General features: G+C 38.1%; 15 protein-coding genes and 2 long non-coding RNA genes across 29 annotated transcripts; 14 read left to right on the top strand and 3 right to left on the bottom strand.

Annotated features, from left to right (window-relative positions):
* Positions 1-6,101: 6,101 nt before the first annotated feature.
* On the top strand, positions 6,102-18,063 carry efna1b (ephrin-A1b). Its single transcript, XM_028013014.1, has 4 exons — positions 6,102-6,358; positions 15,998-16,293; positions 16,390-16,572; positions 16,690-18,063. Exons 1-4 carry the CDS (start codon positions 6,261-6,263, stop codon positions 16,809-16,811), a joined length of 699 nt encoding a protein of 232 aa, XP_027868815.1. The 5' UTR covers positions 6,102-6,260; the 3' UTR covers positions 16,812-18,063.
* Positions 18,064-21,669: 3,606 nt separating this feature from the next.
* slc50a1 (solute carrier family 50 member 1) lies at positions 21,670-26,564 on the top strand. The gene is made up of 6 exons (XM_028013648.1): positions 21,670-21,883; positions 22,096-22,173; positions 22,261-22,384; positions 22,718-22,879; positions 25,555-25,674; positions 25,763-26,564. Exons 1-6 carry the CDS (start codon positions 21,816-21,818, stop codon positions 25,868-25,870), a joined length of 660 nt encoding a protein of 219 aa, XP_027869449.1. The 5' UTR covers positions 21,670-21,815; the 3' UTR covers positions 25,871-26,564.
* A 12,029-nt stretch (positions 26,565-38,593) lies between these two features.
* On the bottom strand, positions 38,594-50,543 carry trim46a (tripartite motif containing 46a). Its single transcript, XM_028013596.1, has 12 exons — positions 50,305-50,543; positions 47,894-48,152; positions 47,352-47,502; positions 45,748-45,946; positions 45,514-45,660; positions 45,327-45,422; positions 44,300-44,553; positions 44,078-44,199; positions 43,641-43,961; positions 42,682-42,911; positions 42,512-42,579; positions 38,594-41,219 (listed from the first exon to the last, which is right to left on the bottom strand). Exons 1-12 carry the CDS (start codon positions 50,362-50,364, stop codon positions 40,775-40,777), a joined length of 2,352 nt encoding a protein of 783 aa, XP_027869397.1. The 5' UTR covers positions 50,365-50,543; the 3' UTR covers positions 38,594-40,774.
* Positions 50,544-51,565: 1,022 nt separating this feature from the next.
* On the top strand, positions 51,566-54,385 carry tmem107l (transmembrane protein 107 like). 2 transcript variants are annotated; one of them, XM_028012298.1, is made up of 5 exons: positions 51,566-52,002; positions 53,102-53,169; positions 53,243-53,343; positions 53,855-53,951; positions 54,076-54,385. In XM_028012298.1, the coding sequence occupies exons 1-5, from the start codon at positions 51,916-51,918 to the stop codon at positions 54,143-54,145; spliced, it is 423 nt and encodes a 140-aa protein (XP_027868099.1). In that variant the 5' UTR covers positions 51,566-51,915; the 3' UTR covers positions 54,146-54,385. The 2 variants fall into 2 exon arrangements, with proteins under 2 accessions (XP_027868099.1, XP_027868098.1); XM_028012297.1 differs by lacking the exon at positions 53,855-53,951 and adding an exon at positions 53,698-53,794.
* A 625-nt stretch (positions 54,386-55,010) lies between these two features.
* krtcap2 (keratinocyte associated protein 2) lies at positions 55,011-58,167 on the top strand. The gene is made up of 5 exons (XM_028012299.1): positions 55,011-55,165; positions 56,986-57,140; positions 57,286-57,349; positions 57,561-57,627; positions 57,717-58,167. Exons 1-5 carry the CDS (start codon positions 55,162-55,164, stop codon positions 57,835-57,837), a joined length of 411 nt encoding a protein of 136 aa, XP_027868100.1. The 5' UTR covers positions 55,011-55,161; the 3' UTR covers positions 57,838-58,167.
* Positions 58,168-59,035: 868 nt separating this feature from the next.
* s100a10b (S100 calcium binding protein A10b) lies at positions 59,036-60,175 on the top strand. The gene is made up of 3 exons (XM_028012295.1): positions 59,036-59,167; positions 59,679-59,833; positions 59,932-60,175. Exons 2-3 carry the CDS (start codon positions 59,696-59,698, stop codon positions 60,091-60,093), a joined length of 300 nt encoding a protein of 99 aa, XP_027868096.1. The 5' UTR covers positions 59,036-59,167; positions 59,679-59,695; the 3' UTR covers positions 60,094-60,175.
* A 7,663-nt stretch (positions 60,176-67,838) lies between these two features.
* Positions 67,839-68,801, top strand: s100w (S100 calcium binding protein W). Of its 2 annotated transcripts, none has more exons than XM_028012294.1 (3): positions 67,839-67,956; positions 68,189-68,337; positions 68,440-68,801. In XM_028012294.1, the coding sequence occupies exons 2-3, from the start codon at positions 68,197-68,199 to the stop codon at positions 68,629-68,631; spliced, it is 333 nt and encodes a 110-aa protein (XP_027868095.1). In that variant the 5' UTR covers positions 67,839-67,956; positions 68,189-68,196; the 3' UTR covers positions 68,632-68,801. The 2 variants fall into 2 exon arrangements, with proteins under 2 accessions (XP_027868095.1, XP_027868093.1); XM_028012292.1 differs by having other exon boundaries at positions 67,840-67,956; positions 68,178-68,337.
* A 1,568-nt stretch (positions 68,802-70,369) lies between these two features.
* On the top strand, positions 70,370-74,800 carry LOC114141638 (uncharacterized). Of its 2 annotated transcripts, none has more exons than XR_003594882.1 (3): positions 70,370-70,621; positions 71,590-71,631; positions 73,846-74,800. It is a non-coding gene; the product is annotated as an uncharacterized LOC114141638 (long non-coding RNA). The 2 variants fall into 2 exon arrangements; XR_003594883.1 differs by lacking the exon at positions 70,370-70,621 and adding an exon at positions 70,628-70,883.
* A 3,428-nt stretch (positions 74,801-78,228) lies between these two features.
* On the top strand, positions 78,229-83,484 carry LOC114141639 (uncharacterized). The gene is made up of 2 exons (XR_003594884.1): positions 78,229-81,851; positions 82,185-83,484. It is a non-coding gene; the product is annotated as an uncharacterized LOC114141639 (long non-coding RNA).
* Positions 83,485-84,410: 926 nt separating this feature from the next.
* LOC114141637 (ictacalcin-like) lies at positions 84,411-84,883 on the top strand. Its single transcript, XM_028012296.1, has 2 exons — positions 84,411-84,553; positions 84,633-84,883. The coding sequence occupies exons 1-2, from the start codon at positions 84,416-84,418 to the stop codon at positions 84,753-84,755; spliced, it is 261 nt and encodes an 86-aa protein (XP_027868097.1). The 5' UTR covers positions 84,411-84,415; the 3' UTR covers positions 84,756-84,883.
* A 3,822-nt stretch (positions 84,884-88,705) lies between these two features.
* On the top strand, positions 88,706-104,702 carry snx27b (sorting nexin 27b). Of its 2 annotated transcripts, none has more exons than XM_028012611.1 (13): positions 88,706-89,052; positions 92,594-92,825; positions 94,018-94,210; positions 94,560-94,624; positions 94,716-94,820; positions 94,898-94,976; positions 96,495-96,658; positions 96,739-96,828; positions 98,462-98,611; positions 98,710-98,838; positions 99,460-99,519; positions 99,603-99,651; positions 99,744-104,702. In XM_028012611.1, exons 1-13 carry the CDS (start codon positions 88,721-88,723, stop codon positions 99,815-99,817), a joined length of 1,722 nt encoding a protein of 573 aa, XP_027868412.1. In that variant the 5' UTR covers positions 88,706-88,720; the 3' UTR covers positions 99,818-104,702. The 2 variants fall into 2 exon arrangements, with proteins under 2 accessions (XP_027868412.1, XP_027868413.1); XM_028012612.1 differs by having other exon boundaries at positions 99,603-99,665.
* A 6,699-nt stretch (positions 104,703-111,401) lies between these two features.
* On the bottom strand, positions 111,402-121,468 carry LOC114141789 (neuronal acetylcholine receptor subunit alpha-7-like). Of its 3 annotated transcripts, none has more exons than XM_028012607.1 (10): positions 121,160-121,468; positions 119,067-119,206; positions 117,029-117,073; positions 116,528-116,637; positions 115,957-116,036; positions 115,554-115,721; positions 115,031-115,225; positions 114,069-114,155; positions 113,875-113,984; positions 111,402-112,876 (listed from the first exon to the last, which is right to left on the bottom strand). In XM_028012607.1, the coding sequence occupies exons 1-10, from the start codon at positions 121,209-121,211 to the stop codon at positions 112,001-112,003; spliced, it is 1,863 nt and encodes a 620-aa protein (XP_027868408.1). In that variant the 5' UTR covers positions 121,212-121,468; the 3' UTR covers positions 111,402-112,000. The 3 variants fall into 3 exon arrangements, with proteins under 3 accessions (XP_027868408.1, XP_027868409.1, XP_027868411.1); XM_028012608.1 differs by having other exon boundaries at positions 121,111-121,467; XM_028012610.1 differs by lacking the exon at positions 121,160-121,468 and adding an exon at positions 118,787-118,876 and having other exon boundaries at positions 119,067-121,093.
* Positions 121,469-123,114: 1,646 nt separating this feature from the next.
* Positions 123,115-142,670, top strand: adar (adenosine deaminase RNA specific). 2 transcript variants are annotated; one of them, XM_028012541.1, is made up of 16 exons: positions 123,115-123,236; positions 127,284-129,000; positions 129,304-129,608; positions 130,353-130,548; positions 130,679-130,875; positions 131,270-131,405; positions 132,402-132,640; positions 132,797-132,953; positions 134,166-134,334; positions 134,531-134,624; positions 134,752-134,868; positions 134,968-135,095; positions 136,322-136,504; positions 136,618-136,730; positions 137,999-138,126; positions 139,038-142,670. In XM_028012541.1, exons 2-16 carry the CDS (start codon positions 127,408-127,410, stop codon positions 139,360-139,362), a joined length of 4,080 nt encoding a protein of 1,359 aa, XP_027868342.1. In that variant the 5' UTR covers positions 123,115-123,236; positions 127,284-127,407; the 3' UTR covers positions 139,363-142,670. The 2 variants fall into 2 exon arrangements, with proteins under 2 accessions (XP_027868342.1, XP_027868343.1); XM_028012542.1 differs by lacking the exon at positions 123,115-123,236 and adding an exon at positions 125,942-126,312.
* An 18,263-nt stretch (positions 142,671-160,933) lies between these two features.
* Positions 160,934-246,027, top strand: kcnn3 (potassium intermediate/small conductance calcium-activated channel, subfamily N, member 3). 2 transcript variants are annotated; one of them, XM_028013068.1, is made up of 10 exons: positions 160,934-161,493; positions 162,111-163,231; positions 182,710-182,805; positions 209,801-210,097; positions 212,679-212,800; positions 216,093-216,234; positions 223,640-223,750; positions 236,483-236,610; positions 239,033-239,102; positions 242,722-246,027. In XM_028013068.1, the coding sequence occupies exons 2-10, from the start codon at positions 162,137-162,139 to the stop codon at positions 243,148-243,150; spliced, it is 2,490 nt and encodes an 829-aa protein (XP_027868869.1). In that variant the 5' UTR covers positions 160,934-161,493; positions 162,111-162,136; the 3' UTR covers positions 243,151-246,027. The 2 variants fall into 2 exon arrangements, with proteins under 2 accessions (XP_027868869.1, XP_027868868.1); XM_028013067.1 differs by having other exon boundaries at positions 160,934-161,497; positions 242,722-243,150.
* A 16,481-nt stretch (positions 246,028-262,508) lies between these two features.
* On the bottom strand, positions 262,509-265,742 carry rps27.2 (ribosomal protein S27, isoform 2). The gene is made up of 4 exons (XM_028013501.1): positions 265,660-265,742; positions 264,899-265,007; positions 264,478-264,588; positions 262,509-263,362 (listed from the first exon to the last, which is right to left on the bottom strand). The coding sequence occupies exons 1-4, from the start codon at positions 265,663-265,665 to the stop codon at positions 263,334-263,336; spliced, it is 255 nt and encodes an 84-aa protein (XP_027869302.1). The 5' UTR covers positions 265,666-265,742; the 3' UTR covers positions 262,509-263,333.
* A 1,041-nt stretch (positions 265,743-266,783) lies between these two features.
* Positions 266,784-273,456, top strand: rab13 (RAB13, member RAS oncogene family). Its single transcript, XM_028013272.1, has 8 exons — positions 266,784-267,283; positions 268,766-268,826; positions 269,007-269,067; positions 269,181-269,258; positions 270,795-270,884; positions 271,203-271,268; positions 271,406-271,456; positions 271,559-273,456. Exons 1-8 carry the CDS (start codon positions 267,160-267,162, stop codon positions 271,628-271,630), a joined length of 603 nt encoding a protein of 200 aa, XP_027869073.1. The 5' UTR covers positions 266,784-267,159; the 3' UTR covers positions 271,631-273,456.
* Positions 273,457-274,902: 1,446 nt separating this feature from the next.
* fam189b (family with sequence similarity 189 member B) lies at positions 274,903-286,628 on the top strand. 5 transcript variants are annotated; one of them, XM_028013365.1, is made up of 15 exons: positions 274,904-275,100; positions 276,242-276,459; positions 276,545-276,601; positions 277,514-277,621; positions 277,779-277,895; positions 278,725-278,832; positions 278,974-279,134; positions 279,248-279,347; positions 280,416-280,488; positions 281,925-282,195; positions 282,274-282,623; positions 282,702-282,743; positions 283,788-283,963; positions 284,059-284,205; positions 284,295-286,628. In XM_028013365.1, the coding sequence occupies exons 2-15, from the start codon at positions 276,301-276,303 to the stop codon at positions 284,544-284,546; spliced, it is 2,121 nt and encodes a 706-aa protein (XP_027869166.1). In that variant the 5' UTR covers positions 274,904-275,100; positions 276,242-276,300; the 3' UTR covers positions 284,547-286,628. The 5 variants fall into 5 exon arrangements, with proteins under 5 accessions (XP_027869165.1, XP_027869166.1, XP_027869163.1 ...); XM_028013362.1 differs by having other exon boundaries at positions 275,442-276,459; XM_028013363.1 differs by having other exon boundaries at positions 274,904-275,889; positions 276,090-276,459.
* Positions 286,629-288,358: the final 1,730 nt, after the last annotated feature.

The following is a 288,358-nucleotide window of genomic DNA, read 5'->3' as shown; positions in this document are numbered from 1 at the left end:
GGGGACAAAAATCTCATATACCTAATAAAACGTGTCTTGTCCGGATTTTGGTCAACACTTCAATCAAAAGAAAAACGGTAAACTTCAGTAAATAATTTACAATTAGATTATATTCAAGGATTCAATTAATTATACAAGATGTTGTAGCAGTTTGATATTTAATAACTGCTACTCTGCTACTTTGATGAGGATATTTCTTTTTCTGTTAGCATAATTCTTCAAATCAAATTAATATAGAATAGAAATTCAAGTTAAGTAGAAAATGGAAATATGCCGCCATAAAACAAAACAGGCAGCAGCATTAGAAATCAGAATACTCCTGTAAAAGCCATAATGTTTACACAGATTGTTTCACAAACTTGTTTAAACGGCTTACAAGCCCTTTCTTTCCCATCCCTGTTTAGTAATTATTATGGTTTGGTGTGGCTTAACACCTTCTTTTTACCACCTCTTTTCTTTTACTGATTTCTCAGTAACTTCTTTTCAAAAGTTTCACTCTACCTCGTTTTGATTGATTTTTCCCCTCTTTTAATAAGCCCTTCTACGTCATATTTCACAGTCTGTGTGTGTTTGAAGAAAACCCTCTAAGTCTTTTGACAGAGGTCCCTGGCCAGCTCTGATCCCTGCCTGAGGCCAACAAGATGCCAGCAAAGAAGGAGTATAACAGAGAGGCAGGACTGAAAATTTAATAGGCTAACAGGCTGAGGGGGATCTGTCTTTATGTATGTTGTAGTGTCCCATGCATTCAAGGGACTTTTTTTTAAATTTATGCAATTTTCTTGTCTTCTTTGTCTAGTACGTGTGTAACCCAGAAAAGAAAACGACCCTTTTCCTCTCATATTATTCACTTTAATACACTTGTGTTCTTTTTAACTGAACAAGTATTATAAAAAAGTAACTGCACTTTCCAGAAGCTACAGTAATTCTAAATATTTATTATGTTATTATGAACTCTTAACTGGACTGCACTTAAAAACTGGTCTCCACTTTATACCTTACACATGTACAGAGCTAAGTAACTTCCTTTTTACTGTCAGTCCTGCACTTTATATTTTATATTTATATTTATATTCATATTTTATACTGTATTTTATTTTATTCTGGAGTAACCTCACAACATTGGAAGCTCAAAACACTGTCCTGAGCCGTATGCAACGAAATTTCGTTCTGTATACACCCTGTGCATGCAAAATGACAATAAAGTCAGTCTAAGTCTCTAAGTCTAAGTCTGTTAATTCAATGAGAGCACAACCCAGAGAAGAATGAATGATTTTCTCTTCAGCGTGAACATCATAGTGGTAACAAACCAAACTAAAAGAGGAGGTGAACCCAAAAACACAATTTGACTTGATGAACAACTAAAGGAACATTGAGCTCAATAGGACTTGGGTTTAATTTTTGATATACTGGCTTGTTATTATAATAATAATAATAATAATTACTATTATTATTATTATTATTATAATAATAATTATTATTATTATTATTATTGTTGTTGTTGTTATCATTATTATTATTATTATTGTGCTTGCTAAATGTGATTGTTGAACTATTTTATTTGATCTTTTTCTAACTAATTATAACAATTTTTTGCTCATTTCCTGCCCCCAGCTAATTCATTTCACACTCACCTTAATTCCTTTTGTAATATTGCAAAACCTAGCTACTGGTCCATAACATCTAAATTATTTCAAATTATTTCCTACGACCAGGAATACATGAGTCTCATGAACAGTCAAAACTCTATGGTTTGCTTCCTTCTACTAAAACAATTATCATACACCTTGGTTGAAACAAAACTAAGTATCATCAGGAACCAGTAGCACCACAAGTTCTTTTTAATTATACAGGTTATGCAACTGTGGTATTTCAACATTAATCTAAATAACTCGTGGTAGATACCGTGAAGCCTGGAGACAAGTTCTTTGGAAACAAACAAGCCTGATTTCCGCCCGTTGAATGGTTTGTTTGGCTGTCAGTTCTTCCCCCGACTTCCTTTAAGTCCACTTTCAGATCTGTCAAGTTTTCCATCTCCTCAAACGCTTCCCTGTCATAATTTTCTTTTTTACTTTTTTTTTTTTTTCCCCGATCTTGGCAGCCTGAGTGTGCCTGTATGGGCTGTGGGAAGACCGAGTGTCATCTGCGGTTTCTACTCACAACACTGTCAAAGATGAAGACTTTTCCTGTTTGTGTACATCCACAGAATTCATGTGTAGAGAAATGGGTAGAGCTGGCAGAGGAGACCCCAATTAGCTCACTGTTGGCTGCTGCAGCAATAAAATGGAGGTGTATTTGTAGACTGTGAATTTCTGAATCATTCTGGTACATGTGATGCACTAGATAAATGGATATTGAGGAGAACCCATGCATGAGCAGCGGACGTCTGCTGGCAATGAGGGGACACTCAGCCGTCTCTCTGAGTGTTGTGTTCAAAGTGAGAACTGGGATCCTGTTGCTGGTACTCCGAGGTCAGTGAATCACAGCCTAGTTTTGGAGCTGCTGAGACAGTATTTTCATTTCTGACGTTCCACTTTGGAAATCAATCCATAGGTCGGACGTGTAATGTCTCCAGAGGGCAAGATGTTGAATATCTTACTTTGCACGACTACCAGTAAGCAAGAAATTGATAGTACTGTATACACTCCAATAACTCAGAAAATGACAGAATATTTGGCTGCCAAACTATTAATTGTTGAGTCTCTTATGCAAAGAGCTAATAAGTTGTTGTCAACACGGCTTTGTCTTGTGAAGGAGGTGTAGATCAAGTATAAGTGCTTTTTAGAAACCCAAATCTGTTTGAGATTTCTTATTTTAATGTGAGAAAATTCTGTGTTTCTTTAGTTGTCCCTTTGTGCTTGAACTAATCCAGACTACACCTTCAATTGCAGCGTTTCAAAGTTGGTGATTGACCCTATATTCAGCAAGTATTCACTTCTAGTGGCAATTTTAAAAAAAATTTTAAAAAATCTAGAAACTTTTTTGCTGCTATTGGATAGTTAGCACCAGCCCCGAAACATTGTGACTTACAGTCAAAATGGGATGTAAATGTAAAATCTCACGTCTCTGGATAAATCACAGTATTTGATTCATTTATTTATGGTGTATTTTACCAATTTCTTGTCCCCCAAACAATTTTCTTTTTATCTCAATCAAGGCATCCATTCAAATTACATCCACATACAGTTTGCATCATGTTACATGAAATTCAATAATATCATTATTTGGTCATTGCTTTGATATCTGAGTAGTTGTTGTGTAAATTGTGTAGGATTAGCACTTTGCTCCATTTGTGGAAACAAACAAAAAAAGTTAGTTTCACTCAAATATTGAAACTCCTGTTCACTATTCTGAACCCCGTGTTGTGTATTGTGTTGAATTGCCTCCTGTAGGTAATCTTACAGCCCAACTACTGATTAGTAGTATTTCTTGGTCTTTTTTATGTCTTGCCACTCCTATTTGGGAGCTATTACAGAGTGGAAAAGCACCCCCTCCCCACTGCCTTCAACATCTATCCTGAGCATGTGTCTTGGTGATCAGAGAGCCAAGACATGTGTGTTCTTGCCCAACCAAATTTTGGGACAGCTAGACTCTATACTCATAACACTCAGACGCACAAAGCTCCTCACCAGATCACCTCAGCATGAGTTCATCCCTGCCCGAGGGTAGCCCCTCTCCTGCTGAGGCCACAGTCTCGCAGACATTCAACACTCTGGACTTTATCTCCTCCGTCTGCCAACTTTTTTTTATTGTAGTTACCTGTCTGGTGACACAGCCAATTGGAGACTCTGAGATAAAACTCACTGATAAGATGATAATAATGCTTTACTATCTGACAAAACATAATCCGTGCATCTGCATGTCTGAGCAACAACTTGCAGGAAAATTGGGCCCACACATGGTTACTTGTAAAGATTTATAGGACTTAAATGCAGATAGTGCAAAACATTGAAGAAAAAACATGCAACAATCTATTGAGCTGCAAAAAGATAAAGAGAGTAACTACAAACAATACAGTTTAGTCCATATTTACAGGCTGCATCACATAAATACCAAGTAAGCACAACATGCAATTAATTGCAACACAAACTTCGTCATAGAGGCATCTAGCTTAACTTTAAAGCAACTGAGAATAGCGTTACGACACATAAAAACAAATATGCCATCACCAAATCAGACTGGCACAAAACATTGTCTGTAGGATTTTACTTTATCTTTGTATTCTAGATAAAAAAAGAATTAGTGTTTACAACAGTAAACACTAATACTGCAGAGGAAATATTTTTAGCTTATGCAGTGATATAAAGGGTTAAAATCACTTAAAACAACAACATTATGAAACTAATGCTTACATGTTCCCACAGAGATAATTATAATCCTTCTTTGTCAGACTGGAGACATTTGTGATAAAAAAAACTGTCACATGTTATGCAGCTTGTTCCAGGGGGTTTATAACTTTAATGTAAGATTTTAATGATATAGTTTTAAATTTTTGTAGTGAGGTTCTGTAAAAAGGTCATAGAAAGCCATTATCAGTATAGCTTTCTCCCTACTGGTTACTTTCTGCAGAAGAGAACTTACTTTTTCTTGTTTGATGATGATATCTGTTGCAATTTATCACCATCTTTTCTTAACCTTGTCTTTGTTTTCCACCATTCTTATTTACCATCTATTTCAGTGATCTTAAATATTTTGTCCATCCAAATTTTTGACAATACTGGCCATCAAGGGTAACGACAGTTTGTCCAGAGATATTATCTATATGCAGTGCATACACTATTGTTGCTTTAACTATTGCATCTAATCATGCAATATGATGACTACAATATGATGACATTAATATTGCAATTACATCAATTTGATGGGTTGAGCAGCTCCAGTATAAATCCAGTGCATCCCAGAGGTTGATGCTAACCGCTTTTCTGAGTGGCTAGACCAAAGCAAACAACTGTGTGGCACCAATCCTAAAAATATCTTTGGGCTTTATACAGATACAGTTTTTATTACATCCACACCACTGTCATGTTTGCACTGGGTGTTTTAATATTAGTAATAGGAGCAAAATCTGTCATTTCAACCAGCCTCTGTTGGAGAGGATAAACAGCTCCAGCCAAAGAACTGAGGTTTTATATGGATATAAACCCTCGTCATTGTTCCTGGCACGATGCTAGAGAGTTGTTTACTCCAGGTCAGATATTAACTGCTTATAACCTTCACACAGAACCTCTCTTTGGGGATCCTGAACCAGCCCTTTAAGATACACCAAAGAAAATCTTAAGTTTATTATCTGAATACGCATGACTGGCATGCAGTAGCCTATAGGATCGGCTTTTAACTGCTTAGGGCACCCTGCTGGAGTGGGGCTCAAAAAGAGCTTGAATTCACAAAGGACAAGTAGGAAAATACAGCAATGAACATGTACTAAAGAAAGCATTCAGAATTAAGTTAACTATTTAAAGCTAACTTAATAGGCTTTTGTTTGACCTGGGAAAACATTTATGGCTAAACATTTTGCAGTTACCTTTTTATTTTTTGTAGTTGCTTGTGTTGCGCCCTGAACAGAAAAGAAAAGAAAAAAAACATCTTTGTTAACATATTGTAATGTAACACAGTGCAATTCCTCTGTGTTTAGAAAACCTTGGTTAAGCTCCCTATTCTGGAAACATTTTACACAAACTATTTAATGTTATTACTGGTCATATTTATGTATTTTTCCTCTTCAGCTTAACTGAGAAGGAGATCTCCAGTTAGATCATTTAATCACGTATTAAGCACCATTATATTATGAGTTAAAAAAGTAAGTTTTATATCTTAATTATTAAAACTGATATGGACCAACTTCGAAAAAGAAATAATTCAGTATCTTTTTCGAACTTCATGCTGATATGTACATACAGTATTTTTTTTTTTCTTTGAAAAGAAAAAAAAATCATCACTTGTTTTGCCTTGGAGTAGTTCTGTATCTGACTACGTTCCTTGAAAAGACTGTCAGCCGCAGGCGAAGTGGAGGGATTGGATAAGGTGGGGAAAAAATTAACCTGTATCCTATTGGCTACTGAATAAGTGGGCGGAGTCACGATGAGACAAAACAGACAAGTTGCGCTCGTAAGAGACAGACAACAGCTTTAGAGTACAAGCGTCGCCTTCCACGAGTGCTCACTTTTTTACGCGCATTGAAATCTTTCACTGAGGACGTTTAATTTAAAAATAAAAATCTAAATATTTTTTCCAATTAACCGGCTGAGGAGAAGAGAACAGAAGCCATGGATGTGGTGTGTCTGATGTGTTTGGCGTTGACCATCGGTGCGTGGTTTGCCTCCGCGGAGCGGCACAGCGTCTATTGGAACAGCTCAAACCCAAAGTAAGTGCTCAGATCGGGGCTACACTTTCTCTTCCTGCAGCGCGGAGAATAGCAACTTCTAAATAAATTTAATCAGTCACTGTGCACGTCTCATTTAATTGAAACTGTTCTTACCGTTTTTGCTATTTCTGTGTGACCACATCCAAAACTGGTTTTAATTGTTACTTTCATAATACCGCTAAGCGTGTAGGTTATTGTTTGGATACCCTTTATATTAACTTTACGGATGCTATTCAGTGGTATATTTTACTCCAGGAAAAATAATTGACAAAAACACATCTGGATGCTGAAGTATGCTTGATTTTACAAAACGCAAAGTTTTTTGTTTATTTTAATTTAAATAAACCCTCTTTTTATGCGTATTGGGACTAATAGCTTCACAAGAAGCACAGGAATTCTGGACGGATTAGATTTTATGGGAGCTGAGAAAGTTTTGACAGAACTTGAGAGTCTGAAGCAGTAACATTTCATTCCGCCCTTTAACTGTCAAACATTTAGTCGCAGTCATGCACAGTATAAGTGAACACTGAACAATAAATTTGATGAAATGTTAATGAAAATAGGGACAAAACAGGAAAAATGCAAATATAAGTACTCAAAAAAACCTGATTAGTAACCTTTTGCCCCATTTGACATCATCAGAGGAAAGTGTGCATTAAAGCTTGGTATCATGAGAGTAGTTTACAACAAACTGGAAAAACAACGGGAAAATCTGAATGATATGATGCTTTTCAGGTGGCTAGGTGAGTTTGAGTGGTTAGCAGTTTTAAATATGTATATTAGATCAGAGAGTGGATGCCTTGACAGATGGACACATTCACCACTATATTTAACTGTAACACATAGACTCAGACATACTCTAATAGTAAAAAATAGACTGGCGAGTATGAACTTGGCCCATGCTGTCTGCGTGCTCTGCACCTGTGTGCGTGCGTGTGTCATGAAAAAGGCGTGTCTATTAGTAAGAGGGAGTTAACTGCCTAATGCAAGACAAGAAAGAAAGAAAAAACAGTGTGTTTTTCCATCGGTGAGGATTTGTATCCTGCAGAGACCGTGAGTCACATATAGTGCTGATGATTTTGTTTTGAGGTCAGAAATGTAATGCTATCCGGCCACTCAGTGGGATCGATCAGGCTTGACGTATCTCAACACGATTTATTGAGCTTTTAGCGTGGGGGGGCGAGTCATCTCAGTGAGTATTATTTTGAAATCGAGCTGAAGGACGGTCCCCGAGTCGTTGTTTTATTTATTTTTATCTGCTGCCCAGAGGGGTCGATTAAAACCCATCATCGAGAAGCAAAAAGGGCAAAACCATTACGGACAGTCAGTCTTGTCTTGAATACATTAGTTACTCTGTAATTGCCCTTCATCAATGAAAACAAGGGTGGTTAAAAAGGGAAAAACAATGGGTGTGATAATTTAATTGGAGACCTGAAGGTAAATGCAGTGTGCAGTCCTTGCATCATTTGTAGTGATTCAACAATATGCCTAACACCTAACTCACCTCAGACAGACTGAACAGGTGGGGAAAAATCTGGTTCACATAAGACCTGAGGAAAAATGTGTAACCAGGGTCTGATAAAACAGAGATCAGGGCCAGCCTTATTGACAAACCTTGTGATCACTTAAATGCCCCCTGCTGGCCTTGGAAACCTAATAAGGGTCTTAAATTCAGAATAGACAGGCTGAATAATTCACTGATTGTACAGATAGTAAAGACTGGCATCATAAATGGTACGTTAACTGTCGTAATTCAAAGATACTTTAACAGCTCTAAACTAATGAATGAAGGTTGTTCAGTGGATTCTTTGTTAAACTTTCACTTCCACTAGAACTTGAGAAAGTTGGAAAATGTACTCAAAACTGTTAGTACTCGAAAAATATTTGTCAAACATTACTTAAAATGACCATTGGACACCCTGCTGTTTTCTATATAAACAACTTCAAGTTGTGGAAACCAACTTAAAACTTAGGAAACCAATTGACAAAAGCAAGGTCGGCAACGCTGAGGTGGCTATGACTCTTACTAGAGGTGTGTCCCAATGTGAAATTCTGTTTGTGGGTTCCTACAATCTAAAGTCGGACCTCGAAGGGATATTGGAGCTCATTGGGATTGAGTTTAAATAAGACGGGGCAGGCAGATGGAGGGGTAGGAGGACGAGAGAATGGCCCGATCAAATGGAAAGTCAGATCTTGTGCGCTGTCTCTAATCCGACCCTGGACTATTTCTGCTGTCAAATGGGGGTTGCGTAACCAAACGAGGGGGTAAAAAATGATAGAAAAAGACTAATCCCTTCTTCTGCGTGTCTAAACATAGACTGACACAGATAAACTAAACAGAGAATCAACTTTTAGTGTCATACACTCTATTAATGTGCCCCAAATGTTAGGAAATCAAGATAATTCTTGGTCTTATTTTATTTCCTTCCAAATGTATTCTTTTCACTATTTCTTTTTCTATTGCATCCCACCTGCCCTGAACCATTCCCATGTGATCCATCAGTCTGCTGTTAATCAGACTGCATTGATCCATCTGTACGCTCCACAGATAATTGATGCTAATTGATCCTTGGCCTAATTGTGAGGCTGCACAGATTTATCTTACAGGAGGAGGACAGTGACCAGATGGCAGCAGTCTGCTCATTCATGTTGGGTACTATAGAGGCATGAATAATTTGCCATCTTGTCAGCAAGCCTAAGGAATTGTGGCCTAATCCCTCACACTGATTTGATACACAACTGTGTTTGCATGCTACTTTTTCTTACGTGACAGGTGAAGTCCTGTTTTTCCGCTACGTGTCTTGGCTCGTACAAGCGCTTACTAGTGCTTCTAGGGGAGAGGTTGAACTTACGCTGGCCCTTAACTGGGTTTAACTGGCAGCAGGCGTATTTTTGTTTTGGACTGACAGCACATGACTCCACCTGCACGTCAGAGAGCGAGAAAGGAGTGGCCTTTTTACCGTAGGCAGCCTCACCGAGACTTGACGAGTGTGTGACTCACACACACACACACACACGCAGTCCGCTTGGGGGCTGTGGGGCAAAAAAGGGGAGGACTTGGATGTTAATATTAGCCACAGACAGCATTCCAGCCTACTGTTACTATACTCAACTCTGTCAGCTGTGCGTGCAAGTGTTTTTTTCTCCCTCTGTACCTGTCTGTTCCTCTCCCCAGCTCTCCAACAGCTGGGTTTCCTCCCATTTTGACCCCAGGCCTTGCAGTTCTTTGTCTCTTTTTCTTATTAATAGTATACGTCATCTTATCTCTGTTACAACACCATCATCATCCATCTTCAGTGGACTGGGTGTTCCAGATATAATTTATCAGGTGTTTGGTGTAATGTAATATTCTGCTTATCTCAGCCTTGATGCTGATGCAGCAAACAGGTCTGCCGCTGGACTATATGTTCCAAGTGGTAAAGGTGGTTGATGTCACCCCAACCTGAAGATGCACCGATTAGAAGAACCAATTTCCAATCTTTGATTTTTGTAACCCCAAAACCAATTATCTGATTGGTTTTAGAAATCTGATTTCTGTTTAGAAGTTCTAGATTATCTGGCCCTGTTGCTGTTAAACAGACAAAATTACAGAAAACACACTTAAAACCCGTTTAGAATCTGAAATCATTGCTTAGCATGGCTAGTGCAACGAGCATTACTACATATTTAGTATATGCTCTTTCCATTTCTTCTCTTCACTTTTTTAATCTTTATTACATATCCACCACCATCTCCAGAGCCATGTACTGTCTTCTTCTATCCTCACCAGAATAAGAATGCAAACCCATACTAGCACATCCTCAGTCAGATTATAGTTTCTAATCTGACCACCTGACCTAGAAACACCAAATTTTATCATCCAGCCGCTATATGTGGTGATGTGGTGATGTAAGCTCTGTTCTGTCAGTCTCACAATAATCCCCCTGATGAGATTCATCGTGTAGAAGCACAATCAGATACACACTGCTCTTCCATTCATAATCAGGGCCCTTTATCAGCATCATGGCCCAGCTGGTATAACTATCCTGTTGCTTTATATACAGAGTCAGCCTGGGATGCTAGTAAATAGAAACGTATATACTTGTGTCTTTATTTTGTCCATGGAGATAGTGTTCTGTCATTAAGGTATCCATGCACCTCTGTTATTTGTCTTCACTTCATTCTCTTGCTTCCTTATCTATAGTCCAGACTTCCCCCACACACCCAGACCCCCCTCCTACTTCTCCCATCAGTTTCCCCTCTTTCTCACAGACCTTCCTCTGTTTTGGCCCCAGTAGTTTTCCACTATAGTCCTTCTCTGCCGACACAGGAGAGGCCACTTTACACATAATGTTGTCACATTACGAGTGAACAAGATTATATATGTGTGTGTGCCCGGGTCATTCATAGCATTTCATGCATACTTGTATAGTAAAGCAGACTGGTGTCTACAGGAAGCTCACTGTCGCCCCCTGAAGTCAGAGCTGGGAACATTGGGACACTTGCTCTTACAATTACAATAAGCCCTTATTAAATCTTTTTGAATAAAAAAATATATGTTGGTTATGTTCCCCACTCTCACAGCATATTACAGGAATAGGTCAGGACTTTTGAAATTATGTTGTCTTAAGTTATGAGCACTTAGTAACTCTAAAAACATCACAGCTTCATATCCACACTCTATTTTCATCAGATTTGCATTTGCTGATTATTTGCAAAGAAGCCAGTAATTATTTACATGAGTGTTACACTGCAAACGCTTTTTCTGTATGAAACATGTACTAAAACCATGAAAAAAAATGTAAATACATTTTGGGTGTCGCAGTGAAGGGGAATGAAATAGGGGGAGAGGTAGCAGCCTGGGTATAGGTTGAGGTGAAGAAAGGGGTTTGTGTTGAGAAATTAGCCTGGATGAAGAGCTCCAGTTTATTATGTCAGCCTTAAGAGACAGGACAAAGCGGGAGAAAGCGTGGGGGTGGGCTGGATGTGGAATAATAAAAGAGAAAGGGAGACTGAGGGAGGAGAGAGTGGACAGTGATGGATGAAGGGAGGGAAGAGAAGCACTGTTGTTGACATGGGTTAAGGTTCTCAACTTGCATAAGTATCTTTATGCATAAATGAGACCCCAACTCAATTATAAAATGCAACGTTGAACTCTAAAGATGTAATAAAAACTAGTTGCAAATAGCTGCAATGGTGGATAGTGGAGGAAGAATTCCCTCCTGTTAGATTACGATGGAAGCTAATATAGAAAGACTTTTTAGATTGGCTATTATGTGACAGCCCGCTATGAGAGACTAAAAACCCATTAGGCCTCCTGACAGCTCGTGTGAAAGGAGGTGTGAATCTGTCATACCGCAGCAAATTAATAGCGTATTAAGTTCAGACTTCACAGTGAAAGTGTGATAAAGCAGTATAAGAAATTTGATGAGTATGCCTTGTGAGAAACCATCTGAACCGTAACCCCCCTGCCTGGTTGTGACATTCCAGAGTGTGCACACTTTCTACTGATTACCTGCACAGCAGATGCAAGAAGGATAGGAGGAGGGGGGTTTCTGGCTTTCTCCTTGAATGTTTTGTGTGTGTGAGGCATATATCACCGATGCTGACTTGGATGGTAGCGTCTGTGAGCAGTTGCGACTCTGAACTCTAACCCCTCGACCCTGACCAGCAGTTTGAAACTCTCTCTGGAGAGGCGGCAAAAGACAGACGTTCCTCTGTAAGTAGTTTGCCCAAAACCAGTGGGGGCTCTTCGGGGGTGCAAATGGAGGTAGGGGTGGGAAAAGAGAAGAGGAAAGCAGGAATGACAGGAAGAAGACAAAAACAGAAGAGTATTGCAATGACAATGGCAAGACTTCAAAGCATCAAAGAGACAAGTGTTGAAAAAGCCACCTTCTGCAACAACCATTGCAGCTGTTTACTATTTTATAACCCCCCTGTAACCTAACAAAGGGTGCTGGTCATGTTATCCCCTTTGCCAATTTTTGAGTACCTAATATGTAATTCATACATTTCATACCTAATTTAGACATATGAAATCTATGAACGGGAGGGTTTATACCCACCTTGGCAACTGACAATTCAGAGTAATTATTTGTATTTTACTCTGTGTATTGCATGGAAATTGTGGTTATTTAACTTGAATAAAGGATATCTACAAGCAGGTTATTATTTTGGTTTGGTGGAATGCCATTTGGTTGGTCAGCGGTCATAATCTGTCATATTTCAGAAGAGTGAATTGGCCTAGACACTAATCAGAACCAAAAGAAATGGAAACAAAGCAAACACTCAACTTTCAGGAAATTATTTGCTTTTTGATTAAAGTATTTAAGATGTATCTCCATTAAAAAATTAATAATTTAACAAAATGACACAGAAGGAAGAAATGGTGACACATGAAAAGGGTTTACCAACTGGTAATAGGCTAAAGTGACCAGGACACTCTTATAATACACACCTCTTAGTTGATGACGCAAAAACTGGAGTAGCTCTGCTGTGAGAAATGACCTGCAGAGGGGAACAAAGACAACAACCTTCAACCTCCTCTGTTTACCCACACCTCCATCTCATGTAAGACATGAACACACAAGGGACTATGCAAGGCCTCAATGAGCAGATGTGTTCAGGAGCCCGGGGCACCACACGCCCTGGATAAGGGTCTTCAGAGAATCTCAAAGGAGAGCACACACTCAAAACCCCAGCGCGTAGGAAGAGGAAGCGGTGTGTAAAGTAGGTTTTGAACAACTCACACACACCTGGCTCTGAATCGCTCAAAGGACTGAGCTATCAGGTTTATTGCATCTCTCACTCTCCTGAGAAATCCCAGTCGGAGGTGAGCGTAGATGCGGGAAGATGAGCGAACAAGTAAAAGGAGGTTGGTGGAATTGGAAAGGTTTTCATCTTGTGGTGACATTCGTGTTGGCCAACCGAGATGATACAGCCAAAGGCCCCTCAGCCATACGGATGCACACATTAGACAACTCCACATTAGTCAGGGCAGTGAAAGCTCCTCGGAGGTTTAAGCAGAGAGGTTGAAGGGGCCCTGTAGCCTTCAGGCAGTCTGTCTTCGGGGAGGCAGAGGGTATAATTACACCCCATTCATTCCTCCTCCCCTGCTTTTGCTCATAACACATTGGTCCCAGACCCCTAACAGCTTTTAATTAGCTAGACCATTGGAGGAAGGGAAAAGGAGGAGGTGAAGAGAAGGATAAAGAAGAGTTTTCTTAAAAGCCCAAGCCGTGAATTAAATTAGCAACAGAATCTTTTTGTTCAGTTGGCTTTTGACAAGACCGTGTTTTAATGCAGAGCCAGGCCAGACCGCTAACAAGTAGGCGGTGTGGGGAGGAAAAATAAGGTGTATTCCATACAATTTTAAGCTATTCTTCACTTCAGAAGGAACCACTTGAGACCTCCAAACGCCTTGTTTGCTCCAGTCCTGTTATTATGGCTTGGGCATGAGAGAACAGCGGAGGGAAGCGAGAGGAGATCTGAGTTTATCTGGCCAATTTCGCTGCTACAGATGTGTCTATTGTTTCTGCAGAAGCATTTGCTATGGCATCCAGGCACAAATGCATATTTACACACCTTTGCAAAAGAATTTACACAACAAAGACCTTTACTTAGGGGGAAAAAACCCTGATTATAAGCAGAAGGTAGTAATCAGTCTTATTAGCCCTGGATAACAAGTGCAGTGCTGTGCTCTGCTAACAAAGCGTGTTTTGACAGGTATGTTAGAGCTAACCAATGTATTACAGGCTTATGGAGGAGAAGGAAGGAAGGAGGGGTTAGGGGGCCCTCACATGGAGCCTGGGTGTCTGACTTGGCTGGGGTGGGGGGTCCTGACAGGAGTCACAACAACAGGTCGCTAAAAGGAGGTGGGGTGGGATCAGAGCCAGCAGGTCTCCGGCTTTGATGACAGCGTTACTGCAGACATAAACAAAGGCAGACACACAGGAGCTGTTTTCTTGTCACTTTTACGTGCTACAACATGCTACAAGCATTCAGATGCACCTTTTTAAAGGGTTAGTTTAGGATGTAAGGTTGTATTCTAAACTTAAAATGTTACATTACATGGTTAAAGTGGACTCCTTGCGTCTTAAAAGCAATCGAATCTCAAAGAGATTGTAGTAGTTTATTCAGACACTATTTCAGAAACATTAATTAGTCTTTGTTTTGGAATCAGGCATTTATTAATGCAAAAAGCTTACAATTATTTACACAAAAAAAATTGCACCAGCAGCAATAGTGAAGTGAAAAAGTAAAGTATTTCCTGTCAGTGTAATAACTGTTTGATATAAAATAGTAGTATAAATGGTAAATGGCCTGCACTTTTATAGCTTTTTATAAAGTCCAGAAAACCCCAAAGCACTTCTACCTTCAGTTATTCACTGAGACATTCACATGCAGAATGTGTGCGGAAAGAAAAGAATAAACTACGGTTTCCTTAAATCACTGTAATATTTCTGTTTTTACAACGCTTTACTTGTAATCCAAAGAGTTAGTATTACAGGAAACACTTAACATGTTCCATTCTCAGTGCGCAGAGTCTTTAGGCCCTCTGAGGATGTAATGGGAGTTGTGTGCAAATAAAAACCTTTCATCGCCTCCTTTTTCTGGCAGATCTTACAGAAGGAATAACATGTCAACTAGATGGCCTCATCTGCTTTGTGTTTGTAGAGGCAAGACTAGTTAATTTATTTTTTACATATAAATTGCCCCTTCTCCTCTAAACCCATTAATTCTGCTCCAAAACCGGAGGCCCCTACTGATTAGCAGAAAGTAAATGCATAACAGCAGCTTTTCGGTTCTCGCTAAACAATCTCAGATGCGCTTGTGGGGATTAAAGGGGTTTATGATGATGTGTCCATACTTTATCAGGACATGGGAAGCATAGGATGCCAGCAAAGAGGCTTGAAAGAAACAATAAAATGAAGTAGAGGGTGAAGACAAAAAACAGGGACAGTAGAATATGACAGCAAATTACAAACATTCAGGTAAAGAAAGTGTTTAAACAGAGACTCGGGATGGCTGCATCAAGGACCAATATCTTTCATGACTGGTGTGGCTTTTATGCTGTATTTTTATGTGTGACAACCAGTGGTGGAAATCTAGAGAAATCTAGAGAAATCAACTAGATAAATCTCTAAAACATTGTCTTTAATCTCATTAAAAAGACAGGAAGAGTAAATTAGAACATTTTAGAAGTTTTTAACCTTGCTATACCTTAATGCCTGGAACTGACACACACTTGTGGTTGAATAGAGAAATATTATTTGGGGAATGACGTAAACTTATTATTTTCCACTTACTTAATGGCAGTTAAAAAGGGAAACTCCATTTGTGAGGAAAACACAATGGAGAGGTGTGCAGTGGGTATAGTGTGTGACGTTTGTAATCTTCTGGGTGTGTTTTCTTGTCTAAAAACAACATAAACAGGTCAAGCCTGATTGGGCTCCTTCTAATTCTGTTGCTGAAATCAGTTTGCACACGCTCACCGAAACAAAAACCTCCTCACATTGTGTTCTGCATATTTAACCTATCCGTTGACACGTGTTATTTGTGTGAGACTGTTGTCAATTTGCCGCACATGTTAGAGAACAGATGATATGAGAAAAGCTGGGGCATTTGTCACTAACCTCTTCTCCCTCTTTCTCTCTAAAGCTTCCTGTGGGATGACTACACGGTGAAGGTGCGCATCAATGACTACCTGGACATCATCTGCCCCCACTACACTCACGAGGAAGTACCATCGCATTCAGCAGAACGCTATGTGCTGTACATGGTGGAGAAGGAGGACTATGACGTGTGCAAGCCTCACTCGTTTGATCAGCTCCGCTGGGAGTGCTCCAGACCCTTCGCTCCCCATGCGCCGGAAAAATTTTCAGAGAAGTTCCAGCGCTTCACGCCCTTCACACTGGGAAAAGAGTTCAGGGCGGGGGAGAGCTACTACTACATCTGTAAGTCTCACAAGAAAAATGAGAATTTTACATTTGCTGTGATCTTAGACTTTTATTTGACTAAAAACGTCCCTTATTCTTTCTTGAAATCTACAGCCAAGCCAATGCATCACCATGGCAGCGACTGTCTGAGGCTGAGAGTCGATGTCGTCGGACATAAAGGCTCTGCAAAGGCTAATGGAGACAAATCCAAGGCAGAGGAGAGCCAAAAGGAGGAGGAAAAAATTACATTTATTGTTGCTGGAGGAGTTCACAACCCCTCCAACCGACTCCCAGCAGGTGAGGACTGATTTTAAACAAAACAGCTCAAACTGGACTTGGGCCTCAGATCAGCTCAAACTGGGTGTGTTTACCATTCCTGACTGATGAAATCCTGTGCTCTCTCCCTTCTCTCAGATGACCCCGCTGTCATGGAGCCAAACGTCCAGAGGAGCATCGGCAGCTCTGCAGCACAGCTGGTGTCTTTGTCGTTCTTTTTCACCATGACCCCCGTCTTATTAGCCATGGCGCTGCACTGAGGCCCACCATTAATCCAAAAACAGACATTTTCAACCCGATGCAGGATGTCGGGACATGAACACTGAAATTTTTTTATACATATCTATTTGTGAGTTTTTTTTATACGAGCATGGACAGTATATGTTGTTCAGTGTGTGTTTGATGTGTTTGTGTGTGTGAGTGTGGAGCGTAGATCGCTCCAAAGAAGAAAAAGACCTGCAAGATATTTTTTTTCATCTTTAACTTTCTTTCTTTAGTCTTGAGGATGAAAATCCTCGATTTTGACAATTTAAGATGCACACACTTTTCAGTCATCATGAACAAAAGCTACAAGCAGAATGATCAAAATATGAGTTTAAAACCACATCAACCTTTGTGATCATGTGTTTTCCGATGTTCATGCCATTGGTACAGCTGTGCATTTTCTTACCCTACTCTTGTTTTTTCCTCCTCTACATGTAGAGAAATTATTGTTTTTTTTACTTGTTTGTAATATTGTTGTCAGCAGCTACCAAAGTGGTAACTATAATGTAGGATATGTGTAATGTTGTGTAGCACTCAGCTCCTTATTCAGCTTCAGTCATCTAAATATTCCACGTTTCCATGTTTATCAAAGAAAATGTTTGTCAGAAGGTCAAACTGGAAGATATTCACATTATTTTAATTTGAAAATAATATTTTTACATGGAAAATATTTTTATTAATATTTCCCATATAAAGATATTGCAACCTTTACAGTCCAAAGAGCAATTAGTTCACTAAAATCTACCTTCAAAGACCAGGTTGCTAAATTACTACTGCATACAAAAGTTTAATAATTAACAAACACAAAATTATTTCTAAATTTGTTTTGTTTATCTAAATCTGTCAAAAACTATCCGAATTTTTCAAATGGCTGTTTCTTAACTCTCACCTCCTTATGTATCAACATAATTTCTCACAAGGATGAGAATTACTAATAAAGGGAACAAAAATTATTTGAAAAGTTGTTTGACTCTGGTTTTAGGAGCTGAGCTTCATCAGTACTTCATCTCATTTGTTCATTTATCCAATCTTGACCTTACCTGGTACACTGGTTTGTGTTTTAATCCTGCTCATCAAACCTCAACGTGAAGGGTCTTCCCAGAATAAGGTTATTTTCCTGTTAAAAACACGCTTAACTCATTTTTGTTGATGTTTATATGTAAAATTGTACATAAAGAAAGTTATGAGAAACTGTTTTAAGATGTGAAAAATCTTTTGTGAAATAAAAAAATGAACATGCAACAATGACTAAAATCTGTCTGGTTTTTATCATTGTTGTGAAATGTCTGATTGCAGCAACCCACCTCGGATCTTTAAACCCCTAGGAGACTATAAAGATTTTGATGGATGACACAATATTTTGGCAAAGCTGTCCGTCTCTCGCCTGATGAAGCCTCTCCAAGTTTCCACCCTCTACGCTTTCCAAACCCCAGTTTTCGCATCCCCTCTCCTTTCATCTCCAGTGTACAGCAAGACCTGGCTTAGATTTCACAGTCTCAAAACTAAACACTAGAGCCCAGAGGTCGCTTGACAAGGAACCAAGGAGTCCAGGAGAAATGGGGCCCGTAAGCTAACTGACAACCAAGTGTAAAGGTGTCACGTTTGTGTCCTTGCCCTCGGTCTTTTTCTCTCTTTTCCTCATTTTAGCTTCTTCACACACCTTCGTTTGAGGTAAAGCCGAACATCCTCCTACACAGCTGGATGTTAGAAAGAGGCGCACAAAAGCTCAGGCCTGCTAACCTCAAGGATCGCTGAAAACTGTCAAAAGTCACTACTCCTTGTAAAACCACGCAGCATACATAGTCAAAGTCAGGCCGTGAAACAGAACTGTTAGTTTTTCCATGATCACGTCATGCCTACATCCACTGCCTGATGATCACACAACCTTAAAAATTATTGTGTAATTGCAAGAATAGTGTGTTCAGAGGGTTAACACAGGACAGAGGTCAACTTCATGCTCAGTACAGAAACCAGATCTCGTCACTGCATCAAATTGTGGATCTCTGCAGCTCCTCCAGGGTTACTGTGGTTCCATGGTTGCTTGTCATATCAATGGAGTCTTTGCCCCATTTTGGTCTTATGACGCTGTTTGTTTTCTACAATTCTCAAACCTCTGAAGCCCTCACAGTAGCTTGTCAACATCAGCGTCTGAATGTGTGCATGAATGGATGAATGATTGAATGTAGTGTGAAGCGCTTTGGGGTTCTCTGGACTGATAAAGTGCTACACATTTACAGGCCATTTACAATTCACAGAACAGCTGGATTTATGCTAAGATTAAATGTTATCACAAAAAATCCAGTAAAATATATAGAAATTTGTAATTGTAAAGTTTCAACATGGGTATCATTCACAGAGTAATCATGCTTTTTGCAAAGTACCACAAAAACATTAATATTACAAATATGTTGGTTATCTTTGCTAACTAAAAAGAAGCACAATTGTTTGATTGATTTAGCATATGTAAGAATTTGCATTTGATTATTGATTATTGACCTTATGTCATATTTAGTCACAGCTCCTTTTGCAGCAGTCACTGCCTTTATTGATTGAGTGACTTGTACACTGGCATTTTGACATTTTCCAACTCTTCCAGAGCAATCTGCTAAAGTTGTAGCAGGTTTAAAGGATGGCGTCTCAACACAGCAACTTTTAGTTCTTGCCATATATGTTCAAGGTTAACTTCTGGGGTCATAGAGAGATGTTTGAGGATAGTCCAGTATGTTCCTTTCCCAGTCAGTCAGTCTAGAGTTATTTAGGCTAGATGTTTTGACTAATTATGCGTTTGGAGGATCAATAACCTGAAACTAATGCTGAGATTCTGTCAGCATATTTCTCTCCAGATAGACTTGATGGCCTCAAGATTTCATTGTTTTGTACAGATCCAAGGTTCCGTGTGTTGGATGCAGCGAACCAGCATCAAACCAAGATTTGTATCCCGTTCTTATTCCACAGTAGGTTTGTTTAGAAGCTTAAGTTAGCTGACCAAGAAGCTCAAGTTTTTTTTGTTTTTTAAATCAGATGAGCACAAATATTTCTGAGAATCTCTGGAGCTTGTTAAAACATATTTTAGAGATTTCTTTTCAATATGTTTGTTTCTCTTTTTGTCATGAATGAAATGGAGCCCCATTTTGGTTCAAAATACAGTGAATGGTGTAGAAGCTGGTTTTGGTTTCTTCTCTTCTGCATTATTCGTCTGATCAACCTCAGCTTGCGTTTCCTCCTCCGTCCACATCCCTGAAGTTTGGCTGCAGTTCCATGAACCTTTCAGTTTGAAATAATTCTAGTCACAAGAACAAACCAGACTAATGTTGCTTGGAGAAGATCTTGTTGTCTTTACATCTACAATATTTCCTCTGAGCTCCCCAGAGAGCTCTCTTGCCCTCGCTTTCTCTGATCCTTGATGGACCTAATAATACCAAACTACAAAGTAACACGTTTAATTAAGCCTAATTACAAGTGATAAGCTTGAGGCACTTGTGATACTAATTAAGGTCAAATGGGCTGCAACATGATGATGACATCTGCAAGGATTTTCTAGGGAACCAACTAGTCTGTTCCTATTAGGTTAGAATATCTTTATAAAATAAACAGCAAATCATTTCTATTTGCAATTTTACAATATCACATTAAAAAATGCAGGTAGACAATTGTTTTTAAATAAATTAATTCTTAGGGATAATTAACCATTATTTCATTGAATTGTAAGGACATTAAGTCTTTGTTAGATACATGATTGTTTGTCTTGTTAAATAAAGCAGTAGCAACAAATTAGCTATAAATGTTGTGCAACTAAAGTAAAACACTTAATTGTTTAAGTTCTTTGTAAAAAGACTGTGAAAGACTTGAAGAAGACTTTAAATTAATTGATGAAGATTCTTAAAGACCCAAATAATTTAAAAATCCTTGACACTTTTGTAGCAGGGTTACAGTATTTCAATTTGAGTTTAATCTCTTGTATGGCTCAGAAAAATGACAAGGTTGTCCTTACAAATGCAGTCCAGTAATACTGACATATTTGAGAAGTCTTGTACTGTACTGGGAAAAGGAAAAACTGACTCTTAGAGATTTGTTTTAAAGTTGCACACAAGTCAAATTTGATTATTTTAAAATATGCTTTAAAATTTACAGTCTTCTGAAAGTTAGGGCACAACATTGCATATTCAGTTCAATGTTCACATATAGATGTCTAATCGAATTCTTTATAGGAATGAGTTATTTAATATCAATTAGACATGTGAATAAAAATGCATTTTCTAACAGAGGAAAAATTTTAAATATCCAAAACGAAAAACTTTGGTGAGACACTTCTAATGCCACCCACAGTCTCTGGTTCTAGGTCTGAGGAAGGTTTTTCCTATTCACTTCCCTTCACTTTCAACTGTGAGATATTTGTAAGTTCAGCCTGTTTTAAGACACAGCAAAGCATCTGAGTTTAACATCTACGCCAGCAGTAGGTCATATGATATTTATTTCATTTAAATGAATTAACTAATACACTGTTTAAGTACAGAATAAATAGTTTTTTCGACCTGTTTTCATTTTGATATGAAACTGTATCTGATTACTTTGAAAATAAAAAAAATCCTATTATTGATCAGTTGATTAATTCCGGATTTTGTACTCCAAAGTGTAGCAATTATCTTGTATTTACTGTTGAATTAAAAGTTTAACTTTACTTCCTTGAATTATTGATCGCCTTTGACGGTCCTCTACTGCTCGAGCAGGACCTTTACTTATCAGCGGCGTGACGTTTCCTGTGACGTTTTCTATCGTTTCAACATCCAATTGGTCAGTTCCACCCCTCCTCTAGTCGCACAGCCAATCAGAAGGCAGAAACACCGAGCACAATGATTACAAATACGGAAATCCTATTTGAGAATCCTGGTATCTCTGCAGCCGATATTGTTTTTCTGTACTTTGATAAGTTTTGGTTGAAATCACCGAAAGAGCGTGTAAAACAAAGGTGACAGGTGCAATAGATATCTGATCTCCACTCTATGGATTTGACTCAGCTTCTATCATGGGCCTGCATCGTGTTCACAGTCGGGATGTTCTCGACAGGACTGTAAGTTTTCTACAGTAATTCCACCCGGGTGGATGTTGTCAAATTGGTTAAAAAACGACGTTAGTTTTATCACTAGTTGCAGCTGCAACTTGTGCTGGTCTGAATTTAGATAAACGAACTCTAAACTTTGTATTGTTTGACAAAGAAATGCGCTGCAGCAGAGTGCGTTTACGTGTATTTCTTATGCATTTGCTTTATATTTGTGCTTCTAGGACCGACCTGAAGAAAATGCGAGAATCCAAAAGTGCAGACAACATCCAGTTTCTCCCCTTTCTCACCACGTGTCTGAAGTAACTTTGGTGTTTTTTGAGCCTTTCTCCATCATCTGCACCGATCAGTTCAGTTCGGCTCACCTAACGCTGCTCCTGTTTCCACAGTAACCTGGGCTGGCTGTTTTACGGCACTCTGAAGAGGGATCACACCATTGTCGTAGTGAATGTCATCGGAGCTCTTCTCCAAATCCTCTACATTGTCATGTATTTCCTCTATACTAAACAGAAGGTAATACAAGACATGGTGTAAAATCAATCACATATGAAAATTTGCCAAGTTTAGCTTGAGTGGCCCTTCAAATAATGAGAAATAAAATGTTACATTCTATTTTAAAATGGAATAAAAACTAAGATTTCCCATACTATTTGGTCTACACAAACACAGCAGCCAACAGGATGTACTTCATCTAATTATTCCATTCAGGTGTGGTGCAGCAGAGGCAAATCTTAAAGTTGCAGGACACCAGCCCTTGAGGACTGGAGTTTGACACCCCTGCTGCATATAGAGTATTTTAGTAATCCTTTTATATGACTAATTATTCTGACTTTGTGTTTGTTCCAGCGACTTGTGGTGCTTCAGACTCTGGCAGCAGCAGCAGTGTTGGTCTGTGGATGGTTATACTTCACTACCGTTCTAACAGAGGGAGAGGCTCGACTCAATCAGCTCGGTCTCACCTGCAGCGTGGTCACCGTCAGCATGTACCTGTCTCCGCTCACAGACCTGGTAAGGCACATTATGGGCACACATATGAAACAGGCTTTTTATCTTTTTTTTCTAAAAATCTCTTAGAAATTTTAAGGACACATTTAAATATGATGGGATCCTGTGTGGCTGAGGCATTTTAAAATGCTTATCAGAGGAAATTTAGAGAGACCATTTAACCTAACCATCATGTTTTTGGCTAGTGGGAAGTAGTTGGGTACAGAGATGAGATCAGCTTTCGTGATTCCAGAATTATAAGGAGATTGAGCAAAATGATGTCCATGGAAGACTTTCAAAAGCTTCTGGCACAATTTCACACACTTCTTACAATGATGTAGACCAAACTGAAATGTGTTGGACTGATAATAAAGTTGGTTTCCTAATACTTCAAGTACTGCCGGAGACTACACCAGCAGTACACCATGAGTGTTCACAGACCAAACAAGGTAAAAATATAAAGGCCAGTTTCTCTAAAAAACATATCGTTAATTATTGAAGATGTTTGTGAAAATATTCTGTGAACTGATGAAACAAAAGTGCAACTTTTGTCCTGGTACATCTGATATAAAACTTCTGTTGTATTTTAGGTCAATATATCACACCTACCATTAAACATAGTGGTGGTAATGATATGGTCTGGAGCTGCTGGAGGACCTAGACCTTGTACCATAAAACATAGAACCATGAATTCTGCTTTCTAGCAGAAAATCCAGAAGGAGAGAGCCCAGCCATCAGTTTGTGATCTTTTGGGAGCAATTGCATTTTTAACATAACATGTTAGAAAGTCTCCTCCCCCCCCCCCCCCCTTTTTTTTGATAAATAAATAATTGAAAACTCCCATTTTTTTTCTCACCTTAGGTTTGTCTGCATCTATGTATTTCATATCTAAAAAGCATAAAGAGAAGAAAATTGTAAGGGTGGAAATGTTGGTATCTTTTGTAACATTACCATCTACTTAATGCTTAAACAATGTTAACTTACTGCTTATTTGGTTGATGATGTAATTCTAAATTTCAAGGTAAGGATGCCTTGAAATCCTTACCTTGGATTATCCTAAGATTAGGCTGTATATTTTTTATAAAGAAAATTGACTATAAACCTCTAAAAACATTTGTCACAGTCAATTGTTCTATTCCTCAATGAGCACCAGCCAGTCGCAGCTAAGTTCATATTCTTGAACTCAAATCAGACCCTATGTGCATCTGCAGATTTGAAGGAATACACATCTTGCTCTTTTTCTTTTTCCTTTCGTCACTTCTCATAATGTTGTAGTTCTGTCCTCCATCCTGTTTGTTTCCTTCCATCCATCTGCTTCGAGCTCTGAAATGACCCCCAGTCAGTTTCCTGCCTTTCATTCCTCTCTGTTTTCCTGTTGTGCTGATTCTCCTCTGCTTTGGTGCTTCGTCCACTTGGTAACGTTCTGTTTTTTCCTGACACTCTGCACTGAAAATACTAACACCAAACCTTTCTTTCAACCTAACCCTCACTAATCCTAAGATTACACAACAACACAAAAACATCAAACAGACAGGAAATTTCACAAGCAAACTTTTGTTTAGCCTTTGGAATTGTAAGTTATGATGTAACCCACCCTGTAAATTGGTTACTGAGACTTTAAATGTAGATAAAATCACACAAATAGACAAGGATTAGGGTTTATTGTAAGCAGGCAATTCAACTAGTTTCAGTCATTTCTTTGATTCATTCAAAAGACTTTAGAAGGGATAATTAGAAGTAAAAGTAAAGGAGACTGTTTGTTACAGCCCTGCAGGTTACCTGAAGACGCACATAAGAGAGAAAAATAAAACTAATTTACCAAAACATTCTTACATTTTAAAATGTTTTTAGAAAGAAAGCACTAGAAACTGTTGACAGTTGTCTTTATTTTTTCTTTTTTATGTTGACTTGAACCACAATTGTAGGAATATTTCACATGCTGTTGAATCCTTGCCAACAGGAATTCGTGCAGACATGAAGACAAAGGATGAAACATTGTACCAGCTGTTGTGATCTTATAGCGGACTATGACTAAAAAGCCTGAAAAGTACTTTGTCATTAGTTGTTAAGACAGGTTAATAACCTTCCCCCTGGTGTGTTTGAATTGGCACAGGAGAGTATAAAACCCCCAAAACTACAACCACAGGTGGTAGAATAGCCAAATATTGTCCTCAAAAGTAGCACTACCTCACTATATTTTTACTCAAGAAGAAGTCAAATGTTGTCATGCCAAAAAAAATCTCAAGTAAGTAGTTGAGTTTAATCTGACTTAATTTATGAAAACTGTGTAATCATACAGATAAGATATAAAATTCTGTTCAGGTTCTGGTAGTCTAAATAATAAAATGAGTAAAAATAATTTGCATCATTACAAAATAATATGAACATGTATGTTATCATACATGCAAGTGAAACATATTACATTTTGAAGTTGGTGTTCCTTCGACTTTCACACTTGCAATTCAAACTCGGACACACCTTTCTATAAATTTGTCTTTCATCTATATTTTTGGAAATTTAATCTTTCAAACAACCAGACTGCATGATTAAATTGCATCCTTCTACCAATCAGCAGTAGCTCCAAGTCTTGTGACAAAGCAGTTTTAGAATAAAGATCTTAAAATGGTGGTAATAGAAAAGACCATATGACCAATTTTCACTGGCATAGATATAAAATTTGCCTTTGTTTCCATTTCCAGGTAGCAATAATCCGCAGTGGTAACGTGCAGGTCCTGTCCTTCCCTCTGACTGTAGCCACCTTCTTCACTTCAACTGCCTGGGTTCTTTATGGCCTGCAGCTAAATGACTACTATATTATGGTAAACTAAAGATATTCACACAGTCCATCCTACTTTCAAGCCAAAAATAAGTGATGTTGCTTCATGTTTTTCCTTTTGTTGTTTCCAGGTTCCAAACACACCTGGAATCTTCACCAGCTTGATCAGATTTTACCTGTTCAGGAAATTTGCCACAACTAGTCAAGGTTCACCTTCCTATAAGCCTTTGCATACATGAGGAGAAAAGTTTGTGAATAAAAGCGAAAAGACAATTCAAGCCTTTCAATTTATGGAAGAGGAGCTCTTCCATTTTTTTTTCACGCATATTAAGTGACACCATGTGTGAAGTGGTGACAACATAAATAATATAGATGTTTTACAAGGAGCTAATCTTATTTTTCTGCCGCTATATTTTAAAATGTGACCCTTGTTTTTTCTCTGTCGTCCCGTACGGTTGAGCTTGTTACTATGCGTTACTAGCATTTGCTGATATTTTTTTTTCTTCTTTGTGATGTTGAGAAACGATTTGATGAACTGAACTCAGCATTATAGCCAAAGATTTATAGGAGTTCGACTTTCTCGACTGCTAGTCTATTTATATATATTTACATAAATATAAATATTTTTGTCCCTTTGTACTCGCATAAGGAATATTTTGATTATATCGTTACATATTTTTCTGCACAACTTGAAGAAAGTTCTTATCTCTTCAGAGTGGATACTTGTGCCTTTTTATGTAGCCTTGTATATAGACTATGTCCTGCCTGTGGTATTGATATTTGTCCAGGAACCTTTTCTAAATATTTGGACCTATGCCTTTTTATATATGGGAAGGGTTTATTGAACTGACTTTCAAGGTCAAGCAGTTTACTTCTTTTTTTGTTTATTTTTATCATTTGTATGTGGAATTTAATAAATGACACTGTTACAGACTTTGTGTTCTTGTTTTTGTTTTAGAGACTAAATGTTTTTGGGGGGGTTTCTGATAGCTGTAATGTCAAGCCTGATAATCTAATTCAACATTTTACAAAAGTATTGATATAGTTTTTTTGTTGTTGTTTTTTTAACTATGAAAATCAGAAAAGTGCACCCAGAGTTATATAATTTAATTGCAAATTAAATTCTAGTGAACTGTGGTTCTACAAGTACTCCCGATAGCTGACTAAAAATGTATGCCGCAGTTTTCTGATTTGTATTTGTAAGAAAAAAAAAACAAAGAACAAACTATCATTTTCCATCAGTGTCTCGGATATGTACTCTTGGTTTATCACAAAACCCCAAATTAAATAACTTAAGTTTGTAATACTCATGTGATGGTGGAGAAATACTTTTGCAATGCACTGTCTACATGTAGCTGATCCCTACATGTAGCTGTTATATAAAAAAAAAAGTCACCCGAATGAGAAAGTTACACTTGACCTTTTAATTAAGAAGATTTGTGCTTTGTTTTGTTTGCAGTAATGAGCGTCCACGCACATGTGTAGAGAGAAGCATGTGTGTTATTGGAGCGGTTGTACAATGGAGACAAAGGCCCTTTGATTGTGCAGAAGTGCAGGGAGGCTTGTTTGCGTGAGTGTGTCGATACAGAGAGGGCAGTGGTGGGAAAGGCCACGCCAGAGGTTCTCATCCCGTGTGTGTGTGTGTGTGTGTGTGTGAGCGTTACGCTGGCCTCTCTTCCTGAGCTCAAAGATCCAGCCTCAGACAGAAAACACACAGAGATTACATAGCCTTGTGCTGGAGTGTTGTGTGTAATCTGAGAGAAAAGTGGAGGTAGAGGAGAAATGAACTACAGTTAGAACAAAAACAGGTGCAAAACAGTAAAGGCTGGGACAACACTGAGAACCCAGCTGAGATGTTTAGCCTTATCTCATTTTATTTGGGGTCACTACCTCCTGACTTTCATTTGTAAATGCTCCAAGACGTACATTGAATGTATCATTATTATACCAAGTTTTAACACTAAACTTAATACTAAACTGTTTATTGTTACACTGTTGAGAGCCACATAAAGACAGTTACAAAGTCGGCCTTCTATCACCTGAAGAACATCTCCAGGATTAAAGGACTGATGTCTCAGCCAGATCTAGAGAAACTCATCCATGCGTTCATCTTCAGTCGTATTGATTATTGCAACAGCGTCTTCACAGGTCTGTCCAACAAATCAATCAAACAGCTGCAGCTGATCCAGAATGCTGCTGCTCGCGTTCTCACTAAAACCAGGAAGATAGAGCACATAACACCAGTTTTAAAGTCCCTCCACTGGCTCCCTGTAGCTCAAAGAATAGACTTTAAAATACTGTTAGTTTATAAATCACTGAACGGCTTAGCACCACAATACATTAAAGATCTGCTGTTGTTGTATGAACCTTCCAGATCTCTCAGGTCTTCCGGTCCTGGTCTGCTCTGCATCCCCAGAACCAGAACCAAACGAGGAGAAGCAGCTTTCAGCATCTATGCACCACAAATTTGGAACAAACTTCCAGAAAACTGTAAAACAGCTGAAACACTGACTTCTTTTAAATCTCAACTAAAAACCCACCTGTTTAGAATTGTATTTGAAATGTAATCAATTACAAATTTATGGATGGAACTTGACTTAATGCTTTGTTTTGATTATTGATTCTATATTGCATTGTGTTTCTGTGTTTGTAATGATGTAAAGCACTTTGAAATGTCTTGCTGCTGAAATGTGCTATACAAATAAAATTTGATTGATTGATTGATTGATTGTTGACTTAATGGTAAGTAGGGCAACTCTGTGGCTCAATGGTAGAGTAGCTGTCTTGCAATTTTAAGGTTGTAGGTTTGATTCCAACTTCCTCCTGGCACTTAGCAGCAAGCTGCCTACCAATCTGTGGAATGGTGTATTAGATAAAAACTGTCTGTGGTGTACAGCGCTTGTAGTACCATAGTAAAGTGCGATATAAATTTACTCCACTTAATTACCGAGTCTCAACATTGTGTGTCTGCCTTGCATCTTGATGGTGTACAATGAAATTCAGCTTTTAGTAAATAACAATTTCTCATCATCTGTCTTCACATCAGAAACTGAACATGTCAAGGACAGCATTATGCAGATTCGTCCCCACAAGTTCAGATAATTCACTTACAATATGTGCCAACAGAGAAGAATAAACGCATTTAAAAAGGAAATAAGTAAATAAAAAAGTTGCACAAGTTTCAGAAAATATATGAAATTGTGATTATGTGATTTAACCAACTAGTTGTTATGGACAATCCAGGGACAACAAACTCATCAGCGGTTTCACTGATACTCTTTTAAATTAGAAACTCCCACATAATCTCAGATATTTAGACATTAAGGTCCTTCCTCTGGACACTGCACAGAGCGAACACTTAATCTTACCTTGTTCTGATTGTTACAGTTTGTAAAACTTACAACCAACAAATATCTCATGATCTGGTTGGAGCCTGAATGTATTTTTTTTTTACTGCTTCAAAAGGAGTTTTGCTGGTGAATAGCACCCTTGTGCTGATGAAATACACTCCTAGGCAAGCATGAACACGTCCATGAAAGCAAAAGTTTTGGCACTTTGCTTGTCTGAAACATCAGGTGTGTCCAACAACAACGAAGAAAAACATCAGACATAATCTACTGGAAACACCTGTTGCTGTCAGTCAATCTGGACAAAGTAAAAGTAAATTCAAAGTCCAACAAACTGGAGTTAAAAAAGGATCATAGAGATGCAGAAACTCAATCAAAACAGGAGTTAATCTCAGAGATCTCATTGTGAATTGTGAAACTACAAAATTTGCTGTCACTGAGAGGTTATGAAGTAACTACCAACGATACGGGACGAGTTAGGCTTGTCTGATTGGTTCTAAAACTTCTTTTCCATAGTAAGAACGTGACAGGACATGACTGTTTAGAGCAGTTGCATCTGACAGAAAAACAACACGTCTGGACCAACATGTCGGTAATATTAATCAACACTGGAGACACGTTGTCCATAATGCTCAGACAAGCATCTCGTATTAATAATCAAGCACTGCAGTGGAGGGATGATGGTTTGTGCTTGTGCTGCTGGCATGAGGCAAAGCACCCTCCAGTTACTGAGCCAAACATGAACTCCTTTAACTGAAATAATATTCAGGACCTTGAGAAAATTGCATTAATAAATGTCTGCTAACCTGAATTAACTGATCCAACATTGTAAGGACATAGTTGGACAGAACTCCACATCAAAGATGTTTGACAATGACTCTGTGACTATAAACAGAAAACATTAAGTTTTCACTACTTGAAAATCTTTCAATCTGCTTTGCGTTTTAGATCATTTTTACATTTTGGTTAACTATGCCTTATACATCTACAGTTGGGTAAGTTGAAGGATGTGTAAAGCTGTGGACCAGTTTCTGAAACCCTTTAAGAGTGTATGGTGTCATCGTCTGAATTATTACTTTATCAGAATTCATAAAATCTTTTCAAGTCATTTACAAAGCAAATGTTGTACCCGTAACAGGCAAACAGTTTCAAATCTTACAACTAGGAGATCCTTATCAACATCAATTATGAAGTTTGGATTTCAGGTTTCTGATTCAGCATTTTCTTTTCCAAATCCAAGCGAACGTGACTTGGAGTCAAAATGATTAAGACTGGAGACAACAAACACTTAGCCAGCGGGACAACAAGGTGGGACATGATGGTGCAGACGGGTGAGTCAGAGCTTAGATTTAACTAGGGATGTTTGTGAGCAGGAATTAGTCATTTAGGAGGAAAAGGAAAGGGGGTGTAGCTGCATAAAATCAGTAAATGATGAGCCCTGGAGAAGATAAAGGAGTGTTGATTGTTCTTTTTTCTCTGGTGTGGAGAGATAAAGATCATTGATGTCGGAGAGACAATGCCACGGAGTCAGATAGACTGAGCAGACACGCCCCTCATCAGACGCCATGGCTTTGTTGTGAAGACACAGCATGCAAAGTGTCAGGCAGGAAATCAAAGTTCAGTCTTTACGCTGGTCAGTGCACGTCTTTGCTCCACAGCCAGTTTACAACACCAGATGTGTGTGTGTGGGTAGGAGTGCGTGGGGGGGGCGGGGGTTGCGCGGGCGTGTGTGTGTGTGTGGTGGGACTTGAGGGGGGGACAAGTAGCTGAACAATGAAAAATCCCAAACAGGATCCCTCTGTTTCCTGATGCTCCTTAAACAACACACACACACACAGTCCATCTAGCTGCACAGATCCCTTTAAATGTATCACACAGCCTTTATCTGTACTGTACGTATGTTGTGTCTCAGAGAAACTCCCGCAGGCTCCCTTCACTAACACCAAGTGTGCATTCACATGCCTATTTATATCCTTATGGGCAAACTCTGATCTATGGGTTTTGTTTCCACCATAATTACACACAGCAGAGCCTCAGCTAACGTGCAGTCTACTTTCAGACAGTGTGCAAACTCAGCATATAAAACACGCACGCTCACAGAAAGCTCGCAGAGAAGCAGTCAGCAGTGTGTGCATATCAGTAAACGCACACCTGTCCCAGCTGCTGTTTTCAAGTGGACAAGGGATAAAAAGAAATGAGCTCCCCCAGTTTTCCTCCAGGCCCTCCCCTGCAGCCCCTGTCATCCGCGACCCTCAAGTTGTTTGTCTTTATCGTTCCCATGGTCAGTTATTGTTCCTGCTTCTCCCTTATCGCACCTCACTGTGTTTTGTCTTTTTGGAAGTCTTGTAATCTCTTATCTGATGTAGTGCAGAGGTTCAAAACACAGCTAAAAAAAAGTAAATATATGGAACTTGCTCAAAAGAATTGCTTGAGACTGGAAAAGAAAGCTTTAATTAATTAATTAATTTGAGATTTTTTTGTAGTAGTAGTGTAACTTTCAAATGCAACTTGTGTTCTGTTGTTTTCAAAAATACTTTGCAACATCCTTGTGTTTCACCTTGTGCTGATGGGCTTCATCAAATGCGTTGTTGTTTTTAGATTATGTTTTGTTTGCTTTTATACTGTAATTTCTGAATCATTAAAGCTTGGTAATGTTTCTTTGCTTTGTAGTTGTCGTTTTGTGAAACGTTTTGGACATTTTATCTTTTCCCGAAATGTTTTTGTTTTATTTTCATGTTTTGTGTTATTGTTTCTTATTTTGTCTAATATGGATTTCTGAAGAATAACGTATTGCTAAATTTAATTGGTTCTCATTTGTTTTTTTTTTCTCAATTCACAGTTTATGTTTGAAATCTTAAAGAAGAAACATAGAAGGTAGATATTTATCAAAGTACACATATAAAGAAAAGTCAGACATTCAAAAGCTGAAAGGTTTGTTGAAAGCTAATCACATAAAACACATACAACATGCATTTGGAAACATTGCATGGTTTTCTCAATTTATTTTGACATACTTGATAGATTCAGATTTTTTCAATCATGTTATTGTCAAGAAAAAAATCATGTTGTACTCTTTACACTTTTTAAATCTACGTTTCTTACATGCAATTTGTGTATTATAGAAAACAGAACATTTACAGCAGGATTTTGAGTAAAGTTCTGATTTGGTCAGGGAGGCAGAGGACTCAGAAATTCGCATATGAGAAATGATACATTTGAACAATCATTGACTCAAAGCAAAGCTTTCCCCTCCATCACCCGTTGCTGCACTGTGCTGGTCAGTCTGCAACAAACATCCCTTTGCTATGTCCTGCAAGACAGACAAATTAAGTCTAGTTGCAAAAACAAACTCTTTAGCTGTCAAGCTATAAGCTGGATGTCCACGAAGGAGAAAGCTGCAGGCTGTCTGCTCGAGCAGAAAACCTGACAAATTATCCAACTAACATAACCTTGTTATACTTTTGTTATTCTAAAAAGTGCAGAATGGCATGAAGGACTATTATAAAGCATAATAACAAGTTTATCTGTAATCTAACTGCATTTAGAGGATGCCTATTGCTATTTTTTTTATTAGAGCAAAAATAATTATTTTTACTAATTATGTTACTATTAATTTAGCAGTGGGAATAGTTGTTTTTTGTAAGTAAAGGTAATGAAGCCATGCTCTGGATCTTTGCTTCAATGATGCAACAAAACAGGTAACAAGTTGATCCATCTCACCCTGGAACCTGCCTAGTGTGATGTCAAGTTGAAGCACAGAGACAGAATAAATGATGTGTCAAGCACATTGTGGTCTTGGCTGCAAAAGGTTGAAAGAAAACCACTGCGGAGATGGAACCAGAACACCATGAAGAGGGAACAATAGTGGCTTTTTTGCGCAATCTCAGTAAAGTCTCTGCAGGACTGGCAAACAACAAAAATGCAAAACAGTAAGAAACTTTTCCAAAGGTTCGGCTGAAATGTTGGAGCAGCAGAGGAGCAGATACCAAAGAGTTTTCTTGTAAGAAAAAAGTAAAAAAAATTCTACTGTTATTTTTAATGTCTCTTATTACATTTGAGAACTTATTATTTCCTAGAATGGTGCGGAATATAAAAAGTTTGAGAGCCACTGTTTTTATCTTATGTAGCAGATGCATATTGTTCCTACCTACACTGATCAGTCGTTTATAGTAGCTACGGTGTCTTACAAAACTTAGTTTCAACTCTTTTTTTTTTTTTTCCAGAAATAATTTTTTTTTTATAACAAGTTTGTGGACTTGTTACAACCACAAGCAAGTCTGATCAGTAACTTTTTCAGAATTTTGATAACTGACAAAATGTGAGGAGCTGTAACCTTCATGTTTTGTACCCTCAGATCTACAGTGAAAATAAGAACTGCCAGACTCAACAACTCAAAGTTTTAGATGTAGGAGCAAAAATGTTTCTTCTTACCTATAAAAGCAGAAAATCACTCCAGGCTCTTTTGATATAATCAGACTGCTCTCTCAAACAGAACACAGATTAAAAAAAAGTTCCATCAATGTTCAACTTCTCTCTCACTTTCTTTTTTTATTAGTGCCCATGTATCTACACACCCTTCTTGTTTTATATGCAGTTGCTGCTTTATGTATATTTATGGCAAAGCATTTCAGGAACCTTTTGATTTTATGATAATCATTTTCTCCTCGGAGTTTGCAGGTTGTGCAATGCCGTGTCTGCCCCGAGAACTTAGTGCATGCATCAGAGGTTGGAAACAAAGCCACCTTTCTTTTTCTGCCCTGCACACATGCAGTCACATAGAAAAATTTGACTCTTCAGGTCCTTCACTTTTGCCAGCTGCCGTTAGAAGACCTTTGCTCTACAACCAACTACTGCCAACGTGGGAAAAAGAAAAAAAAAAAAAAAGATTAACAGGGAGAAGCCCCTGTCTATCTGCAGGGCTTGACTGTGGTTCGCTGAGAGCTGTCAGTCTTCCAGATTGTTTTGCCTCCATCTCCTTTTTCTTCCTCCTGCCCCGTCTTGCTTCTGCAGCTGAAGCAGCGAGTGGAGTGATACGTGGACAGCTAGTCATTAGGCTGTCAGAAGAGTCTATGGAGCAAAACTCTGCTGGCAGGGATGAATGTACACATTTCACTTTGGGTATTCATCAACTGTCAGGTATCCTTCTGTTTTACCAGCCATACATGTGTGAGAATCACACACATGGGTTTGACAGCAGGGAATCCAATAAAAGCAGAGTCACACGTTTGTAAAGTGTCATTATATGACTAAAGCTTAATAATACGGAAATCAAGCTACAGAAATTTTAGTGTTTATGGAAATCTTAGTTTTTTGCTTTCTTTTTAACAGAAAAAAAAGTACAAGCGTGTATTGAGGTTGCAAGCCAACATTTAATGACTTTATCAAGTTAATGTATTCTTCAGTCTAAAAATGACACACAAACAATAAGTAAATACCCACGCTACCCCAGGGACCTTCGTCTTGTCTGAGCTCGCCTTCCTGTTTGGCATCCATCCACAACAAACACTTGTCTTTGACCTGTGTGCGTGTGTGTAGGCGTGTGTATGTGGCTTTGAACATGCTTTTCATGAGAGCAGGTGGAATTAAAGTCCATGTATAAGGTTCATAGCAATGATTAAAAAGGTAAGTCTGGAGGTTTTTTATGCAGAGGAAGCAATAAGTTCTGCCTAGCAGTTCCACCAACTTTCCATGTTTTGTAAAGAGTTCACAACACCTGTTGGAGCTTGTAGAGGCACTGGTGTGTTAGTAAAGGGTGTGTGTGTGTGTAATCATTGTGTGTGTGTGGGCGTGCACATGTGTGTGTATAGAAAAATAAAAACTTATTGCTGTAGAGATGCTGAGGGCAGGCAGGAGTAACAGCTGTTTGGAGGGCTTTTAGTTTTTTATACATTTTATAGTACATCAGAGATCAAACTGCCCATGAAACATATTTACAGGCTGTCTTGGATAAACAAATATTATCGATGAAACTTTGAGTCATCTAATTTCTTCAGAAATTGTAAGACTTGCATTTTATTTCTATATCCTGGAAATTTCTGTTTTTGTTTCCCTCATATTCTAATCAGTAGAGTCGTCACAAGTGTGAGTCACTGATGACTTACCTCAGCTGGAAATTCCTGTTAAACAGTCACGTGTGAGGACCTACGCAAACGGTCATTAATTAATCTGATTGTACTGCTGTTGTTGTTGGAGGATTCAGGTCTAAAAAAATAAATATAAAGAAAATGTAAAAATAACCCTGTGATTTCATTAGGTTTATTAAAATAAGAAAAATAAGATAAATAAAATAAATAAAATCAGTGTCTCTACATTTAACTGAACAATTTATGAACCAGAGTTTTCGTTTAATTGTCTAGGGGCTTTTAATAACTTTTACATTTAGTAATCTATTACTTTTTTATTTCCTGTGGGGCCTATGCAATGTGACACAGAGGTCCAATTCCTTCACCCACTATAACATATGAAAGGGAAAAGAATATATATCAATCCACAATGAATATGAGCACTAATCTTCACAAATCAGCAAATGACTACCAGGAAATAATTATTGAATAAAAAATAATATCTATATCTACAAATAAAGCAGTAATTAAGCGAGAGTTCAAGAACGATTCTGTGACAAGGAAAACTGGTAGAGGGCAAACATTTAACTGTTAAACACAGTGGATGATTTATGATGCTGTGGGCCTTTTCCAAAGACCCTGCAAATCTTGTTAGACCAGTAATATAGAGTTTTTGAAATCTAGGACAGAAAAAGAGAAAATAGATCATCATGGATCTTTCACAATTATACAGACACAGAAATAGTTCAGCAAACACAGAATCAGCCTTCCTTAGGTCATCCCAGTTTCCAAACAGTAATCTAACGTTTGAACCTTGTGAAATGCTATAGGGGGAAACTAAGTGTTGCTGGATTAGAAAAAGAGGGTTGTACAAAAACCGAGGTACCAATAGGTGTGTCTTATGTTATTTTGTTAAAAACATTTATTTTCTATTGAGGATTTTTCTTCCATTTCATAAATGTGCTCAAGTAAAAAGTTCAGTTTTTCTAGAGTTACACTAATAAGTGTAGCTCACACTGTCAACACAGCAAAGATGTTGAGTTTTCATCTTTTGCGATAATATTTATTTGGGGAGGCTACTCAAAAATCAACATAAAGTAGAAGTTTTTATATTGTCCTAACCTGAAGTAATTAAAAACACATACTATATCAACATAAGTTCAAAAGTTGTTTTAAGCCGTACTTTAGACTTGTCAACACAGATTTGTAACCAGACCAGGTGAGCCTGGATGGACCTGTTGCGTTTTTCTCCTAAAGGGTGAATTCAATGTTGTCCACAAATCAGAAACAATGCTTCCCCCTACTGGCCTTACTTATTTCCACGCTGCATGCTCTTGAATTTCATTCTTTGGTCTGTGTTTGTAAAACCTTTCGTGACTGTGAATAATTTTGGTGTTGTCTAATGTGATCATGCCTTTGTAGAACATGCCTTTCTGTTACTTTGTCTGGGTAAAGACAGTCTGTTTGAACAATTGTCCTCACTACAAGTTCTACTGGCTCTCCTCACCTCATTCAATGCTGCAATGCAGAACCACAGAGCCGTCTTACCAAATCTCTCTCTTCTGCTGGAGGTTTCAGGTGTCTTGATGAGTTTCCTGCTACTGTGCAAAACAAGCAGATTAAATTTGAACCCAGTGGCCCTTTTATCTGTTCCAACAGCTTCTGGTTTACTCGTGTGATCAAGGGGAGGCTTGTCCTTACACGCAGCCTGGAAAGGCTTTCTCTTGGATACAACTTTTATTTTCTATGACATATAAACAAAAGTTTGTTTTACTAAACCCGTTTTGTTTACAGTCAATCGCCATGGGATGATTTTATACAGAAGGGAACAGTTCACCCTTCAGCTAGATTGAGCAAAACATGTTGTGACTTCTGGGTTTTTGGGTAGGTATAATGCAGGTGTTGAAAACCGCAAGTTAATTAATTAGGAAAATTAATTAAAGGAAGGGCAAGCTGGGCTCTGTTTTATATTGTTCACCTGAATACCAAAAAAGGTCAAAGCTGCAGTATGACCCTTTTTAAGTATGAGGGGTTTTTATGGATGTCTGGTCAATGAGAGTTTAAAGTAAACCGAAGTCATTACCTTTTGTAGAGGTCAAGTAAAGACTTGAACCATGTGGAGAAAGGAAGACCTGAGAGGATATGAGGACTTGTTGGTGCAGGAATATTCCAACAGATATGGGAGAGAAACGTTGTTAATAGGATTAAAAGCGAGTAGCATGTTTTTTGGGTGGATGCAGTGTGTAATGGGAAACCAGTTAAGTTCTTGAAAGATAGAAGTAATGTGGTAAACAGATATGGCCAGCAGGAGAGTTATGTTATGTAGGTGACATTAAGCAGACTGGGTTACTTGATTTATCTGAACTGTGTGCTAGTCAGTAGGATTCCCAGACTTCTGAAATGACAGGAGGAGGAAACACTGGAAATGTCAATATTAATAAAGAATCTTTTGGCTTTGGAAAGAGTTTACTTTGAACCTAGAAGGAGAACCTCACTTTTATCCTGGTTTTAAATGGGGAAGCTTAGAAGGACTCAACACTTAATCCTAATCAAACATTGAGGAGGAGTGCGTGGGAGAGAAGGAGGATGGTAAGGTAGAGTTGAATGTCATTTGTGTAGCAGTGAAAAATTATATTTAATTCGCAGAACATGTGGAAGGAGACTCAGATAAAACCAAATATTTACATTAATTTGGATTGAAATTTTCCTTTTTTGAGTAAATTGGGATAAGCTAAAAATATTTTTATTCTTTATTCATATCCAGAATAAGGGATATTGGGAATGTACACTGAGACCACTATACGTTCAAACACTTTGATTTCTCAACTTTTTATAGGTTATTTCAAAACTTGTAATCAAACTGGAGGCACACCTGTGGATGACTTTTAAGGCAGAAGCTCAAACATTGTGATTTTCCCACTAGTAGGTACATCAATTGCATCAAAAGGAATAGATACAAGTTTTCAGCAAACAAAGGAATTTAGTTGAAGTAAGTTTCGACTCAAATCACAAACTTTAAACAGTAATTCTACCAAATGGTATGAAAAGATGTAAACCTCATGTAAGTCGAAAAAAAATCTCTAGTTATTAAAATTATTACAGCATTGTGTACAAAAAAGGGTAATCATAACTGACTGAAACCAGGTAGAGTTTAATCTGTTTAAATGTGAAACAATGAGAAAAGGCAATGTGTCTTTATAGAAAACATAAACACATTCTTGCAGATCACATATTAGTTTTCTTTTTAAACTATGATTATGAATATTTGTGATGCTACTCAAGGGAGGCATGTGACTGAATATGTAAACCAAATTTCTATTTCTATGAACAATAAAGTTTTTATCTTATCTATATAAAATGTTTGATAAGCAAGAGGGCACTGAGGACAGAAACTAAATGAACACAGAGATTTTTTGATGAAATATATTATGGATATTTCTCAGAAAAGGATTTATGACTTACATCTGTGCACACATCTTAGCACAGGGGCAAGGAAGATAAGTAATTTATTGATGGCTATGGCTTCACTCATCTTGAAAATATTGACATTGTGTTGCAGTTTTCAGTCTTTTATTGTTTTTCTCATAACAACATGGAAGCAATCTGCCAGCAAGGCAATTTTAAAATTCTGAATGCTACAATCTAAAGCCATTCGAGTGCTGTGCTGGCATACAACAATAGGTAATCCATTCAAAACAGAAGAACACGTGTGGACAGATTCATGAGGATCCAAGAGAAACATGGGAGACAGAAATATACACCAAAGAAAGAGACAAAATACAACAAATTGAAACTCCAGTCTCAAACTCCAGTTCTCGACTGACGGAGACCTGCAAATTTTAGATGTCTCTCTATTTCAGCACACATGCCTAATATTAGCAGTGAGTAGCACATAAGAAAAGGGACAAATCTAAAAGTTGCAGGGCTCTGGCCTTTAAGGATAGCAGTTTGAGAGCCCTGATGTAGACTGACAAGATGTTAAAGGACCACACTGACACAGAGCCATAGAGTTATTACAAGACTTACAAAATATTGTAATGAGACAAAATTTCCAAAATAAAATAGTTAATTGAGACAAAAATATCAGCAATGTAAATCTAAAAGAAAAAGTATGTGTAAAGAAAGACACCTAAAATTAATTTTAAAAATGCCTAAAACAAAGAGAGCTAAAATTGCACCACAAAGCAACCACACCAGATATAAAACCTTCAAAACCAAACAACACACTATTCAAAGTGAGAGATGTGCAATACATCTGTACGATAAACACATAATCCGCTCCAATCTGTATACATAATTTTATTGGAATAGTATCTCTTTCAGCGGAAGGAGACGGGGTTCATGAAGACTATCAAAGTTAAAGCCAGAGCTCACATGCATCCATCTTACACCCATATTGATCATTAAAATACAGTCTGAGCCAGTCAGTTTGAAAAGAGAATTAAAATATTGCAGGAAAAAAAAAAACTTGCTCATTGACCAAACATACCATTAGATTATTTTTGTAATCAAATAAGTAATTTAATACAGAGAAAACAAATACATTTTAATTAATGGAAGTAAAAAAAAACTGAAGTCTTTAGCTGGTTAAGCCCCTTGATATTATACTTTAAATATGTAATCATTATTATGTATGTGCAAATGACTCATAGTTCCAAGCTGAACAATCAGCAAGTTTGTGAAAAATCAAAAATCCAAAGTATTTTCATATGTTTAAAAGTCAAGCAGTATAAAGAGAACATCACTCATTTAGAGCATCCTTCACTTTGATTTCTGTGGAAATCTGGAAACACAAAGGCAGCCGTGAGCATTATTATGCGGCTTCACAAGTTCTTTTGAAATGCAAAAACAAAGAGAAAAAAGGTGCTTTTTCAGATACTGACACATGTGCTTCTGGCAGAGGCAACTCCTAATATTCACATTTATCTAATCCTGGTGAATTCACATTAACCGTTTCTTAAGCTGGGTAAAAAACGAAGGTAGAAAATTAGACATACAGCATATCAGGTATCTTCACAAGGTGACAGTCAAATATCTGCATAAGGAAGCTAAGTTACACTTATATGCAACTTTTGCTGTCCCTTGAGTCTGGGACGAAATAACAGAGAGCAAGCTGTATTTTTCTGTGTGAGAGTTTTAAAGTATGATAAAGGGGTCTGACTCACCCTGTTAACAGATTTCTGCATAGTCTAACACCACTTCAACCACAATGTCCATTAGATATTTTTGTCCGTTTAAGAAACAAGAAGCAAAAGAGATAAATTGTGTTTTTTAAGTGTAAAGGTAAGAGAACATCAGATATTTATTGTCTACTTCACAAATTGCACTGAAATACCATTTTCCATATATTTGCAGGAATGGAAGTTACAAGGTAAGTTAACACATATCATGAAGGGCATGAATGTCATCAAGTTTGCTGTTTTATTGATTTAGTTAGATAATTTTTTTTGCAGGCTAGAATGAGAAGACAATGATGAAGCTCTATGTATAGAACACTATTATCCATTCTAACACCAGCCCTGCTAAAAAAAAAACAGGGTTGAACAGTTCTTGGAAAATTTCAGTTGCGACTGAAGGTGTCAGTTTTAGAGAAGGGGCTTCTGGCATTCATGCTCATGATGACTGTATGTTAACTCACAGGACATAACCATATTTGACCAGATAGATTAGATTGTTTTTAGCTCTACAAGTTGGACAAACTGAGTTTTAATGACTTGCACCAAGCACTGTTTATTTACTTGAATTTTTTTACTCGTGTTTCAATGGTTACCCTGCGTGGCGGAGGCTCCTCGATGCTCCGGTTGGCTACGAGGTCTTGCAGCTGTAGCGCTCCTCCGCCTATGAAACAAAAAGCTGGACAAACTGGAGAAGAGCAATCCACGTGCCCCTCCCACAGCATACGCAGGGAGTGGGCATCGTAGAAGGCAACCTGGCCTTTGTCACAGTCCAGACAGACTCCAAGTCGTGGAGGTAGGGGAGCAGTGTGGGAGTGAGGCTTGTTGCTATAGTTGCTGCTTTGAGAGTGCAATGCTGCCTGGCTGTGGCTCTCGCTCTGGCTGTGAGAGGGAACGTGTCCTTTGGGGAGTAGGATCTTACCCATGCCCACGGTGAGGAAGCAGAAGGGAGGGGAGTCCTGGCCGTCTTCTGCATCGCTGTCATGGCCACTGTCTGGATCACAACTGGTAGAGGAGAGGACGCCATCAGGATGAGCGAGGGAGAAGTACGAAGAATTGGGAGATTGATCAAACTTAGCTACAATATCACTTTTTTAGTCCTTTTAAAATACAGATCAATGTAGTTATTCTCTTTTTAGAATGCGCATATACACATCCTCCACATAAAAAAGAAAACATGAAAAAACCATCACACATGTGTTACTGTAACTGAGACCTTTGTTTGGTTCTGAGAACTGCTAAAAGTAGATGAGGAAGCAGAGTTATTGGCTGTCTACTCCTCTACAGTTCCTATACATTTTAATGTCAAAGTTTGATACTTTTCCACACTCAGTTACTCACTTTTCCATGGAAGGATGGGTAGACAAAGAACTTCTGTCTATGTCAATGTGCTGCCATCTAGTGGCCAGGAGAACTTAAATAAATAAATGCTTCATTTTAGTATGGAAATGGTCTGTCGGGTTTGGCATCTACAATGCAACAAATCTGACTGAGATTTTATGTGATAGACTAATAGAAAGTAGAGCATATTTGTGAAGCAGAAGAAAATCAATTGTTTTGATTTGTAAAACAATTGTTTTTTTTTTTTCAATATCTGTGAATGAAGTTTAATTTATTCTTAACCAATTACAATCAGAGATGATCAGCTTACAAAAAAAGAGTCCAAATGTGTCTAGATACAATTCACATGTTCTATGAAGACCTCAGAGAGTTGTAAGAGAACAATAATGAACAAACATCATTATGAAGACTAAGGAACACAGCAGACAGGATCTTGGTCAGGATGGAAAAAATGGATGGAGCTAAAGCACAATGATGACATTATTGTAAAATATTAAGCCAGATGTTGTTATCAGTTACTCAGTACTTGAGTAGCAATTTTACCAAATACGTTTTTACTCTTCCTTAAGAAATTTCGTGCTACTAAGTCTTTGTGCAGCTACTTTTTAGTTTTACTTGCATAAAAATATACTAAAGTCGTGTTTTTCTTATTTGAGTACAACTTCTGGGTAACCTCTTGATCTGACTGACCTTAAGCACAGGAGAATGGGCAAAGCTGGTAATTGCGTAGCCCAAAAAATGGCTCCATAATCTTTTTGACTCTCTGAGGCTAAGTACAAATACACACCATATTTTTCAGATTTCAATATGAAAGAAGTGTATTAAAACTGTAAGATTTCCTTCAACTTTAAAATTATGCATTTAATTTGACAGATTTCAATCTGATTATCATGCATGAGTTAAGTGATTGCATTTTACAGACAGCGATGTGGATATGGTAAAAATGAAACATTTACCGTGGGCTCGCCATGTCCTGAGGGAGATGGAACCACTCTTGTAGTTTAGTCTCCTGTCCAACGCCTACCTGAAAATGAGAGAAGAAAGATATCACAAAGAGGTCTGACAAAATATGATAAATTTACACATTTAACCTGACATGAAATCACACTCGAGACATCTTTTTCACCTTCACCAAGTAGGACCCAGGCTCTACAGAGCACGCCCAGTAGTGTCTGCCATGAGTGACGGCCAAGTCGGCCACAAGGAGGTCAGAGGTTAAGTGACAAGAGGTGAGAGTGCGGTCGGCGGCTTGGAGAAGGGAGAGGCCAGGCACACTCCGGGCATAGGTCTGGCCTTTACCTAGCGCCAAACGGTCAGCATGTAAACCCCAACGAGAGTCCAAGGAAAAACTCAAAACTGGACGGACAGGAAAAAAGGGAAGCTAAACAAGTCAGACTTCAGACAAACTATGAGAAGTATTAATTACAAGTAACTGGAAAAAAAAAAGATCAGCAGAAAAGCACATATTTGATTTGGAAAATGAGAAAAACTGCTAGAAAACAACAGGAATAAAGCCAACACTGACTCTGTGTATAATGTTTCAAAATATAAAATGAAGGAGTAAATGTTTAACGAAGTGATGAATATATCAAAAGAAAAAATCTCTTCAGCACAAACAGATATTTGAAAGTGGATCAAGACAGACCTGCAGCATGAGAGACAGAAGCAGAGATGTTATGGCGGGGATGACACTGGAATGCAGAGCAAATAAAGGAGTCTGTGCAGAAACTAAAAAAGTAGGAATGGAAGAAATCAAGGGATGAGAGAAAAGAAAATATCAAGGGTTAGTCAGGTAAGTGAAGCATGGCAACAGTCTAAAACATTTTTGTGGGAATCAAAATACATCAGCCTCTAATCCACACGGTTGTTGCACAAAGTTTAATATAATGTCAACATTTTTCTAAACTAAGATTTCAGTTTTTACTCATTTTTAAGTAAAAATAAATGAATGAATGACAGATGCAACTGCACTTATCAGGATTTAAGTTTGGAACCTGCAAAAATCAGAAACAAAGAAAACCAACAAGCATCTTAGCAGACGTTCTTATTGGTAAACATATACCAGATCCTGTGTACACATCTAACCTGGTGCAGGCGGCGTGTGAAGGTAAACCTCTTCACTGTAGTCTCCAAACCCAGCCTTGTTGCAGCCCCTCACTCTGAGAACGTACACGCTGTCCATCTGGACCCGGTCTACCACGGCGCTGGTCCCCTTCACTTCATTCAGACGCAGCCATGGTGTCGAAGAGTTTGGGGAGCTGATGCCGCCCCACGTGGCACCTGCTCGTCGCTGGTATTCAACAGAAAAGTGCCACGCCGGAGCCGAGTCCTGAGGCAAGCGCCAGCATAAAAACAGCTGGTCATAAGCTAACGTTTTCTGAGTGTCGATGACTGGAGCCTGAGGGGCTGTTGAGGAGAGAAAAGAGACTGAGATCATGTTGCTCTTTTTCACCTTTTTAATATAATTTTAGGGGCAGATGATTCTTTTTTTTTTTTTTTTAACAAAATAGATGAGAGCCCACCTTGGATGAATTGCAAGCTGTTGATGAGCTTGACCTCTTTGGATGCATCAAGGTGAAAGTGTCTAAAGGAGGTGTCAGCAGCAAGAGAGAAACACTGCAGGTTTTCTATGGCTTTAATCAGCCTTAAGAGACAAAACAGAAAAGAAACAAAAAGAGAGTGCCACATTAACAAACAAAAAACTTCCACTGAGCTCCTGGTTCACCCAAAAAAATGTGTGCTACCTGCTGTGTGTTACTCTTGCGGCTTGCACAAAGCAGGGAGCGTCTGTCTCTTTGAGCAGCTCGTGGGTGAATGCCATCAGACCTGCCTGCTCCATCAGCCCCTGCTTCTCAAAGACCTGAACGGACAGAGCCTCCTCTCTTCTGCTCCGGGATCCCTCCAACGCGATGGCTAGAGTCCCCTGACGCTCGGCGACAGCTGTTCCAAGCTCTCGGATGCAGTGAGTCAGCTGATGCAGAGCCACAGTGCTGTTAGCCTGCAGAGAAACACAGGAACAGTACCATGAGTGGACAGGATTAACCGAGATCAGAGAAACCTTTCCTCCTCATAGACGGCTTTGTACATAAGCACTCCATCTAAAGGAAAACTGGTTGGCATTGTGCTCACTATTTCTAAACATACAGCAACTTTCATACTTATTGACGTTGTTAATAATTTGTATAACTTCCATTTGCATTTTAGCGGCTTTCTCTTCTGCTATAACATTATTCAATATGGAAGCAGATAGAGAGAGTTCTCGTCGACCAGTCTCTCTGGACTGTTCAGGCTCCTCTGTACTATCTTATGTTCTCTTTAGTTTGGATTCCGATTTTCTGTATGAATTTTGTCTTGAGGAGCCACGGAGGACTGATTTTATTTCTGATTTATGATTTGATTATATATTTTAGATCATTATCATATGAAAAGATCTAATCAGGGCCCATTGTTCAGTTATTTTCTGGCAGAGAGCAACAGATCTCTTTTGTGCATTAAAGTACATGATGGCATGCATTCTAGCATCACTTATTGTCCTGCTTAGTTTGCAAGGTGACAACAATAAACCTTGATCCTTATTAAGTCTTGTTTGTCACAGTTCCAGTTAGAATAAAGATCTATACTGAAAGGGCAGAAAATTAAGATAACCTAAAGCAAATTTAAAGTAGAGACAGTTTTGGGAGGTATAAACAATGGCTTAATGTTGAGTAGTTGTTGGTTTTAACAAATTAAGAACATTTCTGAAGGAATTTAGCTGGTGAGCTAAAGTGAGACCTCCATCTGCTTGATGGCAGCCTCCAGCTGAGTGATCTGACTCTGAATCGTCTCCTGATTGGCCAGGATGAAGTTGACTTCCTTGCTAATCTTGTCCTGTAAAACCAAAATAAAACTTATGATAGTGGCAAGGTCTTAACACACACACAAAAAAACTTAAACAAGGGCAAAGACTAAATACACTCACCTTGAGGGCCTGATAAGCTTGTGCTATGGGTAAAACTTTGTGTCCATGATGGACCCGACGGAGTTTACACAGCTGGCACAGCAACCGCTGACAGTTACGGCAGTACCACTGCAGCCTCTCCTGCTCGTGCTCTGTGCATGTTAAAACCTAGAATCCAAAAATGGGTTCAAAAGCACATCAGACATGAGAAATGCAGCCACTGCAAACTGGACTGAAAAAAAACAAGAGACGAACCTTTGGTCTGAAGTTGTTGGTGGGTAGAATGTGTTCGTGCTGAGCTCTAGGAGTTCCCCAGGGATGGTAGAGTTTGAAACATTCATTGCAGAAGTTTGACTTGCAGTCAGCACAGCCTTTAGTGGCCTCCAGAGACTGGGGAGGCTTACAGAAGCCACACATAATCGCTATGCTGCCCAGACTTATTGTGTGTCTGTACCTAAACACAAACGATGAGGTCATGACAAAATCCAGGAAAAAAATCAGCAGAACTGGAGAAAGACTGGGCTCATGTGAGAGTGTCCTGCTTTCTTTTTCGTTTGGCAAACCACTATTTTAACTAGCTGACCTGGATACATCGACAGCACTCGCCATGTTAATGCAGTAAAACATGCAGCATCAGTTTGTGGCTTGATGAAGGGTGAGCAGCTGCAGTCTCCAACGGCTGCCCGCAAATCAGCTGACCTCCATAACCTTCTCTGGGTGTTTAAAAAACATTTTACTTCACAGTTATGCCTAAAAGTTTACAAACAATAGCAGAACTGACAGTTTTATGGTCTGTTGTCCCACAGAGCACTGCAGTTTTTAAGCTTTCACTGCAAAGTGCTCTTTGGCTTAGCCTTTGATCAGGACTAAAGGAGTAATTCATTATTTAAACTCCTTCCAGCAAATGATTTCCCGTCTCATTTCTACAGCAGTGTTGCTTTAGTTGGTTGCTCATTGACCTACCTTGTTGCTAATGAATGTTGTTTAAGGTTAAAACAACAACCTTTAGTGCTTTTCAAAAATACACATATTTTTTTTCACATTGCAACCACAAACTTCTGCATACTTTTTCATAGAAATCCTGGAGAATATTAGTGATCAAACACAATTATGAAGACCAAGGAACAGAGCACAAAGTCAAAGACAAAGTCTTAAAGCAAAGTTAGATTAGAAAACAACATTCCAGGCTTTGGACATCTGATGGTTCACTGTTCTTTACCTGAAAATAGACTCACTGCATCTACCAGGACATGTAAAACATGGAGGTGACACTGCAAAAGTGAGATTTTAACTCATGCATGTTTTAAAAAAAAACATTGCAAATATGCATCACCAACTGTGTCACGTGGTAGTGCCAGCATGATTCTCAACAGACAGGTAAGCTTGTCAGAGGGATAGAAAAAAAATGTAATCACGGGGAAAGGGTGATTCCAAAAGGTAAGCCATCAAAGAATGTCCAGAATTACAATTGATTATTTCATGCAATAATATTTGTGTGTTAGAATCACACAAATATCAGTCAAAATCTAAAACTAATTGAGAGCAAGTTCCAAAGCTTAAAGCCTGATGTTCACAGAGGTTCTCCATCCAATCTGACTTAGTAATTTTGATAGGAAGAAAATACACACATTTTCAGACTCTAGCTCTACTGTAATCACAGAAAATGATGCTCCCACTGATATCTATTTAAAAACTGCAAATGATTTCCCTTTCACATTTATCCATTGTCTTACTATCACCAAATCGAACCCCAAAGATACATTGAAATGTGCAGCTCCTATGTGATAAGATGTGATGAGGTAAAAGAGGGATAAATTATTTTGCAAGGTTCTGTTTTTGAAGCAGTTGTGTATGCAAACCTCTCAACGATGCGCTCCAGAGTGAGATTACGGAAGCAGTCAGTGAGTCCTCTGTCCCCGAGCTCCACGTCCTGCTGACAGGAAGGACAGGGGAACAGCATGGGGGGAGGGGCTGCTTCCCTCCGCCTTCTCCCTGGGTATGTCCCACATACTGGGAGAGGGAAAACAGGTGTACAGGAGATGAAAGAAAAAGACAGACATCCAGAGAGGAAACGTGAAAGGGAGACGGTTTATGAGGAGGACAAGCTTGCAGAATTATAGGACTAGATCATTTTCACAGTGGAAATCCTTTATTGCAGTCTCTGTGTTTTTTTCTCTAAAATGAATGAATAAACCATGAGTTGAATAAATAAAGCTGTATAATGTTCAGTGGAACAACAACCAAAACATCATAATGCATCATCATCTCTGCATTTTTACATAACATTTCACTCTCTCCTCACTCACATGCTGATAAAGCTTGGTTACATGAGTCAAGCTTCCTTCTAAACTCTTTAAGATCCTCTACACAAACACAGACATTAAGAAATGGTCTCCTGTACCTGTTCTGAAGACCCGCTCCAGGTGGTCAGGGGTCCTGGGTACGGGTCGGCGTGCTTGCCGTGGAGAGCGAGCGTTGGGCGTGGAGGCTGGTGAGATGGGCTCCGCAGGGAGATCCGGGGGAGGATAACCTCTCTGCACCAGCATCTCCGCCGCACACAGCAGACACACGCTGTGCTGGCACGGGAGCAGAATGGGCTGCTTCACCATTTCATCGCACACTGGGCAATGCAACTCCTGCTCCATACTCTTCATGTTGGACTGGAAAGGGAAGGGAAGGAAAGAAAATAGCATGGGAAAGGTTCACTGAGAAAAGGTTGTGGTTTAAAAACGGCTGAGTCAAGCCACAAATAAACTGTGAACACCATGTAGAGGATGCAAACACATGCAATAGGAAAGGAGATTGTAGGTGATCTAGAACCCCAGACGCCCCACAATTCCAGACCTCTCTAGGTATATACGCATGTATTCCTTAACTAGGAATTTATGGCAGATATTTCAAGAGAGGGAGGGACACACAGATGGAAGGACAGAAACAAAAAACATGTGTAAAAAAACAGAACTAGGAAAAAAGGCAGGGCATAAAGAAAGAAAAAAATGGAGAGAAAGAAGAACAAAAAGGAAGCAGAGTAAGATGTGAGAAAGGACGAATAGAATAAAGGAAAATGAAGACACAAAGAAATAAAGAATGACGGACACAGCAGAAGAGAAGGAAAGGAAGGGAAGAATGAATGACGAAGAAGAAAGGAGCAAAGAATGAATGACACAAGGGAGGAATGCATGATAGAAAGACACAATGAAGAAAGAAAGGAATCAAAAAAGAAAAGAGGACAGATAATAACAAAGGAAGGATGACATTTAGACAATGCAATGTGGAATAATTCACTATTTTCTTTCTCCATCCTTATGAAGATCTTAATAACTGTAGCAGTAAATGGTAGACAGATTGAATATAACTGCCCCAATATTCTTGCTCCTTTATGGGGAAAGTAGACGGTGCTTTATTTTATGCATTGTTTGGAGTAAACAAAGCATAAAAAAAGCAAATAAATGTATTTTGTGAGTCTAAGGTTCTTGGATATCCTTGAAAAAAAAATAAAGCCATCTAGCAATTCGTCAGGTCACCAATTTTAAAATTTAAAGGGACCAAAGTCTGTCTCGTCAACCTATCTCCATTGCAGCAGATAAACCAAGTGCACTATCATGTGCTAAAGAAGCACGTATGTAAAAACCTTACTACACTTCCAGGCAAATTCTTGCTTTTAGGAGTCGTTACTTATGCCCACAAATGAGCTTTGTTGCTTCGGTTCTATCCACGTCAGAGGATTTTGGTCTGAAATGACAGACGTTGGTCCCAGTTCAGAGTTTTGCTGTGTTAAATTGCTGTGATCAGCAGGAATGTGATATAATTGTCTGCCTTTTCTGGGACAACATTAAGCACCTAATATCTATAAAACACAATTGTTTGTTTATTCAAATCATGCTATCTGAAAGGTGGCCGTTTGATGGAGAAGCAAGTGTCAAGACGTTGAATATTTCCGTAGACAGTAAGCAGGAGAAATAAATGTATAGACACTAAATTATGACTATTAGTTTTCAAATTATGAGGATTTTTTTCTACGTGACTACATATAGTCAGCTCCTGAATTCTAAAATTTCAAATTGGCTTCAAATTTTCAACTTTCTCAGTCAAATTAAACTCATTCTATGCAAATTGGCAGTCTTGAAATGTTTGTCAGAAGTCCAGCTTGCTATGGATGTTCCCTTCTGGCCTGAGTTCATGAATTTTACTTCACGTTTTCCTAGGGCTGGCTCTGGAGCAAAATATATATTTTTTGAGAATTTATGGGAATGATACCATGTAAACTAATCTTCCAGCCGCAAATTGGGTTAAATTTTCTGTTAATTGTTTGGTCAACGAATGTACAGATTGCTTACCAATAGTAGGCATGGTTAATTTCGGTTCTCTGGCACTGTTGTATCCTTTTTTCCCCTGCTACTGCAGCTACAAAGCGCAGCTTCCCGTTTCTATGACAACGTGCATCATCTCTTCCTTCTCGCTGTGTGCGGCCCAGAGCCTTTTATGCTACTTGCCAACATATTCAGCAAATTCTAGCCATCAAACACCAACCCAACCGGCAGCTGGGTTTGGATTTTTCTAAACGTTCTGCCAGTGTTACCATGTTCCTGACAAAATACCAGCGATTTTACGTTTGGTTTGATACAAAAGCAATGAAACATGTCAAAAAGAGAAATGCCCCACATTCCGTCAATGCAGTAGCCTTTCGGTCCTTTCAATTGTTCGAGAGGTAAACTAAAAGTACAGGCTTGAAAGGGTATTAAAGCCCTATGTAATATGTAATTAAACTGCACATGTAGCTACTATTGCTAATTAAATTAGCGTCACACTCACACTGATGCGAACTAGCGCGTCCATGATTGAGGTAAAGGTTTCTAACTCCGCTTCTGCCATCCTGCTTCGAAATAAAGCGTCTCTGCGGTAAAATCAACCCGTTTTCCAGGAGAAAACACCGACAGGTTGTCCTGGCTACTCCGCCGGTAATGCACAGTCCAGGCCTTTAACGGAGCGTCAATGTTGTGCTGTACACGCCGAGTCCCTCGGTATGTCTGTGAGGAGGGACTGGCCTGACTAATGGGGGGAAAAAAGAAAAAGGATGGGGGGCTGGAAGCATAAAAGGGCTCTGGCTTCAACTATCATATAACATAACAGAGGTGGAGGCACAAATTCAACAAAAGAAATAAGTCGGTATAGGTAATACAGAGAAATCTGAATAATAAAATTAGAAATATATTTTTTATTTAAAAATATGCACGACGATACTAATGATTGTTCTTTTTCAATAATCAATATCGTTAAAGTTTAAATTGCAGTTTCAAATAATCTGTGTCAAACTGCAACAGAATCATACAATTCAATAAAGAACATTAAAATATTCCTTTTATTTTGTTGTTCAAAATATCAAATGACTTTTTTCTCCAACACTGAAAATAAAGAGTAAATGTTTCCAAAGATACAGAATTTGTTGTTCGTGACGACAGGAAGAAAAACAACTAAAGACTTGCTGGTAAATTAATTTTTCAAACAGCTGAAATATTTGGTTCCTTTCAGGTAGCTTTGGCAATTAAAGAGCAAATGTTTTCAAATTCTCAAGGATAGTTGTCTGTGATGTTATGATTGAGCGACCTAAATCTCAAAATGATTGGTTAATCCCTGTCCAATTGTATCCAAAAAGCTTTTTTTTTTCCAATTTGAAAAGAGAGGAACTATGCTATCTTAAATATCACTGAGAAATATTTTAAGGTATTTAACATAATTGCTCGAACATATTATTTTCGGCCCAAACTGACATTCACTATCAAAAATTAGTCATTAAAATATATATTTTTTCCAGTTATGTGACATATCTTACATTGGAACTGGATTTGCCAGAAGCCATGTGTAAAAAGAACCCCACACAAGACCAAGTTTATTTATTTTAGAGTTTTGTTGTTGTTGATGTTTTGAACAGCAGGTGTCGATTAAACTGAAAGTTACAGCTTTGACATGATTATGTGAGTCATCTGACCGAGAAATCGATCAGAGTCTAGGGAGGTTAGGGGACAGAATTTCGCAGAACACCGGAACGTTTAAATATGTGTTTTAAGTCCGGTCAGTAATGCCGAGCGTACACATGAAGTGGTTGTTGTAGCAACAGTTGTTAGCGTCAGCGTAGCAAACACGCGAAAAAATTAAGTTAGCTTCTTTCGTAAACGAAGGATATTGTAACCAGAAATTCATATCTCCGAGATGTAAACCAAATATAGCTATTGTTTGTGGAACCACAAGAGTTTAAACTAATAATTTACGTACTTATTAATTGTTAGCTACAAATTTTAGCACTGTGCTAATGTAGCTTTACGGTATTCCAGTGTTTAGTAACTTGAGCTTTGGCTTTCGGGCGCTAGTACGTATTTATTGCTTCGCTGTTGTTCGTCTTTAGAAATTGAAGCCAACAGTGCTAGTATGTCGGCTGCCAGCAGTCTTGTCCCTGCCCGGTTTCTCACCCTCATAGCTCACCTTGTCATCGTTATCACCATCTTTTGGTCAAGGGTTAGTAAGAAACCTTTTTGTTATTGTTGTTTTTATTTACGATCTATTATGTGTATTTTACCAGTAAAACAAAACATAACTGCTAAGTATGTTATTAAAATATAAAATACTACTATCTAGTATTAATTAATTTCCCTTTGGCATTGACAAGGTATTTTTGTAACTAAAAATCTGTGTATTCTGTTATGTTGTTGGCTTGATTGGTTTACATATAGCGCATGTTCGATTTCATTACAAAACAAGTTCATAGACCCACATTCTCCTTTAAAGGTTTTCAGCGAATGAGCAAAACACTTTTTTGCTTAATAAATATAATGAGAAGTGGAAGACGTTTGTCCCGCCATCGATTAATGGCCATCCATAATATCACACCCACTCTTCTAATAATGTGTTTCCCCCTCTTTTGCCAGCAAAAGGGCCCTGACCTTTTGCTAACAGTAGACATATCATATGTCTACTGTGATATGTGGCAGCAGATTCTTAAAATTCTTTAACATGTGAGCTGATGCCTCTGTGGATTAAGTTATCCAGTACTTCCCAGTGATGCTCAATTGATTTGAGATATTGGAAATGTACAGTCCAAGTCAACACTCTAACCTTGTCTCAAGCTCCTAAGACCATCCTGAAACAATTTTTTCTATTTTCTTGCGTACAGTAGCTGAATTAACCACATCAAATTGTGTGTATTTCTATTGACCAACATCCTTAATAAAAAAAATTAAATAAATAGTTTTTAAAATTTTATTAAAACAATAAGAAACTTTACGTTACAGTAAAACATCTATCCAATAAAAAAAGAAATGAAAATAATGTAAATTGAAGCAAAAAAAAAAAAACAACAACAAACAAACAAAGCAGAATTAAGCTGTAGAGAATAAAAAAACAATGCAGCTTGTCACAAAATGTCTTTTATGTTGGAATTTAAAACGGTATGAGAGAAATGTTTGAAATACAGAGGCACATTAACTTAATCCCCCCATTGTATTAACTACTTTTTAGAGATGTTTATTTAGCTTTTAGATAAAGCAAGTTTATTACTAAAGCACATTTCAGCAATTTGTCAATTCAGCTTACTTTTATTTTAATGTTTTCCTTGCAGGAAAATAATGTGAAAGCTTGTTTACCTTTGAATTTTACCCAAGAACAGTATGACACTGAGGACAAAAAGTAAGTAAAAGTTAAACAAACAAATTTTACACAATTAAATACACATCTTTCAATATATTCCTCTTTTTTTTAGGTTGTTGGTGGGGCTGGGAGTCACCCTCGGTCTGTTTGCAATAGAGCTGACTGGTTTCTTTTCAGGAGTGTCCATGTTTAACTCCAGCCAAAGTCTTCTATGTATCCTTTACTTTGATAGTTGGCTCCACTTTTATCTTTATTGTAGTCGTAAAACTCATACTCATAAGTAAATATATTTTTTATTAAAGTGTCTTCTGTTAGTTGCTCTATTTTCTCAACAACCCTCAACCTGCCACAGCTTGAGATTATCAGTGACTTTTTAAAATTTTATGTCCAGTAAAACTCATTGGCTTGATGGGTTAATCTAGAACCAGCAGGGATACAATAAAGTAAAGCATCTCATTAGAAATAAAGCACAACAATTACAGCTTTAAAGATTTTTCAGTCATTTTGTGAGCAGGTTAAAATCCATGACTATCATCTTGTTTCCGTTTGACGTTTTGTCTACAATAGCAACAGGAGTCCATGCCAGTGCCTCAGTGGCTCTACTTTTCTTTCTATTTGAGCAGTGGAATTGTGACATCTACTGGTGGATCCTTGCCATTTGCAGGTTAGTGTGTCAGATGTATGTTTGAAGGAGAGTTTTTCCCTGACAAATGTTTCCCCTAAGCACTGGCTGCCCATTGCTGTGCATCTGTGTCCTTGTCCTTCTTTGTGTTTGAGAAGTGGGAATGCTGGACTTATTGGGTGATCTTTGCCTGCTGCAGGTTGGTGTGGCTCTGAGTTGTAGTGAACCAGTGGTTCAGTTTTGAGTCTAATTTTGAATGAATGCAAGCCCTGTGGCTCTGCAATGCTCTTGCCTTACATTGATGTCCCTGTCTTTGTTTGCAGTGTCGTACCGGCCTTCGTGGAGATCCTTCTGTTTGTAGCAGTTGTTGGACTGAAGAAAAAACCCTTATAAAAAGTTGCTTGTGACATTGAAAAAGTAACATTAGCGTGGGAATAGACAAGTTTCAGTGTAAGAACAGTTGCAGTTGGCAGATGATATATAATTGATGTAAAGAATAATGGTCTGATAAAAATGAATTCTACTCATGTTAGAAATCACTGCTTTTAGCAAATTGTAGTAGATTACATTACAGGAGCTGTTTTTGTACATATTTTGTATATTTTGAATAAAATTGGAAACAACTGCTTTCAATATACTGTTTATTTATTATTGTTATTATTATTATTATTATTATTTTACCAACACTTGAGTATTGAGAGGATTTCTCGGAGATGGGGTGCCTAAGTGCAGTCATTGAGATCGACCATCTTGCAGCTTTTAGATGCATCTTGTCTCCAGCGCTACTAAATCAAATGGCTGGATTCCCACATCAGCTCTGCAGAGGTCTAGTAACGGCCCATTGATTTGATAAAGATGTGTTGGAGAAGGAAAGCATCCATGGCCTAAGACTTTAATAAATTAGGCTGCTGTCTGATGCATTGAAATTATGTTTCTTGGAGGGAATACGTAATCTCATAACTTTCAACCTTTTAAAAAAAAATCTGTAACTGGATAATTTAATGTTTAAATATTTTTGTTCTCAAACCCATAGAAAGATGTATTCATGCACCTTTATTTTTTTTATTTAGGACTTTAAATTGTCTTGTATAGAAATAAAGCTAACAAAAAATGACCATGTTTTATAATGCATCAAAAGCAGTGAAAAATCAAGCGTAAGTTTTTCACCGTTGATATACTGCATTATGCTAAAACCCTTTAACGGCCATGGACCCATTGATTAATGTAAGCTTTGTTTAGAGTGATACTTAAAAAGCAGTATGACCAAAATCAGTCCTCCGCCCACAAGTCCGTCCTGTTTTATATTCCGGATTATTTCAGTTTCTATTGCCGGTTAAATTATTTGGCTTTGCGAGAGTAAATCTTCCCACTCCTCTTTCACCTCAAGAATTTATAATTAACTTGTAGCCATGGGTATGTATTTTGATTTGATATTAATTGACACAATAGTTTCTTAGATGTGCAGTGTTTCAGAGGTTTGTAAATAGTGGGTGCTGCAACAGTAAAGTAGCTAGTGCTAATATTTTATGCTAACTAAAATGGCTCATAGAACAACCCGCAGTGTTTATTTTAATTAATCAACGTCTCTGCATAAGAAATAAGGTGTGTGTTTGTGCTGCTTTGTGTATACAGAGTTGTGGTAAAAGGATACAGCTTTGTTCAAATGCTAGTTTGAACAAAGCTGTATCCTTGCTTGAAGCTAGCTGCTACGTCGGAGACGTTTGTGTGCGAACACTGACGTGGCGTAAGAACAAGCAGTGAAATTAAAATTAAACTGCTACCCAGACGATGTAATGAAATGATGTATTTGATTTTTATTGTGACGACTGTTTTTTAAAATGTACTTGGCTATAACGTCTGGACGAAAATATACCAATATTCATTTAACTTTCTAATTAGCAGCTATTTTTCTATTCATAAAATTTACATTTGGTGTTCAGTCATAGTATGATCTAAACACACCATGTTTAGTTCCAGACTGCAGAAGTCGGGAAAAGTTTGGGATTTAATTAGATATGTTGTGTGTCTAAATAAGGATTAAAATTGAAAGCTGAGTATTAATGTTTGTAATTACAGACTTTTACATATCATGTAGTCTAAATCAATCCATCTAGGCACCTTATACCAATTTATGTCTGCTTTTGGAGGATCCTTATTTAAAGTGTGGTCACTATAGACACATACTGTACATTACTAATGAACTTTTGTATTTACACTTAAAAAATAGCTAAAATGAGACATGGAGCTCCGAAAATTTGAGTCTTAAAAATATATATTTTGGTATCAAAATATGTGGGATTCCTATATATTATAAATCAAAGTAGATACAAATACAAGATTTTGCTGGCTTGCCCTGAATTTTCTGTCTTTTTACACTGAATGTAACTCTTTTGTGATCCCTTATATTTCCTTTATAACAAGGTAACAAAAGTAGCAAATGTGTCTTTTTTATTGACTGTTATCAGTTAATGTACCCCTTACTGTTTCTTGTCTTAATATTATAATTGTAGGTTCATTGGATTTTTCTTTCGCTTATTACATTTCCTAGTTTGTGGAAGTCGTTTTAATAAAGTTATAATAATGTAAATCTCATTTTAACCAGTGCTACATTGCTGTTTGTTTTATCTTTTATGTGTTTTGTCAACAACTGAGGGAGGATGAAAACATACATTAAAATAAAGTATCATATACTGTGCTTTAATTGAGACTAATCTATCCTCTATATTTCACGAGAACAGCTCTCCATTTGTAGCTGAATGAAGCATTAATAAATTACCATTGTTTCTTTTCATTGCATAATTTAATTATACGTTACTCCATTTAAGTTTAATAGTGTTTTCACTCTGTAATCATGTTCCCCAATAATGATTATTGGGGGAAATAATAAAATTTTTTTTTTTTGGTCAGTTGCATAGCAAAGGTGTATGTATATTTTTACAACTGACGTAGCCAAATATTTAGTCTTTTTTTTTTTTAAAGAAAAAATATATATCTATGTAACTTTTTTGTTGTTACTTCTCTATACAACCAAAGATCACTGAGAAATTAAATGAAACACAATGAAAGGTGTTGCAGTCAACAGATGTTCTTCATCCTCAGAGATACGACACACAATAATATCAAAACCTAAGTTACCACATTTTGAGTCATCCCCTCCTAAACTTAACACATTTTATGCATGAGGTTTGAATTGGAGTTCTGTTATTTCCTAATCTGTTGTGTTTCTTTTATAGCGGTGAACACAGGCACTTCTCTGGTGCTCTCCAGTCTGCTCTCTGTGCTGGTCTTTGCTGGGATGCAGATGTTCAGTAAACAGCTGGGATCCACAGAGTGGCTCACCATCCTGGGAGGGTTTCTGGGCTCTGTCCTTTTCATCTGCTCTCTCACTGTATCCTTAGGATGAAAGCAAGTTTTAAATGCATCTTTTTGTGAATTTCAGATTTTTACAGTGGTTCTGTAACTTACTTCCTGTTTTTTGGAGCATATGAATGCACAAATTCCTTGGGGCTGTCTCAACTTAACGTCATTTCCAGGCATTCAACAATCTAGAAAACCTGATGTTTGGGAAGGGATTCCAAGCCAAGATTTTCCCAGAGAGTAAGTGATGAAAGAATTAAAGCTTGACTCATAATCAGGACTGGGTTTATGTTTTTTCTTCCTAATGTGACTTGTGGCTTTGCTATGTTTCAACTTCATTTGAATAAGAGTTAAGTTTAAAATGTATTTCTCTGTATTCACAACAAACTATAACAAATGATGTATTTTGATATTTATATCAAAATTCACTTCTCTTTTATTCTGCTTTCAGTTCTGCTGTGCCTGTTTCTTGCACTGTTCGCCTCTGGTTTAGTGCATCGGGTCTGTGTCACCACCTGGTGAGTGGCTTTCTGCTCAATTGTTTTACTTCTTTATATCATGTTTTTACCAGTTACCACCTAATCTTGTGCCCTTTTTCTATTTTTAGCTTGATATTCTCCCTGTTTGCCTTGTATTACATCAACAAGATATCTGCCGCCCTCTACCAAGCAGCCGTTCCTGTTGTAACACCTGCCAAGTCTGCCAGCAAGAGCAAAAGGAAGAACTAATGAATCTGAAAAAAGAAGCCAATTAAAATAGATCTGATGCTGGTGTTTACTTTTGCAGATTTGAATCAGAAAAAATAATTTAAGAAATAATTCTCTGTAGATTCTTTTGGAATTCCCCAGTTTTTCTCACACATATTGAAAGTGCACCTAGGTCAAACGAAAGGCCTGATAGTAAATCTGAAAGCGGCTCTCTACATTCCATTCATCTGCTTTTTCCAGGTGCTGGTGGCTATGAAGAGATTAAGACAACCCGTCAGGTTTTCTGTTCACTTCTCAGCACCTCAAGCTGCTGTTTTGTCATATTTTGTAATTAAACATTGTGAAAAACGATGAGAGTGTTCTTCCATCACTGGGTTTGTGGTATATGGGTGGAGCTGGGTGGGACGTACAGAGGATAGGTAGCAGGAGTCTGGTCTTAATCTGCAGACTTTTCTGCATGAATGACCACTCTGCACATGTTTCCTGCCCTTCCCACTGTCGGAGATCTTCTGTCTTTGAATACTTTCTTGTTCAAACATTTTTTTCAGTTTGGAATGTGTTGGTCTAGTCAGCAGGGTTGATACAGGAATGTGAGGTTTCTCCATAAAAAAAATGAAAAACGCCATCTTTTCACTTGATTAGTTTGAAATATTAACATGAAAACCAGTGAGCGAACCTTAAAATAACAAGTGTTGCATGTGCTTGTATCTCAATTACAGCTACAAAGATTTACTCTTAAAACTAGGTGTATTTCGTTACCTTAGGCGTAACAAATAAGAACCAAGGACTTATTTGTTTAACTGGATTTTATTTTATTGAATCAGAATGAAGGTGAAAAACAAATGCATGTCACACTTCTCAAATTTTAATTTCTAAGAAAATTGCAAAAGCATGACTTCAAATGTCCAGCTGTGTGTTGGTCTATCACATAAAAACCAAATAAGGCACACAGAGGATTATGGTCCAAGAAGTTCAAAGGGGAAAGAATAATTCAATGCAGGTAACAGAGTAAAAGTTGTTTCCCTTCAGGCATGATTAACACATTTCTGTGGCCTGTTCGATTGTTGAAAATGTTCCAGAGGTTTTATAAAGAGAGAAAACCTTCTTTTCTGTATAACATATTAAATTAAAAATATCAGTTACTTTAAAGTTTTCATTCCTGCTGTTGCATTTGGGTGGAAAAACATGAACAGGGATGGTGCTTCCTACAATTTTTCCATTCTCTGCCTCCGGTATCCCCTCCCTCTCCCTCATCATGTTAGGCGTTTCCTGGATGACTGTTACTCCCTGTATAAACTATCACAAACCTCAAGCACTCTGCACTGCAACGTTTCTGCTCCATCCCGATCTGGTAAGGTTTTTACTATTACTTAAACAAAAATGTCAGTACCTTTATCTTCCAGTAGTTTCAGACTTTTATGTAGAGACTTACAGTAGTAATAGTCTCAGTTTATAGTGCTTTTGTTGTTTGTCTAGTTTTCACCTTTAATTTTCTGTTAAATAATCTTGAATAAATAAAACAAAGAAGGGGAACGAATGGAAGAAAGTTTAACTTTATGTGCCAGAGATGATATCTGTCCAGAGGAATTTGGTTTGAGTGCCAGTTGAACCAACACCCACATCCTCACTGAAGTATGTTGGTTTTAGGGAAAGCACTAAAAGCTGATTGCAACCTCGCTTTTGTAGCCAAATTAAATATAGATGCTCACTCTGCTTTAAAGACATGCTAAATAAAGTTTAAAGTTACTAGAATGGGTTTGATTAATGTGTTTTCAAGCTTGAAATGAACTCTTTGACACAGGACTGAAGATAAGTTCAGAAAGCTGAAATTTGACTCCACTCCTTTTCCCACCTCCTTTCAGATCTCTGTGCTGCAGCCATGACTGAGTTGGAGAAATCCATGGAGTCCCTGATCACGGTGTTTCACCGTTACGCCAAGGAAGGTGGGAATAAAACGACCCTGAGCAAGAAGGAGCTGAAAAAGCTGATTGAGAATGAGTTGCCCAACTTCTTAACAGTAAGGCTCTTTTGTCTCTAATGAGGGCTAAGATCCGTCAATATGATGAATCAGTGGATGCATGTAACTTCTTGCTTTTCTGCTTGACTCTGTTTCAGACCCAGAAAAACCCCGACACAGTGTCATGCATCATCAAGGATTTGGACCAGAACAAGGACGATGAGCTGGACTTTGAGGAATTTGTTCCCTTCGTCGCTGGACTGACAATCGCCTGTGAAAAGCATTTCGCTTTGCACCACGAAAAGAAGGGCAAGAAGTGAAGGGCTGACAAGACCTATGAATTGAGATTAAGAGTATTTTTCTGAGTTGTATGACACATTAAAAAGTAACCTTTGAAAAATATTTACTGTTTGCTTAATTGCTCTATTTACTTTGGGTTTTTTGCCTGCATCTTGCTGTAGATTTATGCAATGGCACCTGCTATCATTTTAGGATGGAGAAGTTCTCCCAATGCTGAAAAATACTTTTGAAAGAACTTGGAGCTTTGACAAGTTCACATCTGATACTCATCTTACACATAAATCCTTCTTCAGTCTTTAGCTGAGGCAGCTCTTTATTAAGCTGCAGGAATTTACTTATTGAGGGCTCAAAAGACTTAAGTTCTAGTAGGCCAATAAAAACCTTACATGTTTGAGTTTTAACAAGGAGCATATAAACCATGGAGCTTTTTCTGGGTGTTGTGTCAGAACACAGCAAGATGGAAGACGGGTATGTAAATCCAGAATATGTTATCACAACACTGAGAAAGAAAGATTTTTTTTTTTCTTTAAAATAGAAAATACTGGGTCAGTGTCTGCTCTGTTTTCTCAATTCTCCAGTTGATTTCAGCAGATTCCGGTTCACCATGAGGCAGGTTCTGGTGGAGAGTTTTTTTTCTCTGTCCGATTAAAGGGGATTTGTTTTCTCCACTGTCGCTACATGCATTCTCAGTGATGGATTATTGCAAAACACATGACTCAATGCAGTTGGATGTCCATGTTGCAACATGCTTGTCCAGTGGGAGGAATTGGTGCAAAGTCAGTGACGTGATGCAACCTGCTGGGTTTCCTTAGACAGAAAACCTTTTTACTGACTACAATAAGAAATGGAACTTAACTCCATTATTTAATAACAAAACAACATTTTTTGTGAATTGGCGCTGTATATAAAAAAACTGAATTGGATTAACCCAGATGGCTAAAAAGAAGAAATTTTCATTCATTTTAAACTGAAAGAACATTGTTCAGCACATGTCAGCAGTGGTTCTCAAAGAAACCTCTCTGTAAATATTACGTTTCCAAGTATTACAATGCTAATAGACATGTCAAACCATTCTACAAACAATTGCAAACATTTTCATTCATGTGTTGTGTGTTAAAAGTAAAAGACAAAAATGGGCAAAAAGTTTGTATTTATTTAAGCTGTGCATTTGGTTAAAGGATCCTGTGCGATCACATATTTCAAACAGGTCGTCACAGTTGGTTAACTTTATAGAAAGTTCCCCTTAAGTCAGAATTCAGAAAAGAGGCCAGTTTCTCACCTACTCCAAGACTCTATAGATCTCTGCATTCATAGATTTGATGGTCACATTAAAACAAAATGGCTTAACTAGCATTTGCATTCCTGAAAGTGTTATACTGTACATTCTCTTTTAGTAAATCTGCTACAGTGTTAGCATAAAATGCAAAAAATACATTGCTATTAGTTTGTTTTGCATTATTTTTCAATCATTTTCATTAATCATATTGCCATTTTTATTTTTGTTGTTGAAAAGGGAAGCCAATGCTTCTGTTGCTATAGAATTAACAGTTCATCCTCACTGACCAAGTTGCACCATGCGAAGGTGGATGATGTAATTCCCAGAAGGTGGGAATGTAAACTAAACATCCTATGTAGCCAGCAGCTTTAACATATTGGTAAAATATTCTTGAAGTTTCCCACATTGTCTATCTGTTCTAACAAACTCAACATTACAAGTTATCTATTTCCATTTACCTTGTAGATAACTTACATAATATCAAAACGTGGCCCAAATACCACCAGGGAAACCTTTACCCCAGTTTGAGAACCATGAAAGCAAAACATTGTTCAGGTTTTCTGTGCAGATGATTCTTTGCTCAGCACAGACTGAAAGAGACAACTCAGGAAGCTTTAAACCAAAACCTGGATTACAGTTTCTACATTTTCCAGCTATTATGGAATGGAAACACTTATAAATATCTTGTGGTTTAAATATTTTTATTTTGGCCATAAGATGGCGCCACAAGACTTGGAGAAGGAAACAGACACCTGATGAAACGGTATAAATTTCTGTTATGTTTGTTGCTGCGTCTTGGTCAGGACTAACTTGAAAAATAGGTTTTTGATGTCAACGGGTGTTTTTATCCTGGTAGAATAAAGGTTAAATAAAAAAGTGAAGTAATCAGTCTTTCAGGGGCAATGGCTTTTGAGTTGTTTGATTATGCAAGTAAAAATACCTATTAGTTAAAGAAATTATTAGATTTGCTTAAATAATTAACTCTTAACAGGAAACCCTGTTCATTCTTTGCAGAAAATCGGGCTGATTGGGGTATCAGCTTTACTACCCAGCATTTGAATTTGACTGATTTCATTGGCATGAATCAGTCAAATACATGCCAATGAAAATGAAAGCCCTCCCCCCCAAAAAAAGAACAGAAAGAAATATAAAGAGGTGTAGAACTGTGTGCTAATGTTCTCACTTTAAGAAGTAACATAAATAAAGATTATATTAACACAAAGGAAAAACGTCTTTCTTTGGCATGTTTGTGCATGTCTCAAATACTTCTCATGTTCAAAGAAAATGTTTGGTCAAAGGTTTAAACAGCCTAGCGTTTAGCTACGGGTGTGTCCAAACATGCAAAAGAAAACGTAGACAACTACGCTGTAAAAATAAAGACATTTTTTTCTGTCAATAGAACCATACAGTGGTAGGGGTGGAATTTTCAAAATAAAGGTATAAAGTGCAGTGGAAATGCTTCATTTTGAGTACAGCTCAAAAAATGCAATATCAAAAAGTTAAATGTTTCTTGTTACTCATTTCAGAAAGTGAAACTCTTATTTTGATAAACTCATTACAAATAGAGTGAAATATTTCAAACCCTTGTTTGTTTTTGTGTTCATGATTAGGCTTTTGGAGTCACAAAACCCCAAAATTCAGTGTTTCAAAAATAATGTGACTATTACATGGTATCATTAAACAATTATATTTTCAATCGACATGTCAGTCTTCTGAAAATAAGGTTCATTCCTATGCAATCAATTATTATTCATTATGCAGTGCGACAGAGAGGATAAGGCTGTGGTTTTGCAAAGGTGTGATGGAAGCCCAGGCTGCTTTGACAGCTGTCTCCTGGTCATCTGCAATGTTGGGTCTGGTGTCTCAGATTCCTCTTGACAATACTCTGTAGGTTCTCTGTGGCTTTCAGGTCAGGGAAGTTCAGGTCAACCGAAAACAGGAACACCAAGATCATTAAGTCAGCCTTTGCAGGATGGACAGGTGCCAAATCCTGCAGGAAAATAAAATCAGCAACTCCTGAAAGTTTATCAGCAGAAGGAAGCATAAAGTACTCCTGATACATTCCTGGCTCTGTTTCTGGTTCCAGGTGGGATTCATCTCAGGGTGACGACTCTTGATGCACTGACTGCAGCTTCAGTCCACTTCTTTAGAAGCCCTCCTAATTTCTTGAATGGATTTTGCATGACAATCCTCTTAAGGGTGTGGTTATCCCTGTGGAAGGTTCCACTATAATTCTATTGCTTCTATTTATATGCTATAATTAAAAATATATATATATTAAAATTATTATAACTTTCTGTAGCAGAAATTGTAGTTTTCATTACATATAGGCTATGTTCATCAAAACTACAAGATGTTTGAAATATTCCGCTCTTTATGTAATGGATCTATGTAATATATTCGTTTTTATTTTTAAAATAATAGTAATCAGTTTTTCTAGCCACTTGTGCTGAATTTATCTTTTGCTATGTGGTTCAATAAAATTAGCTTCTGTTTGCAAAACCTAATATTAATTTATTTTCTAAGAAGTTGGAAAATGTCTGACTCTACTATGTGAGCCATCAAGCAGGCTTTGTGGAAACTAAGCAATTCAGATGTTAGTTAATAAAAGCATTAATCCTTGGTAGCAAGATGTTTTGTACCTAAGTTTCTCCACTAGATGGCAGGTAATTCCTAAAAGTTCAGGCAATTTTTTTGTGCACCAACTTAAGCAACTTCCATTTCACTTCAAGGAAAAACTGTGCTCACTTTATTGTCTTTGTTTCTTTTTAAATTGTGACATATCTAACAGGTCCCTGGTGAAGGCAACAAGCTGAAACGTGTTCAACTAATAAACTTGTTTTCTAGCACTTCAAGTGTTGCTGAAGTCTTTACCTTCGGTAACAAAGCATGCCAAATAATGAGTCTGTCAGATTTGCATCATCTCAAATCTTGATTTCCAATCAGCTTCTTCAACCTCTAAGCTTCAAGTAAGAAGTTAAATTAAAATGCATTTCACTTCATTATATAAGTTGCTCTACAGTCTTTATATGGAGGGACTTCAGAAAGATTTGTGCTCTAGTAGCTCCTTCTAATTTATGTTTTGGTGCAATGGTTTAGGTCTGAATGTGACTGGAGATCACTGGAGAACCCTTTTTCACTTACCATTTCCTTCTGGTAACAACCTCCACACCTTTGATGTTTGTTTTTACTCTTGAAGCTTCACTTTGCAGACCAATGTTCTCCAGAAAATACCAAAGAAGCAACAATTTGAAACATGTAAGTGTTAGGTATGTTAATCCTAGGGTAGACAAAGTTGTAACAGGAAGTTATTATTAGATTTCATTTCCCTTTGGGATCAAAAAAGAATACTTGAATTTTAATCAAATTAGTGGTGTGATTTGCTGTCATGTAATGTTTCCATATTGTTCAGTTTCAGACATGGAATGTAATTCATGTTCAGGCAGGATGACAATATTCCCTAAGGTGTTTCCTGATGACTCACCCTCTGTGGGAGTGGGTTTATACCTGATTGTGTAGTCTTAAAACAAAATTGTCCCTCCAGCAAGTTCTATGGGGGCAGGAAGAACTGTAAAGGGAACATGCGTAGGCCTACACTTTATGTATTGCCAGAGCAATACATATGAGCCTGCATATTTATTGCTATTGTTATTGTTGAGTAGTGTTTTATTCATGGGAAGTCTTCATGGCATTGGTGTAAACCAGGGGTGTCAAACTCCAGTCCTCAAGGGACGCTGTCCTGCAGTTTTTAGATGTGCCACAGGTACAAAACACTGGAATGAAATGGCTTAATTACCTCCTTCTTGTGTAGATCAGTTCTGCAGAGCCTTGCTAATGACCTAATTATTCTACTCAGGTGTGGTGCAGCAGAGGCACAGCTAAAAGTTGCAGGACAGTGGCCCTCCAGGACTGGAGTTTAACACCTGTGCTGTAAACTGTGTCCAACAACACAAAAGTTGATTGCGTTTTATCAGGCCTCTCTCCCAACACCTGTCCAGCCTGGGAGTCCCATCTGAAGCTGACGCTCCTGCTGTATTGTTCTTAGGGTCACTGAGGCACCAAGCCCCCTGACCACAATACGATTGCAATCCCTGCCTGTGGGTAGGTGGCCCCTCTCACAGGCAGGGGGTTAAAACAGAGCCTGGAGGCTGAAGGGCTTTAAACTCATACCCAAGTAAAACTAGCTTTATTAAACAAAAAGATTTTAGATAAAAGCAAACACATTATGCTTTAATAATATGTTGTTAAATATTCACATATACAGTTTTAATGTGTTTCAAGATCAACTAGAAAAATCTTATTTAGTTACCAGACAACAGTATTGTCATTTTTAAAACTACAGCTCTGGATATAAACATACTGCCTTTCCTGGTAATAACTGAGTAATCCACATATAAAAGTAGGTTTATGTTCCAGCTCTCCTGCATCGCTTGTATTTGGTTCAGGGGCTTTTAAAACACCAGAGAAGTCTGATAAGTTGCCAGTGCTGTTAAATGAAGCAAGCACTGAACAAAAAAGCTATGCTCTCTACTGCACGGCTTCAACCCAAACTAAAGTCCAAACCAATGAAATCAGGCTTTAACTCATTTAAAATAGACCTGCTCTTTTGGCTGCAGCCAGAACTCGTCAACAGAGAAATGAGATTTAACCTGTGGATCACTGAGGAGAAATGAGTATGTAGTCAAACATGATGCATTTGTGCTAGCATAACAACAGCATCACTTTTTGAAAATAAATAAATAAACTACTGCCCTGATAAGTGTACTCCTAAATTCTGAGTCGCATAAAGATAAAAGCTCTTACATGTTCAGGTTGTGAATTTAACCCTGAGGAGGTGCAGGAGTCCCTCTCCAGCAGTGAACCTGTAAAGCATCTCCTGGACAGTATGGTGCTAAAAAGTTTAATGTTTTTGTCTTCAGCAACATACGATATGAAGGCTTAGTTTCCTTACCCTCTCCTGCATGGGAAATGTGATCAGTCCACAATAGGTGGAGGTAATGTGGCCTGATTAAAGAGTGAACTGATCCACAGAGGGAACTTGGTGGGGGTTAAATTGAAGTGAAAAGTGCTTCCAGCCCACTGCCTTGGAACAGAGGAGTGGAAAAACAAGAATGAGTCACACCAAGCAGAATAAAGTAAAAAGACTCAGATCAGAATCCTACATGCACAAGGGCATAGTCAGGACGCTCATGTATGGTAGATTTTGTAACATGAAAGCTGTATTTTAAAGAAGCATTTTTTTTAATATTTCTGAGTTACAGTTTTGTGAAAAAGGCATTAAGCCATTCTCCTTTTCTTTACTTTATGCTTCCAATCAGCCGGACTTTCTTAAAATAGTCACAATGGGTACAATGCGTCCATTCAGAAGATGTTTTTAAAAGTCATAAATGTGCAGAAGCCTACCAAAAGAAGGAGTGTTAGGTCTTAAGACTGTACATGGAATAAGGAGCATAAAACTGTTTTTAAAAGTCTGCTTTTTAGAAACAGGAATAAAATCCAGCAAACCAATGACACAGGAGCTGAGCGATGCATTGTCCTTCAGATGATTATTCATTTGTCAGTTTACCTGTTTACAGTTGTTTGAGAATCATCACGACAGTGCTACATGTGTTGACCTGTCTCATTTTTTAAATTTATGCTACAAAATTGTATTTTTGCAGGCTACTTGCAGCAAAACACATACACCTTTCTGCAAAGTCTCCTGATCCCTACTTTCACATAGGAGTATGTTAAAGCCACAAGCTTCAACTTATTTAATGTTTTTGCCTGGCCAAGATAATGCAGTCCATAAAAAATTGCACGTTGTTTTCAGAATTTTTGCAATAATAAACAGTAGAAAAATGACAAGGATATGCATACTCTTCTAAATCACTGTAAAAAATAACCTTGCACAATGAGCCTACCTTAAGTTTCAGATCCGTTTTTGAGGCCTGGATGTGTCACTTGTTACAACAATCCAATTCTTGTGAAAATGATCACAAGGAAATGAATAAAAACCACCAGAGACCAATGCACAAAGAATCACAGTCAGAACTACAATTTCTTGGAAGCAAATCTGAAATAAAACACAACCCTGATTTATTAGTAAATCCCCGGTCTAAATCAGAAAGAAATGTACTCATCACATGCATGCACACACAGAGGTTCTGCATTGACATAAACCCCTAACAACAAGTTTCCATTCCTTTCTTCAAGATTACACTGAGCTGGTTTTCATTAAAAGTGGAGTTTTCCAGCCTTAAGTGATCAACTCAGTTTGTAGCAGAACTCATGCAGCAGTTTATGAGCAATATACTCAAAATGATCTGCCTATAAGAAAGAAAAAAAGCGTGTAAGTTATTTCTGTACACAGACATAAACATTTGCCTACTTCTGCTGGGGTGTTCTATACACATAAAAGACAGAGCTGGTGATGTTGGCAGGGGTGGAGTGAGGCACATTTTATATGCATGAATCACTCATGGTGTGTGTATGGCTATTTCCATTCATGTGTTTGTGTGAGCCACACACAGCGGACCCACTGTTCCTTTCAAGCCTGCGGCAGTCTCAGTTGGGACCAAGCTGCTGACACAAACACACTCTTCACCTGGTGGACACAAGCTGTCAGGTGAGTACCCAGAGAAAGCTTTATGAAGAAGAAAAAAAAACAACAAAACAAAAGCATGAAAATTATTTAATGCTGATTATAAAAAGTTACTAAATCTTGTAGTCTTACCTTTAATTATCTATTATTATTCCCATGCTTGCATGTATGATCTAACATTGCTAGAATACAATTAAAAGGTATTTCACTCTTTTCCTTACATTTCTTGCAACCTTAAATGTTAGTTTTTGTCCAGTCTCAACCATGGCCCGCCTGGACCAGGTCATCACAAACATTGTGGACATTTTTATGGAGTATGCTGATGATGGTGGCAAGAAACGTCAGCTGAACAAGGAGGAGCTCAAAAAGCTCTTCGAACAGGAAATCCAGAGTCCTGACTTAAAGGTGAAGCAGCTTAATTAAGGAAATATGTGCAACCATTTGTGCACATCGTTGTTTTCATTGTTCCTGCTGCTGTTAACACCGTTACATTTGCATGTTCTCCAGGATAAAATCAGTGCAGGTGACATTGAGGAAGCAATGGAGATGTTGGACAAAAACCACGATGGAGAGGTGAACTTCCGCGAGTTCTGCCGGTGTGTGAGCGACCTCGCTAAATGCTACTACCAAAAGAAGACAGGAAGGGGAGGGAAGAGAGGCAAGGGGAAAAGCCAGGAGGGGGAGGAGGGAGAAGGCTGAAGAAACTAAAAAGTCCAACCAAATAACAGAAAAATGGTGTGTAGATTTAATGCTTTCTTCAAAGGCGGTACTGCTGCCTCTTCAAGCTGCTGAAAAAACCCAAAACTTTCCTTGTATACTGGTTTCTAAAGTAACGTGCATAATGTGTGAAAATAAATTATAGCTATGAAGTCTGACTCTGTCGTGTTTAAAGAGAAGCTCGTCCAGCATTCAGCAGGACACCTTGACAGGGCTTTGTTGTGCACACATCACTGTCTGCCCCTCCTCACAGGGCTAAGTTGGATCTACTCTTACTTTCTTCAAATCTCTGGAAGGAAGTTGTCCTGAAAAATGCCTTGTTTTGGAACCTGTTAAATGTGTTTTTCAAAGGATGAAAAACACCCTTTTTTGAATGTTTGATCAAGGAATCTTGACTTCCATCTTTTCAAAGACTAAAAGCTTTTATTGTCTGTTTGAACAGAGGAAAACAAATAAAGGGAAATGTCTGAACGGGTTGAGCAGGTATGTGTGCTGCAGACTGTTAGGAGTGAAGATGATCAAAGACTGTTTTCATATGTTTATACATGTTTTATTGTTGGTAATTAGCAACCATAGGTAGATAGTTAGATGGACGGATGGAGGAACAGACAGACAGACAGACAGACAGACAGACAGACAGACAGACAGACAGATAGATAGATAGATAGATAGATAGATAGATAGATAGATAGATAGATAGATAGATAGATGCTGACTAATTAAATGGCATATGAGATGAATATAATTGCTGAATACACCAAATGGATTCTATGAATAAAAATAATCTTTAAACCTTGTATGCTTTTTTTCACTTTCAATCAAATGCTATGTTGTGTTTGTCTTTCATAAAAGAAACCAACAAAACAGTTTGTAGCTTTGAATTGGTATGAATACTTTGCGGAGCAACGGTGTTGTCCAGGCATCACTGTCTTTTGGTGTCCATTCCAATTGGTTCCAAATCTAGTCCAGCTTCATAATATGTCTCCTTCTTTATGGTTAGCTAAGCTCACGAGGAAGGCTAGTTCAGTTCTAGGAGGTTCAGGTGGTGGGAGACAGAAGAACTCTGGCTAGAATTGTACAGTCCATGCATGAAGCTGTTGCTCAGCTAGAGAGTTCCTTCGCTGACAGACTGCTGCATCCTAAGTAGAGAGATACACTGTACAAGTTCCTAAATGTGCAAAGGAACATTAAAGGAGATCCTTCCTAACTGCGACTGTAAGACTTTGTAACCATCACTGCTCGCAAAAAAATCTAGGTCTTTACACCCCTGATGGTATTCGCACATTCATCCAAACTAGTCTTACTCACTTTTAAGTAACATTTCTGATGCTATTGCTTATCTGTTTTCCACACTACACAGACTAAAGAGTCTGTTGTCATTTTAATGTTAAATATTAATGCACATTATTTACATTCAAATAAGTCATCCTTCTCAGTTGCATCTTTGGATCTTTAATATATTTCTATTTCTGATAACTGTGCAGAATGTTCTATGTTATAATCCTGTACAGTCTATTATTAATATTATTGTAATTGTTAATCTTGTTATTTTTGTTTTTTGTTTTTACATATTTTTAACACTTTTGAAACTTTTGTGTAAACCTATGTATCTAGATTTCAGGTCAAGACTTGTCTGGTATTTTATGTAGACTTGCACAAAACAAGAGAAGTCCATTACCACCATCTATAGAAACCGTCATCTGGTTTGTAACTGCATTTTCCATCCTGCCTGCCAGGTGGAGGCAGTGTTCTATGCATAGCTGGTTTTGCCATTACACGCAGTAGTTTAAGCAGTGGAATTAATTAAAAACTAATCTAACAAAAATACTCGTTTGATAGCTTTATCAGTTGGTAGTGGTGTGATAAAACATGTCCAGGTATTACTGATTTTATATGTTGCTTATCTAAGATTGTTTATTAGTTGTAACATTTCTCAGAAATCAACATTTATTGCAGGAAAACCTGAAGTCAGGTAAGAAGCTGCTCAGTATGAAGAACACAGATTCAAAATGGTTGCTCCAGTGCACAGCCCTAAGTTGCATTAAATGCATTGTGTTCTTTAAAAGTAAGAGACTTACGCAATAGGGCTCCAAGAGTAGTTTCAGAATAAAGTGTAAGAGTTTTATTCTAAATTTAGTCTAATAATATGGGTCGGTTTGTGAGTCCCACAAAGCCTGTATGCTTCCGGGCTCTGAAAGACCACATTTTTACACCAAGCTGGTAAACAGCAGAGGGTGAGTGGGGATTTTACAACCACAGTGTTGTTGTGGGTGTGATGGTGTGAGAGCTGCATTTAAGTGTGTAAGATCTGAAAGCAAATATAGCAACCCATTTACTCTTTCTCCCTCTTTCTTTGTTGACCCATATGCAAAAGATTCATAGGCTATAGTGCTTATAAAGTTTGTATCTATTTTGTTTGAAATTTGTATTTAATATATAACATAGTGAAACCATGCTCAAGATCCTTAGTAAATTAGTAGGAAATGAAACCTATACAATCTGGGTACTTATCAGAACAATATAGGACAGTAATTAGTAGAATAATGTCTTCAATCATCTGCTAAACTAAACTGCTGCAAGTACTATAGAAGATCCACTTGTGGTGTCACAAATGTGAGACATGTCTACAACTAAATCTCATGATAAAATTATAAGGAAAAACAAAAGCTGATTAAAAAAAGGCTGATTTTAATCATATACCTATTGTTTCTTAAATTATTGCCAGCTTTTGTATATTTGCAACCTATTTCATTTTATTTAAGTATTTAATCCAAAGAACACATAAAACGGCAACTCATTCCATTAATTAATGAAAATACTATGGCGCTTTTGCTGTAAAGTCATCAAAAGGCCTATTTGCATTTATTTGCTTTAGCGTAATGAAAATATGGAAGCTGTACAGATATGCTACACCTGGATTAATGATTGGACTCCCATCAGGTGTGCAATTTCAACCACCATCCCCTGAAGCAAGAGCAAATTGTGAGTAAAGGATTAATATATTCTATACTTCAACAAAAAGAAACTAGGAAATCCAGAAACAGGTTTTGTGTTCCACAAAATGGGAGGCAATTCTCCGTATTCTTTTCATGTTATAAAATACAAGCAAAAGACATTTGACATTTGAAGAGCCGTTTGTGGTTTCACGGAAACCCATTGTATGAGTACAGGTCTGGCAAGTTTGGCAGGTTAACCCCAAGTCAACAACCTTTTAAAAGAAGAGTCACTTGCTTACTACAGTGTGTTTGGGAAACCAAAAGATCATTTACATAATAAGAAATAAATGTAAGAAGTATTCATCACGATTAACATATAGTATTCAAATTTAAATAGAAAAAAAACCTACAACACAGACATCTTATTCAAAACGAAATGGCACCAGAGCCATTAATCTCACCTGAGTTCTGTTTTAATGCCAAGTGAAAATAAATTCATTTATATGAATAATTGTCATGTAGTTAAAACTAAACACCTAAATCAGGTTTCTATTTCATTCAGGTCAGCTTTTATACTCGCTGTAATATGACTTCACTTACATAGAAGCAAGTGAAGTCATGTAATAAAATAAGTCACCGTCTTTTGTTAAACTAATTTGTTCCATGAAAAAGCTCCACTGAAAACATTTATAAAAGCTTGATCACATATAATGACAAAGGAATCAGAAGAGGAAACAATGACTTGCTTATTCATTTTCACCTTTGCAAACTGAATTCAACAGACAAAACCATCTAATTTCAAAAACTTACACTTCTATTCTATTACCAATTAGGTGTAGCATTATGAATTATGAAATGAATAATTATCTCATTGTCATGGCACCTGTTAGTGAGTGGCATATGGTGAGCAGAAAGTGAACATTTTAAAACATACAGTAGACCCTATTATCTAAACTACTTATCTTTTTGCCACATGGCAAAACCCAATAATCATTACACTTTATCATAAGTCTCAGTCTGATGCAGTTGTCTTATCCTTCTAACTTCCTGCAGCAGATAGCTTTGCTGCAGTTCCAACTCTAGCTTAATAGTAAGCAGCAACATTAAGCAGAGATTCATTGTGGATGTGCTAGATGTACTCTCAATTTGTCACTCAGACAAAAAAATTAGAGTAGAAAATTTCAGCAATAACAAAAAAATTCAAAATACCTTCAAATTACTTTTAAAAACCGAGTTTCTGTTAAGGGTGAGTGTCTGTTCCTTTAGCAACCACCAGAGGTACAGCAGGCCTCGGGCAGCCTCCCTTCTGCCACTATCGTGTGAGTCCTCTTCTTTTTTCAGTTATGCTTGAATGAAGGCAGTTTCTTTTTTGGGTCGTTTGTTAATGGGAATAACTGTATCAACTGAAAAACTGTAAACTTCTTTTGTAGTTTAGCTGGAAGGAAAAAAATAATAAAAGCAGAGGTCAAAGGCGTTGATTTACTGTTAAGAATAGGCCATCTCTGCCAAAAAGATGAAGAGATTTTGGTTATCAAGCTCCTCCGCAGCACACCCAACTCCTACGGTTTGTTTGTGAAACAGACTTCCTGTCTACTTTTAAGATCAGGCTTAACATATTTGTTTTGTTAAAAAACTATATTTAAGGACAGCACAAAAAGCGACCAAACATTACAGTATTTGGTGGATCCACGCTCTCATGTTGTTTTTGCCAAATTCTGACAATATTATTGAATGAGATTTGTTTGACCAAGCTACATTTTCACAAAATGTCTGCCTATTCTCCTCTGACGTCTGGGATTAACAACTCACCGAATAGTTTTATCTTAGAAAATAATTTCTGTAAACCTGAGAGACTATTGTGCATTAAAATCCCACCAGACCTGACTTTTATGAGAAGCAAGTGGAATATTGACCGGCATATTTGTGTATTTACTTGACACTTGTTTAAACGTAATGTTTGTTGCTTGTTTCATAATTGGTAATTGTATATTGTTATGAAAGCACTTTGAACTGCCTTGTTGCTGAAATGTGCTATCCAAATAAACTTTACTTGACAGTAGAATGCAACAACCATACCACATTCAAATTGACAGACATCTCCTCTCATCCCATTTACAGCACATCTACATGAAACCTAAATGCACAAAGTTGTAGCCACACGAGTGGCTGTTTTGCGTAAATAATACATTTTTCTTGGGAAATATTCCGTGCCAACGGCGTCAATGTTTTGTTGTTTTCTTTCTGTCCTCCTGATTTTCAGCCAGTTTTGGCGTGTGGCCATCATCGGTTGCAGGTTCTGCAGGTTGAGTCACTCCTCTTCACTGTCTCTACATGCTTGCGTGGCATTCTAAACTGTTTTGAGCTGAAGATATGATTATGGTAAATGTGTTTGCTGCCTTCGGTAAGTAACTCTGATAAACATGGAGGCATCACTAAGCACAAGATTTTTCATACACAACAAAATAGGCAATATCCAGTAGAAGTTTTTATGTCTTGGGATAAACATAAATTCATTTCTTATGATTCTTCTATTTCTGGCAATTGCAGAAACAGACTGCTTAACATAAAGTTGCTGACAGTTATAAGCAGTTAATCAAATGACAAAACTATGTTTCCCACTGGCATTTGTAAATGAATGCATTTCTGTCTTGTTGTTATGGAGCTGTTTGTGTCTTGTTTTGAATTTGTTGTTTCTAGTCAGGGCAAGAGGAATTTTCATGTGTGAGCAAAGCAGATAATAGGAAGCAGAAAGCATAAAGCAAAAATAACCAATCAACTGGGAACACAAGCATTTTTAAAAACAAAAACCTGAAAGAAGAAAAGGGAAAAAAGAATATAATATAAAATATCTCTGAAAAGACATTTTGAGGACAAACAAGTAGTTTGATGGGCTGAAGACAGCCTCAACTGGGAGAACTGCTGCCTTTTCTTTGTGTATGGAGTTTACCTGTAGTTTGAATGCAGGTTTGCACCAGGCTTCCTGTCATGGTCCAGAAAAAAATGCTGTTGGGTTTATGGGTTATTCTAAATGGCTCTTCAATCTGAGTATGTGTGGACATGGTTGTTTGTCCAGTTTATCTTTGTGATGGACCATGTGACCCAGTACTCACTTTCTCTCCCAGTAACTGCTGGGAATAAGTACCAGACTTCCTGTGTCCCTGCAATGATAAGAAGCTGCAAACAATAGTTAGATGGAATATATTTGTAATAATGTTTGTGGGTTTTTTTCTGTTATTCAAAACCCTAATCCTAATACTTTTGTATTTTAGAATATTCCATAAATTCAAACAAATGTGGATTTTTATTACAGAAATCTGATCAGACCAAAGTCTGCTGAGTTAACATTTGACCAGTACATAGCCACTGAAAGGTAAGACTCAAAATGGCATTGCTAAAGATTTGACTTTTCAGAGAAAGCTAGGTCCCAGCATATTATTGGAAAATTAAGTGGAAGGAAAAAGTGTGATAGTAAAAGATGCACAAATAACAGTGATAATCATAGCAATATGGTTATAATACCCATTGTTGTTATTGTTGTTGTGTTTGAATTATTACTCCTGCACATTTTCATTTTCTGAGACAGAATTTTGGGCTTTTATGTGCTAAATCTTCCAGTGTCCTTTTTTTGATGGTGCACAAATTCATCAGGATCTCCCTTTGTCATTGCTCCTACTCTTCACTGGGCTCACAATATGTGGTTTAGTCCGATTATGTTTGAATAGTTTTTGCTGGCAGACAATCAAACCACCTTTGTGACTCCACCTTAGCAAAGCAATTAAATATGATTCTAAGGCTTTCACAGTTCCCTGGATGAGTCGAGTACCTCGATTATTAAACTTCCCTGAGGCAAATTTTCTGCCTTGAAGCTTCTTTATATTAAGTTTTACCGCTTAATTCACCGTATTCCAGTCATGTGGGTATTTATGTTGCACAACGCATTCACTTCTGCCTATGTGTTGTTCACAAATGCTAAGTGCTATCAACACAGCATGTGCAATTTTCAAGTTCGGTTGGGGCATCTAGGGGAATTTCATTAACGGATGATAATGTCCGGTTTTGCATCGTTTTTCGGCGGATCCACAAACATTCTTAAAATAACTGCCGCGATGCATGGAATGCTCCTCAAGCAGCTGCTGAATAGTGGCTGAATCATGCAAATAGGGCGAGATGCGTGGCAGATGTATGCATGCAGGTGGAGCAGAGACTCATGCAGATAGTTGGAACACAGTGAGCTGCTGTAGCTCATGTTTAGCATAGCTTTACGGACAAACCAGAAAATAAATTTCCCACCATCTCGGTCGCAACAAGTGGCTGGTGGATCACACCGTTTTTCTACGTGTGAAGAAGGTGCCATATCTCATTGATAACATGGACACTAAAGCTCCAAATGGCTGTAGACTAAAAATTAGACATTTTTTTATAAGTGTCTTTGTGAGCCTGCTCACAAAGACACTTATACGTATGTCTGTGTTGTAGGTGTGGAACTATTATTGTTATAGGTTAATTTTCTAAACGACTGAAAAGTAATTGTTAGGGATGTACACATTTTTTTTCATCCCTAATGGGTAATATTAATGCTGCTGTTATTGCAGTATTTACCAACATTTTACTTTATCAGATATTTTATTCTATTACTTGATTAACCATCAGAATACTCAATAAATTACTCAATTAATAAAATAATCATTTACAAAAGCCCAGTACGATTCATAATTCAATATTTTGACTGCCACAAACTGAAATCTGCATAACAGGAGTATTACTCAAATCTTATGCAATTCATGTTAACATAAGCTTTAAAACATCTTATTAAATCCATGAGTAATCGAATCAGTTTACTCTGCTTAGTGCAAACCGACTCAGCTTCCTGTGTTTTGTTTCTCTGTGTGTTTGTTCAGGTCTGTTTCATTGACATCATGCCAGCAGTTTGGGAGTTTAGCTTTTGATTTTCTTGCTTAGCAACACTCTTGGTTTTATTAAAAAAAAGAAAAATAATTTTAAACAACCTGCTTGCAGAGAATTACCCGCATTTTGCTTTTATGCTACAGATGTCATTTATAGAGTTAAGCTGCACATAAGCACAGCAATGCAGCAGTGGCTTTTATTCGTCATGTTTGTTGGGTTCCCAGTGACTCACACAGGGTTTTCTTTACAACTGGCTCCACCTTAAAGCTTCTCCCCGGCAAAAGGAATTTCCCTCTTCTGTTTGTCTCTGTGCTGTCTCACAGAAATGCACACAGAGTAAACAAAAACCTTGTTTGATGAGATAAGAACACACATACAGTGTTTAAATAGTGGTACACAGAAAGGACAAGTGGAACTTGTCCACTGGGCTACACTTCAGTGCACAAATCATTGATTATTGCTTTACATGCACATTTCAGACCCTCTTGATCTTGCATTGACATCAGTGACATTTGGGATCCAGTGAAAGACAAACATGTATTTACATTTTTGTTATTCTGAACATGAATAGGTGAGAGCACATGTTGAACAAGAATGAAAGTAGAGTACATCGAGGTGCAGAGCACCTTTACTGACAGACAAAAGAGAACCATCCCGTGGCAGGTGGCACCATTTTGTATCTGTAAGAGTTTGGCATGAAATGGTTAAATCTGTACAAAATAGTAAAATGGCAAAATGACTCACTCCTGTTCACAACAGTATTGTCAAACCACACCCCCCTCCTCATGACGCCTTCCATTTATATTTGTTTTCCCAAAATAAAAATGAAAATATAAGTTCATGCTTAGCTACTCAGTACATTCCTCATACATATTATGAGCATACCTTTTCATGGTTTAATGCAGCTATTCATTTCAGGTTGATAATAATTAAGGTCCTACAAGTTCAAAATAATGAGATGAAAGTTCTCAAAGTGAGGCTGACCCCACCGAGAACCGCCTACCCTGGTTGTGTATCAGCTACCAGTTCAACCGAAAAAAAAAAGCTATATTATTCAGAAGTCATTCTCACTCAAAGCTGTGGACTATCTCAGGCTCAGATATTCAAATTAAATCCCTCCCTGTTTCCGATGCCCTTTAGCAACAATTTGAATACATGGCTTACACTACGTTTTTTTGGCGACATCAAATAGTTACCATGTTTGGTTCTGTGTGGCTCCAGGAGAAACCATGAAACTCCACACCAAACTATAAATTATATATATATAAAAAAAGGCATTGGTGTAGATGAAGTTGAAGCTTTTACCCCTATTGACTGAGATATGAATACCTAAAACACATAGATGAAAAAGAACATTTTGGGCTACTTCACTAGACATTATCATCACGTAACTTTTTGCTGCTTGACTCCAAAAATTAAACCTCACTTTTAAATTATTGAGCATCAGAGGAAGTGTGATGCAGCAATTACTTGCCTACAAACTATAATTACATTGTAGGCAACAACAAAATTATGCCTCTTCAGTTAAGTAGTAGCTATTCCTTAGTCTTGCCGCACACAGTTCTTTTACTTTGCAAATGTTATGGCCAGTATTTGTTTTGTAAATTTAAATCTATTTAAATGGATAAAACCAGCTGAAGCATTTGCCACCAGAGGTAAACAGACACCAAGTGGAGTCTGTTCTTAAAGCTGTAGAACAATATCTTTCTTTTTTTTTTTTTTACATATTTGTTAAAGTTGTCATTATGTCATGACAGTATAAGACAAATAATCTATAAAAAATGTAGCTCTTATGACTTCTTCCCAGTGCTCCCTGGACTAACTTCAGAAATACACCACTTAGTCAGAAACAACTAATCAGAGCCAGGAGGAGGGTTCGCACTGTTAGTCACTCATGGTTACTTTTGACCGGCAGTGGTGCAAAAGTACCATGCCAGCAGTTTGGCATGGTTACAGATGGCAACTGTACCTCCGGGAGGAAGATAAGGAGCTTGATTTTTTTTCTCAGATTATCTATCTCATACCATACTGTCATGACAACAAATATGTAAAACAAACATGTTTCTTTTAAATTGGTTTGGTCATTTAAAAAATGTCATCTTACTCGTCTGTCACCTAACACACCCATGTTCGTTTGTGAGCACCTATTCTTCCACAAGTCTTTTGTTCAATGTCTGTCAAAATATAGCATACTTATCCGACGTTTTAATGTTCTGTCAAATTAAAACTTCAAAGTTTAGTGTTTTACCTGGGATATTGTTCACTGGCTCAACACAAACTGATACATGATTGTAAAACTAAAAGAGAAGTCCTCAAATTATTTTTACAAATAAAAATTTGAAAAGGATATGGCACTTTTGAATTCAGAACCCTTTCTAAAAAGAAGTCACCTAATTACTAAATGAAGTCCACCTGTGTGTACTTTAATATCAGTATAAACGCAGCTGTTCAGTGAAGACCTCAGAGGTCTGTCTTCAGCGGTCACGAGAACGGAAGTTTTTGTCAGAGCGGCGCGGGAAAAACAAAACACAGAAAAACATATCGGATTTGGAAAAGGCGGATTTGGGCATAAACCGGTAGGTGGATGGTTCGGTTGGAAATGGAGATAGGAAATGAGGAAGACATGGATTTTGAAGGGTGGACACCAGTGGGGAGAGGGAGAGGATGTGGAAAAAATAAAATAGATGAAGGAAAGGGAATTGGTGATATTGGTGTTGTTTGACTAATTTCAACGCAGTAAACGAGAACTGGAAGGAAGTAGTTCAGAAGAAGAAGGGATAGTTAGGAGGAAAGTTGTGAGGGAGGAATTTAAAATAATATTAAAACTTAAGAACGAGGAAGAACAGGATAACATCAGCCCGATTGTGGTGTCAAGAGAAATAAAAAAGAAAATTGGAGATGTTGAAATGGTAAAGATTTTGAGAGATGAAAACCTATTGGTAGTTTGTAAAAATGAAGAACAAAAGAATAAGGCTTTAAATGTGGATAATATCTGTAAAAAAAAAAAACTGTGTTGGAGAAAAAAATCATGGGAGAAAATAAAAAATTAGAGGAGTGATTTATGGGATCCATGAAGATCTTGATAAAGTTAAGAGAAGTATTGTAGATGCAAAAGTGAATAACTTGAAGAGATTGTCAAAAACAATAAATGGAGAAAAAGTAGGAAGTCTGTCAACTCTCATTAAATTTGAAGAAAAAGAGTTGCCACAAAACATCAAAATAGGTTATCTCAGTTTTCAGGTCAGACCTTATATCCCTCCACCACTTCGTTGTTTCAGATGCCAAAGGTATGGACACATAGCAGCAGTTTGTAAAGGGAAGCACAGATGTCCAAACGTGGTGAAGATCACAAGTTAGAAGAAGTACAAGAAAAAGTTAACTGTGGAGGGCAACATAGAGTTGCATATGGGGGATTTTAAGTAAGGAAGAAGGCAAAAGAAATCATAAAGATTAAAATGACTAAAAACATAAGCTATGCAGAAGCAGTTAAATAGACCATCACGAACCACACTCCATACCAGTAAGTGGCAGTAATGCTATTAAAAGTTTGTTGCCAACTGCCAATAAAACCAAGACGAAGAAGAAGAAGACCTCAGAGGTTTGCTAGAGAACACTGTCGAGCAAACAGCATCATGAAGACCAAAGTACACAGAGAGAAAGGTGTGGAGGAGTTTAGATCAGGCTTAGGTTATAAAATAACAACTCGAGATTATAAGATTTTATGGAGATTAGTTTAATCCATCATCCAAATAAATGAATTAGCATGCCTAAATTGTACCTATGTTGCTGTGGCTGTTCGGCTAAATTGACAGTTTGGATAAGGAGACCATTAATTATGAGCCAACATTAAAGGTTTCATGTGGAGAATCTGTTGGCAGTACTTCAAAACTCTGACCTTTGTGGAAGGCAAGAAATTGTTTGTTTAAAGTGCTTTGCAAAAATGAGACATTGTGGCAGTGCCATGCTTTCGGCATGAGAGAGAAACTGGCCTAAATTCATTGAAAGAAGGCTAAAAGCAGAAAAAATGCTCGATCAAAATCTATCAGGATCCACATTCTTCTTTTGGAGTACTACCATTCTATCTACCAATAAAAAATAACTTGCATAATAGTAAAAAGATTTTAATACAGTTTCCCCACTCCATGTTAATCTTCTAGACTTCTTTTAGTCCTGCTGGAATCAAAATCTTGGACTCTAACATCCTGTTTAGTCATTCGTAGTGAAGCCTCATGTGTTTTCCTGTGGGTTAGGCTTCTGTTAAAGCAGTTTTTATTCACCAAGTCTGGACAGAGTTGTGCAGAGCACCACATAATAAAGCCTGAATTGTCAACATTGTGCAATTATCTCTGAATGCCTTTGAGGGCCATTGCATGCTCAAGCTTGTTGCAGAAAACCACAGATATTTTTTCTGTTGCATCTTACAATTATTCGCACAAATCCAAAAGCAGGATAAAGGGGAGCTTGCTTATTTAACAACATGCAAATAGTATACTTGTTCAATTAGATATTGATAAATAATAGTTGTGCATGTGTGTGAGTCATCTCTGTGTGAATGTTCACTGCATTTGATGTTCCACCCATGGGCAAGATTAACCACAGCTGAACCGTTTCCAGTAATTGTGGATCAGCCTTGCACATCAACTTGGAGGAATTTATGTCTCTTCCTTCTTTGGCACACAACAGTGTTGATTCTTGAATGCTGGTGGGTGTCCTGTATTAAATAGCTTCGTTCAAGTTGTTCTCCACAACAAATCTGATTACTTAAGTCTCAGGACTCAGACTCGGTCATTGCACAAGGCAAGAATCTTCATTCTGCTTTAAGCATCCTTGGTATTTGAGTGTGTCCCCTTATTCTCCTCCTACACGAACCGCATTCTCTTAAAAATAATAATGGTATTTGCATGCAACAGCAAAATAAGTTCCTGGTCTATTGTACCATCACAAGCTTGTCTCCTGATTAAAACCAGCAGCTGCAAGGATGACTAAGTCATAGTTGGCCTTGGAGACAGATGGCTTGCTAAACAAACAAGATGGCTTGAAGGTTAGTAAAAATGTTGACTGCTGTGACTCAGTCTTGAAGTAGGTGCGCATACTTTTTTAAATCCATTGGCTTGAGGCCAGAATAGAGAGCAACAGCCAACACCCATGTGTCTTTTATGCAGGCCAGAGAACTATGCTTCAAGGGATCAAGGGTAGTGATTGAAAATGTAATCACTTCTCATTTCAGACACCGTGTCTTGACTATTGGCAGCAATTTTAGTTCTTGCATCGACTTTTCTAATGTAATTAAGATGAGAGAGATTTGAGAAAACTCAAGAAGGAAATCACTTGCCTGCAAGAAAGCATTTTTCACAACCAAATGTATGTTTGGTATCTCTTTTTTAATAAAAACTAAAATACACTTTTCACCCACTGGGTGAAGGCAGCATTCCTCTTTTGATGAGGAATATGATGTTGTTTTTGTTGTGAAAGAATACATTGTTTCTTTAGTCTTTGGTTTGTGATTACTAAATATTGCAGATTAAAATGCTTTGGCTGACTGCTTTGCTCTTGTCTCCTGTCTATTTGGGAAATGCAGAGAGCTCCAACATGAGACACTTATTATTCTTAAAATACATTTAACTCCCTCACACAAACTTAATCTTGGTACAATTTGCACAGCTTTCATCCTTTTCTTCTCCACTCTAATACAAGGTTTGAACTTCAGCAAGTCATCTGCCCTACTTATACACAATGTGTTACTGTCATGTGATTGTTTGACCAACCCTCCAGGGATAAAAGGTAATTTTGTTATTTTGAAGCACTGATTTTTATTTCAATGCCAATTTGCAACAAATAGTTGTTGCAAATTGTATGTGGCAAATGTAGTGGTATTTTTAGCATTACATGCAATGAAATGGATGGTGCTGCATGTACAGTAATACTGATTCACCAGCTTGTAACTACCAGAGGGATGTAAGAAAAGACCAAGAGAAACTCATTTCAGAATAATTGATGATTGACTTATTCATCAGGTTCATGGATTACATAGACATAAAAAAAGACATGACAAACAACAACACATAAAAAAATTATAAAAGACTTGCATACCAGTGTTTCCACAAAGACGATTAGTGCACTGACAGATCATTACAATAAGATTGTTCTTGGAGCTGCACAAATGGCACATAAAAATCTTGTACATTGGCAGAACTACGTAGCAAGAAATCTGTGGCAGAATAAAATAAAAGATTTTTTTTCCTACATAAAAAAGCACTGATGTTTAGGAGTCTGTTTGGTTAGGGACACCAAATTCTTAAAGTGATCTCCAAGTTTTCAGTGTAAATTTATGCTGCATTCATTATTCTTCACACATGAACACACTTTACAACAACTATAAAACAGGTGCAGAGAGCTTCTACAGAGTGTGCTGATGAATACAACCCTTCTGTTAGAAATATACTGCTCAAAAAAATAAAGGGAACACTTAAACAGGTGTTTAACACTTAAAGTGTTCCCTTTATTTTTTTGAGCAGTGTATTTGGCAGTTTCAGTCAGCTGCCACCGTCAGAGTCTCCAAAGTCCAATAGACCGAGGGTGTGGTGAGCTGCGGGGTGAACACGCGCTCTGTCTATGCGCTCCTGATCATTCGCATAAAAACTGAAGCCCTCTCTTGTTTCATGCATTTCTTTTCTTTTCTTTTCTTTTCTTTTCTTTTCTTTTCTTTTCTTTTCTTCTCTTTTTTTAAGAGCCAATTAAACTCTTCTCACCCTGACTGTCATCACCCTGCTTGGCTCCACCTGAAGCTCAGTCAACATTCACATTACCTCCTACTCCACTAATTAAGCACCGGGTTTCATAACACCAACGTATCACTACATTCAGGGCCATTATTTTCCAAGAAGTGGCTAAAGTATTCTCTTAACTAGTCCTACAAAAATAGGCCTTGTGTCTTCGTACACAACGAAAAAAAAAAAAAAAAAAAAAAAAAAAACGGCGTATCACGGAAAAGGGGCGATGAAGGGGTTGGTACTTTGAATGGGTGTGTCGAACTTTGTTTAAAAAGGGCTGTGTCCGTGTAGTGCTGTCACATCCGTCTCTTTTTCTTGCTGAAGCGCAACAACTCATTCGCACGAACCGGTAAGAGGAATGATTGCTTCTTAGACTTTGTTCATATTGCAAGTTGCATCTAGTCGGGAGGGGAATTTTAAGTCTTACGCAAATTTGTATGCCTTTCATGTGTGTGTCTCCAAAACGCTTGTAGAACTTCATGAGTTCTATAAGCGAGTTGAGTGCAACTCAAGTCCTTTTAGGTGATGTATTAATAGGAAGTTGCACAATTTGCTTGTAAAATAGCCAGGCAACGAGAGAAGTTTATATTGTGAAAGGACTGTTTGAAATGCCATCTTGAAACGAGGGTTATAAATGCAACAAAGCTTATTACTTTTTTTATTTTTATTTATTGCTGGGGAGAGTTTGAAGTTTGCTGTCCCATCCACTAGTTTGTGCCCTGGTTAAAACCAACAGTTGTGTGGCTTAGTCAATACTGCCCCTATAGGAAGGAAGCATGGAAGTTGTGTGTTCCAGAGTAATTATTTTCTTGCTCTGACTCAGACACAAAGCAGCTTGTGTGGGTGTGGCTTTTTTTTTTTTTTTAAGGGAACAGCCAACGCCCTTAGAGCGCTGTTCTACTCTGGTCTCCAAGACACTGTATCCAGAGTATGTTTTTAGGTGTTCCTGTGCTTCAGCACACATTTCAATTGACTACCAGGCTTGTGCTAGATTAGATGTATTAAAGGAAAACCTCTTAAACATGCAGGGCAGTGTGCCTTGAGGACCACGTTTGGGAGTAGAGGGCAAACTGGCCTAGAGTATGTGGTTTCTAGTTCTAAAAAATAAAAATTTACTTCAAACACCTAAGCAATGTCTCCTTTGTTTCAGTCACCATGTCTGGAGGACTATTGGGCGCAATTGCCATTCTTAAGAAGACTTTCGACAAGTATGCTGGATCAGATGGCGACAAGGGCACCCTATCCAAGAAGGAACTCGCAGTCATGCTAAAAGCTGAGATTCCTGGAGCAGGAGTAAGTAAAGTACACATTGCTTTACAGGAAAGGCTGTGAATTCTTCAAGTTTCTCTAAAATCAGTCTTTCTTCCCACAGGGTGAGAAACAGGAAGAAGTGGACCAATTTTTCAAGATGCTGGATGAGGATGGTGATGGTGTAGTGGATTTCAATGAATACATTGTTTTTGTTGCCACCCTTGCTATGCTCTTCTCGAAATAATTAATGAAATCTACTTGTCCAATCACACTGTCTGTGGTTTAAAAAAAAAAAAAGCTTGAGCAAATTAAAGTAAATGTGATGTCAAATGTGTTAAAACAAGGAAAATAAAGCCTTTTTCACACCTAAAAGTCTTGTCCATTTTTGAACCAAGTAGAAATTATAAAACCAAACATTTCTGCCAGAAATGGGAATGAGCCTGAAATGCCTCATTCTCATAAAACAAGTTCAATCCTTAACTAACAAGTTTCTGTTTATATGCCTGGAACAAGAGGAAATGGCAGCATATGACTTCCTTTTCTAAACCTCTGGAACACAACTGTGTTCTGACTTCAGAGACTTGGGCACTGAGCTGGCTATGCATGAAATCAAGAATTTTTGGAAATGTTGCTAGAAATTATAAATCTCTCAAGACAAATGGGCAATGTGGTTTTTTGCCCAGGATGGCTGAACCGGGTGGGGTCCACAAGACAGAATTGTTAAAAGGTGAAGGCACTGGAGAGAAAAATATTGCTACGGCCAGATAATTTGTATCCTATGATTTGCCACAAATGCTTTCTTCAGATTTTAAGTTTGAACCTCACATGATTCAGAATTTTAAACTAGTCACATCTCAACTGGATTGTCGAAAAGTAAACGGAGATTTGCAGCCTAGCAGAGAAAAATGCTGACCAATGTAAAAAGCCAAGACTGGTTACTTGGACAATTCTACACATGAAAATCAGAGAGCTTGTAGTTTTGTTTCATAATACAAAGCTACAAATGTTCTTAAATGAGCTTTGTTTGGGGCAAGGGTGTGTTTTCTTTTTTTTTTTTAGAACATTAGACTTGCTGGACCTAAACTTAAAAATGGAATGGTAGGCCTACAAGCTTTTATTTTTATTTAATTTTTTTGTAAACCTTTCTCAAATGAGGACAGTTTTAAAAAGTATTTCCAGATGTGAGTTGGGAACTAAAACATTTAAGATGCTCAGATTTTCCATGCAGCTTCATCAATGCTGCCCCCTGGTGAAAATTTTTCAGCACATAAAATCTTTTCTGTACTAAATAATACAACTGGGAAAACGGAGGAAACACTTCCTGCTTATAGTTTGTGTTGCAGCATGATATTTTTGGGTAGAAATAATTTATTATTAAATTCAAATATTTGTGTTTTGGATTTTTTGACTGCGATCGACTGGCTACTTGCTCAGGGTGTACTCCTGCTCTCGCCAGTTGACAGCTGGAGATAGGCACTAGCATCCCTGGAATAAGCATGTTAGATAAAGGATGGATTTTTTGGCTTTAATCATTTGAGTGTCAAACTTTCGGAAAAGCTTTAACCTGCTTCCTTCTAAAACATATTTATATTGCAAGCAGCTCAAGCGGATTAAAGCCAGTGAATACTTTTTAACATAACATTAAAGACCACAAGAGAAAAAAAAGTAAATGTGTCAAACTTTACTGTGAAGTTCCACAGAGTCCTGCTAATGAAACACTTGATTCAGGTGTGTTGGAGCTAAGACTCGTGAAAGTTCCAGGATACAGACCCTGTAGTTTGACATCTGTGAATTATATGTCACTATTAAATGGCCTGTACTGAGCTTCAAGTCCAGAAGACCCGAAAGCATTTCACTCTACATTCAGTCATTCACCCATTCATGCACACATTTATGCACTATACTAAGTATTGATTGTTTTTAACCTTTTTTGTTCATAAATTAATTTTATAAACCAGAATTATGCAGTAATAAGAAAAAATTTAATTGGTCAGAGATCCTGAACCAATCAAGATTTCTGATTGCTTCAGAAAGTGTTCTCTTTTTGTTACATGCAGAGCACACTGACACTTGGGGGGAGGGGCGGAGGAATAAACCAGAATCACACTTTGTTGTTGTGGAATATCGAAATGTAGAAAGTTCTGTGAAATAACATGTGAAGTAATGAGTCTAAAAATTTTCAAAATATTTCCACTCTTTGAGTCAAAATATTTTCCTAGTGTGTTATGGACAGCATCTGAAAACGTCAGTTCCAGATTTTTGCTGTCTTGCCACAGATTCCCAATTGGATCTAGTTTTGGACATTAATTGACCTATTCTGATACATTTGATCTAAACTACTATGTTGTTGCTTGGTTTAGGGTAATTTCCTGATGGAAGGTGAACGCCCATTTTTGTCTGAAATGTTTTGCAGTCTCTAAGAGTTTGCAAAAAAGAGCAAACTATTATGGGGTTACTTTATCCACTGGGTTTCTGGTAAGTATTTAGAACAGGCATCAAATGTATTAGTTCTTCCATTGATGACAATGATAATGTCATCCACAATTAGCTTGCAGAAAATCAAGCAATGTTGCAAATATTGTAAAAAAAAATGTTATTGCCATATTTATTAGAATACTTGTTAAATTTGATGGAAATTTGTCAACTTTTTATTACAGGTACCATGCTATTAATAAACATGCTAGCAGAAAAACAATCTGTGGTAATTTGTGGTCAAAGATTCTCTGTTCAGCATAATATGATACATTTTCTATTACATTATTGTTGTTCCTCTCTGAATTTCTTCAGGTCCGATCAGTTTTATTCCCTTGCTATGCAATATCTGATTTTTGGTTTTGATTTCCCAAAAATAATAATGCCCTTAGTTAGAAGCGCTACTTCAAATTTCCACTGAAAAACAATCTTCTACAATGCTGCCCCCTTGTGACTGGATTACAATACATGTACTGTATTTGCATGTCAAAATGCTGAAAATGGTTGACTGCAAAGACTTAGATTTATTTTGTACATTAACAAAATTGTGAGAATTTGATATATCTAATTGTAACTTGTCATGATTTGTATGTCACTTGTAGATGGATTAACTTATGCTTAGAAGAGCAAAAAAAGTATCTGGTTGCTTATGTCTTTATCTTGAAGTTACAATTGCAGGATTAAGTTTATAAACATGTTAAATTGTTTGTTTTAAGTTTGGGTAGTTTCAACCCAAACTCAATAATTTGCACACAAAAATGTTAAGCAATCAAAACGAGTGAAAAACTATCCAAACTCATACAGAAAGTGTTTTGTCTTATACACATTTTTGTCAAACCTATCTGTTTTGACTGTTGAAAATCTTCCTTTAAATGCAATAATATTGACTTATTTGATAAATAATGCATTTATTAATCTAATTAAAGAAATTTGTTGAAACAGATCACTGTGTGGCACAACAGCTGCACTGCTGCTGAGAGGACAGCTCTGCAGAGGGTGGTTAAGGCTCACAGTCCCCACAGAGAGGACTGTGTGTGGGGTGCAGCCTTTCCACCACCTCGGACCTCTACACAGCACAATGCCGGAGGAGGGCGCTCCTCATCATGAAAGAATCCACCCATCCTGCACACAGACTTTTCTAGCCGCTCCCCTCAGGCAGGAGGCTGAGGGGCATCCAGAGCAAAACCACCAGGCTGAGGAACAGTTTCTTCCCCTCAGCCATCAGACTGCTGAACTCAAGCTGCACCAAATGCAACTTCACACCATAGCTTATTTACACATGAACACATAACTACATATATATCACTTAAATTACTTTATTGTTAATTTGTTTACTTTATTTTATTATTTATCTATTTAATTTTTTAGTGTAGTGGATTTCTCTATCTGGGACCCGAGTACAAATTTCGTACCACAAACTCTCAAGAATAAAAAAAAAATCGTTGAATCCTTCTTCAAATATTTCCTAAATTCTAATTAGCATTATGGTTTAATCTAACGTTTAAATGAGTTCCAGGAAGCAATTATTGTTTAGTCGAGCTCAGGGATAAACAGAGGAGTTAGAAATGGAATGCTCCCCAGTCTTTGGTTTCGGCAATCATCGGCATTACTCGTCTTTTTCCGGCGTGTACCAGTCATTTAGCTAGCCAAGCTGATTAGCCCGGCTACTACAGCTAATGTTTGTAGGAAATTTAACGTTCGGGGAATTAGACTGAATGATACAAACAGTGTAGAAAGATGGCGGACGTAAAGGTACAAGGAGTTTGCTCCTCGGTCCCTCCGTTGCCTCGCCCTTCCTCCCGTAACGGCTCCGGTAGCGGCAGCGTTACACCAGACACCGGCGGCAGCTGGCAGACGCCAACCACCGTTACTTCAGGCCCCAGGCTGGTGCGGATAGTGAAGTCTGACTCGGGCTACGGCTTCAACGTTCGGGGGCAAGTAAGCGAAGGCGGGCAGCTGCGGAGCATTAACGGGGAGCTGTACGCTCCTCTGCAGCATGTGAGTGCTGTCCTCCCCGGGGGAGCTGCAGACAGAGCCGGTATCTCAAAGGGGGATAGGATCCTGGAAGTGTAAGTGGAAAAATGTTTCTACGTAAGTGAAAAATGTTTTGAACTGTAATTGGCTTGCACTGTAATTAGGGCAAAATGCACTCTCTATTTAAGACTTTTCCCCTGCCCTTTGGCAGGGGATCACCACCAACCTGGCTGATCTTGAATGCAGAAATATCCCAATGAAAGGAGTGTTTGTGTGCGTCAGAAATCATTAGAAATTCCTCTCACACTGATGTCAGACAGATATTCCTTGAATCGTCCCTTCTACATGTGAAATGTAAAGCAATTCCCAGTTAATTCTAAAATTATAACAATATTAAGTACCAGCACTGTTGCAGTATTGGCTACATTGACCACATGTTCCTGTTTTTAGTTTAGAGCAGTGAGGTTTCTGCTACTTTTTGGATAGAAGTCACCATCCTCAATGGCCTGTATGCATGCTGATGTTAGACTCTGTTGCTATGGAGAAGAGCACACATCCTAGAGCTCAGCATCAGCTAAGCCTCTTCAGTGTTTCTGTGTATGGTATAAGGCGATGCAGGTTCAGCTGTGATAGGCTTGCCTCTCAAAAATGCTCAGTCTGATTGGTTATTTCTTTTTTTTGCACGCTGCTTTGTGAAAGGGTGGCCTGTGGTAACCTGGCAGTTGGTTGACCCCATTATTGCTGTGTGCAAGCATGCGGTCTGACTTGCCATTAGACAATCTGGCATACCCTTCTAACTCATCTGTGTGCCTGTTACTTAGGTCAACATCAGCATTTGATTGCTTCTTATTGATTATTCTCCCTCACTATACCCTCAAGCTTATATAGCTTCCACTCCTTGATTTAAAGTTAGCTCCTGTACAGTGTATAACCTCCCTGTCAAAATAGTGTGTGCGCCAAGCTTGCTTGCAGATCATCAGGAAATTATTGTTACTTTAACTCTTTATGCTAAGTTATGTGCACATTTGTATAGAACTATTTCCTTTGAAGATTTTTTTTTACAAGGTAACTGATACAGATATTTCTTAAAAATCTTACTGTATGATTATTTTTAGTGTTTATTACTGAAATTGTTAATGGATTTACTTTGCAGGCAAAACACTCTAAGCTACATTAACGGCTTCAATCATATTCCTTGTACTCTTTTTGTGATTTCTCAAATTAATAAATAACATATTTATTTATTAAATCAAAACTAAGGAAGTTAAGACACATATAAAGTGTGTTTTACAGCTTGTTCCATCACTATCAAAAGTGCTGACAGTGTGAGTGCAAAGGCCACACTGATGCTTATTATATCATCATAGAGCTGCAGTAAAGAAAGCAATGCCAAAATGCTCAGTCTGCATTTTTGTGTTGCTGGAGAATGCTCCCAGCACACCTGGAAGATGTTTGCATATGGTTCAGTCCTATTACTCTTCTGCTTACTCATTCCCATACATATTTTTATCTTATCCAGCTTATGTAGTCGAAGCTTTCTATGTGTCTTAGGGGTGTTAGAGGAGCATTACTCCATTATATTTCTGTGTGTAGCTGTCTTTAAGTTTAAGTATTTATACTTCTCTCCTAATCTACAACTTTCTTTAAAAAATGTCCTCTTCCCTGTCAAAGTCCTATCACAGGGAACATCAAGCCTGGCAGCTGTTTTTATTTCTATTTTATCTTCAGTAACACAATGTGATAATATGCGACTTATCTGTCGCATATTATCTGAAAATTTGGAAATTCATGTTTTTTCCTGCTTTCAGAACATTAGCAGTTGTCATGACGATGAGGTACAACATTTAAAGATCTCTGGAAATATTTTGTAATAAAAGTACAATATTAAATGTATCACATCATCATAAAGTTTTATTTGTCATTGCCTAAAGAATTAGAGCTGCACCAGTCACATGATTCACAAACTGATTTCCGGTTTTCTCTGATGTGTCACATGTCAATTACAACATTGACCGACTTGCTAGAGGTTGTTGAAAAAACTTTTATCTTTAGGATTATTAAACTCTGATAAAGTACATCAAAGTAAACATTACTGGTTTATGTGTTTAGAGATAAAAAATTAGTTTTAATTTTTGATTAATTTAATTAAAGGGAAAAAAACAATTTCATCTGCTGATAATCAATTAGACAATAAAATAATAAAAAAGCCAATCCCAATCTCACCAATTAACATTAATTCCTGATCTTATGTAATATGTGAAGTATAGTATTTAACTTGAAATAACTCGATTTCATGAAGATGGAGTCGTTAAGCAACGACTAATAATTAAATAGTGTTAAATTTAATTATCTCAGTTTTACGCCGTAGTCTTAAATATGGAAAGATTTAATAAATTTACATATTCATTCATTTCTTCTTCCATCAACTTTTTGTTCTTGAAGGCAAATTTTTCTGTGGTATATGATTATATCCGAGGTAGTGTCATCATGCAGTGAGAAACCTGCAAACTCCACGATGGAGGGAAACAAGAGATTAAAGTAGTTTATTCCTAGACATTCAGCTTTGGAAAGTCTGCTTTTGAAACTGACTTGCTGGCTCAAATTTGGGTTCAATGCCTTCCAAAAATGCATTGAACTACAATAACCTATGTATTACAGGAGTCACATGCAGGAACTAGAAAACCCCCACCAGTTTAAGTTTCCAAAGTTATATTTGACTTCCTCATGCCAGCTAGTAACCAAAACAACTATCATAAAGTTTACAATAAAAATTTTAAAGAGAACAACGTAGGGCTGAGTTGGTGTTAGATATTTAGTTCTGTTTTTGTAATTTAATTGGTCTTATATTTAAATTTTAAATATATTTTAAAGTCTTATATTTAACATGCTGAAATTTGTAGAAATCCTGGTTAAATAAGTAATAAATGAGATAATATTTTGCTCATCAGCTTTACAGGAGTAGTAGTTGCTGCTGTAAACAAGGAAAAAGTGCTCAGTACATATGTTTTGCTAATTTATGCAAGTTATGGCTCAGATTACCTCAACCTTTTGTACAAAGATATTTTTTAAAGTGCTGAATAAATACAGTGAATGTTTCTCAGGACGTCTTCACTGTCAGGCTGTCTGTAAAACTTGGACTCGGTTTTAAAAGTGTCAGAAATAACCGTAGGTGATGCTGAGACCTTGTAGAGGAGACACTGCATGGCTGCTCTCAGTCAACCTAACTATAGGAGAAGTTGCTGCAGCTCTGTCATTAGAACTGCTTCTCCTCTTACACATTACTGCCAAAGTGTGCACACCCAATGTTTCTCCTGTTCAGCTGTACTCACAGCAGATACAGGCAGTTACTACTTACTAAATGCAAACAACAAAGACTTACTGAAGAGAATAACAATGTTTTTATATCAAAATGAGAAACTTTCTTCTGTTTACTTTATTATCATTCATTCTACTATTAATTCTGGACTTATTTTGTGGTTCACTTGCCGCTTGTGATGTGTGTCGGCTCAGATAGTGAGAAACTGAAACTACTGCTTTGAGCTTGATTTTGCGTGTCTCTTTGAATCTTTAGAAAGATGCGGCAACTCACAACAGCACCAGTTCCCCAATGACAACATGCCTTTCTTCTCCCTACAGCAATGGTGTAAATGTAGAGGGAGCCACACACAAGCAGGTGGTGGACCTGATCCGGGCTGGCGAGAAGGAGCTGGTGCTGGCAGTTCTGTCCGTCCCACCGCAGGAAGCCGACTGCCTGGATCCTGGTGACGACGTGTCGGCCCTGTCCTGTTATGACTACTCTGACAAGCAGGCCGTCCCGATCTCCATTCCGAGCTACAAACACACTGAACTCAATAGTGAAAAGTTTGTGGTAGGTGCAGAGCCTCGCAAACAAATTAATGCCCCTCGGTCTCATCTGGCCTTCATGGATAAGTGGAAAATCTAAACATGCAGCTGGAGATATAGGGAATCATTTACATTAAAATATAGTCATTAGTGAAAATGGCACAAAACAAGATCAAAATCCAGTTAATTTACCGTAAGACTTGAAAACTGATGTTTATTTATACTCTTGAATTAGTCAGATTACATTGGAAGTATTTTACAAGGAAGAATAAGCAAAACTATCCATCTCTATGTGGAACGCTGGGAGAGACAAATGGTGGTTATGCAAAGTATCGATAGGGGGAATACATACTCAGGCCACAATTTCCAGACTTTTATTAATGGTTTCTCTTTATCACATAAAATCCCCCCAAAACACTGTCTGTCCTAAAAAGGTCACCATCTGGATTTGACCTTTGTACCTAGATTTTCTGGCTTTGATGGACTCAAACCCAGATATTTCATTTTGTCTTATAGGATTTAATTACTGACCCAAACATAATGAAAAAAAAATTGATCAGCTGATTATTTTGCCGTACATATAAATATATCTATATTCTAATACTTTATTTTTTTAAACGTGCAACATTTTGAATTTAGGTAATACAGTCAATAGATATAAACCAATATCAACTCATAACCTTTACTAAAAAAAAACAAAAAACAATCCCATACAAAAAATAAAATGCACATCACACCAAACTATATAACATTTTATGTACGGTAGTTCTGGTGTTTTGAACCGTCGCCTGCAATTCTGAAACTCAGAACGCTGACCAGAGCTGCACCGCTTCTCTCTTCTTCAGTGCTGCCCGTTCTTCAGAGAGACGTTCTGCTGGCAGGTCTGTGAGATCACGGTCATGCCGCTCCAAAGGTTAACGTGTTCGTTCCTGGCGCTGCTTGTGATTAAACTCATAATTTCACTCTTCCAAGCTGTGCAGTGTGTGCCCTGTTCAGCAAAAGGTGAAAAAGTTAAAGGGTCATGTCTACCTTTGCAAGGAACTGCACACGTTCTAATGATGGATTAAAAGTAAATTGATAACTAGAATAAAGGAATTACAGATAAAGAAATGAAATCAAACCTTAAAAATCATTATCAGTTCTCAATAGCTAAAGTTTTAAGAATTTATGTTTTAGAAAGCTAACATGTCCTGTTTTTGGTTCCCTGTCCTTTCCAGGTATATAATGTGTATATGGCTGGTAGGCAGCTGTGCTCCAAGCGTTATCGGGAGTTTGTGATTTTACACCAAAACCTTAAGAGGGAATTTGCCAACTTTACGTTCCCCAAACTTCCTGGGAAGTGGCCTTTTTCACTCTCTGAGCAGCAGCTAGATGCACGGCGCCGAGGCCTGGAGGAATACCTCGAAAAAGGTGAAGGACAGCTCAAGTTCTGCAGTGTTTTCTGCATCCAGAAAAGTTTTATTCTCACCTCCACACAGCTGTAAAGCAGTCGGGAATTTAATGTCTTGTGGTTAGAAATTTTCTTTTATGTCGGGCAGAGTCACATATTTTTATAATGACTACTTACTTGGTTACTCATCTTCCATCTGCCAAAAGTCCTGCGGGGCAAATCTAACTTTTTTTTGTCCTCCTTAAACAAGCCTGAGAACATAGTGTGTGGGAAAGCTTAGCAGAGACACTGTGTACTGTATATCAAAGTGTGCTATTATGCTTTACTTTCACACAGAACCTAACTCTTGATGTTTGTGTCCTTCTGCAGTCTGTTCAGTACGGGTAATTGGAGAAAGCGACATCATGCAGGAGTTCTTGTCTGAATCGGACGAGGTAAAAAGAATAAAGCAAGTTAAAACTTGGGTTCCAACAAATATTTGCTGCTCCTCTTTGTGACAGTCTCTGTCTCCTTCTTGCAACCTAGAACTATAACGGTGTTTCAGACGTGGAGTTGAGAATAGCCATGCCAGATAATACTACCCTCACTGTTAGAGTTCGTAAAAACTCCACTACAGACCAGGTTTATCAGGTAAACACAGACATGCGTTCATCCATGTGTTCTTGTTCTTTGTTACACTCCCTTTCCATCTGCTTTTCCCTTTCCAGGCCGTGGTCATGAAGCTTGGCATAGACGGTATAACTGCTAGCTACTTTGCTCTGTTTGAGGTCATCAACCATACCTTTGGTGAGTAAGGACTCAAACAAACTGCAGTTGCACCTTTCTTTCCTGACACTGGCATGTTGGCTTTTAATTAAAATGGCCATGGCAATTTTTCCACTTCTGCTTATTTTAAAGGAGAAAAACTCCCTCTTTAAAAGGAGTCACTCTGGCTGGTTTCACTTCCACAACTGCTTTAAAATGAGTCAGATTTCACGGGGTTTCGGAATGGAAAAGTAATTGACTAAAATTGTACTAAACAGTAGACGCATATTCCTGCAGCTCTAAAACATGTACTCAGCATGGCTATGTGATGTCTATTTCTGCAAAGAAATCTGCAGTATTTCGTTTAATTTAATATGTAGTTCAGACTTGTTGCTGTCAGGCACACAGAATGCAATCTTTTTTTTATGTCAAATAGTGATTTATGTCCAATCCAGTTGATTTGTATAGCACATTTCAGCAAAAAGGCAGTTAAAAGTACTTTGCACAATTAAAAACATGAAATTATGCATGCTTCAGTGCTTAATGAAGCATGCATTGAAAAAACGTTTTTCCGCTGCACCAAAATGTGATCAACCACCAGATGTTGCTACTAAAAAATCTACTCTTTGTAGATTTTTTAGTATACCTTCACTTGAGGTCTTTGCCATTTACGTGGCACAAAACTCGAAATGTAAGCCACCTTCACAGATTGAAGGTGGCTGAAATCAGTGGAAAAGTTGACCACATATTGTGGAGTTTTAATACAACGGTAGAGTCAGAGCTCGCTTATGGACTTTTACCTTGATTCTCAAATATTCAAGAGTCAAATTTTCCCAGAAAAACCTTGTTACAGTTTAGTGAATGAGAAAATAATTTAGCAGCTCCATTGCCCTTATGTTTTCTGCTCTCCTTTAGGAAATTGTAATTAGGAGGTATTGATTTAATCATTATTGCTGTCTCACTATTTTCATCCAAACATGTTTCTTTTTAAAAAGAGAACAACATGTCAGCACCAGATGGTTTTTGCATGGTAATTTAAAACCCGACTTCTCTAGAAATGTCTGTAGTAATTTAATAGTGAACATTTAGTTATTCATTGTGTTTAATTAATCCTATTGTACTAGTACTTTAAAATTGAGGAGAACTTGAGTGATGGAGAATGCAAGATATTTGATTTTGAAGTTATTTATTAATAATAAAAGCTATTTTGTTTTGTTTAAATCTTTAAATAACTGGAGATATTTTCCTCAAAAACCATGACAAAAATGAGCAACTGCAATCTTAAATCAAGCAAAACACAAACAAAAAAAAAATATTTCATATGTCAAATGCCAGCAAATACTCCCATGAGCTTCAAAAGCAGCTTCATTAAAAGAACAGATGATGCAACACAGTGGTAAACATACCCTTGTTCCTATTTCACATCTGTCACCACCACCACCAGCAGTATCCACTCTTGATTTGCTGTGTTCCAACAGTTCTAATCAAAATCAGGTTTTGTTGCATTGTAGTAACAGGCTTTGTTTCTCCCTCTTTCTGTCATTGGACCTTATTCCTCAGTGCGTAAACTGGCCCCCAACGAGTTCCCCCACAAACTTTATGTACAGAACTATACCTCAGCCATCCCAGGAACCTGCCTCACTCTGCGAAAGTGGCTCTTCACCACAGAAGAAGAGATCTTGCTCAATGACAACCAACTTGCTGTCAGCTACTTCTTTCACCAGGTAGGTACATATTTGCATAACGTGTATTTTTTTTCTGGGGGTTTTTGTTAAATATTACCATGCGTGTGACCCTTTTGCAGGCAGCTGATGATGTGAAGAAAGGCTTCATTAAAGTTGAGCAAAAGTCTTATCAGCTCCAAAAACTGGCGGAGCAGAAGAAGATGTCCATGGTTAGTACCGCACAAAACATCTCAATATAATTACTGATCACAGTTCAATGTTGAATCTCTCTACATTGAGAGATTTGGATTATGTAGGTAGCTTGTTTATTATCTGATAAAGTAGAAACTGTAAAAATGCTGCATAACGCTCACCATCAGCTCCCCTTGCACCATATTATCCATGTTCATTAGTTCTGAAGTACTTTTAAACACTCTAGATACTCCTGGTAGTATTTAGCATGTAAAACAAAGTCTCTACATACAGTAATTTTCTTAAAACATTCATGAGGACATTTCCTGTCACCTTCACATAGTGTCAGGAAAAGCAGTATACTTTTTTTAAACAAAAATGGTTGAATGTGAACATGTGTGAGAACAGAAACAGAAAATATAACAGATCTGACAGGTACTGAAGAAGACGAGATTTACAAAGGGCTACAGAAAATCTGCGGTCAGAAAAATAAGACCTACACCATTCCAGTACAGTGCCTCTAATGCACAGTGTGTTTATGGGGATACTGTGGTCATCTGTACCAAATGTAGCTGTGATGTCAAAAAGTGACTAATGAAAATGCTGTGCTGTGAGCGACATTAAAACCATGTTCACCTAATAAAGGTTGCAGGAGCTCAAACTGCACCCATCACTGCCATTATTATTCACTCAGTATTATTCATACTTTTCTTTCATTCTCTTCTTACTCTATGTTGTATTTCGCTCCCTGAACATTTTCAGAAGGAGGCGGTATTAACAACACGGCTTAACAAGGTTCATTCTGCCTCTTGTACTCTGGAGACGGGTAGTCTGGGACTTTCTCATTCACATCTCTAGAAATGAGAGCTCATTTCTGCTGAAAATATCCTCCTGTGACGGACATGTGTGAAGAGCAACTTTAAAAACCTCAGGCTACCCTATCTATTTTCACTTTCGGCAAAACATCCCTGGTGTTATTGTGTTAAAAATGTCTTGAACGAGTTCCAGACAAAATTGCCCCAGTAATAATATGTGTTGACTTACTGTAACTGGGAGCTTAAAGTAAAGGCAGTAATTTAAGGAATTTAAAAAGTTCTTCAGCTGTATGTTTGTTCATGGCCCAGTGCTTTTAGAGACTTAGCAGGTATGAGTCTGATCTGAGGCTGAGACACAGCAGCGAGCCCAAAGTTGGAAGAGGAGAATTAACTTCAACCATTTTCACACAGAAACTGGCATCTCCCTGCAGGATTTTGCTGAGGTGTGAACTCTCTGATTTGTGCTTGAGAATGTAACTGTTGTGAAACAATGAGAAAATGTTTTACTTCTCAGTTTCGCTTCATTGTTCTCCTGATTGCCGTTCTCTGTCACGCTCTGCAGAGGTGAAACTGCATCAGAAGACTTCTGCTGCAAATCTATGGGCCTTTAGTAGTTCTGTTTTGTGATTGGGCAAGACTGGGTAGAGTGGAGTTTAAATCTCTTCTATTTCTGCTAGTGTATCTGCAGGAAAAATATGCTTATTGTCATCCCATCTAAAAGTTTAAGCAGATTAAAAACATTGTTATGCCTCCACTGAAATTTAAAAATAAAAATCACTTGCAGGCATTTGTACTTAACGAGGTCTGTAAATGTTATCCATCTCACTACTTCTGTTTGTTGTGTATTTCTTCTCAGTACTTGAGTTTGTTACGGAGCTGTGAGGGCTACAATGAGATCGTATTCCCTCATTGTTCCTGTGACTCCCGACGTAAAGGCCATGTGATCACAGCCATCAGTATACATAACTTTAAGCTACACGCCTGTACAGAAGAAGGTTCTCTGGAGGTAAGTGCAGCTGCTTCTTAGTTCACGTTCCGTTATTTCTGTGTATTTATTTCTCGTGTGTTGAAGGCGAGCAAAATAAAGACTCTTTGTCGCTACAGAGCCAGGTGATTGCTTTCGAATGGGGGGAGATGCAGAGATGGGACACAGACGAAGAGGGCATGGCTTTCTGTTTTGAATATGCACGGGGAGAGAAGAAGCCACGCTGGGTGAAGATTTTTACTCCTTATGTAAGTTTTGGAAATCTTGTTTTTTAAATGTCCTTGTTGCTGAGATACCTTTTTTAAATGATGAAGGCTGGACAGAGTTGACAGATTGAGCTAAGTACATGGAAATCTTGGAAGAAAATCCGATGTAAGACTCAGAGCTTCACCGTCCTGCAGAACAATGACCCTGAACATAAAGCCCAAACCACAGTTTATGTTTTAAATTAATATTCATGTGTTGGAATGGCCCAGTCAAAGTTCAAACCAATGTACAATTAAGACTGCAGCAAGGCTTACTAGTTGCTTTTCATAGACATTACATCTGATCAGACGTAACTTGCACTATTTGGCAAAGAGGAATTGTCCCAAGTTTCAGTTTGTAAGTGTTAAAAACAAACAGACATACTGCAAAAGACTTTCAACAATAATTGCAATGAAATGTGGTTTCATAACTGAATGCAAATCTGTACTACACTCTGAAAAGTTTGAAAACCAAATGTCTTTCTACCGTGCAATCAGGTAACATTTTGTGTTGATCTATGTCATAAAATTCCAAGAACATAAGCAATTGTTTGTTTAAATGTGACACAAAAACTTTTGAAGCCTCCTCCACATGAATCTGTTTCTCTTTCCATGGATGTTCAGTTTAACTACATGCATGAGTGCTTCGAGAGAGTCTTCTGTGAGCTGAAGTGGAGGAAAGAGGTAACCACAGTCCACTTGTAACTACCTCGGTTACAGACTTTGCTCTAGCGTCCTTTATTCATATCTCGCCCATGTGCTTCCAGGTGGAAGAGGAGGCCACAGACAAGGACAACAAGAACTGCAGTAAAGATGGTATGTGCGGAAAGGTAAGGCTTTGAATCAACAAGCATTTTTGTATCGTACAAGCTGGCAAGACTCGGCCCTGACCCACGTTTGTGTTGCAGAATATTTTCCAGCTGTTGAGGCACAGAAGAGATGGGGGCACGTAGGGGGAGAACATTGTCACCGACTCAGCTGAGTGTTTACCCTGACCCAGTCTCACTCAGCCAAGCACTTACATGGTCATCATTTACACTCCATTAACTACAACACAGGACGCTGCTCCCTACATGTTAACCAACAACCATCTGCTGAAAAACATGAAAACACAAGCATTAAAAAAAAAAAGAAACTACATGACTCACGAGCCAGAACTTTATGAACATGTGTTAAACTAAAGCTTTGGCAGACCTAAAGTGAAGGATTCATGCAAGGTGTTCTTCCTGGTCAGAAGTGGATTGTAAGCAGGATGATTTAAACTTTTTTTTTTTTGTGTTTTGGAGCTGAAGAAAAACTATTGAAGTGAATAATCGGTGCAAAAACAAGGACAACTGAAAGCATTTAGAGAAAGGAGCAAGGACAAGAAAAATTTGCTATTCTTATCCATTGTGGGTGCATGATATCCACATCTGGTGGAGAAGAGTCAAAGATCCTGGGATGTAACTTACAGTTAAATCGGGTTACATGTTGACAATTTTCACAAATTTTGCTCTGAATTTGCCTCTAGAAAGAATCAAAAAGCCTGAATGTAGCAGGTAAAACAAATGCATTTGTTAGTTTTATTTTTGGGGATGCACATGGAGCTGGAACTTGGATTTACACTAATGTTGCACTTTATCAAACTGCATTCATAAAGCTTCAAGATGTGCAGATTGAAACCTCAGACATTACACATGGTTCAGTACTGGAATAAGCTTAGGCTGGATGTGACATTTTGACTGACTGAATTATAAACTGATTCCCCAACTGGTGTTAAAGCCATGACTTAAACCTTAGTGTGCAGGTTCTTCTCAATAAAGTAGAATATCTTGAAATAGTTATTTCATGAAAGTATTTCAATTAAAAAAATAATTTCCGTTAATTCTAATGACTGTGGCTTGAAGACTCTAAATTCTGTTTTTCAGAAAGTTTTTGTACCAGACATTTCAAATCACGGCCTGCAGAGTCATAGATGACTTTGGCTGTTCTGAGTGTTGAATTTAATGCTTTTAAGTGTGAGCATATAGGATCATTGAGTGGAAGGAAGACATTATCTTGACATGTGTGTTAGTTTGTGAAGCAGCAGATGAAGTCAGTTTGTTTTTTTCTGTTGCTTGTGCGCCTGTTTCACTCCGCACAATATTCCTAATATGCTTGGATATGCACTGTGAACTGCACCTTCTTCAGAAATATCAGTGTAACACATAAAATAAAATTTCTTTGTTTAAAAACTCCCTGTTTATTTGTCTTATAGCATAATAAAATGTTTTGAAAAACAGAATTTTAGTTTTTTTAGTAGTTCTAAGCCATAATCATCAAAATTAACTAAAATAAATGCTTGAAAGATATAACTCTGCATGTAATGAGTGAATTACTGAAACACATGTTACGTCCTGATGAGACTCTGTTTTATTTAGATGACCCTGTACCTACAGTATTAGGAGAACATCCATGCCATTATGTTTTAGGGGTATGGTACTGTAGAAAATTATATTCAGGGTGCATTACCTAGAACAAGCAGCAGAGGTCCTTCTGCTCGTTCCTGCCCTCTCGTTCACAGTGATTACTTTGTTTCTGGTCGCTCCCACAGGATTTATATTAGGCTTGAAATTCAAGCGGCTTTTCCACACCACAGTGTTGATCTCTGTGGACGGTACTTTGCCGAATAGGTCTGCCACCCATTCACAGCAGAATTCAGGCTTAGTTATGCGACAGTCTCTTATCAGAAGGAAATGTTTTCATCTTTATACAAGAAGGCAAATAGGCTCCATCAATTAAGGCTTTCTTGCAACTGATCTTATTGCTGAAATCTAATAATGGAAATATGAAGTTTAATGTCAAGTAAGAGCTAATAACGTGATCCTGCAGTACAGATATCAACTTGAAAACTAAACTGGAATGTAATTTTTTTTTTTGTTTAACTCTGTAAGAAACTGATAGTATTTGCTCGTTATTAAGTTTTGTCTCCCCAGTCTAATGTCGGCCTGTTTATGTTCTATTTTAATCTAATCTTATTGACTTTAATTGCAACTAAAAATCCTTCTGACATGTTCATCTTCTTTGAAAAGCTTCCAGTCATTTGACACTAGTTTTGTGCAAGTCTTTCATCATCACTTATTTCTTTATATTGTACTTTCAATGAGTCAGATTTTGTTTAAGTCTTTTAGAGATATTGTAATTCTTCGGTCCTCCCTAAGAGATTTTCTTTGAATGTTGGCTGCTTTTTGTAAGTTTTCAGTCTTGTGTCCAACCATTCAGATATTTATTAGTTGGTTAAGCAACTTAATTTCCACCTCAGAATAATTCAGATAAAACGCCTACTGATTTCACAGTGTGTAAAGTATTGTCCCTCCTTCTGTGATTGAATTAATTGAATACCAAAGATAAGAGATTGAAACATATACAGGGTTCCGAAGCACTCTCAAAATCTGTGGAATGTAATTTTTGTAGTTTACTCCATAGAAAAAGAAATACAAGTATTGCAAATATTTATATTACCAGACTCAATACCTTTTAGCAGAATATCAGATTTTTCCAAAATAAGTATGTGCAACCAGAAATCTTCACACTGATTGTCTCTGTCTTTTACCTCTACCTTAGACAGCTGTTGGAATTATGTAAACATTTTAAATTAAGATGCATCGAACGGAGCATGTAACATGTATCTTATGGGTTTCAGTGTGAGTGCTCAGGTGACTGTTAAAAGCTATACAATCTAAGCCTTTTTGGAATTAAGCGCATCATATCCAGCCGCTACCAGGTTACTCTTTAAGTGTGAAAATTATCACCAAATGAAAAAGTTACCGAATTAGCTACATGTCTCATATGTTGAGAAATGTTTAGATTTTACAGGCTGCACGAAATGTGTAAGAGTTTAAACAGATAACAGGAAGGCTGAAAGTAGTATAATGAAGATACTCTGCTTTGATGTCTACCTCTGTCTTAAATGTTACACATTGGATTTGGAAATGCTTGCTGTCTTTTGGAAACTTCCCAGATCAACATTTTGTAAGGAATAAACAGGGAGACTTCTGCTTTTGTAATGCTACACATACTAACTGCTGATATGAGATGCTTAAAACAATAGAAATGATCAATTCCATAGTAATTTTGTCCATGTTTTAAAAATATAAACCCTGAGTTATACTGACTGCTCTAACCCCAACTCTTTGCTTCTTTTGTAAATACTTAATAACAATTCATGGCAGGAATACTAAAGAGGCATTTTGTACACTGTTCTTAAATGTTATTACAAGTGCTTAATCATCCAGAATGTCTGCAACTCAAATCTTTACAAAAGCTGGTGATCAACCAAAATATTCTGATCAATGCATCTCTAATCATAGTCCTAGTAAACATAGATGTTTCATGAACAGGTGCTACATTAGTGATTGACCAGGTAATAAAAAGTGAGCTATGGATTTTTTTTTCATAGATTTGTTTGGAAAACTCCTTTATTGACAGTATTTGTCTTTTTTTTATTCACTAAATGATTGACCGACGTAGGATGCATCTTTCGTGTTCTGTGTAACATCTTTTGATATCTTTTTCCGTGCTATTTAAACAAAAAAAAAAAACATTATTTTGTAACGTTCTAGTACATGTTTGTCTTTTCTCGAGCCTTGTTTTTCCAAGACTTTTGTTTGTCCTACTTATTTCCTTTTTGCACAATGATTGGGTGCAAGAGCTAAACTCTAAATGACAAAAAGTAGCCAAAATCCAAAGAAAAACATTGAATGACCTTCAGAAAGTCTGGAAAATTATTGATTAAAAAGACTTTAGAGGACTACAAGAAACCCTGACTGATCGAACTGAACTGAAAAGATGATTAATTGATTTAATTTTTGCATAGCACTGAAGAAAGATGAATCAGTTGACCTGAGATTGGGATCAGATCTACTCTGATCAGTGATTGGGAGGTTAAATACTGAAAATATGAGTCCCACCATTAGGAGTTTATGAACATCCAACAGCTTAGACCTTTTTGCTGCAATAAATGAATAGGGATAATTTTGTCTTGTTATTCCCTCATGTTCTGTTGGATTCAAAACTACTACCTCTACCACATAACCTGCAGCACATATTATTTTCTATTTTATGTGCTATAGCCTTTAAGATAATAATTAAAAAATCAAAAATGGTGGGTCAAATTTATAGTGACCAATAAAAGCCTGATCAATGCATTTTTGTTGCTGTATAGGATTAAATCAGTCATCAAGATGATCATATTAATAATACAGAGGTCACTGATCACCAATCGGGGTTAAATTTGTATTGCCACTTCTGCTCTGTCATTCATGATCATGTTGTTGAAACTAATTCTCAATCCACTAAATAAGGTTAAATGCTAATAAACAGTTGATGATCTGCCCAAACTCGACTCCATCAGCTAATCAGGACATAAGAATTGTTTTGGTTATCTACAAGCATTTGTACAATTCACATCAGTGGCTTTTTTTAAGTTTGTTTGTTATAGTGATAGCGCTGTTCACAAAAGCCATTCTAGGTGATTAATGAGTTTAAGCAGACCTCTGTGGGTTCGTACAGGGGCTTTAATTTAGAGTGCGCCTCCTCCAATTGAAAGATTGAATGTGCAGCCCTGAAGGCCGAAAACATTTTGTTGGCTTCTTGTCTGTTCACTGAACCAAGTCTGACATAGCCAATTGTCTGACACCTTCAAGTGTGCACTCTCTACATTCTTGTTCTGTATACAAAACAATGTTACTTTATTTATTTTGCTACGGCAGTGTTAAATTGAGATAATTAGGTATGGAGATCAACCTGCAAAACTTTTGACTTGTTGAAATGTAAAGTTTAAAAAGAGGCGTCAGTTATTGAAATAAATTGTAACATATTCTTTTAAATAAACTGATTTACTGATGCAACTGTTGTTCTTTTTTTTTTTCTTTTTTTTTTCTTTTGCGCTGAAGCTCGAGAGAAAACCAGTAGGTTGGAGCCAGGAGAGAAGTACTGCCAAAATCCCAAAGTCATGCACAGTTTTTGCCTGGCGTGCAGAGTTAGTTGATTTTATGCAGATTCTCTGCTCTACTTTGTGTGCCCACATCTGTTTTCTCTTTTCCTTTCATCACATTGCCCCTCCTTAATTTCTCCCAATCCGGCCGACTTTTAATGAGATCTGGGAGACAATTACCCAACAGGCTGCAAAATGGTTGTTCCACATCGATCTGCATCAAGTGTCTGCACCCGGTAATTAATAGCTATTGACTGTTGTTGGTGCGGGATATTATCCCTGAAGATTTGAATATTGATCAGCAAACATTTCAAACACGTGGGTCCTGTACTGTGAGGTGTCATGTAAATGATTTGAGTTTGCTGCCAACTTGGATTTCTAAAATTTTACTGCTTTCTATGATGAATAAAACTGTTTATATAAGATTTAATAGCTCTAGATTTTGAGAATTGTGTCCAGGGGCCATAATCCTTACCGTGCTGCGAGGACATCCTTCTTTTGACTATGATAGCCTGCGTGTTTACTGTAGTGGCAAACTTGATAATTGAATGTGTCTTGCTCTAATAGATGGAAGGAAAAACCAAACTGACAAGTGGCTAAACTACAAAACTGATTCATTATTACTGTAGTGCCTCATTTTATTATTGCTTGTTGGAGTATCCAGCATTGCTTAAATTCAATTCCGTTTTAATTCTGTGTATTTACATAGTGCTACTTCCAAACAAGAAGACCCTAACCAAAACAGTCTGTTCTAACCAAGCAAGAGAAGTTCCTATCAATTATTCAAGACCTAACAGGAGGTGACATATGCAGTTCTTCACTAAAGGTCTGGGTACCAACATTTCTGGCTTAGATCATTAGCATTGTAACTCCTTAATTAGGATTTTGACAAAGACGGAAACTTGAACCTAGAGAAGAACTCTATCCTCATCTGTACGAAAATAATGACAAGTCGCTTTGATAACACTATCCAAGAATAGGACTCAGCGAAACAAAAAGACAGCGAACCAGGATCTAGGGAAATAACAAGGAGTGTTAAATGGGACGAAGTTAAACAGAAAAGCACAGAGCCAGGAGTCTTTTACATAGAAAGAAAAACCAAGTAGACAAAGTTAGTGGCAGCAATAGCTGTACCTAAAGTAGGGCTGGACAATATGGCTGAAAAACGTATAACGATGTAAGTGTTTCAAACCAGACTATTGATAATGCTTTATTGATTTATATTTTGTTTTAAATATCCAGAATACTGCCAAACTGGTTGCGTGACCTTTCCTGTTTCATTTACAGTTTCACTCCACACCATTGCTGTTTATTTTTAAACAGTTTTGAGGCATGGTGCGAAACATGAAACTACTGCTGCATAAGTTACTCAACAGGTTGTTGGTAGGCTAGTGATCTAGTTGATGCCGCCAACGTTCATTAGCTCGTTATGAGAGGTTGATCAGCTAAAACCTATTATGGGTTATCTATTGATATCGAACACATGATACCCGATTTATAGTGTTACCAATTTATTGTCCAAACCTAAAGTTATATCTAGGAAACACAAAGACTGAGCAAAAGGTGCTTTCTTTAAGGAATGGTTCAGTCGAGAATAAAGACACAGCTAAACAGACACACAGTGGGTCAAAATGATTTTGTATGGAATGAAGAAAACAAGGTGTTTTTAAATGTTGTGCAGTTTGCACCTTGGACCATTTGTTGTATATTTTTAAATTCTCTCCATGTGTTTATTTTCTCCTCATGGACAGCAGCAGCACCAGAACTGACAGGGCTGTACAGCAGCAACAGCAGTGTGTTAACAGGTTGTGTGCATGAAATCTGGAGTCGGCTTCAGGAGTTTTAGTGATTACCGCATTGAGCCTGCAGCGGGGCCCCACACTCTAACACCATCTCTGGGATTTAGTTTCTGCTTTTTATTTGTGCAAATGAGTGGGACATCTACAGCCACAGATTGCAGTGGGCCACTGACACCAAAGACAGATGTTCTGCATCCCGCCCTCCTGCTTGTTGGACTGTGTTGCACGACTCGGCTCACTTCTCCTCTGAACAAAGAGCTCCGCATGAGCTGTCGACACAGAGCAGGTGGATGACTGAGTCTGTGGAGGAGGAGAGCCTCTGAAAATTTATTACCTCTGCTGTGGTGCAATTCTCAGCAGCCGCACTTGTCGTATGCAGACAAAAGGAGTTCAGTAGGCCACTGACTTCCCCCAGGGTATCTCTTACATAGCATGCTTGAAATGAAAAAGTTTAAAGTCAAATTAATAGCATCAAAGTCAAAAGTATGATTATTTCTCTGCCAAGATGTCAATTACCCAAATTCTATTATCATAAAGTGTTTGCATCATTTCATGGTCAATCATTTTAAAACTGGAATTTTTGCCAATGTCCTTTGCATAAATCTTGTTAAAGACAGCCTCTATCAGTTCTGAATATATGTCCAGTCACCCTTAAATGCTGGTCTAAGCGCAGTTTAGCAGCTGCAGCATCTACAAGGAGACAGGGGAGGAGGGAAGGCGGAGTCTCTCCTTTTCCTTTCAACCTCTCCACTTCTCTCTCTCTCTCATTAATGACCAATCAGTTAAAAACTTTATTGGTCCCAACCTGCTCCCTCAGCACATTTTTTTGCTCCCTCGTCTCTTTCTATCAACCAACCCATGAAGACACCTCGTTCCCTCCTTTCATTCTGCATCACCTCCGTCCATCTCTGCAAAGCTCTCTCTTCCTTCTGCCTTTCCTTTATCGCTGCGCTTCATTTCCTCTATCCTTCCTTTCCTCCCAGGCTCACTACCGCTCCCTCTCCCTCACTACCGCTGTCCCAATTCTGCATCCTCTTTCAAAATTTTGCTCATGGGGAAGCCAAGTTAGAAAATGAAACTGAGGAGACAATACTTTGAAATACTCACATTTAAGTCTGTATTTGAATACTTCTGTACCATGTTTAAGCATTTACCAAAGTAATAACCTTTTCCAAACTTTTTCACAGTTTATCACCTTAAAACTGCAAACTCCAATGCATTTCATAGCAATCTTCTGTGTTAAACCAGCACCAAGAGGTGCTTAAGTGTGAATTGGAAGAAATGTCTACCAGCGTTTTAAATACACACATGTCCCTGTGAAAAAACTGCTAAAGCTGTCAAATGGAATGGACAGCTTAAATTTATTTGTGGCCAAACTTTTCTCTGAGACATTCCACCACTTAAATATGCTCTACAGGTACATCTCAAAAATATAAATACCAAAAAAAGTTTAAAAAGAGATTTCTCCCATTTCAGAAAGTGAAATTCACATAATGTACGAATAGAATATTTATAGAATATTCTATTTCTATTAATAAAATATTATATTCTATGAATATTCAACCATTGAGTGAAATATTTCAAATCTTTATATTACATTTGGGTCAGAAAATTACTACCCACCATGACACCAAGAGTCTAGAGGAAGAGTGATTTCAAATGATAGTCTAAGCTAATGATTATTAGTATTTATCAAATAAAATAAATAAACTTAACTTGACAGTGCCACGCTCATTTATACCACTGATAATATATAATAGTTGCAATTGAAGCCATGGCTTTGTTTGTTATACTCTTCCTGTTAACTTTATTATGTTGATAGGAAAGTTCAGCATGTCATCTATCACTTCCTGTTTCCTTAAGGTGTATGATGCCACAAATGTTAGCCTTTACTACTCTTCAAGATGAAAAAGACAAGCGAACAATTGAAATAAGTAAGCCACAGACATGTTGATCTTCAGGAAACTGACCCATATCCACAGATCCACAACTATCAAATCTAAAAACAACCTAAACTGTGAAAAATAAGACTGGGAGACAACCGAACTTTGACACACTTTGTGGAATAAAAGTCTTCTGACATCACTGCAGCGAAGATTTGCTTCTCCACGTCTTCGTGACACTATTTTACTTTAAGGCTTTTGCGCACATCTTTTCCCAGCATGTCAGTAGTAGTGTCAGGCGCTGAATCACATTAATGAATAGAATAAACAACACCTTCCATAGCACTATACTGAACATTTTAGAGGAAGTATCTGTTTGCTTTATGCTCCACAGAAATTAAACTCCTGCACCAAAACCAACTAAAGTGATGCAAAAATGTGTTCTAGTCTCATCTCCTCTGCCCTTTACATTGACATTAATAACTTCAGGGATTTATACAATCTGATACGCATCCTGAAATTTTTTTTTACAGCACATGGAGCCAAACTCAGAGTTCCTGGGCATCTTGCCTGGATGATATTTCAGTACATACAGAGCTGTGGCTGGACTGCATTTGGTAAATGTTGCCCATTTGTTAGAAGTACTGCTTTTATCATTCACAAACTGAAAGCAACAAGACAAACTTAAATTGGTCACATTCCCCCTTCTTTTCGATCACTTTTTAAGTTAAGAAAGCACCAAAACACGTCCCAACAATAAATCAATATGGTAGTTTTATGCACTTTTATTTGCTGTTTTGATCAAACTTTATATGTTTTTTAAAGCTTTTTAACATATAAACTCCACTGTAATTTTTTTTTTTTAAATAATTGCATTAAGACCAGATCTAGGTTTTAATTCTTAATGTGTTATGTATTAATTCAAATATGAACTTTGATTTAATAATTTAACTAGCACTACAGACCCCATTAGACTAGAGGACCTGCTTTCAAGAGATTATAATTGCACACCCAGAGTGCTGAGAGTAGTCTCATTTTTCCCTTCTTTGTATAGAAAAAATGTAGACGATGCTTATACTTTGTGGTATTAGAAGGACAGCTTATGAAAAGATGTTTGCCCATGTCTGCTTATACCCTCATATTTATGTAAAAGGTTGTGAAAAATAGTGCAAGAGAGCATTTTTCTAGTAGCCATCATCACAATCCTCTCTTGGCATACAGACACCAAACTTTTGACCAAGATTCAAATGCTGTAATAGCTTCACTGGCCATTTATGGATGCACCCGTGGGTCAGTCATTCAAATTGCTAGCTTATGTGAAAACACCCACTGCACACGTCAGTGTTTTTCATAATATCAATCAATCAATCAATCAATCTTTATTTCAGACACAAAAGAGGTCCATAGTAAAACAAAAGAAAAAGAAAACAAAAAGAAACATGACAGTCACTGAGCCACAAATAAATGATGACGCCAATGTTTCCACAATCTTGAGAAAAATCTCGCTGTACTAAAAACAGGGTTTACTAAAATTGCTATTATATTATTGTATGATAATAGATATGTTCTCGCCATATGTCATTAACAACTGACAAATAGATAAAAACAAAAACTGCCATAAATTAGATAGTATAAAAAAATAGAGTGAAACAGGGTGTTGGTGTTAAAAACATGAAGAAAATGAACAGCAAAACACCGCAGACTGCAGAAACAAGCTGAAATATGTCAGTATTTAGAAAGCAGCCCTGCTTCTATCAAAGCTACCTAATCATAACTTTTGTATTTTTAATTGAGTGTTTCATAGGTCATCATCACCCAGTTATTACACAAAAGTCATGCTTTGTTGAGAGAAAAGCTCTCTCTTAGCCCCTTCACCTTAGTTGCAGAGCAAACAAATAGCAATCAAAACATACGTCTGAACATCCAAATATTCCAGTGAGCAGAGCAACCATAATCTGAAAGTGGAAACAATATAATTTAATCAGAGTCAAAAATAATTATGAGCAGAGCTGTCCAACAATCAAAAATCAGTCACAGAGAACTTCAGGGAGATAAGTAAATCACCTAACTGTATAGCGCTGTATGTCCACTCAGTGCAAGACTCCACTGTTGAAGAAAAAGCATTCTGAAGCATTTTTGTTTGCTGTAGAATATTTGGATAAGTCATTGAAATACTGGAAAATTATACTCTGTCAGATTAAATCTGATATACCTAATTTGGGGGAGGAGTGGCATTCCACATTAGCCCCCTAAAACACCATAGCGACACTAAAGTTGGTAGGTGATATAATCATGGTGTGGGACTGTTTTTCAGCCTATGGTACTTAAAGATGCTAATAAGGATAAAAAGTGTAATTGTACACGGACATTATTAATAAGAAAGTCAGATAATATTAAATAGGGACAGATACTTTACCAGTCAGGTAATCCCAAGCACACAACCAACAAAACCGTCAATTGGCCTCAGAGAAAGAAAACTGAAAGAATGAGCCAATCAATCACTTGAATTAAACTCAATTGAAAATTGGAGGCCATCGAAGAGGTCCCCATAAGCTCCAAGTTATGAAGAACATTTATATGGAAAAAACTGCTCAAAAACACACCTGCACAATTTAGGCAGCTAGTTTCTACTCACAAGAAACATCAAGACACTTTCATTACTAAAATATGTTCCTAGAAAATATTAAATATATTCCAACAAGCATCAACATGCTTTTTTTCACCAATGGAGTTGTGTACAGTGAGCATGTATAGATACCACTGCAGTTGAGAGCTTTACCTGTTATTTTCATAGAAAAGCTACACCTACATGATTCCAAGTGTTTCTATGCTTCTCTGTATGTGGTCTGTGACTCTAGGACAGTGCTATAACAGAGTGGCAAAATATGGATGAGTTCAACACCTATTTTTGAAACATTATCTTAAGAGTCATTAAGGCAGTGGATATATGTTTATTTCTTCATTATCCCAGATGCAAGGAAACATTCCTCAATCTCTACAGTTTGACACAGGTTATCCAGGTTTACACCCTGATGGATCAAAGATTTGCTGTTCATTAGCACATGTAGCATCGGCTTTAACTGATGGGTGGCTGATTGCCATGTTCAGCTAGTTAGCTTAATGAGTAAGAGCTGACGGCTGCTGTTGGCAGGCCCCGACATAGAGATTAAACCAAAACCTTCAGAAAGTGCAAAGCCCAGTGGAAGCAGGCAAACCAACTGCATAATTTCAAAATGTCACAATTTTATAGTTGAAATGAAGACACACAAGAATAAATGTAACCCTGTACTGCTCTCAACTGGGCATCATCTTACAAATGCTAGTCTTTATACAAGTTTAATTCAAGTCAGATTTGATTATTTTCACATATGCTACATAATGAGTTCTATATACAGTATGTCCCATAAGAAAATTAACTCTAAAGTTTCTGAGTCACTGAGAATAGTCCTTTCCCGCTTTTAAAATCAAAATTGTGCTTCCATCAGCGTCTCATCGCACCACCCTCTTTCTCCGACTTGCTTCTTTATCTCTCAGAGGAAGTCTTTTGATAGAGCTATCCCAAAGTTAGGAGCAGCCATGAGGATAGCAATTGTGCAGATGATGTTGAAAACACTGAATCCGACCAGGCACAGGCGGTCGATGACGGCAGCAGCAAACTGCCACTGCTCTGCTAAACTCAGCTGACGATCCTGCTCACGAACGCGTTCCACTAAGAACTGCACCTCCGTTAGAAGAGCCTGTAGCTGGTTGTCCACAGCAACAGATCGAATCATCCCACTGTGGCTCTGTAGGGCAGCTGATCTCCCACCCCCAGGATCTAAGCCACAGGGTCCAGTGGCTGCGCCTGCATGCTCAGGGTCTGGAGATACTAGAGTTTCCAGTGGGGGGTTCACAAACTTTGAAGACTGGAGGTGCTGATGTATTGGTATATCTCCAATCGTTCCCACCGCACCTCCTCCTACTGCTGCCCCTTCATCTCCTTCTCCTCCTCCACCAGATCCTCTGTTGGCCCGCCCATGGCTGGTAGTCCGGCACCTCTGAACAGGTTCTAGTTCTGCTGTGGTCTGGAAGGTCTGAAAGCCCATGTAAGGCAAATGACCATTGGGCTGAGGTGGTGGATTGGAGCTTGTGTTAGGCTGGATATTAACCTGGGGGCGTTGAGGAAGTTGGTGGGACAGAGGGTGGCTGAGCTGTGCCAAGCTCGCCTGCAGGGCACCGAGACTTTGTGGCAGGATGGAAGAAGCTGGGATAGGGATGGGGATTGTGGTGGTGGTGGTGGTCGTCGGAGAGGATAGAGTCTTGCTGTGAGAGTCTGCTTGGCTGCAGGATAGAGTGGGTTCTGCTCCCTCTCCTGGTCGCTTCATGCGCAGAAACCAAGGAACCCACTGCAGCAGAACCAAGTGCACCTGAAGGTCAATGACACCACAATACAGTCACAATACATATGTGATTGACAAGTACAATCACAAATTTAAGCAACTGCAATTGGCTTAAATTTGCATGATCTCTAGTTTGGTGGTTCCTGCATAAATGAGACACTCCTTTAGCTCCAAAACTAATTAAGATGCAAAAATTGGATGAGGGGAAAATTGTAGTACAGTCCTGCAAAAAACGTCCTATTTTTCACTGCAAGCAAGAGATACCTACTCAGCACACAGTAATGCTATTTCCCATCATAGTGTGTTATGTATAAAAGCAAAAGAAAACTTCTTCATGGCACAACTAACAAATAAATAACATATTTCCTTTTTCTGGACCTCTTTCTAATGTTGCCTTATGTCATTAGAAAGGGATTCATATAAAAACTGCCTTTGTCTCTTGTTGAATAAGAAACATTTTGTATTTTTATATTTGTCCATTGCAAATTACAAAACAGAAAGAAACCGTGTAAATAAAGTTGGGCGCCTAAGTAGTTGGATATGATTTGTCCACTATTTCCATCAAAGAAGGGCTCATGATTTTAAAAACTACAAAATACAACATCAGCAATATTTATTAGTCAGCATTTATGAGTTCCTTTTAACCATTGCCCAGGCTGGCACAGTAAAATAACATAATTGATGTCCATCATACCAGGATAATAAGTGTTTTCAAGTGGCCATTTTCAGAGTTTTTAATGTAATTAAGAAATTGCAGTTAACAGGCACCATTGAGGTCAATGAAAGAGCAAAAGCCCTTTATGAGAAAGCTGCTCTTATAGGATGAGGCAAATTAAACTCAGAGTTTACTGGAAATAGTCCTCCTGATGATTTAGCAGACTTTGCAGTGGTAGTGCACTGTCTTATTTCTGCAGTAACAACTAAACAATCAAAAGTCTTGCAAAAATATTCAAACTTTTGACTTGAAATTCCCTCCTTGTTACTGGAAACATCCATTTAATGAGCTGATGTTGTGAAAAACTCACCCAGCGTGGCATTTGTCCACTATTCAGACTGTGGTGATGAAACTGGAGGACAATGACTGTGGCTACCACCGACATACCAACAATCACCATGGTGCTGGCAAAGTACTGACCTGAAGCACACATGTTAGTAACCACAAAAGACAACAACATCCAGATATGATGCACCGGTATGCATAAAAACAGAAACAACTAACCGATCAGTGGCACGGAGTCGGAAGTGGCGGGCATTATCTCTGCAACCATCAGCATGAAGACAGTTAGAGAAAGCAGAACGGTGATGCCTGAAGGCAGACACAGGACACCAGGGAGTCATAGTGAGAAAAAATACCATCCTTTAAGTATGGAGATACAGGAATGGACCACAGTGACATATTTATTATGTGTTTGATTATCTGCCTCAATTATCCATCTTCCTGACACTCAAAAGGTTGTACTTAGTTCATCTTTTTAACCTTTCTGTCATTGTCACCACTTTCCTCCCATTGGTTCATTCTGCTTTAATAAAGTACAAAGTTATGATTTAATGTTCCTGGGGGAAGATTAGAACAAAAACAATTTAAAATGGCTCAAATGTATTCATGTTCCTTACATTTTTTCACATTAGGTTGCAATCAAAAACATGAGTATATTTATTTGGATTTTTTATTCTTAAGCCAACAAAGTAGTGTGTTGTTGTGTTTTTTCGAACGTAAAACATGCCCCCTTCTGCTCAACCTGCGGCTCTAGCTAGATGGTCATGTCTTGGTGGGTTTGAAGTTATTCTATACTACAGCAGAATTATTTAGAAACAAAACTGTATTTTGCTTTCAGTTTATCTTAATGTCTGAGTGCATGTTTATTTTGGAGTAAAGGGAAATATATAAAAATGCACACCAGACTTTTTAATTCTTTAGTCATTAAAATTTGGAAAAAGGAAGCATTTTTTTACCTTCACCATTTTGCACTACTTTATGTTGTTCACATAAAATCCCAGTAAAATATATAAAGTTTATGGGTTTACTGTGACAAAGTTCGTGGATATAAATACATTTACAAGGCACTGTACGCACAGCTAGACACGAAGAGATTAGACATTAAATCCATGCTCTCACACACAGTGTGTCCTTTTCATTTCATCACACCATCCCACCGCCTCTTTTCAGCTGTGGTATCTCACCGAGGCTGATCTTCTCCCCCGAGTTGGCGGGGAGCAGGAAGACCAGCAGGGTCATGGAGGACAGGAGCACGCATGGGATGAGCAGGTTGAGAGCATAGAACAGGGTTCTCCTTCTTAGCGTTACCACAAACGTCACATCTGGGTATGGCTCTGCACAGCAGTCATAGAAAACCTCATTACGACCTCCGGGGACCTCTGAAAAGACAGGGAAATAAAAAGATGCGGCGCAACATTTTATTGTTCTGCAGCAGAACGTGACTGATGCAACTAATAAAATGTTTTGTGTTTTGTGCGGTTACAGGCGAGGCATGAGAAAAAATGTGGCGCAGGAGCGGAATTTATCAAAAATATGGCTGAATATAAATTTTTAATTAAAATGCCGTGCAAGCAGCAGGATTTAAAATGCTGCCTTTTGTAATTAATGAAAAGCTGAGGGAAGATACTCTGAATTCTGACAGGTTTAATTAATCTGTGAATATTTACAGATGCATTATATTCCAGCCCAGTTTCTATGCAGTCGTACCCATAAGGTCCCACTCTCCGTTGGTCATGTACCCCGACACATCTGCCTCCCTCATCTGGATATCCAGCAGCCAGCCATCAAAAGTCCATGAGCCGAACTTCAGCTCACAGCGCTGGATGTCAAATGGAAACCATCTCACATCCACATTACATGTGCTGACAAATATCCCTTAAAATTCAGAGACAAGAAGGAAAATTTATTTACAGCACAGTAACCCCCCCCCCATATGTGACACAGAGAGAATGTGATTAATAATTTACTCTCATGGCAGTCATGTGGAAGAAGGGGAAAATTAAAAATATCTGAACGCAGCAGACGTTCTAAATTAATTTTCTGCCGGATGAGTATATTTTGTGAATGAATAAACAAGTTAAATTTGGAGGCTCCAGCTGTGCAGACCTACCTGGAGGCAGATACTCACAGAAGCCACTCGAGTTAACCAGCACGTTGGTCTTAAACGTGGCATCGAACTTATCGTGAGCACTGAAAAAAGACAGTAAAGTGATGAAGGTTTGAGCAGCAGCACAACTTTGGGTTGAATTGCAACCTTACTTAGAGTCAAGTAATTAGACTTGTTCATTTTTGTGACATTCTGGATAGTAGAAATTCTTAAAACTTTAACAAAAATTACAAATAAGTCAATGTGAAAAAAAAAATTCTAACTTCAAGCTAATTTTAATATCAGAAAGGACAGGGTTTTCAAATAATGACGATTTCGGAGTGGCCAAATCAAGTCCATACTTGAATCTGATTAAGATCCTGTGCCATGAAAAAATCCCTTTCACACCCCAAAGATCTCTTGTCTTATTTAGATGTTTGTCTTTAAGATAATGGACTAAGGCATCAAGTATTGGGGGGAAATAACATGCTCTGTATTATGGTTTTTTAATTTGCATGACAATAGAATAATTTTTTATACATTTCCAAGCTGCAGGAGCCTTAAATGGGTTTTTGTGAATGCATGAGTCCCACACCTGTTGTAGAGCAATATGTCAGGGGTCCAGACCTGGTCAGGGGTAAAACGGAGGTTCTTGACTCCAGGATACTCTGACTGGTTCCACTGGAGATAGTGGTCATACCACTGCTATGAGGCACAAGCACAAAATGATCTAAACAAGTGAAAGGACATTGCTAAATTATGTACATGCTACATCCTTTTTTCTTGAGGGAAACATGTTTCTTGTCAGCTCACACTCTGTACTGAGGTATCGTCTTCATTTAAGCTCATGCTTATAAAGTCTTATTTTGAGCTATAATAATAAAGTAAAAATAGATTCATTGTGCTCTGTTAAGGCCATGTTTAGGGAAGGAGAAAGAAGCTGTCATCCTTGTGAGCAAGCCATTATCATGATAATGAAAGCCAAACAACATCTGGGATGACACTGAGCATACTACTGCAATGGGCAGCAGCCCGCAAAAAAGCTTTCTGCAACACAGATCGATACCACATTATTAATGTTATCTATTATACTCACCATCTGCAGCCAGGCATTTGTGGTGAGGATCTGATTCTTCTCATCCTTGCATGACACAAAGCAAATAATATAATAAAGGACTTTGCAATTGAAAAAATAATTGTTCTACTTTTTTAAGACTGCCTTAAAATATTGCATTTGTTGGTTTTGCCTACACTTTGCATTTAGATTTCATCATACGGTGGGGTTGATCATTTACACGCTCTTCTTTATTCTTCGCATTTTAAAAAGCGAAGAATAAAAACAAGGCATTTGAAACAACAAAGAATTTCTCATACTCATTCACCCAGAGACACCATCAGAATACTTTTCTGTTACAACTAAGTGAATAAAGCAATTTCAGCATGATTTTTAGGGTTTGGCAATTTCCTTCACCAAATATTTGAGATTCATGACATGGGTGTATGAAAAGTCCAGCTTGTGAAGATCTTAGAACCTTTGTTTTGATGCGCTGTACATTTAGGGTTAAACCATGACTTGAGAGGTATTACTGCATCCAAGTCACAACTTGAAGCAGCAAGCTAAAAATGTCTTCATCATTAAAGCGTTCAAACAATTTCTTTCTGAATTCTGTATGTGGAAGAAGTCTATAATCTTCTCCAAATGTTCTTCTCAACAGCTGCCTTACAAGAATAAAAAAAGCTTTTGCATTGACTCATAGCTCACAAGCTAATTTCAACTACAAAAGAGAGCTCTGCAAGGTGGGAACACTTTACATAAGGGCACCAATCAAAGCAACACTTCACCAATCAGTCTTTCATCATAAGGTGGCCAAAAAAGCAGTTGCTTGCCCTGAGGCACATGGCAGCTTGTTCAGAAAATGCCAGAGGCACTTGAAATGTTCTCCAACCATGAGGAGAAAAATCCTCTGGGCTCAACAAAGTGCGACCTCTTTTAAGCTTCAGAGATGCTAAAAGTCTTCACACCTTTACAGATCTATTCTTCCTTCTGTTTTGGATTCTTTTGCTCTTTTTTTCAGGTTCTGAAACAAATTTTAATATCAAACAAAGAGATCTGAGTAAAAATAAAAAGGATTCTCTTTTGCTGTTTATTGTGTTTTAATGGGAATATATATATATATATATAATTAGACTCCCATTGAAACACATTAAACAACAAAAGAATCCTTTTTATTTTTACTCAGATCTCTTTGTTTGATATTAAAATTTGTATATATATTTATTTTTTTAATTTTTATTTTTGCATAATTATGATCAGTACTGCTGTTGTCTTGACTGTGTCTCCCTTGGAAGCAGATTTATTAACTAAGTGGGACTTATTGTTAACATAAAAGTATAATAATTTCATTATTTAATTATACATTGTATAATTTAATTGGTTATATAATGAATGAACTGTTCTTCACATGTTTTTTGGTTTATTTTCACTAGTAGTTCTGCCTGACCTCTAGAATCAAGACTCACTCATAGAGAACATTTCTGGCAGAAGATCATGATGGAGAACATCCCCAAGCTGAAGAGCACTTGGGTTATCCAGCAGGACAATGATCCAAAGCACGGCAGCAATCTCAGCTCTAAACAGATCAATTATATCAAAATAAAGATTTTCAAGTGGCCTACTCAAAGTCTGGGCTAATACCCTACTAAGATGCTATGGCACGATCCACAAGAAGAGCATTAAAGCTCAAGAAGCTTCAATTTTCATTCAAGAAGAGTGGCCTCTTTGCCACCAAGCACAAATTCTTGGAAGAAGTCCAAGTATTTGAAAAATTAATCAGGTATTAATTAAAGGAAATACCTTTTATCCAGCAGTCTAGCTAGGCTTGTTTGTGTGAAGGTTTTTCAGGTAATGGCTAGGCTGTGTGGATTGAAAATGGATGGAATACTGCTAAAAAAAAACTAAAAAAAAACACAAAACCCTTTACATAATGAACAGATCAAACACCTGAAAGAGCTAACGTAAAATTAAATAAAATGTTTTGGTAACCATATAAACAGCTCTGACTTTTCCTCTAGATTTTTCTTGGTTAACAGTATTTTCTGAGTTAATAATAATAATTAGGACTACTGAGGCATACCACATCCATGACCTGTATTAGAGTGAAGGAGAAGTGAACAGTGAGGGCCTGGGAGTCGTTGGCCACTGGTCTCTCCATAGGGTTGTAGTCCCTCAGCAGTTCTTTGAGAAGATAACGCTGGTGTGGACCCTGCACTGATTCTGGACAGAGGGTGGTGGGTGGGGATAGTAGAGCGGAGAAAAATGTCTGTCAGATCACAAAATAAAGGAAAATTGACAAAAGAAGGCAAGTTCTGCAATTATCGTGATGGATTTAGGAAAATAAGGGAAGAAAGGAAAAAAAACACTACGGAATCATTGGAAAGGAAGTTAGAGGATAGAAATGTGAGAGCGTGCCCCAGGCAGGGAAAAAAAAAAATACGAGTAGGAAGACAGAAATAGTCCCGCTCTTCTTAATCAATTACGTCTTTGATTGATCACAAGCACCCAGTCGGAGTCTTCACTCTGCCATAAAAGCGTCAGCTTCATTTTATTCAGGAAATAGTGAGGCCATTAAACACTGAAACACCCCAGACAGACACACACAGCACTCACAACAATGAGGGCTTAGGAAGCGCTCTCTCTTTGCCACTAAACTACTCAAAGAGCCTAAAATCACTCTCAATTCATACTCTGCTGTGTAATCCCAGTTGATTTGGGGAGATGTGTTAAAGGTGGGCGTAAGAGGTGCACTAAATATGCTAAAAACAACTGCAGAGAGCAAGGAGTAGTTGTATAATGTCTGTTCTGTAGCCAGACTTCACAGTGGGAGAGCTCCTGGAAACGGTGTATGATTAATTCTCTCACTGTGGGGTGTCAAATCTATATTCACTAACAGAACTTTGAATATGAGTCTGACTTCACAGATGGAATGTCTTTATGCAGGTTAATAGTCTCTCAGTGTTCATAATGTTCCTCTTTAGGTAATTTACCACCATGATTACCATTTCCTTTTCCTTTCACATCCGCAGTGCATTTCACATTTATCACCACACCTTGTAATGATGCGCTAAATCCTTAAAATGTATTGATCTTTGTTGCAGTGGTTAACCTCACACTGGATTTTTTTTTTTTTTTTTAAATGAGCCTTCAATTTTAGCATAGTTATTCAGCTGGAAACAAATTTGACGGAAATATTTGTCATTGCTGTCACAATTACTAGCACTGCAAACAATTGCTATTAAATAACTAATTGTTCCTCCATTACTATTTAATTTGATCAGAGTATTTAGTTATACTTAGCAAGCCATATTTTTCTGCTGTTTTACTCAAAATAGGTAAGACATGAAAACAGAAAAACGGAAAGGGGAAAAATTTGGGAAATTTTCAACAACTGTCAACAGGTCCATCCCACCTGAACTGTGGATCTCTGCAGCTCCTGCAGAGTCAATATGGCCTTTTCTAGCAGCTTCTCTGGTTTATGTTCTCTTTCACCAACCTCTCAATTTAAGCAAGAATCAAATCAAATTTTGGAAAGTTAGCAATTGTGCTGTTCAATTTTTAATTTCAGATCATGAAATCAGCATTGCTCTGTTAAATGTTTTAAGCTTGGGAATTGTTTTATAGTCCAACCCTGCTTTCAGTTTTTCCACAACTTCATCCCTGACTTGTTTTATATGTTCCTTAATCTTCATGATGCATCATCGTCTTCAATAAGGTTCACAAACAAACCTTTGAGTCCAAGTAAAGCTGTAAAATCACTGTAGAAGCTCCATGTTGAGTCATATGCAAAAAACAGTAGCAAGTGTGAGTGCAGTTAAATAATAAAAAAAAAGCTGAATGTTTCCCACTAAAGTGTGGGCTGACAGCACGATGTGACAGTAAAACCTTGGGACAAAAATCATTGTAGTAAATACTGATGTCATGAAATTGTTGCACCTACAACAATATTTTAAGACAAAGGTAAATCAATACGAAATATATTTATACAGCATATAAATTGTTAACAGCTTGAATATCCACTAATTTTAAAGAAATATCATCTCTATATGTAAATATAGAGATGATATCTTCTTCACGTGCAAATACAGAAACGTACCGAATTTACATTCAAAAGACCCACTTACTCTTGTTCAAGCACAGTCCCGCTCAAAAGCACCCGTCGAAGTCACTCACCTCGGAGCAGAGTCGCAAGTATCAACAGCCAAAAAGCCACCGCTTGCCTCATGCTGCATTCCTCAATATGAGCACAGAAAGACTTGCAGGGGGAGAAATAGAGATGGAGGGAAATAAATGGTAAACTAGTGTAAAAAGGGGCATCTGTGGGGAAAAGAAAGCCTGCTGAAAATAGGCAGAGATTAGTAGTACTGTCAGCAGTGGCAGAGGAAGAAAAAATGAGGAGAAAAGGAAGAGGGAGCAGCAGACACAGAGTGGGTGAGACATGCAGAGAAATGAACACTCCAGTAAAGAGGGAGATGCTGTGTGGGAGTCGATCAAATTCAAAGATGGGCAAACCTTAGTCTGTGGTCAAACTCGTCCTTTGTGCTTCCATGAGCTTTCATTTCTGCAGACTTTATGGCAGTTACTGTATCTGCAACTGAATGCCAATGATCCTCAATCTTGAAGCCTTTTGTTGACTATCTCCTAAACTGCTTAACTTTTTTAAGTAACCATCCAGATCAGATCAGTTTATTTGCCATCAGATAATGAAGTTCTGTTTTCACTTAACAGCTTCTTAAATACATTTAGATATATATAGGTATTTTGAGTTCGTTCCGGTGCTTTAAATTTACTGCAGGAATCAATAATTGCAAGTAGTGAGTGGTAATTAAAATCATTTTGAAAAAGAGTAAACTGACATCACTGCATTCAGAACACAACACTGACCCCAACTGGATAAGGCAGTAAGTGCAGTCTGTGAAACGTTTGATCTGATGTTTGTTCATCTTTTCCACTGAATCTTTGACCTTCTTTTTAAATTCAATGACAGATCTAGAATAGCACTTTAAATTTCATGACGCACCTACAATTTTTAATTGCAATGCATAATCCATTAAAGGAGCTTTTAAGCAAAAGTTAAGATTGCCGTCCACCTAAATCACAAAGCCCTTCATTTCCCAAGATTTTGGAGAAGGTTGGGGTCCATCAGGAAATGAGGCAGATGTATGTTGATGTAAGGATTTATAAGTAACTGATAGTACTATATGTAATTGTAATATTCATGTTGTATTGGGCAGTAATGATATCAGTTTTATAAACACAATTTTCTGTCTTTTTTGTCACTTCTTATAGAAGAAGAAGAAGATTGTCATGCATGCAGGATAGAACATGTCTCTTGAACTGGTCAATTATTTTATTGGAATGCAGAAATCAGTATAAATTTCACATTGATTTTAATATGAGAAAAAGATGGTTTTCAAAAGTATGAATACACTTTCTATACTGATTTTATATGTATCTATCATAAAAATATATAATTCAATATTTTAAAAGTACGTAAGCGGGTGAAGGACTGGCATACACCAGGCTGCGCTAAAATTCAACCCAGAGCAGTAGCAGTACAGGAAAACAGTGAGAATGTATTGTTATTCTGGGTTGCCTCGGTGGATTAATAAACCATCAAAAGGAGTCTTCTTACTTGGACAACAGATTTCTTTTGCTGCATACAAAATATGCCCCTGTTGTGTCTGTGGCTTTTCACGTTGGATGTTGGATCATAACAAACAAAAGGATTCACGTTTTATATGTGTGTGGAAATATTAAGCAATATGGTTGATGTTATCAATTAATATGTAATTCCCAAGAATTTTATTTGTGGTAGTCTCACTTTTAGTCTTCTCAAAAGCTACTCTCAAAGCGTCTTAGTGGCTCAAGTTGTATAATTTTTTTTTTTTTACAGAATGTGTGCTTCCTGCACGTTTCAATTAAATTCTAAGACAGCTCAAATAATCAAACTTAAGGCACATATTAATATTAATAGTAATATTATTATTATTATTGTTGTTGTTATTATTATTTCTACACATTCTTCTAATATTGCTTGGAGCATCGCGAGGGGCTGAGATGCCTACTGAGGACGCAGTAGAAAATTATTGGAACCTTGCTCCGTACAGTTACGTCACTCTCATGCGACAGTGTTACTGTTCGCTCCCGTTGCAAACCAGAGCATCTCCGCGCATCGCTTGTTTGATTGTTTTTGTCACGGAGTTCACTGAAACAACAAGCCGCAGTGAGAGGAGTGAGTGGAGCCCAGGTAATTGTTTAAAGATGGTTTATGTTTGCAAATGACTTGTTGAGAAGTAGTTCGCTCTTTGGGGGGGTTTCCAAACATTTAAGAGAGAACAGGCAGCAGGCGGGGGACGGAAATGGTGCAGAATTCGGAGCTAGCATGATGGCTAACGTTAGCTTGGAGAAGGACCGATGTTCATTTAGCAGCTGCGAGCTTTTGCCATAATTTAAAACCTATTCATCTTTCTTATTCAGACAGTTTATTGTGTCTTAGTAGTTTTAAACGTAGATGCGTGTGACCTTCAAGTATTAAACTGAAAACTTTATGCCCACTTAGTGCTTAAAAGCGTCTAGTACAACACGAAAACATCGAAGGGAAAATTAGTGAAAATAATGAAAATAATGTGTATTTGTTAGGTTTTTTTAAGAGATGTCGTTTGGATTTCAGATTTAAATTTGATTCAGTTTTAAAGTCATGCAAACTACAAATAAAGTTAGATTTGAATCGCCCCTGCCCAATAAGAATATTCCCGCAGTGCATTTGAATAAAATTGTCAGCAACTAATAAATCGGCATACGTTGATTTTAAGTTAGTTTATCCAGATATTTTACAGGTTCCATGTGGAAAAAGTTATTTGTGTTTATTTACACCAAGCTGCATTGGTCCCAGGTCAATTACCCCACATTTCGTCTCTTCTTATGTTTACTTATTCTAAAACTAGCAGTTTCGTTCAAAAACATTACATTTCAATTCATTGCAGTTAAGTTGCTGTGAAATATCCCAATGAATTATGTTTCTTGATAATAACAATCATAAATGCCCAAAAGTGAAATAGCCTAGCACCTGCTTTAAAGGCATTTAAGTGTAATGATTGTCTTTGGCGCAACCACGTCGCTAATCTATGATGTCTACAGTGTGTAAGATTTGTCCTAATCCAATAAAAATCGGTGCATTTGTCATTTGGCATAAGAAAACTTTATGGGATCCACTTTGAAACTTGTATTACATGAACGGGTCAAACTTGGACAAAATAATTTCACACTTGTGTTACATTTTATTAAATACTGTTTGTGATATGATATGGTAAACCTTTTGTTTAATTGATTAGAAACCACAAAAAGATTAACCTCAGAGCTTTGCTGAGAATGTGGCAAGTTAACAAACCCTTTTTTTTAGGCTTCGCTGCCCTGCGTTTTATGTGTTTCCCTTCTGCCTTGAATAAGTACTTGATTAACAAACTTGTGCAGCTTTTGATGGCATGCAGACGAGGTTATGCAACCATTTGAAAAAGTTGCTCTGGAGCAGAGACGCATCTTAAAAATGAAGGGCAGCGGTCCCTGAGGACTGCAATTGAGTCTTCACCTAAATTGAGGTTTAGGTGAAGACTCCAGTACCTCTTGAAGTAATAAGAAAGCAGTTTATTTGCAGTCAAAACTCACTTTGGTTTGTGAGCTTTAGTAGGCTACAAGCTGAAATCTCTTTGATTACATCACCAGATTTTTTATTTATAAATAAAGCAATCTGGATTGCATTTTTGCTTCCTCTAATATCTTAGACAACATCATCTGTCTCAGCTTTGGACAGATGCGGAAGTGGCAACCTGACCTGGATATCTCACTTTCATTCAGGGTGTTTTCATGACGTGTGCTAATCATTTAACCTCTTTGCTATTTTGATCATTTCATAGTTTGGTGGTACAATATCTGCAGACCAAATGTCTATTCATACAGGGGGTTTAATAGCAGAGGATTTAAAATGATTTTCTGATTATTTTTTTTTATTTATTTTTTTACTCATGATCTACTGCAAATAAATCTGTTAACTACCTTCAGTTAATAGTGTCCATCATCAATTTGTTGCTCAGAGTTTTTGGTTGGTTTGCTCAGGAGTCACAATCAGTCATGGTTCATGCCATTGAACCGGGAAAGAGAGGGAGAGTTTTTGAATTTAACATGAATTCAATGTTACATGCAGGTATTTGACTACTAACTTACACAAATAAATACTTATCTACAACAAAAGCTAATCTGACATGCGATGGTTTGAATACATAGACAGGAAATTATTTGTTCACAAATGGGAAGGACAAGTTTGATCAGGGCAGCTGCTCTGTCTTAGGACGATAGATTGATCCAAACATGAATCAGAACCGAAATAAACAGAAATGTGATGTATTAATTTTTTTAAAGTGTAAAATCTATTTATACGTCAGGGTTTATTATGGCTCGCTGTTTCTACCACTCATGACAAAATCAATCTACATGGATAAATAAGCAGATGATACTAATTTTTATTGTAATTATATAAAACGTGTAATAAAATTGAATATGCAGTTAGAAATGGACCCGGAGCTTTCTGTGTTAATGGCCTCTCCAGACCGGACCGAAACCTGGATTTTCAAAATAAAAGGAGCGTGTTCCGATGTGCGTTTTTTGAATTTAAGTTCGTATCTTCTGCTGTTTACCACTCGTCCTTTCGGGAAATCAAAAGAGCAAAGGTTGGGCAAAACGCCTAGGCATGCCAGTAGGAATGTGAAATATGTTATTTAGAATACGCTTCCTCATGATCAGAGTCGATCTTTTTTCCCTTATTGTTTAATTTTATTGTGAGACCCTGAGCTCAGCCGGTGATCGTCCTCTGTGTCGCTCTGAGAGTGAGCAGTGTTTATATCCGCAGGGGAAAAACCGGCGTGGTCACATGACCACAATGGAAACCTAACTTTTACCAAGAAGAAAAAACGAAACTTAACTTTCTCCCACGTTGCCCCCTATTCCTTTCTTTTTCCAATTTCTCCTCGTGTTGTGTGTATAGCAGCTCAGCAGCGCATGGTGCAACATTACCGTCATCCATGCAGTATTTATAAGCGGGCTTTGGAAGGTTGCGGACTTTACTGATCTAACTGAGATGATCCAGCGTGTTTCACTCTTCATTTAAGCTACCTAGCGCTGCGCTTATTTTTACTATCTGTAACCTTAGTATTGTATTTTTTCTGTTTTTGTCAAAAATTTTTAAATAACTTGAGCATTGGAAGACTTCTAAATCAGCAAGCCTAAACGTGACCAAACTGTCTTTTTAACCTTCTTCCTCTGATCATCTGAAGGTGAGATTCATAATCACATGTGCTAGTAGCGGGAGGCCTTGGTCGTAGACTGATGTGCTTCTACAACCATACTGTGTAGAGTATGCAGATGTTGATTCATCACTCTTTGTTCACAAATTTGGCCTGGCTGTAAGCATAGAGACATGTTCTGTCTGAAAACTACATAGTTGTATTTTTGGCTGTCACATGTTGCCTTGCATCAGGATCAAAGTGAGTCAGCTCCAGCCCATGTTTGGCTCCCAGGCTGCCATCCCCCCTGTCGCTGCTTGTTACTCTGATGAACCAACACTGCATTGTGCTCCATTATTATGGGCCTGCTCGGCTCAGTGCTGACCACACCACAGGCGATGAAACCTGACTCAGTATTGGGTGTCCTCTTGTTGTTGCTGGCTGATGCAGACATCATTGAGTGTTGTCGGGTATGACACTGGACGCAGAATCAATATTTATAAAAATCCGAACCGCGTAATTTGAAATTCAGATCATAATCCCCGGTGTTTGTTTCAAAATGAAAAGTTGCTGGATTATCTGTTATGTTTCTTTTACTCTCCATTAGGGAGATTTCAAGCCACAGCATTAGTTTATAATGCTAGAAATAATAAAGAGCTACTACAAGCAGTTTTGAATTATTAAACCATTCGCCTTTACCTCGGGATTACCTTTCAACGTGACACAGAATGATGACATGTCCCTCTGCAGTCTCTTTGCTGACTTACTGTGTTACAATATGAAAATAAATGCAGCACAGATTAATCTCTGCATATACTTTTCAACTGTCTATGTTTAAACCTTCTCAGATTATCCACTCTGTTGTGTGCTGCATTTCAGGACAACAGTGGTGTCCTTGGAGTATAGGTTGTCCGACTTGTCCAAGGACACTTAAGCAGGCTGAAGAGTTGCTCACTGATGTGACTGTTTCTTTTAATTTGTCTAGTTAATTTGTCTCTTCTGACTTTGTTTTTCACTTTCAGAGTGTGTCCATCCTGAGCCAAGGCTCCATCTTCTGTGTTTCTGTTGGAATCCAAGTGCTTGGCGTGATCCTTAAGCTGAACTGAGAGCTGCTCCGGCGCCCCTTTTTAGCTCAACCCCTGCGCTATGAGCAGAGGTAGAGGAGGGCCTTACAAAGAACATTTCAACAGACGCCCACCTCCCCACCCACAGGCCAAGGAGAACTACCACAGACCAGTTCAGGCCCAATTTTTTCATGGAGAAAACCCAGATCTGATCCAAAACCAAAATTACTACAACTATCCTGGAGGGGCCCTTCAGCCACCACCTCCTCTGCTCCCATCGGCTCCCCCTATACCAAGCCAGACTAGATTGGCTGCTGCTTCTGACTACAGACATAACCAAGGTCAGGGTGGCAGCCCAGCTCCAAATTCCTTCCTTTGTAAACAAGCAGAATTTCTAAGAGGACAGAGCACCGAGGCGCCACAGTTTAGATCCAGCCAACGAGGCAGGGGCGCACCATTCAGCAGGTCACCTACATACCAGTCACCATCAGGCTATATTAGATATTCAAACACAGGCAACAGTCCTAGAGGTCGAGGGGGCTACAGCCCTAACCAGATTTTTCCATACTCTTCAGGTCCAAGAGCAACTGGAGGGGCCCTGGGCCCTCGATTACAAAGTCAAAACCAGTTTCAAGGCAAAACCAGCTATAATCAGTCATCCAACAGACAATTTTGGCCCCAGACAGAGTCTCTCTGTGACCGTTTTCAGAATCTGTCTCTTCCACAAGATCAGTCTAGTCGAGGTAGAGAGAGGTTTGACAGATACCCTTTCCCCAGCAGCTCAACAGAGTCGAGGTTCGAAAGAGTTAACCTCACCTTTACGCCAGACATACAGGAGCAGGTGCACAGAGCTTTGGCTGCTTTGAAGTCAGGTGAGAGGATCTCTGCTAGAGTATTAGCTAAAAAAATTCATTTACCCAAAAAGACAGTAAACAAGGCTCTCTACTCTTTGGAGCGGTCACAAAGAGCTTATAAGCAAGAAGTCCTACCTCCTCTGTGGAGTTTGTACAGGGCGGAAGGAGATTACGTCTCTGACAGCAAAAGTCCATCTTCCCATCTGTGTTTTGGTCCAGAACCTCCACAAACAGCTGAAACAGAGGTCGACCCAGAAAAGGAAAACAAGGGGCAGGTCAAAGAAGAGAACTCTGATACAGAATCGAATTCTTCTTACAGCTCATCTTCAGAATCTTCTGACTCTGAAAAAGCCGAGTCAGCAGCAGAAAGTCGGAACGAAAAAGATTGTCCAAACACAACCAGCTCCACCCATCAGGAGGCCAATTGTCCCATCATGGCAAACTGCAAAGAGCGGGTTTTACAATTTCTTCTAGATGTAGGAGAGGCAACTGCTCTTGTCATAGCCAAAAATCTGGGTCTTAAAAATGCCAAGCAGATCAACCCCACCCTTTATGCTTTGGCAAAGCAAGGTGAAGTCAATAGGGATAGTGACGTTACTCCTCCAAAATGGATGCTTTCTGCGCACCGCAAAGAGAGGATGGAAAGGAGCTTAAAAATTGCAAAGAGTGCCTCCATTTTTGGGAGTCATATGGGAATGGAAATCTGTAAAGAGGAGGATGCTGCAAGCGCCGATTTCCTATCGACCTTACCTCCTGTACCAGGACTTGAGCCTTTGCCACTGTTGGAGGATTTGCTGACAGAGCAAAGTCAAAGTACTGAGGTACGACAAGATTCATCCTTTTTAATATTGTTATATTTCTACTTTCAAGGATTATTCCAGAGTTTCTATAGTGAGGTTCTGTTGAAAGGTTAAGATCTGTTTTGGAGTTTTCATTTGGAACAAATGTTTATAAGTTGATCCTGTGGAAAATTAGTCAGAGGCCAAAGCAAAACATTGCCTCTCCCTCCTAAAACAAGTTTCAAGTTATATCATAGCTGTTTAATTTTGCATAGTAGTAGATTTTAGTTAATTTTTACTAAATTTATGAACTAAAACCTAACCCTCTGTTCTTCATTTCAATAGCTACCTTTATTGTTGAGTGAGGACAAAGCTCCTGGTGAGCAACTGTGGGCCTCTGATGAAATCCCAGAGTACCTCAACGCAATCCGGCGAGAAACCGATGCAAAGAAAATGGCAGAACAGCAGGGCGGTGCTGTGGGAACCGTCGCTGTGTCGGTGGCTGCACCACCTCCTCAAAATCTGTGGGCCAAATTACAGGAAGTGAGGCTGAAGAACCCTGTCAGTGGCCTAATGGAGTATGCCCAGTATCTGGGCCAAAACTGCGAGTTCCAGCTCCTTGACCAGTCAGGACCCTCTCATGACCCAAGGTTAGTCAATTGACCTTTTAAGTCATCACGTTGCCTTCTGCAAGAATAATTTGTTAATTACTTGGATATGCCTGAGTTAGAGTTGGAAAAATAAAGTCTGGATTGATGCTCGTTATCACCAGTAGCAATGTGAGATCCATCATTTTAGTTTTGTGTTTGCACCTACGTTTGTTTATAGCTTTGAAGTACCTCTTAAAATCTTTGGAGGGAAAGCCTGCCTCCACGAAGTGCAGCCAAGAATGAAAATAACTTAATTGTTATTCATCATAAGAGCCGGTGTCTTCAGTTAATCATATATTTAGCGTTTTTGCATAGTGTGGAATGAAAAATAAAGAAAAATGTTCATACTTTTCAGTCAGAAAAATTGTGCACTTTTAAACTAGCCTCTATCATGATATCCCAGTCCATTTTCTTAGATAAAAGAGTTACGATTTTGAAACAAAGCTAGTCTAAGTTACTCCGCAAACAAACAGAACTGTGAAATGATGCAATACCATGTTTAAAAAGCCAGAAGCCAAAATCAGCAACTTGTTGGTTTTGGAGCTATGGAAACTATAAATAAAACTGCTATGTAAGCAGATTAAGGTGATCATTTTGATCTCCAAATTTTGAGAAAACATCTTGAAAAATTATTAACATTCCAGTCTGGAAAAGCATTTAAATGCTGTATGTGTTGTAACTCTGCATGTCGATAGCTTGGGTGTCTAACGTGTTTGTGATTTTTCTTTTTTCTGCTCTGGTTAGATTTCGCATGCAGGTGATGTTGAATGGGAAGCTGTTTCCCATTGCAGAAGCTTCCAGTAAGAAGGTCGCTAAGAAGGATGCTGCAGCCGCCGCGCTGCGCATACTTATCGGAGAGATTCAGGGAGGACCAGGTCCGCTGGAGGAGGGAAATGCCGCCGTTGTTGACCAAATGTTGGATATACTTCCAGAGACAAGCGTGAGAATTTTTTGCTTTGATAAAATAATTTCTTGTATATAAATCTGTTATGAGTTCTGGATACTAAATATTTTCAAAACTGTCCTTAAAATGTTGTGTCTGAAGTTCTTTTTCCCTGTCTCTTCACCAGGGTTCAGTTGAAAATATATCAGGAACCTTCGGGTCGAACAGCGTCGAAGTACCAGGGGAAGGATCTCGACAGCCGCTGTCCCGGTCTCTGCCTGGTGGGAAGAATCCAGTGTCTGTCCTGATGGAGTACAGCCAGCGCAGTGGAAACTCAATCGAATTCATCAACACTGGGCAGGCAGGCCCACCACATGACCCAAGGTTCTGGTTCCTTCATTTCTATTTGAAGCAGATCTTCCTGCCGAGTCCGGAGGTTAACTTCTTTTGCAGTCACACATTTCAGCCTCATAAAAGCAGCCATCTGTTAAACCTGTTCTTAACACGTTAGTCATTTGATGAAGACAATACCATCTTTATCTATCTTGTCTTTTCTGTTTAATCCATCCCTTTAAGCTGAGATGGAATGCCACATTTCATCCTCTCTTTGCTTGCTGCCTTTTCTTCCTAAAAAAACCCAAACAAAAATAACAAAATTAAGGTATCATAAGCTATGCAGGTACTGTGAGTCTAACTCATTTGTTTAAGTCTTTGATGCAAACAGGAGTTTTGTATGTTCTTGATTGCCCCATTTTAACCCTTTCTGTCCTATTTCCAGGTTCATGTTCAGAGTGAAAGTTGGAGACATGACGTTTGCCGAGGCCTCGGCTCCAAGCAAGAAGGCAGCACGTCAGCTGGCAGCAGAGGAGGCGGTTAAAGAGTTAATGGCTGACGGAAAACTCCAAGTCAGCAAGGTAACAAATGCAGGACGTTAAAGAGCTCATATTATTATTCTCATAAAGTTGTAGAAAAGTTAAAAAGGAAATTGAACAACTGCAAACCTAAATGCGCATTTTTGTAGAAGCACCAAGAAGAGTTATAGAGAGCATCCACTCTGGTGGAAAAATGTGACAATTTATTGGTTGTGCTTCATGCAAATCTAGAAGTGGTAAGAGGAAATCAATTGGAAATTCATGTTTACATTTCGCCTCACGCCAAATGTAAAAAAAAATATGGTGTCGTGGAAAAGTAAATTTTGTCGTCCCCTTTGAACACTCCATCGACGAGGTGAAACATGATGGTGGGAGGTAGTCACAGCTGATGGAAGGTCAGATAGAACTGAATCCAGAAAAATCCTGGGAGAAAACCAGTTAGATGTTGCCATAAACTGGTTTTGAGGTTCACCTTTGTGCAGGACAACATCCCTAAACATTTAACCAGAGCTGCTTTGACAAGCTGAGAATCTGTCATAGGACACTTTCCATACGGTATTTTAAAGGAATAATGATACAAAACTTAATTCTCTAGATGTGAATATCTCATAGAGAAATATGACTATGTCTCTATGCAAACAGGATTTTGCATAGAGATTCCTGTTTGCCACCATCTCTGCCTCTAAAAATGGCTGGAGGCAGAGGTAGTGGCTTCTACACCATATATACTTAATGTAAATGCACACCACACTTCTCAGATCTTCAAAATCATGCGTCATTTCCTTCCACTTCACAATTATGCACTACTTCTTCTGAGTCTATTGCATAAAATCACAGTCAAATACACTGAAATTTCTAGATGGTAAAATGAAAACCTCTGAGTGGTACAGTTGCTTTATAAGGCATAGTTGCTTTATTACAGTGCCAAACACTGTAAAAAAAACTGTATTTATTAAGGATGTGGTGAAATCTGTTCCCCTTGCTGACTGTTTCACATCTCCTCTGCCTCGCCCCTCATTTCTCTCTGGTTTCTTCCAGCCTCAGTTGCCCCTCGGCCCGTCCTTTGAAGGAGATGGAGGTGCTTTCAGAGCAACCTGTCCTTCTTTGCCTCCTCTAACTGCGAGTGAGTTGCAAGCTGCCCATGAGGCAGGTGTCGGAGACCTCATCAATCACCTGAACAACAACGCTGTGTCAGGTCTTTTGGAATATGCCAGAGCTCGGGGCTTTGCTGCTGAGATCCGCCTGGTGAGCCAGTCTGGACCCCCACATGATCCTAAGTAAGAGCAAACTTTTTTGTTTTCAGTTATTAAAAGCTTTAAAAAACATTCAATCAGAGAATGTAGGTTTTTTGTTTCCTAGATCTAGGTTTAGCTGTACGTATTTCTTTATAGGACTTTGAAAGGTTCTCCTTATTGCCTCAACTCCCTGCTCAGGTTTACCTATCAGGCGAAGCTGGGCGGCCGGTGGTTCCCTCCAGTTTGTGCCTCCAACAAGAAACAGGGAAAGCAGGAAGCAGCAGACGCGGCTCTGCGGGTTTTGATTGGAGAAGCTGAGAGGGCAGCACGCACTGGAGAGCTTATCCCAACTGAGGTACCTATGATTAAGACACATGAATTATTTAACCCAAAAGTAAAAAATATTCTCCAGCTTCACAGGAGTTGATATTGAGTCAACATGGGACATTTGTTTTTTAATGGATAGTTTATGATTGTTCAACTTGGAAGCTGTTATAAGAATGAGAATGTGCAGTGTTATCATCTGATATAAAAGTACACTTAATGGATAAATGTGGATGAGTTTAATCACTAGTAATTAAACTTTATACACACTTGATAATTTTACATCTTTAAAGAGAATTGACCCAAACACTGGATCCTGTGCTACTCCACAAGCTGAAGCTTGTTATTATAAACACACTGGAATCTCCCAGGCAATACATTCCCACCCATAATCCCCGCTACATGTTTGAGCCTTTGCAGCTGAATGCTTTGACTGATTTTATAAAAAGTGGTGCTGTGATGATCCAACAGGACAAGTGCAGACACGTCCATTGTCTCTGAGGCCCTGAGAATACTATCAGTGACTTTCACCAGTGTTGTTTCAGAAACAAACATGTTATAGTATAATTAGTGTTGAACGTGCAAGTTGAGGCTAATAGTTTTGATGACTCAGAATGCTTATCACTAATCTGGTTCTGCAGTTATTTATTCGGCTACTGCACATACCGATAACCCAGTTAACATCAGAAGGATGCCAAGGATTAGTCATCACTGGAGAATGGGTAGCTCAACACAACTGTGACTCTTTAAGTCTGGCTAGGATCAATTTTGTTTTCCTTCATTAATGATGAATAGTGTGCTGCTTAGTTACATTCAAAAATCACATAATCTGCAAAAAATAAATCACTGTTAATTGCACAACCTTACCATATGAATGCGGTTACATCTTCAAGTAGAACCACTAGAAATGACCAAACAGCAGACCTTTACCTCCAACAGGTTACCAAAAGTGATGTAATGCCTGTTGACATACTGTAAATAGATTTTCTGATCTGGCCCATTCAAGTAAAGGCTGCATCTACTTTCTTTAAGCCTACCTGATCGCATTCTCTTTGTCTGCACTATAAGTGAATGAATTATATTCACAGATTTCTGCACAGGAGAAGCAAAGATGTGCAAATAGCCTGAAAATAATTTGTCTGAAGTAGGTTAATGGGCTATGTGTGTCTTCAGTGCACAAGAAATGAATCGTATGTAGAAAAACCTATAGTTTAAATAGTTGAGTTTCTTTCTTTCTTTCCAGCTACCAGTAAGTGGCAGCACTTTGCACGACCAGATAGCCATGTTGAGCCACCAGCGTTTCAACGCCCTGACCACCCGCATCCAGCACAGCCTTCTGGGACGGAAGATTCTGGCCACCATCGTCATGAGAAGAGGGGAGGGACTGGGGACTGTTGTCAGCCTTGGAACTGGTAAATCCCTGACCCATAACAATCATTGGGTTGGATGTAAACAAAGTGTTGTCCCTGCATTTTTACCTGTTTTGTCTGTTTCTTCTTTGCTTAGAAGAATGTAGTGTAACAAATAAAACAGAACTGGGTCACAGAAGAACTGAGAGGCGTTTGGTTGTCGTGTTGGTTAACACTGAATGTGTTTTTTTTTTATCAGGAAATCGTTGTGTCAAAGGGGAGGAGCTGAGCCTCAAAGGGGAGACAGTAAATGACTGCCATGCTGAAATCATCTCCAGGAGAGGATTTATTCGGTAGAAATTGATACCACGCTTCTTCATTGATGTTTCTTCCTCATTTCTAAAAATACGCTCTCCTCTCCCAGAACCAGCCTGTGTGACTTTATTTTGAGATGTAACCCGCCATCTCCTTTCTTCTCAGGTTTCTGTACAGCGAGCTGCTCAAGCACTATGATGGAGCAGACGACAGCATTTTTGAGCCCGCAGAGGAGAACAAACTCAAGATCAAACCTGACATTACCTTTCACCTCTACATCAGGTTGGGAAATCTTCCAACGCCTTTTAGTCTGGCACATTTGTGTTTCATTCTGAATGCCTCTTACTTTGATTTATGTTTTTTCTGTCCTTTCTTCCACAGCACGGCACCTTGTGGGGACGGAGCTCTGTTCGATAAGTCATGCAGTGAGGCAGGAGATGAAACCGAGGGCCACAAGCCGCTTTTTGAGAATGCAAAGCAGGGCAAGCTTCGTACTAAAGTGGAGAATGGTGAGACAAAAATGTAAAATGAAACAGCCTATGTGGAAAGCTACAGTAGACAGAAAAAGTCTGGTCTAGTTAACTTACCAGGTTTTTGTGGTGTTACAAATGAGTCCAATAGAAATAATTCCTGAATACTCCCTGTTTGGGTAGACCTCTATTGGTGTGGTACGTCTCTGCTTTGAAATATTCATCACTCTACAGGTTTCACTCACAATAAGACCTCACCTTGGTGTTCTGTTCCAAATATTCAATGTTATTCTGATGTAGCCATTTTTTAAATTAGATTTTCTGCTGAAGGATGAAGTCCATTTTCAGCTTCCAATACTGAAGGTTTGGACCTTCAGTTGTTTTTTAAAAACTTTTCATTATTCGTTTCACCTTTACTACAGGTTCCAGCTCTGGCTGCAGAAAATCAGCCATGAAGCACGATTCTTTCCCTACCATGATTCACTGGTGGTTGTGTGCTGTTTTGCAGATGAAGTGTTGTTTTTGTGCCAAACATGCTTTATTTGGAATCATATTCGAAATGTTTTATCTTTGTTTCATCAGACCATACTACATTTCCCATATGTCTTTGCAGAATTTAGTTTTGCTTGGCTGTTTTAGTTTCAAAGAGCTCTTCCATATTGTTGTGGTTATATGGTTACAGTTACATGTGGTTACAGTTGCATGTTTTTCACAGAAATGCAGTTTTTCATCAGTTTTGGTTGGATGTCCAACTCCTGGCAATTTAATTGTTACCCATGTTTTCTTCTTCATGACTGCATTAAGTTTGTTCAGTGTTATATATTATGCTTTGGAAATTCTGTTATTCCTTTCTCCTGACTGACGCTTTTTGACATTAAAATCCCTTTGATGCTTAAGAGGCTCTTTCCAGATCACAGCATTTTCTCAGAGGTGCAACAAAGTAAATGTCAGAAAAACCCTCTAGAGCAGCTGAAGTTTATTTTGGATTATTCTGAACACAGGTACTGTTTAAATTTATGCTGTCACGTTAGCTGAGGTTTTTACTTTTTGTTTTACCCCGAGAAGATTACAGTTTTTGTTTAACTTCAGTTGTACAGGTCATTTGTCAAATTAAAGGTGGAAAAATGTATCCAGGTCTCAACTTTTACATCACAAAAACATGCAGCTATAGCCCTTTCATATCTACTGTAAGACATTTTTTTCATATCAAAGTCCTGCTTCTGGTTTGTTTGGAGGAGATACAGCTTCTCTCTTGTTGTTTGCAGGTGAGGGGACCATCCCAGTGGAGTCGAGTGCCATTGTCCCCACCTGGGACGGCATCCAGCATGGTGAAAGGCTGCGGACCATGAGCTGCAGTGATAAGATTCTGCGCTGGAACGTGCTGGGCCTGCAGGGGGCACTACTCTCTCATTTCTTGCACCCTATCTACTTAAAGTCCATCACCCTGGGTAAATCATGCTGCTGGACGGCGATTGTCACCATCTCGGACAACTATTTATAAGATTTAACAGTAAATCAGATTACTCCCACTCTGACAGATTTATGTCTTCGATCATGACAGGCTATCTGTACAGCCATGGTCACCTGACACGTGCGGTCTGCTGCCGGCTGGCCAGGGATGGCGAAGCCTTCTCCCAGAATCTCCCTCCTCCCTTCACCCTGAACCACCCTGAAGTGAGTATCCAAGTTGTTCTCAAAGTCAGGACACGGACATAAATCAGAAACATGGAGGTCATTCTCACTAAATTGATTCATTAAGCTGCCAGCACTCCTATTTGTGCCTTCACAGCTGTTTTTCATTGTTCGTCGTATGTAAATGGGACTCATCCATCAATTAACAAAAAGCAGAAGGGTTCCTGTTGTGCTGCCAGGAAAAAAGTCCAAAATCCAGTAACTGGCAGTTAAACTCATCGCTTGTATCCTTCTGTTTGCTAAGCCTGTCATACATATCAATTAAGGTCTAATGGGCACCACTATTAACAATTAACTATCACTCCACATTTATTGGCACACCTGGATTTTTTAAAGCAAAATAAATGAATATTTTATTGCTGTAGTGTAATCCTAGAGAGAAAAAAAAATATATATTTTTAATTTTAGTGTATTTATTCAATAGTTGAGGGAAAGATGCATTAAAACATTTTTTTTTACATTTTTGAATGAACGCTGTTCATCAATGTTTACTGTTAGTAGTTATACAAAATATTTTTTATTTGTTCGCATCCCACAGAAGATGTGAAGAAGGTTTTGTCCTTTAAAGTCTGAATTATCTGTTGAATGCCCTCTTCAGTGTGACGAAAATAAATATAATTAAATTTTTAGAAATTAAATTAAAATCTTTTTATACACTTAGTCTTCTTTCCAGAAAGAAGACTAAGTGCTTTATGAAAATTTTTTTCTGTCGTAAACTCAAAGTAAACATAAACATATTGTAAACAAATTTGATAATCCAAAGAAAGTGCAGCTAGATGGGATTTATGAATGAAATGAAAACAGATTTTAACTTGCCTCTCAAAAAGGTCAGGAAAAACACGCTGTGTATTTAGAATGTCAAATATGAGACTGAACTGGTGCTTAGCATGTTTATGTTTGTGATGGTAGAATGGATTAATAAATTAAAGTTGTGTTGTTTCTTCACGTCTGACCAAGCTTGTCAAGCTATTGTTGTATTTTAGTACACTGTGCTGATTTAGAGTTATCAAATACATTTGTAGTTCAATGCATGTATGTCTGTGTTTAAAAAAAAAAGGAAGCACTTTAAGTTAACTCTGCACTGCTTTTCTGTATTGGACTGGTATCAGCAGATACCAAACCTCAGATATTATTATTGGAAGTGAAAGAAGTGGATCCCTACAAAATAGGCTAAGAATTAGTTTTAGAAATTCCTAACTTGCTTTAAATGTTTACATACAGACCTTTTTTATCTCACTGTTGAATTAAAGGTGGGCAGAGTGAGTGTGTACGACTCCACCAGGCACACAGGCAAGACCAAGGAGTCCAGCGTGAACTGGAGCTTTCCAGATCAGCACAACGTAGAGGTGCTGGATGGGACTAAAGGGAAGCTAGATGGGTACGTGTCACATGGTTACCTCTCCCGATTGCTGTACACACCTGGTGCTTCACTGTCCCGTAGCCTCCCTTGTTCTTTTTTCTTTAGATAAAAGCTAAATCTATCACTGCTTACAATCAGAGCATCATGAAAGCAGAATCATTCTCTGGGCCAGTTACATTCAGGAGTGTAGTTGGGTTCCTACATTCCCATTCTGTTTTAGGATTTTGCAAACCTCATTTCAAGATTGTAATAAATAGTGTGGGATGACTAATAAGACGTTAACATAGATTATTGTCTTACCACAATAACCTATGAAATAATATAATCATTGCCCATCCCCTCTGTACTTTAAATTGCTGCTATGGTAGAAATAGCTATGTGTTCGTTCTTATACTAATGTCCCAAACATGTTCTCTTTATTTACGTGTAAAAGTCACTGGTATTATTAAGATTTTTATGGATATTTGTGTAACATTGCCCACTTACAGTAAAAATGAGAAAAATCATGATACCACCACCATTGTGTGGCATTACTGGGATTAGTATCTCATGTTAGAATGCATTTTAATTTATTTCTCATTCATAATGTTGCTTAAGCAAACCAATATTTAGTTTTTTACATTTATCCAAAATCATTATTTCTTGTTTACATGCTTATCAGAAAGCAATAGTTTGTTAGAAGCTACCCTGGATTCATACATTCAAAATAATAACTGCTTTAAATCAGTTACACAGTGCAACATTTTTATTTATTTTGGTATTTACATCATATGCCTGTATGACTTTCTTTGCTTTAGTCATTTTAAAAAAAACCATTATGTGTAGTTTTAGTTAAAAAAAAAATGGTGTTTTTCCACAACCACCATGTCTCTCTTATTTTTTTTTCATCAGTACAAAGCTAAAGAATCCTCAAATGTTTCTCCCTTCAGGAACAAACAGGCCATGTCCCGCGTGTCCAAGTCCAACCTGTTCTGCCTGTTTCGCTCTCTGTGCCAGAGATGTGGCCGCACAGACCTCCTCTCTCTGCCCTCCTATGCTCAGGCCAAGACGTCGGCCTTGCCCTTCCAACTTGCCAAGCAGCAGTTCTTTGAAGCTCTCTGCATCCACGGCTACGGAGCCTGGATTGGCAAGCCGCTGGAGGAGAAGAGCTTTGAGGAGTCAGAGGGAAACAGAAACAATGGTGTGAGCATCCCTCTGGGAGTTGGGAACAGTAAAAACGGAGGGCTAGTGGAGTACAAGCAGGCGGAGGCGTAGATCCATGCAGGGGGCTTAACTTCAAAAATCTTATTCATCTGTGGGGAAATGGAAAGAAAGGGTAGATTATGGGGAGGGGGCGGGGAATGGAGACATAATAAAGTAAAAGTACAATCAAACAGCACAAAGCCAGTGGCCAGAACTGTGTCTTCTGACGGAACATGGTTGAAGGCTGCAGTGAGATTGATGGGAAGGGACGGGACGAGTCAAGGGCAAAGCCTGAAGTATGAATGAGGTCACAGTTGATAGGACAGAACTGGGTAGAGGTCCAGGGGCTGTACAGACCACTGTAAACACTACATGCAAGAAGAACTTTCTGCAGTCAGTTTTCATCTTTGTCGGTGCTGCACGGCTCAACTTCAGCGGTTTGTGCGCAGTTCTTTGCATTATGTTCCAGACCTGTAATGTTAATTGTTCTGTTGTTGGAGTGCAGACCATATTATGTTTTCTTTTTGTATTGTTGGAGCTGGTTTGTAAAATATGCTTTTTGTTGCTTTAAGTGGAAACTGCAAAACATTCTGGACCAAAATTATTTCTGCTTAATAAATTGTTTTATTATTACCATTTGCACCAAAAGAAACAAAGTAAATCTGGCCTACTGTCACTCTGCATTGTTGCAGTTAAGGCAAAACAAAGAAACAAAGAAAGCAGCATAATGGTCTTGCATTAACCCTCCCGCAATCTTGGCGCGTTGCTCAGGAGGAGCGCGGCAAATGTGATGGTGGCAGAGGGTTGTCCCGTTAGACCATCAGTTCCCGAAACCAAACAAAGAAAACCTCGGAAAAGTTCACTCTGGGTAAGTGCAATCCGGCGCAGAGTCATAAGGTGCACAGAGTAAAAAACCTGTTTGGTCCAAATGACCCTGTCTCTGAAGACCTAGGGATGGTTAAATTAAAGTTAGTGATTTGCTCTGGCTAAAGTTCGGCAATAATGTGGCTTAGAAGCGGCTTTTGGGAAAGGTTTAAGGAAAAAGTGATCCTCTCAACTCATCTGCAATGAGAATTTGTCAATTTACGATGTGTAGGTTTTATAATGCTTTGACCTACTGATACAGATATTTTTTACGACTGGTAACATCTGATGTAAGAAAAAAACCTCTTTTAAGGGGTTGTTAGTTATTTATATTTGGGACATCACACCAATCTGGGAGATAACTGTCACTATAAAGCAGGGCTTTACTGACATAAAACCCTGTTTTATAGCAACATAAGACAAAAACAAAATTAATCAAGACAAATACAGTAGAATCTTTCCCAAGTAGATTTTGCCACAAAAGACAAAGTGTGACTGGCTTAACAAAAATAATATTTTTCATATAGATTTCCAAGAAAATGTTGATCCTTACCACATATTTAATGTTTCCAAAACCCAGCTGTTTCCAAATGTGGTATGTTCTGTTGAGAAAGGTTGAGAGACCTAAACAATAAAACAGAGCAACTTTGAACGTGTTGAAAGTATCTCAATGATTCCTTTCAAATAGCTCCTTGCATCTTTTTATTTTTTTTTTCTGAAATTATTTTAAATACATTACTGATGGTTGGTGTTTTCCCACTCAGTAATGGTGTGCCCACAGAAGAGTGTGAGTAGGAAGGCCTGACTCAACTGGTTTTAGTCCAAAAGTCAGTTTCTCGGTGCATTCCCAGTTGGAAGATGTGGTTCCTTTGAGATCAGATGCCAACTTAGGACTGGTAGCTCACCCTGCTGCACACTCTACGTTAATTAAGTTGAAGATTTACTTTAAAACTGCTTTTCCTACACTGATCATTCATGTGACAGTCAGTGAGTATGGAGATAAAGGTACAGTATAATTTTGTGTTGGGAATATAAAATGGTGGTTTGCAGAATATAATTCCCTATTTTTAAAGTCAAATGTTTGACTTCTAAAGATAATTTTATAGTTAAGTGTTTTTCTTCATTTTAAAGGCCTAAGAAGCCTCCGCAAACTGACAGCAGGGTCGTCTTTGTATTTTCATGTTTTCAGTCACTGTATAAACCTAAATACATTGCATTGGCTCTGACCGGCAGAAACAAAGATTGTTCTTTGTAAATATATATTTACATTAATCTCCCTTTAAGGCTGAGTTGCTGGGGTTTTATTATTTTAGTTGTATTTGATTTGAACAATGCATTGACTTAATTTGGTTTAAAGGAGAGAAATCCTTGTTTAAAACTTACAGTACAGTCCCCACACTTTAACTGTACATAGGATCAAGTTTTATCAATCAGACACTTTAAGATTGTGGTTGAAGCTTCTGTGTTGTTGTTTTGTTTTTTGTTTTTTTTTGCTGATCTGATTTCTACCAGATTGTTAGTTCCCTGCACATCCTTTGACATCTTGTCTTTATAGTTTTAATTTCCTCAGTTTAGGTAAAAACCTTTGATTGGTCTCATCTGTCCTTCAAACATTTATGGAGAAATTACCATGTCTCAGTCTGAAATAAGTACAGTATCACTGTTTCTCTGGTTTATGTTGTTTGAGTCTTTCTATTTTTTAAATTTTTTTTTCTAAATCTGTAATTATTGTTCTCTCGTAATGTTTTTGAAAGCCTCAAATGTTGCTTTTAGCTTCTGCATGGGAAGCGGTTAGATCTTGAAGCTCGACTCAGGAGGACTGCAAAGTCGGAAACGTGGCTGTCTGTAAGGGGCGCTGTTTTCTTAAATAAAACTGCTGATGCAATATATACATGAGCTGTACACAAATACATGAGTACACAGACATGCAGTGGGTTTCAGAAGCCTGAGTCTGGTGTCAGGACCTCGTTTAATTTGTTACTCAGATTATTCAGTATTTGCTTTAACTAATATTGATATGCAGATATGCCTTGGAGGTTTTCTTTTTTTTCCAGAAAGGAAGAGCTATGCAAGCACTAAGTGATACTTCAGGCTGTTTTGTGTTGGTCTGCTGCCTCTACAGATCTATTAGATTCTTCTCTTGTTTTTAATTATCTTAAGCTTGAAGTTGCTGTTTTAGAACAGAGAGCACCTTTTTTTGCAACATTTAATTTGGTTCTTATATTTCAGCTGTAACTGAGGGACTATAACTTGTGAATTAAACACAATGTAGCAATGCTATTTATGTAAAATAAAAATCATTTCAAGAGTACGTAAGAAATAGAAATCTGAGTAGTTTTGATGTCAGATGGTATAGGTCTTTGTATTGGACTCAGACCTCTGGATCCCACTGTATGCAACAATAGATGCTTGGAGTTTGATTGTTGTACACACAGTATGTCTGTGTGTGTGTATGTATTTGTGTTTTTAATGTATATATTTTCTAAAAATAAAATAAAATGGCTTTTTACATTTTATTTTCATGATTTTTTTTTAGATTCAAGTGAATTATATCTTTCTTTTTAACAATGGACTTTGGGAAATTGAGATAATAAAAATGGCAATCTATTTCATTTATTTTGATATGTAAACTGTTGAAATGTCTAAAGTGCATGAAGGTGTTGAACTGGTTTAGAAGACTTGTTTGAAGGCAGACATTTTGAATAATCAGATTTCAATGTCGGAGCAGACGCAAAAAGCAGCTTTCAAATCTTGTTTTCATTATTTGCTATCCAGGGACTGAGGAAGCAGAAAATAGTTTGTGAGCTTAACCTCAAGAATACTTGACTTATGCAGCCAGACAGTGATCCAAAGCACAGCAGCAACTCCACATCTGACTGACTTCAAAAGAAAACTAAAAGCTTTCAGTACGGCCTTGTCAAAGTCTGGGTTTAAATTTAACTAAGACGCTTTCAATTTTTCCATAAGCAGTGAGCCAAAATTCCTAAAGCATGACAGTCCTAAGTGCTTAAGTAGAAGGTAACTGTATGTTTTGTTTCTTGAAGATGTTTCACCATCCAACAGTTAGAAATCCAGGTTGGCTGGATGAGTGGAATACTCTGGAAAAATTCTTCTTCCATATACTAAGGTAATTTTTTGCCTGGTATTAAAAATTGTTTGATTTAGAATGAAAGAAGAAATCTGTAAGTGGGCAAGTATTTTTTTTTTTGCAGCACTCTAAGAATTGTTCACTTAAGCATGAAAACCCTGAGAACTAACTTTGGCTCACCCAAAGTTTCTCCAGGAGTTCAAGGAAAGTGTGTGAGCTAAAGGTTTTTCTCACTCGTAACAAGTCTAAATCTCAGGACAATGCTCTAAAGGATCAGCAGGTGGAGATACGTTCACGCATGAAGCCCCTGGGTTTCACCATGTGAGCCACAGGCAACCATTACACTCACAGTGCAGATTGAGCAACATTCCTGAGTAGATAATCATTTTATAAGTTTAGATTTGATCAGCTTGTACATTCATGTGTCTTTATGGCCATTTAAAATCCTACATCTCTGAATGTATAGAGATATTTGCTTTCCACTAATGGTGGATAACAGATTGTTAACAGATGGATAACAGATTGTTATATTTTTTGTATTTTAGAAACAAGTTTAATTTGAGAGAAATCTGTTGTGTACTGCTAAGAATGTATCAGACGAACCAAGACCCATTTGACATAAAAGTGCATAAAAACAGGTTTGGAGTGAAAGGAATCCATATGTAAAGTACCAACATAATGAAATATCCAAATTATAAACTAATGAGGGACTTCTGGGGATAGGGTTAGGGATATTGTTCCTATTTGGGTAAAAATCTAGCGAGGCTAGCGGCTACAGGAAGTTGAAAATGTAGCATTTCAAAAGTGGTAAATGCTACAGATGGGGATGGAAATAATCAAAAATAACTAAATAGGGCTGAAAACCGATCTCCACTTGTTCAAGACAAGACAGTGGCTTTCCACCAATTTAAAACTCCCATGAGCCTCTGCTTCGAACATTGTGGGAGTGTTTATGATGAGTTGTTTAATATTTGCTATGTAGCAACCACTTTGGCAGATAATTAAATGTGTGTGTTCAGTGGTTTTTAATTCATGTGTGGCGAAGATGTTTACTATGTTGGAATCGTTATCCTATTACAAAAGTTAGTCCATCATAAACTTCCCACGGATGCATTTTTTAAATTTGATAATTTATTTAGAAAGATTTTCTTTCCATTTGCTTGTTGCAGAAGCAAATCCAAACGAGTTTGAAAGCACTTGGACAATTTTTCCTGAAGACCAGAGCTGATAAATGTAGTCCTATCAACTGCTGTGAAAAGACATTTTAAATCTACACCCAATCATTCACAAAGTCTCGTCTGAGGTTGGCTCAGTAAAAGCTGTCAAATACTCATAAATGCATGTTTGTGCTGTTTAGATGATCCATGCTGTGCCAAGGGCCCGTTCCAATCAGGGACTCAACCCATCAAGTTGGACTCATACTGTCTCTGCAGTCAATTGTTTGAAGAGCGGGACTGATGATGAAGGGAGAGGGAGTCAAGAACGATGAGAAAAAGGATGGATGAGTTGAGTGAAGTGATGAGAGGTGAAATATTAGTCCAAAGCGAAGGGCTTAAATAAGCCAATCGATGCTCTCCAATGGAAATAAATGAGAGTTGGGAAGCAGGGAATAGGCTCAGGCTGAGTGTGGAGAAGGAGAGTTTGACAACCCAGATTCAAAGGATAAGACACTGACAATCAAAGGTGTAAATGGATGGAGCATCAGAGTGGTGAAATATCGACAGATAACGTTAGACTATTATTCTTAATTTATAAATCATTAATGTATGGCAAAGTAAAATAAAAAATACTGAATGCATCATTAGTTTCTTAGCAATAGTTTAGTAGTTGCATCACCAACTTTCCTTTCTCTCATCAAAACAATACACAAGTGTGCAAAATCCATTGTGATTAGACACATGAACTATTACATGTTAAATTTGAATGTCCTCTACATGGAAAGCATGTGGTTTAGGAATACTTTGATGGTGTAAAGTGTGAGAGAAATCAGATTACACATTTTATCCATAGTTGCAAGTGAGATTGTAAATGGATATATATCACTTTTCAAGTCATACTGTCCACTCAAAGCACTTTAACAATAGAAGCCTCATTTCCCCTTCAGCGCTCACAAAGTTAGTTACTTGTCTTGAAACTTTGGTATGAGGAAGACTCACAATCTGCTGTTTTTCTGCTTTTTTGTCATTTTTAACAAGTAATTCCCAAACATTGGTTCCACATGTGGAAGATTTTTACATGCGTTTGACATGTGGAAATCAAATTATGAATCATTCGCATGCAGGAAAACTTTTCACAAGTTGTAATTTTTACTTCACATTAAATATGTGGGAAAAACGTCACATATGTTTCAATTAGGTACTATGAGATGTAGTAATAGAAAACCTTTTAGTTCACACAGATGCTTTAGATAACATGAAACATGGCAACAACTCTACATATAAAATGTTTTGCTTTGTTACAGATATATTTTGCCACTTAATGTAATCACATGTGGAACCTGTGTGGTTTTTTGCTGTAATACAAAAGTGATGCAACATAAACCATAGTTTTCTTAGCATAGATGTGCAATCTAAGGGAAATGTCCTGTTGGTATATTATCTTTAATTTAAAAGTGTAGTAACTTTTTGCATCATTTAAAAGTGCAATATATCAAACTAATAAATTCAGGTTTGTATCTAAAATCCATTAATAAAGTTTTAATATGCAACATGAAAGATGTCAACATAGGAAACCACCTCTGCACCCATCAAGAAGTAAAATATGTGCAACCAAGGAACATATTTACCACAACTGTAAATCTGGCAAAATGTTGCACCTTTGAAGGGTTTTATTTATATGCTCATAATGCACAAACTGCGACTGCATGCTTTTCTGCCTGGAGACCAGAAACATCAACAACCTTGGAAAATTAAGGGGAAAGACACCAGCTCGTTCCATTTATTTATATAATTACAGACAAATTGAACTTCTGTAGCAATGAGTAATCTCACTCTGCTAATGAGGAGCCTGATACATGTTCTAAAGTTTGAGCTCGAGCAACTTAGGACTGCTTCATCAATTGCACTTTCTGCTTTTGCCATCTGTGAGACCGAGCAGCTATCCGGAGATCCATCAGATCAACTGGAGCAGTTGATGGGTAAGAGCCACAGTGCTTTGTTAATTGGGAATATATATTTGGTTCTTCATCAGGTTAGGCAACAGAAAGTGGCTTCTGTGGAGCCTGATGTCAGGACGCCTAAGAGAACAGTTTGGTAATGAGGAAAATCCTCCCTCACTGACAGAGACAGATTTTATTAAAGTGCAAGAGAGCAGACATTTAATTGCAGTCAGCAACCTGCTCTTCATTTTTATCCCCATCTGTGCTTTTTGGTCTATAACAAATAGGCCGAACAGGATGTTCTAAATGTTTTTAAATCATATTCACGTGTAAGATGTATGGCAGAACAGCAACTAGTGTTTCTATGATGTGACGTGCAACAGTCTTAGTCTACTTTTAGAACAACATAAAATGTTAATTTGGTCAGGACACAATTCTTGCAAAGTAGCTTGGACTCAGTTTTTACAGCATAATGAAATCTTTTCTTTCAGAAAAAACATCACAAAATGACAAACAGGCAGTGGCATTTGACTTGGAGATAAGACACAGCTGACTCAGGGAGGCTGCAGTCATCTCTGAAGCACACAAGCACCAAGCTCGCATAACTTCTCTCAGCTGACACGTTACAGTTGTCTTCTGAGATGCTTTAAAGATTTAAAACATTGTGATATTAAGATGTGAGGTCAGATACAGATCACCTGGTTGTCACTTACCTGCAGTATAAAGCCATTAGAAGTTTTCAGTCCCATTCCTGTAATATGGGATCTTAATCACATCCCTCCTGTGGGTGAGCTGTAGGTGCAAGTTGTTCAAATCTAGCAAGCTACTGATCAACTGCAGGCTGAAATACAAGCACATTTGAATAAACCGGAATATTTTTGAAATGATACGTTTTTTTAATAATTTGATTAAAAAAAGGAAAACTCTTGTTTTGTGACATATTTCTAGTTTTTATTTCGGTTCATTTTGATGACACAATCATCTAAATTAACAGAAACACTTTTAAAAACTTCTCAGGATGTAATAAGTCCATATATTTTTAACTCTTTGATATGAATTCCTGATATAAATGAACTTTCAATAAAGCTTACTTCCAGTTTGTTGTATTAACAGTCTGTTTTATGCTAAAAATGCAATTATTTTAAATACGTTTTTTCCTTGATATAATTTTCATCCCTAAGCTCATTAAAATTTCTATTGAATCTTGTATTACAGCATTTTATTGTAAGACAGCTTTGTGACTCAGTGCATCCTCAGTATAAGTAAATGTTGCATAATTTCATCTTAGTCATTTGCCTTTTCAATCAGGGGTGACTTGGTGCAGCGTTCCTTTTGTCAAACAGCCTTGAGTCTCCGCCAGCAGCACAATTAAAGATGCCACAAATCTGTCATGTGACCTTGTTCTCTTCATCATAACAACTGTAGCCATTGTTCAGCAGCGTCAACAGCAATACATTTGGAGGTTAAAAAAAACATGTAGATTTGCTGTTGTTTAGTGTTACAAATCAGGTGAGAGGTGAAGTCCAAGTGATTTGTGATAACTCCAAATCCACGTCACTGATGTGCAGATTTAAAAAAAAGTAAGGGATCAAGAAATAGTGGAGAGCTCTGAAATGAAGGAACATTAATGTTTAGGGCAGGAATTATGAGTAAAAAAAAAAAAAACTATACAAAACTGAAAGATTGGTCAGTGATTGTAAGTCTGAGTGGAGCATGGCATCAGACCTCTAAAAAATTGGGATGTTCCTGTCTGACGTCAAAATAAATCCCAAAATTGGAAACGGGAGCTTAAAGCACTCACTTTAATATTTCTGGTTCTTGATGATTAGCAACTCGATGACACTTTGTGAGACACATCCTTAACTGTAATAAAATATACTGCTCAAAAAAATAAAGGGAACACTTTAAGTGTCAAACACCTGTTTAAGTGTTCCCTTTATTTTTTTGAGCAGTGTATATTTAGCTTTTTTGTGATATTTTGTGTCGCAAGATGTTGCACCTCTATTTAATACTAAAGTCCTTGCAAAAATATGGACAAACCACTATGCATAACAATGTATTAAAGGATAATGATGTCAAAGCTGCTATGAAATCATTTCTAGACTCCTGGCTGTTTGTGTGGCTGCACTGTTGCCTTGCTGCAGAAAGATCCTGAGTTCAGGTCCCAGCTGGCTCCTTCTTGCGTGTGGTCTGCGTGTTCTCTCTGCACATCTGTGGGTTCTCTCCAAATACTCTGGTTACCAAATGCTCAAAGACCTGCAGGCTAGGTTAAGTGGGCTCTTTAAATTGCACTGAAGGACCCTTCGGAGTGCAGGACCACCTCTTGCCTGTTGACTGCTAGAGATGAGCATAGAAAAGAAATGAGTGATTTCCTGTTAAATTGGCAAATGTTAAAGATGTTTCTTAGTAGAAATTGTGTGAGGAATAAGCTCTGAAGTAGTTTAATCACAGTCTAGTGTCCAATCTAACTTTTACCCAGAAGGCCTTCTGGGTGAAGGCTTTCTAAGTGGCGCCAAGCTCCATGCTTCATATTTAGGACTTACTTTCAGTACTTGGGCACAAACTAAAACAGGATTTCATAAATCTCCAAGTTTGTTGTTGAAGAAATTTATTTCCACTGATGCAGTTTTAACTGCTGATGTTGTTTGAATAATGGAGAAGTGAAGTTTAAATTTAGCAATGATTTGGAATATGGAATCAGATAACTTCAGCATCAGGTGTACAGCTAAGTTTTTTGTTTTTTGTTTACTTTGCTTTTACTATGCAGCACATAAATGGAGGCACTACGTTTTGACTGACTAAATATGGAAATATAAAATCTGTTTTGAGATTTTTTGTCTTTCTTGGGCACTTTTGCCACCCACTGACACAGTGGGATCTTGGATGAAGAGTCATATCACCCATATCAAAACGTGCCTTCATATCCAACATAATGTGCACATGAAGGGAGGCACAGGCAGGAAGTAAAGAGGTCTGGTCATGTGACCTTTCACACTAGATACATGAAATTGATATTGCTTAGAGTAGACACATTACTATTTTATTTTAAAACTTCAATTTGCTGCCAAAAGTCAAAACAATTGTTCTAGACTCCAGAACAAGTTTTGCTCGACATATTTAGTATGGATTCAAATATTAAGAAAGAAACCACACGACATACACAGCCGTTGACCACTGCGCGCACTAAATTCCCCACAGCACCGATTGGCCACGCAATGTGAAGTGATCCCCTGCAGCAAGTGATGGCTAAGCGGGGCATGTCATCACGACTTTTAACAAGTGTGTCTTCACCTCCACGGCAGAGGCTCCGCCGAACCACTGAGACCGACTCATCGAACCCCTAGGGTTCGATGGAACCCAGGTTAAGAACCACTGTTCTAGAGCTTCCAGAAGTTAGGAAAAATGTCTGGCAACAATTGTTGCCGGTGGGATTAAATGGGTTAAGTCACAGAAACAGTAGGAGAAATTATGTTTTATAATATTTATGCTATATTCATTGTTTTCAGTTTTCATCAATATTTTATTACTTACACTTTATTTTAAATCTCTTTAAATTTTAAATTCTCTCTGCTTCGTCTTACTTTGATTGCTTTTGCAATCGTCTTTCTACGTTATTATTGTTAGTATTTCAGTTATTTTGCACACCTCCTGGGTAATAACATGCCTTTCTGAGAAAATTTTACAACTTCCAAAATGTTGCCTCTCAGCTGTACACCTCCTGTAATTTATCCGCAATCATAATAACAGGGAAATTGCCTCTGACTTTTTTCATTCCTAGTACGAGTGTAACTGCTGCCTTTGCAGAGATACATTTTTCAAAATATGCGCTGAAAGCATCTGGAGGTATTGAAAAACCTGGACAGGCAGCAGATATGGTGCTTCAGCTCTCTTAATGGCATCTAAGAGCGTCAAGCCAGACCCGGATTTCATAAATTACAAGTGCAGGAATTCTTGCTTGGACAATGAGGTCATGACTTAAGCGGTTGTTCTTGAAAAACTGCATCATCAGGAAAGCTTGCGCGATTGGGAACAAGATTTCCATCCTTTCCTTGGCCTACTGATAAGGCTCTATGGGAAAATCCAAGCTAATCACTGACTGCCCTAACATGCATCCCAAAAAGCCACCAGTTTATCACACAAGGGGGGACCAGTCTTCCCCACGTGTTGGATTTTCAGGAACAGTTTGTATGAGAGGAAACCCAGCAGCGTCATAAGTCTACTGATAGGCGTTTATTTTCAGACAGCTTACACAAACTCACAACCAGTCCATCAGCACAGCCACATCACTGCTGACTCTGGTCTTCATCTGAACCCTTCCAGCACCAAATATTAGCAACCTGACAGCAAAAATGACAATACATCAGATACGAGAGCCTGTGAAACTGTGATTATTATTAGGTTCTGTGTTTGATAGCATTTCAGACACACGCAGAGTCCAATAAACCTGAGTCAATAAGCTTGTATGAGTATGAGCATGTGTGTGTGTGCATGTGTGTGGGCTTGAGTGCCAAAAAAGTGTGTCGCTCTTTTCATTAAAAGGGCACAGTTGTTTGGAGGCGAGATATTCTGCACTGATTGCTCACCGCTTAAAGAGGAGAGCAGACGCATTACCCACAGCTTTCTGCAAGCTCCACCATTTACTCCCCTTCTTCTCCTTCCCACCTCCTCCTCCTCCTCCTCTGTACCTTTCACCCCCTGCAGCTTCCCGCTCTCTGGATTTGATTAGTCCTCTCAGGCAGATGGAGTGCTGTTCGCCAAGCAGAAATCCATCTGCATGTGCAGCAGTCGGCCTCAGACTCTATAGCTTCCCAGCCCCTCGTACAGTCTGAGCCATTAGGATACAAAGGGAGCAGTGTAGGCCAACAATTAGGGCATGTCTGATAGAGCGAGGCCTGGCCAGTGGTCTATTAGGAAGAGCCAGAGAGCTTAACAATGCACTTACTCATCAGTTCTCTGACATTTTTCATAAATGCAGTCACTAAACGGTAATTGTTTGGTGAAAGAGAAAAATCTGCCTATGTTTCATTTTTCCTCCTCAGGAAATGAGGGAAACACGTACTGAGATGAAACATTTTTCAAATTTTATGTGAGTAAAATTCACTTCTTAATTGAAAATGTGTTGCAAAATGTGTAAAACTAACATTAAGAGCTTGGAAGCACAGCCGTACTAGAACTTGTACTGGGTTCATGCTTATTTGCACCGAAATAAACTGATCTTTTATTGCAACAGTGTAATTTCACACTACATAAATCTAGGTACATTCATTGAGTAGGTAAAAATAAATTCATATTCTATGTTTCTTTTCTCAAACTCTCAAATGCCAAGTTGTCACACATGCACCTCATACTTTTTAAAGCCCTATTTTGCTAACAGGATAGCGCTCAGGCCATTAAATTTCTGCTAAGAAATTTAGGGCATAGTAAATTCAACCACAGACTTGGGGGCTTCCATTTATTAAACTTTTAAGAAATTTGACCCGGAAAATGAGCTACATTGTAAGTTGTTCTTTCAATAAAACAAACGTCCAACACTGTGGTTTTTGTTTCTAAATCTACATGACTTTTCATATTGCTTATTCTTAAAACATCACACTACTTTATTTCTTTAAAATATTGTGCTTAATTATTGGCTCTGAAAGGGTTTGTATATCACAGGAATATGAAAAAGTGTCAAATTGTTGCCTCTGGACTTCCTTTTTGTAGAATATCAACCCCAAACATCAGCGCCCTAATCTTTGTAAGCTCGTTTTAAATGGCCTCATATTCGGCACAATCAAATGAGAAAGCTCCAGGCATGGATTTAAATGGTCCAGTGTTCAGCTGAGGTACATATTCTGTCACCATGGAACACAGATAGAAAGAAAACCCCTTTTCTATATTTTCTGTTCTCCATCAATGCTGCCTTTAATTTGCCTTGAAAATTACACTTCTGTGAATGATACACCTCAGCTGAGCTTGATACACTAGCAAGCTAGAAACCTACTGGGATTTCCTAATTATTGTGACACTAAGTACTAGTAACAATTATTTACACCTTGGTCTGAAAATTTATGTGCTTAAACACAAAGTTACATGTTCTCAAAATGACTTTGCACATTACTATGTGGTTTAATGAGACAAAAAAGCTGCCAGAATGTAAAAAAACACTTTTGATACGTTTTGTATGTCGAGCACTGGTGTGAGATCTCTGACTGTACAACCATGAATTAGTGTTCTGGTTCATTTTTTTAACTTAGACCTTGAAAGGTCCAACTTCTGCTCTGGAAATGACATCCTATCTGATTTGAGCATGTTCTGGTTGCAAGTCAGGATTTGCTTAATGTTGTGCTCCTAATGTTAAATGTTGCCTTTTTCTCTTTAATTTGTTCACTCAAACAATAAAGGAATGTGTTCCTAAATTGAAGTTGTACAGTATGTCTACGACTGGTTTAATGAGATGCAAACTGTCAAAAGTGTTAATAAATAGTTTATGCCTTTGACTCACTATGTTTTTATCCACAGCAGCTACATTATATGCTGCAGGCTACATGGAAATCTCTTACTTTAGTGAGTGTTTTTTGTTATATTCGTGACAAAGAACTTAGGAAAATACCACTTTCTGATTCCAAAGAGTTTGCACCATTAGGAAGCAACAGGCAGTTTTGAGAATTTCTAGAAAAGGGTCTTTGTTAGTATTTTGTTATTCTAGGTACAAGGCCTAAGAACGTTTTTTCTGCATTTTCATTTATTTCCCCATTTATCTCCAAGTCCTGATCATTTTAATTCAATACTTGATTTAATTGAATCATTGAGGTATAAAATTCCTCCAAATTAAAGAGATAAACTTTCATACCTAAAGAAATGCCAATCAGTCAAGACCAGAAACTTTTGACAATTTACTATAAAAAAAATGAGAAATGGTTTAAAATGTTTGCACTGTTTTCAATATTGTGTAATCTATCTTTTTGTAATAAATATTTCATACATTGTGCAAGTTTAAATTAAATCTAGGTTTCATCATCAAAATCTTACTGCTTAAAATGTCCATTTAATTGTGTCATATTGTGTAGTATGTTTTGTATATTTTTAAATATCATTATAAGATTCCCCATTGGCATTCACATTATACTGTATTTCAGAATCTGTATAGAAAAATATTTCACCCTCACAGATACGATTCGATTTTTACCATATTTATTGAAGAAAAATATGACACTCTGTTAAATCATTATGCTAGCCATTAGTTTAAGATGTGTAATTAATTTCTCTAGGGTAAAAACTGATGTGTCTGGAAGACTTCAACCACAAAACATCATTTTAAATAGGGATTCTGCAACAGTTTTATATTCATGTCAAACATGCTGACCCGCCAGTACATCTGTATTTTCTCCCAATTCAACATTTCCATGGAGAGAAGGAACATGGAACAAAATGTTTTTAGAAAGGGGTATAATTAAATGTAGCCAGCGTCTATTTATGTTTTCTTTCATGAAAAGAGCTGAAATACGTCTGGTGCGTTTAGATTGCCCTGTTTCATTGTGTTTCCTGTCACACACCCACATCTCCTGAGCTCCCCGTCTGTTACTTCGCTGCTGTCTCACCTGTTCTCAGTTCTCGAGTTATCCCCTGTGAATTTACACCCAGAGAACAACGGTTCTCTGCCAGATCCTCTTAGAAAAAGCATGTGTTGTTTCAGTGACTTTTGGCTACGGCTGGATTTTTCTATTTGCCTCCCAGAGAGCCTCTGTAGAGTTTGCCTTGGTTAAGACAGATCATATTTTACATTCACCTTTCTAACTTGCTCTTTAAGCGACCGCTAGCTAATGGAAGCTGCTGTTTTACACCGATACACTGAGGCCTTAAGAGCAAATACCACAGAGTGAGTTTCCCTCACCAGCTTCACTCAGCATCAGACCACCTTTAATGCTCGCTATCATCTTTATTGTTAAGGCAGGCTTTCATGCTTAACCTCAGTGTGTACGCCAATAAGAAAGACGCTGCTTAAAAGTTATTTGACTTTGCTGACAGCGAAGAGATGGAGTTAATGTGTTTGGTTTGGTTTTGGGAGCAGGGCCACGCCTCAGTCACACCTCTAATTGTCCAGCAGTCAGTTTATAATTTGTCATAATCTCCAGACCCCACCCTCAGCTGTTCATACCTTCTTACCTATCGATTTCTTCTTGTCCCTACCTCCTCTACATTCCTGACCATTTCGTTCCTCCTATTGTATCCTTTATTCCTCATTCATACCTCCTTCAACCCTCTTTCTTCTCTGTCATATCTTCTACTTTCATCCCTCATCTCATCACTCCTCCCTTATTTCCTAATCTTTTTTAGTGTTCCCCCTCCTTCAGCCCTCATCTTTACCTCCTCCAACCTGTCATCATACTTCCTTCATCCCTTATCTACTCTCTCACTCCTAGCTCCTCCACCCCCTCTTGTCCTTCTCCTCTGTCATATACCTTCAACTTTCATCCCTTATCTTCTTTATCACTCATCCTTCATCAATGATCTTTGTTGATGTAAAACCTGAGCATCCATTGGATGTAAGTTGTAAATAGATCACATAATAAAACCATGCAGTGAAAGGAAAAGGAAAAAAAACAAGAGTAAAAGAAAGAAAGGAAGGAAAATATCAGAAGATGAAATGCAAGTAGTGATTATGATTTATTTTTACTTGTTTTTAATCAAATATACGGCTCTGGAAAAAATTAAGAGACCACTTAAAATGACAATTTTCTCTGATTTTACTTATTATAGGTAAATGTTTGAATAAAATGAACATTGCTCTTTTATTCTATGAACTACTGACAACATGTCTCTGAAATTACAAGCAAAAATGTAGTATTTATTTACAGAAAATGAGAAATGGTCAAAATAATATACCGTAAAAGATGCAGTGTTTTCAGACCTCAAATAATACAAAGAAAAGAAGTTCATATTCATTTAGAAACAACAATACTAAATGAACCCAGGAAGAGTTCAGAAATCAATATTTGGTGGAAAAACCAGGAGGTTTTCAATGGGGTTCAGTGCAGTGGAGTCTCTTAATTTTTTCCTGAGCTGTATTTTTCAAAAGACAAAAAAAATATGTTTTCACAACAAAACCACACAAAAACAGAACATGCCTCTCCCAACCCAGAGGAGGCATCCATATCTATATATATTTTATATATAGATATGTAATAATGTACTGTATGTATGTTTATATATGTAATAAAGTAGGACAGGCTGAAAATATTCACACCATGATTCTGTGGCAGAGATGAAACCAAAGATTTTCACACAGAATAGAAAGACATTAGCCTTTCTGGTTTTCACTGTCTCCCATCAAATCAGATAATTTTTTTTCTGATTTAAATCAGACCAAGATCAGTCTTGTTTGATGGATGCTAGAATAGTGAGTAAGATCATTTTTCAGACCGTGTCTTTAATTTTCCCAGATCATTGACCTCATGACTGGTGATCATGGGTTTTGCTAAAACTGGCTGATCACCTCGCTATTCGCTCCTTAGTGCTTATTCTTTCTATCCGGTGTCAGTGTTTATGTCCTTGTGGGGTGTCATGGACTTTCATACGTATTGTTTCAGGTAGTTTTTACAAAACTTAGTTTTTTTCTAAATTCCTTCCCTTCCCAGGTGTGTTTTTATTATAATGTAATGGTTGCTATATTGAATAGAAATAGAAAAATAACTTCATTCACTGCTTTTGCTGTTGAAGGTTGCACTTTTCTCAAAAGACCTTCCTGTATTTTATCACACTTCTTCTCTTGAGCCTTTTTGACTCATTCCTTTTTTCTTTTTAAAACAACTTTTATCCTGCTTGGCGCTCTTTCTCTATTTCCTCCCCCACCAACCTGCTCCTACCTGCCGCTGGTTCATAAAGAAGTCTGATGTGATTTATACAGTGTCATTTCTTATAGCTCCGATGTGGCTTTAAACTCAGAGGGAGATCAGAAAGACAGATAGAGCAGCCGGAACAAGAGCTGGTTTGTGTACTACAGAGTAGTAGGCATAGCAACTGCCAGCCCTCTTTATTATTCCTGTTTTCGATTTTATTATTCACTTTATTCTTCACTTATTTCTCCCATTCATATTTCTCACAGCGCATATGCTGCAGGGCAGCGCTGTTCGCCAACCTTTTCATCCAGAATGCCGATCATTTCTCCTCACCGTCACCCCCCCTCCTGCTCCAGACTCTCCATCCTCTGCTGCTGACCACTAGCCTTGACAATATTAAGACTTGTGAAAAGTATACAGTGCGCCCTGACACCATTTTTATTTTCTGTCAGGTCTAATCTCCCCCTGGGCTTCTGGCACACCTTTTTCCATTTACTGCGCTTCATTGTGTTGTCAAACTCTGTCTCGGTTGCTTTTGCTCACCTGAGCAACCCTGCTGCCAGATCACTGAATTATACCAGAGATGTTTTTCTTTTACATGATGATGTTTTTGTCTTAACACATGACCTGATGATTGGAGGAATATGTCAGCAATATGCATGATCTGAACACCTTCCACATTCATATTCATCTCTATATTTTTTCTTCCTTAGGGTGTAAGAACTCATGTTTTCACAATCTATTATTTTTGCTTTTTGTATGGCTAAGATGACTAAATAGTTGATGTTTCTATGTCCTTATTTGGAAAATATAGCAGAAATGCCCTCTTTAGATGATATAAATGTATGAAGAAATGGAAAAAGCAGCACATCCACCAACATCGGTGGACGGAGGTGGGAGTGAAAGACATGGTGACTGAATTCAACAGAAACTTCACACATAGCAAAATGAAATGAACTGAAAAATATAAAACACTGTTTGTTGTGTCTTTTTGAGGGGGCAAGTTAATTTTCTAAACTAGCATACTTTTATTGGATGCCTCCCACATATGATCTTCTCCACACAAGTTCACTGTTCTTTACTGACTTTATGCTGTTTTAGCTGCTTTTGCCACTTGTTGGCATCTCGCTCATATTGTTGATAACTAGGAGAAAAATATATGTACAAATATTGATCAAATTCCTTCACATTGGGTTATGCTGTCAATATACAAAAACAATCTTCTTTTGGTGCAGTTGTTACTCTAAAGCCAATAACATATATTACTGTGTTATTGATTGTGTCTACAGCACAAGTAGCTGGTTGAGGAAGTTAGAAAAGTAGCAGTTTATAAGTCATTACAAAAACATTTTTTGATTTAACCTGAACAGGACATAAATGTTCATATGAATCACCATCAGGGTGCATGATTACTGCAGCAGCTTCCCATTGACCTGCTGGTGTTGCTAAGAAGGTTGTCTCGATAATGTCAATTAATAACTACTATTAAAAGAGAAATTACATCCCATCAGTGTTATTTCGTTTATCAGATCCGCTGAAATCTAAGATTTCAAATCATAGATTTAATGAGTGTAGAAACAATAGTTGATGCGTAAAAATACTTAATGGAAAAAAGCTAAAAATAAGTGTATTGTATGTTTTTTTTGTCTGCGCAAAATACCTAGATATAGACTATTAGACATCTATAATAATCTTTTCAACCACAGTTGGTTCATCAATCCACTGAATGATTCCCCTTCAAATATTTGCAAGCTGATGTAATCTCAGGAAAATTTTATTGGAAAAAAACATTTGTTTTGTCATTTTTTCACCCACATTCAATTGAGGTTGCCTACACCATATATACAGTGTATCCATTCATTGCTTATGAAAAAACAAGAAAAAAGTAGATATGAATCACCTTACATAACACAAGCCTTACATTGTCTGCACTAATCAGGCTAAATAAACAAGTAGCTTTGATCTGATGGCTTGCACTTGTGATCTCTGACCTTTCCTTGGGCCTTGATTCCAACAATTTCCAGCTTGTTGAACCAGCCTCTCTCCATCGCTGACCCATCACGAGTGTGCCCTGGGCAGATGCATCAGATTACCACGCTTATTTGAAGTCATGAGGAACAAATAAATGAAATTATCCAACTTCAGATTCAGAGAAAAAGAAAACACCACGAAAAAACACCGGGACTGGATTCAACATTGGTATTGCTTCTAAAACCACAGCGTTGCAATTTGGTGGGATTCCTGTCTTCAACGTCACATGATATTATCTTTATTGATGTGTGTCAAGTTGCATAATAAGGGTGCAGCACAGTAGGTTGACCTGTTATATAGAAACGGTCTAATCTGCTCCCCCTCCACCTTTATCTGATTAAGGTGCATAAGGCATGTAGAAAAAAGCATAATGTGAAATGAAACAGATTAGGTTGGATAATGCAGTGTAATTATGTAGGATTATATTAAATCAGTAATGTTATAAGATAGATTGTGCCTTTAGGTCATATTAATAATAATAATACAAATGGGAGATTAATGAGGGGAATTAAATGCATTCATCCATTTTCTATAACTGCCTAATCCTGTTAAGGGTGGCGCCGGGAGTTGTGCCTATCTCCAACAGCCAGTGGGAGACCCTGGTCAACATGTGCACAGAGATAATCACAACTTATATCAAGGTAGACTCACCAATCATCTTAATATTATTGCTTTTGGATTATGAAGAGCAACTGGAATGACAGAGAAGATGAGAGCTCCATATTACAGACACCAACAGGAAACTGACGCCGGGAACTTCTTGTATTGAAGAAACTACCCTAGAAAATAATACACTGTTCCTCAAGGCAGAGACCACGTTTGTATGCGACCTTAAGTAGAATCTACTTTTAGTTCTCACTTCCAGTTAAATCCACTCCAATGGGGGTAAAACCTTAAAGTTTGGGAGTTGCAAATGTGAAGCTGGTACTTTTTTTTTTTTTTTTTTCCATTTTTTTCTCCGAAGAGTTTTTGCGGCACTAGTGGCTTGTATTTTAGTATGTATAGTATGCCTTTTTGTACAGTAGGCAGACAGGAAGAAGGGTGAGGAGAGGGGGGAAGACATGCGGCAAAGGTCGTCGGGACCGGGAGTCGAACCCGCGACGTCCGCGTCGAGGACTAAGGCCTCCAAACGTGGGGCGTACTAACCCCCTGCGCCACCATAGCATGCCCCAAGCTGGTACTTTTTGATTACTCAAAAGCTAACAGTGATTTAATCAAGACTGAATGTTTTTTCTTCCAATTGTCTCTTGAATAAATAGCACTAAATAATTTTCAAAGATAATCATATTTTCATGACTTACTTATTAAGTCTGGCAGTCATGTCTGGAGTAATTAAAACTTAGCAGAGTTGGAAAGGATAGACCAATTTAATTAGTTTTTCTTAAAAGCGTCTGAGTTTCAAGTTTAATTTCAAGTTTATTTTTAACAATGGGACAATGCATACTAAAGACTATAGCCAAGTGATAAATTTCTATTTCTCGTCCCTTTGGCAGGTTGATGTTAAAACACAGATAATAAAAAACAATGGAAATCAAAGATATAACACTAACACATGTATAAGCAACCATAAATACATACATTTATGACTTTCCAAGAGCCAGTTTTTTTATTCTTCTGTTTTCTCTGTTGTATGTCTTTCTTCCACCTGTCCACCCATTAGCTGTCCATCAGTTATTGGGAAGTCAGTTCCAGGAGGGATATCCCAACATCTGTTTTCCTGTCTCTTTTTAGGGGATCCAAAATTAATCCTATGCCAGAAAGGAAAATATCTATGCTGTGGCTTGTGGATTTGTGGGTCTGTGCTGGAGTCCAATAAGGCTAAACTACAGAAGAAGACAATGAAATCTTGAGTCTATTTATCTCCTGCTCCAAGTATCATCACTCGTAAACAGAGGAGAGCAGTAATAGTTACATTTACCAGAGTCACGTCTCTGTTTGAGGAAAATACTGTCTCCCGCACAGAAACTAGCACTTAAAATTTTCCCCTTTGTGAACTATGGCCTCTTACGAGAGTAAAGTCAAAGGGCTCTAAAATCTCATCTGAATTTTTGTGGGCTCTCTCCTGGAGCCGGGCCTGTCAGAGTCTCTACTTCAAAGGGCAGCAGGAGGTCACCTAGAAGTGGGCCCACCTCCTACAGGGAGAGATGTTGAGTTCCAGCTAGCAGGCAAGAATCATTATAAGTTGGCATCTGAGATCTGAAAACTGCCAAATGTTGATTAATTTAAACTAGCATGAAATCATGGCAGAATTTCATTATGTCTTTCTATAAGACTAATAGGGAAAATTTTATTTTCTTTACCAGCTGTCCCCTTATTCTTGAAAAAAAATTTTTTTAAGGGAAAACAACCCCCCCCCCCCCCCCCCCCCCCCCGACCCACCCAAAAAAAACATGCATTGAAGAAACTACACTAGAAAAGAATACACTGTTTCCCCGCCTTGAGAAACAGGCAGAGACGTGTTTATATATACACAGGTGTTATACGCAACCAAAAGCGTGGTTCTCGCCTATAATGTGGTCTCAGCGGCACCAAATGCCACATCGCCATATGGGTGATGTTTTTTGGGGTTGCAATAAAAATAATAATTACTCGGAAATAACCAGAGTACAATAAATTAAACATCCGTTCGGCGGCCATATCGCGCGCATATCCTGCCACCTGTTTTCTGCGCTCGCTTCAGCGTCCAATGAGGAAGGAGCGGCGGTTCTGGAGGCGGAGAAAGGACGCAGAGAAGTTGGAGGAGAGAGTGAGAGTGAGAGACAGAGACGGAGAGACGGGGAGCTGGGGATTGAGTGTTATAGTCGCTGTTGTCACATATTTAATCACAGACTTTGCTGCTCATCTTTGGATTGTTAAATCACACCCAGGCGAGTTTCTCCCCCCTTTCTGTTTCTCTCCTTTTTGCACATTTTATTGACGCGCAGCCACAGGTTGGCCCGATTTTAATCCAGTCACCAGTGGATTATTCCTCCCCATCATCTTCTCCCTGAAGCGGGTTAGAAATGTGTACCGTCGAGACATACGCGATGATCGTTTTAGGGGAAACAAACTGAACATTCAAAGTAAGGAGGAGGAGGGAGAGACATTCATTCATTCTGCGAAGAAGCGACGAGCAAATTTTGTCTTTTCTTTTGGTGAGACAAGGACCTGTGGAGGGGCTGAGAGGAGACGAAGCGGAAAAAAAGACCAGGGGGATGGCTCTGACAACATGAGAAAGAAAAAGTGTGGTGGTCCTGTTTTTCAACCAGCCAGTGATTGAACGCACCTAACCTGGGGGGCAAGGATCGTGGGAGAAGAGGTCGGAGGTAGGTAAGGGGGGAACAGTAGGGAGGGGTAGTGAAGGTATCTGGTTATATCATACTGAAAGTAGGTTATTGCATTTTGATCAGTCGCCGGCAGCTGATCGCAGCCAACTTATGGTTAACACAGCCTTCGTTGCAGCCACGCTTCTCCTGCAAAGGCAAATTGACAGATGTGAAATTGTTATTCTCAGAGTCTCTAAGCCTGATCTGATTTTTATGGGGGTAAAGCCAGAGGATTCCCTCCCTCCCCCCTGACTGACAACATCAGTGTAACACAGATGACATTTTATGGGGGAGATTTCTGGGCGAGCTGTGGGATGTGAGAGAACAAGGAGACACCGGGAATCAGAGGGACTGAGGATAGAGAGAGTGGCTGGCTGGGCAGCTGACTCAAATGTGACTAAAGGAATAACATTTCCTCCAAATTATGACAGCCTCACTGCACTCTATTGGCCCTTTTTGTCACACATACCCAACATTTGGAGACTTGCTCCTCATTCGTTTTGATCTCAGTCCTTCCCTTTCATGTTTGTCTGTTGCTCTGTTGTGTTGCATGAAGAAAAATGTGAGTAATCATCATCTGTTTGTGTTTCTTTCCCCCTCTGTGTGTTAAACTGTAGTCAGGTGCTTGGCCACAGCTCTGACTATGGAGCCTCCCCCTTCTCTGAGCATGGCTCTGCTAGGAGGGAGCGAGGATGAGGACCAGCGCTTCCTCCTTCCTCTGGGCAGCATATCCCATCCCTCCACGGCTGGCAACCAGCCAGGATCGAACCACTCCAACCATACAGGAGCTTCAAGTATCGATCGCCTGAATGGCAGCACCCCATCGCCGTCCTCCACCACACCCAACTTGCCTCTGGCACCCCTCCCTAAGTTACCTCTGTCCTCCTCCGGAGCCCAGCCTCTGCCTCAGCCCATTCCCAATGCCCTGCACCCCACCAGTACCCCACTTTCGTCCTGCCTGGGTTCCCAGCACAGCCTGAGTGGAGACAACTCCCCAGTCTATAATGCCCTCTTTTACTCCTCCCACTCGCCCTCCATGGAGCGGGACAGGGACAGAGAGCGTGACAGGGAGAGGGACAGGGGCAGCAAACACAGACAGGCCAGTCCACTTGTCCACCGCAGGGACAGTAACCCCTTCACGGAGATTGCCATGAGTTCCTGTAAGTACACAGGTGGGGTCATGAAGCCCCTGAGCCGCCTGAGCGCCTCCAGGAGAAACCTCATAGAATCGGACAGCAGCAGCGAAACCAAAGAGGGTGGCGTTTCGGCTGTTGCTGGGGCAACGGCGACTGGCGGACATGACAGACAGCGAGACGCCCCTCCCACTTACTCAGAAACCCAGTCATCTACTCACCAACCCCCTATCCAGAGCCCCCCAGAGATTGTGATCTCGTCCAAAGAAGACTCACCGTACCCCAGACGAGGGTATGACATCACTGACTCCACATCCAACCAAATGTCCATCTACCACCAGAACCACGCACTGGTGGAGAGTAGGCGGGGACAGTCTGAGCGGGGCAGCAGGCAGGGAGGGGTCGGAGCAACGGGCAGTGGGGCCAGAGGCAGCACCTCCAAGACCCCAAAACGAAAGAACCAAAACATTGGCTATAAGTTGGGGCATCGCAGGGCGCTATTCGAGAAGAGGAAGAGGCTGAGCGACTACGCCCTCATCTTCGGAATGTTTGGCATCGTGGTCATGGTGATTGAGACTGAGCTGTCGTGGGGAGTGTACAACAAGGTGAGTATGATGTATCTTCACATGATGACAAAATGTCAGACATGTTACTGCTGATTACATGAGGAATTTAATATAAAAAGCGTATGTTACACACATTACATAGCAGCAAAATATTAGAAGGCAATGCCAAAAAGGTTTACTTTGTTGGCTGGTATGATTGGTATTCTTTCCTTCAAATAAGTGAGTGAACATGATTGCTAAGAAATTGAAAACCAGATAAGTTATTTATTCAAAATCAGCAACAATTGTCTCATGAGATGACTGATAAGGGAGCATAATTTTTTGTGTACTGTTATGTTTTTAATTTACTTAAAAAAAGAAATGATTAGCAGTTGTTGAATGTCTGGTGATAAGTGTCAGGGCACCAGACAGTAGACTTTTTACCGAAGATAGTACCTCCAACATTTTCAAGCCAAATATTGTCTACAATGCTAACAAAATTGTGCATATTGGCTGTGCTCCTTAACACAAATTTTTAGACACAACATGAATTTTTGTCATATTTCTCTAAGACTAAAAGGAAGTATTTATACACGAATAAATTATAAGTTCTTGCAGTAAAATCATATGTCTTTTACATATGACATATGTAAAAGACATAAGATAAAAAGCTCCTCTAATATTTGCTTTTAAAAATATAGTGTATCTTACAAAAATGCACTGATACTAGTTTTAGCCAATTACAATTTATGTTTGAAGACTATTATAACAGCTTACCTTCTTTTCTAGTCTTTATCCCATAAGAGTTCATTCACTGTTAATGTTAGGAGCAGGGACAGTGTCACACTGTGTGTGTAGAAAAACAGTGCGTGAAAACAGGGTTTCATTCATTTAAAATAAAGACAAAATGACTTTGATTTGTTATTGTAAATGGTCTGTAGCATTTTATGTCAGCACTTCGTGCAAACAACAGTCTCTATGGGGCCTTTCCCATCAAACTGGTTCCAGTGCTTAACTGGTACAAGTGCTTACTAAGCACCAGTTCTTTGTTTTTCCACAGAGATAAACCCTGGCTCAAGTCCCGAAAATCTGGAACCGTCCCAGCCCCAGTTCCCTGCTTAGCAAATCTAAATTCCTCTCAGTTTAGTTTTTTAACAATCAAATTTAAAAACTCAAAACTCTGAAAACATTTTGCTGAGTCTTGGATTAGCATCAGAATAAGAAAAGATGACCATTACTTATCGTGCAGCAGTTTCTTTTGAAATCACCTGTATTTACACTGAGTCAATAATTTAAATTTCCGACTCAGTCTTATACCACTGTGGGTCTTTTAATATATCCAGTTGGTGAATAAATGATGCTATAAAAGTTTAGCTTCCATTTTTCAGCCCATGGTTCAGACGAGAGATCAGCATCAGGATTGATGAAGAATGAAGTACTGCTTATTGCAGGAATAATAATATATTCATTTGTTTAAATTACCTCAATGGACTACACTAATTCATAACAACAAAGAATGAAACAAAGGGAGGATCAGAGAAATAACAAATGAGATATTTATAATGGTTTGGCTCCCACTTGACTCTCAGGTGTTGGAAATGCCAAACATAAAGATTAAGAAGAGGTTCTAGTTAAGAACGTTCTAGGTGGAAAAGTCCAACATATGTTTTCCTTAGAGGACGTAGACCCTACCCTCAACTCTTAGATTTCTTAAAGGTTACAGAAATGCCCAAACCCAGCTTGTTTCTTAAGAGACAGAGGTCTTAGGCGCAGTAGACATAGAACACAGCAGTTTTGCTGTAATGCAGTCAGCCTTCCTGGTATCTGCTAAAACCAGCTCCGAGTTAATTCACTGCTTTGCCAATTTGACAAATTGTTCCCAACGCCGGTATGAATTAATATTTTGTGGCAGATGGCTCCTGTTTGTATCTGAAAAAAAAATCTGGTACAAAACCACCAAAACTGCAGAAATATGAAGTGGTGAAGAATAAAATACTTAAAACCTGCCGAAGCCCAGATTCTTTATGAACAGCTGATATGCTGAAAATGTGGTTTCCTTTTAAGTGGCTTCCTATATATTTTGCTTTCTAGAAGCATGATACAAAACATTTTAAATACTTCTTTAAAGTGAGAATCAACCCTGGAAATATTCCTCTGAACTACCATATCATGTTTGTAGTTGCATTTGCCAAGGTCTGTTAAGAATCTCTTATGTTAACTTTTCTTGTGCTGTGTATTGATATGATTACTTGTGTCTGCAATGCATCTAAAATACTTAAACAGCTAAACAAATGAACTGGAATAATATGGTACCGTTTAGTCAATATAGTTGTTTCAAAGGCATTAAATAAAAGTAAAATTAGACAAATAATAATTATAAAGTCTTAGTATAACTGGAGGTGTGAATTGGCAAATGGGTGAACTGAGCTGGAGCTCTTGGGTCTTGTAAAGAAAGTCACCATCCAGGTTACCCTCATCTTAATGGGTCAACAGTCAAGTTAAAAAGACACATTTAGCTGACAAGATGAGGCTTTTAGCCACATTTTTTAAGAAATTAAGTATGCTCAATTTTCTGTCTTCACAAATGGAGCAAAGGCTTCACAAATCTGTAATCAGTGTAGCTCGATGAGTGTTCTTCATTAGCTCACTGGGTCAACAAGAACTGCTTTCCTTCTTACTTCAAATAAGGAGTCTCAAAAATAAACTCAAGACAAAATTCAGGAAATCTTGGAAGTGAATCTTATACTTCTAAAAAGCAAGTTTATTCCTCTTTAAATGATAATGGTAATGTTGTGGGTTGAGCAGCTGAGTTGAGTTGGGTTGAGTAGCCTCTGGCTAATGCGAAACAGCGTATTCTGCTCATTCTTGGTGTTGTTTATTGGTTTGGATGATTGAAATGTAAAGAAAAAATACATATTTGCAGTTTATTCGTTTACCAAATCTAAGTAGTGGCATGTCCCTCCTCATGCTCGTCAACAGCTCGGTCACACACTGTTGTGGAATGGCATTCCATTCCGTGAGCAGCATTTGCTGCAAGTTTGCCACTGTGGCTTTATCTGTCACTCTGGCATAAAGACAGCATGCTCCCACAAATATTTAGTGGTGTTGAGGTCAAGATTGCAACAGGTCACTCCGTCTTCTCCTCTTCCAAATTGTGGATGTTGTGTTTGATAAACCCTGCAGTGCTGGGGGAACTGTTGTTATTTTGGATGATGCATTAGTTCCCAGCTTGTGATGATGTGGAATTGCAATGGTTGCATGAGTGCAGTCCTTATTCTCAACTCGAGCAGTCAACAAGCTTTCCAACACCTTAAGATTCATTGTCAAAATCATTATTACAACAAAAAAAAATCTACCAAATACAAATTACTTTAATTTTTGTGTTTGATAGGCAGGGGGTGTTCAATTTAAAGCACTCACCTTGATATCCAGAGCCCAGAATATTAGTTTAGACTTAACCTGACCAGACAAAATCACAAGCTCACAGCGACTGAATTGCACTTTGCTGGACACACTTCAGTTTGACAAGAAAAATATAGTGCCAATTTAACACACCCTAGTGAGCAGCCATCTTTACCACTTTTGTAGCTTCTAGTAACTCTTCACACAGTCAGACCAGCTCTGTACACACATGTTGGAGGAACGTTGTGCACTGTAACGACCAAGCTTGACAGTAGCTGCTTCTGGGTGATGTGATGCAAAGACACAAAGGACATGCAGGGCAGATTATCAGTAGGAGGCCAGGATCTCATTTGTCTGTGTAATGGCCAGTGTAATAAGCTGAACTGGCCCCTGGCTGTTTTTGTGTGTTTATTTTGGGTGTGTATGTGTGTTAGTTAGCCTCATAGTGTCTTGTGCTCACCTTCCTGATATCCCTGCCCTCATTCCATCCTTCTTTTCTGCTCTGACACATCACAGAGGGCTGGTTCTCTTTATCTAATGAGGCGGAAACATTACTTCCACAGCTTGTCACAGAAGGATCATGGATCATGTAAAATATTTGGTGGCACTCTGATTTACAGGTAGCCGGTTAGATGCTAGGCGTGCTTCGCGTCCCTTTCTCAAAGTGTGTGGCCTCCGATTTATCGTACTGGTCACTCTGGGATGGGATTTTCCTGCTCTGTGCTGCCAACTTTCTCTCTTTTCTTCTCCTCACTGCTGTATTAAAATCATCGTTTCAAAAGCAGTCTCTTCCTATTAATGAAAATGTATGGGCCTGAATTTGTCTTTCAGTTCTTCTTTGTCTTTTTCTCCTCGCTGCCCGTCCGACAGTCGTCCTTCTCAGAGGAGACGGCCGGCACTTTCATGTCGTCTTCCACCATCTGTCCCCTCTTTTTTATTTTGAAATCCCTGTCCGTTTCTTTATCCGGGCTTCCTTTTGTTCCTGTATTTCTTTCATTATTCTTTTTTTCTTCCTCTTCTTCGCTTCACTTTCTTACTCCTTCTGCTTCCCTGCTCCTCGCAGTGGGCGTCAAACTGGGGGAGTGTGATCGGAAGAGAGAAGCGGCTGAGTGAGAATGAAAGTCTGTGGAAGGATGGAAGAAAGGAAAGGCGATAATGAAAAGCCTGATTTAGGTTCTTAAGCTACAATCAATGCGGCCCATCTTAAACTGGCAGTATTGTCTATCAAAACAAATGAATGGAGATCCCATGTGTTTGAGGAGGGTAATGCCAGCTCCGTCACCTTAATGAATAATCTATAATCACTCTTGTTAGGAGTGGAGTTCAAGGAAAGCAGGATTAAAAAACCCTCAAACTTTTCAGGAAAGCTTTCTCCAGGATAGCACCCAGACATCTAAATGTGTTCTGGCAATTAGTTTTAGTTTGATTTGGTTTCAGTCCAGCAGATACTGGAGGACCATCAAACAGCTCAAACACTCACTTAGATATCTGAGAAGGACAGAGCCCCACCGGTTGTTGTGGTGAAAAATGGATGGCAATCATGGGATGAAAGCGAGATGGGAAAGAGAGACGAATGGGAAGGGAGCCCAGAGAAAGGTAGAGAGACGTTCGTTCGTTCAGCTGAAACCCATCTGAGGGTGGAAGCTTTGAATGATTTCTTATATTGATCTCTGAAAATCACTCACCCACACAAGGTCTGTCCACCCCCAGATACATGAACTCACAATTGTTGCTGATTTTATTTGATTGTATTTGGGCTGCATTTCGTGTTTTATATTTACTTCTTGAGGCGGTGTGGAAAAGTATAATCACTAGTAACCGGTTTCATCGCAAAAGCCCCTTCAGGTCCATCTCAGTGAACTAGAAATCTCAGTCAAAAGATTTATTTTGATTCAGTATTTAATTACTAAGTGAAATTCATATGTTCCACATGTTTATTTTACACAGTGATATGTTTAAAGCTTTTATTTCTGCAAATTATAATCTCTACAACAATCATTGAGTATTTTAATACAAAAAATATCAGCTTATCATGTATTATACATTATATGAATGCAGCGCTTGGGCTGTGGCTCTGCTGAGGTTCTCAGGAAGCCCATTTTTCTCATTTTCCTCTTAATACTTTGCTGGTGAATTCAGCACAATAACACTATGGTCAGCATGTATTGGTACCATTGGTAGTATAGGCAGAAATCCAGCTGGAAATTGAAATCAATTCGTTGGCAGTAGACAGAATGGAGTGCTCTATTTTTAATTTTGTTAGACTTGGATTTTTTTAGCCACATTTTTTCCTTCCTCTTAACTTTATGCTAACATGCTTGCATACAGCACTCTGTAAACATTCAGCTTCTTTACAATGAAGTCTGGTAGCTTCATTCCCTCCTTGTGGAGAATGTCAATGACTATTTGCTTGACTACTGTCTGTAGTTTCCCCCATGATTGTTTGCCATATCATAGCTTTTTTTAAAAAATGTTTTTGTTGTTGGTCTTACATAATATTCAGGCTTTCTGAAAACTGAATATTGGGTTGCTTTTGGCTGTAAGTCATTACTACTACTACTACTAATAATAATAATAATAATTTAAAAATACTACTATCTAATGTACGAGATTCAACTTTGTAATTGAGTTATTAAATAATAACTTGTGGATGATAGTTTGATGTGCTGAGTTGCACCTGTACATACAGCATATTCTGATAACAGTGTCCATGTACAGTCTCCTGCCAGTGTGTACATATCTCTCAGAGCTCTCTTCAGGAGGTCCAGCTGCTCGATTTTGCTCCCAAAAATAGAGACGAAGAATAAGACTGGAACCGAGTGGGGTGGGCTGGATTTTGCAGAGCGAATATTTGGATGGATAAAGCGAGCGAGGTTAACTTTGGAAGACACGTTCTTCGTGACTGCGAATGTTGCAAGCGAGTGTATCAACAGTTTTTCCGACTCCATCAGCACATTCTGAAGTCACAGTGTCCAACTTGCTGCTTTGTGGCCTCTGTCTTTCATTACCTTTTCGTTCCTTTCGGCTGTCTTCACGCCTGAGCACTGAGACATGAGATCCGCTCGATGAGTTCTGGTCGCAGGTTAAAAAACTGTTCTCATGTATGGCAGGCAGCATGAATAATTGAACTTGCTGTCAGGCAAAATGGTGACTTTTCACTTACAAAGCCTGAGAGATGAAAGAGCAGCGCAAAGCCTTTTATATTCTCTCTATAAGTTATCTTCTGCACTGTACATGTTAAGAGTTCCAGGCACTTTTGCGTTTGCATCTCCTGCTACCTCTTCTGCACATCTCTGTGGGTATTTAACAGCTATGTAAGGACAGTTTTTCACGTAGGGCATCCATTATTGATTTTAAGAATATGGGGGAATCTGTGTGAGAGCAACCAAGGATCTCGCAGACTTTGGACCGGTTGCCTGCCGGTGTCAGTTCAGCCGACCGGCTCCACACCCCGTTCCAGGCCTGCGAAGCAACGCGGGCTATTCTGAGAGAATGCACAGCTGTTGTCAACCACACCTGTCACATCGTCAGCGCACTCACTTTGCACATGTGTGACGCACGGGACGGGCTAACAAGTGGGAGTATGAGCTGTACTTGATGTTGCTCAGCACACGCATCACAAACTGTTGCATTCGGTACACTGTGTTTTTGAGGGGGAAAAAAAATCTAAATCTTTTCATTTTTTATTTTGAGAATAAGTTTAATGTCTCATGAGCGTAACATGATATGCAAACAGCTGTTATGAAGCAGTACATGTTTCCCTCAAAGTGACTGATTGGCTATTTCTGCTTCTGAGGAAGAAGCCAAGCCAACGGCAGCTGACATGAATGAATAATTGCATCACGCCCAGCTAAAACAGATTTTTTTCTATATGACCAAGCCAAGAAAGCATTAAATTATTGTTCGCCCTGAGAACACAACAAAACAAAAAAAAATCAATGTAATGATGATTTATACACCTACAGCAACTGATTTTCCAGTTAAATGTTTCTTCTTTTGTTGCTTGGCTGCCTGATAGTACATGTTGGCAATAAATTTAACAACTCTAAAAGTCAAGATCCGGATTTAGTTACGGGAATGCGTCCATATTGAATGAGATAAAATACTGAGTTTTTGGACAATGAAGGAGAAAAATTCAGTTTAATATATATAAAAAATCTAGCTGTGATGCTCAGGAGCCCACCCAGAGTCAGTAAACAGCAACTAAATGTGACACCGCACTTGTATGAAATAAAGTATATAATATTCTCTGCCTTTATAACCTGACTGGTCCTGTCTCTGTCTCAGTGATAACACTGAGTAGTTTTTAATATTTAATGTAGCTGCTGCATTATGATATGTTTCTAAATGCACACGTCTTTCACTCTCTCATTGGAGACACAGCTAAAATATTTAATACAAACAGGGAAGAGACTCCTTAATAAACAGATACAGGAGCTGCTGCAAGCGTCGAGTACAGCTGCGTCTACTGAGTTCAGATCACCAGGAAGCGACATGGCACAACAATGGGAGTTTACTGGTTTAATCATAGCGGAGGGAGGATGAGGCAATAGATGAAGCAAAAGGTTGAACTTCATCTGGGGAGTCTCCCGATTGTCCGGGAGAAAGAAACGTGGTGATAAACAGGGATGAGCAAGATGAATGGGATGAAAAGTTGTTTTAAAGTTGTTTTAAAGGAAGATGAGGAGGAAAAGAGGGATGGCGAGGGGGCTCATAAGGAGAAAGAAGGGATGAAAATAAGTTATGAAGAGGGAGATGAGTGGGATGGAGGGGTCATACAGAGAGTGATGAGGAGCAAAGCAGAGATGAAGGTGGGAATATGAATCATAAAAAGGAGCTTCACTAAATAGGGATGAAGCCGATGAAATGGTTGAAGAGCAGACATGAGGATGGATGAGTGCCAAGAAAAGGGGTTGTGAAAAGGATTGAGGAGAAAAAGTGGGACTAAAAGGTGTCATAAAGAGAAATGAGGAAGATAAGCACAATTAACAGGCCTCACAAAGAGGGATGAGAAGATAAAGTAGCCAAAAAAGAAGGATGACGAGCATGAAAAGATAGAAGAAGGAACGTGAAGACTGATGACGAGGGTGTGGCATTAAATTTGATTGTAAAGGTTGAGAATGAGAGGGAATGAGACAGTAAAGGAAGATGAAAGATTGAAGGGATGAACAGTGGTTGTGAGAGGAATGAGGAGGAAAAAAATAGACATAGAGAAAAATGACATGAGACATAAGGAGGGATGAGGAGGATGTGTGGGACTGTCATTGAATGGTCATTTAGAGGGTTGTGAGGGAATCATACAGATTGATGATTTGGATGAAAAGGGATTGTTAAGAGAAATTAGGATGACCGGTGAAGTTAACAGTGGGTGCAAAGAAGGATGAGGATATTAGTTGGTATGAAAATGGGCCACAAAGAGGAACAAAAAAGTGTAATAGTTAAGAAAATGACAGATGAAGAGGATACATGCAATGAAAAGGTGACCTAGAGCAAAACAAGGAGGATTATTGGGTTAAAAACTAATCTTAAAGAGAAGATGATGAGGAAGAAAAAGACACATTAAGTACATGTAGGATAAATTTTTACCCTTCATTTCTCTGAGACTGAGCTTTAGCTCTATTATACATCAGGAGTGTTTAGCTGCAGTCTTCAAAGACTGATGTCCTGCACATTTTAGATGTGTACCGGCTCCAACCCAGCAGATTCCCCAGCATGTTATCAACCTGCTAATGGCCAATTCATTTGATTCAGGTGTGGTAAGCAAATTAATGGCTCGTTCACTCGAGTCATTCATTTGGTGTGTTGAAGCAGGGAAATACCAAAACATTATAACCTGAGGACTGACTTTGGACACCTCTGCTCTGCATTAAAACTGATAGTATAACCCCTGTTATTTGTGTTTTCCTCTGTGTTTCTGAATGGCATCTCATTTGATAAAAACTGTTTGACAAAAAAAAGTCATCCAGCCATGAATTAGTTTAAAACTAACTCTAAAACATAGTGCGGTTGTCTAATTCATTCACTACAGTGATCTTTCCCATTTTCTCTTCGCTCCCTCTCCTTTTTCATGTCTCTTAAAGTGAGTGTTTATGTTCCCTCCCTCTGGTATTTCTTAAATATGTCTCCATTTCCCCAAGGGGGTCATTGCCATCTCAGTCAGCTTACATCTCCTTCACATGCCCCTCTTCTGCTCGTACACCATCCCTCCATCACCGCCTTCGCTGTTCTATCTGTGACATTTCTGGCAGGCATTTACTGGTGGACCTCCCTGGACCTTTCTCTGCTTGACCACTTACTGAGGCTGTGTGCTGCTTTCTGACGGTACATGATGATGATGATCGGGGAATTGAACTGCCATCATATTCTTTAAAGGGGCTATCAGCCATCTCAGCACTTCTCTGTCCTTTTACCTCTCCTCTGTCTCCGCTCCCCTCCTCGCTTGCTTCTTAGGGACTTCAGATCCCTTAAGTCTCACCACCAGCTGGTATAAATATCGCCATTTCTTCCAACATGACAAGGTTTCCTCCGTCTGTACGTGTGAGCGCATTGATACACATGGGTGTGCTAGAACTTGCATCATCCGGTGATAACATAAACACTCATGTCACAGTGTGTATACCATCTCCGGCGTGTATACACACGTGTGAAGTGTGTTTGTCTTCATGTCATTTTGTATTCAGCTCTGTCAAAAGTAAAACCCACGGATGCACCTGCTGATGTGTGAGCGCTCACATCGCTCTTTGTCTGGATTTAATTGAGTGTGTATGGGTGTAATAGCTTATTCCAAAGTGAAGTCAAGTGTGTGTATGTGGTCTGTGGGGGTGGGTGTGTCTGTGTGTGTGAGCATTTATTCTGGTAAGGTGCAATCGCTTTTCTGCCTACTGCCTGTTTCCCTGGAGACTGATTGCAAGAAGGCATCACTCTGACAGGAGAGAATCCCAAGGCTAAGTCATTAGCATGCACACACATGGTCATTGATATTCATTATAAACATGCGTACCAGGCGACTTATCTCTGCTAGTCTTGTGTAACCAACATGTGCAGTGCATTGCCTTTTGCATTTGTGTCAGTGCTGTTATGGGGACGGCTGGGGAAAGCCCTTCAGATCCTACCTGTGTGTGTGTGCGTTTCTGTGTGTGTGTATGTGGTTGTGTCTGTGTAGGCGGATGCGTGGCTGCCTTCCAGCCAAACTAAAGAAGCTGAAAAAGCTCATTATCTCTGCATGCTGTCCACCAAGTCAGTGATCAATGCACGCTAATCGCACACTTATGCACAACTGGGGTAAGAAAAAAGAAAATCCACATGGTTATAACAACAAATGCACATGCTTGGGAATATATATTACAGTGTTTTTAAAAGTTGGGCGGATGCATAAAATCACTTCAAAAAATAGAGATAACTGATCAAATTGAAGAACCAATTTATTTCTCAGAACAATTACGTCAAACTACACAACCTACCTGATAAAATGCAAAAGCGTGTCACTTGATCAAAATTTATTCTGAAAAAAAACAAGTATTCATGTTAATAAACGTGTCAGTGTGATCAAAATGAAAAGTCCTGACATCACTGTTTATGAAGAAGATAACCAAATGGCTTTGTTATGTTTTCATCGTGACAGTTCACTCTTTTTTTTCCAATTAAAAAAAGTCAGATCTTGGAGACACCACCTGAAAATCACAAGACTATACTATACACTGTTTGCACTAAACAATCACGTCTGTGAAGACAGAGCTTCAACTGAGAGAAATTGTTCAGTCTTGGAGACATCTTCAGGAAAGAATAATAAAGAAATACACAAAGTCCCTGTGTGGTCCAGTCTCATCACCTAAGTTACTGCTGCACATAGAGAACCACTTTGGGGGGGAATTCCTGAAATGGAAACGAGGAAGTCAGTGTTAGGTCAACAGAAAATCTGAGTTTGGAATACAGCAAACTGTCTTAAGAACTTTTATATTCAAAATGTCTGTTGAAGCAAACGTGCCCGGCTTGTGATCGGCTGTTTACTATATCAGCTGGAGCTAGCACTGTTAGCAGGAGCTAATGCGAAATCAAAACAAATTGGAAAACAATGAATGTATGTTTAGTTTATTTTACATTTATATTCATATTAATATAAATATTTATATTTAGATATGTATTTTGATCACTCTGTCTTAAATCCCTACAGTCAGATAAGAATCTGGACAAGACTATGTGTACCCTCTTACACCAAGCAGAAAACAGTAATCACAAGAACTGCTGACGCTAACTAACGCATAGCATCTTTGCTTAATCTGTATTCAACCAGAAAGGTTAAAATCGCAATTTGCAAGATTAGAGGGAGTAGTGGTCCATTATCTTGATGAACAACATCTCATCAGTCTCATCCTTTATTCACCGCAGACACTCCAACATATGCGAATCAAAGAATTAGCAATGATTTAGCTGCATTCTGGACTTTCAAAGAGAGAGCGTGATTATGAGCTTTGAGTATCAAGACTTTTACTCTAAGCGAAGAAAGTGAAATTAAGCCTCTTTTATTATTTTATAAATAAGACTTTTTCTTTTGGATGTCACACTGCTTTTTAGATTCCTGTCTGATACGCAGTTTTCTTTACCCCTTACAAAAAATGTGTTTGTAAAGTTTCAATATAAATAATTATCTTAGGAATTTAAAAAAAAACTTGAGAAGATACTAATTTGGAAAAAATCCCATAATAAGAAATAAACATTTTGGCTGTTTTGCCATCAATAACAAGTAATAAATAAAAAAAAATGAACTAGATAACAGGAAAACATTTTATTGATAATTTTCCCAGACATTTTAGGAACTTTTAATAAGTAATTGATGACTTTGTGTGTCCCTTTGAGTGTAAATGGAACATGACACAGAGGCCAATTTCTCTTAGCCACTCCTCAAAATGGAATAAAAACAAGAGTATACATTATTCAAATAAGTCAGATGTGTGTTGATCTGAGTCAATCTAAACTTACCTAAACCTTTATATATCTACAGTCAAAGCACTGATTAAAAAAAATTAAAACAAGAATCTTTTGAACAAGAATAGCTGGCATTTATACTGGTTGATATTTTCATGCTGTTATGTGAATACACAATCCTGAGGTAAAGATTAGGGTGATGGCAAAGAGACCTCACAGACCTGGGGCTTATAACCAAAGATAAATTGTCAAAATACAAATGGAAAAATACAAAATGGTTAACTATCAATTAGAAATGTGTTTGAGTTGTTTAAAATATACACAGTTTTATAATCTTGCTTGACTGAAAACATAAACAGAGTTTAGAATTAATTAAATCAAATTTTTACTTACATCATTATATATTTTCAAGCTTTTCCAATTTAATGACATTTTATTTACAGTTTCATTGACAAAAGGAAATAAATTATGAATAAATTTCACCTCTAGAGATCCAGGGTAAAATGTTTCAGTACAGCTGGGTCAGTGCACCCTATTCTGCCATCCCATGAACAAACTAGGTCAGCAGAGGCAGTGTGTGAAAATAGATGTAATGCCATTACTAACCAACTATTTACACATTTTTGCTGTATGAAAAAGAGGCTAGACTTCATGTCTATGATTGAATTTAAAGCTTTCGTTCTTGTATTTTTTATTTTTTTTTTATCAAAGTGTGGTGCAGCATTGTGGTTGCAAACCTGAGTAATAACAGGCAGAAATAGGGTAATTTGTCCAATCAGTGCGAATGTCGAGGCAGCACGAGGACGTGGTTGTTACCACTGCTGCCTCACAGCGAGTAGGTCTTGGTTTAAGCTTGGCAACCAGCTGGGGCCATTTTTCCTTTCCATGTGGGGTTTGCGTGTTCTCTTTAGTCCTGCGTGGGTTTTGTCCAGGTGGACTAGTTACCTCCCACAGCCCAAAGACATGCATGTTAGATTGATTGGCGTTTCTGAATTGGCTGTAAGCAGGTGTAAGCATGCGCGACTGTGGGTTATATGTTGTCATATGACAACCTGGCCTATTTAGGCTTTTACTCTTACCTCTATGCTGTCTGACAGAAACCACTTCTCTGTAAATCTCTTGACTATCAGGTTTTTACAGTTAGTACTACCTACCATAATGCAGCTTTTAAACTGTGACCATACTAGAAATAGGTTTTAAAATAGCACCATCGGAAACAAGAGATGAAACGAAGTGATTAGACTTGGTAATATCCTGTCACAAGGTATACATTTGAAGAAGAAAAAAATGTAATGGAAAGCTCCCTTGAAAAATTCTGGCATGAAATCCGCCTGTAAAACCACAACCTGTCATTAATTAGTGGCTTTTGGAGGCGCTGGTAGATGACAAGCTTTTGAACTTTGCACACAGCAGAACAGCTGGTTCTCCTCTTTATGCTAACCTAATCCCCTGTTCTCTCAGCAGGACCACAAATAAACGCATTTCAAATGGTATAAAACATTAACTGGGTACAGAAATGTGACAGTGCTAGCAGATGCAGAAAAAACAAAAACAAATCAGTAATTCTCAGATATGGAAGGAGGATAACCAGATTTCATTGTGCGTAAAAGCATGCGTGTCATCTGCGTGCGAGCCTGGAACTGTCAACATTTGATTCAGCTTATTTATATAGAGACATTTCAAAACAAATATCATCTCAAGGCTCTTAACAAAAAGTCAATTCAATTCAATCATGCAAACAGATTCGCACTGACATTCATTCACTGTGCTCGACCATATAATTGGCTACAGAGCGTTGCAAGTGTTAATATTGCTTGCGTTTTTATATTTTTTTTACTTTACAAGCACAAACATTTCTGGGTTTTATGTGCCAGCTCAATCAAGTGATGAATGATGGTGAAGTGGAAAAAACAGTACATTTTCAAGCATATTTGGAAATGTTATGTGCATACACTGTCTTGTGCTTTCATTGAGCTACTCCTTTATAACAACCAGTGCATCAAGGGCCTATAGTAAGTAAAGTCTACTTGTGTGTAATTGAATCTCAATATTAATGCAGCTTTTCTGTGAAGGTTGGAAAGATAAGATTAATGAAAAGCATCATAGAGATGAGAACACAACAAACTGACATGACCCAAGAGAAAAATAGGCTGACAACGTTTATATCAACGTTAACAACACAGTATGTGCACAAAACTTTTCTTTATTTTTGAAAGTCATTTGTCTTTTATTCCACTTTAAAACAATTCCCTAATTCATGTTGGTTCATCACAAAAAATTATTTCAAATACATTTTAGTTTCTTGTTATAACATAACAAAATCTGAAAAGGCTCATTAGGTATGAGTACTTTTGCAAGGCGCCTCTTTTATGAATGCAAAGGAGCATTGCCTTTTTTGATGGAATTAAGCATTTTCTGTCATTGTGGCATCAAAGAACAGAAGCTTGACATTAGTGACAGTATAATAGGCAGATTTGAAAATAAATGAAAGAAGGAAAAGCACGTAGACGACAGGTGGTTGAAGAATGAGACCAGGGAGAGAAATGACGTGAACTTCAAGCCAGCTACATTTCAGCTCAGCCAGTGTGATCATGCTTGAACAGACATGCTGCTGCTGGGAGCCAAAGCTGAAAACCTGCATTTTTCTCATTAGCACAACAGCGTTGGCTTCCCTTGCACCTAGTTTGCTTCGGAGAGTACAAATGAGATTTTAGCAGCGGAGAGGGAGATTGATGCAGGACAAACAAGATGGGGCTTTTGCAGCGTTGTGCACTGGCCCAGAACCACACTTTAATAGCAACAAATGTGAGGTGTCAAGTTGACTTTGTTTGCTTTTTTTGAATCACATGAATAATGAAAATAGTGTAATATTTTGTGCAGTGCATTCTTTGTTTTGAATAATTATGGGAGAAAATAAATTCAAAGAAGACTCTCGGTGAGGATTAGCAAACACAACTCTTTGTATGTTTAAGTGTTTGTTTGACGTTAAATTAATGCTACTAAGGCCAAGAAGAGTCCAGAGAGACTCAGAATAAATACAGCAACACACCTATTTTCCACAACGCTGACGCGGAGTATATTGTCATGAATTCAAAATGCTGTGTGGAGCGTTTCATGATGAATGCTTAGCAGCATTCCGCTCAAAAACCCACAGACATATCTGATCTGAAGTGTAGCAGTCTTAAGGTGGCGCGGATCTCATCTTCGTGGGGTTATCTGGCTGCAGCACTCAACCTGACCTTGTTGAAGGTAATGATGAATGCACTTTGGAGGTTGTTTGTGGCTGCACATGTTTCGTTTTGCAATTCTAAACCTAGTCCTTGAGCTGATGTGGACAAATGAATCATTTTAGCAGGTATGGGCTGAAGAAACTAGAATATTGACTGCTACAAGGTTCATCAGCAAAACCATTTGAAACATTTTGACAACTTCAATATCATTAGCAAGATTATTTATGCAATTTCTTTTTTAAAAAAGCAGAGCATTGATAAATAGTGACACACTAATACATTTTATCTGTCAACTAAGCTGGTTTTTATTATTAATTTTACAGCAGCTAATAACAGTGTTCTGCTATAAACACTAAAAGTCTCAGGAACTCACTGCTCTCCTGCACTCATTGAGCTGCCACAATATCACCCATCTGGAAAACAGTTGCCGTTGTTGCGGTCTTAAAGAAACTAAGGCCATGATTTCCGTGTAACCCGTTACTGTTACATTGAATTCATACAATGGAACATGACTGCAATGTGCAATCATGTTCAACCCAGGTAGGTTTTTTATTTAACTACTATTGAATCCAAATCTACCTGTTGGCGTCGCTCAACTGGATCCCTTCAGCTTTTGCCTACAACGATAATAGAACACATGTGGCCTACTATCAATCTTCCATGAGCAATTAAACACACAGGGTATCGGGATCCTTAGTCAGTTTATGCTGTGATGTTTGAAAATTTGCAACTCAACGTTTTCTCTAGTTTTGCTTACGATATCCATTAATTTTTGAACAATTTCTGAAAGTTTTGCCAGAACATAACTATGGCTATGTTCAAATGCACCCCACATGCTCATTTGCATCACACATATTAGACTTTTTCAAGACAATCTGAATGACCCAGTTAAGATCTAACAGTTTCATCTCCCATAAAATACTCCCCACTTTCATATGTGGTACTATAGCGACTGCAATTTGTTCTTTTTTTTTCTTAGCTTCCTCTGAACGTGAATGTAGCCCAAGTCATCTGCACTCACAAAAAACTGTGGAGCACCACAGGGGTGTGAGCTAAACTCTTTACTGTGCACACTACTCACTGACTGTTTCAGTTCTTCACCAACCACTTCCTCCCTAAAATACTCTGATTACGCTGCAGATATCTCCTTTCTCTTTACTACTACAAAAACAGCTGTTTCATCTTACTGTAACCAGAAGTAGAAACTAAAACTACAGGCTTTTCTGGAAGAGTTCGAAGCCCTCCTAAGCATGACCAGGTTTCTCCAAATGCTCCCACCAAACTGGTGGAAAAGGCATTCATGAGAATTAGGAATTATTCAAAAATACTTAGAGCAAATGAGAAGAAAGAACTTGAGGGGGAAAAAAACTGTTTCTGGGCTTAGAATATTTATCCTTACCTTCCAATTATAATGTATTTGTTTAAACAATGCTGTGCCGTGAAAATGAATTTCCCTCTGGGGAAAAGAAAAGATCTAAAGTCAAAAGTATTTTGAAGAGTTTTATTAATGCTAATAATTCAACTAAAAGATCAAACCCAGAGATGAATCTGAAGTGTCTGTGTGAGTGTAGCGTGATATTCTCAGGCGTCTGTCCTGTTGACCCGAGCACCACATGCATATTAATATGTAGCTAAGAATAGTGGCCAAGAAATTAATCTTAACTGCCGTATGACTAATGTGAGCTAAATCAAAAAGTGACCTTCTAACTAAAAAAGGTATTCATATTTATGACACCAATTAAAACCACTTTGTTGAGGTATTCTTAAATATTAAAATTTTTAATAACCTTAAAAATTATTGCCATCTGTTGGCATGTGCTTTGAATAAATTTCTGAATTACACCCATTAAATGTTGTTTCTTTGCACAATATGGTAATATAAAAATTATTGACACATTTCCAAGTGGGCTCAGAATTACAACAAATGATAAAGCATTTCAATATCAAAAATGGACTTTTAAATTAAATTATGTCTCCTGGCCAGGTTTAAATGAATAGAGAAGCTCCAATTTAATTACTTTAGGGTCACATTCAGTAATATTCAATGAATTAGAGTATTACTTAAAAGTTAATTTATTTCAGTAACTCAAATCTCAAAGTGAAACATTAAATCAATTCATTAAACACAGACTGATGTTTCAAAGGCTTTATTTCTGTTCATTATAAGAATTTTCCACTTACAGGTAATGAAAACACATTCAAGATTTGAATATTACATCAGACCAATTAGAAACATTTATACAGAAATGTAGGCTTAATGGAAAGTATTTTTAATAACGTATTAAAGGTTATTAATTTTTAAAAGTACTTTACAGCTGACTAACAAACCTTATCAGAATGCATATTCTAATTTAATGAGTACACACGAGTCAGGTCTAAATTTGCCATTTAGAAAATATATACATTTGTGGCATGTATGTAGCAATAATTCACAACAATTACTATATAAATAGTTTCAGTCTATATCCAATCACATACAAAAAAAAGGTGTTGGGAGGTTTGCTTGTCTCTCTCCAGCCACCCACCATTGGGCAAGAGGCGGGGTACAGCCTGTACAGATTTCTAGTAGATCACAGGGTAACACAAAGACATACAGGACAAAAAGCTCACACACACTCACACCTAAGAGCAAGTTAGAGAGACACTTAACAGCTGAAAGATTTTTCGACTGTGGAAAGAAGCTGGAGTACCCAGAAAAACCCTCTTTCAGCACCTAGAGAGCATTCAAAACCCAGGCTGCAATTTGAGCAGCCTGGGTTTTGCTGAAAGACAGCAGTGCTGCCATGCAGACCTGGACTATCTCATTTAAAAACAAAATGCAACATTAGTTATGCACATCAAATTTGAAACCAATCCAGCCAGTAACATATCTGTAATAAGTAAGATTTAAAACCATAAACAGATAAAAGTGAAAAAAAATTTTTTTATGAAAACTTATGCTTATGGCAGGTAGAGATATATACTGTATATTGTCTATTTGTCATAAGTATGCCACATCTCAGAAATAAAAAATGTTTATGTAACCCATCACTGCAAACTAATAGGAAAAAAATATTTTGAGGTGTTGATGAAATGTGAGTCCGATGATTTGACAGACAGCAGCGCTCTGAATGGTAATCCCTCATGCCTTTCTGTAGATCTCATGGTGCATGACGAAAAAGGATGAGAGGAGGAAGGAGTAACCAAAGGGAAGTGCAATGGCCAGACTAAATCAGCCCCACCAGATCCCTATTTTTACTTATATATATATTTGAATGTTTAAAATCTGAAGAATCAGACTATGTTTAAATAGTTTAAATAGTAACACACTTATTATGGTGAGTTTTATAAGTAAGTTTGCTGAACTGATTTTTGCTTAAGGAATTTTTCTTGTTCTCTGTAAATATAGTCATTAAACCAACAACTACAGGTTGTTCATTGGGCATCTTGTAGCATCTAATTAATTTGAAACTGAATTTGTTATTAGCATTGTAGGACTTGGCTGCATTCATTAATCCATTCATTCTCAGCATATACGTTTCTTTCTTTTGCTGTGTCTTGCACAAATACTCAAGTGAGGATTTCTGTGTGCATTGGTGTGATAACCACATGATGTTTTGCTTTGCTCTAAGTGAGAGGTTGGTGGGCCTAGAAGAAGCCACTGAAGTGCTATGAGGTGTATTGATTGGAAGTTCCCCACAGCATTGATTATAAGCACTATCAAACCAGACAAGCAGAGGATTTAAAGCTTGACTCCAGACAGATATTGATGAGTCAAACACTACAGTTCCACTTTACTTAGCTTCCTGTTTTAATATGTGACATCTGAATGATTACATGAGGCTGAATGTTAATTCGAGTTATGCTTTTTTTTTTTTTTTTTAAGTTTTCCGGTTTTTCGTCTAGTTCTACAATCAAACTACCAGAACAAACAATTCCTTCTCAAACATCCATTTGTTTTTATGTCCTTTATGATGTTAATAACTGTATTTTGTCTTTCTGCAGAGCTCCATGTACTCTCTGGCCCTGAAGTGTTTGATCAGCCTTTCCACAGTCATCCTGCTGGGCCTCATCATTGCCTACCACGCACGTGAGGTTCAGGTAGGTCACCTGTATGTCCATGTGCAGATGTACAGAATGTGAAAACCAGATGCCATTTTTAATAAGCCTGGGGAGATTGCAGTGATTATAATTATGACATCTGTTGATGAGCGCTAAACAATGCGTAGCTGAAAAGAAATCAAACCAAAATGATGATCTTTGCCATGTACCAAAAAAGCAGATTTGATTAATTTATACAAATGTATTAACATTACACAAAATTACCACAAATATCATCTTATTTTAGAACTATACAGTAAAGCTGTTTGCTTCCACTTTTAATCAGCTGTGATAAAGTCCTGGTTACTCTGATAAGACATTCCAGTTTTTATTCAGTTTCACATTTCCTGGCTGAGACAATTTCTGATTTCCTTTGATTTATGATGTGCCAATTCCTATTTTACTGATTTTCTGCTTTTCTGCAAAGATATAACACATAAAAGGATTTGTTGATAGTATTTTGAGGGATGTAGTGAATTTCAATCCAACATAAATCCCATTTATGTATCAAAGTATATCTCCCTAACAGTTATGAAGAAATATGTCGCTGATTGAGGATCTTCTAAAGCTGTTGTTGAACTGTCAGACAGGCATTAAACATGTCTTAAAATAAGAAAATGAATGTGTTCTGCTTTTAATGCAGCCTTGTCCTGAATAGTGCATGGGCATTGAGATTAGCGGTGAGGAACTCACATCTTCATAGTGTTACATGAGGTTAAGTAATGCTAATATTGGGTCATATTTCCAGTGTGAAATATGACCCATAATGACCCATATTTCCATAGCAGCTGTCACAGTTGAAGTGCCCATATGCTTGTGTACAAGATCTGTATTGTGGAATTTCTTTCAACCAAATAAATTTCTGTTCATTTATCTTAGCTGATTATCTCATTATTCAAGGGAATACATTCAGAAATGTGTAAGAAGGCAGCTTATCCTCATTCACTACTGAGACGTAAGCCACATACACAAAATATAATGGGGGTATTAGTTTTAATTTTATAATTAGGACATTTTGTTTTACTGAAAAATTTTTATTGTTAAGTGAAGAGATCACAGATCAGAACCAATCAAAGAAAAACCATCTGGGTCCAATCTCCAATTAAGTGGGATATTTCTATTTAAATTCACAACAGATTTAAATTTATATTCAGTTGTGTTTCCCGATCCCAGTCCGTAAGGAAGCCAGTTCTCCAGGTTTTGAAGACTCCCTTGCTTAACAATAGCTGCTTTAAATTATTGCACAATTAACCAATTGTTGCAAAACCTCTTGACTAACTACTGCTGCAACATTTTCCTCTCGATGCGGTGTACCCTCAGCACCAGGATTGGGAAACAATGACATATAGTTTCAATTAAATTCTAATTTCACTCCAGTTTAATAGAGTCAATACAGAGCAATGATGATTGCATTCTAAGATGTCTCCAATCAGCATACAAACATAGCAGTATAACTAATTGACTCCCGAAATAGATTAAATCTGTGCAAGTGGTCACTCAGTGACAGCGTAAATTTCTTTTGCTATGAAGATGATACTTATTCATGAGCATAGATTAAACCGGTCAGATAAACACAGATCAGATTTCACAGTTGTTGTTAAAAAGCTTGTGTTTGACGTTAAATCAAACACAAGCAATATTTCAGAAGTGGTTGTTACTCTCTTTCAGGTTCTTTGCAAGAACCTCATAAGAGATAAAGTTACTTTATAATTCTCTTCTCATAAAGAGAATTATCATTTTAGCTTAGAGAAGTGTTTCCTTATGCGCAATCAGACTTTCTCTATTATTCTGTCCAGCTATAAATTAAACTGACTCCAAATGTAAGTAACTTTCCTTTAACCAAGGAGTCGACTGTGCTGTATGCATTAACAGTGTGGCAGTATGAGCGTAATAATCAACTTGTGAGGGAGTCTGCTTTAAGTAACTCTGTTCCATTAGGAAGTAGAACTGAGGAAAATTATAATGAAGCAAATTCTTTTTCTACCTCTGAAAGCTGCAAAAAAAAACCTTTTAAAAAACATAAAGGAATATGTATCGTATTCTCCTTATGCTTCAGTGCTTGAAGAGACATTTGTTGTTGTTTTTTTGCAGGGACAATGCAACTAAAAATGCGTGAAATAAATCCCAGCTATGTAATTTATGGTAGATAAAACAAAAAAGAAAGACAGAAAATGAAAAGGGATAACATATTGGGCAACACAGGATTGGAAAAAACTCATTTTATCTCTTCCCCTCTTTGCTTCCTGCAAATTCCTTTCAGCATCAGAGCCACCTAGACTGCAAAACCTAACACATTTTATTTTTCGGAGTAAATTTTATTTTGCTCAATAAATATTGTCCAAATTCAAAGCAAGTACAAAAATTTCCATCCCTTTCAGGCATTATTTGTCTCGGTGTCCAATTGTATATTTTTGCAAACATTTTTTTCTACCCATGCCAGTGTTTGTGACCATAAATTTAGCAGCATGACACATTACTGCAAAGTGGTATAAGAAAAGTCTACACAAAAAGCAGTTTATGATCAGATGCTGCTTAATTTAGATGCATCACTGCGATACTTGGTTGACTTCAAACTGACTTGTGCAGTTATGAATGTAGCAATATAGCATGATTTTACCAGGATTGATTACATAACTGGCAGGTTGAAAAGAATTGGTAGGAGGATGAGAGACAATGACATTTCTTACTGATATTTAATATTAATGTTTTTATAGTTATGTCTTGACTAGACCACGATAATGAGACTAACGTGGAGCATCAAAATTTTTGTTGAAAATTGGCACAGATGGGAACTTGACTCACACAAAACAAAGACTCGAGATTTGGGCTTCCCCTCTAATAACTTGAGACTTCCGTTAATCAAAATAAAAGCATTTTCCATCCCACTGATGCAGAATTTACATTAACATGTGTTAATGAATTTCTGCTACTTTGTTTGAACATAAATCCGGATTTGTTTTACTGATGAGGTAAAGCCTGCATCTTATGAATATGCAAAATGCAGTTTACAGAAGTCTCTTTGCATGAACAATACAAATAGTTTCAAAAGAATTTGAACAGAAAGACAAATATTAAATGCTATGTTGTGTAATGAATATAGCATTACTAATATTACAGCAAAACTGGGGCAAAACACTGCTATTTAAATTTATAGCTTACGGCAGTGTAGTGCTATAGGCGGACTAGATGACATGCATCCAACAAGCGAAAGCTCACCAGGATGAAACCATTAGACATGATTTGTGTCGTATCTCCTGTTTAAGGAGAATAATTCAGCGCGGACCAACTGTGTCTTGACGTTATTATCCACTTTATTGAACAGCCTTCCCAGACGTAACACGTCCAACCCCGTGATCCCCCACACACAATCCTATTGGTCTACTGTACTTTCTATAACGTAACCTGCGTAAAGCATTAACCCTTAATGCACTGTATTCAGATACACCACAATTTGGGCTTGAGATAAAAGATTTAAGACTTACATTGAAGTTGATATGAAAGACAGAAAACTTGATTTGGATTTGGGATCAAAAACTAGAACCTTGATTTGGACTTGAAAGAGAAGAGTGGAGCTTTTTCTTGATCTCAGTATATAAGACAAGATCCTTGATTTGGACTCCAGATGAAATTCCTCAGAATTAAATTGGACTCGGGATAAAATAAGGTGAATTGTACCTTGGGCAAAATACCTCAAACCTAATATGGATTTTGTGCAAAATACTTCAAACTTGACCTGCAGTTGAGGCAAACAATTTGGATTAGAGGTAAAATGCTGGAGAAGTGGATTTGAGTTAGGATAAAAGTCTTTTAGTCTTGACATAGGAACAGCAGACCAGAGTATTATGCCTACAATTGAACTTGAGATAAAAAAAAACTGGAAACTTGTCTTGTACTTGTGAAAACTGAAAATTGAATTTTAATTTCGTACTAAAGACTGGAAGCTTCTCTTAGACTGAGGCCAAAGATGGGGAGCTTTACTTGCTATTGCAAAATAAGACTTGACATTTTCTTGGATTGTTAAAGAAGTCATCTTTATTAGGGATGCTCCGATCAGGTTTTTTGCTGCCAATTCCGATACCGATCATCCATGAGGCCGATATCTGCCGATCACCGATCACTACTGATCACCGATCACTACTGATCACCGATCACTGCCGATCACCAATCACCGATCGCCTGAAATGGCTGTTAATTTTTTGCTTTAAGTATAAATGATACTATGTTATCTGGCAAAATGGAAAACGCATCTTTCAATAAATTCACCTATTTTAAACATAATAGACATATTTTAATACATATCTAAAGTATATATATGTATTGTAAGTTACATGCTGCAGCTTTAAGCAGATGATCGGTGTGAGAGTTCAAAGTGGCGGTCCAAGAGCGAGAGCAGAACCATCGTCTTACACCACTTGTTTTCCTGCGTTGAGCCTGGACGTAGCCAAACTCCGTTAAGTGCTTGTTTTTTTAAGTGCCATATTAGACTCGTTGTGTTGATGCATTTTGACGTGCTTCACCCTGAGGTAATTTTTTGCCGCAACACGCAAACGTCCCCATTCACTCTCAGAGCGTTAAAGTTCCACACGACAGGGTTTGTTGACACGCGCTTGCGCAGAGTGAAGGAAAGAGGAGATCAGCTGCACACGCCGGCTGCAAAATGAGATAAATTTGATCGGTTCTGGTCATCGGCAAAAAGAGACAGTGATCGGCGATCACCGATCATAGACTTTTTCACGGAGATCGGCTTATTGTGATCGATCGGCACACCTCTATGTTAATCTCTACCATCAACCCTGAAAGAAGTGAGTTTTTGCTCTGGTCCAGGACAGGTTTACTGCTGCTGTTCGTTACTGATTTTTCAGTGCTGCAGCTGTTTTGTTTTGTAAAAAATAATATTTTAAATACAAAGCCCATCTCAGGCTCATCTGAGCTGTGTCCATATTGTTCACATCGTGTTGTTTTCCCTCAGGTTGCTGAGATAGACCCGAGTACCCAGGTGTGAGTCGACGCCACCCAATTAATTACATTAATGAGAGTCTTGGTGGGATCGACAAAGCTGGCTCCATGGCCTTGCAGCAAATAGATACACACTGTACGTTAAATACATGTAGAGCCGATAATAAAACTGCCATTCAACATATCCATATCCACAGAGAGCACAATTTAATACACAGAAACTAAGACACACACATCACACACAGCCTTCACCTCTTGTAAGGCTGAAAGAATCAATCAGAAATGCTTTCATGCTTCATTATATTTATTGTGGTGTTTGTCATTTCACTGATACAATGCTACCACAGTCATTTAGCTGGGGTTCTCATCTGAAACCATTTCCAGCTGATGCACATAGACAATTTATTGACTAACATGGGAGCCTCGTGGGATCCAGTGAGGGTCCCCAGAGTGGTTATTACTCTACCGGTAGACCATGGTGCCTTGCTAATCTTTAGAACTAAATATTTAAGTGCTCTGACTATTTCCCCTTTATTTCTTCTCGCTAGTAGATGTCCCTAAAAAAGGTATTGGACAATTATTCTTGATCTTGATCCAGAATTAACTGTATTCAGTCCTAATTTTTTAGGGTACAATCAGCTGAGGTTTAACCAAGAGAGTGTGGGAGAAACCGTCACAGCATGGTCCACTGTTAAAAAAGTCATTAATAATGTTCCAAGAAAAAGAAAATAACTCTTTCTCTAGCTTTTTATTCACATGATTAATTCGATCTGCAAAGAAAACATGCCACATTATCAACAAGTCACAAAAAACCCCAGAAAGTAAACTTACATTTTCCTTTGCAAATCAGAAAATAATTGAAACAAAAAATACTACAAGGAAAAACAAATTGATATACCATAGTGTTAGCGAGGGCTGCACAATATTACAAAATATTCCAATAATGGTATTATTGGAAAATATTACAATAGTGACATTGATTGCAATTCACATTTTCCTGCTCCTGTCTGTGTGGTTGTAACTCTCTTTCTTTACTCGTGGCCTCAAATCTGCCATGAGGTTAAATATCTTATGGCCATGAGAAATGTGTATGTTTGATATATATTAGTTCTAGTTTTAGTAGATACAGTAAGTGCAAAATGGTTTGTTTACAGACACAAAATGGTCACAGGAAAGGACAAAATACATCTTGCTGAGAATGAACACGGTGAATTAATTAGCTTCACATATCAAAGAGCTTCAGGTAATTTGAAGTATATAAGTATTATTAATCCATATTATTACATACTTTATTATAAAATGTTTTAACTTTGTAGCACTTGTTACTCTGATTAAAAAAAAACCCCTGAAAACGTGAATTTGGAATAAAATAAAGTGTAATTAGGAAGATAATTAAGCAAATGTTCTAAGTTAAGACAACTTCTTGAAAATAGAAGTCCCACACTAGGTTGCTATGTTTTATAAATTTCCGGGTATCTGTACATACATGCAACAGTCTCCTGTTACACCTCAAATTCAGATTATTTACTTTCCTTACTCTTGCAAACGACTCCTTATTTCTTGAGGCAGGAAAAGTAATTAAGTTAATCAAGTTTGGGTTAAAGTGTTTTGTAAAATTAAAGCACTTATCATCCGGTGTTGTCAACGTTAAAGCCCCTCAGGGTAGCAAACACAAAATTGCAGGCAAAAAAATGCTATTTCTTGTGCTTCTAAGTTCCAAACAAATTTAATAAAAAAGAATTTGACTGTCACCAGTTGCTCCTGACCTTTGACCTAATCTAGAAACCTAGAAATAAGGTCTACATGTTGAAAGTTCATTTGAACATTTTAACTCAACTCATCACTTAAAATGTTTGTGATTAATCTGGAGGTTAAAAATCGCAATCAGTGTTATTTACTGTCACAAGCTAATGAACTGACAACCATCCTGATGTTGACAGCTTGTTGACACAAAATAACTGCCTCAAATTCATTAATTAAAAATATATCTCGTTTCTGCTCATGAAGTTCGAAGTCACTTTAACACAAAGCGTCCATTATCCATCCACGCCTGCTGTGGTTGCTGCACGTGATGGGGATGCTAATGCCGGCAGGAGATTGGGAGCATGTTGAGCTGGCAAAAGAGATACAAAATGGTCTTTTGTTAATCTACTCTACCTAGAATTACTTACTAGGATAAGTAATTCCTTTTGATTAAATAAAGGTAGGACTTTGGGAGGACGCTGCCAACGTAGAGGTGGGAATCCCTGCAGGTTGGGGGAGGTGATGTTGGGATTTAGCCTAAAATCACTTTGGATAATCGTTTGAGTGAGGAAGGTGATAATATGTGCACATTTCTACACAGCAGCAGGTGACAGCTTGACAGGGTAATTCTTGTTTACAGCTTTAGTTTTGGCTGCTATTTTTCTTTTTTAACAAATTCTTGTGTTAGGAAGATTTTCTCACTAAAACTGCTGGGTTTCAATGAATGATATGCTTTAATAATGTCATGTGTATGATTGATAATACAGGTTTAAAAAATTGAGTCCATTAAAGAATATAAAGTAACATCGTATACTATCCTGAAATATTTGCATTCAGTGTGTTTTCGGTGTCTGAATCTGAATAATGGCTTTTATTTTCTAACAAAGGTCTAACTGTTATAATGCAAACTTTTATTTATTTTGTATTCGTTTAGACATTACAAATTTGAAACATTTACTTTGTCACAAAATTGTGCTTTTTTATGAATAGATCATATATTTTTGTGACTTAATCAATTAATTTTTACAAATTTTGGGTTCTAATTTTTCCAAAAATTAATTAAACGCTAGTGGTTAGTAGAAGCTCTGAATTTGGTTCACTCTCTTTCCTTCTCTGGTGTTTTTGCTTTGTGTTGACCCTGTGATGAACTGGCTTGTTCTCCTGTGGTTTGTTGCACTGTCTTTCACCCACTGATATATTTATGGAAAATGAGTGGACAGAAAAAAATAAATACTTTTATGGGGAAAAACCTAGCCTAAATCTTTAAAACATAAAAAAAATATTTGTTGTACATGCATTGTGAACATCTGCTTACTACCTTAGTGCTACTTCAAACTTGAATTGAAATAAACTTCTACATTAAAGGCTTTTTCTTTAGTTTAAAAGGTCTTTTAAGGGCAATCAGGATGCAATGAGGTGTAACAATTTTAATCCACTGCTTTTGCTCACTGTAATTGAAAGCTACACCATATCAAAATCGTAATGCTTACTACTTCAACTTATTGTTCTTTTTCCTCAACCCTCTCATAATCACAGCTATAGAAAAGCTACGTAATTACATGCTGCAGCTGCTTCCTGACGGTGACATAGTGGGGTGTCCCTGAGATTTATTCATTACCTCTTTGCAAATTTAAAACTGTATTCATCCCAGAAGACTGCCTCAGACCAATGCATTTTTTATGACATTTGTGCACCTGCCCTCCTGACTCCACCCTTGTTTACCTTCATGGCTGAACAGCATGTGTGTGTTGCACGGGTTATTGTTGGATTCGTCAGGCACAAAATGACGCACATTGTGAGAAACATTGTCATACAAAATGAAAGGCATTGTTCAGTAAATATCTCATTCAGAGATCGGACCAACTCCATTGAGCATTTTGACTCCCAAGTTGCAGGATATTACACACAAACCGCATGTATGTATTTTTATGAGACATTCATTTAGCAGTTGCTGGGATCTGAATGATGTTATCAAGTTTAGCTGACATTTACATTTCCTCTCTCACTCTCGCTCATTCTCTCTCTAAAGTCCTTTCTGGTTTCCCTCTTCTCACGTCTTTTATCTCAGTACGGTTTGTTTACCACCAGAAGTATGCTTCTCCATCTTTCTTCCCTCTTTCTTTTGCCTGCTGCTCCTCCGACATTATCAGATTAGATTTCTTCTCTCTTTTCCTCCATCGGGCTTCAATTCAATTTTGTTGTAGAGTCCCATATCCTTTTCTCTAGACTTCTCTACTCCCTTATTACGCGGCATTCAGCTTCTCACTTGCTCCTCTTCTTTGCCCCTGTTGTACTTTAACACTCATATGAATTTCTCTCACTCTCTTCTTTTTTACTCCTGTGTCATGAAGAAGTAAAAGACCATGAAAGTAGTTTGATTGTGTCTCTTTTCTCTTTGAGTTACTCTGCATCTTTTGCTTACTTAATTGCCTCCTTGCCAGGCTTTAGGTTTTACACTTTAAGCTCTTGTGTAATCTGGTGGGGAGCAACCCAAACTCAAAGTTGTAAGCCTAATGTGAGCAATTAATGGTTATCTTCACTGACTGCAATGGTTTTATTTGTCTTATTAACATCACAAAAGAAAAATGGTGCTTCCTCATTAATGTCTGGGAATTTTAATCTTTAATGAGAGAAATTTTAAAAGATTAACCTGAGAATTGCGCGTTTGATCAAGTTCTAATAGTATATGTTAATCTATCTACATGTACACCAGAATCAAGCTGCCTTGCACTTCCAACAATGTTCAATCAACACAGAGGTGGAAAACTTAAACCCATTGTGACAGAAGTCATGACCTGACTGCTTTCTTATTACTCAACAAATCTAGTTGTTTTCCTGGGCTTTTTTTTTTAGCCATCTTTGCAATCACAGTGCCACTGCCATGGCACTGTGATTTAGAAGAAACAACACTTCTTCAAATTATGAAGATTCTTCACAATCTTCATAATTTTCTAAAATAAAATTTGAGGTTTCTGCTCCTCCACCATAAGTTCCAGCTTTGTTGTGACATAGAAAGAAGACAATTTTCATCAGCTAAGCAGCATGATGAAATGCTTCTTTCTTCTCCTCCTACTGCTCATTCTCCTCGTTCTCCTCCCTCCAAAATTGCTAAGCCTGCTGTCACACTATTTTCTATAATGTCTGAAATTCACAATGTTCTGCTGCATTAGCACAGGAAATGTTCCTTGGGCTTTGGTTTTTTGTTTTACTACAGCAAGCATTTTTGATTATTGTTTCATACGGGATCAACTGACCATCACAGAACAGCATTTAATGCCATCAGTTTTATCTTTAGCTTCAGATCTATCAAATGAGGAAGACATCTTAATAATGTAGTTATTCTGCTTGAGCTGTAGTGCAAACATTTTTAACTTCCAAAATAGCTATTGTTGCCTGGCGTACGCAGTGATCAAATTGTGAATTCTCCACTTTATAACAAGAGGAAGCTGGAGCATTAATTTCACATGGCCTTATTTTTTCCTATATTGTTGAAACGAAACACAAATAAGGAAGACAGGGTTACAAAGATAGTATAGGAGGATGGTGCTTTATATTTTCTGTGTCCTTTTTCACATCAACCTAACAAGGTTTGTTTGAATTTGTAAACTGATTGTGTTTACAGCCTAGCATTTCAAATAAAATGCTGATTTCTATGAGCAAGACTTGCTGCAGCTGAAGGTTCCTACATCCTATATCCAAAGCCAAACATAAAAAGGACTAGAGGTATAATTTAGGTCAGAACAAAATCAAAATTCAGAAATCAGAAATTGAGCAGAACTTCCACAGATCATACTGATCTCAGAGAGGGCTTGTGAAGAGTGGAGAAAAATATATTTCTGTAAGCTGTTGAGGACATTTGGGCGTAAAATCATAAATATATGATGTATGTAACTACAGACTTAAATATAGATAGTTTGTTTCTTCTTTACTGGCTTCTTAACTGAATACTGTCTTCTTGCAGAAGTTTACACATTCTTAAGTGCTTATTCGGGGGGTTATTTGTGGCTACTCCTCTGCTGTGTAATATACATGAAAGCACAAAATAGGACTGTTAGCAGCCATTAATCTCACTTGTTCCCGGTGCCTAAAAATGTTCATACAAATATCTACTGCAATCAGCTTAGACTTGTGCTTCTTAAGAATGTTTTAGGGGTAATTTCTGCCTTGTGTGGAAAATAACTATACATATTTAGTTTAAATCGTACTTTAAATGTAGTACCGTGTGCATAAAATGTCCTTTTCATTTTTTTGTTTCTCTGCGTTTGAAATATTTTTTGTCTTTTGATATTGTGCATCAGAACATTGATACTTAAAATATCTGTTTTTCTAGCAGGTTTGCTAGAAATGAAATCTCTGAACTCACCTGATTCTGTTTTGTGTGCCTGTGGCCCTTTAGCCAAAACTAGCAGTCAGTAGACAAGAGGATAAGAGTACAACCTGGACATTTAGCTATGCAAATACAGTCACCAACAAATAAAAAAAATAATAATTATATTCTTGTTTAGTCAAATTTGCATTTATTTTTTGTTGGAACCAGATAAAAATCCCATGTATGCACAGGGAGCAACCACTGGACCAACTGTGCAGACCTGTGAGCGTAGCTAGCACTTTATTATCTGCAAATTCACTGAGGATGGCAATCATTTCTAGCCCTCTTAAACTGTCATCTATTAATTCTGAAATGGTGTAAATGTGTGTTTAACTCGGTTGCAAAAACTCATCAGAGGAAGAAAAAAAACACAAATATGTTAAAAGAATTAATCCAGGTGCCATTTTCCACCTCTACCCTGAGACATTGAGCACTGGTCTGATGCTTTGTCTAATCAACTCAAATTTATTGGACAAATATAAAATAATACGGACTTACTCCACTGCAAAACTGATTTTAGATCTGTCTATTACAGTGTTTGTTTCAGTCCCTGCAGTTACTGTTAACCTTTTTTTGCTGTATTTTGTATCTTTCTGAAGTCTTTAGAAATTATTTGCAGCTGAGCTCAACACAGTAGTACACATATTCGGACTTTTAAACACAAATATGAATTGCATGACTCATTTTTGAGTCCATACATCTTTTACTGCAGAGTTGAGCAGCGGTTGCTGATTGTTTATCTCTACCTACTGCGTCTGACAGCAGTATTAGTGGATTTAATGTCAGGGGATGACTGTTGTCGATGATGACAAAAGGAAGGGAAAGAAAGTAGATAAAATCCTTGGCAAGACTGTAAATGATCTAATTTGCCATAAACATTTCGGCATATTAATCATCCGCCCATCAACAGTGTTGATAATTGATTGTTGTTACAAATAAAGCACAAATATTAGATGTATTCTTTTGTTATACTGTGCCAGTTGTGGTTGTGGTGATGAGCAAAATCAAAGCAGGTAATTGAAGAATTTTGTCACAGTACTTTCATTAAGTTTCATTAAGTTTAATCAGAGCCTATTTAACTACATGTTAGAATTTCAAATGAACTACTATTAACTAAAGCGGTCCTGATTAAGAGTTTCTGTCCCTTTTATTGGCTTGACGCCTTTAGTACTATTAATCTCTTGACATTGAGTTCGAGTCTGATGCAGCTTTAAAATTATTACCATCAACACCTTTATATTAGAGCTGCACAGTAGACTGAATCACAGTTATCATTGCAGTGTTAATGTATGCGGTTGCAAGGGACTTTTTTGGGTGCTCTATCTGGCTAGATATTATATTTGCCATTCACTAATATTCTGCCATATTCTGCCTGCTAATGATATAGTGTTACCTGCTAGATAGACTTTGATTGCTCTTGAAGCAAAAATGCTCAAGTGCACAAATAGTGATGTGGAAATTGTGAGAAATGAAAAAAATATGAATAGTGTTTCTCTGCTGTTTTGCAGCCCAAATATAGCTGCTTAGTATCTTGGCATGAATAGTGCATGAAGTTAACACACGACTTTTAATTAATATTTCATGGTGTACAGTGGAAATTAGACATTAGTTGTTGCATTGTGTCCCAACTAACTTACGAACCAATGATATTGATGTTTTCACAGCAACAGATACTTTGTCCCAATGTACGTTTCTGTTGTTTAAATGCAACATGCTGTTATAATATAAAGTTAGGTAGTTCAACAAAATCTCTACAATTTCAGTGGGTCACCTAAAAAGTGTATAGGTTTACCATTTATGTTTGACTCAACTCATACAGCTAGACTTTATTAAGCAATAGTCTTACGCTAGCATTTTTACAGTTTATTTTGATATGACTCATTGATAAATTAGCTCTGAACACAATCAAATACCATTGCACTTAGGGGAGCTGCAGCAGCCAATTTAGTCACTCATTCCCAATGAATGGTACTTTAAAGGGTGAAATTAATAGATTATTAGGAAAACCAGATTTGTGCAATCAACCACTAATGTGCATCATGTACAGTATAATGCAGCACTCAAATAACTTGCAGTTTTTACAAATTAACTTTAAAAAAAAATTCTGCCGCATGTTTCTCTGGATAAAAGATAAAAGTATGGGAGAAATAAAATCACAGACAGTGCTCCAACAAACCACAGCACTGCTGTTATCAGCTGATCTGTTCAGCACCGCGATCAATACATTCATACAGTTGAACAAAATTCATAACACTGAAGTCATTGCTGAGATTAAAGTCCTTCCTCTTAATTTACTGAAAGTATTTTTGCTTTTGTCTGTGAAGTTTGTATAAAGAATAAGATCAAAGACCCAGAATTACTTTGTGAAGTAAAGCTTTGAATGTTTGAAATGGTGAAAACATTTAGGATTGCTTCTGTTTCGAAACATTCAAGCTCTGCAGAGTTCCTCAGTCATTGTCTTAGCAAACTGCTTTGTACTAAAAGAAAAAGTTTGATGATTGCTTGTACAACGGTGCATTCATATTGTTGTGAGGCGCCACTGCAGCACTGGTGACTCGTTTGGGTTCAGTAATTGTCTGTATTTGTGTATTTATTGGAATTCGTGGTGATGATTAGAACCAGCATTAACGTATCGCCAGGGTGTTGTGATTCACCCTGAACAACCTCTTTCCATTAGACTGAGTTAACTACAAGACCAATGGACTGCAATTGTTTAGACTTAATGGAGACTGAGAAGGGAAATATATGGGTCTAGTCAATGCTAAATCAAGACAAAACCCATTAGGACGACAACTGACAGAATAGTGAAACATCATGAATCAGTTGTGATTCAAGTGGCTAATCAGAGAGATAATTTTAAGGCCTAAAACCAGACAATGTTCAAAGGCTTGATTTAATAGAAAAAGAAAAAACAGAGAAGTGCTTTGCTGTGAAAAATCATTTGTTCTTCTACAGATGTCTTGTTTCTGTATTTTTTTTCTTCCCTCATTTCAGATCATCAAATGGATTTTAATATCAAACAGAGTCAATTCAAAATGCTGCTTTCAAATTATGAGATCATTTATTCAGGAATAAAAACAATCCACTGTTACTCTATGAAACCTAGTATCTGGTGGTGCTACCCTTGATAGCAACAGCTGCCATCAAACATTTGCAATAATTAGCAATAACTCGTACTTTTCCGTAGAAGACTTTGAGTTTGACTTTGTTGAACTTAGTGTAATAAATGAATGAATAAAGTTATATACAAAGAAAGTGCATTTAAAACAAAAGCAAACAAAATAAGAACAGTGTTGCTCGTCTTTGCAGAATTGTTTTTATTTAGCAACATAGAAAATATTTTGAGCATGAATCACATAAGGTTGCAAGACAAAATCTAAAGAAGATTTAGGTTTGGACATGTCGTAGTGTTTTATATCATTGACCTGCTGATTAACCTGCTTGAGCATAAGGGTAGAAGGATGTTTGAAACTTTGCCTTCAGGTACAACAAGTCCTTCAGGCACTGAAGCAGCATAGCAGCCCCAGACCATCCCACAGCTAACATCATATTTTATTTTTTCTGTTTATTCATTTTCATCCAAAACAAAACAATTATGTACAATAGAAAAAACATGCTAATAAATAAAATGAAAGGCAGCAGAAAGAAGAAATAAATCTTATAATATCTTCCCCTTTTATCCCCAAAAATATATTCAAACAACAGAGATTTTACTGGAGCTACTTGGTGATCATCACTCAGGCTTTTTTTTTGTTCTTTTTGGTTAGCAGTGGTCTTTTCCATTGATGTCACTTTTACCCAGTTTCTTTGTTGAATCCTGAACACGAACCTATGCTGAGGTAATTGAAGCCTGCAGTGCTTCAGATGCTCTTCTCTGTTTTTCTTACCTGCTGGATTAGTCATTGATGCTGTTTTGGAGTAGTTTCGGTAGGTTAGCCAGTCTTGAGGATGTTCATTACTGCTCCATGTCTTCCTCCATTTGTAGATCATTGTTTCCAGTTTATTTCACGATGTGATTTGTTGCTTTTCGAGATCTTTTAGTCTACTTCATGTTGTCAGACAGGTTAAATTAAGTCTTGTCTCGACAGTTCTGGCAATTATCAGACTGGGGTGTGGTTTGTAAAACTGAACTCAGCTTCCCAAAAAAAACTGACTAATCACAGTTAGTAAATCATCTAAGAAGATTGGCCATTTTTTTCAAAGAGACTAAATTGGCCACTTTTCTTTATTTAATAAATAAAATCATTGTTTGAAAAAGCTTTTTGCAGTCATCTTTGTCTGATATGTATAAGTATTTTTAGAACCAAAATGTTTCATTATTGCTAAAGGTACACCAAAGAACCACTTTCCAGTAGCTCTGTATATTTGAGAAACATACTTCTGATCTGTCATGTGTTTTGTACATGCCCAAGAAGTGGAAGGGCTGCGTTTCGCATGAATCCCTTATCCGCCATCTCAACCTCAGGCTTCTCTTGTTTTCTTCACAGGTAGAAACAAACTCAGCAACAACAGAAAAAAACCCTTCTCTGATGGAAAATGATTCATTGTAGTTCATGCGTTTGAAAGAAATCTGCACTTGAAAGGCAAAAATTGAATTGATGTTGAAATTAATCAAATAGAAACTTTTAAAGAGAGTGTGCAAGAAAGGGATGTTTCTCCAGTCCATTAGTGCACTTTAAGCATTACTGACTCGTGTTATTCGGTTACTTTTGGAGAGTTGTAGAGGCATTCCATTGATCAAGAAGACAGCAGCTTGGCACTCATGGACACTCAGAGGAAGGCAAGATGGCATTAGAAAACAAAGTGAGCTGTTGTCTTGCAAGGGAGATGTCTTTTCTCATTGAGGAAGACGCCTATACTTAGACAGTAACTTAATGATGTCATACTCTGCAGATTCTGCATCATGCATGCTCGATTTGGTCTGTGAATGATAGAGGATGACAAAATGTAACAGCAGATCATAACGGAATCTTGACTCTGGACATGAAAGAAGCAATTCATCTGTTTTTTTCCATGAAATGCTAATTTATCAAATCCCATGTGTGTCTTATTTACCCCAGGACATTTTTGGGATTACAGCATGTCTTTCATATCTGCTCTGAATGAAGGAAATTCCTTGTCTCCAGACACCACTGGTGGAAAACTCTCTTCACTCCCTTCCACTTGCTGTTTTTAGACCTGCCTGAAAACAAGCCTGCATAGCACATGCACACGCCTGACTTGTGATCTTTTCCTCATCTGTCACACTTTCTAACACTTCCTTTTCACTTCTCTTCCCCGCTTTCTGTACTCCTGCTTGCGTAGAAACAGCCACCGGGGTGTTCCCTCACAACTGCAATTACAGTGAGGGAAAAGTGTGTTATCCTCCTTGAATATTCATATGTATCACCGTGTGGGAATCTGGGTTTGTGTGTCGAGACCGTGTATGGGCGTAGGGGTGTGTGTGTGTGTTCAGTTTGCCCCACTTATTTTGCCTTCCTCTTTCTGGGCTTTCCATGCTACAGGACCCAGACATTCCCTTGAGTTCTCACTGTGTGGGTAAAGGTGTGTGTGCTAGCTTTTCATGCTTCGTCACTGTCTCCTTTAGTAAATATCTCCTTTAGCATGCGTTAGCCCCTTTACCTCCTGTGGGAAGTGGAGATTTGATATGTATTTTTCTTGCACATGCACACCGTTTTGTAAGGTGTTTGGATGCATATGTGCATGTACACATGATATCATATGCAAAATATTCTTTGTTGCTGGCTTTGCAGAGGTAGAACATTCAGTCTGGCTTCATGATTTGAGGCATCTGGAATGAGAAACATGAAGGCCCTCTGAGGAAGCTTTAGAGGTTAACGCATGGTTGGCTGGCTTGTTGAGAGGGAAAGACTGAGAGGTCGCAGACTCCTCTAGCAGGCAGCAGGAGCAGACGGGGAAATGCCGTGGGTGGAGAGTGGCCTGTCAGACTTCACACCTTCACCTCTGTAGACACCTCAGCTTATTTTTAATGCCGATCATTTTCACACATTTTTTTCTCCCTTTTCATTTTGTCTGCTTTTTTTCCAACTGGCGTCTCTTTCTTCCTTACTGTGTCCTCTTTCTGTCTCACTCACTTTCCGTTTTGTTTCCTGTCCCTAGCCTTCTGCCCTGTGATGTCACAGCCTGTTAAAATTAAGTGGACACATCTTCTTTTCCAAATCTCTGTCATCTTCCCCTGTGGGTTTGTTCTTTATGTACAAGTTGATTTAACTGTTATCCAACCTCAGTCTATCTTCATCGACTGAAACTCCTTGTATAACTTGCGTACATAAAAATACAACCATTAGAACACTTAGGCGACCAGAAACCAATCAAGTAACTAGGAAAGAATGCAAACAACTTAAAAAATATTTTCTTTCAAATCATTCATTGCATTTTTATCCAGATGTATTTAGAGGTCCAGGTTCCGAAACAGCTTTTTCCCACTTGCCATCAGACTGCTGAACTCTTAACTGGACTGCACTTAAAATCTGGTCTCCACTTTATACCTTGCACATGTACAGAGCTAAGTAACTTCCATTTTACTGTCAGTCCTGCACTTTATATTTTATATTTATATTCATATTTTATACTGTATTTTACTTTATTCTGGAGTAACCTCACAACATTGGAAGCTCAAAACATTGTCCTGAGCCGTATGCAACGAAATTTCGTTCTGTATACACCCTGTGCATGCAAAATGACAATAAAGTCAGTCTAAGTCTAAGTCTAAGGTGCTATATTGACATTTAACTTTTAAAGAATTAGACCATCCAACTATTTATCTTCTACACCTGATTATCCTCGTACGGTCAGTGCCAATTTCCAGTGGTCATTGGACAAGAGGCGGGGTAGGCGCTCAACAGTCCATCACAGGGCAACACAAAGATACACAGGACAAACAATCATGCACACACACTCGTACCTAAAGACAATTTAGAGAGACCAATTGAAAATGAACAGGGAGAACAGCCAGGGTTTTAAACTCCAGGACCTTCTTTCTGCAAGGGAACGTTGCTGCCAATTCCACCACTATGCAGACATAATGTATCTTTGAGAGCTTAAAAAAATAATCCTTTTTAATTTCCTCTACTTTATTTTTGCATAAAGTGAAAAATTAGCTCTCTTAACAATGCAGCCTTTCTAGTAAAATAAAGCAGTCAGCATGCATTCTGTGCTTCTTACTGTTTTCTAAAGCAGCTTTCAATTATTGTAGCTTTAGTCGCTCCTTATAAATGTTTAATAACATTTTAACTCAAAGAAACAGAGCAGAATGAGCTGTACCTTATAGGTGTTAAAGTTGTATATTCATCGTTTATTGCCAAATAAACTCAGTCTTTAGTGGTTTTGTTAAGTACATTGGCTTTTTAACTTTCCAAAAGCTTTAAATACCCAAGTAATTTGTGAAAGCTGCGTGCATGCTGTGGAACTGATTTTTGGATTAGTTTTCTTTCTTTCTTTATTTATTTATTTATTTATTTATTTATTTATTTATTTATTTATTTAACTTTTTATGAGAGATAAGATAAATGTAACATAGTATAACATGATTTAAAAAGCAGTGTTACAGGAAGAAGCCAACTTAATAAACACATTTGTGCTGCAAAGCATGCTCGCCTTGCTTTAAATGGATAGCTAAGCTCCCCTCCAGTTTAGTGGTGATTAGCCCACAGCTGGAAGTTCACTGGTTTGGATCTTGAAGGTGGATTTTTCTAGCTATGGCAGCTTTCTTTGAAAGTTTAAAAAGCATCTACTTTGGGTTAATTAGTGACTCTTTTTTTCTCTCAGGACTGAATGTGTGGATTGTTGTTGGCTTGCTTTGCCCTTGTGTTGTCCTTGTGATGCTTTGCCACGCTGACTGCTTGGACAGGTTGCAGAAAATTAATGAGAAGGTGAGAGTTGGTAGAAAAGCATTTGATTGGCAAAGATCCTGCTTTAGTGGGACTGTGAGAAGAGTTTGTATGATTGGATGTTCTCTGTATGCACATTAGGGGTTAACAATCATCATCGCTGTGACAATTTTAAAACATGTTTACATAATATGCGTTTAATCTGTGTGGTTCATGAATGTTTTATGTGTAGATTTATGCAGTTTTTTAAGATGTGCCTAGAATTTTCCTCTAGTTCCTGCTCATATGCAAAAAAATCCTATTTTTCATCAGCAGATGATGAAGACTAATAACCATTTGCAACCATTTGGAGACTAATTTTGCTACGCAGTCCTCCGTCATCCCTTGCCTCTGCCCTCTTCATGTAGGGGCAGTGGCACTCACTCACTCCCAGTGACAGATTACTCTCCTAATGGAATTTAATTATTTATCCCTTCCTCATGGCGATTTCGCCAGGAAAGGACCAATCGCGTGACTCTATGGCAGGACAGGACAGGAGGGGAGGACGCAGGGAAAAAGGAAGGGAGAAGCACTTATTTCCTCTAGCAGTGCTGGAAGGAGGCTCACTTCCCCTCTGATTCAGAGAAATGTCATATTGTGGAAGACAAAAAAACTGAGTGGAGGATGCTGGGAGAAGGAAAAACACATAGAGTGCAAATTTATATGCATATGATTTTAATGCAGAACCAAGGCGCAGAAACTTGTTTTTTTTTTTGTCACATATAAATATATACGTCTAGTATTCTTGTTTCAAAACAACTCAAGCTTTCCCTTTTAACATTACAGTGGCTTTAAACTTCTTATCATGAATTGCTAGTGTCAGTGTGGAGTTTCAGCACTGCTCAATGTCTAATGAAACAAGGCACCAGTCTTCCTCTTGTACTTGTCGTTTGCCACTCAAACAGTTCTAATTAAATAGCCTGACTTTGGTATCAAACATTACTTTAGAAATAGAAATATAAGTACATTTCTAAGTCATAAACAAATGTGTTGTTGATCTGAAACTAAATATAGATTAAGTGTTTTTCAAGTCTTTTATTTAAGTCTTCCACCTCTGTTTTTAGCTAAAAAACAAATCTGGTATAGTTGCTGACATTTCAACCTTGATATTCTCATGCCCTTTATTTCTGGATCAAAAGCAAAATAACAAGAAAAACATTTTATAAATAATACTTTAAGCAGTGCAAAAAATTTTGTAATGTACTTTTAACATTTACATTTCACAACCACAAATGTCAATGTACTTTACTGGGATCTTGTAGGATAGACCATCACAAAGCAATACATAGTTGTAAACTGGACAGAACCAATAAAACATGGTTTTAAATTTTTTTTACATAGAAAATCTAAAATGGGTGGGGGGTAATAAGCTCATATGTCTGCCTATTTATTTTAAAAGAAATTCTCATGTAAATATGTAACATGGTGCATGAATGGGAATATATTTGAAATAAACAAATGTGGTGGAAATTTGTTATCAAAAGGGAGAAAAAACTGTTCCAATAAATTAGAGAAAGATCGATCTTTGTCTTCTAAAGGCTTTATTTGAAGGCAAACATCTTTCGAAGGCTCTGCCACTGAACTAGTCAGAGCACAGGCCGACACAAGTTACACAGTGTTTTATACTCTTCACCGCATCCTGCTCTTACAACACACAAGTATAAGATGAAGAACAAAGGAAAAACTTATCTCAGTAAAAGAAACACAGCTGAGCATATAGAGATACAGTTCTGACCACACCTGCTTGAACCCTTTTTGTTCTCGGTGACTTCACCCACATTGTGTAACCTTTGGGTGTACCAGTTTCTTGCACTTTGTGCTAGACACTTGCTTTCACTATGAATTGAAAGGAAATCAAACAAAAATGTCTATAGAAATAATAATTGAGTCATTTGTATCAGTTTTCTACTACACAAGCAAGTACATTTAATGTCTCCACAAACCTGGCCTTTATAGAAGAGTAGAACGAAGAAAGAAATTGTCACAGCACACATGAGGAAGAAGAAGAAGGCGCGTCCAGTCAGCTTTTATCAACTTTTTGGCAGAAATTTGCAAAACAACTACTTGTGGAAAACTGTGTCATTAAAAACTAACCCTGTAGAATGTGGTAGTGACGGCATCATGCTGTGGTGATGCTTTTTTCTCATCAGAGACAGGGAAGCTGGTCAGAGTTCATCGAAAGATGGATGGAGTTCAATGCAGGTCAGTGGTGGAAGAAAACTTGTGAGAGGCTGCAAAACACACAAAGCTGGGACAACAGCCAGACACACCCCAGACTTAAATCCATTTGGGAATCTGTGGCAAGACTTGAAAATTGATGTTCACAGCTTTAATTGGGGTAAAATGCAGAGCAGTTCCATGAAGCATTGACTCAAGCAAGGTGAATACACATGTACCGCACCTTTTAGGGAGATGTGATAGCAATTCAGCAAGGATAGTAATTAGAGTTCTATTGATGTGGACATCTTAAAATGAAAACAAGAAGTTCAGATGGGTTTTTTTTGTTATTGTTTCTTTTTTTTTTCTGCGTCTAATTTTCAATAGTTTCCAAACTATCATACTGTCAGCATCGCAATCCAGTCAAAGCCTTATGACAAAGTACGACATCTTACAGTGGGGATTGTGTTGTAATGAACTAACCGTTTTTTAAAAAATAAGATAAAAATGTACTTGTAAAAGTTGAAGGAAGTATTTTATCTTCAAATGTGATCGTACAAATTCATTCCTTCCTTGCCAAAGTATGAGCTGTCACACACACAGACACACGCCAACCTTTGCAAATCTCCACCATGAGTATTAGACAACCTGTCAGTTGTGTCCCCTCTTCATTCACAAAGAGGCTGTTTGTTCTTACTTCTCCGCTTTCTGCACCTTTCCTTGCGCTTCTCACTTTTTGACTCCCTCTTTCTCACTGGGGATCCTAATTAAGCTTGGCTGCTCTTTGATGTTGTCGCCTTGGCAACAGTCACCATGACGAGGTTGGATCTGCACACAGACACACACACATTATATCACTCTGTCTCTCACACTCGCTCGGGCACACAGAGTATAGCACACACAAACAGGAACATGCAAATGCACCCTCTCTGCCATCATTAAGGAATACAGCCAGCATTTGACCCTTGGTTCAAATGACGGCTTACACAATGGCTCCTGTTTAAGGCTGCGCTACATGTGTGTGCACACAGGGAACACTGAACAAAACACTCAGGTTTTGCAAGATGATGAACTCCTCAAGTGTTCGTCTCCACAGATGGTTTGAAGAAGCTTCAGCCTCATCATGAAACCGATCAGTCAGCTTGGACACATGAGGCGTCATGTCTGCTTGCTGCTTTGCTTGACCTGTTGTTGGACTTGTTTTGTTTTCCTAAATAAATGTTTGTGGGCCCTCAAAGCCCTTCATCTCAAAGTTCTTGAGATGAATCATGAGGTAAAGTGCAATTGTTTGAGCTAAGGCAGTTTCTCCAGGCTGGACAGCAGCTGGTAAACTTGGCTGATTTACAGTCGGGGAGTTTATTGTTTCTCTCACGGTGCCCCAGCTTTCTGTTTTCCTTCTCTGATTTGCTCTTTACCCCTATCATCCACAACAATAATCTTTGAAGCATTGCAGTTTATGATTATAACATTTTGATTGATCTAAAATGTTGAACATTTATGTCAATACATTTTGTACAGGTCAGATAAAAGACAAACAAATCTACAGAAAGACCCCATGTTGGCCTTCAAACGATTCAATCTTCTTGCTACAGGCAACTATTTGCTCCACTGTGGAGCGTGTCTGATGCCATTAATGTGCTGTGTTATTGGTTATGCTTCGACTGACTTTGATTCTTAAAAAATAAACTCCTCTTTATCATCAGCTTTCTAGCTTTGTTTGAAATACTCCACTTTGGACACTCTTTTCTCATTCCCCTCCCCCCGCCATTAAATTACAAAAGGTTGTGATATTCCTACCCCCTGCCATGGAGTGTTTGGAAAGGATGAAATCGGACTCAGTCCAACTAGTTTGGATTTTTGTGATTCATTTGCCTCTAAGTGCAGAAGCAAACCAAAATGTCTCCCTTTCCCTGATATCCCCTTGTACCTATCTTTATCTCTCTATTTCCTCTACTCCTCACTCATCTACTTCCACTGCACTCTGCTCATCAGCCCCACTCCCGCCCGCCCTCTCTCCTCTCCCCGGCTCCTGTCAGGTCCTCCTGGAGGGAGGGCCTCCTCTCTGAAAACCTGCTCTTACCACCTCCTTATAACAGCAGCTTTGGTGACAATATCAAGAGTAACCACAGCAATTACGAACACGAAATATCCACAAACATGGAGGGAAAACCGCAATTAAAGGAACGCTTGTAGTGAAGCCGGAAATTTGATTTCACTCTGGAGGACGACAATGAACAAGAAATACTCTCTAAAGCTATTCCTGCAGGGGAAGTCTAAATGAAAGTTGTGGTAAATGTAATGAGTAAGCATGTGATGTAAGTGGGTGTTAAACATATGACTGTTTATTTAGCAGATAAGACACATACAGTATATTAGCCTTTAATTTACAGGGAAGGTAGAAACATGTGTGCACAAAATCTGGGTCATCTACAGAAGTAAAGCTTGATATTCACACACACTGAAATTTTTTTTAGCTAATATCTGTTTTCCAAGAAAAGTAGCAGGGTAAAGCTTTCCTCCTGGCTGCGATCCACCATGTTCCCTTGACACAAATTTATTTGTCAAGTAAAAGAGCCAGGAGATTTACTTGGCTAAAGGAAAGATTATAACTGAGTACTTGGCAATTAGCTTATTCTACATTGGATTTAAGTAAATGTACACCTATGATTTTTAAAATGCTTAATTTGTTTTGTTTAAAGTTATTTGTTCTTCTGCTGGTGAGGTTTTATCGTCTTACAAATAACTCTGCAAAGTTTGCTAACCATTTAAAACACCAATAATCATAGACTTGTCGCCTATGATACAATTCATCCCCATGCTGCTTTAAAACAAGCACATTTCTTCTTATTTCAGAGGTCCCCACGGATGAAATATTGTTATACAAAACTCTCCTCTCCTACCTCCACTTCTACTATCCATCACCTGACAAAAATATATTGATGCATGACATATGAACAGGGGGACAATTTTATGGTACAGTCATCTTCTGGGATTAAATAAAACCTCAGTTTCGCAATTAATAAAAAAAGTACAGATGAATAAAATTACATTTGTAATCCAAAGTTTTATTCTATTTTTCCCTCAAACGTTCATTGTTGGTGTTTTTTAAACAGTCGATGCCTCTCAACACACAAACAATACATGAAAAAGAAAAGTGATGAACAAGAGTAACTCTTTGGAAATAAGCTTTTTAAACATCTCTGTGTTGTTGCTCGGCTCTGCAGTTTTAATAATAACAATGGCACATTTTATTTGTCTGGGCTCTTAATAAACCCCAGACACTTTGCAAGAATAAAGCAATTACACAGACATAGTCATAGACAGGCGTTATTGTCATTCAACAGCACATTTATAATGTATATTTGGAGAAAGATTTCATTGAAAAGCTCCAATAAAATGAATTAAAACTAGTAAAAATAAAAAGTTCTGTGGGGCTCAGTTTGACAAGAATCTGGGTTTTTAGAAGATGAGGGGAAGGATGTCCAGAGTGTCGAGGTGCAATGTGTTGGACTAACTCACACTTTGACTTGTAATGAAGTCTCTTATGTCGTCTATGTTTTTTAGACATCCTATAACTTAGAATGTCTATCACATAATTACCAGATGTTAATGTCAATAAAAGCTCTGACATTAAAATCCATCTGAGTCATGTGACCCAGAGCATGCTAACAACTTGCAAGCAGATGAACACAGACAAAACACCGGTGCATAATTCCAGGCGCTCTCTACAACCAGATGGAGTGTCAGCTGGATGGACCAATCACACTTAAGCAAGAAACATTTGATGAGCTTCTAGGAGCCCTGAAGGAAAACAGGCTACAGCCGTTTTCCTCTTGGTCCTCGTGCATGAACGATATCCTGTTAAAATAGTGCAACGCTGTTTTTGGACAGCAGGGTACCAAATCTGCCTTTTGAGAGGGAAATGGGGGGTACATATCCTCCTCTGTTCCTCTTTCTACATTGCATCCGTGTTTAAAATGTTTGTGTGAGCTGAAAGTCAGTAGCAGCCTTATTATTTCCATTAACAAGTTGCTCAGGCACATATTTTCTGAGTTTGTTTTGTCTTACATAAAAGTGTTCTATAAGGATATGTGTTTATATTCTTTATTATTTAACATGTATAGAAATAATAAATACAGGAGACCTCTTCATATGATGACATAGCTTGTTATTTGGGGCATTCATGATGTTGCTATGGAGCAGTTTCACCATCTATGAAGGTTGTTGGTCCTTGATGCTGCCGTCCAGAGTTCAGGTCCAGACATCGGGACCTTTGTTGCATGTCGTCCTCCCTTCGTCTTTCTGCTCCTTTCCAGTCCGGTGACTGTGATTAAGGGTCACTGTTCCCACAAAGGTCTTGTTTCTTGGTTTGAGAGAAACTTTCTTGACTTCTGTGTAAGTAAAACAAGAAGACTGCTGCACCACAGTTATCGCTATAAGTACTTATAAAGACCAACAAGTCACCCATTTTAAACAGATCCAAGGGGCTGTAAGCAATTTACTTATTTTTTCTTATTGCATGAAGGTTTCATGTACAGAAACTCAAGAAAAGAATGATCTCTTCTGAGAAACTTGAGAAACTTTGGTTTTAGTAAGCACACATGCTTTTTTTTGTTGGAAGTTATCTCATTTATATAACATCTTTGTACGTTAACCTCTCAGTTAAACATGAGAAGAAATTGATTGAGAGGATCGATCAGGCCAGCAAGATCAATGGCTCTAACCAACTCCTTCTGCAGATATTAAATGATCCATTCATCCGTAGGAAGGATACTCGGGTCTAAAATAATTCTTCACTTCCTCTTCACTCATTGTTAATGTTCCAGTAACATTAAAAAATTGCTTTAAGAAATCTCTTTTGTGTGTTTGAATTCTTATATGTATATTTCGGATAAAGACCTGCTGTGTATAAACAAGTTTGGGTGATCAAACATCCTCTTTTCCTCGAACATTTCCACTTTTCTCGTTCCATCCTGGACATCTTGTGAGTATTCATTGATTGATGAAACTGTCCAGGTTTTCATCATTTTTCAGGTGATCAATAGGCAAACATAAATTCACAGGTATATAACAGCCTTTTGTCATCCCCAAGATGCCTACTGGGAGGTTATTTCTTCTGATGTTTACAAAGTGCAGCTATAGTTTTACAGACAAACTGGAAAATGAGTGTCCTTCATACCATCCTGGTCGCAGCAAATGGGTAGCAAATATGTGCAAATTTAATTTATAATCTTTTCTTCAATTACCTGTACATTCAGCAAGCAGTCCTCAGTTCTTCACTCACAGTTTTCAACATTTTTTAAGTCATACAATACAGTGCCTTGATGTGTTGGCCATATATGGAGAATATAGAAAAGATTTGGAACTTCTTTCATTTTAACACAAGGTGACAGACTTCCTCTGACTCCAGGTTTTTTCCTAAAGTGGATGTTTGGCCTCCTTGACCCCCTTTTACCCTTTATTTTCACTCATAGCCTTCAAAGTTACATGGATCATAAAACAATGCCCTTTCTGTGTAAAACAAAGAAATAAAAGTAATTCTGTAATTACAATCCTATTTTGCATTAGAGCCAGTACTCCACGACTCAGCATCTCTGGTTTAATTTTAGAAAGACGAGCCTTGCAGGTTATATGAAAACGAGCCAGAGGGCTGCAAGGAGGCTGAACTGCTGATTAAATGGATTTTGTTTTACATCGCAGGAAAGACATTTACTCTGATTTGCTGCTGGTATCTATAATCATCAAATCAGTCTGCTGTAGTGATGAGGGACTCTGCCAAAAGAGGTTCATCATGAAGTTTTTTTGTCCCATAGAGCTATTAATAGACGTCTCATTCTTTTTACTGACTTGACTCTCGCCGTGTCCTGACTGTCCCCCACAGCTGTTCGTCATAGACAACGGGGCGGACGACTGGCGCATCGCCATGACCATGGAGAGGGTTCTGCTAATAGCCCTGGAGCTGCTGGTGTCTGCCGTGCATCCTGTGCCTGGGGACTTTAAGTTCCAGTGGCGGGCGCGGCTGGCCTTCTCTTATGCGCCTTCACAGGCTGAGGCAGACCTGGACATGGTGCTGAGCGTGCCCATGTTCCTGCGCCTCTACCTCATCGCCAGAGTCATGCTTCTGCACAGCAAGCTCTTCACTGACGCCTCCTCCAGGAGTATAGGTGCCCTAAATAAGGTCAGAAAACTTTATTGCTTGCAGGTGCTTGGTGCATGGATTCAAGAGAGTGATATTCTTCAAGATTTAACTGGACTAAAGTGGTGAAAATCCTAAGCTACAGATGTCAAGAGCTTCCATCTCTTAATATATGAATTCCTTCCTTCGTTCTCTGCTCCACATCAGATCTTATTTTCATCAGCTTGTTGAAATCCCTTCCTCTTCTTGTTTGTTGTTGTGCTTAGAGACTTGGATGTACGCTGTGGTGAATCTTTCATATACAGTATGAAATGAGAGCGCCTAGAGGGAACAACATATTGCATATGACTCAAAAGGGTTGTAAAAAACAGGAGAAGAATGAAGTTAGAAAATGAGGATGGAAGAACAACTTAGCAGGTCATACAACATACCCATGGTTCTCAAAGCGCTGGGCTGCCTTTAGTGGTACCATAGTAGTAGTTTGATGGTTTTATCAAGCTAAGTCCGATTTGTATGGTAAATATAAATAAATAACTCAGTCAGTAGGAAGTAGGTACTCAGTAGAAAAAGTGGAGTGGAGAAAATTTTAAGAACTCCCAGTCGGGGATAAATTCAGTGACAATATATGATGTTCCCGGTATTTCCAAGCTAAAAAAAATGGATCTGGGAGTGACATGATACTGTACCTAATGATGCTCCTGTTCCAAGCTTGATAACCAGGGGGATTTAAAAGTTACTATACTTACCAAGTTACCAAGCTTAAGCTACAGCTGACCATTATCTAAAGGGTAATGCAGGTTCTGTGATCCCCCTAAGAAGATCACTGTACATAGTACTTGTGTTCAAAGTAAATATCTTTACTACCCTATCTAAATAACACCAGATCTCGTCATGAGCTGCTTTTGTCCCTACATGTTCACTCCTCTACTTTCAGTTCTCTCTTATGAAACGGCAAACTGGACAAAACGTGCATTCATACTCTGTGTCACTGAGGTTGAGTCAGGTGCTCTAGCAGTTGGGTAAACACTCACTACCTGCCGCAGTCAGAGAGCACACAGGAAGATATGTTGCAAAAACCTGCAATGCAGGGAAAGATATCGGCACAAAATTTCGTTTTGATGGCTGCATTCATTCTCCTGCAGGAGTAACTCTTCTCCTGGTACGTAAAGTGAAGGTACAAGTACGCAAAATAAGCAAAGTGTTTCACGTCCTTCGCCTGACACGCAGCAAAAATCCAGCCATCACTGAGTAAATGGTTTTGACCTGGCTTGACTATCACAGGGGAAACACTCCCTCCAGCTGTGTGAAGCTGAGCTTTGTAAGTAAATACATAAATGGTAGTCAGAGAGAGAGAGAGAGAGACAGTAGATAAAGGTGGAGCGAGACAGGGACAAATAAAATATGAGATAAAGAGAGAGACAGAAGGATGGAGAGAGGCAGATAAAAAAGACATAGAAATTAAGATTGATTAAAGCAATAAGTTGTTCTACAAAGGGATTGCTGTTATTATAAGACAGCAATGATCAAGACCAAATCACTTGGGGAAACACTGAGCCTACCATTTGCAAAACAACCTAACAACAATGTATTTCTCTCCATTTTGTACATTTAAGCACTCTAGGATAATGTGTATTAAGGGACTGGATGAAAAATGTTATGAGATACAACTTGAGCTGTGCTTTTTCTGTGGCAAGCTGGCTAAGTTTTAGATGCAAGTCAGCCATGTTTTGATGAATGGAAATCATCCAACCTTAAGTCCAGTTTTTATTTATAAAGTTCTGAACTTTATCCCTTCTTCTATTCACTCAATGTTCCATCCTTCCATCTCTCCCACCTTTTTATTTGTCTTTTTTCCTTCCTATCTTCTTTCCTTTCTTCGTTCTTTCTCCTATTATGTTATAATTTAATAAATTCAGTTGTACTACTGTTTGAAAATGTTGGTGTGCTGTTGTTGGGAAACTTGATATTTACTGAGGTGGGACTGGTTATAAAAAATAGAGGGAATGAGGCGTGTTTATTTTGCCATTTAACAATAAACAGGATGGTAATATCAGGATGTTAAGATGTGACACATTGTTGTAATCTGTGAATTAGGTGTAAAAGAAGGACAGCAATGGAGACAAACCCAACTTCATTCAAGTGATTTAAATGTTTGCTGTCGTAAATATGATGACATTCCTCTGGCCGTCTCGCTCACAGTGACAAGGAGAGGAGGTGAAGCTGCCACTGAAGTGCTGCTCTAAAATGACAACTCATTTATCGTTCGCTTTATCCTTCCAGGGCCCAACCATCAAATGATCCATCTGCCAGAACCTCACCGTCTGCCTCTTATTGACAAATGAGTCACGTTTAACAGCTACTCAGAAACGGGCCAATTACTCAGAGACACAGTAAAGCTTGACCCAAAGCGGAGGTCAGGACCTGCTCTCTACTCCTGTTAGTGTCAGTATCTCAGTGTCCCGCTTCTATCAACAGCTACTGTAAAGGCTAATTAGGAAAATTTCCAGTCTGAATGGGTTCCAATTGGGGATTTAAAGGTTCACAAGAAGATTGTTTTAGATTCACTCAGCAATATACTGTCCTTTATCAGCTCCATTGTACTCAGTTTGTGTTCTTATTTCAGGTCCATTTTAACACAAGGTTTGTAATGAAAACCCTCATGACCATCTGCCCTGGGACGGTGCTGCTGGTCTTCAGCATATCTCTGTGGATCATCGCTGCCTGGACTGTACGAGTGTGTGAGAGGTCAGTACAGGACTTAATGCATCTAAGTGTATTTCTGGGATTAGTAATTATGTGACAGTGAGTTTGGATAATATTAGGAAATTTAAATAACTGATTGCATTTGGAAAAAATATATATATGAGGAATGTCTGTGTAGTTATTATTCTTCAGGATTCTAATTAAACTTTTTTTTAAATCTGTTGTGTGTTTATTTTGATTCACCCATCACAGAGTTTGCACATTTCTTTGTTTACCTTATGTGAATACAAATTATTTTATGTTATTTAAAAAAAAATGTTACGTCACTTGGGGATTTTACATTAAATATTGTCTGTGTAGCTCTTTGTTGGCAGGTAAAACAAACATACAAAAAAGACATTTAAATTGTTTTTACTTAAAAAAATATATATATACTGTATATATACATGTTCCTTGCAAGCATTTTAACAGGACATTTTGACCCAAATCCCAAAACGTTTGGACATCACTTGCATAACAGACTTTGAATCAATGAGTAAGATCATTGTTCGTGATTAGCAAAGTTACAAAGCTGAAAAAACTAAGAGCCACAAGCTTCAGCTAAATGGTGAAGATGTAGGAAATGCCCCACAACTTCATTCTTTCTTGTACTTTAGGGTGTACTTACTCATACTCAAAATCTGCATCATAACCCTTGCAAATCTTCTGATGTTGATGTTTAATTTTTGCAAAGATATAACTAGGATAGATAAATAAGCAAAAGGGTGTGGCTTATTATTTTCTTATGAAAGACTAGCCAAAGCCTGATTCTTATTAATATTGCAGCCAGAAGTTGCATTTTGCAGACGATTATCCTAATTCACTTCAGATGTTGGGCTTTCTGCCAAGTTCATGTTAAGATCTTTCCAATCACTTTAACACCGAAAACAAACTTAACACAACCCGCTTTTCTCATCTACCAATATTAGTTCAAATTCATTTTTAAAAAATAAATGAGTTTTTTTTTTTATATGCATACCTAAAGACAACAACTTTCCTTAATGCACCAACAAATCTACAGCTGTGCTGGCTACTGATCTTGTTTGTCATCAATTCAGTACCCAGATGTAGGAAAAAACACCTATAAGCTCAGTTATAGCTGAGAGGTGTTGTAAAGTGGTTATCGCATGACTCGTTACATTTGAAGGATAATTTAATTTCATCAGTTGTGTAATGTTTCTAATGCGCCATTGCGTATTAGGCAAAATGTGACTGACTGCTTAGATGAGTTCTGATGCTTTTGGAGATAATCTCAGAGATGACGGGAAATGTCACTTGGTTAATAAGCTTGATTAAAAACATCATTGAATGGCTGCTGGGCTGCCCTGTTTCACATTCATCTTTAATTTACATTTGCTCTCCACTCACTGCAAATTACATTCACAACAAAAAAAGTTTATTTTCACCTAAAGTAAAGAATGTGTCCATTAAAAACTTTCTTGCTCAGTGTCTCAGTACATGTACAGTGTGAAAGACCAATTTTCAAGGTTAAGTTTTTTTTATTATTATTTTTCTGTTGAATAGGTTTTTGAAAGAGGAGATTATTTTTCTGATCTGTACTGGGTTTGGTAACTATGGGAACTAGAATGATGGAGTTGCAGTAATGTGTTTTATTCAGTGCTGGGAAAAATTGCATGACACGTGTTTTAGTTTTGACGCCCACATTTACAGACTGAGCCAGTGAGCCTGTTATGTTTTACTATTACTGCAGTGTTTTGCAAAAGTGGTCGCACACCTTAAACGCTTTCCACGTTATATCACTTCACAACTACAAATTACACTGTTCCTTATTGTGAGCATATATGACAGACCAGGTTTTCAAAACTTTACAAATAAAAATCTGAAATGCTGAAAAGTTGCAGAGAAGCTGAGAGAAGCGATAGGTTATAACTGCCTCAAACTGTGAACATTTCATGAATTATGAGCTTCTCAAAACAACAAATGTGCCAAGACACAGCCATCCACCTAAACAACTTAAAAGGCAATGGTAGCTCTGGAGGAGCTGACAAGATTCACAATTCAGTTTGGAGAATCTATAAAAAGTACCACTATAGCTGTACTAATATCAATTTTTAACTTTAACGCATGCGGTTAATCTGAAAATTTAACATGTTGATATTACATAACGCAAATTAATCAAACTACCTATTTTGACCTAAATACCTCTGTGTTACTAACCCGATATATGAGGAGAAACGAACAGCAGCAGACAGCAACAGAAGTTGAACATTTTCAACTTTCTTGTGTTGTGTTGACCCCATGTGCACATGTATGTGTTTAAGCACGAACTGTGCCGGGCGCTTAGCTGGATGAGGACAAGAGACCATCGCTTCATTGCACAAGTTCCATAGGATATGAATGGAGATCCATTTTTTTACTGATTGACAGCCTCTAACAGCAACATACATTTAGTGAAACAATAACACTGCACAACACCCTGAAGAAACCATCCTCACATGCAGTTGGCAGCATCAATCAGTGAGGATGTTTATCTTCATCACTAACAGAGAAATTGGTGAGAGTTGATGGGATGATAAACGGAGCAAAGTATTGGACAACACCGAATGAAAACCTGTTAGAACTTCCAAAAGATTTGATACTGAGGTGGAGCTGGACCTTCCTGCAGGACTTCCACACTAAACATACAACCAGATTTACAATTGGATTGTTTACATCAAATTATATTCATGTTTTTAATGACTATTCACACACAAACTCCATACAATTTGACAGAACTTGCACTATTTTTTAAATAAAATTGAGCAAAAATGTAACTTTTTAGGTGTGCCCAAATAAGATGCAGTGACAGAAAAATGTAGTTCTACAAAGTAATACCTCAGATGGAGGAAGTACAAAGACACAGCATAATTCTGAAGTAAAATTTCCATCTGATTTGCATTCCCACCAAGCTTTGTTGTATGTTTCTCATTCTGGTCCTCAGACTGCCCTGCTTGTTTTAGGTGTTTCCCTTCTGCCACACACCTGGATTGAATCTGTGGATGATTAGCAGGCCTCTGCAGTACTTGATGGCTGCAGAAGAGGTCATGCAATCATTTGTATCAGCTGTTCTGGAATAGAGGCACATCTAAAACATGCAGAGTAGGGGGGCCTGAGGACTGGAATTGAGAAGCACTTAACACTTAAAAGCTCAATAAAATACATTGGTGTTTGTCAGTGTAATAAAACAAAATGTGAAAACATTCAAGAGATATTTATATTTTTAGAAGGTGTCGTATCCACTATTCATCTTTTACTACTAGCTATCTGTTATAAACTGGGTTTTATTTTTCTTCAGGTACCATGACGCTCAGGATGTGACCAGTAACTTCCTGGGAGCGATGTGGCTTATCTCTATCACTTTCCTTTCCATCGGCTATGGAGACATGGTTCCTCACACCTACTGTGGCAAAGGAGTCTGTCTGCTCACAGGCATTATGGTCAGTATATTTTCTGTCCCTCCTTCTCCTGTGTCCCTCACAGTCTCCCCAAGGCGCTGTCCTCACCATGTTCAAAGGTCAGCAGATTGGAGAACATGCTGTCATTTGCGAGAGAAATTCAGCCTTGTGTAATTTGGGCAATCCTCTCTGAATTAGCTGCATCTGTGCTTCTGTGTGTTTTGGTCGCGTAGGCGTCCAAACAAGAGCACATTAGTGGTTTGTGTGTATTTTTGTGTGTTATTCGTGTTTCTGTCCTCATTGCATAATGAAGGTCCTACCTTTCAATGTGCCATGTCCTCCCACTCTCACTTTCTCACTACCTCCATCATTCTTTCATTTTCTTTCTTTGCCACTATCTACCCCTTACATTTCATCAAATCTTTTTGTTGTTTTCTCTTTTCTTCTCCTCCTTTTTCCTCCTCTTGTTCTCCAAGGCCACATGTTTATTTTTATCTGTCGTCCATCTGCTAGCAGTAGTGTTTAAGCAGACAACGTCTGCACTCTGCAGGTGAGGTGATTTGTGATCTTTTTTTGTTTGATGGGAATGAGATCATAACTTTCTTTGTTGCCCTTAAACCACTATTTAACCAAATTGTTTGTGTGCTTTGTGTCATAATTTGTTTAGAAGACCCATGTGTGCCCAAGCTTTTATTTCCTGGCTTATTTATGAGATATTGTTTTGATATTGTTTCCTTGTGATTCTCTAATTTTAAGTCCTTTCTTCTGAAACCACCCAAATGACAAAATGATGCTGCTTTCCCCCCATTACATAGTTAGCACATTTCTTTTTACCTAATGTGTGTGACAGATGTAGTCTGTCTTTATATGTTGTTTTTGAAGGCTTCTTCCTTGTAGAGTGGCCTTTCAGCACATTTTGGTACAGGACTGGTTTAACTGTGTAATTTGAAGGATACTCTCTTACCAGATTCAGACAGCATCTTCACAAGGTCTGTTATTCTGTTCTCCTTTTTGATGGCATGATGACTGGACATGACTCTGCTGTTCATACTTGAACGTGACAGCCATGTGTATCAACTAATTTGTACCCAAGTATGATCCAGACTTGTGGCTGCTCAGCTCTTTTCCTGATATTTTGACTCATTTCTTTTGATTTCCCAATGACATCACTTAAGGAAACTGAATATTTGAGGTGTTTGTCTTTAAATATTTCTACAGCCATGCCTCTAATTAACACAGATGGTGGGATTTCATCAGAATCAGAAGTAGACAAAGCCATACTATGATATCCTAGGCTTTCCCATATTGTTAAAAGGAAAATATCAGACAGTGAGAATATATAGTGTATATAAATATTGGTATAATAAATACAGATTTGGATCAAGAACATGAATACCTGGTGCTTGACACATATTAGAACATAAATGCATCAAAACAGTTATTTTTAGTTTTGCACATATTGGTATTGCGATGATGATTGCAATTTGATATTTTGTCCAGAGCTAAATGACATGCTAATAAATATCCTAAGAGTTCAGTTTGACATGACTCTTACTTAACTTATCTTTAATAAAGTTAGTTAGTCACAGTGACAAAGAAGCCCTTTTATTCTCACTTCCTTTCTCCGTAACTCATAATTCCCACTGTGTGCTCCTGTCTAAGGTCACCAAGCTGCTACACTTCACCTCACTTTTACAGCCTCTTTGTTTTTTTCTTTTTTAAAAATATCCTAGCAGCGCCTCTATTAATAATGTAATGAGAGCAGAGGCAAGGTTGGTGACATTACTGCATGGTGGGGACAGGGGTATATAACAGCACAAAAAGTCAGAACCACAACAACCTCTCATTTTTACACTCCACACACTCAAGAAAAATACAAGATGGCCCGATATTATAACATTTTGCTTCTATTACCATCACTGCAGGAATTTTTATAATCCATTTGCAACCTTTTTTTAACATAACATGCGTGTTTTGTATGAGGGCACTGTAAATTGAGTTATAGTATTTAACACTAGCATTACACACACTTCAGAAGTGCCCTAAGATACGGTTTAATGGCTGCTCAATGAAAACAAGAGCACTACTCAAAAATGCTTGAAATGACTCTTTCACAAAAAATAACACTTAGAAACTTTCTTGAGCTGTGTGTATACTGGTCTTTGAAAATATTCAGATAGATGATTCAGTTTTCTCCCAAAAACAGCATGTGTATTCTTTTATCCTCACCGTATCCAACCTCTCTCTGTGTTTGCCAACTCACCTACCTTCCTCACTTTGCAGTCCATTAAATGTGTGAGCAAACACACCGTTTCACACAAGATAGACACACACGGACCGCTTTTGTTGGGTGAATCATCCAATAGATGTTTGAGATAGAGTAAAACTCTCACCACAACACGCACAGAAAGAGACAGACATAAAACAGAGGGGTGGATACAGATAGTCCCAAGCCCACTGCTACAGACTGGACTGAATACCCCCCTCCACACACACACAACACTGACAGAGAACTTGACATGCACTCTGAGCGTGGCGCCCACACACACTCTTCTGACAAACACATAAACAAGCGCTCCTCAGAGCGGTCGGTGTGTTTTATTTTTGTTGAACATCAGATGGTCATGTTGCTTCACAGGAAAATATCTAGTGGAGTTTCAGTCATGGAGAAAATCAAAGCATAAAGAGGATATGTTTTATTATTGTTTGCGTGTGCCGGCGTGTGTGGATGTGTGTTTGAGAGTTAATGTAATGAGTTTGAACGGGAGAAATTTTCACTGATGTTACTATGACAACACATGAAGGAATATACCATCGTCCAAAGGCTACCTGGGGGGTGTTCCAGGTGTCAGTGAGCACATGTGGGCGGTTGTGTATTTGTTGTCAGCGGGTGGATGGTGGGAAGGTAAAAAGCTTTAAAATGCTGTGAACAATGTGAGATATTTGTCTTAAATTAAAATACAACAAGGGATACTTGCCTCAATGAATCAAATTATGAGAATGCAGGATCACATTGACAACTGACTACATGATTTGCAGATTTGTCCACAGTCTGTTTTTTATTGTTTTAGTCACACTTAAATGTTTCAAATCATCAAGCAAATTTTAAAATAAACCAAAGATAATCTGCGTAAATGCAAAATGCCCTTTTGCATTTACAAGAGGTCGAACTAGCCCTAGCTTTATGGGCAAATGAATCCTACACTAACTGTGGTTAACTACCTTTATATGTTAAACTTTACAAGCCACATCAAGGCCAGGTTACTGCTTGACCTGTAGAATCAAAACAAAAATCAAAAGCTTGTATAACAATTTCAAGACACCAGCCAATGAGGACCTGGGATTGAGGACCCAATCCACAAAATTGTGATGGTTTTCTAAATTAGCAGGGTGTGACAAACTTATTCTGACTTATTTAAGAGTCATTCCTAAATTACAAAAAGTTGGTTGTCACAGAGCCCCGTCCAAATTCACATACGACTGAATTATCTGGATTTTCACAAAATTTGCAATGACAAGATATAAGGAGCATATTATTTACTGAAATAATTAAGATCGTAAGTAAATCATGTACAAAGTTTAAGTATTTTTATGAACTTGAGCATGTAAATGTATTTTCTCCCACGTCTGACACTTTCTCCCAGGTATTCCTGCACTGACTCCAATTTTTATACCCTGGAGTTATGCCTTTTTTAAATGCAGCCTGTAATGCAAACATATGATGAGTTTTCTTGGCCTTAGTTGCCACTTTCTTCTTGTATAAACTCTGCTTTGTCAGGTTTAAAAGAATAACTGCTTTTCAAATGGCTTTGTGCTCTTTCATCCTCCAAGTGCATGCATTCTGCATTAAAAATAGTTTGTTGAAATATCCCCAGTTTTTTTCTGTTTTTATTCCCACTGACCTGATTTTGAAACCATTTCCAGTTGTTTTTTTGTTTTTTTTTGCTTAAACATGTTTGTCTGTCTCAGACTTTGTAGTGTGCACACAAATTACACTAGATAATCCCTCAAAGAAGGCTTGACTGTTTATAACACACTGGAAACCAAGAACAGCAAAGAGAAATACTGAGATAGTCCATTTACTCAGAAACAGTCTAGTAGTGATATTTTGATACTGCATTACAAATCTCCCATAATAGTCAGGCTCTTTAAATGTCAAGCTTCTCTTTTGGTTTATTTCTCTATGCTTGGTATAAATTTACTGAACAAAATCTTTCTATAGCCAGATGACTTTAAATCACAACAACCACTGTTGTGAGCTGTCATGTCCCATCCTAGATTCCCCACCTTTTTCCAAACAATTCATAAAGATACCCAAATTACATAGGACATGATCTGATAAAGCTTTGACTACTCATAGTTGCCATGGGATTTAAAGTAGTTTAGTGGAAATAAAAACGAAAGCATACATGTTTTCCCCTGTAAATCTGAGCAGTTAAATGAATGGGATTTTTTTGCATTTCAAAAATAATGTGGATGCGTACATAGAAGGCATGGATGCTATGAGGTGCAAGTGCATTTGACCTATCATCGATAATATACTGTAGATCATCCCTTTATAAAGGGATGACATTGAGCAGTTTCCGTCTTTGGAGCATACAGGTTTGTTACAAGGAAGGTCAAGTTTATTTACATACTACTTTATTGCTTAAGCAAAAAAGCAACTGGAAATAGTTTCAAAATCAGGTCAGTGGGAATAAAGACAGAAAAAAACTGGGGATATTTCAGCAAACAATTTTGAATGCACACAACTTAATCCAAAAGTGCTTCACAGTTCTTAAAGGTCATTTCTAAAAGTGTTTTAAGAGTTAAAGTTTATAACAGTCTTATTAGAAAGATACTGACCAGTTCTGGTTTGGAAGGGTTGCTAGTAGAAAGGATCCTCTCTAAGAAGATTATGGTGACAAAAAATTGGTTTGGAAAGTTGGACCTGAATTATCCTTAGGACTACTGGAACCATGTCCTTTGAACAGATCAGACCAAGAGTTTTTTCTGGCCATTACTGCTATATTTAATGAAAACAATATATTAAAAACCCTGTGCCAACTCTTAAGTATGGTAGTGGAGGGATAATGATCCAGCTGCTTAGGAGTTGCTAAGGCAACCATGACCTCCTCTGTTTACCAAGGTATTATAGTGTTGAATCTAAGACTTTTTGTTCTGCTGCTCAAGTTTGACTTAATCTGGGTCGTCAACAGATTAATGAAGAATCTACACAATGGATGAATACAAGGAATTAGGGTTTTGCACTGGGCCAACTAAAGTCTAGACATGATGAAAATCCCATGGTGGGAGCTTAAGAGAGCTGCGCAAAAATTTCTGCAATCATCAATGACGTGAGGCGTCTCTGAAAGAGGAACATTGTTGTGAGACTGGTGAAGACATGACTGTAACTTTGCTACAAACTGCTGAATAGCAGTGTGAGCTGCATGATTTTAAAGGACATGTACGTAATTTGGATACTAATTTTGAAAATTGCGATGACGATATAAATACTAAACCATTTTCTGACACTTTTCTCTCATTGTGATTTCCCTACCACTATTTCTGAACTCTTATTCACTAAAAATGCCCATCAGTAGTCGGCATTGGGGTTAGTGAAGGTCTCTGTTCAAATTTATTACTGGTAAACAGAATTTGCATGTGACAACATAATACAACATCAACAATTCCTTCTAAGCAATCTTTTGTAGTTGCGATATTACGCGCATTAATATTGCAATGACACTTGTGACTCGACATACTGAGCAGCTTGAGTTTGTACCTATTTTATCGCAAGAATCCTCAACATTCATGAAGACGCTTTGTGCTTTGACTGCACAAGCACAGATGGAGCTTCCCCTCTTTCTGATTGCTGCGTAGACGGCTGCGCCGTACTGGAGGAACCAAAGGGAAACACCCCGACAGGCGTATAAAACAAATCATAGCAGCACAGCCATCATCAGTCGTATCACTCTGCGGAGATTGCGGAGGGAACCCTGCTGGAATCAAATGGATGCCGGCGCATACATAAATAAACTCCCATATACACACAGAAGAGCACACACACACACACTCACGCCATAACAAGTGCATGCACATACACACAACTGAGCTGCCCTGGTGAACCAATCGCTCCCCTATCGCTCCACCACTAATCTTGACCAGGACGGACCCCCATGCAAACAGCGCTGTATTTGCACGTACTGTGACGCTCGTTCATTGAGCGCATGTATGAATGCTCTAAGGGTTTTCCTTTGGCTCTCATCATATTTTATTCATAGCTGTTGTATGAGCGCAAATAGAGTGGATGAGAGCATAGACGTGGGCACTAATGCCTGTTTGTGCGTTACATCTCACTGAAGCCAGCCAAACTTATTTTTGGCAAACCTTTCTTGTCTTTTAAGAGTGTGCGCAAATTCTTGGCTCTTTCCTTCCTACACGTTTCAGGAATGCTGCACCCTCTCTCAACTTGCTCTCTAAACTCGTGTTTGTCTTCCTCTACATCTCCTTTATTCTCCACCTCTGGCCCCTCCATTCCCTGTGAGATGCACACACTAACAAGCAGGAAGGAAGACACTTGTACACTTTCATTAACCACTCTTAATCTTAATTCATTGCCTATCAGGAGATATGTGACCTCATTAACACTGCCTTCTTCTCCATTTTCCTCCCCTGCTATTTTGCATGCACACACCCTCATCTCCTCATTCATCCCTCCCTCCATGATTCCATGCTTCACCGTATCTCTTCTTCCTTTCTCCCTTTCTTTCCTCTCGGTGTGTGTGCCACCTTCAGAGGAACCTGTGAGCACTCAGCAGCCCCATTCAAAACAGTGTCTAATCTGAAAGTTAATTAAGTCTGCCTTTCCTCTGTGTTCCTTCTCCTCTTTTCCTCTCAAGCATGTCTTTCTGGTTGAGAGGCTGCTGTCACTCTCTCCCAAATGAATTTTGTCATGTGTCCCACGTGGGTTGAGCTGGAATACAGACAAACTGGTTTGTGTTTTACACTTTCACACGTCCTGAAGGCCTCCAAGACTCCGGTGAGAGGAGAAGACTGACACCATGTAATTCAAATTGACAGCATATAATTAAATGAAAGTAGGTGGTGTCGATTCTTGATTTTTTTTTTTAGTTTTTTTGTCCAAAAGGAGGTATATTTTTCAGCTGCATGTGTAGGGAATATATAGAAACCGTCTTACACCAGATGGAGTGGAAGTGAAAATAGATTTGGCTTGCTTCTCACCGTGAAGAAATGTGGATTTGGAGCAGAGCTGTTATTCCTAATCCTCTCCTCTCCCCCTATTCACTTCTCCTTCTGTCATTCAGCTCCTCGTATTTGCCCTTGCAAACCTTCAATTGTCTGGGGTAGCTCCCCATCCAGAAATCTCCCATATTAATGCATCTGTATCCTGACTGAGTGTTTGTTTTCTCCGCCTCTCTTCTCTCTCTCCCTCTGTCTCTCTCAGGGTGCGGGATGCACAGCTCTGGTGGTTGCTGTGGTAGCCAGGAAGCTGGAGCTGACCAAGGCTGAGAAACACGTGCACAACTTCATGATGGATACACAGCTCACCAAGAGGGTGTGTATATGCCTGGTTTTACTTGGCAGTGGGTTGTTGCAGAGAACACAAACAATGCCTTGCAAAAGTATTCAAGCCCTGTAACTTTTTCAGATGTCTGTACTATAACAAAAAAGATCTTGTTGTATTTTATCTGTGTTTTTGATGGTAGACCAACTAAAAGAGTGCATAATGGTGCTATGAAAGGACTCATAGTTTGCTTTTTTTTGTGCAAATGAAACTCTTGTTTTTGCATATCTGGTTAACTCTATTTACTTTTCAATCCTAAATGATCCCCAGTGTAAACAATTATCTTCCAAATCCACCATTCATAACTGATCCAGTGTTGTCACCTCACAGGCAAGGTCACACTTGTTTTCCACTTATGCCTATTGATGCATATTCAACACATTTCAAAGATCGTATTGAAAGGACTGACTCCATCTAGTGGTTGGAGCTATGCCCAGGTATGTTTTATTTTACTAAATAACAGTATTCTAAATGCCTAATTTAACAATCGATGTTCAGTTTATAATCTTGACAGAAAAATACAAACACTTTTAATGTGTACATTACCCCTTAATGTACACATTAAGGGGTAAATAGGCAAGTAAAGTTCACCTGTGGTTAATTGAATCTTAGCATAAATCCAGCTGTGATAACCTCAGAGGTTTGTTAGAGAACCTCAGTGAACAAACAGCAACATGAAGTCCCGTCCATTAGTTGTGTACCAATTACTGAAACCCATTTTTCATTTTCTTTCCACTTAGCATGTTTGTACTACTTTGTAGTTCATTTCATAAAAACCCAGTTCGTGCTTGTATAAGAAAGGCACATATTTCTGTTCTCCTGTGGGTTCAGTATTGCAGGATTTCACTAAATTTTAATATCTGGTAAAACTGTTGCATCTTTCACCTTCCTAAACTACCACATCACACCATCAACCTGCATTGTTGTGTCAGAGAACCGTGTTATTTGAGCGATAAAAGGTCATCTATCCAGCTCAGCCTGCTCTGCTACCTCTGTTACTGCCTCCCTCTTTCTTTCCATCACCGTTCCTTTTCCTCCTACATGGCCATCCCTCCACCTCCCCTTTCCTTTGACATTTGTCTCTCTTACAGTAAATCCCTTTCTCTCCCTCTTTCTCTTTCTGCCACCTTTCACCCTCTCCTTTTCTTGCCCCCTCCACACCTCCTTCCCTTCATCTCTCACTCCCTCCCTCCTTCAGTCCTTTTCAATTTTTCATACAGCTGAAAGACCCAAGTTTTAAAAATAGCTCCCATATCAAATATGTAGGGTACATTATGGCAGCAGGGTTATCTGGGTGTCTGAACGGGGTTGAGTGATCAATAATTTGAGCATGGATAAAATATCAACAAAGAAACAAACAGGCTTTAGAGCTATTGACTTTCACCTCGCCCTCCTGCCGTCTCTCTTCAGTTCGTCCAAATCTGTTTTCACAAGACATTTGACATTTAATTATGATGCACATGATTGGTTTTCTGTCAATGTTTACATATACAAAAGTCCTGAGTCATTCTCCATTTCTTTACAGTTACCACGAAGACGTACTTATAATCTTACAAAGTGATCAACATTTCTCTGGGCTTTCTGAGGTCATTCCAAAGGATTTCGTGGGATTTTGCTGCCTTGTCGCTTATTTTCTGGGGACAAAGCTCGACTAGTACTGACTCGGCTTTCAGTTCAGCTTTAAGGATTCTCCGATAGATTCTGAAACAATTTGAGTTCTTTATTAAGTATTTCAAGCTGAAAATGCAAGTTCAGGAGAGTACCAGTCAATGCTTTTCTAGGGGTGCCAACACTGGTTGAGTCCTGAGAGCCACTCTGTTACAATATTTAATATTTCAATAACTTGCAACAATAACTGAGCGCATTGCAAGCTTTAAGGAAAATGGCAATACTGCAGACATTTTTGTGTTGGTGGCTGATGATAAAAATAAAGAGGAGCTACACAAAGTAATCCTAAACCAGAAAAAGTCCTCTATTGTCTTGTGTTGTCACATACAAATTTTGCTACCGCCTTTTTAGCCGCCTTACCATGATGTCCCCACCTACTGTAAGGTGGTACTCGCTTGTAATGGAAAATGACCAAACTGTGTAGACTTGAGTGGAGCCCAGTTGATTTGAGCTTAGCAGGTACTAGTTTCCTAAGCCACATAACTGGGATCTATGAGTCGAGCATAGATGTTAATAAAGTCAAGGGTCCTGATCAAATAACTAAAATTATGTTGAACGTTTCATAGAAATGCAAAGATCAGAATTTTACGAATTTACAAGGTGTAACACAATGAAACAACCCTTAAAGATCATATTGACAAAATCCACGTGAAAGAAACTACAACAATTGCATCATTGTGAAAACGTAAATGCTTATTCTTTACTTCTTTGTGTCTTTCTATTCTTTAATCCAAAACTTGTAGGAGATATCTCAATCTTGAGTTTTGCCCACTAATGTTTGATCTTAAGATCTTAAGCTGGTCCTCAGTAACTCTGAAGCTATCCATGATTTTCTCACTCTTTGGTTTAGATGTGATTCATATTGCTGAAGTTTTTAGCAAGCATTAGACTCAGCTGCACTTATTGGAGTTAAAGAAGGAAAATCCAGTATGTTGGAATTGTCTTTAAATCTGCTTGGACAGATGGTTTGTTGTGCAGAACCATCTGGCTGCAGACTGTTTGAAATAGGGCAGTTTTTTGGCAATATTTGTCAGGTGATTGGCTGAACCATCTGCCTGTCAATGTTTATACAGTTAAAGGTATTAAACTGTAAAGAGAAAATCAAACATATCCCCTTCTATGTAAAGCTCCTTGTGTTACTTGTTGGTCTTTTTACTCCCCCTAACAGGATGTATCCCTCCATAAAAGCTTCATTAGTTTTTTGCTTTTTTGTGTGTGTGGTTGTTGGAAAACAGAAATTAAGTGTTTTTGCAATAATATCAACACAGTTAGGTTAGTTGTATTTTAGTTTGAAATGACAGACGTTTCCTACAGAATACTTATTTCTGAGTCATGCTTGTATTCATTTTATTGAGCTGTGGTATTTAGTCATAATAGGTTTTATTATTTTAGGTTTACTATATTTACTATATGGCTGGAGCCTGCAGTTTGTCAAAGTGACTGTGAAACTTAGAGGTGTGATCAAATCATTGTTTTAAATCTGCCAAGTCAAGGGTCTCAACCTAAAAGCAGGCCCCAATCAGATAAGGAGTTCAACTTTTGTGGTGTATTTTCCGTGGTCATCTTCAAGTTGCTGATGTGGTGATGCTTCAGGAATAAAAGATTTCATTTCAAACTACAGCCCAAGTCAGAGAAACTAAATCATGAGGAAAACTTGGCCCAAATACTGTATAAAAAAATAATCTCATTTGATCTCTAGACACAGTCCACAGTCCTTTTAAAGGGTTCTACGCAACACATATCCAATACCATATTTGGCATTCCCCAGCACATAGACCTTACCTCTGTGAGACCAGCTTAAAATCTTAAGATAAATCTTAAGACCTTTTCACTTTTCACATGTGGTCCTTTTCAACTCCAGGTGTCAACAATCTCCTTATTGTGCAACAATCTGGGCCTTTCCTTATTTGATCTTTCCCAGTGTAAAACTTTATGTTTTGAATGTTCTCCAAGGACAACAGTATTTCTCTGTGTGATGAGACACTACACTTTCATCTTAAAATGTCACTGACTATTCAAAAGCAAATAAGGACTCCTATTTAGCCACTATTAATCTTGGAAACACTTGACTGAGTTCATGGTTCTGACTGATGACACAGAAACAGAAGTCATTTTGTTTGAAAGGAGAGACAGTAAATCTTGTGTGGCTTGTACGTACTGTCTTTGAGTGATGTGTTGTGTTATCTTCAGAAACTGATTTTCCATATTGTTGTGGACCCTCTGTTTATCTCACTTAAGCTGAAAGCTTTTGTTCTTTTTGTGCTATTTAAAACCAGGGTGTCTCCCAGCTCAACAGGTTGACCAAGACATAATACAGGAGAGGAATAACCAGTCCAGGAGTTTCAGCTTGATTGGTGGGGAATAGTGAAAGATTTCATTTCTTCATTTGGTTCACTTTCATACTGCTCTTCTGAAAGAAGACCAAACTGTCTGGACAATGCAATGTTGTTACAACGGCTGCTGTGCCCTGTATGCCAAAATGTTTTAATATTCAATTTAAGACTGTAATTACATATATTCACATTCTGTCTGCTAAATCTTCTTAAGCACACAGATTAACATTAACAAGATGATAGCTCAGTTTGCTTATGGCAAACTGTTGTAGCAATGTAAAAGCCAGAAACAAGTTTATTAATTTCAGTAAAAATTAACCTTTCAAATATACAGAATGGCATTCTTCTTTTCAACAGTGATAGGTAGCTCCAGACACATTCTTCCTAGGACAAATACTCTATGTGAATGTGCCAAGTCATTATTTGCAAAAGAAAAACTTAATATTCACTCACTTCTGTAACAGTATTGGTAGAAGACAGTTCAACAAACCATAAACCCTCAATCCTCCAGGAAATATGACTGTAACCGTGACAGATATTAACCTTAAATAAAATGTGGTGAAATGAGGTAGTGTTGCATAACACAAACTATCCTTGGCTATTTTACATCAGCTAAACCCTTTCGTCTCAATAATTCCTTCGTTTACTCCTCCATTTGTGATAAGGGCGCGTAATTGATTAAATGTTTTATCTCATGTCTTTGTCTCTGATTGCCTCAGTGTTCAACAATCTCATTGCGGACTGCTCCTGTAGCAGCGTCTGGTTATCACTCTGTTCTGTATGGCCTCCATGCTGGCAGACAGGAACTTAGCTGAAGTTATACGATCCATGGATCCTTGTGACACAGTAATGCCTTGGGATCCCCCAGAACTAGGAAGCGAAAGATATCTGGGTTTCCAGCCAAACGTCTGGATTTTAAAAAAAAAATTTATTAGATTTGGAAAACTTTTGAAGTCCAAGTTTAAGATTTAATCTGCAGTTAGAGTTGAAGTTCAAGCAGCAGAAGCATTTAGTTTATTATATTGAATCAAAACTTTCTCTTGGCAGTTTCACACACATTGTGGTGGACCTTGTGATGAGCTTCCAACATTAAGACAAAAGAAATTACCCAAAATCCCAAAGTTCTCAAGGTAATCGATTTATAATGGTCCCTCAGGCACTATGGTGCTGTTGATTATAAAGGTAATATTCTTGCTGTAGCTCATCCCAATATTTGTGAAGCTGCCAATTGAGTAAGGGAGATGTCATGCAGGCATCGTGCTCCTTCTTGATATTTCCGTCAAAGGTTCAACTACATACGCACCTGTAATTATCTCCTGCCCTTTACCGCTTACAGACCAGCGAACAAAGCTGTTGCGTCCTGGTGGATTTACACAACGGGAGCTATTCTCTGTCATATTATCGCAAAGAACACAATCAGCCAGAGCTTTGTAATGAATAATGTAACAATAGATTCTACAACCTGCCATAATTGTACATGTGCCGACACACAAAAATGGCTGAATGTCGCACACACTGACTTTCTACCTCAGTGAAAGTCTCGTTCCCTTTGAAGGATTAACAAGAATGTCAGTTAAATGCCAAAGAGGGAAGAGCTCAGCTGATCTGAACGAGGGGTCGCTGTGTAATGAGTCCTGGGTGTGGCTCTGTACCACAGCCTAAAATAGTCTCTAGCCAGTCACCTTTGGCAGGAAGGCAACTTTTTCTTAGACATCTGCTTTACAAACTTGTTCTTTTTAGATGAAACGTGTGTTTGTTGATCTCACCTGACGTGGCTCTTCAAAATGATTTGAGTTCTGCTCTTTTATCTGTAGATCAGATTTTTAGACCCAGGCATCAAGAAGCGATGGTGAAATCTGAACATCTTTTTCGGTGTGTTGCTGACAATGAAGGAAAGATATAATAACCTTATCAGTTCAGTGCACAGCGTTAATTTGCATTCAGCACTCAGTGAAGCAAAGGCTGTCCTTTTGATGGGATTAAAATAATGTTAATTAAACAACAGTTAATGCAGCCCTGCTGTCTGTGAGGTGAGAGCTGCTCATGTTTGAAGAGTTCAGCTTTTTTCATGTGGCACATTCAAGGTGCACATAAAAGTATAGCTCTCATCTTGAGGTGGATTTATGTCTTTAAGTTTAACAGCTTTTTTTATTCCTAGGACTGTCTTGAGAATTAATCTGAACGTTAAAAAAGGTGGACGTACTCTCTGCAGATTTTGCAGAGTAGGCAAATTGTGATTTTTCCTTTTGACAAAACAAAAATGTTTTAGATAAAACTAACTGACTACTTACAGTTCCAGTGAAACCTTTAAATATACAGTGGACCCTGTCATTCATGGGGATTAGGTGCCACAACCACCCTCAAAATATGTGAATAGATTGACAGCTTTGCAAATGCCAGCCAATAGCATGTCAAGTAGCATTTTGCCTTGGTATTTCAGATATTTTAGACATTGTTGCACAAAAAAACCCACACCAATAAACAATTTTTTTGCATATAATTTGGAATTACGTTACACAGAAAAATCTGTGAATACTGATTGCAATGCAATCAGTATAATAAACTAAATGCTTCTGCTGCTTGAACTTCAACTCTAACTGCAGATTAAATCTTTAACTTTGACTTCAAAAGTTTTCCAAATCTAATAAATTAAAAGAAAAAAAGAAAATCTAGACGTTTGGAAACTCAGATATCTTTCGCCTCCTAGTTCTGCAAATGTAAAAAACATGTACTAGTTGCACAAAATAATTCAATTTACATCTAGAGTACAGTAATAACATACACTCCTACTAATAATTGGTAAGTTGCACCTCCACAACAGGCATGCTGGATATTTGAACGTAGCTTATGGCGGCCAATACGAAACCAATTTAAATTGGTTGGTTTTCTGACATTTAGACAACATTTCAACATAGTCTTTCAATTTTCAATGCAGTTGACGTTGGAACTTTGAGTATATGAAGAACTTGAAGGCAGTCCTCAGTTATCCTGTCCATTTTGTCAGCTTTTAGCGATGCAGCCCCTCAGCATACTGCTGCCACCACCATGCTTGATATTTAGTACAATGTTCTTATGTCTGAAACGGTTTTCTTCTGTGTTAACATTACACTTTTCCAGGATAAATTAAATTTAGTCTTTTTTAAAGAAGTTTCAAGCTTTTAGGTTAATGGTTTTGGTGCAGAAGCTTCTTTTTGGTCAGCACCCTATCCTTCCTTGTTGTTGTAAAACTGGCTTCATTGTGTTTTCCAGTACATGTTAGTGGATAAAGCAGGTTAGTATAAACCTTGTTGAAGGTATTCTTAACATCTCAACCTGCAGTCAAGACCATGTCAGGAACCCAACTATGTTAAATAAACTCAGCTGAATGCTCAAATATCCATCTAGTGCTATACTTTGGAAATATGATAATGGCTACTAGTAGTGAGTGATCATGGTACAACTTGAAAAGACAAATATCATTTAGGGTATATACATATAGTGTATTTAAAATCATGCTGTTTGCAAAACTTTGATCACATGTGGGTTATTGAAGTCCACTGTAAACTGAAACATACAGAAGTAAGTAATATTTACATACAAGCTCAAAAGTCAAATATTTTGATGAAGTTATGTAATTAATTGTGAAAAATGGGAATTCTGAAAATTCAGAGCACTTTTGCATTTCCCTGTGGTGTGTTCAGAGCTTCGCCCCTCTGAGTTTTTTTTTCACAAAGCACTCTGGGCCTTGGCCAGAGAGGAGGTGCTGCATTTGCCTTCCAATGTTTACACCACGGGCCAAATGGGAGCAATCTAACCTCTGAAGACTTCTCCAAAGCTAGCTTCCACTCTGCACTGTAAAAATAACTTGCTTTTCAAAAGCCTTTTAATTCCCATTTAAACCAGATGGATCACTGGTGAAACAGATGCCTGGTGACACACCATGGGTGCATTATGCTTTGCCCCAATAAGGTTTCCTCAAATTTTTACTTTCATTTTTATAGAAGCACTGCACGAATGTATTATAGCATTCACATTTTAGTGAAATTAGTGAATCATTCTGCTTTTTATCTCATGTATTGGGATGTTTTTGTCTTTTGAGTTTGTGAAGATATAATCTGATTAGGTTACCTAAAGGTCTGTGAGAGCTGTCTCTTCCCTTTGTCACCATGTCTTTGAGGGGAAGGTCACAGCAGGTAAAGCCACGTGTTACTGTGGCACAAGGATGGGGGGTTTCCATGGTAGTTGCACTGTTTATCTATTTATTTGCATTTGAGGGTCTTTAGAGGTTAAGAGTGACTTTTTTAATGTTTTAAAGTTGACACATATTTCTTATTTATACTGTTTTTATTTAAATAGAAACTATATTTAAAAAAATATAGTTTAATTTCATTCCAACATAAGTTAATTATTATTATTATTATAAATAAATAACAGTCTACAATTTTCCTCATCAAGATGTCTTTAAGTAAATTGTATATACATACACTAAATAAATAAATAACATGCATAATAACTTCATAATTTAAATGTTTAGTGAGAATAGGGTCTCTTTGTAAGCAATACTAATAATTTACGTTATTTCATGTTAAAATGAAAAGAATGTTAAATTATTATATGGATACTCAAATAATTATATGCAATTTAAATTATTTGTATTGTGTATTTGATACATTATTGTAACATTTAAATTATTATAACTAAATATATTATCAATTGTATTCAATACAAATGATGCCTTAACACATAACAAGAAAGAACAGCAAATACAATTCCTATCATTAATTTTGGCACTTTTCGTTCTTCATATAAAATTTCTAATTATACTACAGTATATAATGACATCTTTTCAGTATTTCTATTTATACTGATTACACGCAACAATATGTCATCCTAGCATGCTGCAGTGTAGGAAACCCTTTGAATCAACAGATTTCACATGTACCTGCCATAAGGTGAGCCACGTAGGGGGGCAGCCAGAATGCTTCTTTGACCCAATACGACCATATGGCCCCAACACGGTTTCCCAAATACGGTCCATATGGTGAAGGAACCGCTGTCGCTGCCATCGTTTGGTTTCTTGCAGAGTGTTCTTAGCGGTTCACGTCGAGTCTTTTATTCTTGCAAATGGAGCTGCCATCTTTGCCCACATTCATTTCCCCCAGGAGAGAGAAAATGAAGACTGCAGTGGTGGGGGTGGACAGTAATTGTGGTTGCAGGAAATCTGGAAACTACAAACAGTCTGCGGCAATCAGTCAATGTTATTTGCACGAGGGGCATGTCATGATTCATCATAATGTAATTCTGCTGCCCTGATTGATCAGTTTATGAATATGACTTGACATATCCAACTGCCAAAAGGTTTACAGATGAAAGCAGTGCTAATTGTGCTGTTTAGTGACCTGGCTAAAGATTTAGATATAAATCTGCTGCACTGAAATGTGATTTGAGGACGTTATCTTTTTCATAAATATCATTGCAATTTCTGGTTTATAGTTCTTCTTTCTCCCCTTTGTACTGGACGATATACGCAGATATTCTATTCAAACAAATTGTCGAACTGCAAAAGTTGTCTTTGTTACTGTTATATTTAAATACATTGCACAGTTCTTTATTGATTTTGGAAAAAGTTTTTTGAAGAGCCACTCTGGAGGCAAAGGTTGTTTACTTCTGCTCTAGATACTGTAGGTTTTAGGTTTTAAATTGGATTCGTACTCTGGGTCTTATATAGATTGCCACCAAAGCCATGTTTGATATTTTGGGAAATTTTCACAATAAAAGACGAATCTGAGATCTCAGCCTGTTCTTTTAACACTGTATTGAATGGGGATGATACAGTCCATCAAGTGTATGACCATTTATCCATGGACAGTCACAGGGGAGCCGATGCTTATCTCAAGTGGTCATTGGGCAAGAGGTGGAGTACATCCTGGACAGATTCCCAGTCCATCACAGGGAGACGCAGGACAAATAACCATGCACACACTCACATCTAAGGACAATTTAGAAAGACCAATTAAACGAACAATCATGTTATTGGAGTAAGGGAGGAAGACAGAGTACCTTGAGAAAACTCATGTATGCACAGGGAAAACGTGCAAACTTCAAGCAGCAAGTCCCCAAGCTGGGACTGAAACTCAGGACCTTTTTGTTGCAAGGCAGGAGTGCTCCTAACCGAGCCACCATGCAGCTGACAGTCCAAGACTGTAAAATCTTACTGCCATTTAAACAGTGTTAATCTAAGTTTGTAAAAAAAAATAATTAATTAATTTTAAAAAGCAGCATTTAGTTGTTTTGCAAGTTGTCAAAAGTGAATTTTGAACTGGAAATGTTCTGACACTCGAGCAACATCAGTTATGTTGGACTTTGTGTGTCTTGGCTTGACTTCCTCTGGGTCAGTGTAAACACTTTCCCAGGGCGATGACCTTCCACCCTCCTCATCTGCAGCCGACTCTGTGTGAACATGTAGTGGGTGTCTGCAAGGGGCTCTCCTTACAGCGGATGGGTGCTGATTAGCCAGGCTGCCGGGGTCTTTTGTTCTCTTCAGACGGGGGTATAATTGTTCTTTGTTCAGTCTTCTCCATCTCTTTGAAGTCTCTCATTCAATTTACATGCTTACATTTCCTTTGTGTCGTCTCCTCACTATTGTATTCTCCCTCTCCCTTTTTTTTATCCACTGGATGTCAGACCCTTGTCTTGTAATTATGTAGCAACCTATAGCGACAGATGAATCAGATATTCATGTTAAATATTATTGATCGTAGGGCAAGCCTTAGGCAGACTCTGACATTTTGAATCGCCGTTTTACCAAATCTTGAAAAACTGAGAAAAATTGCCTTCTTTCATTAGCCTTCCATGCAACAGTATCATTATATCAGACCAATGTTCTTCTTCTCCTCAGATGAGGAATGTCTTTGACAGCTACTTTAAGGGCGGCCACTTCAGCTGTGATTGTTTTCTACGGTTGTTGTCATAATTAAAAGGAAGATCCCTGGTACTCCCAGTGTTAAATAAACACCAATGATACTGAGGTTATTTTTTTTTACCCAGCTAGCATAATTCAGTCTTTTTTTTAAATTAAATGTGATACACACATTCATTGGCTTTTTACACCCTGTGTTATCTTAATAGTACAAATGTCAATGCGTTTTCTTTGAAATGAAATGAAGTGGGTTGACAATTATAGACTTAGACTTAGACTTACTTTATTATCATTTTGGATGCACAGGGTGTATACAGAACGAAATTTTGTTGCATACGGCTCAGAACAATGTTTTGAGGTTCTAATGTTATGAGGTTACTCCGGAATATAAATCTAAATATAAAATATAAAGTGCAGGAATGACAGTAAAATAGAAGTTATTTAGCTATGTACATGTGCAAGGTATGAAGTGGAGACCAGTTTTTGAGTGCAGTATATCTTTTATTTTTTACAAATAGAACCGTTAACAGCCAAATCATTTCCAGTACAACAGACGTCTCTCTGAAACACCCTAAGTAGTAAATAGTGTTGCCTTGTAAAACAATATTCAAAGGAAATAGTGTCAGGAGAACAGGGAAGCTTTTCTGAGTTGGCAAGAAGATGGATGGAGCTAAATACAGGGAAATCCTGAAAAGGAATCATGTTGGATGTATTTAAACATCTGAACTGAGATTGTAATGATGGTTCTGTTAGACACCAAACTTTGATTAAGAAAATGTTTTGTTCCAGCTTGGGTTGAACATATTTAGCCAAAGTCCAACATGTTGTTCTACTTTGTACTATGTTAACTTTATGGAAGATCTATTTCTATGCCAATGTGAGTCAACAAATACCTCTACTAATGTCTTATAGATTAGATATCTATAAGCTAATGTGTTCCAAGAACTTTATACTCAAGAGTATTTTTATGGGTACTATTGTTGTAGCTATAATTAAACTTATGTCATGAAGCAGTCAAGCAACTGAAACAGCGGCAAAGAAAACAAGAGATAAAGAATAAATATTCAAAGTTACAGAAAATGTAAATATATTCATAGTAGCGGTGGTTCACCTTCCACCAGGACATCAACCTTAAACATGCAGCCAGGGCTGCAATAAATTTCAAATTGCCTCATCAAAGTGCTAAATAGACTCTCAACCCAAACTAAACTTGAGATACTTTCAAAAGAAGAGTAGGAAAACATTTCAGATTTGATATGTCGAAAATTGGTACAGATATACTCCAAAAGAACTACAGCTGTAATTGGTGCAAACGGTGGTTCAGCAGAGTAGACTCACTCAAGTTGAATTTATGCCACACTTTTCTATTTTTATTTTTGAACAATTTTAAGTTAATTTCTTCTCTTCCTTCTGTTTCACAATTTGTGTTGGTCTATCATCTGTAGTATGAATAAAACAAATTAAAGTTTGTGTTTGTAACATGTTAAAACCTAAAGGGGTATGAATAATTTTGCTAGGTACTGTAGGCATTGGAAGCCAGTAGAGGAGTGTGAAGGAAAAACTCCCGTTGGCTCTCATTGCCAATCTCCCTAAGGACAGAGCTATGAAAGCGCACATAAAAAGCATTGGCAAGCCTGCCAGAGAATGGGGGCAGCCTCTGAGAAAACAAAAAGATGGCTTAGTGCTTTTTTTTTCTTTGCACAGAGACGATAGTGAAAACGAGGAGAAGAACAAGAGCAGATAAACCTGTTGCCTCCTCCAGTTGCCAAGGGCTACCTGTTGCTAATAAATGTCTACATATGTGTGTTTATTGTCTGGAGACAGATAAAGAACGCAGCTGCTAATGTGCTGAGAGAGACTTGGCTCATCTACAAGCACACCAAGCTGATGAAGAAGATCGACCACTCCAGGGTCCGCAAACACCAGCGGAAGTTCCTGCAGGCCATACATCAGTGAGACCACACTTCGTACTCCCCTACATCCATGCACGGGTGCAAACAAACCCATGCACACCACTGTGGTTGCAAAGCCAATGAGGCATTTGAAATCAGCTGTACTTTCTATCCGCCCACAGGTTGAATCCAGTCTGATAATCAGATGAAATGCACTAATCTCTGCACACACACTCACACACACACACACACACGCCAACATACAATTATTCATTATCTGCTAAAGGGCAAGTTCAGTCCAGGCAAACACAATCAGTGTGTTGTGTACCATTAGAGGCTCTCTGTTCATTATATCATCTCAACAGTAGGGGCTGATGAAACATGAACATACAGCACAACCGGTTCTGTTCTCTTATTTAATTCAAATCATGTTTCTTTTTGTCTTCCTCTCTTGTTTATTCTCTAATGGTTAAAAATATTGTGAGTTGCCATCAAAAGCTAGAGACAAGAGCTATAAGACTCTTAATTGTAACGTAGAAGGGTTAATCCTGACATGTAAGACCGGAAAAGGGGATGGGAAGTCAACGAGTGATGAACCAGGGTAATTTATTTGGGTGAACACATTAAAGTAAGTGATTTTTCCAGGTTAGAACCTGACAGTGTAACTGGGAAACAGTCTCATAAAATCACTCTTCACTGCATTATAATGGAGGCTGCCACAGGACTTGATGAAAACACAGATTGAACCACTAATTATTGTGCTGTGTTTTGAGCGTTAAACAGGTTCTGATTATAATTGGACTGAGGTAAGATGATTTATTTAATTTTCATCCCCTGCAGCTTATTTCCCTGAAGGCGTTATTCCCATTAGCTTTCCTTCATATTAACCTCAGTCCTACTCTCTTTTGTGTCTGCATAGGCTTGTCACAATAACAAATTTTGCTGAGCAATTAATTGTCTCAAAAATTATTGCGATAAACGATAATATTGTTTGAAGACCTTTTTACACTGATTTATTGGAAATTACATAATAATGCATGCAATTTCCTGCCAAAGATAGATACACGTTATTTTCAAAAGAACACTAAACACTGGAACTGATAAACAAAACAACTAACAACAAAAATAAAATGGATTCTCAGTCTCCATTAACAAAAAACACACTTGAATTAAAACTAAACAACAGAAAGCCAAAGTGGAACTAAATACTGCATTCAACCAAAAGAGTGCAGATTATGAAGTCTGTATATTATGTTGCCCTTCAGTAATAATTAGATTTAAATAGAGAAAATGGGCACATCCGACTATCTGATACAATAATTCACACTACATGATTTTTTTGCCACGATTTTCCCCTTACGACAATCTTAGAAAATTGGGCGTTCTAAGATTACCGCTTGCGATTTCGTAACCGATCATCCTGTAGTGTATGGTGTGTTACGGTAGATCATCTTGGCCCATCCGATCCAAATCAGGGTTTTCCCCAACAGGGAGCTTAAAGCAGCCTGTTGAATGTGACAGGTAGCCAATCAGAAAGCCCGGATTCTCCTCTGTACTCTCTGAGGGGAAATAACAGAGGGGAATCCCAAACAGCTGACACAGGGCATCCGAAGTCCAGCAGACATTGGAGATGATATGCGGAAACAACATTAATGTTTATTCAACATTTCATGCAAAGAATATAGAAATGACAAGGAGAGCAGTTGGAGCGAAATTGCTACCGCAGTTGATAAACCCAGTAACTTTTCAGCTGTTCTTTGTTAACGTGACATAAATAGGTTATAATGATTTTCATTCAGTCAGGACTGACACTAGAGCCACATGCATTGCAGGTAGATTGTAGTAAAGCATTGATTAATGCCTGGTTTTAAAATTAGTTAACTGGACTTGTAGCAATTATTTTGTGCCCTTTGTTGGACACCACATGGCTGGATCGAACCCAATTGAACCGTTATACCTAGGATTTCTGTCTGCTAGTTTGTGGTCTCTCAGGTTTTGAAAATGGGCCGACAATTGGCTGACAGCTCTAAGATCGTGCAGTGTGCGCTGGGCTTTATACTAAGGAAATGAGGAAGGGAGGGTCAGTGGAGAGCACCGGAGTTGAGCCTTTTTTCATTCAGTGTCATCAACAGAAAGACAAAAAGGTCGGAAGAAAGATAAAGCCGATAATTAAAATGAGGTCGATAGTTTTAATTTATCGTGCGATTAATTGATTTATTGTTTATCGCCACAGGCCTATGAATGCAGTTAGCTCATGCAGACAGCTACAACATTTTTTTAGCTTGCACTCATTGTGTTTATACATTCAAATTTTTCAGAGAGGCACTGCAGGTAAAAATGAATCCAATCCAAGCAAGGTGACCGATGCTTCAGAGAGCTGTTGTGTGGATCCAGAGGGATTATCTCTGTGGGCTGACCACTGTGTATTTACTGGGTTTCACCTCTGTTTGTGAGCTTTATCTGTGTGCACGTCTGTTTGCAGATTACGCAGCGTCAAAATGGAGCAGAGGAAACTCAGTGATCAGGCCAACACACTAATAGACCTCTCCAAGGTGAGATGCACAAACTGTACACGACATTTAGCACTCTGGCAGTACTGGAACCTTGTGGGAAAATATTACACTCTTTTATGACTACAGTCCCCTGCAGTCACTTCAATATACAACAATTTGTTTTGCCGGATTTTGCCTCTGATTCCCAGCTGGGCAAAATCTACACTTCTTGGGAATATCCAGCATAGCTAGTTGGCACATAAATCAACACATTCACATGTAAAGCGTAAAAACATGAATCTACAGCGACTGGAGGAGAACAAGTCTGATCTGTCAGTCAGTCTAACATATTGGAAAATTTAGAGTTGAATCTGCATGAGATCGGGTATTGTGAGCTGATTAAAACCGACTCAAAAGCCAATAAAAAATAAGGAAGGTGGGTCACATTGGGAGGGGCCAGTTGTCATGCATTCTGGGTAATTTGAGACTATACCTGTCAGTTCTGCTATAAAGCTGGCAGCCAGAGAGTAGACAGTGAAACAGAGAGAAAGTGAAGGGAAAATCTGAAGGGAAGTCGTATTTATGCTGAGAATTTGTCCAGTTTTTTTTTCTTTGCTAATGTCAAAATAAAATGTGGTAAATGTCTTGGATTAGTATGAGGAATGAACTAGTGATCTCTACTTCAACAGCTTTGACCGTTTTATTAATTTACATAATACATCAATATTTAGTAAATCAAGCACAGGCACTTGTTATAAGCATACAAACCCTAATCAATAAAATTATGTGCACCAGTTTAGTAGTTTTATTAAGACCAGTGCAACGTCTCCAGAACATAAATTAGTCTAAACAGCAGCAGTTTTGGCCAGGAATATCGTTTCCTCAAAATTGCATTAAAGAATCACAGAGCCTGTGCAGCTTATAAAGTCCATTTTGGGGGGAATGCCCACAATAAGCTACATTTGAAAATCAGCAGTTTTCCATTTCCTCCACATCTCTTGCTTCTAAGTGTCAATATTCTTCGGTACATGCTGGAATCTTGATGTTGATGCACTTAAATTTTACACTGTTTGGTGTCAAAGTTTGGTTCTGCCAAAGGTTTAAATAGCTAGCGTGGCTACGAACAGGGAAATTACCAGGACCACTCCCCATTGGTGCTGCTGAGGTTGCAGCTTTAATATTTGTAATTGTCAGCAAAGGTTTTTCTTGCAGCTCTCAGTGTGTTATGGAAATGTATCCATAACGGTTACAGAGACCAATAATTAACAACACAGGATTCTATTCGGGTAGTTATATTAATTAAGTCGCTCCCGTTCTTCACTGTAAAAGTTCCTGTCCAACATGCTTGGTGTGACCTTTAGAAATATAGTTACAAGCCTGGTTTAGTTTCATTGACTGACATGAAGTTTAAAGTCAGTGTCACCTGAAATACTGATGAGCCAAAGGATGATTTGAACAGATCACCTGTAAACACATGAGCACATGGGGAAGTAGTTTGGTCATTCTAAGCAATTGTGCCTATTGCAGAGACAATTATCCCCTTTTCAGCTGATCTATATTATTGGAAGAACGGCACCTAGCTAGTTAATTAGATGGGTCATCTGGTTGACTAGTAAGCAGATTAGTTCAGTTAGTCTCATAGCTTATATCAAAAGCTTCTTTTTTTTTTTTTTTTAAAAATGCTACCTTAAAACAATCTTTGGTTTTTTGCTGCCAGCTTGTGGAGGGAATTCAGGGGAACTCCTCTTCTTCTGGCACCCTGCACAGCTGACTGGCAGCTTGTAGCATCGCAGACTAGAGAAACATCAGGATTACATTTTTTAAACTGTGGGATACCTTGAATTTAGAACCAGCTACGACTTGTTCAAGTACTGAAATGTGAGAAGAGCTGCTCTACTCTGGTAGTCAATCTCTGACTGTATGTCTTCTTTTGCTACTAATATCCTCTTTCTTTAACGAGGGAACAGTTCTTCGAGATCTCCTCCCCTTCAGGCATCACATACAGTTGACAGACTGCTCACAACGATAAAAGAAGTTCAAGCCTCATGAACATGATGCTATAATATTTTACTGGTTTTTAAACCGCAACTTATCAAAACAGTGATGCTGGAAACGGCCTAAGCCTTGAGCAGGGTAATACGTCACATGTAGCCATCCTTTGGTCCCCGGAGAAAATACCACGGCATTCCTCTGTTTCCATGCTGACCCGCCTGTTTCTGTGTCTTTTCATCTCCTAGCAACCACAGCAAAGTGTTAAAACAGGGATGACTGAGTGAGAGAGTGAGGAGGAAATGAGAGGGAGGGGAGTGCTTGTGTTTTTTTCTGTTAACTGTGTGGGTGTTTGAGAATGTGAGTGAACATGTATGTGTGTGTTTGTGAAAGAGAGAGAAACTCAGAGCAGAGTGAGTGAGATTCAGACTTGAATAAGAGGAAGACAAAGATTGAGAATGTGTGCGCATGTGTCTTTCCAAGAAGCAATGCCTTTAGCACCAAATATTTTGCAATTACGCCATCTCAATGACTCCATCTCAATTGGCCACTTACGTCTTTACCATGGTTACAGAGACCAGGAGAAGCACGGCAGGGACACTGTGCTGCCTTCCTTTTATTATCTATCTCTCGTCTTCTAACTCTCTACTCACAATGTTATAACACCCAGCCTCTTCATCATTCCGTCTTCTACTCCCTCTTGGGTTCATTTTCTTTTGCATTTTCCTAATCATCCCCACTGCTTAACAGAAGTGAAGAGAAAGTGTTCAGATCTTTTTTCTGAAATGAAGACACCAGTACAGGGAGAAAATCCAATGTGAGAGCGACAAACATCTTTGTACCAACATTTTGTCTACATAAAAGAGCCAGAATGGGCTGTCTGAGTATTAAATTAGGATTACTTTGTTAAATGACAAGGTGTATTGCATCAGTTTGCAAGAAGCATGTGGAGAATGAGACCTAAATGGACTGATAAAGGGTCACACCAGAAAAAATACTGGACAATTGTTAAATCGTCATGCGAATCATATTGCTTTTCATACACAGATCTAAATTAGTTCTGTCATTCTGCTTTGACATTTTGAGATAGGCTGGATTATTTGAGAAATTTGGAGAAAACGTATTCTTTAGTATAATATTTTATTATTTTAGCTGTACTCTAATAGCTCCATTTTTATCTGGACTTATGAGTCTATGTCTTTATATTAATTCTTCAGCATTCCTTTTTGGTTACAATTGACCACTGTTGGGACAGGTTTGCTCACGACAAGAGATTGCTGCAAAATCTTAAGACTTCGTAAACCGCAGAGCATGGCAACTAGCATTAAATTCTGAATTTGGCTGCACCTCATTATAACTAGGATCAAATTGGAATATATGTAATTAATTTTTGAATCTGTATGTATGATTGGGTCATATCATATTGATTTGACTATTTATTTCTGGAATAAATTTGGCTGGGACTGGAAATTGGAAATTGGCTGACAAGCCACTGCTTGTGAACCTTGATCAGTGTGTGAAACATGCCTATTAATAATTTTAAAAGTCTTTAATTCCTAGTAACAATCCAGTTACAGATGATTAATTTAAGGATCTTTCCACTTTGAATTTACTGGTAAACCCCACAGTAAATTCAAAACCTGTTCAGAGAAGCTCAAAGAAAAATACTTCTTCACCTCTCCTCCTACAGATGCAGAGTGTCATGTATGAGCTCATGTCAGAGCTCAACGACCGCAGCGAGGACTTGGAGCGACAGATGCTGTCCCTGGAGCAGCGGGTGGAGCAGCTCACAGCGGGCTTCAACGCCCTGCCTGCACACCTCTCTGCAACCCTCAGCGCCCAGCATGCCGCCCTGGTTCACCTGCTCCGCGAGAGGGACGCACGGGACGGCAGAGTGGGAGGAACAGGAAGTGGCGGTGCTGTGGTCCCCCTGTCTCCAACTGCCTCACTAACCACCGCACCGGTTCCTGCCTCCCCAGTTCAGGTTGCAGCTCCTCCATCAACCTTAGCACAGATTTCCAGTTTATCCTTGGAGACCCCACTGTCGCCCCCACCTGTGAGCCCAGAAGGGAGCCTGGAGGCTAGTCCCAATCCCAATACTTGCAGCTCAAGCTGCTGAATACCGCTCTAAGGAGCAGATGGGGACAAATGTGGACGCAAAACACAGAGAAGGAAAGACGGGGAGGCTCTGATAGGCCTCTCACATCAGACTAAAGGAGAAAAATGAAGGCAGAGGAGATACATTTTTGGAGATCCTCTGAATATTTTTGCTCCAAGATAACAGGATGAAGAGGAACAGTAATGGGACTAAGATGGAGGGCCAGTTTGAGAAATGAGACGTGTTCAGGACTTTTCTTGACGAAGGAAGGAAAAGAAAAATGGAGACTCTTAAAGGTGTGAGGGGGAGGGAGGATGTCAGGAGGGTGAGAAATGGAGGTAAAGCGAATGAGGATGTGGGGGAGAAGGGGAAGGGCAGAAGGGAAGAAATAACCAAGAATAATTATATGAACTTCTAAATGGAATCCACTCCAATTACGGCAAAGGGCCTTTTATTCTCTCTATCTCCTTCTCTGCCTTTTTTATTTCTCTTCTCCGAATTTCTCACTCCCTTCATCAGGAATAATGACCATGACTTTTTATCTTTATGATGTATTTTCTATCTGAACGCTTATCATGTGTTAACAAGCATCCCTTTAACAGAAGGTTCTATCAATACGACCATAATATTAAAAAAAAAAACTAGCAGAATGCACCGCACACATGCACACGATACAAGGTAACACAGCACAGACAGATTTACACAATGTCTCATAATGCACTACTAGCCCATGATAATGCTAAAGCCTATACTGCCAAGCACTCAATGCACTGTTTATCTCCATAGATCACTGCCAAGCAATGTAGACACAGCAAAAGAGAGAAAAATGTTAATCAAAACCAATTCATCTTCTGTGTGTATGAGAGCGCGCAGCAGGTTAGACTTACTGCATACATAGTTGTGACTTTTAACTGCTTGGCTGGGAGAATTGTAACTGGTCTCTGAGCCGCACGAATTTACAGGCGAGGCTGAAATAAACGGATAGAGACGTTAGTCATCATGGAGTCTATTTGCGACGCTTGAGACAGTGGCAGATGGTAAAATGAGATCAAATAACTACAACAGGGCTTTATCTCCGTATTCACCGGAGTGCATGGTGAGCGAGACACTTAACGTTTAGGAGTAATTGTAGGCTTGCTATCCTAAAATGAGACTGTTCACTCATTTACTATGTGGTGCACTATATATAAAGTCTGCCATGGTGCTGTGGTGTTTCAAAGGTTTTTCTAACACAATATTGACATTTTTCCCCTCAATCAGTCTGCTCTGTTGGTAAAGGTTCCTCTGTTGTCAGCTTAATTTCTTAATTTCTATGAATCACTTTGTTATTCACAGTTTGCCAAAGACAGTTTCTACTCAGAGTTTCCAAAACGTTAACCAGAAGACTAAAAATTGAGTGTTGATCATTTTTGCCCCATCTGCCATTTCATAACTGGTTTTGGTTGTTTTGTACTTTATGGGTACAAATGGTGTCATGTACCAGCACATTTCATACCCATGTTTCATGTTCACGTGACAAGAAACTGAAAGCAATTGTCAAAATTTTCCTCACAGTCCGTCGCTTTGTCCTCTCCATAGTGAACACAAGATAGTGACTGAGTGAACATTTGTAACACGATACACGATTGTCTTTTGTACACAAGCCACAGAAAAGAGAAGATTAATAATGAGTTTTAACAAGTGCATTAATTTTTCTGATTGTTGTTGGAAGAAGGAACCAAATCTTTATCAAATCAAAATTTAAACCAGTTATTTTAAGTTTATTTACTTACTTATTTAACTGAATATTGGTGCCAGATCTCATTTAATAATTTAGCCTGCAGTTCTTACGCCACCAGGAATTATTTTATTTTCCCAACCAAATGAAACAGTGGTGTGCATTCTGTTTATTTTCTCTATTTTTATCATCCAGAAAAACATACCTAGAGTTATCTAAATGTTGCCTTTACATTGATAATTGTACTCACTTGTACCAATGCAAAACTGATTTATCTATATAATTCTAAGTTTGCATCTTTATAGTAATTTTCGTGCATGGCTCTGTCCATGATTGTCCATTCTTTTTTCCGGTACCAAAACAGCTCACTGTTATTATGAATGTATTCTGTTAAAAGACAAAACACTCAGAAATACATCTTTGTTCGCTTGCTTTCTCATTTAAACTGCCACTCAAACACACACACGCACATACGCACAAGCATATATCTATATAGATAAATATATATCTATATATAAATGTTCACACATACACACACCTTAACAACCAAAGTGCTCTCTCTTAAATGGACTTCAAAGAGGCAGGGAAAGCTGCTGTCACTTGGGACAAAAGATAGCAGGAACAGGCAGAAATCCTGACACTATTTCTGAGGGAATAACTGTGAAAAAAATGGGAATGGACTTGTTGAAGTGGACTGCTCTTGAGGGAGGAGGACGGTGGATGAACATAAGGGATCACAAATAAACCTTACAAAGGATCAATGGCCATGAAGGAACATCTGTTAGTGAAATTTATATCCGAGAGAGGAATTATGCTGGTAAGATGGGAAGAAGAGACAAGCCTACCTTTGCTTTTGGAGATAACACTGAAAACTATCTTATGGTGACATGCTGTGGCCGGAATACTGAATTACATGCGCTTGGAATATTGTACAGTATGCTCTTAACGAATTCTAGCTTTCTATTGCTTAGTCTTTTCTACCATTATGATTAAATACAGTTACAGCTGATATCTTACATTATAAAACCATAGTATTCTTCTCATTCGTCATGACAATTATAATAAATGTACCATTAATACATTAAATAATTATGAACAAGGAAAGTGCCGTTTGAGGTTGAAATTATTTTGTAATTTTATTTTATCAGAGAGAATTAATAAAGTATATATCTATAACATTACAGCTCTCATGTTTTTTTTTATTGTGGTATGTCATGTATAACGCTTATCTATTGTTGAGAGGGGTCTTATTTTTATTATTCCATACTTTTAATTAATTTATTTTTTGATATGTAAAGAGACATGCCGTTGAAGGTTACAGTACTAAGCATGAATCTGGACGGTTAGCAGTATACACTGTAGCGAGATGTTGTGAAAAAAAAAGAAAAAACATTAAAAAGTTTGGTTTCTGTTCATCACATGCTTCACAAGTACACCTGTATCGACATAATTTCATACATTTCACATAAAGACAACCTTTTTTAATTAATATAATCTGCTTAAACAATTATCTTCAGGTATAAAGAGCATGGGACATCCAGCCATTACATTATTCAGGAAGAAGATCACAACTTCTGTGATCCTAAAATTAACATGTTTTGATGTTAAATGTCCTTACGGACTTCCAGCAAAGTACCTTCTGAAGTTGTTGGTTGAAGCTGATAAGAGAGTGTTATTACCCACAATGAAATGAGTTGAAAGAAAGAGATGAAGAAGAAAGTTTTTTGTTTTTTTTTCTTTTTCTCTTGTTTACACTGTCGGTGAAAGGTTTGTCTGAAAAAAATAAACTAAACTAAATTACCCCCCAAAAAAGGAGAAAAAACCCTCAGATAATCATTTGCAAATGCACTGACGGACAAAGGCTTACGTTTTTGGAGACCTTTCCTTTGATCTGACGCTGACTTGGCTGTAATGACTATTGTTACATTTGATTAAAATGGGGAAAGCCTGAGAACACCATCTCAGCTGTGAAGTATGTGGGTGTTAGTGTGATTCTGTAAAGGTATTTTTCTGCTGGATGGGCTGGTGCAATTCGTAAACTGGATGTCAACCTGAGGAAAGGCATTAACCAAGACATTTGGAAAACAAGTCTTCCAATTCAACAATGACCTTTATCATGCCACCAAATTAGCTACAGTATCTTAAGGACAACAAAGTCAGTGTTTAGGGGTGGCCATCACAATGGCCTGCAAGGTTTCCCCCAGAAAACTTGCTAAGCCTGGTGGTTGGGACGCTCGGCAGTCATTCATTCAGCGACCCGCCATGTGCTTTAGTTAAACAATGTTTAAAGTTGACAGAAAATTTGAAAATATCACTTGATAATTATGTGTTACTGGAAGATTAATATCTGAACACCAATTATAAAGTCTTAAAAAATTCAAACATTTAAAAAAAATAATAATAATAATCAATGCTAAGCCAGGTGGAGGCACATGTAAAGCCTGGTGGCCCACCAGGTTTATAATACACTGATGTATTATATATCGTATTCTCTTAAATAAATTATTGTTTTCTTTTTTCTCCTCAATGACAAACTTGGAACCATTTTTGGAAAGAGAATTGTACATTTATTGACTTTATTTGGATTATTTCCTACTAAATTTGGCTAAAATAGTCATAGTGTGAACCAGGAAAGGTGAGGAGCTCTTTACAAGAACCCAGAGATGCCATACTTGGACTGCATCACAGTTCTTCCCATTTATTTTTGTGTGTGCATGTGTGTGGGTGTCTGCATGGCATGTGTGTAATTTTACAACTATGTCTGTATGTTTTGTTGTGAAAATGCGGACCTTCACCTGCCTGCAAAGGACTTTCATTCTGGTCTACTCTGTGTGTTTCTACAGCCATCTTCCTTTATTTCAGCTTATGTCTCAGAAAGAAACAGTACGCTCACAACGAGCCAGTCATTACCATGTTTTGCTGCAGGCATTGTAGAGTATTAATGAGGTGATCTCTGGTGCCTATCGTCCTCCACATTCATTAGTACATTATGGAAATACTAGTTCCATCAGTTCAGAAGAGCTGGCTTTTCTGAGTATAATTAGGTTTGTTTTGTGATGTTAAGGCATTTATAGGTTTAGTTTTGTCTGTCAACAATATAAGATTAATCAATTTTGTAAAAATTATTTAACAGTAATTTATGTAAAACTTAACATAAAACAAAACATTTTATAACACTTGTTTCATTTCTCAAAATAATTCCCTATTGTATTTAAATTACCATTTGTAAGCTTTTATTTTTCTATTACTTGTACATCTGCTAAAAAAGTTTTATAATGAAGATGAAGCTAACCTTGTTGTGAGCTACATCCTCTATTAGTGCAACAATGGCAAACATGAAATAACATGATGCAGTATGAATGTGTTGGTGAAGAAATCAAATCAAATAACCAACCAAATATTTTCTGGGCAAAACAACAACACAGCTTAGGTAGGAGGAAGCGTAGCATGTTGTGCTTGCATTGACAGCAACCATGACTGTAGCTCCAAACAAATTCAGCATAACTGTCAAAAATGAATTGCAGTCCAGGTGGCTCACTGCGTTCTGCTGCAGGACTGCTTTGCACTTTTCCAGTACAGAAAATGTGAATTAGCTGTAAATTAGCAGTGTGCAATCCAAAGAGTCTGCATCAAAATGTACTCACATGTTCAATATTTCTGCCAAGAAAGGAGTTTTTCATCATAAACCAAACACCAGATCACCAGAAACATCAAGATGAGATGTTCAATTGCAGAAGACTTCAGGAAGCGTTTTTTGTCCTGAGACTTGTGCTGTGGAGTCGTGATGCCGTCAGTGCAAAGCTTGTTCAGCATCTACAGAGGTTGTGTATTAGGGCATCTACTGTACGTAAAGGAAGGGAAATGCTTGTCAGCAAAACTTAAAATCTATAAGCATTACAAAGATGGATACTGGAAGAGTGGTCTAAGTGATTTATTTCTGAAAACACTTCTAGGACTGTTGAGAAATTTGTTTTCTACTACAATCAGTGTGTACATTTATTTTGATCCAGTGTGGTGTGCATACTCACAATTGCACTCCAAAACACTTGAATAAAGATACACAATTTAAAGATCTTTGTATTTTCCATCATAATTTACTTCAATACAACAAATTTCAAATAATAATACATTTTCTATAAGACCAATTTTGGACATATGGCTAAATAATACCCAAATATTGGACAAACTACAGATTTTTTAAATTGTAAGTATATAAAAAATATTTTTAAACAATAAACAATCAAGTTTTTAAAGAGGGAACATTTTCTCCTCCATTCTGTATGTGTTGAAATCTGATCACGTTAAGCACCGTCCTGCCACCAGTCTTTATTTTGCCCAGGAAACACAGAAAATGGAACATTTCCAGCCAATCCATCCCATCCAAATTTTGCTGGAACAAGTGTTAACATTCAGGCTTGGTGGGCCCCTCTGATCAATCCGAACCACCTTTCAACCACAGCCACACATCGTTAAACATCGTTAAGCAGGCGTCTTTTTACCTCTCATTTTTAAACCTCGCTTTGTTTACAGACAGAGGCAAATCCACCTTTTCAATAAAACTCAGTTTGGAGGATTGGCTGTATGTTTTGTGATTGTTAGCACTAATATTATCCTAGTAATGACTACTTGCTTAATCGGTGATCACACATCAACCTGATATCGTATAATATGAAATAAGCTCAGTTTGCCGCAAGGGGCCTATATCTCCTCGACAGATGAAACCGATTACTTTTTCATAAATGCCGCTTCATATAAACCTGGCCTGTTGGGTGTTTTGCTCAGAGATAAAACAGAAGGACCGAGCTGTGAAAGCCAAAACGCCTGAGGCGTTGTTCTGCTGAGGGCCAATCCAACATATCTTCCCTGATGTGATGTGTTTGTCATCTGTGCTGTTTGCTGGCAGGCCCTCCTATCTGCAGGGGGTTTTCATCATCTTCTATTGGTCTTTGTGAATTTGTATGATTGAGTCCTATAATTTTAGGGCCAAGGTAATGTCCGTAGTGGAGGTCTGTCGACCTCTTTCCATTTTTCAGTAAACACGTTTACTCTCTGCAGATTACTGTGCCAAGGGGAGTATCAGTTATAGATGTAATGGAAACTGTGAGATGTTTTTGCTCATATTCCAGCCAGAAAGATGAGAATATGTCTGGAAAAAAATGTCATCACACACAAAAAATACTGAAAGCAAGAGCAAGAAATGCCCAAGAAAGAGACACCGAAAAACATATTAACAGTGTTAAAAAAGCACACATTTTCAACTTTAGTAATACAGGAAAGAAGCAATAATGGCTCTGATCAATTTCCTGCATGAAGTGCTTGTTTAACCTTTGCGTTCTTGGCTGCTGCGGCTCAGCAGGTTGGACACTAATAACAAAGTTTGCTCTTCAATCAACACGCTGAGTAAGACAATGGATCTCGAGTGGCTTATTGCTACAAATGTGCTGTCAGTGTGTGGAGCACTTTGGATAAAAGCACAATCCATTTAAAAACATCTCAAATCACTGAACATGAACATCAGACATTGTGGCTGACAAAGATAATGTTGGTACAGTGATTACAATGTCTAGACAGGATGTGGCTGACTCCCATTCCAGGAGCTTTCAAAAGAAAGATATGTGATTTTTCCAATATCTTTATCTTCTTCTTAGGATACTTTTACAAAAAAGTAAATAGACAAATAAAGTAAGATCTTTGAATAAATATTTGAATGCAGGTACTTCGTAAAGAGCCTTTTGCATTTGGTTTGGCTGGCTTAGTTTACCAACACCAAACATTGCTTCTGATTAATCTCATCCCTGAGTCAAACTTATTTGACTTATTTGTTAGAAAAAACACACAAATATATATCATATATTGCATACCATCGACTTACTTACTTCTATTAAGTAGTTGATAGAAATACTTACTATTTCTACTGATTCTGAATCCTTTCCTCTTGTTTCTGGTAAGACAATGAGACTTTTTATCTTTTCTTGGTGTCAAACTGTTTGTGAAATTTTACAGAGTTCAGCTGTCAACTTAATGGCCATCAAGAACGGGTGGTAATACTGGAGGTGAAGTGTAAAATAAACACTTGTCAAGTCAGCCGGAGTTGACAACATGGCTGAATTCACAGCATTGCCTGACCGTGTGGGAAAACTACGCAGCGCAAAGCTTCCAGAAAGATAAAATCCCAACACTGATCCTCTATGGTAGTTTTCCAACAATTACAATTTAGAAAGGTGTTTTGTGTGCAGAGCTGAAGCTAATATGTTTCAAACAGAAATAAACTCCTTTTAATGAGTAAGTGTAAAAATAAAATTCTAAAATACTCAAGAAAGTTCATCATTAGGCACCTGAATTTTGTGACCATGGGTTTGGTTAATTGTAAGAATCGCCATCTTAATGTGGTGGGTGGTTCAAATGATACCTTAATATCAGTTTTAACAACTTAAATATTTAGAAAATACCTTCTAAGTACAATATAATAATAGAAAAAACACATTTCTTTAACACATTTTGAAACCCCATTTTTCCTCCCCACTGAAAATAGTTAAAATCTCACATGGCCTTCAGACAGAAGACTGATCAGGTAAGGGATTTAAAAACCTCTCAAAAACAATCTGAAATCATCAATTGCAATGTACAGAAGATAGTATTTAAGTAGAGTACATTAAAAACAGCGCCTATGTCTCTGTCCAAGCAAGTTGAAAGCAGACTGCAAGGTGCTCAAAGAAATCTCCAAAAGTCCTAACGTTTTCCTCCACTTTTCACATGTGGCTAAATTGTTTTTGTTATTTCATAGCTAAAAAAAACCTCAAGTTTAATTTGTTTCCCTGAACTTGTTCTGTTGGTTTGGATCTAATTGGTAATTTATGGTTACCTTTAAATTGTTTGGTGAATAATAGCTCATAAAGCTGATGAGAATAGAATAGATTTAGGAAGGAGAACTTAAAAATGCTGTGAACTATTATGAAAAGTAAATAAGTCATCTGCACTCAGTGGTGAGATTTATTTGCAGGCCTTTTTTCTTCGAGCCTCGCTGATCCTCCTGAACTGTCGGTGTCCCACTGTTCTTCTGTCTGGTCAGAGGAGACCACCTGTCTCATTAGAACTAAAAGCAGAGACCTAACACCAACTTGCCTCCTTTATGGGCGAGGATGACTAATGGGTTTTTATGCATCTGTGTGTGTGTGTGCATGACATGCAAGTGGAGAAGAAGCCCAACCTGCTGGTGCTTAAGGTAGGCTGCCATTATCAGTTGCCTGTGCTGGCCTGTGATCATGTGGTTTAGGTGTCAGATGTAATATCATCACTTTAACAATCAGCCCAAATGTCACCAGATTCTGTCAGCGGGAGACCAGATCACTCTTGCAGCCCCTGTTTTGGAGTTCACAGCACCGAGCTGATCCACACGCCGTTACTGTACATCTGAGCAGTTTGACAGCACAGCCCCAATCATATCCTCCCTCATTAAGGTCTGGACAATCTGTGATTATGCTGAACTCACAGAGACCACATTCTCCCGTTTACAGTCTGTAGGTACAGATGTGTCTATGATAAAAGCTAGAAGTGTGGAGTCTTCGTTGTGAGCTGAACTGTGAGGTTGCTGTGGCGATGATGAAAGGAGAATACTGTAAAAGTAAGGAAAGAAGCTGCAATTCACAAGGCTGACATTCAATCAACCCTTAAAGCACCACAACACACACATTATCTTGCAGATTGAAGGATTTCTCTCACAAATGTATATATGCCCAAATGAAGTAAATGATTTAGGAAAAAAAGCTTTTTTCATTTTTATGGAAAATCTGTAAAGTGCTATATGTACACATTTAGGTCCTTTTTTAATACTCCCATATAGAGTATTAAAGTATTACTTGCCTGTAGCTTGTTCTCTGCATAAATCCAGCTGTTCTGTGAAAGTCTAATGAAGACCAAAGAACACATAAAGATGTGCAGATATTTAAAGCAAAGTTGTAAACCAAGCAGGTAGTTCTGCTCATTACATTGAACACATCATGTGTCACATGGTGGTGGCAGCATCATGCAATAGGAATGCTGAAGCAGGGAAGGTGGTCAATGTCAATGGGAAAACAGAAGGAACCAAATACCTGGAATCCTGAAAGAAAACATGCCCAAGGTTGCACCTTTCAGAAGAACAACAACTCTTTATCAACAGCCACAGTTACAATGGTATTTAGATTAAAACATATTCATGTAGTTGGATGGCCCAGTCAAAAAACAGATGTTAATTGAATTGGGAAGATGAGGAAAGACTTGAATACTGCTGCTCATGGATGCTCTTTTTCCAATCTTAAAGATTGTTTTTGCATTGAAAGCAGGCAGTAAATTTTGTATCTATGTAAAAGCAGACAGAGACGCACCTCAAAAGGATTGTAGTCGAAAGAACAGTGAAGAAAGAAGTAAAGATAAATTAATGCCTCACCTTTTTTGTTTACTTGTTAAAAATTGTCTTATTTTCCTCACACCTCAGAACTAGGTCCTACTATTTTACTTTTGTCACATTAAATTCTAAATAAAATACACAGAAATTTGCAGTAATAGTGCAAAAATAATTGCAACGGTTGTATGGACATTCCTGCACACTACTCTATAAATGATATAGATGATACATCTAACGACCTATCACCCCCCCAATGACATTATTAGAAAGGTATAGAAGTTCATTGCCCTCCAAAAACCGTCTTCTGCCTTCAACAAGCCTGTCAATAATTACATCATTAGGACTGTAATTGTTTTAATGCCTCAGCTGCAGTCCTCTCAACACTTCAACTCCTTCAGGACTTTTCCTAACCTCACCACTTTAATGTCGAACATTCGTAAGATCTTAAAGAGCTTTACAACATAAAACAAGTCACTGCCTCACACTTTGATAAATGTTCCCACTGAACGTCTGCACTTAACACTCAAATGGATGAGCCATAAAAAAGACAAAAGATGGTTGTGGCAAAACACCTTTGAACCTTTTTTTAATTAACATTTCCCACGCTGGATCCATTAGTAATCTGACTGCATTAGTATTTTATGTAATAGGGACGTAGGTGAATATGCATTTGCAGTTTGAAACAGATCTACTTTCAGGCTTTTAAAAGTCTAGTCAAAGTTTCAGTTTAATGTACAGTCAGCTCTGTGAGGTTTCAGGTCTAACCACTGTTTAAGTGGTGGTCTTATATTTTGGCATAAATAAATGTTCTTTTCTCACATTTTAAATTACTTACACACACGTTTACTCACACTTACACGGTGATTGTTCACTGTGAAGTGTTTGTCGATACAAAGAGTATTTTAACACTACTTTTAATCTAAAACATGCATTCATTTTTAATGTCATCATTAATTGGATTCATTCCTTCCAGGTTCCAATTATTAGTGATTATTAAATAGATGTTTGTTAAAACTTTATTAAGTCAAGGAAGCCATGACAGTTGCCGTGGCTAATATTATTACTCAAAATAAGGATAAATTATGTAAAAAGTATTGGTCCAAGCATACAACCCTGCAGAACTCCATGAAAGTCTCTTTAGTTTTAACAAGAATGCAACAGAAGGCTTGACAACATTCAGACAGAATAAAGAGACATTGAACATCGATTAATGTCTTGTTGGGCATTTAATAAAAATTAGAGCAAATAATAAATTTATAGACACAGCACTGTTAAAACACTATTTAACAACTTCTACATTAAACTGAATGCAGTCAGTCTCCATCTTAAATGTAATAATTACATGTTTGGGACTGCATTTTACTGTAAAAAGCACCCTCACCATGGTCACCTTGAAGCAAACCATACATAATTGTCTCCATAGCAACAGAGACCACCCACACTCCCTACGGGCTACGTTAGAAAAAGTAGAGGTTGTACATTAACCTATTTTTCATTCTTTTAGCTTGAATCAAGATAAAGGGAGAGACGAGATTCTTAATGATACCTCTGGGGACCCGAGGTTCTCCTCCTCCCCTGACGAGACTTCCACTGACATAAATGACAGAAATGGGCTACCAGGAACTCCTCTGGATATCAAGCTTGAAATCAGGACATGGTTTCATTTGTGCATTAAGTTTATTTTCCTCTTCCTTTTGGTATCCCCACTTTCTTACATTTTTATCTTTTCCTCTAAAGACTTCCTTCTTCCTGATTTTTTTTTATAGCAGATCTTTAACAACAAGACAAACGGATCAACCAGTCAGCCAACATACATAGAGTGGCTTAACCATGTCGCAGAAGTGATTTCCATCTGTTATTAATTATATTTTTTAATTTGATTTTCAAGCATTGCACAGGTGCATCTTAAAAGATTTGAATATCATTGAAAGGTTAATTGCTCACAAAGAGAAGCTCATATTTTATAATCATTTGTTACACACAATAACCTAGCTGCTAATGGTTTAAAGCTAAAAAAAAATGTCAAGGTTCTCAGAAAATGTATTACATGAATTACATGAAGATTTTCAATACCGGAATGTGCTGTGCTATGTATGACCTCAATACTGTAAACAGTAGTTTATAAATTATCTATGCGGTTTAAGTCAGGAGATGTTGCTGGTCAATGCGTGGTTATTAAATACCTCACATGAAATTTCCCTTTTTGTGATTTTACAATCTTCTGTCAATTTTTACTCAAGCATCTGTCCTGCACAGCTTTGCACGGTCCTGGTGTTGCTTTTTAGTTTGGATGATGTTAGTTCGGTTGCTTTTAATTTTTTCTCACTTGTTTTGACATTATTATACCCTCTTAGCAAGGTTGTCATTCATGTCCTGAATAAATCTGTGATGTGCACTGAATCCAGACACAATCCGTGCTTTATAAATCTCTCTCAATAAATCTTGAATAAATCTTGTGGCACAGGAGGATGTTGAGTAGGGAACTGCCAAGTCCATAGTCTTTTTTAACAGATGCAAAGTTATTTACTTATTTTCAGGATAAATAAATGTAGTTTTGTTTTTGTTTTTTTATTAGCTGTGCAAGCCAGATTCATTGGAATAATAGAATTAAACATTTGGAACAGCCATTCAATGTGTAGTAAGTTTCTAATAGATCTATCTATTAAATGTAAATATTATATAAGCATACCATTGCAAATGAAAGTTTGATTTTAAGTAACTAGTTGATAATACTGTAATTTATTGAGATGCACCTGTAGCCACTTTAAGTTCACCTCAGGCAGTAGGTTTAGGTCTGTTGTAGTAAAATATTCTGGCCAGTTAAAGAGAAAGGTTTAACTTCATGTTAACTCCCTGCCTGTCCAGCAGACTATTCCCTTGCTTACTTCTTATTCCTTCCTACTCTGATGCAAACTCCTGTCCACACCTGTAGGTCCAAGTATTTTTTTTTGTCCTCTGCTCTTTTTTTTTTTTAATCATATCTAACTGGTTCCAGAGCTATAGCTCCCTCTGCTTATCATGCTCTTGCACCCATTCATAGATGCTCAGGTGAATGCACAACCAGGCAACCACACACACACACACCCCCACACACACAAATAGGATTAAATTACGATTTTGTATTCACTTGAACTCTTCTCTTCCATCTTCTCCTCCCTCTGCCCGTTTTTCTTCTCCTTTTACCTTCTTTACGAAGGGATTTGGACGCTGACTGAAAAAGGATGCTGAGTTACATCCTAACACATTTATTTCTAATTAGCATATCATCGTAGTGACAGTTGAATTCGGCAAAAACAAGCATAGTAAACATCTCACTTTTTTTAATTACCTTGCAAACCCCCATTGTTCTATTTCCAAGACGAGAAAATGTACACTTGCATTTAGAGCATCTTCTATTGATTAAAAAGCTTCTTTTATTTGTTAAGCAGCGTCTCTCATTTAAGGATATGACAGTTACCAACACTGCTGGGCTGATAAGGTGTTTTTGTGGTGTTCACATGCATAATGAGTTGCTTCTCCTGTGGTGCTGCCTCGCTCTCCACTGAAATGTAGGTCAGGTGCACCAGAGACTGTAAATTGCCTGCTGTTGTGTATTTTTTTGTGTGTGTGTCCCCTGCCTTCCACCTGTATGCCTTCAGGGGAAGAGCCCAGACCTGCCTGACCTAATATGGGATTTTATTGGAGCAAGAGAGTGGGTGATGCTTTAGTGAATTAGAAAACAAATGAGGAGATGGAGGAAACAGTTTGTGTCAGTGCAATAAAGCCTGCTGCAATGAACAGGGTGTTTGTTGTCCTTATTTCTGCATTTATACAGATTGTAAAATCTGATTCAGATTTATTTATTTTTTTAGTGTGAAAACAGGTGGAAACTTGTCCTGGATGGCAGCACCCAATCTCTTCTCCACATTCTGTAATGCAGTTTTGGCTGAGGTTGTCCTGACCTCTCACTATTTCAACCGTCTGGATCTGATCTATCATTAAGTCATGTCTGTCCTCTTGGTTAACCGAGAAACACTGTGACCTTCTTATAAAGATGATTATATATTTTTATGACTATCTTCCTGTCCAAAACAGCTATTTTCATACACTTCTGATAAATATGGCTTTTTTTTATCTCAGAAGTTGCTCTTTGCCAGAACCAAATCACCAGGACAAGCTCGCCTGCAATTAATAAAGCAAACAAGATGCTCAAACACGCTGAGTCAGTAGAAGGACAGATTGTTTTTATTCAAGTCAGTCTGATCAGCTTTCTCCTTCTCATTTGGTTTGCCACAATGCTTTGCACAGGTATTCATACTCCTTTTTCACTCCTTTTTATACTCATTCTCCTATTGTATAGGTATTCATACTGCTTTTTATTATAGGAATGTTTTCTGTGTAATGGAAAATTTTATATTGTGCTCCTCCTCTTATCGTGAGACTGGTCAAGCTGCTCTCCAGACCTCTGCAGTGTCACATAACAGCAAGAGGTTCTTGGTTCAGGATACTATCTAAGTGTAACTTCCCCAACCTAGAACTTATCTGCCCTCTTTAGCATTAAAGAACAACCCCATTTCCTTAACAATAGACAAATGGCAAGAACATCTGTGTTGGGCTCCACAGAATCCCTGGTACATAACGATCAGGGATTAGGTTAGGGTTAGGGTTACCCTTGCCCTTACCCTAAGCCTCAGAGATTTATTACAGAACATTATTGGACAAACAGCCTCATAACAGACAGGTCAGGAAGAAAGTTGTAGAGTATTTACAGCAGGGTCAGAAATAATATCTAAAGCTTTGAACATTTCATGAGTAAGGCACAGATGCAAAACTATCAAGACATGGTCATCTACCAGAACCCACTGAGCAAGGACAGTATTTAGAAGAGGCAGCAACCAAGAGGCCAGTGGTAACTCTGAGGGAGTTAGGGAGATCCATATCTCAGGTGGAAGAATTTATTGGTAGTACTAATTGCCATGTATTCCACAAATGTAGATGTAAATACAAGAAGAAATCAACTGAAAGAAACAGAAGAAGTCCCTTTTGTTGTTCTTCACTAGTCCTGTAGGGACACAGCACACTTATGGAAGAGGGTTCTCTGACCAGGTCTGACCAAATTCTAGCTTTTAGACATAGATGTAAAAAATGTGTTACAGAACATAACGTATTTGATGTATATAAACAGTACCTAGAACACGCCATCCCTATTTTGAAGTACTGTGATGGTTGCATCATGCTGTTGAGATGCTGGTGATAGTTGATAGAATGTTGGATGGAGTTAAACTCTGGGTAATGTTGAAAGAAAATCTAATAAGGGTTGCAAAACATTTGAAGCTGGGGTGGAGGTCCAGCTTCCAGCAGGACAATGACTGACATGCTGTCTGAGCTACAATGAAACAGTTTAAATTAGTAAAGTAATGCCCTAAATCTGTCAAAACGAAAGTCTTAGCACATAAAAAATGTAGTTTTGGAAACCATTTATTGTCATCCATCTATCCATTGACTATGCCTTGCTTGTCTATGCATGCAGCCTCACCATGTATCATCTTCCTCAAAACGTACTATCAGTCATTCCTTTATGTTGATCATTGCAAGCTTATTTTGAGAAGAACTGAAGTTTTGCCTAAAAATTAGAAAAGGTTCACATGGTGTGAAGCGCTATATCTGCTACTCTGTGACCAGGGGTGTAAAAGTTTGACCACTTCAGATCTTTTTGACTCTTCAAACATCTGCTCATAAATGTCCCCTCATGCCCAGAGACATTCACAGCATCCAGGCTATTTAAGCCACATAGTCAGAATAATTCATGCAGGAAATGACCACAGACAGGAATGATTAATTTCAGGCTCTGGCAAACTGACATGACTGATTGTGTTCACCGGGTCACCTGACTTTTAATGTTCACTGCCGTTCATGGGAAGCATCCATCACAGTGACCCTCAGTCCAGCAAAAGGGTGTGTGGGCGTGTGTGTGTGTGTCTTGTTAAGCTTATGTTTATTAATTTATCAACTGTGTGATGTTGGTGCAAAAGGGACAGCTACTTTCTAAGATTATATTCAGCAGAACATACTCCTCCCAGAGCTCTGTGACTAGTTTCACCTTCCACAGTCTTATTCTTACACATATGTTTCATCATACTTGTCTTCTCTTTTTTCTACTTGTACTTGTCCATCTATTTTCTGTCTAGATGTCTTCAATCTCCATGTTGAAGACTGTGTGACAGTGTTTTGCTTTGTTATAGTTACAGTTAAAAGGATCTTTTCACCCTGTAGATGCTAATAATAATCGAAGAAAATACATTTTGTAAGTCTCATGCTGTTTTTAAAAAATGTAAGCAAAGAATTAGAATAAATTAAGAATATATTTGATAGACAGTCAAATTGATTATCCATCTTTTCTTAAACAAAACAAAAAAGATCAAGTGGTAAATAAAAGTGTTTTCACTCTATATTAAATTTAAGCTGCTCATTTGTTCAGGCACGTCCATTTTGAATTTTAAACATTGATATTGTGTTTTCACTACTACAAAAATGTGCTGTTCAAGCATCTAAATCATTGTACAGCAACCTCTAAATATATTGTGAGGATGTGTAAAAAGCTTTCAATTAAATTTACACCATCACACTAAAAAGTAGAAAACTCCAGCCTTTAATTTGAATAGAAAAAATAGGTTAGAAAAAACACTTTAAATATTTTTGTAAATCCGCACTACCACAATTATTATTCCCTAAACATTTTTGATCAAAAAATATGACCAGTGTCAATTCTTGCACAAATGATGCCCTTTCTTCCTCTAGAGAACTACTCAAAGTAAAATAATGTTAATGCTTATTTTTATAATATACAATTTGCTACTTTTAAAACAACAATTAGATTTCATTAATAACTTTTATTGAAGTACAGAAGCTCAAGTAGTTGTAATACTATTTATTATCATTGTTATTGGCAGGGGCAGTCTCAAATTTCGAAAAAGAAATTTGTTCTAATATTGCAATAAATAAATTCAACAAATAAATAACTTGTGACAGGAGACGTCTTCCTCCTCTGGACAAAGCTGGCAGGTGTCTCTTCTGTGATATAATGGAGACCTGTCAGGGGGTCAGGCAGACCCACCAGCATTTACCACAGTTATTAATAATGTATAATGACTCTGTCCTTGGTGAGAGGAAGCTCAAACTGTGCACTCAGATGAAATCACTGTTCACTGTGGTTCTATACAGGGTTTACCCCCCACTCAGCGTGGGAGTTTGCCCAGTTGGACTCAGTCGGAGGGGAGCTATTTGGATCTAACCTTGATCAATTCTTGCTGCACTCAAAGAACCTATGTTCCACATCATTTTGTTCGGCCTTGTCATTTCTGCTTTTTGATTTTTCTCTCTCAATAGCTCTCTTTCATAACAAATTTTGATTTTTACCTTTTCCATTTTGCTAGATTTGATTCAGGGAGAAGAATGCATGCTGCACTGAAAAAAAACCCAACTCAATCCTCGCTTTTTCAGATTTCTCTGCCCTTCTTTATTGATCCTTTCATCCCATTTTCTCCTCGGCTTCCAACACACACAGAGCCTGGCACACATGACCTCAGATTATCACCAATGGCTTGCTCTGCTGAACGACCAGAAAACAGAATACAGCATAGATCAATGTAACCAACACAAATTACATTGAGGAGTAAATTATAATATCAATAAATATTTTATTCAACAATAAAAAAGCACGTGCATTTCAAACTTAATGAGAACAAAAACAAAGCGATTCCATGTTTATTTGGCTTATTTGTCTTCTATGGGCTTCATAAGAAATCGAGATGCAATCGTTACAGTTTAGCGCCCTCTGGTGACAGATTTATATACTTAGCAGCATCACCATCTTCTTTAATCTGTGCTTTGAGAAGATCTTATTATTCTGTCCCTCTGCCTTTCACTGCCGGCAGCTGGGTACAGATGTTGAGTCTATTCTCAGGAAAGGTTGAGCCAGCTGCTTCAGCTGCACTCTCCATCTGAGACTCTGTCTGCGGTCAGCTTCCTCTCCTTTCACAGCTGCTCTCTGATGTCCAGGAGACCCTGCCATGCCTGCAGGCCGCCTGGTGTCAGCGAGGACCAGATCAGGCCTCCTGTAATGTGATGACGATGTGCTCAGACCTCACAGCGTCTCACAGGCGTCCACAGAGAAGGGAGCAGGAAAACGACTCTCAAACACTTCGTAGTAATCATGGAGACTAGAAAGTTCATTTCCTTCTAATAAAATCTGATGTTTGGAGAATTGAATCTGTTCATTCATCCTCTGGAATGAGTTTCCTGGACATGTTTTTGCAGCCAAATCATGTCAGGAACTTGAGGACCTCTATTATAGGAGAGAAAAGGGAGCAAAACCATCTCTATGGGCAGTTTCATCAAATTAATCAATTTCATCAAGTTCCTCAACAATAACTCAAACACATTAGCTGGAAAATAAACTAACTTCAAATAGTCCAAAATCAATACAATACTTAACAGTCTCAGCTGTAATGTTTTAAATATTTAATATGTTCTTATCTTTGTGTTAACACTTAAGCACTCTGAACTGCAAACATCAAGGAATTCATTTATGCTTTTGTTTGAGAAGCAAGAGAACATTTCACTGTCATCAAAATGCAAGAAATGTTATTTATGACCTGAAATACACTGAGGTTATATGTTAAATATTCACATAACTTTACCTCAATATCCCTGACAGAAAAAGACATAAAACAACTGAACAAATGAAGAAACATATACATTGACATCAATATTGTTTTTATATTAAATTTAATATGATGCAAAACTAAAAACTACTGTGGTCACTACAGCCATTATCTACCTAAAAGGATGATTGAAATGTCACAAAAATCAGTAAATACATCATAATGTCCAAACTCTTGTTTTCATTTTCTTTTATACTATTGCTTTTCCAACTTTCCTTAGTAGCATCAGTTTTTCAGTGATTGTGAAGGTAAAATCTGTTTATAAATCCTTATTTTTGATCTTATACAATTTTCTACTGTTATAAAGTTTGGCTTTTACACAAGTTAAAATCCACAGAAAGACATGCTTGAAATGTCACTAAGTATAATATATCTGAATATTGTAGTTTCCTTTTTTAATTGAATTGCTGAAATATACTTTTTGAATGGCTGGTGCACTTGTACTTATCTAGATATTCTATGACTATTAAATGTACTTGACAGAAAATTATTAGATGGGCAATCAGGCAAAAGATGAGTGGATGTTGACAAATGTATTTGATATAAATCCAGTTATTCACTCAATAAAGAACACCAGTCACCTTTCCCATGATTTTATTAACAGGTTGTGTCCACACGACACAAACAAATAAGCATGGGCAACAATGAAGTTATCATTGAATAATTCCCCCCAAACCTTAACAGAAAGGTGCTTCAAATATTCACATTCCTTCTGAACTCAATTCCCTTAATTTCCACAGGAAGTTGAACGCTCAAACCTACAGCTACACACCTCATTTTTATTTAACATATCACCTCGGGGCGCTTCGTTTCACAAAGCAAGGCTTTCCCCATAATCAACCCTCAAGAGTGACGACAGCACAGAGATATTAATGCCAGTATTTCTCAAGGCTGTTACATAAAACTGCAGCAAAGATCATCTGTAGAGTCATCTGCAAACTCGCCATTTCTTAAAAACAGCTTTAGAGTTTTCGAACAAGATCTGCAGGAATCCATTTTGTTGGGTAGCCAAGTCGCATTACTAAAGATCAATTTCCCATGAATGTGTGGCTTAAAGCGACAAATTCAGACCCAGAACTCCAAATTAACAGCACCTCTCATCACGAGGAGTTGGTAAGCTGACAGTGGGATTCAACACCCGTCAAAGCATAAAAAGCAACAAACTGGATGACAAACGTGAAATTATTTCAACTTATGAATCCCAGGTTTATTTAGAGAGAACAATTAGAAGATATTAGGTGTTTGAGGGATTCCAGCCGGGCCCGTTACTTCTTTTACACAAACTGTTTCACATGATTTATTCCTGTTGTCTCCTTTCCTTTTTCCCACGTTGCATCTTTGGCAGCGTCACTTGACGTCCATCAAGTTCTCCTTCTCACCTCTGCAGCCAGGTTTGGTAACACTAGTGCTGTTTTCTCCTGAAAGAGCATCCTGGATGAAATGGAAAGGGGAGGAAATTAGTCAAATAATCCATTTCAGTTTGAAACAAAGAGCCATAGTTACATAAGGATAAAAGAAGTATGTAAAAAAATATTTATATAAAACCCAGTCAAAGTGAGTCATAACAGGTACTAGCTGTGATGATCTGCTTTTTTTTTAGACTGAACCACTACAAAACAAGCATGACTCTGGTGTCAAAGGTTGAGGCTGCACCCATGCAGATCAGAAAGAGGCTGTTAGTTACCATGGCAGCAGAACGCATGATAGAGAGGGAGAGAGCGTCAATAAAACAAACCTCGACCTTCGGCTCATTCACTAAATAAAGTCATAATTTCTTCTTCTGGCTCAAGAGTCACGCAGCAGTTAATCCACTCTTTTTCCCCCCCACAAATTAAACTAACCAGTAGAGAGCTTAAAGCTACAGCAGAATGAAAACAGAATTTGTTTGTGCTTGTAGTTGATTGTGCAGAAATGGATCAATAGTGATGAATTCCTCACACCAAGCACCAACAGTTACTGTTTGCCTCGATAGACACCCTGTTCACGGAGAACATCATGAAAGGGCAACACAAAGGCAAAGGTGGAAAAGTTAACCACAGCACAACCTGAAAAATGGAGGAGGATCATCTTAATTTTTCTAATAAAGGTTGATTTTAAGCAACCTGGGAGATGAGGTCATGGTGTTAAATCACAGCATTTAAAGTTAATGGAGTGACGCCTGTGGGTGTAACTTAAGACAACTTCCTTATTGGAAACGTCATGGCTTAAAAAAAATACCCCAAACAATACTTTCATTGCCATTATAATACATATCGTAACCACAGTGTCAAATTTATGATCTACATGACTCATCACAGAGTAAACTTTGAAAAACACTGTGAAGCACATGCGAGAACAAAATCTGCTTTTTTGTGAACACACAGCACTCCAGAATTTCAGAAACAACCTGTGACGAGTTAAATAAACAAGTGCAGGTGATTCGATCAAGCAAAACTGAAAAATAAACACCTTGCTACACTTAAAATGGTTGTTTCTGTGATTCTCAAATAGTTGACTGTAACATGAAGAGGATTTTCCAGAAACAGAGCTTTTGGTGGTCTCTCTACCTTCTGTCAGGCGAGCTTTTCCTCCCGTCGGCTGGCAAAGAACTGTGGAGCAGCCGACACACAGCACTACTGTCTGAGCGTGGCTGAATACTGTGGTGATCTTGTAGCAACCTGCAAAATACACAAAAAAACCCACTAAGAAACACATCATGGAGGTGTTAAGCTAAACGAAAGAAGGAGCTGCTGCTATGTGACGAACATAATGGCTGACTACTGGTGTCCATGCAGCTGTTTGTGTAAGCGAGTCAAGTGAAATCTCGTTCGTAAACAACTGCAAAAGTCACTTTCTGCCTTTTTTGACACCCCGATCACTACAGGTTTAGAGAAAGGGCAACACATAAAGGCAAAATGTACTCGTATTATTTAATACATTTCTTTTAGATTACAGATTATTGACTGTAACTCGTAGATTAACGCACACCTGGACATTTGACATCCATGAAGTAGGAGTTAGGACTCTGCACAAGCCGTTTTTTCTTGTGCCTCCTCTTTTCCTCCTCAGAACTGGGGTGCAACAAATCTTTTGCGAGCTGGAAAAAAGACAGGAAAACTTGTTAGAAAGTCACATAAAAATGACTTAAAAAGCAACAGCAATCATGTTATTTCTTACATGATTTGAGAACAAGTTGACAAGTACAGGAAATAGCTTTTATGACATGATTACACAAAGGCAAAGAGTGTGACCTGAATACAGGTTTCACTTTAAGGAACCATGAGGGAAGTAAAGCAGAAATGGTCAGAAATAAATAAAGGTTGCAGCAGTAAATAAATTTACATTTCTGGGAGGGAAAAAACCCCCAAAACCTACAGCTGTCTCAGATTTTATTTCTAAAATGTGAGAACATGCGTTTTGAAAAATCTATATTTAAACAGACAGACCATGGTTGGGCTTTAGTATTAAACCACAGAACCAGTTTAACTCTTTTCTACCTAAATCTGATTTAAAAGGCATCGGAGAAGGGTTTTAGACGTGTTTTAACCGATCGTGTTGTTTCTCCCTCCGACACGTGTTCTCGCCATATTGCCTAGCTTCACATTTCCACATTTACATTAAAGCAACACGAAACAACTAACCAAATCACACAAAAAACACAAATGTCAACCCCAGTACCGTCTTCTTGCAAGGTAAGCCTTCTCTTTATATCATGATAATAACTTTACAAACGGTATTTTTTTACTTACGGGCATGTCTGCGGGTTTCCAGCAAAGACTCGCTGCAGAAAGGAAAAGAGAAAAACTCACGTTGGTCACGTACCGGAAACTGCTGGCTGACGGGAGAAAAAAGAAAACATGGTTACAGTCAACGTAACATTTTTTAAATTCAAATAGGTATAGAAAATTGGCAACATTAATGTTAATAATAACCTATGTTACGAAAGTTTTTTTTTACTATCTAGTAAGATTTCACCGAAAAAAAGCGACAGAAAAAAATCTTGCAATTAAAAAACAAGCAATCTATAGTATTAAGGAGGCAAGAAAAATAATTATTCTTCATCATTCTTGATTTATTTCATTTAGTAAAATAAATATAATTCACGTGTAAAATAAAAATAAGGTTTTAGCAGAAAGTGACTCGATTTTTGTTACCTGCAGGGGACGCTATGTTATTCTGGACTTCAGATGTGTATAAACCATGATTCTGTCACATGTGGATTATTGTATGACCATATGGACACAATAGGAAGTGGCGCATTCCAATGAATATAAAGACTGTATAAAACAAGTTTTATGAGTCCTGGAAAAATATGTTTCTGCAGAATAAGGATCTTCTTGTCTTCAGGAAAGTAGGATTAAGTACTTGGATATGATGTTTCTGCCCACAAGCCTTTTAATTTTTTTACATTTCCGTTTTGTATTAGTTCATTTATTTTTGTTGTCTTTCATTCTCAATGATTCTATCTGGGAAAAGTCTTTCTTGAAATTTTCCATGCAGGCAGAACTAAAATGTCTTTATCTCAAGACGTAAACCTACTGCTGTCTAAGAAATAGCCTAAATTATTAGTAAGTTCTACATTGAAGTTTTGCTGTTAGAACTGAGCAGTAAACTCGCATGAAAAATACCGTATAAATTTTGTCAGTGGACAACTGGACATATTTTATCACCATTGCACGCAATGTTAAAAATTATTTTTGGGAAACAATTTAATGTTTCTAGTGGTTTATCTTTGACTGGAAAACCTTGAAGTGTGAAACTTGTAACGTTTCTCTCTGCCTTGTTATTCCAGGAATAAACAGAAGTTCTATTCAAGTGGCGCCATCTAACGTCCGGTCAGTAAAAGTTGGTCACTCCCATAAATCACTCCCACTCTACGTAATTCTCCCAGCCAAAGTGGAATTTGGGCCGAGTTTTTTTTTTTTTTTCTCCCCTACAGCCTGAAAACCACGTAGCGTTTCCAATGTGTTTGTAAACGGTAGGATTTGGATACTTTTAGTGCAGAAGAATAGTTTCAACAGCTCAGGCGATGAAGGTTTGAGCTTAAACTTGCATTGTAAACTTTGGATGGAGTTTGTTGTCGCCCAGTCCAAACTAAGCACTGAGGCACTGAGGGGGATCGGAATTTACCGGTGAACAGGCTGGGAGGGGGAAAACGAGAAAAGAAGATTGGCAAACTTTCTTTTTTTTTTTTTAAGAGACTGCATAAATCTCCCCCTCCTCCTCTTCCTTCTATCTGGGCTCCAGCCATGGCGAAAAAATACGATTTCCTCTTTAAGCTGCTGCTGATCGGGGACAGCGGAGTGGGCAAAACATGCCTCATCATCCGTTTTGCTGAGGACAATTTCAACTCCACATACATCTCCACCATCGGTACGTGAGAATAATGTTTAGTTAACTGCAGCCTGTCTGCGCCAGCGCTCTGAAACTTGAGTTATGAGCCGAATAAATGTTTGCTGACATTTCATAATCCGTTGTTTGATTCCGAACGCTGTGCAAACGGGTTTCTCAAACTACTTTCATGTCTCAACTAGTCTCCACTTTCTTTCTCATATTTTCCTCTTCTTTTCCTCTGTGCTTTTTTCTTTTTTTTATATACCACTCCATGTTGCATCCCATATCTGAGCTTAAAGCTCACTTTTCAGGACCTGTAGGTGTTACTTTCCAGAACTTGCTGAGGTTTCATGGAACCTTCTTGGAACCTTGAAATGTACCAGCTGCATTCATACGACTTCTTTCAACTCTGCAAGTTCTATGGGTTTACTTGGCACTTTAATTGAACTTTCCTGAAGCAGTATTAAGTAGTACTTACTCGGTACCTTCATGTGGTACTTTTTCTGGAATCTGGTACACAAGTAGCTTACCATGTAATAAGTAACATCCATGAAACTTGCTAGGAACTGTCATTGAACTTTCATAGAACTTACCAGTTGGTTTCATTGAACTTTCCTGAAACCTTAATAGGACTTTTAATGAACTCATCAGGTACTTGCATTGAATCATTATATAGTGTTAAGCACTATATAGTTAAGCATTATATAGTGTTAAGTTGTCAATGTTAAGCATTGACAACTTATCAATCACATTCATGGAACCTTCCTTAGCAGGACCTTTGTTGAATTTCCATAGAACTTACCAAGTACTGACAAGGAACTTAACAAATATTTTCATAAAACCTACAAGCTTCCTTCATGGATTTTACCAGGTACTTCACAGACTTGTCATAGAACAAACCAAAAGTTTAAAAGGACTTGCCATGTTTTTTTTACATGGAAATTTAAAGGCACTCACTAGGTACTTTCATTAAACGTCTAGGTAACGCAACTCAACTCTCATGTAACCTTCATGGAACATACCAGACATTTTCATTTAACTTTAATTTAAAAAGACAAAGAACTTTCCGGCCGCTTTAATGAAACTTATGAAGTACTTTAATGGAACTAGTTAGTTAAAGATTGCTTTTAAGTAGAAACTAAAATTAATTCTAGTGTTTATTCTGTTTAACTAATTTTTTTTTCATGTTCTTACTTAATGAGCAGTCTCTCCCCCCTCTCCCCCCTATCTCTCCCTTTACTGATCTCATTGCTCTCTCTGAAGGGTCCACCCAGCCTCATTCCTATCTCTCTTACCATCTCTGCATTCCCAAAAGAGCTGCTGGCTTTCTGGCATGCAGAGTTTAGTGCTGGACAGCCCCCTCCCTGCTGTCTGTCAGCTTGTCCATCCTCAAAGGAAAAAAACAATTCATGCCAGTTTCCACCTTATCAATATTGTGTGCAGTGTGTGTATGTTTGACTTCCTATCAGGGGTATTTTGCTCATTTTGCCTCTTCCTGTCCTCTTTTTCTTTATCTCCCAGGCATTGACTTTAAAGTAAAGACAATTGAAGTGGATGGAAAGAAAGTGAAACTACAAGTCTGGTAAGAGGTGTCACAGAGGTGTTTCTTTGTTTTGTGATGTGTTGAAGTCAATAACGACATACTTTTTTAAGATGTACGATTCACTTTGAATGCAACGCTTTAAAAAAATATATTTTTATGAGACCTGCACATGTATCACTGTATGTTTCTGACTTGAAATGCTTCGATTTATTGGTGCAGGGACACAGCAGGACAGGAGAGGTTCAAGACCATCACTACTGCCTACTACAGGGGAGCCATGGTGAGGACTGCACACCTGTAGAAGCTGCGGGCTGGATAACTCGCTGCATGTCTTCACTTTGTGCTCATTTTGTATGTTGTGATTGAACACTTAAATTGTCACTCTTCTGCCAGGGCATCATCTTGGTTTACGACATCACTGATGAGAAATCCTTTGAAAACATCCAAAACTGGATGAAGAGCATCAAGGAAGTGAGGCTGTTTCCATTTCCATGAGACTAAATATTGTAACTGTTGCTCCTTGATAACTTTTTATTATCAGAAATTATTCTGATTCCAACAAATTCATTATTACAGGAAAACAGACTTTCAAAACCTTTAAAAATATAGAGAAAAGTGCACGGTGCATCATGCACTCACATTAATAGCTTCTTTTTTCATTGCGTTTGAGATTCTAGTTCATGGCCAAATTGTAGTAAAAAATAGGGAAACAAATTTACAACAAAATAACTATTGAAAATTACATTTCAACTTCTGCACAGAAAAACTCTGTTACTACAAAGAAGATTTTTTTAGTCAAGTTTAGGGTAATAATTCCTGTATTTTTCATTACAAAATTTAGAGTGGGAAAATGTCAGCAGGTTGCAAATAGAGTGTTATAGCTAAACATGATACTTAAAAAATAGTCTGACTTGATATGACAATGCGGCCAAAATAAACCAAACTTTTGCATGTTACAGTCTAGTTTCAAAAATGTTATTGTATTTTATTATAAAATAACTTTTTAGTCTCTTTTGCTGCCTCCAAATTTACATTAAGCACTCTTTACATAGAAGAAATGGTTGGTCTATAGGCAGTAACAATGACCATCTTATTTAAAGCGTGCACTAAAAACAGAGCATATATTGAACAATATCTAGCCAGACGAACTATGTGCTATACAGTATATGTGTGAGAAGATTTCAATGTAAGCTACAATGCCTTGCAAATATATTTCTCTCTTTAAATTTTTTTCACACTGTGAAATTGAAGGAGAGTTATTCCAGACAAAATGTTTACTGCTTAAAACACAAAAACAGAAACAATCTTCCAAAAAAACTGAACTATCTCTTTAATTTGTTTGGTAAAGCTGATACTTGTTTGCAGTTTCTGACTGAAGCTTTATATCTTGTCACAATAGTCAACTTTTCCCCTTACAGTTCACTTGAAAGTTAATAGTTTTTTCAAAACAAGTGAAAAGGTGACTGTAACTGGGATGGGGGTTGACTTAAACTGAGAAGATGGAGCAAAAACAATCTGGGCTGCTTACTATTGGAATTGAAGAAAACTAAAATCAAAAGTCTTGCTTCGTTGCTAAAGAAACCTCAGAAAGATTTAAAGGTCTGAGTGGCATTTACTTACGCAACAATGCACTGTGAGAGCTGCACTATCAGAAGAGACTCTTTCCTCCAGCCTCACCACAAAATTTAATACCGGAGTCAAACAAAAGATTGTCCAAACAGTAAGGGAACAAGTCATGCTGATTTATGAAGTTGCAATAAAAGTTATTGGTTACAACAACCAACAGTGTTGTTTGTTTGGATTAAAATGATACATTTGTATTTCATAAAAAGAATAATTTTACAGCTGGCATTTAACAGGAGAACTGAGCATGCGCTGAGTTTACTCTGCAGCAGGTATTTGATGTTAAATCACATCATTCTAGCTTTTTTTGCCATGTTGTTATGATTAATTGTTTATTTTCAGCTGACTACGTCTAATCAGATAACTACATCCCCTGTTTCACAGAATGCATCTGCTGGGGTCAGTCAGATGCTTATAGGAAATAAATGCGACATTGAGCCGAAACGGAAAGTGTCCAAGGAGACGGGAGAGGAGGTGAGGCAACTGATGTGACTATAATTAATGTCTACTATATAAATTTTGATGTTTGGCAGTAGCTTTGTATGGGTACTTCAACTCTTAAAGCATTTGTATTTTGTTGTGATTGTATGTGACTCAAAGTAACATGCATAAGTGGGAGAAAGATGATGCATTTTCAGTATTTTGTACAAAGAAAAATTGCACCGGACTAAACATGTCAAGCACTTTGTATGTAAAGAACTGTTGACCTATCTTGTCTAACGGCTTTAAAGGTGCTTTAGATAAGAACCAGGATGTGGTTGTGAGTCATATTCTTTACTCTAATGTTGACAGCTGGCAAAGGATCACAGTATCAGGTTCTTTGAGACCAGTGCAAAGTCCAGCATTAATGTGGAAGAGGTGAGCCATAATGAATCCACCATGACTGGACACCTCACTGAACTTTTGGGCTTGTTTTATGTAAACGCTGTTAATATGCTGCAAAAGGTTAAATCTTATTTCCTCTGCTTCTGTGCTCCAATCTGTCTGCTATACAGTCTTTTCTAGCTTTGGCACGAGACATACTGCACAAATCCACCAAGAAGCCGGTATGTCCATTCTTTTTTTGTTGTTGTTTATAAATGTATTTCCTAAGAAAAAGTAAGAGAACATGTTTGTGACATTTAGCCCCTTTTGCGTTTGGTGAACAGGGTTCGGCGGGAAAAGAGGTGAAAATCACCAGCAGTACAGCGAAACCGCCCTCAAAGTGTGCCATCCTCTAGAAGTGACAAATATATGCCACTATACTGTATATGCCACAGACATTTAAGAGCACCATGGAAAAATGCAAAGGCTTTCTGTCTCCATCTGCTGGCCGAAACTGGTACAATACGTCCTAGTGCTGAGAGTTTATCCAAACCGTTGTTTAGTCCACAAGAATTTTAGCATGCCCAAATTAATTTATTATTCCGAGACATTTTGTTTTTGTGATTGTTGCCACAAAAACATGCTGAAAGTGTCCAAATGCCTGAACCCAACATGTTCCATGCCTCCTGTGTCCAATCCAATTATTCATAGCTTATTGCCACACTCATTGTAATTCCTGCACTGGCACTGTTGTAATATTATCATTTATTCATCTGAGCACATGCTGTAGCAGCTTTCAGGAGTTTGATATTTCCTGAAAATCAGAACATTTCAGATCAAAAACCTTTTAAAAATTATTTTCTACCATTTTATGTTAAGGTCCAAGTGCCAAAATTCCAGTCGAATATGTTTAGGTATTTTAAATGTTGGAGCAGATCAGTAGAATAGAAATGTCTTTAGTTATTGGTTTAGTTTCTGGTCAGAGTTTGCATGCATATATAAAAGCATATATATATGCTTTTATATATATATAAAAGCATTGTCTTTATTTAAATAATTTGTTTGGGGGGGTTTTTGTCTTGGGGCGGAGAAATAACAAATAACTTTCATGATTTTTAAAAACAAGAATTATGTGAATAAGTTTGAATTCACACACACATGCACACACATATACTGTATATACTGTATTTATACAGTATATATATATATACACATATATGTACTTCCCTGTACATACAATGGTTTCATTTTATCTAAACATGGCTTTTTAGGTCAGATGGACATGACTGTTTTCCTAAATACAAATTAAAACTGGTTTGTAGAAGGCCTACATCAGCCTCGGGACATCCAGACAGAACCATACCAGAAACTTGTTAAAGTACAGTAAGTTCAAACCAAGGCCTCCTGTTCTTGTATTAAAATGCAATCATTCCAACCTGAGGAGGAAAAATGCCTTAAATTTGTTATTGAAGTCCCAGAGATAACTAGGAATTTCTTGACATTCTAACATTTTGTTTTCTATAAATTTGCCATGCAAACACATTGTATAAATATCTTAAAATAAATATTAAGGATTCCCAAGTCGGCATTGTTTACTCCCTGAAAAGTAGATGACTGAACAAGTCATCTGCTCCATTTAACAGTCAACGAGAGTGTGTCATTAAATGTTAAAGCTCCTGATGACGTCCTGTTTTCCTCCCTTAGAGAATTTTTGAAATCTCTCTCCATAATAATAAATCCCACAAATGGAATCCAAACAAAAGCCGTTTGTCAAACAATCCCTGATTTACTAGCTGGGTGAAGAATGTAGACGACATCAAGCAGAGATCTAGAAGTGCAATCTGAGAAGCTGAGGGAAGAGATGGTGGAAGGATGGGTGTTAGTAAGTGAAAGGACAGGATGTGAGAGATGTGGAAGTAGCAGAGCATGCATGCCTGAATTGATTGAAATGGGCTCGCCTTTTAACTGAAGTGCCTAAATGTTACCATACATTAGCTTCATCTGACGTGACTGTCTCCCTGCTCATGCAGTTTTTCAAATGCTGAAAGTCACTCCCACTGCAGGTGTTAATCATGGCAGCTTTGTTTTCCGCTTACAGACCAGAGCTCTTGAAAACCAGAATTTTTTCATTATTTTATTTTTTTTTGTCATATTTGTTACACTTTTATTGTTTTGGATCTGAAACTGTAAGGACTTTACAGACACGATTCTTTATTAATAAAAATCAAATACTATAAAAGTGCTCATGGTTGTGATTGTTTTTAATTGCTTCTTCATGAATCGTGATTACTTTTTTGTACAGATTGTGTTAAATATAGTGTATTGTTTGATCTTAAGTGGGACCGAAAGGTCAAGGTTTAAGCTGCTTTCAAAACCAACAGAATTTTTTTTTTTACTGCACCATCCGAAATTGTTTACAACCATTCACTTTTTCTACATTTTATTATCCTAAACAAATTAAGTTAAACAAAATACACCATAACAGAAAGTGATAATGTATCAGAAATGTTTTATAAATATATTTTTAAAAAACAAACATTTAACTAAGATCTTTAAGTATTTGCACATTCTTAATACTTTGTGGAAATACCTCTAAGAGGAATTAGATGAAGTCTTCCTCTAAATGTCTCTACAACCTTTACACATGTTTTGGGGTATTTTCTATTGTTCTCCACAGATTCACTCACTCTCAATCAGACTGGATGAGAACCTGTGAGAGCATCATTTTTTTTTTTGGTCTTTACAGGGATGTTCTATTGGGTCTCAGTCAATACTCTATTTGAGCCATTCAAGCATGCTGACAGTGCTTTTGAAGGCCCTCCTTTGTTATCTTGGCTATACTTCAGGTCATTGTGTTGACCCCGTAGTCTGGGGTCTAGCACGCCCTGGAGATTTCTTCAGGGGTTGCTAATAATCTTGATATCTAGTTGCTGTCATCTTACCTTCTATAGGGACTAAATGCCAATGCATTTTCTCCAGCAGGCAAATATTCCCACAGCCTGATATTACCAACAGGCTTTGCTGTTACAGATCAACCCAGAAGGAGACTGCAAAAAACTGTACCAGCAGGAGAACGATCCTAAATACTCAGGCAGAGCTGGAATCAAATCCAGACCTAAATTCACTTGAAATTATGTGGCGAAACTCGGAATTTATGTTGGAAAAAAGGGTCTCTGTCCAGTCTAATGATATTGATGAATTTCGATTGTAAAAAATGTTGTGAACAATGCATCCTTTTTCATTTCACAGTGATGCCTGTGTGGTGTTGTGTTGGTCCATCACATAAAATTTCATCAGAATGGACAATTGTGATTGTAACAGATAAAGCTGATGGTAAAATATTCAAGGGTTGCTAATAATAATAGACAGAAAACGGCTGGTAAAAGAACACTTTAAACCTTAAAGGAAAGAATCTTAAAAAAGAATAAAAAATTTTTATGCAGTATTTTTCTGTTTTTGTTTTTAAGTACCTAAAATCGGAATCTTTAGAAGCAAACATTATGTTAAACTCTTAAAGGGCTGACTGCAATACAGGCCTTTCATGAAAGACCGGCTAACTGCTGCTCGTTCCGTTTTACTGCAGAAGGTGCCGGATTCTGTCGCCATGGCACCCACGCCTCCTCCTCCCCAGCATCAGCACCACCTTTATGACTGTGCTCGCGCGAGCTGCCGCATCTCCCGAGCTGTCTGCACGTTCGGCGTGCCGTGTCATCACGCATGCGGAGGGGCTTTTCGGTTTGCAAACATTATTATTCACCCAAGTGTCGGAAGAGGGACGCAGAGAGAACGAAGAAGGGTTAATAAAGATGAGCATGGATAGAGTGATACGGTACATGTGCGTGATCTTTAAGTGACGGCTGTGTGAGGCTTGGTGGGAAGCAAAGAGGTAAACATACACTCGCACACACAGAGAGAGAGAAACACACGCTCACTCTAACACACGGTCTGTACGGGATGCCCGCGTGACTGCAGGGAGGAAAGAAGCGGAGGAGGAGAAAGATGGGGTCTTGGTGGACCATAGCAAAACCTCAGAAATTAAGTTCTTAATTATCTTCTCTTTTTTTTTTATCCGATATATCATCTGATCCACCTGGCTGCTATTTTAAGACAGTTAGCAAATCTATGCTCAGATATTTCTCTCCATCCCTAAGTCGCCATAATTAGCCGCTGCTTCCCGGACGGACCGATATAATCTTCTCATCCCTTTACTGGCGTTTCCTCCTGTAGGATGATGAACTGCAAGGTCGCCAGGTAGGGAGCGCACATGTCGGGAAGTCTTTCCTCATGACCGGGCGCACGCATGTTACCTTTGCTGCACGGAGCGCAAAACAGCGAGCGATCGTTGGCCGCTTTCTTTGGGACGGTTCGAGAACCTGCGGCCTGCTCGGGGCTCCGGTTATACCGCAATGCCACACGGGCCGAGATGAGGGAGAGGCTGAGAGCCGGCGGGGAGGAGGAGGAGAAAGCGTCTGCAAGCAGCAAATGATGCGAAAAGGGAGGATTTAAAACGAGCGGAGTCCATGCTTTACTCGGCTTTAAAGTTGTGTTTTACTCGGACCGAACAGGAAAGTGGCACAAGGTGTACTCTGCGCTGCATGGACTGAGACTACGCTGCGTCGACTATAACTGTCTCAGCAGCAGCAGCAGCAGCAGAAGAGCTCAAACGTCAAGTGGGGTGAGTGCTGTGGTTGTGTAGAGGGCTGCTCGATTCTCAGCTTTCTGCTGATCAAGTTCTTGGACTCACTGACCGGTCTGGACATTACGCAGGAACCATTGCACCTGCCAGGGGGTCAGCTTGATGCATGAATTGTAGCACAGTTATGCCAGCATTTACACCAGTTCCTCCTCTGCTCTTCTGTGTTTCTGCCTACACAGTTTGTTATATGAACTCAGTGCACAAGTAAACATCTTCCCATCCTCCTCACATAACACACACACCCACGCACACACCCACCCACGCGCGCACACACACACACACACACACACACACACGCCTACAGACAAGACAACCATGCCTTCACCTTCAGACTCCAGCAGCGTGGCTTCAGCCTCTGGATCTCGCGGTTGGTCTGACAGTCGCAGAGGCATGTCAGGCAGGGGGCCCGGTGGGGCCCGTCTGCTGCTCTACCTGGGTTTGTGCCACCTGGGGCTGGGAGCCATGGTTCTGGCCTTCTCTTTCACCAGCATGGCCTTCACCTCATCCGCACGCGTCCGGCAGTCCTGTCCATTCTGGGCTGGCTTCTTTGTGAGTATGACTGTAGCCAAAGCTTGTTAAATGAAACCAAGCTGACTGTAAGTTGTGTGTGTTTTATGTATGCATTTGTCACCAGGTGGTGGCATCAGGGATAGTGGGAATAATCTCATGGAGAAGACCTCTAACACTGGTGGTATGTTTTTCACTGCATTTAAACAACTTTTCATCATAACTGGGGGGAGAAAAAGAGTCTTCAAACTTCTGGGAGCATTTCCCATTTTGTCACATTACAAGCACCCAAAGGAGAACATGATCAGAGAAGCAACAAAGATCTGGCGTGTGCACATGTGTGTGTGTGTGTGTGTGTGTGTGGGGGGGGGGGGGGGGGGGGGGGGGGGTGTTGACAGAGAAAATATTATGCTATGCAAAATGTTATGTGTGAATGAATGAGGCAGCATAGGGACAAGCAAGCTTGTCAGAGTCGACTGAAGAAAGATTGAGCTAATTAAAGGACAATCATGTCTTTAGGAAAATACAGGGAAAACCTAGAAAGATTTTAGGGTGAGCATGACAGTGATTGACAGCACTAAGGCCCTCCTCCTGAGTCTGATTGTTTCTGACTGAATGGTGTATTTCTGCAGCTACCACTGGAAGAAGGCAGAGGGGCTCAATTTTTCTTATATATTATCTCTTATACTGTCACGACATAATGATGATTTTATTTTTATTTTTTAAAACATTTTTAAAACAAAAGCTACATACTGGAGCTTTAAATATGCTGCATAATTAATTAATTCACTATGCAGGATAATTAATTCAGTTTAGAAACCATCACAATGATTTGAGATGCATAATGTTTTAGTAGGATGCTCTACCAAAGTGTCAGTTTAAGCTTTATAATATTGAAAAAATAACATGCAGCCTTACTACAAACAATCAGGATGTTTTCTTTCTTTACCTTTCCACTCACTGTTTTATCCTCTTTGTAATATAAACAGTGAAATCTGTTTCTGTGTCCTTTAACATCATCTGTTCTCCTTGCTCGGTTGCAGACAGTTTTAATAACCCGCTCTAAATTAAGCATGGCCTCTGCATCCCTCCACAGGTGTCACTGTTCATGTTGCTGTCTGCAGTGTGTGTGATCCTCAGCCTGGCCGGCTCTATGCTCTCCTGTCAGAACGCACAGATGGTCAAGTCAATGCTCAACTGCCAGGTGTGTCTGAACTGCTGTCTTGTCCTCGCAGCCCTCCTTGTGCTGAAATGTCCTTCCAAGCAGATGCATTAAGAATGAGCCAGGAATAATTTGAACAATGTGAAAGAGCTCCAGACGGTGCTTTACTGTGATTCCCTCTGTATGATAATGTGTGTAGGTGGAGAATGGTCTCTGTGTGTGCTGTGCAGGCACTCAAGCCTGCTCCATGGTGGAGGAGGATACCCTGGTTCTGTCCCTGAATGGAGACTGTCACTCAGTCAAACATCAGTTAAAGGTAAGCACTGTACTCTGCACATTTATTCCTGGCAGATTGTGGGGGAAAAAAAAGCTCAAAATAAAAATATTTATTCCAGGATAAATATAGACTGTGCTTAGTCTTATATAATATGTGGAAATGTTGGACCTCGTAGTGAGACAGATATTTTTTGCACACTTTCTCTAGATCATCTGGAATATCGGAGCCTCTTCTATGTACTCTTGGCTCTGTCTCTTAATATTTCAAAGATGTCCCAGTCGATCACGGTTTCCTCCGACCGAAGCTGACAGTTCCAGTTAAACTCCCAGTAGCATTTGCTTTTGAGATGTTGGGGAAGAAATCATTTTTCCCCTTTTTGGTGCAGCTTTGCTTATCACAATTATTACTTCACACTTTTTTGTTGATCTCACTGACTATATAGACAAGTAATATTTTGTAGCATAATTGTAATTTCATGCTCTCTTGCCTTTCCAATTTTTAAGCTTGACTGAGAGAAATGATCCCATGCATAATGTCTATCGCATCATAACAATATCCTATGGAAACAAGAAGACATGAATTGCTTATTAGGAAAGTTTCAAAAGTGTCTTTTTAACATTCTTTAACACATACATTTTGTTTAAACATTGAATTTGTAAAGCATTTTCAGTGTTAACTACAAATTATTTGTTTAGGGGTATTTACATATCTTTACCAATGTTCCAAAAATTGTTTAGCACCTTACAAAATTGCCTGACATAGGAAACATATGTGAGCATGAAGTGTTACATTTTAAATGTTATACAGCAGATGAATTACCAAAAAAAATGCTTGAGTTGAGTTTTTTGTGAATCCCTGTTTTGTGCAGGACCTCCTGTTCAGTGCGTGTGGTCTCAGCATTCTCTCCACCATCATTTGTACGCTGTCCACTGTGACTTGCAGTATCCACATATTCTCCTTGGATCTCGTGCACCTGGTGAGCGCCGACGCAGCACATTTCATTTAAGTGGCTGATCTTTTTTTTTTTTTTACGATGCAGTAGAGTCACATCTAGAATTCAAGGTATCAGTTTTAAACACAAACAAACCTTAATGCATCCTTTGTGGTTACCGCTCAGCTCGCCCCTCATCGCTCCCGCTCAGTCAACCCAGAATGCACCACTCCGCAAGATGCCTTCCTGACCAACATCATGGACTTTGAGGAGTTTGTCCCCCCCATTCCTCCTCCTCCCTACTATCCCCCTGAATACACCTGCAGCTCAGAGACAGATGCTCAGAGGTGCCATAGTACTTTTGTGATATTATTAATCTGTGTGTTCTGTAATAGCCATTGTGTTTATAATGCAACACACACTTTTAAAGAATAATTATCATGTTTGCATCAACATCCAGCATCACCTATAATGGCTCCATGGAGAGTCCTGTCCCTTTGTACCCCACTGACTGCCCTCCTCCCTATGAAGCTGTGATGGGCCAAAGAGCTGCAAGCCAGGTGAGCCTCTGTGTACACACAGTACCATCGGACATTTGCTCAGAATGTCCGAGCAAATGCCGGACATAAATAAATGTCGTATATTTTACAACATTTTGTAAAATATACTTTACGAAAGTATATTTTCATAAATATACTCTGGTATATTTATGAAAGTATATTTCTGGTTAGTGTCTGGTGTCTGGTTAGTGTCTGGTTAGCTCACTAACCAGACACTTTCCTGGAATGTCCCTGGAACTCAAAGACTTACCAGGTACATTCCTATAACTCACAAGATACTCTCATACAACTTACCAGATACTTCCCAGAACTCTTTTTGAGCTTACTGGTTACTTTTTCTAGGAATGTATCAGGTACTTTACTTCATTTATTAGATAATTTTCAGAACTTTGTCTTGTAATTTACTGAGTACTTCACAGGATCTTCCCTGGAATCTATTTGTCACTTTGCAGGAACTTGTAAGGCAACTTCAGGAACTTACTTGGGACTTTTAAAAAACCGTATGTACTTTCCTGAACCTGCAATGTACTTTCCTAAAATATGGGAAAATGTAATGAAAGATCCTTGAAAATACGTTTTAAGTCACTTCCTTATAAAACCCACTTCCTGAAAGTGCCCAGTAAGTTATACAAAATACCTACAAGACAAAAATGTTGGGAACCACAAACTCCCTGGTTTAAACATGCAGAAACCAATGTACTTAGGACCAAAGAGTGGGAGTAATTGGATTTGGTCTGTTTAGATTTAGTTTTAGAAATGAATGATAATCCATGTTCTTGTTATACCGATTAAGATGAAGAATAATTTTCCCCCTAAAAAGCTCATAAGACAAAAAAACTGTGATGGCAATCATCTGAGACTGAATTTCACAAATGAAGTCAAAATAATATTTTTTTTGCTCAATTAAAATAATGTTTTATGCATTCGTTTTTAGAAAAATGGTACATTTAAATATTCAGAATAACAGAGATGTGACTGGGCAGTGCTAAGCTTTTATACGTCACTCTGCAGCATCTTTCTTCATTTTGTGTAATACTGTCCTGATCCTTGTCTCTTGTGATTGCCAAGGCAACAGTGTTTGACGCCCATGGTACCGAGCTGTCTGGAGAGAGAGGGACCTCTACAGCCTTTAGCGGAGAAGGTGCAAAAACAGTCCATCCATGTCTGTCTGTCATGTTGTGTGAAGTGTGTAGAATATAGGTAAATCGAGTTGTGTAGTTGCATTCAAAATGTAAATAAAGACCAAAGTTCAAAGAAAAATAGTGAAAGCCCACAATAAACTAGAAATGACTCTTTTGCTGTTTTGATATTCGAACAGCAACCAATAATTAATGGAATAAAAATCCCAAATCAAAACCAATAGAAGCACAAGATTATATTGCTCTCATGCAGAAGGTACAGGAAGTTTTCAGTCCCCTTTAAAATTTTCACTCTTTCTTTCATTGGAGCCATTTGCTAAAATGAAAAAAGCTCAAATTACTTCTCGTGAATTTACACAATGGTATGATGTACCATCTGTCAAGATGACAGAAAAAAATGAAATGTAGGAATTTTTGCAAAATTATTAAAAAGAAATATGAAATATGATATGGTCATAAGTATTTGTCTCCCATGAAGTCATGAGAGAAAAATTGTATACTTGGACTCACAGAGATGCTCAAAAATAAAATCCCTCCTCGCCTTTTGGCTTTCTAGCAAATACCTTGAAGATTGGAGGCAAGACTAAATTGTATCACTATTAAGAACCCACCAAAACCCAAAGCCCCAGTTCTATGAGGAGAAGTAACCACAGAGCATGATGCTGCCACCACTAAGTTTTACTATGGATGTCATGATGATGCTCAGTACTGTTTTTGTGTCAAATTAACTTTTTGGAGTTATTGTCCAACACTTCTAGTTTGGTTTTATTGGACAATGACCATAGCACATTCTCCTACAATTTTAAACTGAATTAGATGTTTTTTTCTAAAGAAAATGCTTCTGCTCCATTTCCTAGACATCAAACCACCTAATAGCCTCATTAAAACCAATGAAACTCAAGAATATCATTTCAGATGTGGGGTGGGGAAATCAGAAGTAAGCAGGGCTGGCCACTGGTTCTGCATTTTCACCATTAATAGATGACTCTCGTTGTGCTCTGGAATATAAATAATAATGTGCAACTTTTTGTTTCTGTATAACCCCAATGTAAACTGTGCTTTTAGCTTCTTTAGCTAACAGTTGGAAATGTGAGATATATTATTACTTGTGGTTAAGGACAATTTAAAAATGAAGCATAAAGCTGCTTCAGTAATAGTACAAACCATGACAGGGATTTAAAGTTTTTTTCTTAACTGGGAATGTTATTTAAGTTCATGGTTATTAATATTTAGAAAGTAATTTAGTGTTAAATTATTTAATATATCACCATTCAAAAATAAATGTGAAGATTTAGATAAAATTTGCAGTTTTATGTAGATACATTTGAGGAATTGGTAAGAAATGTCAAGCAAGATGACATATTTAATATTGTGAAACTTGACTGAACATTCAAGGGTTTTCTTGAATAATAAAGAAAAACATTTTTTTTCTTGTTAGTATCTATGGATAGTGGTTCTCTGTTAATGTCAGAGATTGTGGACATCCCTGATGATTCCTCCCCCTCTGAAGACTCGTGTTTGATGGAGGTTGGCATAAGGAGCCATGGGGGCAACAGGACCTGTGCTGACAGGGGCGACGGTTTCTTCCGTGGTCCACAGTGTCAAACACCAGAAAGTCCACTGGCAGGAGGACCGAGGGCAAGACGGTTCCTCAGAGGGGAAAGGTCTAATTCCTGCTCCTCGCCTAGCACAGCTACCAATACATACAGGTGAGAAAAAGCTCAAAACAGTTAAAATTCCTCCTTAGTTTTGAGGAGACATTTTAACTCTCCCAGTCTGTTTTCCAGGTCTCCTGTGCTGCACCGCCAGGCTGTGTTAGCTAGCAGCTGTTCCCAGCTGGAAACAATAGGAAACTCTCCAAATCAACAGCAATGTTTCATCCCAGAGATTCAGGTGAACCTCACCGACCCCTCAAACCAGGAAGCTGCCCCGGCCTCATCCATTCCCCCTCCATCATCTTCCTCAGCAGCCTGTGAGCACGGGAACGGACTGCTCCCTCCTCATGGGGCCCTTTACCTTCGACGAAGGGCTGAGAGAAGTGACAAACATGGAGGGACTGTTAGAAGACAAAGTGAAGGCTTTTTACGCCTTGGGAGGTCGCACAGTGAGCCAGGCCTCGGTTCTTCAACAGACACAGGTGAGGCGAGGATTAACAAGAAAACATTTACTCCAGTTTTACAGTGATGACAAAAATATACCTTTTTTTTTGTTCCAGTTGACTTTGGATCCGGAGGCAGCAAGGCATCTACAGACACAGGTAAGAGCTTAGAGGAAAATCTCCTGTTCCACCACATCCTAAAGGTGCCCTATTGGATCAGGTTCTGGTGGCTGTGGAGGCCACTGGAGTACAGTCATTGTCATGTTCAAAGCAGGTTGAGATGATTTGACCTTGGTAACATGAGATGGATCCATGCTTTCATGTTATTTATGGTAAACTCTGACCCCACCATCTGAATGTCACAGCTGAAATTGAGACTCATCAGAGCAGAGAATGTTTTTTCAATCTGATATTATCTGATTTTTGTGAGCTTATGTGAATTATACCCTTGGTTTCCAGTTCTTAGCTAACAATAGTGGCAACTGGTGTGGTCTTCTGCTATATCTTCCCACTTTCCTTTGACCTCTGATACCAACAAGACTCTTTTTCTCCATACATTTCCTGCCCAATGGTTGGTTTTTCTTTTTCAGACCATTTTCTGATGGTTTTGAGTGAAACTCATACTCTATCAGTTTCTGAAATACTCAGACCAGCCTATCTGGTGTCAACAACCACACAATGTTTAAAGTCTCTTTAAAGCGAAGTGAACTTAACTTGTTAAGTTCACTTTGCTTTTGTAAGTTTATTAATCTTACAAAAACACTTTGCATAAACAGACACTCTTCTTAATCTCTTCATAATCACTTTTTACCACTGCCTAGGATACCTTCCTGACTATTAGTAAAAAAAGATCATGTATTAAACACACAGTCATTAAAGTTGAGGGAAGAGACAAATCTTTTGGTATAATTTGGCAGTGCATAAAATTTGCATTCATTTTCCGGTAAAAAGTTTCCCACTGCTTAGGGAAACAAAATCATAATCAGAGGTCCTGAACAAGAATTTAAAAAATAACAGAAAAATATTCTCTTCACCATGTCTATTAGCCTTAATGCATTGAGTCACAGCTATGTAATTGGTTGTTTCATCAATTGCTTTAACAAGCAATAGAACTGATGTACCTAATAAATATGAAGGTGAGTGCGTACTTTCATTATAGATCATACTACCTACAATTTCTGTCCTTTTTTTTTTACTTCAAAGCTCCATCTTCCGAAGCTTGTTTGTTGCCTCGCTCTTCTGTGGCTCCTCCTTCTGCTCTGCCAAGTAAAGGCGGCATTAAGACAGCAGCCACAGGTGTGCAAATCCCCCCTAAACCTGCACCAACCTCACCTATACGTATACCTAAAGACTGCCACCGCTCTCTGGGAGACCTGAAGGTAAATCACTTTCGCACCAAAAGTGAAGAAAAAAAAACATCAAAAGACTCCAAGCTCTGACATTATTACTTTTCTTGCTTTTTTTTTTTTTTAAGGTTACCCGAGTTCTGGTGGCTCGCTTCCTGCAGCGCTCCAAACGTAACCTGGGGCCACCCTCTGAGCATGCTGGGAGCACAGGACAGGGGCCAAAGAGGAGAAGTGGAGTGGAGACGGCTGGCTCTGACCACCTGTCTACTGAGCAAGTATGACACCCAAACTCCAATCCATTTTCAGCACTTATTCAGCATCTCCAGCCTTCAGCTCCTCTTCAGCTTTATTAAATTACCTCCAGGTGTCGCGGACCCCTTGGAGCACCAGCCGCGGACACCCCAACGCTCACTCCCATCATCCTCACCGCCGGGGACATCACCATTCCCATAGCGACAGTAGACACAACCGGCACTACAGCAGTCGAGCGCCAGAAGGGATCCACCTGCGCAGCTGCGGAGATCTGAGCTCCTCCACTTCATCGTTGCGTCGATTGATGGCGCCTCATGTGCCTCATGGGTCATCTGGAGCTCTCTATTCAGAGTCTGTGCTGTGACGAGAAAAAGAGGGCGAAGGAGGAAAGAGGACGACAAGATAGTACGATTTTGACAAAAGTGAAAACATTCAGAATTTATTTTTCAAAAGTCTTCCCCCCTTTTCCTCTTTGTCGCCTCCATTTCCAGAGGTCAGCTGTGAAAACGGCTTTACTTCAGAGGTGCTTCGAATGGACTGAACATCAACGCAGAGCTCCAGCTTTCTTTACGAACAAGGAGAACAATGATCAATAGAGAATGACCATTTACAGTACAATTGCATTTAGTCTTGTGCAACTTTATGGGTTCCAATACATTTCTCATCTTTTTTTTTAACATCGCTGTTAGACCATTCCTTTGCTCAGGTGACGAGATTGAGAAAATCCTTAATTTAACTTATATTAACAGAAATACCACCAAAAGCAGTCAGCTGAATACAATGTCTCACAAAAGTATTCATACCTTGGACTCCAATAATTCTTTTTTCCTCAGATGAAAGTCTGAAGAGTATAGTGTACACTATTAATCAGTGCCTCTAAGTCAGACCTTTGTAGGTCCACCTTTTACCAAAATTACAGCTTCCCACTGATTGTTGCAAAATTGCACCAAATTTAGTCAAATTGGATGGGGAGAATTTGTGAAATCCTCCTAATCCTGCTAACGCTTCCTATTTTTGAGGCCTTCGCTGAACAGAACATACTGTATGTATATACTAGGGCTGTATTATATTAAGAAAACTTTAGATAATGTTTACTAATAGTGGATAAATAAACTGTTAACAGTGTTCAGGTTTTCTGGCCCAAGGCTGGATAGAGAAATTCTTACAGATTAGAAATTCTCTATCCAGCTACTGGAACAAAATTAAACATGTTTGGGAAAAAAAATCACAAATTGGCTTATATGAGTTATTTTGGCAAATGAACAAGTATCAGACTTTTCTTAATGACTTTATCAGAATGACCTAATGCCCCCCTAAAATATTTTCTTCTGCTATAAACAACAGACACCACCAAATAAACCTACTGCATGGAGAGCCTTAATGCATGGCACTAGAAGGCGATCCAGTGTTTTTTTCTTCCAAACTCTTTTTTGTGGACAGTGATGCTGCTATAATGATAAATTTACAATACATTGTTCAGCTCTACTTATTGCTGACTTACGTTGGACTCTAACTTAAGAGTCCAATGTAACTCTTGGACTCTTGGAAGTAATTAAGTAATTACTTCTGAATTGCTTAATTCAGAAGTAATTAAATGACTTCTGAAGGCAAATAGTTGAACTGCACTCTAATCAGGGGTATGAATAGAACTGTACAACACATTTTTCAGATTTTTATTTGTAAGAAAGTTTGGAAGTCATGCATCGTTTACCTCCTACTTCACAATCATGCACTAGTTAGTCTCGGTATTCCACATAACATTCACAGAAAATTCATTAAATATCATGTCGTAACAAGACAAAATACAAAAAATGTAAATGGGGTGTGAATACTTTTGGAAACCTCTATATAATGTATCATAAGATGCACCAACGAGTTTGCACTTGAGGACAAATGCTGTTACAAAGAAGATCCTAAATCAGCTTTATTTTACTCTTTTTCCTCCCCTTTATTTTAAGAGTTATTTTTCGCCAATTTGGCAGCGTTCGCCTAAACAAAGCAGCCAGCATTCCTTACAGAGACACCAATGGCCACCACAGACATGACTCCAGTGGTTGAATTGTACCACGGTGCGTGTGATATGCACACAAAAAGGTGCATGTTTTTGCTACAGCTGCAATACTGCGGGAACCTTGTGCATTTGATTCTGCCTGTAACAATTGCTCCGAATGTCTTTATCTGCATGTTTGCTTCCTTATTCTGTTTCTCCTCCTGCACACAGGACCTGTGATGCAACCACTTGAAATGTTAGTTGAGGTCAGGGACAAAGTCATCTGCCAGGTGGCTCCACACTCGCCTCTGGACCTTGGCTACAGGTGGATGATCCTTGTCAGACGTGAACTGCTTTGAGAGGCTCTTGCAGTAAATGTATCATGAAGTTCTGGATACACACTGTGTTGTTACATTTCGGCTGTACAGTGGTTGTTTAAAGATGATTAAATGAGGGGAAAAAAACTATAGAAGTGTATAAACACCTTTATATCAGACTGAATTTTTAAGCTGAATACACTGACGTCAGTGAAGGCACATTTTGGGAACGTACCAGTATGCATCTACACTAATAAACACAAAAACACAGACACACTCGGAAAGGCAATGAGATTTGTTTCTACCTCCTGTCTTGCATTAAATTTTATTCATTTAAAGAGACATCTGTATTGCAGGCCCACCTGACTAAAACCTTTCACTCTGAATGATAAATGTACACTAAATATGACACCTATTTGAAATTTAAATGGAGTGTTGATAGAAAAACTTTTATTGCAAGTTATGTGCTTAAATATATGAAATAAATAATAGAAATAAAAAATGTTGCTGTTGTTTAAGTGAAATGAAAGACGGTCATTTTTAAGACACCTGCAGTGAAACACATGGATGTCCCATTTATAGGTATGTTCAGAAGTTCACATATACTCACCATGGTCATGGTGAACGGCTTTACAGTCAGACGAAACACAGTTACTTAATTTGTATCTTTGGACAAATTAAGGAGAGGCTTTCAGTTCTTTAAATCATTGCCGAGTATGGTGGTGGCTATATCATGCTGAGGGTCTGTTTCGCTGCCTGTGGTGCTGATGAATTTTACAATGGAGGTGGAACAATATAGAAGTAGAACCTAGTTGGCTGAGAAATTGCTTAGAGACAGATAAATCCGACTAATATTGAGTTTCTAGAATGGTTCTGATGGCAGTACTTGCCAGGTCTGTGTTAAATGGTGTTTGAGCAAATGTTTGTAGGAGTGTATGTACTGTATGCACAATTCTGACCCTGAGCATATCAGAAAACACAGAAAGCAAATTCAAATTAAGCCTTATATTCTTGATTTTAAAAAATTCTCTAAGTCAACTCTGAAAAAAGATGAGTTCGAGACAAACCTGGAAGCTGAAATTTAATGACATTCCTGCCCAAACTTCTGACCAGAGCTGGAGGAGATTGTACACTAATATTTCAAATGTGGCATGGTCAAAGTCAGATTTAAGAAAAAAAATCTAACAAACACCCAAGTATAAGAAAAGTTTGCAGGAGAAAATATATATAAAACTTTAAGTTTAAAGGCAAACATTGGTCAGATCCAGTAGGGGATCTTTTTATGGCATAACACCAGAGTTCTTCTTAATGTTTTATATTAGCTTAACATGACCTTTACAGCTCTTGATTTGTACAGCAATTTATAGTTAAGTAAAATAAAGCATAATTCATATATGTATTTAACCTTTATTTAATATGATAAATCCCTTTGGGTTGGAGATTTCTTCTGCTAGAATGAACTCCGTAAGAGGCCGTCAACACTATCATAATAATTGTAGGTACAAAAGATAAATTACAACCACAGAAATTTGATCAGTTCATGATTGATCAATAATTTGGAAAGTTACCTTCTAATTAAATGAAGAGTTTCTGCAAATATAGTAAAAGCCAAAATAAGATTTAGAAAGCTAACCCTGTTTTTCTGTATTTAGGAGTTTATTTTTCCATTAGGAGACTGATATAAAATTCATTAATTTATTAATAAACATTTGGAGACTCTATTCAACTATAAAGCTCTTAGGATTTAGAAGTATCACGTTACATTAAAAAGTAATTGGGAGTAAGGCTTATTTTATTTTATTTATTTATTTATTTATTTTTTGCTTCCTCACTCTCGGTTAAAAACATCATAGATTTCTAGAGAAATGA

The sequence above is a fragment of the Xiphophorus couchianus genome, chromosome 3 (assembly GCF_001444195.1).
Source record: "Xiphophorus couchianus chromosome 3, X_couchianus-1.0, whole genome shotgun sequence".
Classification (NCBI taxonomy): Eukaryota; Metazoa; Chordata; class Actinopteri; order Cyprinodontiformes; family Poeciliidae; genus Xiphophorus; species Xiphophorus couchianus.
This window is presented reverse-complemented; position numbering and strand designations above follow the sequence as displayed.

Bases quoted from the DNA above. Each gene is read 5' to 3' on its own strand.
- efna1b (XM_028013014.1), top strand. From the start codon at position 6,261: ATGGATGTGGTGTGTCTGATGTGTTTGGCGTTGACCATCGGTGCGTGG. The intron at 6,359-15,997 runs GTAAGTGCTCAG...TTCTCTCTAAAG, and splicing joins TGGAACAGCTCAAACCCAAA to CTTCCTGTGGGATGACTACA. The intron at 16,294-16,389 runs GTAAGTCTCACA...TGAAATCTACAG, and splicing joins GGAGAGCTACTACTACATCT to CCAAGCCAATGCATCACCAT.
- slc50a1 (XM_028013648.1), top strand. From the start codon at position 21,816: ATGGATTTGACTCAGCTTCTATCATGGGCCTGCATCGTGTTCACAGTC. The intron at 22,174-22,260 runs GTAACTTTGGTG...CTGTTTCCACAG, and splicing joins TTTCTCACCACGTGTCTGAA to TAACCTGGGCTGGCTGTTTT. The intron at 22,385-22,717 runs GTAATACAAGAC...TGTTTGTTCCAG, and splicing joins TCCTCTATACTAAACAGAAG to CGACTTGTGGTGCTTCAGAC.
- trim46a (XM_028013596.1), bottom strand. From the start codon at position 50,364: ATGGCAGAAGCGGAGTTAGAAACCTTTACCTCAATCATGGACGCGCTA. The intron at 44,200-44,299 runs GTAGCACACATT...TTGTCTCTTAAG, and splicing joins GCAAGAGTAACACACAGCAG to GCTGATTAAAGCCATAGAAA. The intron at 43,962-44,077 runs GTGGGCTCTCAT...TCTCCTCAACAG, and splicing joins CAGCTTGCAATTCATCCAAG to CCCCTCAGGCTCCAGTCATC.
- tmem107l (XM_028012298.1), top strand. From the start codon at position 51,916: ATGTCGGCTGCCAGCAGTCTTGTCCCTGCCCGGTTTCTCACCCTCATA. The intron at 53,344-53,854 runs GTATCCTTTACT...GTTTCCCCTAAG, and splicing joins CTCCAGCCAAAGTCTTCTAT to CACTGGCTGCCCATTGCTGT. The intron at 53,952-54,075 runs GTTGGTGTGGCT...CTTTGTTTGCAG, and splicing joins GTGATCTTTGCCTGCTGCAG to TGTCGTACCGGCCTTCGTGG.
- krtcap2 (XM_028012299.1), top strand. The intron at 57,141-57,285 runs GTATCCTTAGGA...CGTCATTTCCAG, and splicing joins TTTTCATCTGCTCTCTCACT to GCATTCAACAATCTAGAAAA. The intron at 57,628-57,716 runs GTGAGTGGCTTT...TTCTATTTTTAG, and splicing joins CGGGTCTGTGTCACCACCTG to CTTGATATTCTCCCTGTTTG.
- s100a10b (XM_028012295.1), top strand. From the start codon at position 59,696: ATGACTGAGTTGGAGAAATCCATGGAGTCCCTGATCACGGTGTTTCAC. The intron at 59,834-59,931 runs GTAAGGCTCTTT...ACTCTGTTTCAG, and splicing joins AGTTGCCCAACTTCTTAACA to ACCCAGAAAAACCCCGACAC.
- s100w (XM_028012294.1), top strand. From the start codon at position 68,197: ATGGCCCGCCTGGACCAGGTCATCACAAACATTGTGGACATTTTTATG. The intron at 68,338-68,439 runs GTGAAGCAGCTT...CATGTTCTCCAG, and splicing joins TCCAGAGTCCTGACTTAAAG to GATAAAATCAGTGCAGGTGA.
- LOC114141637 (XM_028012296.1), top strand. From the start codon at position 84,416: ATGTCTGGAGGACTATTGGGCGCAATTGCCATTCTTAAGAAGACTTTC. The intron at 84,554-84,632 runs GTAAGTAAAGTA...TTCTTCCCACAG, and splicing joins CTGAGATTCCTGGAGCAGGA to GGTGAGAAACAGGAAGAAGT.
- snx27b (XM_028012611.1), top strand. From the start codon at position 88,721: ATGGCGGACGTAAAGGTACAAGGAGTTTGCTCCTCGGTCCCTCCGTTG. The intron at 89,053-92,593 runs GTAAGTGGAAAA...TTCTCCCTACAG, and splicing joins GGGGATAGGATCCTGGAAGT to CAATGGTGTAAATGTAGAGG. The intron at 94,625-94,715 runs GTAAAAAGAATA...CTTGCAACCTAG, and splicing joins TCTTGTCTGAATCGGACGAG to AACTATAACGGTGTTTCAGA.
- LOC114141789 (XM_028012607.1), bottom strand. From the start codon at position 121,211: ATGAGGCAAGCGGTGGCTTTTTGGCTGTTGATACTTGCGACTCTGCTC. The intron at 119,207-121,159 runs GTGAGTGACTTC...CCCTCTGTCCAG, and splicing joins ACTTGCGACTCTGCTCCGAG to AATCAGTGCAGGGTCCACAC. The intron at 117,074-119,066 runs GTATGCCTCAGT...GTGTCATGCAAG, and splicing joins TAATACAGGTCATGGATGTG to GATGAGAAGAATCAGATCCT.
- adar (XM_028012541.1), top strand. From the start codon at position 127,408: ATGAGCAGAGGTAGAGGAGGGCCTTACAAAGAACATTTCAACAGACGC. The intron at 131,406-132,401 runs GTAACAAATGCA...GGTTTCTTCCAG, and splicing joins GAAAACTCCAAGTCAGCAAG to CCTCAGTTGCCCCTCGGCCC. The intron at 136,505-136,617 runs GTAAATCATGCT...CGATCATGACAG, and splicing joins CTTAAAGTCCATCACCCTGG to GCTATCTGTACAGCCATGGT.
- kcnn3 (XM_028013068.1), top strand. From the start codon at position 162,137: ATGGAGCCTCCCCCTTCTCTGAGCATGGCTCTGCTAGGAGGGAGCGAG. The intron at 236,611-239,032 runs GTGAGACCACAC...GTCTGTTTGCAG, and splicing joins TTCCTGCAGGCCATACATCA to ATTACGCAGCGTCAAAATGG. The intron at 239,103-242,721 runs GTGAGATGCACA...CTCCTCCTACAG, and splicing joins CACTAATAGACCTCTCCAAG to ATGCAGAGTGTCATGTATGA.
- rps27.2 (XM_028013501.1), bottom strand. The intron at 264,589-264,898 runs GTGTGCGTTAAT...TGTATTTTGCAG, and splicing joins CATGGATGTCAAATGTCCAG to GTTGCTACAAGATCACCACA. The intron at 263,363-264,477 runs GTAGAGAGACCA...CATTTCATCCAG, and splicing joins AAAAGCTCGCCTGACAGAAG to GATGCTCTTTCAGGAGAAAA.
- rab13 (XM_028013272.1), top strand. From the start codon at position 267,160: ATGGCGAAAAAATACGATTTCCTCTTTAAGCTGCTGCTGATCGGGGAC. The intron at 267,284-268,765 runs GTACGTGAGAAT...TTTATCTCCCAG, and splicing joins CACATACATCTCCACCATCG to GCATTGACTTTAAAGTAAAG. The intron at 269,068-269,180 runs GTGAGGACTGCA...CTCTTCTGCCAG, and splicing joins CCTACTACAGGGGAGCCATG to GGCATCATCTTGGTTTACGA.
- fam189b (XM_028013362.1), top strand. From the start codon at position 276,226: ATGCCTTCACCTTCAGACTCCAGCAGCGTGGCTTCAGCCTCTGGATCT. The intron at 276,460-276,544 runs GTGAGTATGACT...ATTTGTCACCAG, and splicing joins CATTCTGGGCTGGCTTCTTT to GTGGTGGCATCAGGGATAGT. The intron at 282,624-282,701 runs GTGAGGCGAGGA...TTTTTGTTCCAG, and splicing joins CGGTTCTTCAACAGACACAG to TTGACTTTGGATCCGGAGGC.